Here is a 288,358-nt window from a genome sequence, read left to right as displayed (position 1 = left end):
TTTCAGCTGCGCCCTGCATGTGGGTTTGTTGTGTAAATCCAGTTGTTCTGTAACCTCTCCAGCTGACTCACCGCTGTCTTCCTCATCAAATCCCATAAACAAGGGAAGCCAGGGATTAGTCCCAGCTAAATACACTAAGCTCATTTGATAATCACGGCTTCTCCCCAATCTCTGCTAATTAACAATGGATGTGACGAAATTAATCTACACGAATGGCTGCGAGTATCCATCAGTGTTATCAGCATCACATGAATGGATTTTATTCCTGCGTTTCACGCCCGTTGTGGCATGAAGCTGTTTGGATCTAATTCCAGCACACCGATATGCAGGTGGCTGAATACCACCACAGGGTTCCCCCCGAGACCATCCAAGAATCATACGAGTGGCCGTACGAGTGAGATGGGATTCCAGAGTGAGAGTGTGTTAATCATAAATAAAACACAATGTGATCGTTTCCTGATCTTTTTTGACATATGATTAACTGAAAACAGCACAAAGACAATATATTAAATGTTTCATGTCATTGATTTTTGTAAATATCTGCTTTTTCTGAACTTGATGCAGCAACATGTTTCCAACAAGTTGGTACAGGAGCAACAAAAGACTGGGAAAGCTGTGGAACACTCCAAAAACACCTGTTTGGATCATTCCACAGGTAACCAGGTTGATTGGTAACAGGTGATAGTATCATGATTGGGTATGAAAGGCTCAGTCGTTCACAAGCGAGGATGGAGCGAGGTTCACCACTTTCTGATCACATGATTGGATAAAGGAGCTTAATACATGGACTCAGGAACTCCTGCAAATGATTGCATGCTGTTTTTATTTAGGCTTTACACAGCGTCCCATCTTATTTTGAAATCAGGGTTTTACTTAAGTTACATAGCCCAAGTAGTTTTGCTCCCTGAACCTAACCGAGTGGTTATGGTGTCTGTACCTGAGCAAACTGGGCCTGCTTCACGTTAACCACACATGACAACGTGACATCTACCGCTGGTACTCTTCAATGGGAGTCATTGGTGATTGACCTATTCACTCGTACAGGATGTGTTGGATAATTCATTCTTATTAATTTCAGTGTAGTTTCCCAAAGAGCAGGTAGCATGACGTTTCAGTTCAGAACAAGTACATCTGCAGAAACATCAAAGAAAGGAAACAACACTAAAACGAGTCCTTCACTCTAATACAAAACTTTGTGCTTTGGCAATTCATTTGGTCATGACCATGACATATAAAATCACTTCCAGATCAGCCTTTGAGAGGTCATGGACTAATTTGTATACATACTTTGAAGGATTCACAGGTCCTCTCCCAGACACACCATGAGTTCATCAGCATCGGACCTCGAGTTCATAAAACTATCCCAGTTCGTGCAGGCAAACACTCTACTCATCTCTTTTAGATGGGGATGAGGAGGAGTGATCAGCTGATCTTACTGATGAACCTTTAATGGATCCAATAATTGGCATTATTGAGGCCACTGAAGTTGAATAAGAGATACCTGAGATATTGTTTGTGCCCAATGAAAGAAAATAGTCAAAGATGTATTGAATTCATCCTTAGGCTCATGCCATTGTATTAACATGATCATGATTTATTCATCCGTATAGAGAAACACATTCTTTTCTATGGTTTTGATGAAATTACAATGTGTATTGAAGATACAAAAAACACCATAAAATATAATTTACTGAGTCACAAACACACACAAATAAATCATTACAAATTTGGCAAAATAGCAGCTAATAAAATTGAGGTAAGAGGAGAGGCAGAGAAAAAATATGATCCAGATTTCTGCAGAAGCCCAAAGTGTAAGAGAATCCACTTCATTTCCATTGGAGCTGAGAGTGATAAACAATCTGAATAATGTTCCTGAAGTGGTCTAATCTCTTTAGGACAGAGAGAGCTGGAGGATGGAGGCCAAGACGGGTGAAGAGGATTGTTAATTTCATCAAAATGGTGGCTTGAGAAGTGGAGGAGTCTGGAGATTTAGCCCACAGGGAAAAAAACCTCTCCCTCCTCCTTTATCCTGTTACATATTACTCTGTCTCCCACTGCTCAGCCTAATGCTTAAACTCAATTATTCCGCCCACAGTTAGACAAACAGCCACGTCGGCTGGGGAGTGTTCACGCTGTCCCTGGGTGTATTTCTACCAGCAGTGCATTGCTATTAGGGGCCAATATTAGCCTTTTATTAAATCTGGCCCAGTCAGTGTCATCCACTATAGATATGATGCAGTTTGTTTGGTTATGGATTTAATGAAAAATTAACAAGACACTGACTGTCTCAGAACTTCTTCTAAACGGATTTGATGAGTGATTTGACATTTTAAGTTACCTGAATGGGCTTCTAAAGAAGTTGCAGTATCTTGGGGTGTCAGTAAGAATAAGTCAGATTGTGAGATGGACAGGTAGATTGGCGCAGTGTCCACAAGGGCGCCAGCGTTGTAGTGTACTGTCATGGCGTAGAGGGAGCTGAGCCTGGAGGCAAAGCTCTCCTTTTACTATTCAGTCTATGTTCTGACCCCCATCCATGGTCATGAGTTTTGGGTATGAATGAAAGAATTGAGGATATAAACCAAAATTGAATTCCTACATAGGGTGACTGGGCTCTTCCTCAGGGATAGGGCGAGTGGCTCGGAGTTGAACTGCTGCTTCTTGCCATTGAAAATAGTCAGCTGAGGTGGTTCGGCCATCTAATCAGAGTGCCTCCTGAAGCCACCCCCTGGAGCTTTTCTGGCCATGTCTAATAGAGAGGAAACCCTGGAGTAGACTCAGCACGCATTGATAGTGTACATATCCACTCACCCTGACCTTTGGCACATGTAGAGATCCCCTAAGGGGACATGGCTCGGCATCCCTATGGTCAAACAAGAAGATCGATAGTGGACGATTCTGCGAAACAGCAGATTCAATTAAATGACAGTGATTTTTTTTTATTCCCAATACAACATCTGTGCATCATAACTAAGGTATGGTTAATGTTAGTAAAAAAAAAGATCATGTTCACATCGAATAAACTGTGCCAAAGGTTGGACCACCAAAAGACTTTTTTAGGTTGGAATGGTCTTTCTACTGCATGCACTGCATGCCCATCCACCAGCACAACCTTCACCCCCTCACTCTCTGCTTCATAACAGAGGGGCACACTCCTTTCATACATTTGCACTAAACGCAGCAGATGTAAATTGTGAGGTGTCAAATCATTTAATGTTGATGCAATTCCATGGCTACTGGACTGTATCAGGAGTTTGGGGTATTAACTTAAAGAAGGGGGTCATAAATACAAGCTGCTGAAATGAGTTTTCAAGGTGCTGCAGGATGGCTGGGCTCAGCCTTAACGCATGTAGAAACCGAAAGTGTTTCAGCTGTGTGACCTACTGGTCACATTGTCGTGAAATGTGCTGTGGATATTCACGTCACCAGGGCATGAATCCGAGTGGACTGGTGACATTTCCTCATATAGTGTCACCTGGTCGTAACTGCCACTTGTGGAGAAGAAATAGCAAAACAAAAATAGCAAATTCGGACAGATTTGCACATTTGTGCTCCCTGGAGGAAGAGCCCGTTCTATTCTGGACACTGTGAGATTTCCTCAAGCACCACCCACTCACAAAATGTCTTTGCTCTTAAGATATCTCATAATTTATCAAGAAAATTGCCACAAAAACAAACCCATTTGATTTGAATGAGTCCGTCCTGGGTTCCTTTCCTCTAGTGCCACTCTGCAAACATAACACTTTGAGGCCAGATAAATTAGCTGATATTAAGTGACTTGCAATGAACTGAACTGAATCAAATTAAACTGAGCTGAGATGAACTGACAGACCAAATCAATGCTGTAAATCTTATTATCTGTAATATCATTTTGTGAAAATTGTTCTTGTTCTCAGTGAAAACATTTATTATTTCCTCATCAGATAGGAACAAATTATTTATTATTTAAGTAATTATTGCTTTAACAGTCGACAAAGCTTTGGCATCGTTTCAGGCTTCAAAACTCAATGTTGGGAAAACAATTTCGGAGATTTATTTGATATAAATATTATCTGACCTACTCCAACACAGGGCGCAGTTTGATCTGAATATATGCCTTTATTAATACAGGGAGATCATTTAATTAATCTGCACATAAACACTGAGGTTTAAAGGGGATCAGTAATGTTAATTACTGTTATGACTGTTATTGTTACTGACATTTTACCTTCACTTGACAGCTCCATACTAGAGCGCAACAGGATACATGGAAAGAGTGGGACAGAGGTCCCCCAGCCAGACATGAAACCGTGTTCCAGACCACTGGGTCACCAGAATACCGCAGATGTGACCAGCTTTTATTGAGCAGGGAGTTAGCATTCAGGCAGTAACCTCTGAGACTAGTTCCATCCTCTCGTACCAATTGTCTCATTTTACCAGTAGCCTCTCTCAAAATAGCATAATGTGTATTTGATGTGTACATATCCTTTAAATAACAAATAAAAGTGCTGGATTTATCTGCCCTCCTGTGTCCTCATTTATATAATGGAGGGATGTTCACAGAATTTCACTTTCAGTCAGGTATCTGTATCCGACCACACAGATGTTGTTACTTAAAGTAGGAACTAGTTAACCAAATCCTTGTTGCCCTGCTATTTCAAAGCAGGTGCTGCTGTGAGAGACATCAAACTGAACCCAGCAGATGACTTTTCTCTGAGTGGTGACTCCACGATGTGCCTCGATGTGCCACGACGATCGCACGGAAATGTAACCTTAGTGTGTGATGTGTTGTTTCCATCCACATCTGGCAGACAAAACAGGTGTGTTCTCCATGGGCATAAAGAATTGAATCATATATTATTTTATAAACACAAAAAGGTTAAGGAGCACAATTATGTGGCACAAGCCAATGATAGCAAGCTAGCTGAGAAGTTCAGCCGCCCACTTGCTGAATGGTGACAACAACAACAACGAGCTCTGTGTGATATTTCTCTCCAAGCATTTCATAAAGCTAAACATGCACGCCCTATGTCTTCCTATGCTGAGGAGTTAGCTTTATCAAAGTGGCTAGGGGTGAATGTCGGAGGAGCATATGGAACACAGCGAATACTTGAGCCTAATGCAGAGCAGTGCACAAATCAGAGGGGAGTTAAGAGTAGAGTTGCTGTCTGCTGATTTTTGGGGGCTTCTTTTCGATGGATCGGAGGACATCACAAAAACCACCTTACAACTCGGCACAGACTCCGCTGTGAGAGAGTAAATGTGCTTAAAGCAAGCAGGAAAACGCGTGGCAGGAAGCTGTGTGTGTGACTGGGTCCAGACCGTAAATGCAAGCAATCCAGGTCGTTAATCCAGCATCAACAAGGAGGTTAAATTACGTGATGTAATTAAATTAAATTACTCTGCCTTTGAGCAGTGCAGCACGTGCGAGGGGATGCTCACATCGCAACATCATAAAAACCAAGTACAGATCTCGTCTGTCAGCTCTAAAGCACATTCACCTGTCAAAGATGACCACAGAGACGTTTGACCCAAAGCCAGCTGTTGACCTGTGGATGCAGACGGCTCCTCTAGTTCAGTTGGGTTCTCTCTCTCTCTCTTTCTCTCTCTCTCTCTCTCTCACACACACACGCACACACTGAGTCCAGACTGTGTTGTGCTGGTGTAGTCCTGATGCTCACATCACAGGAAACAGAACACTGTGTGTGTGTGTGTGTGTATGTGTGTGTGTGTGTGTGTTAAACTACATTTTAGCCCACATTCTTTCATCAACATTATTACATGCTGATATCAGTTAATCAGTTAAATGAGGTCTGTGCCCTTCATTGGTTTGACAGTGTGTTTGAGTATGAGTGTCCTTATTAGGAAAACATATGTTGTTTGTTCAAAACTCAACCAAGATCCCTTGGAATTAAGTTTATATTCACCAATTCTGCACCTTATGTCCTATGCTAATGTTCAGAGCCAATGCAGGAAGCCCTGTTCCCATTGTTCCCATATCAAAACCTCTAAAGATCACTTATTGATACACAGCATCTTTAATCTGTCCACAAAACATAATTTAAAAATGGAAACTTGTTCGTCTTTCTTATTTCTCTCTCTGTTCTTAACCACACCATTGCATGAGCCAGCAGTTTAGCCAGATTAGCTGCCGGTCTGTTTGAATGGAAAACTGAAAGTGAGTGTGCTGTAATGTCGCTACTCCTCCCTGATTGCACTGAAAGCTAAAGGCTCGTGATAGTTCATATGGTCGCTCAAAGCTGAACCAGGAAGCTGGTCTGTGAAGTGCAATGGGAATTTGCAACAGATAAATGATCAGTTTGGCTGATAATTTCACCATTATCCTTTGTTTTCCAAATACTGTCTAACCTGAGGGATCTACTGTACTGTGACCACAGAGGATGCAGGCACTGTGTATGAGCCATCCATCTTCCAATGTTGTAGTGTGAAAGCCAATTACAGAACTATCCTATGACACTAGGCCCACAGGACAAATTATGGTAATTCTGACATTTTCATATTCTTTGGTCTCTCACCGATAATCAACTGATCTTCCTCTTCTAATAGATTGTATTTTTCAGGATTTTGCTGTTTTTTGTCAGCTAACGGTGACATGAATAATTTAGCGGTCATGAAATTTTTAGCCTCCCTCTCCTCGGCGGTAACAAGAAAAGCCACTCTGTGCACAGGATGCAAAGTCACAATTTATTCATGAGGAGATGCCACACGGCTGAGGAACACTGCGAGGTCTGGAGCTGGCCAGAGGAACACGGCCCAAACATCCCCCATTCATCAGCACCGAGCAGCGAGCAGCGGGTACAGTGTGTGTTTTCATTAGCAAGGTCAGAGCTGAGGAGCATCTTTACTCCCAGTAGCAGCTCGCTGAGTGACTGGGAGTCCAGTAGGAATTATTGAGGTCCCCCGAAGGAGTACAAGCAGCTGTTTTAAGTGAATGAATACTAGAGGCTAAAATGAGTTTACTCTTTCTAGCAACTTCCATCATGCTTGTTCTGGAGGCTGGATCCATTGTGTGGGGTGACAGACTGACAGTGGCATAGCACGATTCTTCCATTTCTGTCTTGTGCTTTATGCTTCAGAGCAGAGTCATCACAGCTTTGATTATTCTTGTCTTGCCTGGACCAGAAAATGACCACATTAGATCTAGCAGGGGTGGTAGGGACAGGATCAATAGCAGTGACTCAACAATGGTGTGGCCAGCTGCTGAAATTTCTGGCTGTTCAGAAATCACTTTGCAGCCCGTAATCTGTTTTGGAACAAACTCAACACCCACTCTAGACATTACCACTGACGCTTTAAAATGAACGCACACATTTTCAACTGCCCAGCAATACAGGACGGTACTATAAGTGTACAACTGCCATTAGTGAAGGTGGTTTTACCATTAGGCAAATGTACAGTGGGTTATTGCCTGAGCTCACTGTGGCCACAGTGGACCAAACAACAATATTACACAGGAATGTCTAATAGTATGCAGTATGACCAATATGGCAAACCTAGAACACAAAACTACAAAGGCAGCAAAGAGCATTTGTGAAATATGTGTTTCTGTAAGACAAAAAAGCAACAGCAAAGTTTGAGCCTGTTGTTGTGCTGTGGGGTGTGAGCAGTTTGCGTCTCAGGATTGTGGCTGACAGACTGCGATGCACAGCTACACCTGTGTCTACAGCCCTTTTTCACACCACACATGTTGGCTTGTCATCGTAGAACAATCGCAGACGTTACCAGTAACATTAAAAGTGTCCCAGTAAGCCATGACAGTGTGAATGTGAGCCAGCATGAGCACGAGGACCCTGAAACTGAAGCAGCTAAATGAATTTCAGCCATCATTCATTTCCTGATTTACACCTCCTGATTTTCTTCAGTGCCAGGAGGCATGATGCTTTTACAGAATTCAATAATCATTTTTTGCAATCCTCTGTTTCTGAACTGTTTCAAAAAATGACAAGCTTTGTAAGTTATAGCTATGAAGATTCAAGATTTTAGGAAATACGATGTCGCTGTTAACATCAAATGTCACCGATAGCACCAAGTTTGCATCTATATCAGTGTCATATAGCTACAGCTTGCGGTTAATATACAGGATAAATGGCTTAAAAATGGAGCAAAGTGGAATCAAGGGGACTATCTTTTCATTATTTCTAAATGACTGGCTCTTCCCCTGAACGTCACAAAACATCTCAGCTGTGTTTGCAGTTTTATTATTCCATCTGTCACGATGAGAGCCGAGCAGGTGGACCCAAATGCAGGAGATGGCAGGCAGACAGGATCAAATGCTGAAATCTTTATTGAAAATAACAAAATCTCAGACACAGGGGCGGGCAAACAAAGCACACGACTCGACAGAGACTGAGCTTGACTAATGAATGAAGGAGGTGCAGGTGACGGATGGGCAGAGAGGCTGAGGTGAGAGGAATGAGGGGAATGATAGCGAAGAACAGTGAGGGAGCTGATTGGCTGGGGGAAACAGTGGGGCAGGGCACAGCTAACGAGGCTGATGCAGGGCAGGTGTGGGGAGAAAAGCAGCTGGGGTGGAGCACAGGAGGGCATCAGTACAAACAAACAGCAAAATCCTGGAAAATACTAAAACCAGACAGGACTGGGACAGGACCATGACACCATCATTTGGAACCATGATCAGGACTAGGCGTCCCTGTTGGATCTCAGCTCTCATAGCTCACTGGCTTTGCTGTCAGATCATGATCATTTGTGCCAGATACCCCGGTCGTCTACACACTAAGATAACATCTCACATGCAACATGTAATTTGCTCTGTAACATGCAGTATGAGTTTGTGAGGCAGCATCTCATCCTGAATGCCGCCCTGTTGATGGTGGTGTAATTCCTAATGAGCACAACAAAGCACATGTTAGCTATAGTTGCTTTAAAGCAATAAAAACCTGGCTCATTTTCACATATGACTGCCAGATGACTGTCTGTCTTACACACACTTTCAGAGGACATAAATGTCAGCTGACAGGTGTAAAATTAACTTGAAACATGTCTGCATGTGCAGGGCGTGGTGCAGGAATGCACCACGGCAAAAGAAAATAAAAAAAATAAAATTTAGGTGTTTGAAATTCAGTGGAATTGATGCTTTGTTCAAACCTGCCAAAAGCTGAGGCAAATGTGAACCATTTAGAGAACGGATGACACTGATTAACCGTTGCTCGTGCTGATTTATTGTCATGTATATTTGTATGTTTTCCGTGTTTGTGACAGGTATTCTGTCTGGTATTCACCATGATGTGCATGGTGGACGGTTTTCATGTTTGAATTTTTATCTTTTTTTCCTATGACTCTGTGGTGTGAAATTAAGTAGATTGATTGAACTTTCCTCATGCATAATTTATAGAGATAATTAATGGGAGTGCATCTTCACTCAGTTGACCTTGTCTGGAATCAGATGATCAGAATAAATGCTGGAAAAATGCTGCACCACTCAAGGTGAATGGATGGAAGTGGTGACAACAAGAAGAACTGGATTAGTCAGTGGTGGGGCAAACTATCATGTCACATCTTGACGAATAGTCACTTTTATTTCCGTTATTAAATGTGGGGAGTTAGTGCTGCACTGCAAAAGCACTGAAACTTTCATTCTGCTTTATTATCTTTTGGCTGAATTTTATGTTAATTTATCTTATCTCATTTTGTCGTATTTAAATTGATTTTCTTTTCTTTTTATGTTTCTGAATGTTCTCAGGCTCTTGACTTTATGCAAAGCAGTTTGAACTGTCTGTGTATCTGAAAGGTGCCATACACTTGCCTTGCCTTTCTCTATAGATAGCCTGCATGAATCTTCACAATGAATCCAAATGTTTTCAGAAACTGTACTGATTAAAACAATAATATTAATAATTAATTTAGCAAAGAAATCACATGCGCCAAGTGAATTCTTCACATAGAAAAGACCCAACAGCATTACCTGTTTATTCAAACCTTTAAAGCTGCTGCTAATTGGTAATGCTCATATAACGGATGAAATGACTCTTGGTAACATGCAGGAGAAAATCACCGACTCTGCAGTCTCTCTCAGCTCTTTTGAGCTTTGCAGCATCTTTGAACTGCTTTTGTTTTATGGCTCACAACTTTACTGTTTGGTTCGGCCTCACTGCTCATCAGCAAGTGAACATATTGGAGAATTTGGCAGCTTAAGAGAGAGATATCAGAGCAGAGACCAAAACGGAGCTTAAAAGAGAGTGAATACTGGATTTAATATTCATCAGGTCAGACACACAGCTTCTGATGGATGTGTAAATTAGAAAATGTTCATATGAAATACTTTTTTAATGCACATTTGTATTGAAGGCAGATTGGGCGCTGGACCAGGAAATGCTCATATGGCTGTTTTGTCTTTTAGGATGTTGGATTCAGTTTGTTTAGAGTTTGTTTTTAGTGACCCCTGAAATTCCTTTAAGCAACATCCTCAGGCCAACATCTCCACTTGATACAAGAAGAGTTGCAGGGAAAGATTGCTGGGAAAATATGCTCAGGAAATTCATGCTCCCCAGTGGAGGAACCCCTCGTGAACTTTAGACTTTATTTACTTATTATTCTATTCTAAATGTTCTATTCTCAAGCACCTGTGTGACTATTTCAAGAATATGAATGATATCTGATGGCTTGCTTTATATATTTTAAATCTTCATCTTTGAGTTATGTTATGCCAAACATCCACATTTCCAGCCCGATCATCCCTTTCAGACAACTGGGACATGGCTGGAGATCCTGTAGTGTGCTCTCTCATATTAATCACGTCTTTAATGTATTTCACTGTGATAAGAGTTGAAAGCCTCAGAGGTGCTCAGCACCAGAGTAGATCCAGAGATACAGATGAGCCAGCAGCAGCCCCACAGCCGGCCCCGATAAAGCCACGGGAGATCCAGACGAGTTTCCTGTGACACCAGCTCTCATCGCAAAACCGCCAGAGGACAGCCACAGAGCATCATTCCTGATAGCAAAATCAATCCCACAGCAGCAGCAGTCTCCACATGCATGGCATGGCACCTTAAAATGTCCCTTTAGTGTCAGAAAGGAAGCATTATCTGCATTTATGTGAGAGCAGCCTGAGGTTTGTCACACACGCATATACGTGTGATACGAGTTGTTAAAAATGGCAGGCTATGAAAGGTCCAACATGTCGTCTGCAAAGACTCATCGAATTACAGAAAGAATACCCCTAATCTCACAGCGATCATCTGGAAAGTCACAATATTATGGAAGTTTCTGTTCAACTTAAGGTTAAGTTAGTTGTTACCTACAGGAGACAACAATTACCATGATCCACAAATATTTCACTATCTACAAACATGGATTTTTTGTCATGTGTCGTGTAAAGTCATATCCTCAAAAATACAGAGCAATTTCTAAATATACATAATTCACTTCTATTTTAAAATTCACAGAAAAAATGTTATGGATTTTACAAATGTACGGAGAGTAAAGATGTGTAAGCTTGTTCTATGCATTTGCGGATCCATTTGCACATGTGAAACAGGTTTTGCATATTCACCGATCACTTCCTGTCACTTTGTGGACCATGTGACATTTGTGACTTCCCCCTATTTGTGTCATTTTGTCCAATTCATACTGCAGCTGTATGTGTAGGATTCATTCTGAAAATATATGTGCATGCAAAAAAAACGACATGGTGTGCACTCAGAAATAATCAGATTGTAAAAACCATATGTACGCACACCTGCAAGCAATGTTCCCTTTATAAACCTGGAAATGTGGGCATGTGGATCAGCCTCATATATGGCCCTCTACACTACCACATTCAACCATAAACGGTCAATGCGAAGCACCTCAGGATTGTTGATGCATATCAATGAGCTTGCTGATCAATGGTTCTTTCCAGAAAATCATGGCAACAACCGAGAGGAAGATGAAGGAAAGGGATTTTCCTGACAGAGAAATCGAGATGAGCAACACGCTGTGGTTTATGCGGTGAGTGCGACCAGGAAGTGGTCAGATCAGAAGGTGGAGACAAAAAAAAGAATTGCCAGGCTATCATGCCACCACATTCATCAGGACTGTCTTGGACGAATAATGCGCATGCTTTTGATTAACGCAGACAAATTCATTTTTATTTGGTGCCTTTATAGTGATATAATGCAGTCAGTCACTGGACATTGCTGCAACTTGCTCTTTAATTTGGCCTTTTCACCCCCAATGTAAGGAAACTTGACGACTCCAAGATGACAGGCATTATTGTAATTATTCATCATTATTGGATGTCTGCAACCAGACAGATTGGCTACAAATGAGAGCCCAGATCTACGGAAAAAACAAGACAACAAGGAGAAGGACAGCAGCCTGGATTCCACCAGGAGGTGAAAGACAACATGGAGCATCTTTATTTAATCCAGCGGCCGTGATTCAGGATCAGATTCATCATTGTCATCTGCAGGTGAGCGTGCAGTGCTGTGCTCGCTCACTTACTTGCTTACTTGCATTACCTTCAGTTTGCTAACTAAGTGCTAGCTGTAGTCGTTCTGTACAAGCTAGCTTTTGTATGTGAAGGACAAACAGCAGCTATAGAGGCTGAAAACTGTGACCTTGCATGGCCAGTGTTAATGTTAGTTATACACAACCAGAATCTGCAAAGCTTCAATATGATCAGTGGTGATCGAAGCATGTAGATACCACACTGTGGAAATACTCCTCTACAAGTTAAGGTCCTGCATTTGAACCCTTAAACAAGCAAAAGTGTGAAAGTATTATGTGCAAAATGTATTCAATGTCTACAAGGTATCACAAGTAAATAAAGCATTCTTAAAACTGATGCACTTTTTGTTCTGTCTTTTGTATTGACATGTAATGCACTTGTCGTGAATACATTTCATGGCAACTTAAATACTAGCCTGCTGTACACTGAATTACTTTTTACAAATGCAAATGAATAGAAAGCCTTACTGTCATTGTACAGAATACACTGAAAGTTGTCTTCTGCTCCTGATAAGTCCAATAAAGAGACACAACAAAAACAAAAACAACCTCAGCAAATAAACATCCACAGCTGACAACGCAGGTTTGAAAATATTAACTTAGATAAACTAGAAAGACAGTCATCATACTGCACACGAGGGGTCATTGAATGCTTATTGGAGTTAAGTGTGCTGATGGCCCAGGGAAAGAAACCATCCTGAAGTGTGGTGGTCCCGTGCAGTTGGCCGTGCAGAGGCCGCAGCAGCTGGAGATGTCTTCCAGGGAGGGCAGAGGGCAGCCGATCATTCTCTGTGCTTGTTGATAATCCTCTGAAGAGCTCTCCTGTCTGCTGCTGAGCAGCTGGCGTACCGCACTGAGGTACAGTACGCAAGAACACTCGTGATGGAGGAGCGGTAGGAAGCCAGTGGCAGCAGCACATAAACACTACTGGATTCAAATTCACTTGAAGTTCATTCAGACGGTGGACTTAATAGTCACCACAAATTCAAAGTAGTATAACTAGTAAAATGTTTACTGTTTGTCAAGAGTAAGAGAAAGCTTCATAAAAGTGTACATTTTCACACACAGCCCACTTCAGTGGACACTTTTTGGTATTAAAGAGCAATACACTTTTTAATGACCACATTCTGTTAACACTCGTTCAGCGTAGCAGTTGTGTCCTCAGACAGACGGAGTACTTAGGTTTGTACTGCCATTGATCGTTGGGAAGCTAAGATTCTTGTGGTTTAATTAATGCAAACCACCACAAGATGCAATCCCAAAGCAGTCAGTGGCAGCAACAAACAACTGCTTCTAAACTGGAGAGAACTCACAATGAAGTCTTACAGTGAACCACTGATCAATAAATGGTGTGGTTACATTGGCAGAGGTACTGAAATCTAATCCAATGAAATATTTAATTATAATAATCCTTTTCTCCATTATAACTGCAGTAAGCATGTATGTATAGACAAAATGTTGGCTGCTCCACTCTTTCCTTTTGATTGACACCTCACTTCACCAATTAGGATCTTCCATGTCATGTCCACAGCCTATAACAGCCAACGAGAGTCCTCGTTCTCTTCTTTTGTGAAGGATCGAGCCAGTTGCAACAGATTGTGCAGATGACTGGCAGTTTACATAGCCAATGAAATTCCAAAAATAAGAAATCTGCTGCTTCAATGGGTAATTTACAGTAAAATCATATATATATATATATATAATGCCCTTTTTTATGAAAAGACATACAGTTTCTCCTGCAAATGTGCACGAAGTGTCTAAAGTAAAGTGTCCAAGTGCGTTTGTGTGTCACACACACAATAAATTGATGCTACCAATTGGTTTTCGAGCAGAGAGCACAGCTTATTGTTTAGCTCCTCTGTTTGACAGTTTTATTGATCACTGAGGGCACTGACTTGAAAAAAAAAGTTTTGATGTACTAAACTGCTTTTGCCATGTTCAGCTTGCTCCATTTCTCTGGAGGGTTGCTTCAGTTTTTTTTTTATGTCGAGTTACTGGCAGCTTAGCTCACTACATTTTCCAAATAGTTTGCAATCGGCCACATGAATGAACCTGAAGGCTACCAGAAGAATATTCTGTGGACGGATGACAACATTTTGGTCGAAAAAACCAAGCACTGCATTCCAGCATCAGAACTTTATCCCAGCTGTGAAGCACGGCGGTGGCAGTGTCATGGTTTGTGCTGTTTCTCTGCCTCGGTGCGAGAGAGCCTCGCTGTGAATTCTGCATTGTACCAGCAAATTCTACAAGACAACGTCAGGGTGTCCGATCAGAAACTGAAGCTCAACAAAAGGTAAGCAAGAAGCAAGAAGATGACCCTAAACACAACCAGTGAATCTCCCAAGAATGGTTTAAGCAGAAAAAGTCAAAGTCCAGACATTAATCTAATAGAAATGTTGTGGAAACCCGAAAAGGGAAGTTCATGCAACAAAGCCCAACGTCACTGAACTGAAGCAACTTTGTGAGGAGGAATTGGACAAAATTCAGTCATTCAAGTGTGGGACTGATCAGTTACAGAAATTGTTTGAAGTTGATGCTCAATTATTATTGTTGTTAATTTTGCTCAATGGAAATTATATATATGTATATATATATGTTTTTTGTGTTATTTGTTTAACTGGGCCCTCTTCATGTATTTCTAGGATTTAGATGAAGTTCTCATCACATTTGAAATCACATTTATGCAGAAATACAGAAGATTCTGAATGGATCACAAAAGTTTGAGCAGCACTGTATGTGGTGTGAAGGTAGCACAGATGTGGGCTGACCCAGACTGAACTCACCACTTTTCTGAGTGCTGTAGTTGCTGTATGAGCGCGGGATTTCCAACAGTACGACTCGCTCACAAGAACATACACATACATGTGGACACACACAAACGCACACACGCCCTTCACATGTTAGCCCTGCTGTTGGGGAGGAAAGACCACTGGCTCCCTCCGGTGGCTGTGAGCAGAGATGGAGACCCAGGAGGCAGGAGGCACATTTGGTTTTGTCCAGAAGATGAGTGCAACCTTCAGCAGCATTTTCCTGCTCTAAAGACCAACATGTTTCATTTGGTCATGAGCTGCTAGGCTCACGCTGATATTAACCACACGGCTGAGTGACATTTTCTGAGAGGGGAAAGACAGAGGACACTACTTGGGAAACATGCTTGTATGAATGTGGCACAAATTCGATGTCATGATCTCTAAAAATCCCTCTCTTTCAGTCCTGGCCGCATGAAAAAACGAGCACAACATTCTTTGAGACGGAGCAGAGGGAGTCTCCCATGTGTGCCCACGGCTGTGCAGCGCTGGTGGATGAGGGAGGGTTTCTGAGAGGATGAGGAAGGGAGGGATACATTAGAGTGTCAGTGAGTGTTTCTACAGCACATAATCAAATAACAAATCCAGATTTGTTTATATAGAAGAGCAAAGATTATAGCTGATGCATCAAAATCTGTTCCATGATGCATTAAAATAATTTGCCTCTGGTTTTTTTTACCCATCTAAACTTTGAACAAGCTTAGTTTGCCTAGAATACATGGGGGTGCCTTTTTTAAAGGGACAGTTCAGCAATGATACACATCAAGCTGAGTTTTCCCATCATTTCTTTTATTCATGTGTTAACTATCAAGAGTTTAACAGTCACACTCAGGTTATCTGCTTCATCGAGTCTGTGGGATTGTGGTTTGATCAGCTCTGATTGATCGTGCTGGCAGGATAAAGAAAAAAACCCACATCTCTTGTCAGGTTAAGAGTCATGTACATGAGTCAAGTACATGACGTCACCTTTTTCCAACTGAGACCCAGCCACTTTAACTGGATGAGAAGTGCAAATGCAAAACAACAAATACAGAAAACAACTGAATAACCCAAAATGTTTTTGAAGTCTGGCGGAAACTTCTTTCAGCGCCCAGTTAATCACAGGAAGAAGCTGTTGAAGTGCTGAATGAGTGTTCAGGGCCTTTAAATGAATGAACCAAGAACACATTACATCATGTTTGTTGCAAATGTTTGGAGGGTTTCTGCCAGCCTGTCACTCGCCTTTTTTTATGCTTGGAGCTCTTTGTAAAACTGTTACCAATCACTGCTTTTCTTTACGATTTAAGATTTACTGCAAATTCAGGCATGAGCGTTTGGGACGGATTGGGTGTCGCTTTCAGGAAAGAAAAAAAGCCATGAGATTGTAATCCTGCTCAAATTAATACATGAAACAAACAGAAATGCTGTATTTCCATCACATTCTCCACATGGTTTTCTTCTTGGGATGGATGGACATTAAGTCACGTTTCCTTTTGTACATTTCCAGGCAATTTGGTTCAAATTTTCACTACATTTGGATTAAATTTGGTGCCATTTATGCATAATTGGCACTTAAAAAATAATCATAAAGCAAACATTAGTGCCATCTACTTTTTATTCTTTGGCTGAAGCTCCCAGATCGATGAAATGCATGTACATATACGTACATGTCACTTACACGCAATAGAAAAATGTAAATATAAACGCATGAATAAATCAAGTTTACATTCTCAGAAAAAACACAAAATTCTCTACAGTGTTTTCTCTGTGGGATGAAGCAGGGCAGGCATGCATGCAGCATGAAAGGGAAGAAGAACAAAAGCAAGAACAACAGTGCATGAATAATCAGAAAGCCTGTGATGCTGTGGTTTACTTCAGCAGAAATCACTGGAGGAGCGGGGCAATGCGACAGGAAGGTGGCTGGTTCAAATCCCAGGGCTGACTGAGAGGACGTGCACGAGGAAAGTGAGTGAGCGAAGGTGCGGTCACCAGCCTCTGAACTCGGGACTAATATTTTTTTCTGGAAAATGGGACATTTTCTACCCCAGCAACCAAAGCACACTATTCTGGGCACCGTGGGAACTGCACTTGTTTTTAAGGTATAACCTCAGCTACAGTCAAAGTGCGCTGGTCATAAGCAACACTATATGCAACAAGGAGAAACATGCAGACACCTATGGGTTTCCTGGTTGGGACACCATAGGGAAACCTGTGGGAACCTATGGGAAGCCCATATTTGTGTGTCTAAGTGACTAATGGGGACATCATTTTTTGGAACCAGTCCAGCATCGAGCCAGAGCACTGCAGCCGGCTGATGTGAAACAGGCTGCAATGTAATCCCTTTGTCAGTGTGCATCAGTGTTGGGCAAGTTACTTTCTAAATGTAATGAGTTGCATCTTACTAGTTACTGACATTTGAAAGTGACAAGTTATTTTACAATATTGTTAGCAATATCTTGTATCCCTTCATTACTCCATTACTTACTACTGTAACATGTTACTTTTGCAACGTGTCACCCCTGCCACTGATGTACGTCCACTAAAAGTGTTTGTGTTTGTCCTGACAGGCTCTGATTGTTATTCTCATTGTCTGACAACATTTTGGAAAGGATCCTACAGAGACAGACTTGTTTGATAAAGAGCAAGATCCTTCTTGTTTAACAAGAAACAGACGCTATATCGCTTCCCCCAAAAGCACCAGACTCCATTTAAAGAAACAGTAATTCCATCATTGTAAAACACACTTCATCCCAACTCAACAGAAACACAATAAAGCCTGTCTTTCCACTGTTCCAGCAATCGCCACCAACTCTGGTTTGGTCCAAATAAACCCTTGATTAACCAAGTTAGATGTGAACATATTCAGAGAGGAGTGAGACATTAGAGAGGCCGTGAGGTCAGACGGCATGTAGAGCCGGAATATTTTCACATCTAACTCAGGGACTATCTTCAACAGAAATTCTAACGATAGAGATTGAAATCTGTTGGACTTGAACTAATAGTGTGGATCATGGAAACCATGATTCCACAATCTGTTAGTGTTCAGACACCCAGGCAGACCACCCCATAGAAGATGGCTGGTGCCACCACGGAGTCATAAAAGGTCCTCAGGATTGTCCCCTGTGCTCCAGAAGGCCTGAGTCTCCTCAGCTGATACAGTCTGCTCCAGTCTTCCTTACATAGTGCTTTTCTATTGTCAGTCCTGTCCAGTTTGCTATTCAGGTGAGTCCACAGGTACTTTTAGGATCCCACCATTTCAATGTCCATTCCCTGTTCACTGGTGGAAGAGGAGAGTGTTTGCACCTGCTGAAGTCCACCACCAGCTGTTTTGCAGGTTGTCCCTGCACTGCATTGTTTTGGAGGCACAAATCGCTGATAGAGGGTGAAATGGAAAGGAACCAGGACCGTTCCCTGCTTGACCCCCAACCATGCAGACAACCATGTGGACTCACAGTCCTGTATCCTCACATGCTGTGGTCAGTTGGTCAGGTAGTCCATGATCCATGCTGTGAGGTGGGGGGCCACCCCTGTGCGCTCCAGCTTGTCCCTCAGAAGAGACGGCTGTGTGGTATTGAAGGCACTGGAGAAATCAAAAAACATGGTTGTCACAGTGCTACCAGCCGTTTCCAGCTGAGAGAGATCTATGTAGGAGGCAGATGACATCGCCATCCATCCCAATTACAGGTTCATAGGTGAACTGTAGGGGGTCCACTGATAGTCTCACCATGGGGCACAGTCCTCATGAGTTGTGTTAGTGCCACTGGCCTGTAGCTGTTGAGTGCAGAGTCTTTGGCACTGGTACATGTAATGTTGAACATTAGAAATGTGCTGGAAGCTTGACAGGCATAGCAACAGCAGTGGGACGGGGCTTAGTGAACGGCCAACTGAGGCCTGTGAGACTGACAAATTCAAATATGCATTTCCTCCTCCAGAAGCTTCAACCTGTGTGTGTGTGTGTGTGTGGGTGTGTGTGTGTGTGTGTGCGTGTGTGCGTGTGTGTGTTTGCGTGTGTGTGCGTGTGTGTGTGTGTGTTCCGACATGTCCCTCATGGAACAACTACGCACAACGACCACAAAGACGCACAAACAACCACAAAAGGATGCAGCAAAATATGAAAGAGACACAAGAAAACCACAAAGAGATGCAACACAATGACAAATACACACAAAACAACAAACAAAAGCATCAAACAGCCACAAAGAGACACAGAACAACGAGAGAGGAACATGAAACAATGACAAAGAGGTGCAAAACTGTGACAGAGAATCACAAAACTGTTGGGCCCAAAATGCCTACAAATTAAAAGACATCGTCAGTGTTTGTCGTCTCCTTCCATCTGGAGGTCTTGCTTCGATGTAACAGAGCTGGGGCACTCTGACATGTCTGCCAGGGGCCCGATGCTTCATATTCATTCCATGTGGTCACCCCGCAGTGTGATTCTCCAGCAATCAGCACCTATGATGGTCAGGACTGCTTCTTCCCCGTGCTGTTTGTTCTAATCGCTGCAGCTTTATTTCAGACTATCACCAATTTGTGTGTGTGTGTGTGTCTGTGTGTGTGTGAGCGTGTCCAAACGCTCACGTTAATGTGAGCAAAGATGAAGGGTATGGCGAATCAGAGAATGCATCTGCCCGGCGTCTGAATAACAAATAACACCATTAGTGAGACAGGGGTGTTCTCTGCCAGGTCCTCCAAGATGAATGGTTGTGTCACTGCCTCACACACACACACACACACACACACACACTGTCAAATGTAAGTAAGGCTTTGGTATTGTGTCCTATTTGTGGATGATGGGTAAAATCAGAGCTTCAAATTCCTCGCTTGGTTGTGATAGGCCAGTGGGAGGGCTAGTATGGAGAGTGCTCTTTGTGAATTAAATAAATGGGTTGTTATTATAATTATTATGAAACATTCCCTTGCTAGCATTGTCATTGTGAGCATGTTGCAACACTAGCGTTAGCAATAACCTCAAAGGACCAATCCAAGGAGGCCAGAAACATGCACACACTGGCCTTATGGCCGTGGAGATGTTCTTTGGTTCATAATTCTTTACAGAAGCTTTTCTATCTTGGAGAAACCCAGACTATTGGTTATTTTTCGCACATATTATGCCATCCAAATGAATTTGAAAGAGCTGACTGCTGGTATAAAAATTTGTCAAGAGCCCGATCTAGTCTTCTAATGTCAAAAGAAGACATAATAAAACATGAAGTGATGGAGAACAGTAAGTGCTACTGTAATAACGTTTTTAAATAATAAAGGCAGAGCGGTTTCTCTAATACTTGCAGATATTATGTGAATGTTTAAAGCTGCAGGGAGATCGGCAGGATGTTATGAACCCTGTCTGTTACGACAACAATATGAATTTGCTCCAAAGCAGAGTGTAACTTCTTTGACTTATTAGACTTTTTTTTTTTTTTTGCTTCACTACTTTGTGACTTACCACATTTGTAAATTATTGTTTTTTTCCCCTAAAGCAAGATCTTACAGGACGGAGGCAGCATGTTTTTTGGCCCTGTGAATCGTCTGGATTTCCATCTCATTTGAGATTAGCTGAGAAGAGCTGTTTTGGATTAGCTGAGCTCCTCTCTCTCCCTCTGACACTCTCAGATAAGGGAGCCTGCAGTCGCTGAAACACACTAGTCGAGGAAAATGCCCTTTTTCTACATGGTTAAGACTGCTCTGCCTCTCTCTTGTTGCCCAATGCTAACTCTTTGTGGAAAGGATTATTGCGACAGACTGTGGAGAGCCGTTATCATGCTGTCAAGTGAATGGTGACTGTTTTGAGTATTACACAAGGGTTAGACAAATATACAAGGCCGATATGGGTCTGTTATTTATAATCTGCCATTTTCCATGTATTATTGGCCACCTGATATAAGATAATGGAAGGTACAGTGACGGCTAATCAATGTGCTGTGATCATTAGCATTTTGCATCAGTTGTCACAACCAATCATTCCAGTGTGGGGTCAGAGGAATCTATTCAGCAGTCTGTGAGCCCTTCAGTGATTTTAGAATCATCAGCTTAAATGTTTCTGCTGTCATGAGATTTCAAGTAAAATACTGAGGTGATGTTATAACTGTTGGTACAGTGAGACATACTGTAATTCCAGAACGTGATTCGCTGAGGTTCGAGAGAGGCGTTTCCAGCCTGCCCTCATGGTTAGAAGTGGGATAGACTCTAACGGTCGACAAGTGGGGACCCAACACAGGACACAGACTCAGGCCTTGACCACAGATATATGGATATTTTGCAAAATGAAAATTTTCCTTTGTGTTTGGGTCTCTCATTCCAAACAGAGTGTTTGGTAAATGATGATGTCATTACCTCAGTTTGTGTAAAGACCGTGTGTCTGAAACAACAATGAAGGACTGCTGCTTGGTTTACATTTGGTTTGCACTCTCCTTGAGCCAGAAAGGAAATAAATGCATAATTACCAACTACTTGTGTTACTACTGCCAAAGTAATATGAGCTAACTCCACACACTCAGAATATCCTGCTCTGGTATTTGTTGTGTGAGGCCAAATGGCGCCTATGGAGCTTCTCAACTACAAAAAGTTTCTTGATTCGTCATCAACTATCGGAAAACCGGCAATATTCAGAATCTACACAGATGATTTATCACCTGGAAAATAAGCAGAAGTGAATTTAGTGATGAAATAGCATAAGAAAACTGTAAAAGACGTCTGTTTGTGATGACTGGGGGAGCTGATCACAGCTGAAGAAGCTGCCGGTCAGCTTCAACAGCTCTAAAATAGACTTTTGATGAATGTGTGTCAGCACACATGTGCTAATACTTGTAAAGACACACAGTTATCAGTGCCAGAGCAGCATTTTGACACCTGGCTCCAAATTGGCACACAGGAAGTGGAAGCTTTCACAGATCACATCAATGCAGTGGACAGCAACATAGAGTTCACTTGGGAGGATGGAAAAGGAAACAGTCTCGCACACTGAGCCAAAAAAACACCCTGAGGCAGAGGCTCTTCCACCCAAAGGACAAAACACCTAGGCACAAACAGAGCAATGTGGTGTATGCAGTGCAACACAGCAAGGAATGCATGAATAATAATAACAGGAATGACTTGAATAATGGGGAAGAAAAACAACTGCTTCACAAACGCACGGCACAGCACAGGAGAGCCAACACCTCAGGTCAAGACTCAGCCGTTCACCTACATCTGCAGGACAAGGGACAGTCATTTGAGGACAATAATGTCCATATTTTGGCCAAGGAAGACAGATGGCTTGAAAGAGGAGTGAAAAAAGCCATCCATGTCAAATTGGATGATGTAAACGACCCACCCATTCACATCGGGACTCACCCACTGACGCACATTTACCCATTAACACCATGAGTCATGTGACCCTAACGACTCACATGATGGCTGGGCGGGTCTAGATAAGAGGAGGATAAATACCTGAGACTTCCCACCAGTCACTTAGAAGTGGAGAAATGTGTTGTCCAGTCCATTTGCCTTTGGAAGCACTTTGCAGAGCAGCAGTGTTTCCTCCCTGTAGTCTGTTACCTGCTTAACAAACACCTGCACATGAAGAACAACCTGCATTCTGTGTTTATACTGTGTCCTGCTCAGAGGCACAGGAACCATGTCTGCTGGCAGAATGCATTAACTCTACATTATTTATTCATTGTTTGAAGCTGTATTTATTGATATTCTGTTTGTGAATTCATTATTTAATAACCCAGAATATGATTATGATTATGGTGTCTTTTGAAGTCTGGAAATCATCCATTAAGTTAAATGTTTCAGGGAAAATTGAAATTATGTACCCATGTCAAACCCGCTCAGGAATGATCAGCCTCACATGTGACTGAATGGAAATGAGAATAAAAATTAGATAAGCTGTTAAGTGTTGAGTGTATCTTTAATATAAGTTGAAGGGGATAACAGATCATGAAAAGAAATCTCTTTCTCATAAATGTTGTTTGTGGTTTTTTTGTTATTTGTTATTGTAACTAGGTGGTGAATCAGAAAACAAATGAAATCTATAACTCGGGAGTGATAATCTTTAGTTTAATATGCAATCTGTCTTCAGTCTGGTAGGAAACTCCAGTGATGTTGAGATGTATCAGGTCAGTCCACTCAGCTGCATAGTCCAATCAGTAACTGACATCCAACTAGGGAGCATGTCAACCGGTAAGAACTTGTGTATCCTTGCTGATGGCTCTGCTCCTCGATCTTTGCTGCTCATGGCAGAAATAAGAGCTTTGAGATGGCCTTCAAATGGCTGATCAGAACAACCTCCACTTCAAGCAAGGAGGGAGGAAATATCAAATAAGAGACTTGAGACGTTCCCATCCACAGAGAAGACAGGAGAGCGCAAAGGAAAAAAACACAAGACAAAAGGAATAACTGGAGACATGAGCCAGACGAAGCACCTGTCAGTTCAACAGCACCACAGACTACACCCTTCAAACCGACCACCTCTCTAAAACATTTTCAACAAAGCAGAATATTCTATCATTCATGAAGGGTGGACTTTTGCAGAGCTGTATTTGTGTCAGCAAGGCGTACCTAATAAACTGGCAACTGACCATATAGCTTTATAGCAACTGCTCAAAGCTGCCAAACTTTATGTATTTATTGTCTCTATCATGTCTGTCATTACTAATAATATATTATATTACTTACAAACTGTTTGATGAGCATTTTATTCCAAGAGAAAAGGTCATTTTAAAACCTTCCAATGAAATGAGTTGCTGATATGTCAGCTGATGTGTTGATAGGGTTAGGTGAATGAAACCATTTCATTAAGGATTTTGATTATTGTGGTCATGGTTAAATAAAAAAAAAAAAACCAGGATGTCAGCGCTGAACACTTTCACTCACCCCCCCTTATCTGTGCTGTGCTCAATGAACATCACATTGATTTCTACATTGGTACTCAGCATGCCACTGAACATAAATCACGAATGTGGAATCGCCCGCTGTAAAACATAATTCTTAGAGGACTGGCATGAAAGGATGCTTTTCCCACTAGATTTCCAATTTCCTTCTTAAATCAAACTGCACGAAGCTCAGTACCCGGTGACAGGGCATCTTCCTCAACAGCTTGTAAATGTCAGGAGCAAAACAGCTGTCAATCATCTCTACCGACACTTTAACAGCAATCAGCTTTCGCCAGAGGCAGTTATTAATGCATGAGGACAAAGACACCTGAGAGGACTGCAAACAAGCAAGAACACAGCGGCGCTCTGCTGTGTTGTGATTGGTGAAACTGCTCCTCTTTTAAAACTTTTAAAGGCACGTACTGTAAGTCGCTTTGGATAAAAGTGTCAGCCAATGAAAAAAGAAACAGGAATGTAAGAAAGTGCACAATACTGTCATGGTAGTGATTGGACATGAGAAGTGGAAAATTAATGCTATTCCAATGTGTGTGTGTGTGTGTGTGTGTGTGTGTGTGTGTGTGTGTGTGTGTGTTTGTGTGTGTGTGTGGGTGTGTGCATACTTCCTGCACACCTGCACAGTACCAGTGCCCCACTTGGGCCACCCCTGTCGAAGAAGTCTTGGCACGCCACTGATGGCTGGAACAGGAAATGCTGGTAAAGGAAGCATACGGGCAGCAGAGGATCTGTTCTGAATACAGTGACATGTTCTTCCTCTCCTCCATTGGGTGCTCGGGTTTCCTCCCACACCTCAAAGACTGTCTCTCTAGGTGAAATGGAAACTCTGTGTTAACTGTAGTTGTGAACGTGTCCAATTATGTCCGTTAGACCTGTGATTGGCCGAACATGCCCAGCCAGTGCCAGGATAGCTTCAGCCCTTGTGACCATGAAAAGGATAAATGTAGAAAAGGAAACTGGGGATAGAGCTCCTTTTTAACCTATTCTTAACTGGAATTCATTAGTTTTCTCAAATGATCACTAGTCCTCCGGAGGTCCTCATTCACACAACAGCAAAAAATACAACTCAAAATTGCACTCTGTCAATAAGACCAAAAAATGGAGTAAAAGCAGAACATAAAGATCAGAAATAATATGAGATCATTCTACACATAACACAACCTGCAACAGCAGCCCATCATAGACTCAAAACCAGAACTGTCTACAACATACAGGTAACAAAGGTACCAACACAGCTATTACACCAATAACATGTACGATAGATTACTCAATCTATGTTTGAAGCTGCTTCTTGAAGGAAACTCGATTTTACACCAGTTTGAGGTTGATAAGGAGCAAGTTCCAGGCTGCAGAACCTCTATACAGAAAATACAACCTGTAGAAGGACTATTTAAGAGATTTTTCTGCTGCCCTTGACCACATGGCTGATCAGTACTCCAGGTGTGACAGAACAAGTGACCTAACAACATCAATAATAGCAGAAGAGGGAACATAACAGGGACATTTCCGTGAAATAGCAATGCCCTTTCCCATGTTGGAGACAGTGTAGTCGGAATAGTCAGACCAAGACAATGAGTTGTCTAATTTAACACCCAATAATATGGTTTTAGTGAGAGAAGAAGAGAAGCTTCTATTGAAACCTGCTGTGTTGTGCCTTAGAGGTAACTCTTCATCCAGAGGAGAGCGAAAGGTGAAAAACAAAAACATTTCAGAAACTAAAATCCTGTGGTCAATAACATCAAAAGCTGCAGTAAAATCCAAGAGCACAGCCCCAACTAGTTTCCTCTCATCCATATGTGTTAACCATTGATCAGTCATGTGTACTAATGCAGTGCTCGTAGAGGGCCCTGGTCTATAAGCATTTTGTTTTTAAAGGTCGAATTTTATAACTTTTTCAAAGCACCAGAACGGTTCCACTGAGTAAACATCTATTAGAAACATGACATGACAGACTGATTTCAAAAGCAGCCCAGATGCAATTAAAAAAAAATTTATCCAGGTTGATAAAAAAGTTGTTGAAATCTTTAACATCTTTTAACACTGCCATTGTGAGCATTTTAGCATGCTGATGATAGCATTTAGCTCAAGATACCACAGTGCAGCCTCTTAGACTGAAATGACACTTAAATGAGTCCTCCCTATCACAGTAAGGCAGCAGAGAGAAAGCACATGCTAAAAGTGATTTACTGAAACTTGCAAACCTTTCAGGGTCCTTGAAGCTTTCAGCCATGTTGGTTGCCACCTGGTCTACATATATATCTGCATGGGTGCTGTATTTCATCAGCAGCATATCTGTGGAATTTAGAGAGAGTGTTTGTGTCTGAATCCTCTTTCATTTTTTCTGACCTTGACAAATTGAAAACATATACCAATGTATACCTTTTTTTAAAAAAAAGAATGTGATTGTGTCCATTGAATTATATTGACTGTATGTGTAAGTGTCACTGAATAACTGAGCCAGTAGCAAAGCAGCTGTGTAGTAAATGTTATTTAAGGATATATAAAACTGAAAGAAAAAGCACCTTAAGAGATACAAAAGTTGTGCACAAAACATCAAGTTAAACCAGAACATGGAGGTCAGACAATTAATTGGCAGTTTAATGAATTAATTAGCATTAATTAGTCTATAAAACATTTGAATGTGCTTGAATGAGATTTAGCGGCCTGAGAATCAAGAACTGTCAAAAGGTTTTTTTTTTTGTTCTTTCTCCTCCTTCTGTCTGTATAAAGATCGGCCAAATGCAACACAGCACAGAAACGTACTGTATGTGCGTTAGATATATAACGGTGATCGTTCACTGAACGGCTGCCCATAGATGGAAAATCAGTGATGACAGAAAGAATTCCTCATCATCACCTCTACCCAGCAGCAACAGGCCCGCAGTGTTAAAATGCAGATCACCTGTACCGGTTCATGTTGTGTGTGCTCTTCCTCAAGTCTTACTGGTATTTTTCTTTTTCTTTTTTGCACTTATCATTATTGCCCTTGTCATGAGGCTAAATTGCGAACACCACCTTGCAATTGGTACATAATTGCATCCCTGCTCTGCCACTTTTCATCCTCAGCTCCGCTTGATCCTTTACCTGTGTCATTAGATGTGGAGAGCTCAAGGCACAATGGCCTGGCTTTGGAAAAGCACGGAGGAGTGTGTAATTACACTCGGCTTTGATTACCTCTCGTTTGGAGCAGCCTGTTCAATAGCCATTACATGGAGACACTCCTCTGGACGCTGTTTAATGGCCCACTGGCCCAGTTTTCATTTGCACCCCAACCTGCTGCTGCTGTTAAGCTCTCTGACCAGTGCTGATCGATCGACAGGGTAGTACACACTGCCAGACCACACACACAAACACACACGCCTTCAACATACAGCTTTTTTAAATAGGACTCCAGACTGCTGCGCTGCTATTGAACAGCCAGGAAGAGGAAAAACCCAGAGAGAGATTCAAGTGAGTTCAGCCGCCGTGGGTTAAATGACAGCAGAGGAAACACTGAGGTTTTTCCATCAGAGGTGACAAGAGCTGACACTTTGTCAAAATGTTTCCAAGCAACACAGCAAACAACAGATGATTTAATTTAGAATTCACTGAATCATAAATTCAGTGGGTCAGAAGTTGACTGAGCCTTTAAAGAGCTTGGAAATATTTAGCATATGATGTCATGACTTTAGAAGCTTCTGATAGGCTAATTGGAAGTGTACATGTGGATGTATTTCAGGCCTGCCTTCAAACTCAGTGCCTCTTTGCTTGACATCATGATAAAATCAAAAGAACAAACACATGCACCAGAGGGTTGATTATTAGGCTACAACGATCCTGTTCATGTTCATCCTGCCATCCCTTTTTCTTCAGTCTGTATCGTTCTTTTTTAGGGTTGCTTCTTTTAAATACCTGTATTTTCATCACATGTAGGTATTAAACTCTTTGTTGTGAAAATGAGAAAGATCATAATGACTTCCTTCTGCTGTGATGAGCTGTAGAGGCAGACGCTGACTGTCCTCCTTTGACAGCTTTTTCAGTTTCAGCTTTTTTACAGAGAAACATCTGCTGCTGCTTCCTGTCTGAAGACAACACAGAGACACAGTGAAATGCACAGAATCCTTTCCCGTCAATACCACTCTCATTTATTGTTTTTTAATAAAACAGTAACATGAAGACATGATACAGGATGATACAGTTCCATGTATTGTTTATATTCTGGTGCATTATTTAGCTTAATCTTGATTTGTTTTTGTTTTATGGTAAAATTGAATCAGGGGGATTTTAAATTTCACTGTTCAAATTGTCATCAGTTTCCTTTTCCAATAACAACTTCATTTAATCATGGCCTGATTATCCAAAGCCATTTTCCCTTTTAATTTTAATTTTTAATTCCATAACAACATAACAACTCAAATTGTACTTAACATTTTCAAAATTAACACATTGAAAAGTCCAACAAAATCACTCCCACAAATATTCTTATTGTAGTTGTTGTTGTTGTGGTTATCAAAGCTTCATAGTTGAGAATCATATGGTTTTAAAGTCTTTCCCTGGTATCTGTGATAGTTCGTACAGCGGGTGTTTGCATTGTGCGTGTAGAGAAGAGTTTGCACTGTGTGTCTGCAGTAACACCAGAGCGAAGTCTGCAGCTCGGCTGCTGCAGCACCTCCGAGCTGACAGCTGTGGACGAGGGTCTGCTGGAGGCTTTCACTGGTGCCAACCACTTCCACAAAATTATACTGAATGACTGAATGCCAGTCAGATCAGAATTCAGAGTGTATGCAGACTGTCTGTGCCATAACTACAGAACCGACTGCTGCATACAGATGATGAAATGTGCTGTATAAAGACAGATTTACTAATTGTTCGTCCTAAAACCGCTGCCCAGATAACAACCACTGGAATTACAACGTGAACATTTGCATCAGCATCAGTTCAAATGAGTTCATTTGCAAAAATAAATACTTCCATTTGTATTGATTTTTTCAAGTCATATTTATTGGTTGTGCATTTCTGGGGATATCAATGAAACCAGTGGTAATTATGTTTATTTCATTAAGGTTAGGTGAAGATTTTGATCATGGCTTCTCACTGGAATCACCTATTGTTGAATCAGCACATCTCCAAATGTCTTGTAAATGTAGTGATCAAAATACAGCATTTATTTAATACATTTATCTGAATCAGTGTGCGTTTCATGCGACATCAGACTCATTCAGTTGTTCAAATGCCACGGGTTCACTGATGAGATCATTTGGTCATTTTGAGTCAGACCAGTAAAGTTTCATCGTGCATGTTGATTTCTAAATTTGAGAGTTCCTTTCCAAAAACAGATCTGTAAAATCCTTCCACATCACATCTCTCACTACTGGGGAGACTCTCAAAGGAGTGCTACAGCCTGCAAGGTGATGGTCACAAGACACACAGATGCAATGCAGGCACTGATGTGTTTCTGGTTGCCTTCCGGCCAGGTGGACAACACATATTACAAAGCTGGACTGTGAAAAGGTATCAGTGAAGCGAACACATATCTGGCTTTGAAAGTTAGAAAACTCTCTTGCATAGGAAGAAATTACTATAAGGTTTGTTAATCAGCCTGCTGCTTCTTCTCTGTGAATCAAACTTGCAGTATGGAACCTTTGTCTCCCCCTGCTGGCCGTGACAGTAATTACAGAAACACTGTCAACATGCTCAGGCTCCACCATACTTCTGTTTGCTGTAGCCAGCTCTGTTGGTTGCCCCCCCCAAAACCAATCAATGCTGGCTGACGTAAAACGCATCACTACGGTAACACCAGCATGGGAATGTTACCACGGACAACAGATATCAAAACTGCAGCATACTGCAAAACACAGAGAGATTTACCTGGTGCTGATGGTTAATCAGCATTGTGTCAACTCGTTTGGCAACAGCTTCAATATAACGAACATATGCAAAAGTCCCACACTGCAGCTTTAAGTGGAATGATTAGCAAGCCTCTTCTAAAAGCAATGATTATGAGAGAAACAAACTGAGGCTGAGTAAACACTGGTAGCTAACCAAACTGCAGTCAGAATAGCATGTTACAGTATACCCTTCAGGACAGTGCAAATATACTATGACTTCTTTTTCATCACATTTTCAAAAATGATCCCGTCGACTTATTCAGCCTAAATTTGAAACCTAAGAATTTCTGTATGAGTTATAGTTTCTATGTGTGAGCTGCCCAACAAAAGACTGGACAAAGAAATGTCATAATAGCATTAGCAACATAATAGCAGAGAACACCTAACACCACTTAAATGTTAATTTAGTAAAAATCTTTTTTTTTTTCCCTTTTTCAGTCATGGCACACAGTACCATTTGAAATGTTTTCATGAAATACACAGCCAGTGGTGAGCCAAGCACTGTTAATAACACGTAATATTAGCTCCCACAGCCACTTGTGGTCAGGTGGCCATTATAGCAGTGCTATTTTGGCTGCCTCCCTCAGCCATGTGACCCTCATCTTGCAAGTCATAATGATCTCTCGAGGCTGCCCTCATTACGACGGGAGGAGGAGGCGGCCATATCAGAGCCAGTGCAAACAGTAGTATAATCAGCTCTGTCACTGAGGCATAAATCTCATTGATCACAAGTTTGATCTTCATTTTGTAGTTCTGTCAATCATTTGCATCAATTATGCTAACGCCGTACTCACCAAAATAATCGTTGAGTTTGTGAAATCTGACAGGTCGAGAAATGGAGTCAGGTCATTAGACAGGTTGTAAGCAGAGTAACAGTTCATCCACATGATCTAAACCACTGCAGTTGGAAATGAAACTGAAAGTGTACCCATTATGTAAGTCATAATCCCTCATTGCACAGGAAAACTGTTTGCATCCACAGCAATAGCAAGTAAGAGTTAAAAATCAAGCTGTAACCTGTTACATGTTGCATTCGCAGGAGTTTTTTCCTTCGAAAGAGGGTTTCTCGCCCCCCTTGGACTTCTTTTGAACGAGGTTGCCTCAGTGCCATAGTTGACTTCCTGAGGTGGCCCAAACTGTGAACCGGAAGTTGCAATACACTGGAATAAACTGGATTTATCTCTGAAGTCAGGAGCCTCCAAGACAGATTGAAATATATTTTCTGAAGTCTTTATTTGCTCTCAGTGTTTGTCTTCCTCTCGCCGTCTCACTCATGCAAACTAAACCCACCTCTGTCAGACGTCAGATGTGCTGCCTCCTCACTCACTGTGTCGGCTGTGATAAAGACCTGTCACCACAGCAACACGGAGCTAATTCACATGAGGAGAAATGTTTACCAGTGACCCCAGTTCAGTGTGTGTGTGTGTGTGTGTGTGTGTGTGTGTGCATTTTCTTTTCGGAGGCGGGGGGAGAGAGGGTTAACAGAGACAGTTAATTACAGAATGCAAATGATGTTGTCAGAACAGCCATTCAAAAAAGTGTCTTATTCTGCCTTCCTGCTTGCCCATTCAGGCAGATTTAATAAGCATCCCTCTCACACATTCCTGCAAGAGACCCATCTGCATGAAACGCAAAGTAATCTCCCAGTGATGAGTCCTGCTGTTCTAGTCATGACAACATAATTCATGCTAAGTAGAGTCATAGCAGATGAGAGATGGAGACGCAGCCTCTAACGCCGCCACAGGGACCAATGTGTGGAGGAAAGGGTCACTGCATTGATCCTGTACCTTTTGATCTCTTAAAGCACCAATTGTTCGTAGTGCAAAGTCATCGGACAGCAGACATTGTGCTAAAGCTGATCACTGCTGTGCTGGCTTGGCAGCACTGATCCAGTTGTTCGTAGGAGAAATTCTGAGCAGATGTCACACAAGAACAGACATCTGTGCATTACAGCGAGTGAACCACATCCCCGTTTTCAAAAAAGGAAGCCTGAAACCGAAATGTTCAGAAACTGGAAAATGAGAAGAAATAATGTCAGAGACATATTTGAGGCTTTTTGGGTTTTCTTAATGTGTATATGGAGACCTGTCTGTGTGGCATACATGCTCAGTCTATCTGACTTTTGCTGAAGGTGGCTGTGGTTGGATGAAAGGAAAGCCAGGTCATCAGATAGAAGGGAAGAGGATCCGCTGGATTCCCTAAGAACAGCCAGATGTTGTTTGATGTATGATCCAGTCAGTCTTGGGTTTTTCATCCAGAGCATCATCAATCTCTGCAGAAGAGTTTGCTGGGGATCGACCAGAGTGTTACACCTTGCCAGCTTTTGGAGTCCATGAGGTTCGGTTGGCACTTCGACAGTGAGTGCCAAAGACAGCTTTAGCCTCAGATGGCGAGATGATGTCAATGTCTGGAATCTCGTTTGTGGGTGGAGGGTTTGTAGGGTCATGAGTTGAGCCCATCATACCTTTTGTTCCTCTTTTTTGATTTATTTTTCCAGATTTGTCTTCGTTGGGTCTTGTATAGTGATTGTTCTGGCCATAGAGCTGACTTGTGATTGTGTTTTGTGCTTATTTCTCCTCTTATAGCCTGTTCTGCCTTGCTAACTAGTTCTTGTATTATAATCATTATTATTGAAGCACGAAATGTAAAACACGCTGACTCTGGATGTACAATATTGACACACGTCAACAGTGGGTGTTGACATGTGTCGATATTCAATCTTGCAATCAGCTTAAACCTGTGACATCATCAGACTAACTGGTGCTAATGAGCAGTGAGAATGCACACCTGATATTTCTGTATTAGCTGTTGTTTCCTGTCACCTCTACCTGCTCATAATGAAGGTCTGAAACAGCAACGATGCATTGGTCCCTTTTTAGAGTAACTCTTCTGTTAAGTGAAACAAGAGATAAAACAGCTCCATTCAGGGCAGAGGTACAGACTCCCCAGGGCAATGGATGCGAACATTTTGTTGCAAAGGTAACAAAATCAGCCTTCCAGAACCTGCAAAGCTCACTAGTTTCCACATTGTATCCCTTCTGTTTCCACATGTGTTGATTTTGTTGCCATCACACAGAGCCAGCCTAGCTGTTTCTCTCTTTGTAACCTTCATGCTATGCTTTATGCTAAGCTAAGTGGCTGCTGGCCACAGCTTTACATTTTCCGCACAGACACGAGAGTAATATTGATCTCAAGAAATGGAATAAGAGTATTTCCTAAAATGTCAAACTATTGCTTTAATCCCCAGTCTAGTGTCACAGATGCACGAGAGGCAGCTACATTAAGTGTCCCCGGCAGTAAGTGGCCTCAATGATCCTCATTCTGAATTAGCATTTCATTTCATTTCATAATTCATGAATCCTTTATCACCTACATGTGTGGGTAAAGTGGGTGTGCTCTAATGAAAGACTTAAGGGGGCTGAATCCTGGCAGTTACAATAGGGCACTAACCACGAAATGATGATAATGCTGTTGGACTGGGATTCAAATACTAGTTTTACACAATGAGCTGATGTCTGCACATCTGCTTTCATTCAAAGACACGTCATTTTTCAGATGAAGTCAGCGCGGATCTCTCTTTTTTCCCGCTTGTAAATTCGGTCTGAAGTGAATCAATGAAATGACACAAGCCTGGCGGCTCCGGAACATTCATCTTGCAGTGAGGCGGCTGGCCCTCAAGCTTCAGCGTGCATAAGCTCCACTCCTCACCTCTTAAATCTCCACAGAGCTCTGGAGAGTTTACAAGAAAATAGAGATAACGCTTTAAGAGCGGGGTTGCAGGCTTCCAAACCCCCCACCATCAACCACCCTCCCTGCACGTTATCTTAATTGTACAAGACAGGCAGCCTCAAACTACAGAAGAATCAAAAGAGATCAACACGTTCAATTTAAACTGCGAGACCATGCCGGCAAATAGGAATCTCTAATTACTTATGCTAATACGGCGATGACAGAGAGGCAGGGAAGCAGAGGAGGAAAGGAACGAGGAGGGTGGTGGGAACTCTACATTTGGTGTATCACTCAGGGTGTGCTCTAATTAAAAACAGAATTAATCTTTTGGACGTACAGGCTGAAGAAGAGGCAGACCTCTCTCACACAGCGTGTCCCCAGCGTGGAGCAGAAGCCACTGAGAGGTAATTACTGTTATCTGCCGGCTGTTTTATTAACATGTGTCCTCAAAGAATGGAGAAGCTTAACTTGGCCCCTGCTCAGACTGATGCCATGCTCGATAGACCAGCACAGAAAATGATTACAAAATGGAAAAAGGGCCCCATTCCTTTTCTCTTGATCCTAAAAAGAAAATAGACAGCGTTTCTTTTTCTTTTTTTTCTTCTCTGCACAACTCCCACTCTTTAAATTCCCTCTGGGAAGTGATGTTTCCTCAGATATATGGATAGAGTGAGCAGGGAGAAGAGAGGGAGCTGGAGTGCCAGGAACGGGGAGGAGATAGGAGGGAGAAGATAGGAAGCAGACGGGTGGAGAGAAAGAGGCACGGAGCAGAGAGGAGAGATAGATCAACAAAAAGACCTCGCTGCTTTAGCGGTGAGCAGAATGAGAAGAGAAGCCCAGAGAAAGCACACATGCCAGCAGCCGGTAATTACACGCCAATCATCTGCCCACAGGCCAGTGCAGGGATTAACTAAGCAGAGAAATTGTGGGAGAAATTCAATTAAAAAACGAATTAATAAGCAGGCAGTTTTTCCTCTGGCCACAGGGAACGGCCGAGGGGCGGGATTAGGCCTGCACGGGCTGGTCAGTCATTGGCAGGGAGAAGGCGGCGGGGACGCGATTGGCGGTGCTTAAACTGAGGAAACATGGGAGGAAATAGGTTGATGAAATTTTAAAATAGCACAGTGCATGCATATTTTTATGGAATTAAACTCAGGCGAGTTGTTTTTGTGCAGAGTGCAGGGCAGATAGGGTTCAAAGGAACAGAAACTGTGACACCAAATGGACAACGATCTCTCCAGCCTCCTCACCCGCATACATTAAACCCCAAAACAGATTCAACTGCGTGGCATATGTCAAAAGAAAAACAGTACACCACATACGTAAAGCATGATATTACGCCAGCATTGCATTTTAAACAACAACATGAAATGAAGCTCTGGGTGGTTGATTCATGTATCGGTAAAAGCAGCAGCTGGACAGTGTAGGGGTAAGATCACCATGGGGTGCTAGGTGACAAGGGTTTGTATGAGACGTGGAAAATCTCCTCCATAGCATGAAGTAGTGATTAAAATAGTAAAGTTAAAGAGGTGTTGGTTTTGCCTGGAGTCCAGGAAGCAGCTCCAGTGATATGTGCACGCCCACCAGCAGTGCCTTGGCCCCAGCTCCTCCAGCCGTCCTCTCCCGTGGTGCTTTCAATTTGCCTACCGTGGCTCCTCACGTCGCATCTCGGCTCCTCTCAGAGCCGTGTATTTTCCCAGGATCAGCCGAGAGGCACTCGAAACGGAAAATAAGAAAAGGCAAAGAACAGAAAAGCTTTTTGGCTTTGGAGGAGGAGTAGACAAAATATTCATGATTCATTCATGATACAGATTCTACAAATGTAATATTCCCATTTGATGAATAAATAATTCTAGAGTCGCCATTTGTTTTACAAATCATTCAGTATTGTCAGTATTACAGGGAAGTTATTTCCACAACAGCGCGGCCACTTGCTTCACACTTCCATCAGATGAAATGATTAATCATCTTCCAGTCAGAGGGGAAAAAAAAGTCTGTTGTACCTGTGGTTCTCAGACTGGAGCCTCCTCTCGCCATTTAAGAGATTGAAACATCTTCCCTGATGACAGACTCCAGTCAATTCCAGATCATGGGGCGATGGATGGAGGAGCCAGGACAGGAGGAGGCATAATTAGCAGAATGGAAAGCACCCAGCAGTCCCGCCCTGTGTTTTTTTAATTAGATTTGATTATAGATTCGCCATAACAGACGAGCACACAAAAAGGACAGCATGACAATACAAAGACGAGACAGACCAGTGGAAGGAGAAAGTAGGAGGCTCACCCCAAATAGTGTCAACACTTCAACTCCTCCTGGCCCCCCACACTCAACCCCCAGTGTACAGTATGTGTGTAGCTACAATATCACAGTGTCAGACTCCACCACGACAAGTAAAAGTTCTGTGGTTTTACTTAAGTAAAGGTATAGAAGCATTGTCAGCTAAATCTACTGAAAGTAAGCTGAAGCTGAAGTACCCACTGTGCAGCAGAAGTGTTAAATAACACTATCTTATACCAGTGGATATTATTGATGATGCATCGACATGTAAGCTGCATTTTAATCTTGTAGCTGTTATGTATTTATGTATAGCAATGCAGCAGGTTTTATATTATCATAAATGTATTTGTAATGTATCTAATAATTGTATCTGCCAAATAAATGAAGTGACAAATGATCATTCCTTACCTCTGAACTGTACTGGAGTATACCCTGAGTATAAAGTCCCATTAAATGCAAATACTCCAAAAAAGTAGAAATGCCTCAAAATTTGAATTAAATACAGAAATCCAATGGGTGCATACTATGTCGTCTTCACTGAAGCTGTACACTAGATGAAGCTGTGGCAAAACGTTACACTCATGAACTCACTACTAACTCACTTTTAGTCTTCAGGGGTTTGTATGGCTTGAAGGTAATGGTTTTTAAAAAATGAAATCATGTTGAACTGCTCTGTCATGTAAAGCAATGCAATGATTTCAGAAGACTGGTTATATTCTTCAAGGCAGTCTCGGCCTGTGGGTACTGGCTGTCCTCCAGATTCATTGTGGTGAGCATCATCTTAGCGACAGGTCAACAGACTGGCCCTAGAAAAGCATTATTAACCAGGTAATTGGCGGGTAATTAGGCCATTGTTTGTTGGCACCTCACTAGTGTGCATTATTGCCTGCCCACTAACATGATTTATGAGTCAGTAATTCATATTCTGCCACTCTAATTACATCCTCTCAGCCCCCATTACTGCACTTCTGTTAATGGCGATGCCTCAGTGATGCATATTGGGAAATTCTCACGGAGCAAATGTCTGAAAACAAAGGCAAAATCTGTAAAAGCAGATGTTTCTGTCCTTGATGTATGTGTGTGCAGTTCATGAACACCATCACAACATCTCAACTCAGGTGAACAGAAATTGAAGTCAAAGTCAAACACATGGACGCCTGAATACTCAGAGGGCCATAGTAACATTTGATGCATGTCATGTCACTACATCTCATTATATCAAACAGTGCTAATTCATTTTCATTAGTCTTTGCTGGTTGTTCCTTAAAGTATCAGAACAAATCTCAACATGGAGCCAAAGGCCAGTAGTTAGAGACCTGCTGTTAATATTCTCTTCAGTTGCTAATGTATGTATGCACTCCCTCAGCGACATGGAATTAGTTGAACCTCAAAATATATAATTTTTATAAGCAGCCCACAGCTTATCTCGGAGGAAACTGTAATGAGCTCAGCCCTCCCATTTATAAAGAGTGGAAAATTGCAAGTTTTAAGCATTTACATTTGCAGTTTAGAGGGCTCAATTAAAGCTATATTTTTGTTTTCTCATCTCCCTTTGCTGGGCATACAAGAGATTGGTGCATTTCCCACAGCTATTCTTCAGTTTATAATAGAATATTGTAGCGATGATGTGGTGACAACATCTTTTTGTACTGCCGGACCACCCAGAAGTCCTCTCCTGGAGTGACCACCACAGACTTCCAGCGTCTCGTGAGCTGTGTTCTGCATCAAGACAATGACATCAGTTAATCAGTGGCTAAGAAAGGCCAATAGTGTTATAAATCTCCACAGCTCAGCATGCTTGACAAGACCCTGTGTGGATCGCTATAACCAGCATGGTCATACACAGCTGCTCTCTGTGTTTACTTTGGTTTGGGCTCAGACACAAGAGTTTGAAATGATTAATAAAAATTAATGTTTCTTTGAAAACCTAATTTCCCTGAATCTCCTGAATCGGAGGTAGTGAGTGGAAAGCTAGCCCAACCCCCAGACTCACTGTAGCCACATTTATGGAATAAATACCAGGTTGAACTAATGTTCCCTTAAGAAACCGCAGACATAAGTCAAATATAACCTAATGTTCATTTTTAAATTCTTGTAAACATGTATATTATATTGCACAAACAGTGCACAAAAACTCATTAAACCTGCATTCACTGATTATTTTGTACACTAAGGCACCGCACAACAAGTTATAAACACAATGTGGTGAACAAATTAGCAAACAGTTGTGTCTATGGCCACCTATAAAGTCCAACATATTCTCCTTTTAACAATTCAATAATTGAATCAAACATTGTAACCCTGCAGCACCACACACTGTATGACTATATCTCCCAGCTGTGAACGCAGACTGAGCCAGGCTGACCCACACTGGAATAGGTTTAGTTTGGTTCATTCAGTCACTCACTGTTTTAGGACTATAAATAGATGATCTGTTGGGTATATTTGTCCTTTACCCATTTTTCACCATCATGACAATTGACTGTATATTGACTATTTTCGCATGTATTTCTCTGTGCAGCTTCTTTGCTGGTAGTGCTGCACTTGAGCATACAGCAACAGCTGCACAATAAATATGTCCTTTTAACAAGATCAACAGATATTTAAGCAAAACCCAGAAAAGAGAAGAAAAAATAAGGGCCAGTTCGGAATAACTATCATTATCCTTCGACATGTGGAATATACAGTGAGGCTTTTAAAACAAGTCATTATGATTTATTTCATGATTTTCATATAAGTGACATAATTACGAAATGGAAGGGTAATATTATATCCTCTCAGGAGAGGAGGCAGCGTTAACAGTTGGCACAGAGCTGCTGAAAAGTATTATTTGACACTAACCACATAGGTTTAATATAACTCACCGTGGGTGTATGATTGCACTGATATGCACTATATTCCTCTTCCCAAGCTTAGAGGAGACAGGCCTCAGTGTGGTACTTCTGTAATAAGTACATTGGAACATCTTAATATAACCCAAGATTGGATTGCTATATTCTGCTTCAGCCCTGGGCGAGACAAGTTTATGTTTGTCAGGAAAGTGTCAGGTGCTCAGTGAGACCTGGTGTCCACCCACCAGTGACGACTCTACCCGCTCTGACTGGGAGGGCAACTTGAGTTTGAAGCTCACACTAAGATCGCACTTAAGTTGCATACAAATTGGCTTCAAACTTGATGTCTGCTTAAAGAAATAAGGTTTGCCAAGCCTAGCCTCTGTGTTACCTAGGCACAGGGTTCAGACTCTGGGCAACACTGCATTATCTGGAGGTATTAGCCTATAGGGCTGTGAGACTGGAAGCAGCACTACTGTATCTTTTTACTTTTCCTAGGTTAAATTTAGGCTTTCTTTTACTGTCATTTTCCTTATCTAATTCCTATATTTGGACGTTCTCCTCAGTATATGCTTTCCATATGGATTATTTTACACATCTGCTAAAAAGAATGGAACCAAAGCAATTTCACAGTCTTGTGCTATAGAATATCACAACAATAACCAGGAAATGGGCCAGGCCAGACTATTCACAGCGTGAGGTGTCAAGAACATGGAGATCTGCAACAAGATTGGCATGAGAATAACTTTTTAATTCCAAGTATTCATCATTCTTTTTCCACTTATAATTCATCCTTGTGAAATTGACAGTTTTATGTTGTACTTCCATATATGGCAGGAAATTCTATTTGTGCCATTTGAACATTGCCATTTGTATTTTTATTGAAATCAGATTTTACTTAAAAAGAAATTAAATTAAATCTGAAAAAATGTCCACTAAAACACACTGCAAAACTCTATTTCTAAGGAAATGTGATAATCATACATCTGTATTAAAATATTTTGGGTTATGTTTGGCTAAATGCAAGGGACAAGTCTATTCATGTTCTGGTGTCGAGTTTCTTAATCTTAACATATTAATTCGTAGTTAATACTGTTAGTGAGTCAATGTTGTTTTAAAAGATAACCACAATTAAATTTTAAAACTCAAGAAATGATGCAAAGCATATTGTATAACATAGGACACATGCCCGATCCAAAAAGGCTGAAAATAAATGAAGCTACCAGATGCTAGCGCATAAGACAGGCATTTTCCAAACACCTCTGCCAGCTTTGACAGCGAGGGTCGATGCGGCCCAATACAGGTGAGCCAAGAATGAGACAGCTAACTGTAGCGCAGGCCAAGCGGACCACTCAAATCTGTCCGAGGGCTCCTCTGCAGTGACGCCTCCTCTTTGCTCCCCAAGGACTCGACTGTCTGGGCAAATGAACACTGCTGTGAGCGCTGTCCTCCCGCCAAACTACTCTCAGAGAAGCTTGAGTAGCAGAGACAAAGGAGCTCCTCTGAGGATGAAGCAAACTCTTCATTAGCTTGTATTTGCATGGATAACTCTCTTCATGTGTCGTCTTTCGGTGTCCTCTCGCAGTCCCTGATGAGGCCAGTTAACTGCGAGGTAAGTCATTTTTCACCATTACTCTGAATCACACAGGAAGCAATGGAACAGATAAATGCGAGAGAGGAAAGCATTGTTTAAGGGCTTGGTGGAAACAAATTACAGCACAGAGATGTTGTTTATTCCCTAAATTAATGTCAATTAAACCTCTGGCAGAGGTGCTGTTTACATTATAAAGGTCTTTACCTCCAAAAACCTTTATCTACTTAAAAGAAGCTGTAAGTTTAACTTCAGTGCGACTGCCTGCTCTTTGTTTTTAGTACAGCAGGATAATAGGATTTATAGTGTTGAATGGTAACCATACCAACAAAGTACATGGTCTTCTGAACCATAGAGATTTACTAGCTCCCATTCAAGAACTGTCTTGTGTGTCATGTCCTGGACATCCATCTCAAATGTGTCAATTAGACATTTTTTAAATTTCTCCCAGGAATAATGATGAAAATACGTACTCACCTGGTGAGCAATCGTCTTAGCAACCTTTAAGATAATGAGTCAACAGCCACAAAGCAATTCCTTTAAGCAAGGCTGTGCTTTGAGCTTAATGCTGGTTTTTAAACAGGTGTGCTGTTTACCATGTTCAACATCTTAGTTTAGGGTGTTAGCATGCTAACATTTGCTGCTTAGCATGAAGCACAAATACAGTAATGTCATTTGTGAAGGTTGTTCCACAAGGATCAGTTCTAGGACCCCGCTGTTTATAGTTTAAATAAACTATAAACAGCTGTGAACGCAGACTGAGCCAGGCTGACCCACACTGGAATAGGTTTAGTTTGGTTCATTCAGTCACTCACTGTTTTAGGACTATAAATAGATGATCTGTTGGGTATATTTGTCCTTTACCCATTTTTCACCATCATGACAATTGACTGTATATTGACTATTTTCGCATGTATTTCTCTGTGCAGCTTCTTTGCTGGTAGTGCTGCACTTGAGCATACAGCAACAGCTGCACAATAAATATGTCCTTTTAACAAGATCAACAGATATTTAAGCAAAACCCAGAAAAGAGAAGAAAAAATAAGGGCCAGTTCGGAATAACTATCATTATCCTTCGACATGTGGAATATACAGTGAGGCTTTTAAAACAAGTCATTATGATTTATTTCATGATTTTCATATAAGTGACATAATTACGAAATGGAAGGGTAATATTATATCCTCTCAGGAGAGGAGGCAGCGTTAACAGTTGGCACAGAGCTGCTGAAAAGTATTATTTGACACTAACCACATAGGTTTAATATAACTCACCGTGGGTGTATGATTGCACTGATATGCACTATATTCCTCTTCCCAAGCTTAGAGGAGACAGGCCTCAGTGTGGTACTTCTGTAATAAGTACATTGGAACATCTTAATATAACCCAAGATTGGATTGCTATATTCTGCTTCAGCCCTGGGCGAGACAAGTTTATGTTTGTCAGGAAAGTGTCAGGTGCTCAGTGAGACCTGGTGTCCACCCACCAGTGACGACTCTACCCGCTCTGACTGGGAGGGCAACTTGAGTTTGAAGCTCACACTAAGATCGCACTTAAGTTGCATACAAATTGGCTTCAAACTTGATGTCTGCTTAAAGAAATAAGGTTTGCCAAGCCTAGCCTCTGTGTTACCTAGGCACAGGGTTCAGACTCTGGGCAACACTGCATTATCTGGAGGTATTAGCCTATAGGGCTGTGAGACTGGAAGCAGCACTACTGTATCTTTTTACTTTTCCTAGGTTAAATTTAGGCTTTCTTTTACTGTCATTTTCCTTATCTAATTCCTATATTTGGACGTTCTCCTCAGTATATGCTTTCCATATGGATTATTTTACACATCTGCTAAAAAGAATGGAACCAAAGCAATTTCACAGTCTTGTGCTATAGAATATCACAACAATAACCAGGAAATGGGCCAGGCCAGACTATTCACAGCGTGAGGTGTCAAGAACATGGAGATCTGCAACAAGATTGGCATGAGAATAACTTTTTAATTCCAAGTATTCATCATTCTTTTTCCACTTATAATTCATCCTTGTGAAATTGACAGTTTTATGTTGTACTTCCATATATGGCAGGAAATTCTATTTGTGCCATTTGAACATTGCCATTTGTATTTTTATTGAAATCAGATTTTACTTAAAAAGAAATTAAATTAAATCTGAAAAAATGTCCACTAAAACACACTGCAAAACTCTATTTCTAAGGAAATGTGATAATCATACATCTGTATTAAAATATTTTGGGTTATGTTTGGCTAAATGCAAGGGACAAGTCTATTCATGTTCTGGTGTCGAGTTTCTTAATCTTAACATATTAATTCGTAGTTAATACTGTTAGTGAGTCAATGTTGTTTTAAAAGATAACCACAATTAAATTTTAAAACTCAAGAAATGATGCAAAGCATATTGTATAACATAGGACACATGCCCGATCCAAAAAGGCTGAAAATAAATGAAGCTACCAGATGCTAGCGCATAAGACAGGCATTTTCCAAACACCTCTGCCAGCTTTGACAGCGAGGGTCGATGCGGCCCAATACAGGTGAGCCAAGAATGAGACAGCTAACTGTAGCGCAGGCCAAGCGGACCACTCAAATCTGTCCGAGGGCTCCTCTGCAGTGACGCCTCCTCTTTGCTCCCCAAGGACTCGACTGTCTGGGCAAATGAACACTGCTGTGAGCGCTGTCCTCCCGCCAAACTACTCTCAGAGAAGCTTGAGTAGCAGAGACAAAGGAGCTCCTCTGAGGATGAAGCAAACTCTTCATTAGCTTGTATTTGCATGGATAACTCTCTTCATGTGTCGTCTTTCGGTGTCCTCTCGCAGTCCCTGATGAGGCCAGTTAACTGCGAGGTAAGTCATTTTTCACCATTACTCTGAATCACACAGGAAGCAATGGAACAGATAAATGCGAGAGAGGAAAGCATTGTTTAAGGGCTTGGTGGAAACAAATTACAGCACAGAGATGTTGTTTATTCCCTAAATTAATGTCAATTAAACCTCTGGCAGAGGTGCTGTTTACATTATAAAGGTCTTTACCTCCAAAAACCTTTATCTACTTAAAAGAAGCTGTAAGTTTAACTTCAGTGCGACTGCCTGCTCTTTGTTTTTAGTACAGCAGGATAATAGGATTTATAGTGTTGAATGGTAACCATACCAACAAAGTACATGGTCTTCTGAACCATAGAGATTTACTAGCTCCCATTCAAGAACTGTCTTGTGTGTCATGTCCTGGACATCCATCTCAAATGTGTCAATTAGACATTTTTTAAATTTCTCCCAGGAATAATGATGAAAATACGTACTCACCTGGTGAGCAATCGTCTTAGCAACCTTTAAGATAATGAGTCAACAGCCACAAAGCAATTCCTTTAAGCAAGGCTGTGCTTTGAGCTTAATGCTGGTTTTTAAACAGGTGTGCTGTTTACCATGTTCAACATCTTAGTTTAGGGTGTTAGCATGCTAACATTTGCTGCTTAGCATGAAGCACAAATACAGTAATGTCATTTGTGAAGGTTGTTCCACAAGGATCAGTTCTAGGACCCCGCTGTTTATAGTTTAAATAAACAAAATTTGTAATAAATTCATATTCTGTGAGTACCTTCTGTATGCAGATGATGCAGTCTTGTATTGCTGCGCCTTGTCAAATCCACATACTGATTTTATTATCTGCAGTAAGCACTCTCAGATCTGAAATTGCTTTGAAACCCAACCAAAACTAAAAGTATGATTTTTTTCCATTGGGTGAACAAAGGTTCCAAACCTTTTTATCAATACTCTTGATGGTGCTTCTCTTCAAACCATTTATAATTACAAATACCTGCAAAATTGGCTGGACAGAAGTCTAAAAAAATTAAAAGTTTTTTCATGGCATCAAGAAAACACTTACTGACCTCTTTCCGACCCAGACTGGCTATGGTGGTAGTATCAATAGATTTGCCTCACCGTCCACATCGTCCAAACTCAACTCCCTGTACCTTTTAGCCACAAGTCATGTCACTAATTCTAGATTTAGGATCCATCACTGTACCTTAAACAGCATGGTGAGATGGTCATCCCTCAAGCTACAAAGGCTGCAGTACTGGTATGTTTATCTCAGGCAAATCTCCTACCCACTTAAGACAGGTTTTTATTTTTCCAAAGCAGTCACAATCTTATGTCACACACAGGGCTTCAGTTTAAGGTGTATTCTGTCAGAGTATGGCAGTCTGGCAAAGCATGTCTTCTCTATTATGGTCCTTGGTCCTGGAGCAATCTGCAGGCCAATATCAAACTTGAGACCTTTGTCTCTTTAAATGATTTTAAACTCAGAATACTGAAGTTGTCACTACCAGCTGCAATTTTTCAACTAACAAACACTTATTGCACTATATTATGCAATGATTCTTTATTGTTGTGATCTGATGTTGTTGTCCTGTTTATGTGCATGACGCAGTTATTTGACCCTGCCTTGGCATGGTCTCACTTGTACAAGAGGTTTTAGCTTTCATTAGAAACCAATGTGTTGGACAAATTGAAATTTTGACATGATGATGGTACAAAATGAAAAGTCCAAATATCACCAAAGTTTCTATTCATCATGAGGGAAACATGAATGTCTGTACCAAATTTAATTGCAATCCATTCAATAGTTGTTGCACCATTTCGCTCAAAACCACAAAGGTCAAACTCATGATGCTGCTAGAGAAGTCAGGGGATCACCACAGTCGATAGTATTCATCTTCTACTGAGAATATCTGTACTGTATTTTGTTGCAATTTGCTGTTCCTGGATCTCTACCAGGAAGTCTATCAAAGCTATAATGAACAGCTTATGGATGAGAGAGGTTTAGCTATGCTAGCGGCATGGCTCTAGGGATGGCAATGCCAGTCTGTTGTTGCAACACATTCTCGTCACATAAGGACGCTTTGTCAAGACCCTGTGGCGCCTTTTTTGTTTTACAGGGCTCTGCAGTCAACCTAGCAATAATAATTATACAGCACATGGTTAATGTTGTGAAACAGTCGCGCCAAAACTACTTTATTGGGTTAAGGCACCAAAACCACTTTTAAAAACATCATGGTCTGGCTTAAAACATGTACATTAGTAACAATGATGATCATCTGACTTTTCATCTAGCGTCATTATCAGGTCAAACGTTTAATTTGGGCAAAACTTGCAAAACAATTCCAATCAGCCTCAGCTGTAGTTCATGTTTAGGATTAATTAGCAACAGGCTATGGCATGTTAGCATTTGGCTCAAAGCACAGCTGTGCTATTAATGCTTAATGGACTTGGCAGTCTGGGCAGTCCCTCGTGTTTTTGTAGGTTGGGTTGACCTAACGACTTAAAACTACAATGTTTCTCAAAACAGCATATTTGATAAGTTATGTTTGCACGTTTCAGTAGGAAATGGTGCTGTATAATTTGGCTATTAGTTCTAAATTTAGTAAAGTGAAAATTGAGAGTTTAACAGTAAAATGAATGTTGCTTTCACCCTCTGTCAGACAGTTCTGGAGGATAGACGAATCAACGCCTCGAAAAGCTGAAGTAAAGAAGCAGCAAGTGGAGAAAACTTGGAGTCAGAGTCTGTACTTGCTCTCTTTTTCTCTAACCTTCAACGCATACATTAGCGTGCAAACTCAAACGCACACACCCACACACACACATGCAGACACAAACACAGGTATATATACGCACACACAATGAACACGCATGCACACACACACACACAGACACACACGCAGAGAGCCTTACCCAACTCCACTCTGCTCATGTGTGAAATGAGCAAGGGTCTTATCTCTTGGAAACACACCACTGAGCCAGAGGAGAAGTAGAGAGAGGGAGACACACAGCAGGAGAGGAGGGAGGAGAAAAAGGAGAGGGGGAGAAAGATTGAGAGAGAGGGAGGTGTCACGTGGGGTGCATGCTGATGACTGTGGACTGGGGAATCTGCTGCAGACTCTGGAGGTCTCGGGATGAGCCATTATCAAGCTTTTGTTTCTCTATTACACCCCTTTACTGACCTCAGCGAGTTAGCGCCACACATCCACACACACGCACGTACTCTCTCCTCATTTTCACATAAAAGTATGATTTGCCCAGACGAGGAGTTGCAAGACAGATGAAAACACATGTAAAGAGGGATAAAGCCTGATGTGTTTCATGCTAACATCCAGCTACTGTATGAACAAAGATGAGCCTGAGGGAGACGATGCTACAGCATTGTTGTTACAGAGCAGCGCCTCAACTCAATTATATTTTCAGCGTATAACCCAGTATCACTAATCACAAATTTGCCTCAAGGGACTTTACAATCTGTACAACATATGACAGCCTCGAACCCTCAATTCGGATAAGGAAAAAGTCCCTCCAGAAAAAGGGAAAAAGCATATTATCATTATGACGCTGTAGATGAACTCTACATGCTCGCAAATTGTAAATCTCCAAACTTTAGAAAGGAATATTGTACCTCCCAAACTCTCACCATAATCATAACATGTATCAAATGAGAATGTGAAAAGGGTTGCTCATGGTGATGAAGATACAGAATTATCACCTGAATCAGCAGCTTTGCTTGGCTTCAAAGAGCTGTGACTTTCAGTTCACTGTTTAGCCGTCTTGCCCACAACTTAACCGTTTAATTTCACTCTTAGTGCTCTCGTAGCATCATATTCATCTGCAGCAGGCAGCTGCTTTCAGAGAACGACTTGAGAACGAGACCTGCTTAGCACCGAGCAGCAGGCGGACACAGTCAGCGACTAGAGGAATTGTGGAGACCAAAACAGAGCTCAATGGAGAGCGAATATTCATGAGGTGGACACCAACACGACTGCAGTTCATTTCTCAATTCCTACCGACAGTCAGTGCTGATTTCTTTTAACCATGACAACAGTTGTTCCCGACAAATGCCGTCATTCTGCCAATGGGGCGCCATGATGTTTTTGATTCCAAATATTGGATAAATCATTCCTGTCCTCCAAAATTAAGTTAATCAAATTCCTTTGCCACAACTCTAAGAACCTTTTGAACAGGACAGCCGTGGTTATCCTTCCTTCTTTCCATCCCTCAAACTGAAACATTTAGTCAAGAAATGCAAATTTTAAAGGAAGCGGTCCCTGAAAGACTTTGGATTGAGCCCAGTGGAGAGCCGTAGGTCAGACAGACGGCTTAGTCGGGGTTTGGTGTGGGATGGCTAATAATTTCCTGTGTAAAGAATATCTCTGAGACTCAAATCAGGGAACACTCTTAAGCCCTTGATGTATAGTTGGCAGTTTCCACGGCGTGCTGAGGAGCGGCTGGCTTTCGGAAACTGTGTTGGATTGTGTGCTGGATCATAATCTTGTGCCTGACAGACTCATGTATCAAATGAATCCTGTGTACCTGCACCTGAATGAGCGCTCTGGATCGAGAATAATCCCCAGTTTTCCTTCCATCGCACTTCATTTTACCACACAAACTCTAAGATGTTTGTTTTGCGACTGAAAATGGTGCCTCCGTGTGATTTGCCCACTGTGCTGGGCACCTGTTAACTTGTTGTTGTCGAAAAGAAAATCACAATTGAAATTGGTTAAACAGAATTTCGAGAAACAGCTGACTCCCTACTGGGGAACATAATAAGGAGAATTAATTAAAGCAAGACATGGGAGTGAGGGAATAAGATGCAGCGCTGAAGAATCCAGCAGGGAACTGGAATGAAAGTGAGCATGGCGTGACCTCAGGTTTGAGCCAATGAAATGCGCAAAATAACAAAACAGAACAAAGTTTTTTGTATGATACCTGAGCTGGATTCATAGTCAAGACATTAGAAAGTAATCAGTAAGGAAGCACTCCCTTACAAATGTCCTTCAAAGATAATGGAAAGCTAAATACCTCAATTCAACATGTTTAGAGGTATTATTATACTGATTCTTAGGTACTGCATGCTGGCTTTGTTCCATGTGCTGTGTTCAACAGAGGCAGCCTGAGAATACACTCTACAGGTGAATTGGTGGATTTCTAAAGAAAGGTGAGCATCATTCTAACCTGTGAAACGATATGAAATGATGGTTGAAGCACTGGTCTAAGCCAGGAGCATGTTAGAGGAACTAATAATAGATGCTTCAATTGATCTGCACTCGGTCCCTGTCCTCCCACTGAATCATCGCCTGCCTCTGCATGATCATTGCTGAAAACTGGCTGCCTTCTGCAGGCCTCTACCACCACCTTGTGGTGAATTTGAGGTATTGCAAGTTCAAAATCAGCAAAAGCTCTATAAGAGCTTGCATATTGAAAAATAATTAAGAAACATAATGAAGGCAGATCTTCCCACACAGGTCACAAGACCACTGCAGGCCTTGATGAGTATGAAAATAATGTGAATCATATGCTTTAGTCCAACTAAACAGCTATGGCAGGTTTTGGAGCAGCATGTCAGACAACATCATCAAAACATTAAATGAGGGAGTATGTTTTAGAGGAATGCTGCTTATCCCTCCAGTACAATTGTACACACATGAAGAAGCTATGAGAGGAAACATAAAGCTGTTCTGGGGGCTCACATGAGACGGCACTAAGGATGAGCTTTGCTCAAAGATAGCTATTTGGCAAACTCAGAAAAGTCATCTAACACTTGAAATTCAGCTCTGGCTCAGTTTGTATAAAGTGAACCAAAATTCTAAAGTAACTTAAGTAAAGCAATTGATTTTATTTTTAATAAATAAAACATTTAAACTAATTCCCAAGTGTTCAGACAAATGGAAATCTGAAAATCCATGACAACGTTATGATATATCTGAAAGCACCAGAACAGCTACTGACTGGACTCGTCGACATCATGTGGTTGTTTTCTCAGCTCACAGTTCAGTGAAATTTTGAACCTGAAAATGAAAAGGTTTCATTATCAGTTATACTGTTTTTGCCAGTATCAAAAATCCTTTCCATTATTTTATATTTTCTTAAACAATAACTAGATCATAATCATTGTGTTGGCTCCATGAGTTCTGACCTTGTCCTGCCCGGTCAGCTGCAGGCTGATCTGTGCACTGAGCAGCAGCACAAACAATCCCTGTTTTTTCAGGGCACCTGGAGGGATAACTGTGGAGAACTCCTTATGATGGAACATTATGGAGGCCACACCAGTTGTATCATAGATACCCACAGGCATGCTTCGCTGACTTGATATAAAAACAGTTTTTTTGGTTTTTTTTTTCATCCAGGTATGTTGTTAGGAGTGAAGTGATATCATTAGGTTAGCCTCCTGGCTGGACCAAAGACACTTTTCCTCAAACACACAGGCAGTAAGCTTGAACTGATATGAGTTTGTGGAGCCCAGCAGTGATACAGATTCCTAGACAACACTTTCATATAAAAGCAGGGCCGGATATTGAGCCTCCATACCTGTTGAGTACTGACTGAAAGGTGGCCACAGCAACAAATACTGAAAACTGTCAAGTGCCAAAAGCTGGCACTGAAAGCTTGCTCAAATGCTCGTGTTTACCTGTTCTTGATAGGATAGTTGTTGATTTAAATCATACTTGTTCATTGGATTTCAGTCATCGCCTTATTTATGGCCAGTTCATATTCAGACAAAATTAAACACTGATAAAAAAACAAGATGGGACACTGTAAAATATAAAGAAAACCGAATGTGATCATTTGCTGATCCTCATATACTCAATTGAAAACAGCACAAAGACAACATATTTAATGTTTTACCTCATCAGAAACCTCAAAATCCTCCAAAAACACCAGTTTGGAGCATTCCACAGGTAAGAAGGTTGATATTATCATGATGAGGTATGAAAGGCTCACTAGTTCACAAGCGAGGTTCACCACTTTGTGAACACATGATTGTATAAAGGATGTTACTGCATGGGCTCAGGAACACTTTTAAGACCGTTGTTAATAAACACAGTCTATTTGCAAATGATTGCATTTTGTTTTACACAGCATCCCAACTTTTTTCTGGACTGGAAAAAAACATGTTTTGTAGAGCTTCAAGTCCTGCTGTTGCAAATCAGCAGATGAAACAACAATACAGTGTTGGCGGAGAAACTAGGGGAACCCAGAAAATGAAAAAAAAATAAAAAAACGCGTCATTACCGCTCCATACACCATTGCAATGTCAAAAAAAAATAACAAAAAAACAAAGGGACAAGTTATCGAAAAAACATGGTGCACACCACACCCCCAGTCGGATATTAATTTAGCATTTTATTTTATGTCAGGTTTATCTAAGCTGACTTGAAAACTTGGTTAAAACCCCAAATACGAGCTTTTTGTTTGTTGGTTTTTGGGAATGACTCTCACAACATGTTAGGACTGGACTGTGTGATCGAACCTCTGAGAAATAAACCCTTACACACCTGCAGTCCAGTGTTTTCACTGAAGCTGCCTGATGAGACCTCTTGTACAGACCGTGCTTGATTGACAGCTCCCTCTCTTTCCTGTTATTGCACCTGTTTCTGGAGTTTGCTCACATCAGGACTGGCTTTTTTGGATGCAGGGTTTACCGATCACACAGTTAAGTGTCTGTGCTGTAGGTTGCAGTGAATGAGTGAACACTGGGATGACTTTGGACAGAGCTTAGAGGTCTAATTAGCCTTGCACGAGGACCTCTGCATGGTTTCACTATTTTAGTTTGGCCACAGCAATTTGTCTCAGATTTTCCAGGAGAGAGTCACATTCCTCTTCAAACACAGGAGGCTTTCTGTCATCAAACACACACACACACACACACACACACACACACACACACACACACACACACATATATATAACATGAAATCTTTTCTTTCACTAAAATTATGTTTTCTAGATAATCCCTAGCCTTGAATTAGAGTGTCTTCAAAATGACAGACGTTTGTGCCTCTGTGGAAAGGTGATATCATCCAGACAGACAGTTCTGCGTTGCACTCAGTCATTCGGATAGCCCTCATTATCTGCCTCTGATCAGCCTTTCTGATGAGCAGCACAGAGAGAAAAAAGGCCAGAGCAGACGACAATAAAGGGCAATTAGGACCATTAAAACATGCCTGAGCTTTTGGAAAATCTCAAGCTGTCACATCAGGTTTGCAGAAGGTGAACAGTAAAGCTGACTGAGGCTGTCCGCGTGTTAGCACACATTTGAAAATCAAATTGAGGCATGTGACGATGCAGTGGAAATTCACAGATGTGGCTTTTTAAAGGCAGATCAGGTCGATCACGATATTTTCAAATGGAGGCTGCTGATTAGCAGAGATTTGTGGCTTCATATAGGCAGTCGGTGAAAAAATGACTCATCCTTCTGTAGGGCAAACACTTTATTTTCAAAAAATGTTTTGATCTATAGGGAAGAAAAATGAAAGATTTACTCTTAATCTGCCAACATAAAAGAAACTTATTTTGCACCCTCCACGAGCGTATGGCCACCATCAAGGAGAACATAGCTGCAGGCTGTGCTAGCCTTACCAATACTGACATGGCAAACATTTTCACTTCATTCCATCCACCACATGGTTTTGGGTTTGAGTTATTTCCTGTTTTATTTTGAAAGGGTTTGGATTAGTTTCACCTGTCCCTTGTTGGTCTTTCCTCTGTTGTGTTAGTCAGTGATTTTTGCCTTGGTCTGTTGTCAGGTCGTCTGTGTTCATGGTTCAAGTTTCTTGTCGGCCTTCCTGCCTGGTTTGCTTGTGTCATCCCAGTGTCAGATACTAGTATAGTAATCTGAACTTCTCCTGTCTTTTTTGGATTACTCCTGCTCCCGCAGTTTTTGTTCCTGCCTGTTCTGTGTTCGTGGAATCGGCTTTTGTGTTATTAAAAACTCCTTCTTTGTTTCATCAAGCTGCCTGAGCGTCCTGCTTTTGGGTTCTGTTGAGCTACCAAAACTTAACACACTTCTGTGTGTAGTGATTAACCTTGTGGCCTCCAGGGGTTGTTGTTGTTTTGTTCCTCATCAAAATGTTTTTAACGTCATGGGATGGTGCATGAACAGCATGCCATGCTTAAGGACATTTTGCGTGTCATGCTGACACATTTTAAGCTTTTCGTGTGTCATTTATTGCCGTCCGCATTTTCTGAATTTTAGGAGAGGATGAAGTCAGGTGACTTATGGTTGTTTCATCGTTACGGTAACAATAATAATCACATGGTTTAACCAGCAAAACGTCTTTTTTGGTCTCATGAAAAGATGTTTTGGTTTAAAATAAGTATGTTAACTTATATTATCACTTATATATTAAATCCCTTGCATAAGTTAACTTGAGGGCATACGTTTAAATAAGTAAACACTGCTGGGGCACAAAAGCAGCTATTAGCAGCTAAAGTGCCAGATATGGTTTTCAGGAGATGGTGGAGACCAAATCAGAGGTAAAACTAGGTTGAGTATTGGACCTACATTCATTAGGTGGACACAAACAAAACTCTGAATGATGGTTTCTCTGTCTGTTGGAAGTGTAAATAGAATGTAATGTGAAAGTGTGTCACGGTTTTGTTTATTTTAGTTTACTCCCACAGTCCAAAAACATGCTGAGGTTAATTGATAACTCTAAATTGTCCATAGGTGTGAATGAGCGGTGTGCGTGGTTGTTTGTCTGTATATGTAGCCCTGTGGTAGGCTGGCGACCTGCCCAGGGTGTCCCCTGCCTTCGCTCGAGAGACGGCTGGGATAGGCTCCAGCCCCCCCGTGACCCTGCAAAGGATTCAGCGGTGTATAGATAATGGATAGATAATGGATGGATGGAAATACGAAAATCATCCCTGTCAACACTGGGATTTAAAAATCTGGTAAATTTCCTGGCACCCCGCCCCGCGCTGTCCCACCACCCTCCCCACTGTTCACATAGACCTTATAAGGGTACACACAATGCGAAAATCACCACGTGGCAGCCACTGGCTTTAAAAAAAATGCTGAAATGCTGTGAACATATTTCTGGACTACTTGTAATCCATGTATCATATTTTACCAAAAGCATGAATTTCACTGACGTACATATAAGCCTCCTTGCATTTGGTGAGATACTTGCTCAAACTTTTAGACTTTTTGCCTGGTACGTTCATCCTTCTTCTTCTTCTTCTTCTTCTTCTTCTTCTTTTATTCATGGGTGCAGTTTGGGTGAATGACTTCTCGTCACTCCATGTTACAGCTAATGTTATACATACTGTCAGCTGCTGTACCAGAGGGGAATAGGTGGTTATGTCAACATCAGAGCCAACCCTATACAGGAGATTTACAGGAAAATATTTTAAAATAGGAGGACAGCAGGAGAGAGGGGTAGAAATGGGACGGTTGACAGGTCTGATGAAAACACTAAAAAAGGATCATTTTCTTCGAGTACATCAGTGAGTTATTGTTCACCTTGCCGAGAGGTGAAGGAAGAGCAGTATTCTTTCACACCCACTTTCATCTGAACTGTATTGCAACCAGCCAAGATGATTGTTTCAGTTCGTATTGAAGGTAGCAGAGTTTCAGGAACAGGACCACACCTCAACCATGCCTCCTAAAACTTTCCTATAAATACCTAATAATTCTAACCCTCTCCTCCTCTTTTGCTCCCATGTTCTGCCTCCCTCTGTCCTCTCCTCTCCTTTCTTCCTCTTATCCCCGCTGTAGAGTCCTGAGGGGGTCCGTCATGCTCGGGGGCTACAGCAGATTCCCTACTGAAGCTTCCCCACAAGAGAAGACAAGACAGCAAGCAGATGAACTACAAGGGAGTGCCAAGCCTCGCACATAATCGTTTCCTTGAATAAGTTGTTAAAATAAATTGCTCAATGCTTCTTGTTGATGGTGTGGTCCTTGCTCATAAAACGAGTGAAATGATGGATAGGATGAACGATGGGGAGCTTTCCTCTGCTACATATGCCATCCTGTTTGGTGCTCACTTGAGAAAGACTTGCTTTTCTTATTGTTCTTAAAGTCCAACACTTTTGTGCAGCCACTACCTACAAGCTGGATGTTCTTTGAACCAGATGAAGATCAGACGTCCATTTCCTGCTGCCTGTAACACTCGAATTTCCCCAGCTGGGGATTAATACAGTCTTATTTTATCATATCTTATCTTATCACTGCAGGACAAACACCAGGACAAGAGCAGATCTGGCCAACCTGTCATCTGTTTCAACCCAGCCTTCAAGAATGACAGTGACTAGGTCCTCCTTTTCATACCAGTGATTTGGGTCAGTGTAGTATTAGTGGGAGGGTGCAGAGCCTGCACCACTTATTCTAATATGTAGAAAATCTAGAAAATGTGTTTCAGGCACTGTAGGTAGAACTGCGATGTCTCTAGTTTGTGCACTGCATAAAAGGCCGAAGATGCCTTATTACAACCCAAAAACAAAAGCAGAAGTCTGATTTTCACAACTGCAAATATTGCAATCTTGCACATAAACTGTGGATATTACTTACTGAAGCATTCAATGACTCTGAAGAGGTAAAGACATCCCAAACATGACAATTCTCCATTTTATCATACACATTCAATCCCTGGACAGTCCGCAAAGTGTCAAAGTGTCCTTCACGAGATACTGAACCCTAGATTGCTCCAAATGCTGTGTCATCAGTGTGTGTGTGAATGGGTGAATGTGGCGTGTGTTGCTTTGCCAGTTTATGGTCACTGGACAATATTAGCACATTTAAATACTCGTTTTTACTCACTACAACCTCTCAGACTCTCAGAACTCTATAGATATGATTAGAACTGGTCTTCATGGAAAACCAGAATACACTGTCAGATATAAGCAGGTTTGTTGCATTATGTTTTGGTGTGATTGACTGTTTTTGTGATAGGATACTTTTATGATGATATGAGCAAGTCTCCTTCTCTTTCACTTCCGTCCCTTCCTTTCCATGTGTCCAGATTTGGAGTAAGGTGGTGATGCGGATGGATCATCCCCACCAAGGTCAGTGACAGAGCATGTTCAGGCTCGACTGAACTGGAATCATGTTCAAGAAGAACACATGCCTTCATCGTTTCCATTAACTTGTAGAGAACATAGAATAACAGGAGCTTGTGCAATACCTGCCAAACAGCCAATCAACAAACAGACAGATGGGGTCATCAAATGCATTCTTGACTTCTTTGTAGTTCCCGCTGAGTAGAAAGCCAGAGCTTGTGTGACATTATGCTGACACCTACTTCTACTGATCACCCAGGGTGTCTAAAGCTTCGCAGTTCACTCTTCATCAAAATTACATGGAACGATGTGGTTGCCGTGGCAGATAAAAACTGGTAAGCAGTAATAGCAGCTCATCATTCTGCAGCGGTGTGGCAGGGAAAAATACCAAACTCAAGACTCTCTTACTCTCTGAATATATGGATATGTTTTCTCTAAAACACAAGTTGTTCTCAGTGATAGCAACTAAATAGGTGTAACCTCTCCCAAATTCAGTCAGTCACATGTGGGTTGGTGGGCCACAAGATTCACTTTAAAAATCAACAATAGCTTTTATTTTTGGTATAGAAAGGCATTCTCATACTGTACCATCTGACAAAGTCATCAAGAAAAGGGTCACGGAAAAAGTTAATGATATTCAAAACAGTGAAACTGTCAAATTACTTACAGTAAAACTGAAAATAACACATTTTGTGTATTGTAAGAAAATTTTAATTTACACCTTTTGCAAATATCCACTACATCCGTGCAATTATCCTGTGCGGTATTTATTTATTTATTTTTTTACTGTGCTTATATTGTAATTTCTTCTGTGTTATATATACAGTGCAATAGTATAAAACACTGTATTTTTATTATCCAATGATTTTTATTTTTATTCTTTTCTACAGCTCCTTCTTTCATCTTTATTATTGCTATTACTGCTGTCTGTATTTTCCCGGCATAGGATCAATAAAGTTATCTTATTTTATATCTTATCTTTTCTCATCTTCGCTTTATTCGTTCTTTTCCTTCGGACAAATCACAGCTCCAACCCACATTACTGAAAACAAGAATAGGTTCTGAATTCTCAGCTGTCTTTTAAAATGTTCTCAATAAAGAAAGTGTGTCTATTTTACGTATTGAAATAATAATCCCATTGTTATTCAGTATTTTGACAGTTTAACACACAAATTCGAGAGAATGAGTGCGCCTCTCATCATGTAGAAGTGCTTAAGCATCTTGTTACGGTGCTTTGAGTTTTTGCTGAACAGATGCCGAATAAGTCAGATCAGAGGTCAAAGAAAAAACGTCTCTTTTAATCTGCGTTTCAATAGCGTGTTCAATATAAAGTAAGAGGGCGGTCATTTGTGTCTTGTGTTAAAAACATAACTCCTCCCGCCCGGGCTGTCAAGATTTTACCAAACGCGCTAACCCTAGACACCCAGGAAGTGACAGCAGTAGATACACATCCGTGAGTGCGTTCAAGGCAAAACAGAAGCAGTAGGCTGAAGCGAGAGTAACGGAGTCTAATAGAGGCAAGCGTCTGCTCTCGACGAGGAGATATTCTCTATTTTAAGACTTGCCGGCTGTTCTATGGTTTTAACCATGTCTTTTACAACCGAGAGACAAACACTGACCACTTCGGTGTTTTTTTGTGCCGTTGTGCTGTGTGTTAGCTTTGTTAGCCAGGGGCAATGCCAAACACCAGCACCACCAACTCGTAAGTTGAATGTTCCTTTGAAAAGCAGTAAAGTTAACGTTAAAGTGGTCATTTCTATTGCCAAAGGTACAGTTTCGCATTATAATTATAATATCATTAAACTTCTGTGATATAGTATTTATAAATACGCCACGGTTGAATTTGCCTGCAGCCGCAGCTGGCTGCTGGTCTCCTGGTGTTGACCTACTAGCACTGCTGTCACGGCTTTTTATTCCTCTCGGCTAACATTAGTAACTTTTCTCTTTCTCTCTCTTTTAAGCCTGCCATGCGTACAAAAGCTGTGACACCTGTGTTCCACATGCAAAGGTAAGGCTGCTGGGGCTAATTTGGGTGCAGTTTCCGAACGATAACACCGGACCTTTGCCCGAAATAAACAAACTGTTGTCATAAATCGCCATGTTTTGCTCCCTTGTTTGTCTGCACACTCAGCGGCCTACTTAACCTCCCACACTGTTAACGATCTCATCGACCTTAATCGCCAGGTTCAGTAAAGCAGTGACCCCAAGGTGCAATTAACCAACTTCAACTGAATGTCAGCTTGTAAATACAGGTTGTAAGTGCTATCAAATCCTCCATCAAAACGCGCCTCTCAAAGTGTGAGGCCTTATTAAGTAGATTTTTCTGTGGAACTGAAATACTGCTTGTTTGAGTTGTTATACATCTAACTAGTTTACTTTTAAATTATTTTAGTGATTAACAGAAACGTTATATTTTTACCAAGTGAGCATGTGCAAACTATGGAATCATAAATACGACATATTTTGCATGGAGTTTGGTGTAACGGTTTTTAAATATTAATGTGAATAAGATATATTAGGGCCGCAACTAAAAAGTGTTTTGTTTTGTTTTTTTGTCGATTACTTGATTAATTGTTTGGTCTAGAAAATGGTGAAAGCCCAAGATGACGTCCTCAAATGTCTTGTTTTGTCCACAAGCCAGAGATATTCAGTACACTGCCATAGAGGAGTGACAAAATAAGAAGATATTCACGTTTAGGAAGCTGCAATAAGAGAATTTTGACCTTTTTTCTTAGGAAGTTCTCAAACTGATAAAACGATTGTCAAAAAAGCTGTACCTCAGTAGTTGACAGTTGATAAGTTAGTTGCTGCAGCTGTCAGATAAATTCAGGACATGACCTTCCTGACAAAAACTGTTGATCTTTCAGTTAAAGTTCCTAAAATAAGGTTTTGATTGGAGAAGTGCTGTAAAATGTCAGAAAAGTCAAGATGCCTCTTTAAATTGTTTGCTTTTTCTGACCAACAGTCTAAAATCCAGAGATGTTCAGTTTACTCTCACATAAAACAAGGACAGCAGCAAATCCTTATAAAAGAGAAGCCGGCACCAGAAAATGTTGGCTGTTAGTTTTTTTCCCCGCTGGTTCTTCCAAGTCCATAGCTGGACAGTGTCACTAATTAGATGTGGAGGTGTTTTTGTTTCTTAGATTACTTAAGAATGAATTGATGAGCAAATTAGTTACAGATTAATTTATTCTTGATTCATTAAATTGACCAATTTAGATTTGTATATCAGACAGGCATTTTTTACTCTTTGTGGAGCCATGGCATGTGGAGGATTGATGTCTGTGTTTTTCTTCTGCACAGTGTCTGTGGTGCTTGACCACCAACAACTGCTCAGAATACCCAGTGAGCTGGTTGCTGCCTCCGGCATCATTGTGCCCGTTGTCCCAGGCCCGTTGGGGAGTATGTTGGAGTGAGTTGATCTGTTTTATTATGATACATGTACTTTGCTAGTTGCTGTTGTACTTGTTTCATTTGTCACATTACAAGACTGAAATCAATCATCCCACTGGTGTTGTAAAAAGGTATTTCTTGTAGAAAAGTAAACATGAAAAAGATTGTATTGGATTCCATTGGAGAAGGAAACTGTCAAGTAGTCAAGTAGTGACTTGTTTCAGTAATCATGATATTGACTTTGAGGCAAATAGTCAGTGCATGTGGAGGGAAACTGTTGTAAGGAAGTTAATGTAATGGTTCAGTGCTCTGAAGATGTAACACGTCATTACCTTTTTAACATGCAGCAAAGACCATCGACAATACATCAACTGTATAAAACATGTGTAGCTATAAGAAATATGTCCATAAAAAGAAAAACTATGCAACCACAAAAAACAAACAAAAAAAGTAACTTAGGCAAACTGGACTTCTAGCTGAGGGGAGCAGTTAGAAAAGAGACCTGGCTGTGTGAGACGAGTCAGCCAAAACTTCCTGTTCCTCTCACTTCATGTTGCATCAGTGTCACAGAGAGGACTCGGCTGAGACTTATGATCCTACATCTCATTCCTGCACCTCTCTACCTGCTTCCTCATTCTCACAGGCGGTAAAATCAGTGTTTGGCAGGGAGTTCCCCTAATTGTTGAGTATCGTCTCAGGAATTTTTATAGCTCCAAATTCTTCAGATGACGTCATTTTCATGTACAGAAAAAATAAATGAAGCTCAAAAGTGTGTTGCACATTTTATCAAAGGCCTGAAGCTCAGCTACACATAGATGAAGACAGAAGAGTAGCCCTCCTTAAACATTTAAAACATGAACTGTATGGTGTGTACATATATGGGAAATAACTATAGATATGCAAGAAAATGAAACTCATTCTCTGCCTGACCTTACTGCACATGCTTGCAAAGCATTTGGCTGATCAGAGAAAAACATAGCTGTGATGAGACATGATCATCATCATGTTCATTTGGAAGTGTGCAGTAAATTATCAGTCTGAACATCATGGTCTGTGTGAATAATTTTGGTTGAATTCTAAAATGCATCATTGACATATTTGTGTTATTTAATTGATCATTCACACATCATTGTTTATGGTTTTAACTACCTGGTGCAAGCAGAAGTTTATCAGCAATGTTACTGATTGTGAAAGTCGTTCGCTTAATTTCTGCGACGTTCCAAGCTACATTATTAACTTGCACGAAGGCTCGTCAGGATCAAAGAACTAGCATATTCGTCAGAGTTCTCCCAGAAAGCAGCCAATTATAGAGATGGGCAGATTAAACAAACAGATATTTAATTCACACTCACGCTGTAATACTTTACACAAAAATCCACATTTCACACAACTAAAATTAGAAAAGAATAGAAAAAAATTACAATTGCATTACATTATGCAGACATTTGTTCATTGTCTACAGTACATGTAGACTTTGTAGGTCTTATACAGTATTCCTTGTGCATTGATCAAACACTTGTCTGTACAGAGAAGCCGGCTTCATGTTGGACCCACTATCACACTGAAATAGCTGCATTAGGGGTGGGTGATATGGGTAATTGTCTATCATGGTATATGTAGTTTTATATCAAAGAAATATTTTGAAATAACTGTACTTTACTGTACTTCGTCACATTTGATTATTTTTTTCTTTTATTTGCAACTTCCATGTAAACAACAACAACTGCTTCACATGAGACAACACTTGAGGTTAAAAACAAAAGACTCAAAACAATAAAACTTACTTCCAAATGGAAACTTTAAGCTTCAGGTCGAGAACAACAACAGAGATGCAATGGAGGTGCACCAATTGTCGCTCTCAGGTCTCGTGAGAACGTGGTAAACAGTCCTGCTGCCCAAGTCACATGACCTCACAAGGCAGCTGGATAGCTCCAGATTGCTGCAGCCCAGATATGTAGCAGAGACTCTGAAGTCATTTGCTGATATTAACTCCAGACACTGTCAGCAGAATCAGGCCCAGACATCATCCAGAGTTGTCATTTCAACAATGTTGTCTGTTTCAGATGCGGTTTCGCTTTATGGAAATACTCAGTTAGGTTTAGGCAACGTGTGCCAGCTGGGTAGAGCATGCAGGAGGAGGAGGAGGAGGAGGCCTCATCTGTAATGATGACTATCTTTGTGTTTATCAATACTTCATGTAGATGGATGTGTCTGCAGTTTCAACAAGAGTGGAAAGCAATATACAGGCAAGCAGAAAAGAGTGAAGCAGCATACTCAGTGCAGTGTCATCGACATACCCACTTGCTTGCTGTGTAGCAGCGCAGCAGTGCATACACTGCGGTGGAAGCGGTATTGCCAAATCTCTACTGGTGGACACATTTCTACGGTCGCACGATAGATATTGTCATACCGCCCAGCCCTAATCTGCATTATGAAAAGAGCTATCTCTGTCTGAAATCACATCATTTTGTCTTTCAGTAGCCATTCTGCCTTCTTTCCACTGTCATCTGCTCTTTCTTTTTCTCTCTGTTCTTTGAATTTCACTTCTTTTTACACTAATCCCAATTTATGTGGAATGTCCCCAGTAAGGCTCACAGATTGAACTGGGGCTTTTCAGAAAATGGTTAAACAGAAGGAATGGGTTAAAAAAATGTAACCAGGTCTTGAACAAAAATGCCATTGTTATTGGCTGTGTGTTATGTTATTTTACTGATTTGTTCAGACTCACAATGTGAAAGTTATTGGTGGAGGAGGAACATGAGACTCTAGCATTTAGCAGCACAAGACTAGATAACCTGCTGCCTATTTTAAATGTCTGCTAACTGTCAAACTGAAAAGAATGACAGACCCATGTGTGAAGACACTGGTTTAGTTGTGTTGTTAACCTCACTGTAGCAGTAAGTAGTAGGGTGAAGGGTTACTCAATATTTTATTTTAATGTAGTGAATGTGCTCCAACTTTGTTATGGAAAGTTGCAGAAAAGTCACTAAGGCCACAGTAAAAAAACCTATTTGTAGGTTGACAGACTGACCACAAAATCCTCACTAGCGATCTAGCTAGTACACTTTTCAGAAACAAATGAAATGTAGTACATACATGTAAGAATGGGCCAAGTTCAGACCTTTTCATTTTTTAAAAAGCTGTTTAAAATGTTCAGCTTTCTGTAAAATATCAACAAAATAATCAGCTTCAGGTTGCCTAGAATAAAAATATTTCTGCTCGTACATGCATTGATAAATTTGAATGCCTTACAGAATTAGGGAAGTGATTTGCATCCTTAGTCTCACTATGGTAACCTTATCACTGCTATTTCAGGTGTTTTATCACTGACCTGGCAAAGAGATTTTATTGCTTTAATTCGTCACCAATCAAAACTGATAAACAATTACATGCTGTTCGAGTTGTCTCTGGCCTTGGTACAAAGTCTTGGTGTCATAGTTATGTTTTCAGTGGAAATGCAAGTGCAGTACTTAGTTTCATCATTAGTGTGATGACTTGTAGTGTTGCCAAGCAGTCAGCAGGTGGCACCATTGCCATGCAAGTTGAGTTTCTGTTATTTAAGGGAAAGGGGGACCGAAAGTGTCAGATTGAATTTACTATATGATCTTAAAATAAATATTTTTTTCGTTTAAAAAAGATGTAGAAAATAATGAATATTATATGTTGTTTTGCTTTTTGTGTGATTCAGTGAACTTTGAAGCCCTGATCATTACCATGGCCGTCCTGGGTGGGACCATCCTCATCAGCTTCATTGTGTGCTGCTGTTGCTGCTGTTGCTGCAAAAAGCGTCAATCAGGGTAAGGTTGTATGACAAGTCAGTGGCATTCTAGTGCAAATGTAACACGTGTTTTTGAGTTGACAAAGTATCAAAAAAGCCGTTTGAGTTACCAGTTAGCACTGTGCATACCTTAAGGCTATGCAAATTAGACTGAGGCCAAAAATCATGAGGTAATAATGCCTTACTACATAAAAAAAAAAATGCCTGTACAGTTGAGTTAACAAGTCTTTGACACAGTGTCAAAAAACGACTGAACATGATGTGAAAGGTGCTGTTGTATTTGATTGCATTAATGATAAATCTCTAACTTGGTGTGAAGGCGACCTTAAGCAAAGCATTTATGATTAGATTGGATTGTTACCAAAGAACAGAATGTCCAGCCTGGCATTCTGGGTTAATTATAGGCCAGTTCTGAACTGGAAGCAATATCAACACCATGTTGCAACCTAAACAAACAAAGTAACTCTCAGCTTGTAAAAAAAAAATGAGAGAAAATGACTGAAATCCATTGTTTTAGCCATGTGTGAATGGAAGTTCTACCTGTGTGACGTTACTGCTTAAGGAGTTCTTAACTACTCTGTGGTGAACAACTGTTCACTGCAGCGAGCCTCTTGAGTTGAGCACCCATTAATCAGGGCCACGTTCACTCTTGTAGCTTCATCATTTTAGCTTCCTGTGTGTGGTGCTCTCATTGTGCTGGAGTGAAATGAAAATGTCATGTCAGTCAGTCAACTGCAGACTGGCCTGTCACACACTGACAGTCCTGTGGGTATAGCACTCTCATTCATGTCTATCATCTGACGGAAAAAAAGGGATGAGGAGCATGCCTGAAACACAAACACACTAAGTGTCTATTTTACATTTACCCACAGGCAATTTTGGTTTCTCACTTCCTGATTGCTCCGCTTCCATTAAATGAGATAATTCTATGATCAAAGGTGACACACATTGTTTCTATAGCAAAAGCTTACCTTAACTTTTGAACATCAATTTGCTTTTATTTCTCAAGCTGCAGAGACAATCCATGAATCAAATGTAAATCATGCTCTGGAGAATTTGAATCACTCTAACTTGTAAGTTGTGCTTTGTGAAAAGAATATCCCTCAAGCAATTGAGGCAATTTGTAGGTGTATGCAATTTGTCACATCCAGATGAGTGTGTTTTGGTTGCTCCCTGGTTCTGATACTATGCTCATGCCTCCTTATGTCTTAAGGCCTGACAGAGATGAGGAGAGATTTGCCAGGAAGAGAGAGGAGATCAGACAACGTGCTGAGGAACGGTAAGACTTCACCCCAGGCTCAAGTAAAAATGGCTTCCAGCTGTTGGTAACAAATTGTAGCTGTGTTTATTTGAATAGCAGCTTCGAATGGCAGCATGTTCCTCTGCATTTAATAACTCTGAGTTACCAATATTGTTACAAGGTTTCATTGTCATGATTAGGACCACGTTGGTCGCCTCTGGTTCAATTGAAAACCACAAGATGTCAGCGTTCTAGTGCTGGGAGAGATGATTAAAATTCTTTTCACAATATCAGCAGGATATTTTTTTGATATTTACATGAATTATAAAACAGTAAATGTGAGCTAAATCACATAGAAAGTAATATTATGTTTGCTCAAAACATACCCTCTTACTGTCCATCCCTGAAATGCACTGAAATGGGAAAACAGGCCTGTGTGCTGTCTGCCCCTGCGGCAGGGAACCACTCGCAGAGAGATCTACAGCTTGATAGGCTGATCCTAATTAGGGCATTTAAAAATGTAGTGAAGGGTTTGGTGGCAAATTCAGTCAGGATTTTTAACTGCTTCCTTAGCTAGACCCTCTTCCTCCTGTCTGTCTTCTTAGGCATATGATTCTGTGAATTCATACTGTATGTTTGTGTGTTTTGAATTGTTTGCATGCATGCTGCTTGAAACGCTGTAATGCTGCTAGATTCACCAGGTCTCCCTTGAAAAAGAGGGTTTTTTATTTTTAATCTCAACGTGACTCACCTGGTTAAATAGAAGAAAATAAAAAATCCACCACACACACTTCTTCACTTCAGCAACTCATTTAGTGTGAAAATTGTTTCCACCTTATTTTCACCTATTGAATTATAGCTCTGGAACATGGACGTCAAAGTCTTCAAATGCTTCTAAGAAGCTCTTTTTTTGGCTTGTGGCTTTGACTAAATTTCATTAAAATCTTGGTCGTTCAGAAGTGCAGACAGCAACTATCTGACAGACAGAAAGAAAACAGGGCCAAATACATAACCTCCTTGGTTGAGTTAATAGCAATACTAATATTAATGGGTAATTTTCACATTAAAAGTAGCTCTGTCATCACATCGAGTTGAATGGCACAAACTAAAAAAAGATAATGAATGAATATGAAAATCAATTACAGAGCTGATCCTATTCTTTGGAGTTGGATGTTTTGGCCTCTTGATATCCCAGCAGGACCTACATGGGATTTTCCTACAATGGAATAGTTCATAGTCCCCAACAAAAGGGCTTGTTGTGTGTTTGGATTCAAGCAACTGGTGTGTGTGCAGCCCCAACAAGTCCATGTCCCAAAGGAGGAGCTCAGTGTTCCTCTGCTTACATCCCAAAACACCAATTGGATTGTCGAGGCTGAGCAGCTGCTCCTTGGTAATGTGATCATAAATAGAATGAGCTACATCCTGTGGAGTACCATCCACTGTCAAAGAAACAGTGTGTTACTGTGTGTATGCAATCACACAGCAGTGTGTTGTAGCAGTCAGTAGACCTGGAAGCCTTCCTCTTCCTGCACTCCATAAATGTTTCAGCCTCATCTTTCTATTTAGCGCCTGTGTTCCCAGTGCCTTCATCCTCCAAGGATGGCTGGGTGATGTGTTGGTAAGCGAGGCAGTCGTGCAGAAAGATAGTCAGTAAGTGTGGTTTATCATCATCACAGTGCTTGGAACACAGAGCTCACTGTCTCTCTGTCTCTCTGTGTGTGTGTGTGTGTGCGTGTGCGCGTGTGCGCGTGCGTGCGTGCGTGTGTGCGTGCGTGCGTGCGTGTGTTGAACTATCCAACCTCTATGAGCTTTTCTCTCACGTGCCAAAGACTCTAGTCAGGGTTTCCTGCAGTGAGCATGATCAAATCTCCGAAGTCAGAGTTAGTGCAGTGACCTACATAGATGCAGTTCATGTTGTGAGCAGGACTTTCAGAATAGATCGGACCCATCATGGCAAAGGGGAGTGCCTCTAGATACTGCTGCCTTGCCTCTAGACAGCCAGCTCACAGCACTGAACCTTCATCGTCATCTGACTCTGGGGGAATCATTACCAGCCCATGAGGGATTGACCCATACAGCTTCTTGATTGCTAATTGATATTACTGCTTGAAATAAACACAGAAGTTGTTTTTTAATTTGGTATTTTTGTTTAAGTTTGCTTTAGTCAAGGTATGACAGTGAAACTGTATTTACTCCACTCAAACTCCCATCGAAGCCCAATTTGGATTTATCATCATAAATGAACGGTACAGTAATAAGTTGGAAGTATACTATAGAATATTCAGACATGTAATATAGTTACAAGTACTATTTAATGTTCCTTTAATAGGAATTTAGTTTCCTGTGCTCTGCTAGAGGATAACTTGTGGCACTGCCTAAACTAAAAAAATCGATTGAAGTTGAATTTTAATCTTGATAACCTCATCAGAACGATCAATGTTTGCTCATAGTTCCAAACATTCAAATTGAATTCCACTGCCAAAACAGCAAAACCCCTCCAGTGCCTCAAGCAGCCACTGGGATAGATGTTTAATGGCAATATCACTTCAAATCACAGCATGTTTCTCATATCTCATAATGATTAACACCAATCTTTTCGTTTCCATTTTGGCTGGCCTCTAAACCCAGAGCCTCTATCCCAACTGAACATTCAGTCACGCTTCTATGCACAATCATGGATTATACGAGGTCAGCATTATCTCACAGTGAAGACTCTCTCGCCCAATCCTCAGGAATTTTAAGAAGCTCCTCTTTAGTCATGTTATTTTATGTATGACTGACTGGTACCTTGTCGGGCTACTGCAGTGTGTCGCCACCATCTCTTCCTCTCTCACTTCCTCACCACTGATTATCAGGGGAGACAGAATGAGCTAGACAAAAGTGTCTGAATATATTGATAAAATCTGAAAGTCAAGGAGCAGAGCCTTTAATTTCTTCTGGAAGTGAAACTCTGATGTCTTCATACGAGCTCAGCATTTCCGTACATGGGTGCTGGAAAACATTCCATCCCTTGCATCTTCTCTCTGCTTCCCTTTTTCTTCTTCCTCACTTCACTTGTTGAATGCCGCCATATTTATGTTGGGGGAGTGTGAACATGTCAGTCAATTAGTTTCATACAAGCCGGCAGCAGGGCGGGGGGGACAGATGGTAGGCAGAGCTCAGCCACCCTTGTTGCTCACAGATCACTACCTGGCAATGAAACACGGACTGATTTACACCAGCTCTTTGTGCGGAGATGAAGTGGAGTGACGCCCCTGGAGGTCCGGAGCACAAAACCTCCTCCCATGCTTTTGTTACCCCTCAGAGAGGCTGAGCGAGGGACTGACGGCAGGCCCGCGGCTCTGTTTGTGTTTGACTGCAAGCTAAACTGTAGCATCAAAGTCTGCAATGAGTCACTTAACGCTCCACAACAAGCTAGCGTTTAAATGCCATCAGGAATGCCGACATGCCTTTTCATACATGGTTGGCTGTTATGGATGAAGAGATATTGAGAAACGGTATTTTCTCACAGTTTATTTTTGGGTTTTTCATCCTCCATGTTGTGCCTCACATTGACGTTTGGTACAAATTATGCAGTAAATAAATGGACTGTGTAGATACAGTATATCAATATGATATTGATAGCATAATATGAGACAATATATCATGTGGGAGTTTCTGGAATAAATGTTGTCTTTTCCTGGTCACTGTTGCAGTACATTAGAGAGTGGTCTGAAGGTTGTTCTTTCTCTGTTAATTCAATGATTAATCTATAGGTTTAATCATCATACCAACAGTTGGAATGATCATTTTTCTGCATTTTGTTTTGTATATCTTTTGAAAAGCAAAATTAAGTATTTCCTAAATACCATCGCTTCATCAATATCAAGATATGAGGGGAAAATAAGTCTGTGTTATCCAGGCTTAGGACAATGTGTGTGGAAAACTGGCCTCTTAAAATAGGTACAAAGTCCAATATGGTGGTCCTGAGAGCAGATTTCTAGTGGAAGCATAGCTTAAGATAGGTATGAAATGTCATGTTATTGCAGCCTGCTGCGTGCGTGTGCATGTGTGTGACAGGTTATTAAGATCATCATTTTCACTTGCAATCATAGCACCCCTTCCTGTTCTTCCAGTGGCTGTCATCCTACATTTACATTTGAGTTTCATTAGAATCTGATCTGTCATGGAGACCAAACCAGAGATTTATGATACGGTGACAATGGCACATGTTAAACGTTGCTGTAAACCTTTGGCTGTCCCTGGTATGCATCTGGGGATATGTGAGCAAAAGGTGTTATTGATGTTAGCCTTTTTTAAGGTGTTTAAATGTGGTGTAATGGGTGTAAATAAAGTGGGGAAAGTGTACACAACAAACAAGATCAGCTGGTATAAATCCACCAGTGGTTCCCACCAGTCTTTGAGTTTGAATGTGTTTTCACATCTAACATTTTTTGGCTCAGTTGGAACAGATTGGTGCTTTTGCCTGTTTGGTTTGGTTCATTATTACTGTTGGGTCTCTGTCTGCCTCCAGGCAGACTCTGGTGTGGTGTGAAACAAAAGCAGACCAACCACAGAATGCTATAATGGTAGATACATGATGTATTAGCATTAGTTCAAAAGCTCAACCAAAAGTCCACAAGCTGATTGTGGACTGTCAAAGTGATCTGAAGAAAGTGTCCTTATAAGTGACGTGATTATGAAAGAGCATTTGGTAATCATGTGTATGCTCATCGGCAAATTGACTAATTTTCCTGATGCAGCAACAAGTGAAAAATATTTTTTTTCTGATGATGACATCACCAAAACACACCTCTTCGTTCACTTGTAAAAAGTTGGTCAGAATGCAATACGGACCAGAACTAAACCACTACAGTTCAATATTTTAGTCCTTGGGCCTGACCAAATTAATGAACTCCAGGTGTGAAATAACTGATTCTTCTTTTCTCTTTTTTACAGGAGGGGGGAAAGAAAGGCAAGGCACGATGAAATCCGCAGGAAGTATGGTATGTATGAGTCTACACTGTATTACCTCCTAAATGATGTACCCATCTGACTCTGAGATGTATACATCTGCTGTACATGAGTTTATCAGTAAGTCTTAACACAGTGCTGGATGTAGACTACCCCCAATTTCTGTTCTGTCATGTCAGCTTTGTCTCCGATGCATGTTAAACCAGTTTCAGATTTTCCAGGACAATGTCATTGACTTGTCATTCCCATACCCTGTGCCAGCAATGCATTATTCAACAGTATATGCTTTGTCCTCAAGGTAATTCAGGCCACGTATAGGTTACGCTAACTCCTGTCTGCTTGAATCAATTGAAGCATAATGTATCATACGCTGGTGTCAAATGTAAGTCCCCTCATGGCTGTGAGCAGGATTGAACAGGTCACTGAGGCAACAGACAAAGGTTTGTCTTTGAACAAAGAACCAACTTGGTATTATACCCTGTACCATACACTGTATTTGTCTTTGTGGATTGATCATTAGTCACCTAATGCATGGAAAACTGTGCAAGATTAGTTAGTCCTCATCTCCATCAGTGTGGCATTCACTATGAATGTAATAATGTTTTTTGCCGCTGATACCAATTGTCTATAAGCCATATCAGCCTTATAGTGTATTTGGATCCTAGGCCATAAATGCTGTGTGACTGTACAGTGTGAAGCAAAGAACCACAAAAAGTCCATCATGTTCAGAGGCGCAGTGCAGGACCGCACCTATGACTGCGTGCAAGCGCATGATTAAGTTGCAGCTCATTTCAAAGGATGTGTAGCCTCCTCTGGTGGCAAGTTCACATACCCAAGTCAACTATAACTGACCACATGATCAAATGTTAGACTGACTTTACGAATAGTTTTATCATGTTGAGGAGATTATGTGGCAGTCAGCTAAAAATCAGGCTTAGCAGTGTTAATCGATACTATGGATGGAATAAGCAATACATAAAAGCAAATTTTAAATGATGTAATTTACTTCATTGTGTCAAGCAACTGAGGCCGCATTCGAAGCCTAATCTCCTTGATCATATATCTTTTTTGGAATATCAGTCGATACTGATCAGCGGCCAATTGGTTTGGGCATCCCCAGTATTCACTATTTTAAAGGATCATTTGGATTAATTACAACTTTTGAGTTTTGACTGTTATGATAACATTGCAATCGTCAAGTTAATTCTGAAGGTCTTGGAACACGGACCCAACAAAGTCTGACAAGGCAAGAAACACAGGCAGTTAGATGTCAAACAGGTTGGAAACAAGCCAGCAGTTCAGCCAGATTATCTAGACCGCTCTGTTTGGAGGTAAAACTGAGAGTGAGCTCACCCATAATGTCACTAATAATCACTCACAGGAAAACTGTAGGCATGCACAACTGCCTTTTGTTTTCTCTTCCAAACAAGTCTGGCTTACCTGAACACCCTTTCTCCACCCGGTGTGGAGCTCATTTAGTGAGAGAAGATGGGATGTGTGCTATCAAGTAAAACCCCTGACTGCAGCATCAACACCGCCAGCATTAACTCATGGTGCTTTAGCACTCATAGTGGGGATCATAGACTCTGGAAGGAAATCCCTGTCCTTAAAAAAGAATCCAACAGCAAATAAAGGCGTCATTTAAAGTATATATGTAGATTTCTAAACCTGATAACTGTCAACATGTTTGTGTTTCTTGGCCCATTGGACGTCTTTGACATCGTCATGTTCTCAGATCCCAGCAATTACCTTGGTGTCTAAAATGTTACTGTTACTGATGGGAATTGTGGCCCAAAATTAAACCCAAGTTGGAATTTCTCAGCATTATCTAAACAGTACGAGCTGTATGTGCTGCCACAGAATGAGGTAGCATTCAACATTTGCATCTTAACATTACACAGCAGTGTCAATAATAACAAATAAAGAGATGGCTGTGGTTGTTTTTTTTTTTAACATGCCCTCTGTCAGAGGTTTGTTAAAGGGGGAATTGCCCATTTTCTGTTATTTACGTGGGGACATTTTCAATTGTGTGCAAGGAATTGCTTCCCATTACTTCCCATCCTCATCTCCTGATACCTGTGTGTGTGTGTGTGTGTGTGTGTGTGTGTGTGTGTGTGTGTGTGTGTGTGTGTGTGTGTGTGTGTGTGTGTGTGTGTGTGTGTGTGTGTGTGTGTGTGTGTGTGTGTGTGTGTGTGTGTGTGTGTTAGTTAGAGTTACCTTGCAGCATTAGTGAAGCAAGATGATTATTTGGTTTTTCTGTATGGACAACATGACAGAGTGATGGATGGTGATCCATTCCTCAGGCCTCCCGCTCTCATCAGTTTACTTCCACATGGATTGCAGACGAGGCTGCTCTCCTTTTACGCTCGTTCCGTAAAACACAATCCAGGGAGCTGCATTACATCCTCTGTGGGACTAAAAACTAAGTCGTGTTGTTTCCTCGAAGCTGTGGCTCTCAGTTGAGAATGAGAATCATTGGAGATGGCTGAGGATTACCTGAGGGAGATGATATGAATTATAATGACAGTCATACAGTTCAGCAACACTAACCTGGATCCCTCAAACTAAAAGGTGAATTATACTTTATGAGAACTAATTTTTGTCCATATTTCACACAGAACTAAATGTCCAGTGTGACCTGTCTTGCCCACCAGGTTAAAGGAATAGTTCACCATTTTGCGAGTGACATGAGAAGTTTGACATCAATCTAATGTCTTTCTGTTAAAGACCTCTGTAGGCCCCTCCTCATCTCTGCTGGAGGCTAGCGGTTCTAGGCTACGTTAGCATCTTCTAGCATAACACTTCTCAATTTCTGAACTGTTGCTGGTCTGTCTGATGGTCTGTCTTAAACGTATAGTCTGACAATGTTGCTGGTGTGCAACCCTAAATAGCTGGACTACTCTTTTAATTATGGAACTAGAAGAATGTCAGGATATGATTAGTCTGATTTAGCATGAAGATAGTGCTAAGTGATAGTCCAAAGTGAAAAATGACACTGACCCACATTGCTAATGCTCACAAATTAACACGTTATATCTAGTTTATTTAATGTGTGCACAAAAAATAATGTAAAAATGAGAGCGAGTCACTTGTTGGAGCTATTTTTTGCCATTTCCCTTGATTCCAGTTTTTATGCTATGCTAGCACAGACATGAGATATCAGTCTTCTTATCTCACTCTTGAGGAGAAGGCATCAGTAATTAGTCTAACTAACTGAAGGTCAGAATGACTGGCAATAACAATAACATTTAATCAATCCATTAATGTTACATCTCTTATAAGGCCAGCATGAAAGTGAGGCAGATAAGGCTCAGGCAGTTGGTCCATATTATTTTCCTCACTCAACTTATTCTTCCAACTGCATTTACACTAGTTGGAGAATATGTTTTCTGGAGAAAATGTCGTATGCATCTGTCATGTAGGAGCTGATAGCAAATTGTCTGGTGTAACGCTAATGTGTGAACTCTGCAGCAGCAACACACAACACTCTCTCCAGCAGTAAACGTCGCCACGACAACAGTGTCAACAATAAGGAAATAAGTCGTAATGAAATTTATGCATAATTATCACTTGAGTGACAGCTAGCAGCTAGGTTTCAGCAACCGGGTTTCGTTTGGCCAGCTCAGCTCTACCCACTCCCCACCTCTTGGCCCATTTTTGGCAGCTGGAGCCACTGTCACTGAGTTTGACAATTACTCTTTCGGAGCCTATGGATGACGTCACAGAGACTACATCCATGTTTTACACAGTTTAAGGTTGGCAAGCGGCTCAACCATCACTCTGATATTCTGTGGTCGGCTAGTTGACGATCACTAATGGGCTGGATCTGGATTGAATTGCCACTCGGTCTAGATGGGGACTTTGAGAAGCCCTGATCTAACCTCTCCATTCTCGGGAGTGGGGAAAAAAAAGTGTTGCACACTCTGGCTCCATAACCATTTCTCTTTCATTAGGATGACATTTCAGCCCTCACACCTTCTTCAAGAACCACGATCATACAATCAAACAATCTAACCTTGTCTCGTCTTAAAGTTTGCATCAGCTAGCTGAACTTGTTGGACCATGTCTGTGTCTAATAACCAGTTCATAGTTTAGAAATCCTCTTCTTCCCTCTGCTGCCTTTCATAGTCCTTCAGCCCAGCTGTTGCTTTGTCAGCAGTATTTATGGTTTGCCTGGGTTACAGTTAACTCTTTAATCATCATACTGACAAATAATACAAAGCCATAGCCAGTATCCACACACGATGACCTGACACTCTGAACTGTATTTCTCTTTCAGACAGCTTTGACTTTGTTAACATACCGTAACTCAAGAAAAAAAAAAACACTCCATAAATCACTTGTTTTTACTTCAGCCCTCAGTGATGCAAACAAAGAAGTACACATGCATGTTTTTTATATTTGAGCAACATTAATAATAAATGTCTTTCTACTGGAGAATTATGGCAAGTCTGACAAAATGCCCCGAGTGATGTCATCGGGGTTACCTCGGCTTGGGTCAAAGCGTGCATGAGACTTGTGTTGTGGCATTTGAAAGGTGTGGGCGAGGTTCTAATGAAAGACACAATAGTGTTTATGAAGCTTGATCCAATGAACAATCAGGATATCGTCACCTCTACTAATGTCTTTTAAAATTGTTTGCCTTTTGTTTTTGAATTCTCGTGTCTCACAAGTTCCTTAATATCATTCAACTGTAATCCTGCAAGCAGTATTGTCTGATGTGTGAAAAGTCATCAAAAAAGATGAAGGAAAGGGTGGCAGACTCAGGAGAGGGTTAAAGTGGGTAAATCAGCCATGCACTGAACAACCAAATTCAACAATGTCAGAATATCTAGGCTGGATTTTCCATTTAATTGTATGTCCTAGGACTCATGTCTACATGAGAGAACCCGTACCTTAGACATCCACAGGAAAAAGTAGGAAATCTAAGCAGAAGAACACAGCACGTCATGTTCCCTGACCCGCCACCAGCGTCTGTGTTTTCATTTGTGTCCACTTTCTCTGCCTTTCTCTTCCCTCTGCAGGTCTGATGGGTGACGCGGACCACCCATACAGCAAGTTTGAGAATGAGTAAAGCAGCTGCACTGGAGGAGTTCCACAGGCAGCATCCGGAGCTGCTCTTCAGTTTTAGCTTGGAGTGATGCCCGCTTCTCACACAAACCACAATTCTGCACAATAATCCTATTCAGACAAAAATCACCATGTCACACCTTTTTAACCAGTACCATTTAAAAACTAAAAAAAAAATCACAACTTCTCTTTGCCTTCAACATTCTCATTTTTGACAGGGTTGTGTGTTGGTTGAATGTTCGAGCTTGTTTTAAAACTTCTGCAAAATTAGTTTGTCTCCTGAAATTTCATGATGAGTTGTCTCTTTTAAATATTGTAGTTTCATATCAGTCTTTGCACTTTGTACATACAGTATTGATTTATGAAATGCTAAATAATGATTGTAGGCTACTGCCGATGTGTTCTGACACATGAATAAAGGTCTTCTCTTTTAACAATGAGGTTTGGTTCATTTGATCTTAAGGGTTAGGCTTAAGACAGGATGAATCACTGAATGCAGACTGCTGTTGTGTCCTCCAGCAGTGGCAGTGTACAGGGCCAGACACATAAATACACAGCACAAGACAGTAAGAACAGTTCATCACAATCTCCCCTCACTCCCCCGGACGTACTGATGGCATCACCTGTCTTGGCGATGATGGTGTCTGTCTTATAGACTGTACAGCATCTGAGCTGAGCTTTTATTCAGAAGTGCAGGTGGATGTAGATACCTGAGGCAAGAAGAGTTTCAACAGTTCACAGCTTTTCACAGCTGTCTGCAGCCTTTTTAAATGTTACCTAAACACTTCACTGGAGGAGCAATATGGACATGAAACTGATGACAGCCACTTTGTGTGTTAACTTATGAAAATGAGGTAAAATCGTCAGATAAGGGCAAATTAATTTGGTGCTTCTGAGTAATGGCTTGGTTGATGTGGGAGTAGTTTGCAGCCCTGTAAGTAAATACTTATGTGTTGGATGTGTTGTTACTGCAAATCTAGGGTTGTTTTAATTCCTATGATACACTGTGGTGAAATGTAATGAAGTGTATTTATTATCATGATTTAAATTTTTATCTTTTAAATGTATATACATGAAAAAAAATCCCAATCACCAAATCCTCCTCCACCCACATGATCAGAATTGAGACAGATACACAGCTAATGCAATGGGTTTCAGTGGCTGAGATACACCAGCATGTCATGTGCTATATAAACCTCATCCCACAGCTACATCAACCGCATTGTGACGAGAGGATGGAGGCTCTGCTCCAATCATGCGTACCTGCTGCAGTGCCCTCCAGCGGCACGGTAAAACAACCTCTGCTCTATCGAGTGTGGTTCCAGTCGATAACGTGATCACTGCGAAAGTGGCACACCCTCAATCTGGGGGTTTCAGTGTGTATGCTATGGCAGCATCAGGTTAACCCTGTGTTCTGTTTTATTTCCATAAAAATAGCTATACCACTGTGTCAAAATACAATGTTTGATTTATCTACGCAGTTCAACAGAATTATCAGAAAAAATGACAAAATATCAGAAGTATACGTATTATGTTAAAGAGGGCCGGGGGTCTCCAAGACCTCAGACACAGCAAAGGGTTCAAGAGGAGCTCCTTAAAAGCACCATCATCGTTATGAGCTTAAATAACTGCTGAGATGAACACAATGTGTCTGGTCACAGAATTCAGTGGAATGTGTGACTTCTCCTGCCTTTGTGTCTCACTATCGAAGGTGCTCTTCTCATTGATTTCTCTCACGTCTCCAAGTGGCCTCCAGGGGGAGGTTACAGCACCGGAGGAGCTTTCTCCGCTTACATCCCCCGACAGGCCTCCTGAGTTGTGAAATCTTTCAAATGCAGTTACCTCACTGCCATCTGGTGCCACCAGTGTGCAAAGTTACCTTGAACGCCGTCCCAACTCTAATGCTGGTGTAATTTTTAAAAAGCCCAGAAGGCCCTCAGGTCTGCATTCTGCCTTTTCAACACATTATCTACTTTTTCACAGGCTGTGGAGGTGTGCTGTTCAATTTATACGGTGTGCATGCATCATTAACAAGCGGACCGTGATGGAGCAATTCATATAAATTAAGCTGCACATTTCTCAGTTATCACCGTGCTCCAGTCGGCCGCAGAGTTCTGCCCTCTGCAGTCCAGAGATGTCTCCAGAAGGTCTCTGAACAGTTTAACTGAGGACCAGCTCCAGCACGGAGCCATGCTATGGTGTACATACCCTGCTACACCATTGTTCTTTTGATGCCTCTGAATTACTCATGCAGCTGCCGTGGTGACTGCAGTGCAGACATGATCAAACTGGAGATGCCAGCCAGCACATAAGGACACATGACAGAGGCAGAAAAGGCTCATGAGCTCACTGCAGCAGGATTTAGATTATTGATGCCAGGGTTTGAATACCTCTGATGGCTTTAATCCCAGAGCTCGCTTTAATCCCAACTATATGCTATTGTAAAGTATCTGACAAAATATGATAGTTACTGCGGCAGAAATGGGCCACTGGATGTTCTCATCAAATAACTGTCTGCAGTGAGTTATTCTCAGGAGAAGACTCCAGAGAAGACGAATAAGCATGTTTTCATGAGAATGCTGTGCAACCAAGATCAAATTAAAAATGGCGCTGAGGTGTGATAGTATATGATCATGTGGTCTCAAGTTATTTGCATGGTTAGAATACTTATACATTCCAAATGCATGAGGCAGATGAAGAGTCAACCTGTCAGTCAACCTGTCAGTGAGCATCAGCAAACATATTTCAGCACATATTTAGTGATTTCTCTTCATTCTATTAAATCAATCAGACAGGGATGGGACACGCTCATCTGGTTAATCTGGTGCTTTTATGAAGTCTGAAAGATCAACCATGATTCCCGAGGTGGACTGAGGGATGCCGCTGATGAAGCTGGTGTCTGGAGATCACCTCGTCCTGCACACGGTGACAGGGTCTCGCAGAGGGCAGCAGTCTCTAGCAGGGGCGCTGACAACAATCTGCTTCCCCGTGAAAATATTCCTCCTCCTGCAACACATTACAGGGCGGCGCTGGCGCCTTGACGGACAGTCTGCGGGACGAATGGCGTCGCGGTGCTCCCTGGGAGCCCTCCAATCCTCGCATCCAGGGCGGGGTCTGGGGTCGAAACCAGAGAGAGAATCCTAAAAATGACATCTAGATTGCGGTGGAGCAGAGAGCAACTGGGACGCTGGGAGAAGAAAGAAAGAAGTCAGAGCTAGAGCTCAATTTTTAGGCTCCTGATCAAGCGAACGCGGCGGAAAGGCGCAGCAGATTACGCACGGTCTCCAGCTTGGATGCCTCTGCTTCAGCGCGGACTTTTATTGTGTCTGTGGAAATGTAGTTGCATTCTTGAGGGAATCTCAAGAAGGCGTTTGCTGCTCCAGCACTAGTTGATGAGAGAAGTGAGAGCCGTTGAGGCTCTGTTTCCTGTTTGCCAGCGCGCTGCAGCTGGGCTGAAGAAGCCCCGCAGGGCTGAGTGAACGCCGGTCCTCCGTCCCCCGCTCCAAACCACAGCCAGTCCGCCGCAGACACACAATGTGCGACCTGATGCCAGCCTCCCAGCCCGCGGAGAAAATCGGCAAAATGAAAAAGTTGAGGAGAACTTTGTCCGAGAGTTTCAGAAGCATCGGTGAGTAACGGGACGCGTTTTCCATTCTCCTGCCTATTTTCCAGCTCTTTGTGCGCAATCAGAGTTGAGAAATGTCTCCAGCAGCAGCGGTACAGACTGCTGCTTCCCACTGAGGTGATGTCTGCTCACAGTTGGGCTCAGCAGCCGTAGAAAATCCACATTAACTTGTGCCTGTGCGCCTTTCCTTCAGTGGCTTTTTTAACTTTACAAAGAGTCTTGAGGACAGTGTGTTTGAACGCACACACAGGAATGTCTCCTGGAAATCTGCTGCAGGCTGCTTTCATAATTCTGACCCTCAGGTCAGACACTTTTCCATAAATGTCATCATTATAGCTTTACGCAGCCTTCTCGCTTCCTGCCTCATGTTCAGGGTGTTCTTCACCTCAGCATCAGTTCAGATTCATTTGGGGGGAAATAAACAGCATTTTTTCTGCCACTAGCTGAGAGGAAAAAGCAGTGAGCTATGTTGACTCAGTTGTTTGGTGAAACTAAAACCAAATTACTGAAGTTATTTCACAAACCTCAGTTGACTCAGTTTTTGTCGTGTGATCATGATATCAGCCCTGCAGGGCGAAGGCTAATGATTTCTGCATTAGATCCATTGATCTGCTGCTCGTGTGCATGAACTGGTGAATCCTTTGCTCTCTAAAATGACTCAAGGTGACGTCTGTCAAGTGCTCCTTTAGTCAGACCAGCGGTCCAAGATGCTCACTTTACTATCACATTAAACAAGGAACAAGGAATGTTGGAAAGTGACTTCTAGGAGCAATCAATCATCAAGATAGATGATGATTGATTTTCTCTATCAGCTCAGCCATTAATTGACTGATCGTTTCAGCTCCAGTTTGTCTGCACCCGTCTCTAAATGACCACAAACACACGTGCGAGGTTTCTCCACTGTGATTTGTCGTAGCTCCTCAGCCAACGTGCCGGACACGCTGACACTGAAATATTTGATATCAGCTGTAATCCTCACTGTAACTCATCATCATCAAGCAGCACTGTGCTCCAGTCTCACAGACAGTTGTTCTTCATCTTAGTGTAAGGACACTTTAAAAAAAAATACATGCCATCATCCATCAGTACATGTATAAGAAAAGGAGACCAGTGGAACCAGTATCATTATGAATGATTTCATAATAAAGAGGCGTGATGTATAGATTTAGTTGCCATTTGACAGAAATACCACCTCAGAGTGGAGCCTGGCCATTACTGGGTCTTTGAGGCCGACACTCGAAGTGATATTTGAGAGTTTTAAAAGCTTCTAACAACATATCACCTGATATTAAGTTCTTAATATAAAGTCAAACATAAATATTTTTACAGAGGATCTCTTGAATCTTTGGTTTTATTTAATTATGTAGGCAGTATTTGTTCTACATGGCACATCTTGTTACTTACTATGGGACACACACACCAGTTCTGATAGATCTGTAGATATCTATCTATCTGATATAACTGAAACATATTTTTAATAGTAAATAATACAAAAATAATATTTTAAATTAATAATTAATTCTTCACTTGGTAGAATCGAAATGAATGGTGAAAAAAAGCCCATTCACATTCCCCAGAGGCCTCGGAGACGTCTTCCAGGAGCGTGGTTTGTCTGACAGCTGTTCAGTGATGTGGACAGCGTAACCCGGCAACTGAACACTGTCAGAATTGTTGATTGATCTGCAGGATATTTCTGTGTTTTATCGAGAAATTGTCGGCTGATTAAAACATCAGAAAATAAAGTTCAGCTTGTCTTGATATTGTTTGTCTGACCAACAGCCTAAAACTGAAAAAAACTATATAAACGAAATATACATTTACATTTGACAAGCTGGACTAATTAGCAAAACTATGTAAGCAATTAATTCCTTATCATATCATATTACAGATGGCACCTAATTATCTGTCAGCTGACGGGTTGATTAATCAAATAATCTTGTCAGTGATGTATAAAATTGGCAAATGGCCAATTCCACATTCAGCAATACGTGGGCTGTGGTTATTTGCTGGATGTGTGTGTTAGAGTTGCATCATCACTGCCGTCATCATGTCTTTTCATTCCTGCTTTTGCTCTTGTCCAGTGATGAACTGCTAAAGCAGACTCGCACGTGACTCTCAACTAAAATCACCACGAATGCGCAATCACATCACCGGTTGTCAAGGTGCAACCATCATATCTCATTTCATCTCTCTGTCTCTTTCCCTTTTTTTTCCTCTCTCACACTCACACACACTTCCTACTGCTGTCACACACACACACACACACACACACTCACACACACACACAGCAGTGCCTTGGTGCGGTCACAGGGTTCAGTGGCCTTTTGAAGCCGTGCGTGTAGCGAATGAGTAGCTGGATGAGAAAAGATGAGAAATGAACAGAAGTGAGTTTGGGTCGATGTTGGGGGAGAAGAGAGATTGGCATTGACTTTTCTGCCGTGCTGACGCTCATCTCCTATTGGCCATCTTTCCTCCCATCTAAATCAACACATCTGAGCATCGATTGGGCTCTCGCTCCGCTCTACGGATGCTTTAACAAAGCACATTCAGGAGCCAGCCTTGCTGTTTATGTCCTTGCAACAGTGTTGATCCAACCGGTCCCAGTGGGCAGGGCTGCATCACATGTCAAATTATGGCTCGGTGCAACACGATGCCTTGTGGAGGTTTTCATTTTGATAGCTTCAAAGCCGGTTAATGGGCCGATGCAGGGTTTCTCAGCCTTTTCTGAAACGTGAGCCCAGGTTTGGCAAGTCATTAGAAATATGTGTGTGAGGATGGCAGGTTGTGTGTCAAGATCATCAAGAAAGCATCAGATGTGTGATCAGGAAGTTAGGCAGCATCTCAATATCCCCGTAATGCATTTTTATTAAAGGTAAATCAAATATCAGCCAAATGTCCCGTGACCCCATTGGTCAGGGACATGACCCCAAGATCAAACAGCTGTGGAGGAAATGCTAGGTTCGACCTTGATCGGGTGATTTTTTTCCCACATTTATGCCATTTTATAGTCTGTTTTCTGCTCCAACTGCACGAAAACAAACTTCTTCATGATCATCCCCTCAAAAGACAAGTACGTTGTTCTCCTGCAGTCATGACTGAAAGGCCGCTCTGATCCGTGGACCTGCACGATAAATCAGGGCAGTCAGGTAAATTAACAGAGCATTGACAGGAGTGCCATTGAGCAAGGCAGTTAACCTGCAGAGCATGGCTGCCGCTTTAAGGTATTAGTGTGACTGAGAGTGTGTCCACATGAAGCCGGCGCCTTCATCGCCCGACCTCCTCGCTGCCGTTTGCACACTGCACCTCCACATGCGATGCTTTCTTTGTCTTATTTCTAAACATAGATTCCGATTGTTGATGACATGTTCTTGTTCTTCTCAGGTGTGAACGCCTGTAGTCATGTTTTTCTCCAACATGGAGGTTTTCACAGCTGGTTTCGGAGTGGATAAGTCTGCACGCTCCAGCCCCCCATTCTAGTTTGTAGACAAAAACTAAGCCTGTGGAAACTGATGACAATAGTAAGCCTGTTCTGGGTGTGTGGGAGAGCGAAGACAACTTTGTGTCTTCTCTAAACTTCTCTGTGACCAATATTTTCAAATATCAGGATCGCTAATCACTTGATAGAGGTGTTGTCAGTATTTATGTTATTCCTGTTCATTTTTTCAGACAGCATTGTGATTGGATAAAACGGTGATTCCATCAACTGGAGAGCAGAAGTAGCTGTTTATTGTGTAAACAGGTGACAATTATGAGCTACCATCAGATCACTATTTTATGCTCATGCAGTTGTCTGACAACAGAAAACATGTCAATTAGACCCAGTAGCTGAAATAGGATGAAGATGAGATTTTTGAGTTTTGCTATCGTTGAGGCGTGTGAGCGTGTGTGACGTCTTTACACAAGGACCGTGGACGTATGATGTTTTCACATGTAAAAGGCGTTTGTAGAGTTATTGTGGATGTGCTTTGACTATGTGAGTGTGAAGTACGGCGTTCCTGGAGAAGACTTGGCTGGATAAATAAATGCCACTGATATTCTGAATTAAGACTGAGCTTTGTGTACATTCTGCAGATAAAACAGGAGGTGACCTTACTGCAGGTTGAATTATCAGCACAGTGAAAACACCTCTTGATGAGAGGCGGCTCTGCCTTCGTAATATTTTCCTCACGGCTTTGATCAAAAGGCAAATTCCTTCAAGTGAGAGATGCAGTGTGAAAAACTGTAGAAGCAGTAATGAGGTGTTGAAGAAGTGCCATTGTGTGTGTGTGTGTGTGTGTGTGTGTGTGCATGCGCGTGTGTGTAATCACCTGTTTTATGTCTCCGTCTCATTGTTTCTTTGTGAAAGTGATTCTGTTCTTTCTGTATGTGCTCAGGAGGTAAATATAGTATAAAGATAATTTGCAGTGGATGCTCTGACAGCACGTGTTGACAGATGCACGCTCTCCACTGAATGCCGCTGAACACTTTCCTTCAGCACAAACAAGGCATCTTTGATATTTTTCGTAAACCTTTTCAAAACGTCTTTTTATTCAAATCGCGTGCAAAAAGTCGCAGGTAATGTTTTAGTCAAAGCACGTGGTTTTCTGCGCTGGTTGCTATCTCAAACCGGTTCCATAAAGGGCTGTGTGGCTGCAGGTTTTCATTCCAACCAAGGAGGAGCACACCAGGCTGGAATCAATTAATCAGCTGATTTCAGTCTTCAGCTGATAACTAAGTGAACCCTTGATGCTGATTGGTTGGCCTGATGTGCTCCTCCTGGGTTGGAATGAAAACCTGCAGCCACGCGGCCCTTTATGGAACCGGTTTGAGATGCCTGGTGTGAAGTGTCCTCATCTGTATACGAAGGTGCGTCTTCACTTGTAATTGTGAAATGCTGTCACATGAACAGCTGATCATTCTTGCATGAAAATATTCTCATCGTCCGTCTTCCAATGGAGCGCGAGCTTCACGCCTCGTCGCCAAATCGATGCCAAGAAATAGCTACAGCATGTGGCCGATATAAGACCACAGCGTGTGGTTTTTAAATTTCAGTTTGTATCTAGAATAATGGCACACGCCGGGTTAAGTAGCAACTTTGGAGGTGTGTTGTCTTACCTTTGGACAGAGCCAGGCTAAGCTAAGCTAACTGCCTTCTGCCTCTAGTTACATTCTTAATGGATGATGAGATTGGTATCGATCATCTCACCTTCAGCGAGAAAGCCAATAAACCCATTCCCAGAATACAGAACTACTCCTTTAATTATAATTTCTATAAATAACAGTGTGTGGGAGGTGACGGCTTTTCTCCAGCTGGGGGGTCAGCTGTCGCAGCTGTAGTTAAACTCTGTGAAGCGGCGAGACAACACCGAGAACGTCTGGTTTACAGCCTCTGTGGCCGCCACCATACATGCCCTGTCAAAGACGACCAGTAAGGAAGTCATAAGCATAAGTGTGTGATGTTTGAGACTGCGTGTTGTGGTTTGAAAACACCATCGGAGTAGCATTTCTAGCTTCCCCTTTCGTAACATTTGGCCGAAGCGGCTACAGTGCAGAGCTGTCAGCCGGCAGCTTGACGCTCAGCATCGTCAGACGGGATCAGTTCGGTTGCAGTGGTCGTGGCTGATATCCACGAACAGAACGTAGGACTGTTTGCTCAATTGCTGAATTGTTTTTGCAGAAAAAACACACCAACAACAAGATGTAGAAACAAGATCTGTCTGCAGCCGTGCTTTAAATCTGTGTAGAAAGCATGAAATCAGTCAGAAATATTAAAACGAGTGATTTTTCTCAAGTTGTTCCGTCATATCTAGTTAAAATGTGAATGTGGAAAAAGCCAACTACTTATTACTGCATTTTGAATAAATTTCCCCAAAACATTGTAAATATTTCTATGAATTAATATTTCATTTTTTCTTTATTACAAAGACGAAACATATAAATCTAGAATGGCTTTCTGGTCCAGTGAGCACTAAATCTCACATGCCAGCCAGTGCAGAGGCCTCATTGTCTACCTGCAGTCTAATCCATTGTATCGAGCGTGGATTTGCGGCTGTGATGATGCTGTCTGGAGTGTCGGGGGGAGTCTTTGGGGGGGGTGTGTGTGCTGACCCTCTGAGGAGGAGGAAGCAGCAGTTTAACGGCTCAGTGCTCGGGCTGACGATGCTTCCGAACACACTCTGACATAAAAAAAAAAAAGCCATTCCAGCATGAAGCGGCCCCCGGAGCATCTGTACTGCCTTTCTCATTAGACAACATAATCATGATGAGGAGTTAATAAGTGAAAAATCATCCTTTGCCTGTTAATAAAGCTCTCCACAAGCCTCATGAGCTGTGATAGTAATTCAGAAATCAAAGCTGCATTCCCCCTCCTCTTCATAAATATGAAGAGTATTGATGTCAAACACAACAGGAATTGTGTGAATGTAGACATAATTAATATAGCTCTTTATGTACTTGTACTTGAAAGATTCTTGTATCACAGCACTTTTTTTTCTTCTGCTTGCATTAAAACATCACATGCAACATATTGCATGTTGTTCCCTGACGACCCATACAGCAGGATGGGTAGATGAAGTAGCACGAGTGCTAGCAAGCATCAGCATAGTTAGCAACATGACCAAAAGGTGGCCCATGGATGCCTTCACCTGTGTCCATCTGTCACATGACCCCTCTCCTCGCACATTGGTGAGGTCTCATGAGAGTGTGACCTGAGCTCCGCCTACCTAATTTGCATGTGATCTGATATTGCGGATCTGAGCACAGTGAACGGACAAAATGAGAATCCTTAATACCAGCTGTAACTGCAAAGGTTCCCAAGTCACTGTGCCACACGGCCATCATTTATAGAGCTAATTTCTAGAGTCAACATTTTGATTCTTGTCAAATTTCTGCATCACGTACTCACCAAAACAAACCACTTCCTTATTACAACATAAACATACACTTGGAGCTATAGCTTTCTTTACTTTAAGTACAAAGTATTGGTATTGTTATTCATCACAATTAATATTCAGTTTGAGCGTGCAGACTCACAGCAACATGTTGCTTTTCAGCTGAATGGCCTTATTAATGAGCGAGGCTCCTCACTGCCGCTGTGCAGTGTGTCAAGGCTGTGATGTCGTGACTTTCAGACATGATGTTATACTGTAAATACCAGCTGAAGTTGGAGTATCAGATAACTGCAACATCACTGTAAAACATCAGTTTAAGCAATGCTAGCAGCCAGTCTTTGATCACGTTTTTGGTTGTAATATTTTAATCATGTGCATCTTATTTGCTGACACTGTTTTATCTAAAATCTGATATAATGAGCTCTTAACAAAGATTTACTCCTTTTTTTCACCTGTACCTGTAAAGAAGTTATCACCTGGACCACTGAACTCCTCCTCAGCTCAGTCTAAACCTAAACCCTCGCTGCTTTAATGAGCTTGGAATGATGCATTTCAGCACAGTGACAGCAAGGCTCTGTGTTGCATCTGTACCGTTAAGCTTTTTATTTTGTTCAGTCTTCAGAAGATGTCAATACAGACAGTGTCTGATTCTCTCTTCCTTTCTTCTTTTCGCAGCTTTCAAGAAAGAGGACAGCGGCTTTGATGAGGTAGGATGGAAAAAATTTTTTGGGAGCTTGTGACATTACTGGCCCAGTTTCAGGGCTGCACCAGTGTTACACGCTGTATTTTTCACGAAAATTATTCATCAAGGTCTTGTTGGCCAGATGTTGTCAGGACTGCATTGCAGTTGATTTTCTTCTCTTTTTTTTTTCGGATGTGAATCGGGCTGTAACTCAGTGCATATGGTGTGTAATATATTCATGTGTAGAGCATGGTGGTTCTCCCTCTCATCTCAGAGACGTCCCTCAGGGTCAGTCGCCATCACAGAGTTTCTCTGGCCTGCCAAATGAGACCCCACCAAATGCACCAATCACACGCTCTCTGCATGAGTATACCCAGGGCACATCCATCCCGCAACCACCTCGAAACATTGTGCTCACTGTCCTGAAGTGAAAGCTGACTGTGCCCCCATTATTCATACTAAAATGTCTGTGTCATTCGTATTGCGTTGTTAAAAAGCGTGGTCAGATAACAGCTCATTTGAGGGCGCTCAGTGCACACGTAGTGAGCTAATGGCCGAGGACAGGAAATAACGTCCACAGATTCACAGTCATGGCCTCCTCTCTTTCTCTTTGAGCAGCTACAGCGATCTGCTGCATGTTTCTCCTGCAGCACGCAGTGCAGTAGAGTGCAGACACGTGCCTAAAATTCCTAAAAAACACCCTCGCTTCCCTGCCCCAGTCCCAAGAAAGACATCGGATGAAAGGGGTGAAATGTGGCGCGGAGAGGTGACAGGTGGACAGCATATTAACAGCAGTTTACTGTGTTTCAAGTGGGGATCTCCAGGCAGTGCATCTGTGATTCATTCTGGATATTGTAATGCTTAGTTGGAAGCGTTTGTGCTCATTTGCTTTATGGCTGCAGCGATGATTTGTGTTTGCAAACTGACGTAAATTTGGCTTAAATTGTTGTCTAACATGTGTTTTATAGCAATGACGGAGGAGGCACCTGTGACTTAATGCAGCATCCATGTTTGACTCCACAGCATCACGTCTGACAGCTTGCTTTACATGGATGCAGTGGCTCAAGTGTGAGCAAACAGCTACATTAGCATCCATTTGGAGCTGGGTGCAGTATGTGTCCACCTCATGAATCTCAGTCTAACGTTCAGTCTCTGTTTAGCTCTGTTTTAGTTTGCACCAACTCCTGACAAACATATCTGGCTGTGTAGCTGCTAAACGCTCCACTGTGCTCGTTCCCCAGCTCGTCGCTCACTGTGTCTGTCAGCTGTTTGGTGCTGGGCAGGTCGTGTTCAGTGGGTTTAACAGAGCTTTTCCACTGAAAACAGCTGCCTGAAGATGCTGGAAGTGAGGCTAATGAGAACAGTGATTCAAAGCAGTACAGCTAAGGGCCCTGATACCAGAACGAGCTGAAAGATGCTGAACGTTCAGTAGACCTGAGGAAAACTGCAGAGCTGGTGATAATTCTCTGTGGGTTTGTCACTGTGAGTGATACCTTTCACAGTACTCCCAGCCATTTGAACCACTGTTAATAGAAAACTGTTGATGAGTGCAGCTTTAAGGTGTGCAAAGCAGGTGTACAATAGAATATGCAGCTGTAATGTAGTCGGGAAGGTAAATTGTAAATATGCTCCTCAATTTACCAGAACACCATTATTATTTTAGTGCAGTGCTACAGTGTGGGAGATCAAGCAATTATTAATGATGCTTTTAGGAGTGGCCAATAAAACCTGCAAAATCAATGGAGAAACTGCAGAAAATAGCCAGACATCAGAATCTGAAGTCATCATAGAGCAGTCATGCTCTTTGATTTGCAACATTAACAAATAAAACAACCAGGAATGAAAAGGATAGTTTCCTCAGTAAATGTGACACGACAGAACAGCTGATATATTTGGTTTTTTCAGACTACATGTTGTTGTACTGACCAACCCCAGATGTTTCGAGCTCCACTGTTGTACAGAAGGGGCCACCTTTTTTGTGGCAAGCTATTACAACTCATCATATCCCAAAACAGTCTTCAGTTCCTCCTGCAGGTCACTTGGATTGTCTCACATAGTGTTGTTTGGCAGCCGTAACATGTTGATTCCTCTCACGCTCTCTCTCTGGTTGACGACACAGTCAATAGGTGCGAGAATGCAGTAACAGCGAGTGTTCGGCGGCGCTCAGCCTGCACCTGCTGCAGGAGGCTACCTAAAGCTGCGTCCTTGCTGTAAAGCAAACCACATGGTCTATAAGCTCCTGGAAGCTTGCCAGTATATTGTCTGCGAGAGGCAGTGGCATTGCTTAATGAATAAGTGATAAGACACCAGGATGCTTCGTGTTGATGTGGCGTGCATGTTGCTGATGTGGTTGGTTGGCAGATTCCTTGAATTATTCTGTGGAATTGACCTGCTGAGATCCAGAGGTGTGTTCAAAAGAGACCCGAGGGCAAAAACATCAGTATGAGACTGACTTTCACACTGAATCACTATTTTTATTCACATCATTTTCTCTCTTTTTTTTTTTTTAAACCTGTCCTTACCAATTGGCAACCAGTGATGTGTTTCCTAACAAGTGAACTTCAAATATGTACGTTGATTTGAGCTGTTATCTCTGTAAGTTGATTTACTGTACAACAACGTAATGTAATCTCATCCAGGCATGCTCTCATCTCACTGTTTTTCTGCCTCTGGCAAAGGACGACGATGCCCACTCTCAGTTCCGCCTACCAGGCTGTGATTGGCTCGGTCAGAGGAAGCAGGCGTCAGTGAGCGCGGCAGCAGACCTCTTTGAACTGCTGAACAAGTCAAAGATGTGGGCAGCGATTCAAGCTGCAATCAATTCAGGCTAATTTCTAATGATGACAGGAAACACAGAGTACACCAGTCACAATGAGCTACAGGCAGGCAGGCTAATCAGTAAAGGCAGGGATTTGATCCTAAAATAAATTTTAACCTCTTTGCTGTTTGAGAATCAGATATATTGTCATGTTGATTTCACATAGCAACAATGATGTGTACTGAGCGGAACATTTTACAGTTAAAAAAAAAAAAAACTTGTTAGTGGTCTCTGCTGACTTCCACTCAGTTACCAGTTTATTAGGTCCTTGGCACAATACGTGTCTTTCACAAACGGATCTTAAATGTCAGTGAAACGAGGTGCAGATATGAATGCACCCTCTGAAAAGTTGTGGTTTGGAGGAATGTTTAGTGCCAGTTAATACATACGATAGATTATGGAAAAATAAACCCAGAAGTGGACATGTTCATAAGAAGCCCAGTGGCTGTCATTTCCTGAGCGGTGAAGGAAACCACTTTGTAACTTCCCAAGCTTTGGGAATTACTGTCTCTAAGCTCCAGATGCTTTTATCTGAGAAAAGAAAAAAAAAGCAGTGTATAGTACCGCCATCCTTACATACAGCGAGGACTGTCAGCATTATGCATTTAAACCTCCAAGAAACCTGCCACGTGCAGTCTTTGTCTCTTTGTGTCGTCCGTCTCATCTCAGCCGGCCTCATAAGCAGCGTGACTTTTTTTTTTCTGTTTATCATCCGATTCATGTGTCCCACATTCACCATGACTAGAAGAGTGTAGAACTGGAGGAGAAACTGTTTGCTCTCATACTGCAGCCTCAGCTGCAGTGTGGTGGTGTGGTGTCCATGAAAGAATGCTGCACTGTAAGATTTTCCCATTGAGAGAAGGTTGGAGAGGTCCTTATTTTTGTTGGCGAAGCGGCGTGAGAGCTCGGGTATCACACACGTCACATGTGTTTGGTAACAGGGCCGTTTGTCATGTTTCCTGGGACTATTTGGACGGGAAGATAAAGCCCGTGTTCATGTTCAGGAAGGGACTTTTGTGGGGAAACGACGTGAAGCAGACCATTTCTAGAAGTCTGTGCCATGGGAATCAGCTCGGACCATTTGCTATAAATGGGCCTCGCCGCTAAAGAAGAATGTAAAGAATCCAAGAAGGAAAAAGACTCCTTCCGGTCGACCAGCACGGTGTTTGCAAGAAACTGAAAGATGGCCCACAGCTACAGCATCTGAGTGTGACTGTATACAGATTTATACCTCCTGTGTGTGTCTGAGAGGGGCACACAGGGTTTGTTTGGCACTCACGTCTGTTGAACTGATTATCATTTGTCACAGTGAATAGGAAACTATGTGTCTGTTTAAAGCATAGAGATGGCTGGTCAGAGCGAGAGGGCTGGGTCTACGTCCAGACAGCGGGAGAGGCAGAGTTGTTGTCCTGACACAGACAAAGTATGCTGGGAAGTTGATGTGGTGACATCGCATTTGAGGAGACTTGATGTCGCAGAGAGCCTGCAAGTCCTGAAGCCAGTTGAGAAAATACGTCATTTGTCTTCCACTATCAATAAAATAATGACGCCACGACTCAGGAACAGAAGAGGAGATTGTGACCATATTTCACCTTGGTCAGTTGCTGAATTGGCGACGCTAATCTTGAAGCTGTGGCGATTGTGCTGCCGTTTGAGGACCAGAATCAGAATCAGAATCGGCTTCAGTGGCCAAGTATGTGTGACTCCGGTTTAAACGTTGCACTTAATGTGCTTGCATAGAAAAAAACGAGGAGAAAAAAAGACAGAAAAACAAAAGGCTGAACAATAAGTTAAGGAGGGCAAAATATAAAATGAACAATAAAGATATATACAATGAGGTGTGTGTGAGAAACATCCATGTTTTACAAATTGTAGCTCCTTTGCAGCAGCATCCATATTTGAAGCTTTGTAGTCCAGCACAAGCTGAAATTGAGCCTCAGCTGATTTTTGTTGTTGTGATGAATCACTCCTCTGTACTCCTGCGTGTTTCTCACTGGAAATTATTCACGGCAATCAGACATGTCACTATGGCGATAACTTCCATTTCACCAAAAAATACACTGTTAGCTTTTCTTATATTCCCTCAACGTCTTCACTACATATATGAGTCTGGACAGACATGAATGTGAACCGCAGTGTGACTGGTTGGTGGAGACGTACAGTGGTGAGACGGTAATTCTACTCTGATCTGCCGGCGGTCAAAGGTTGTGGTTCTCAAATTGGCCCCCCTGGAGGGATGTTGAGCCATCACACGGGTGGCACACATGACCAGAGGAAAAAATGTGGAGAGCGTGTAAATAGACAGAATGGCATGACCAAGCTGGGCAGATTTCTTAGAGGGAAGCGAGGACCATGTTCATAATATACAGAATACAAACTGCATTTCACACACTTCCATCCAACCTAACGTCCTCAAGTGGTTCTGTAGCACTATGACAAGGTCACAGATAAATAGTCACTAGTCACTGGGCCAGGAGAGGTCACTTGTCATAAAAATGTGAACAGAAGAAGTTGTCAGCGTTCAAGGAGTTTAATTGCGGGACAAAGTGCTGTTCTGCCTCAAAACCTCTGACCAAGGAAGGACATCTGTGCTCGCATGTGAGTCATTACAGATGGCTGAAAGGCTCGAACACCCCGAGCTTTTGCCCTCCTATCTATGCGTATGCCTCTGACTTTAACAGAAACAGAACCTGAAGCCTGACTCAGTCTCAATCTGTGGTAAAAGTGCTGCACTCCACAGAAAGAGCACGATGGCCTTTGATTATTGAGGATGGTCTGTCTGCATATCTGCTGTGTGTGTGTGTGTGTGTGTGTGTGTGGTTATTGTCAGGGAATGTCTTTAACATTTGACTTATTTAGCTCGAAGTTTCTGATTCGCTGCCGTGAGGTCATGATTTTGTCATTAGCCGTCTTTGAATCTTTGTCTCTCTTTCTGCCTTTGTCACACTCAGACTTCATCATCTCCTCTCAGTCCAGTTGGAGCTGAATAATTTCATGCGTTGGGTGTCGGGATCAAAAACGAATGCAACAAATGTGCTCCTTAATTGCTGGAAGCTGTCGGAGAATCAATTAAAAGCAAAACGCTGTCATTAGTTGCAGCGAGCAAATCGCTGTGAATTCTGCACAATTTTCTTGTAAAAGGAAGAAAAAATCGGCGCTTCCGCGTTCACATTCTTGCTGCTCTCATCTGTTTTTGTGACAGTGTGAGCCTGGAATCCTAATGTTCCCTCTGCATTCACAGTAGGATTAAAGTGGACCCAAACTAATTCAACCTTGTTCATTTTTCATGTTTTACCTCCTCGAATGAACATTTCCAATACAGCCGAATCTAATTTAACTGCCTTTTTCTAAAACTGCATCACATGAATAGTCAAAAAACTCCAATGAATTCAGGTTTGCTTCATTTTAAACGTAATGTCACCGTAACCACAAAGTGCCAGTGTGTGTATGTCGCTGTGCTGTCGTCCGCACTGGTTCAGTTTGTTACTATATTACTCTCAAGTGTGGCTGTTTTTCAACCAAAGGGCTGACTGGTCAGAGAAAAATCTTCCATAGAGTTTGAAAAGATTTGTTGGTTTCAGAAAAGTTTTTTTTAATATATATAACTATTATATATGTATTTTTTATATATTACAGTATATCCCCATTTTGTAGTTTATTTTAATGATATGCTCAAAGCACCTCATCAAAGACACACGTAGAGTCTCCTGGATGGACTAATTTAAAGGCCTATGACTTATTCCAAGTGTGTTTTCTTTGTTTTTTCCTGACATTGGTTTAGTTGAGTAGAGATTTCCAAATTTGGCGACACAAAAAACAGGGATGGTCCAACAATGGGGGGCTGAAGCGCGAGCAGAAAGATGGTCACTGAGGTTGTAGACACACTGTCACTTCAGCCAGATGAGCTGCTTAGCTACTTCATGTGGAGTTGAAAGCAGAAGCGAGCAGCTGTAATGTTGAGTGAAGTCCCTCAGTGTCTGGAAAACCACCACGGTGAGAACGACGGGGGAAAGTGGAAGAGGCGGGTCAGTCTATGAATTGTGATGGCTCATTTTGGGAAAGAGTTTGAAGTTTGACAAAGTTTACCGGCAGTTTCAGAAGTCAGTGTGGTGTGTTTCTACGTACTTTGATACTTCAGTTAACTTACTACAGTGAAGAGGACGGTCAAACTGCCACACCACAGCAGTTGAATTCATTGAATGAATTCATCCACACTGACCTGAATTTCAAAGTGAAGTGGTTTAAACTGCTGAATGTTTCGTCAGGTTTTTATTTTTCAGTTTGATTTTTAGCCAGCCGTCAGGGGAGCATGCAGCAGAATTTTACTCTCAGTCAAAGGATGTTTCATACCAATTCATCTCGGGAGTAATAGTTCACACAGATAATAGACTCATATTAACGCCTAACATTCAGCACACGCTCTGAAGTAACCAGCTTACCTTCTGCTGTAATCTGATTACATAGAATTGTTTATGTGGGAGCTCCAGTTTCTGTCATTTGGACAGCCAATTATAGAAATGTGACCTTCTCAGTTAGACTTTGTCCAGAAAATGTCAACTTCTCAGGCTCGTGTAAGCATAACGGCTTTTGCATGATTACATGTGCCCGACTGGACAATTTCCTAGTCCACTGGTAGTCTTTAGTTTAAGCCAATAAATAAAAAAGCATGTTTATGATATCAACTAAATGATTTAAATCTATATTTTTGAGGGCATTGTGTTCCAGGGCTGAGATTGATTTCTGATGTCACATTGTTAACACTGTGCTACATTACAGAAAAATACAACGCTCAAATAATGCCTTAAGTGCAAGTTTACAAGTTTGCATTACATCATATTTTACATCAACACAGTATAAAACACAAGTCGCGTTTAAAACATGGAATAATAACTTCATAGCTAGGTAAAAACAAACACTTGCAGACTTGTCAGATGCTCTGACTTCCCAGCCCGCTCCAGGCAGAGGCAGCTAGCTGCACCGCTAACTGAGCTAACTCGCTAACAGCTGCTACAGTTAGCAGCAGACTCCTGTGTTACAACAAAAACGGTCGGAGTTGTAACTGCTCGGGGACCATCAACATATAATTTGAGGAGTTGTTTTTCTGCAGCTGACTGACGAATGAAAACTTGGTTGACTAAATCTCTTCTCATCGACTAATGGTTTGGACGAGTGCTAGGGGGCGGGCCTAGTGTCCTGTAACACTAAGAAACCTAAAATAAGTAAGTCACGGTCATAAAATAAGGTTGACAGATCTGATCACTGACCTGCTGCAGTAATCGGTTAGATTTATTATTTTGTGGTTGTTTGGGTAACCTGTTTTTTTAGCGTAATGCGGTTTCCTCCCACTTTGCAGCCCTGTTGTCTTGTGCCAGTGGGCGGTGATATACGCTTTAACTGATGATGGAATTAACCACGACCTCCCACCCGCATCCCGAGCTGATCTGGAGACAGAAGCCGAAGCAGAATCAGAGCGGACAAAATGGCCGACATGGTTTTTGATGTGTTTTCCCTCGTGAGAGCGCCTCACGGGGTGAATGACAGTTTTGATCACATTTAGCAAACATCTCTCTCAGCCCATTAAGCCCTGATGAATTTAGAAATGCCATCAGCATCTGCTCCGTCTGTTTTCATAAGCTATACTGTCTGTTTCCAGCCAGGGGAATGCAGATTTTCCTTCCTTGTACACTGTATGTCTTTTTGGAGCAACATCACTCCTTCTAAGAACAAGGTTATAAACGTGACTGACTATTGGCTTAAGCATGTCCAATAGAAAATTAGCATGCATAGAGGGCAAAACAGAAAAAGCAAAGTCCCTTTCAATTGATTTTGTTTGTGGTTGAAGTTCAATTACCAGCGCTTATTTTGACAGCTTTGAAAATTCCAATCAATGTGCCGCGTTGATAACGCTCCCCGAAAGGACACAGAAAGGCTGTTGATTAAAGCGCTCTCTGGTTAGCGTTGTGAAGATCCCTTGACTTTTATGTCCTACATGTTTGTTGATGTAAACCTTGACATGAATTCAATAAAATGTTGAGCCAGAGAGCACGAGAGGTGACTGGGGAGGAGATGAAGAAGCATTAGGGCTGATCAACCTGTAAGTCACGGAGATAAAAGACCCTCTGAAATGGGTTGAGTGCAAGCACATTGTGGCCCGGCTCGGCTCGGATCACTCCACCTTGCTGGGGAATGCCTTTCCGCGTCACCCTCTCCTCTCTGGACATACAGTCCGCCCACATTACCAGACCCTTGGCTTGTGTCGTTGAGACGCGTCCTCATGAAAAGACTCGGGGTCAAAGGTGACATGGAATCATGATGAGCGATCAGACACAGCAAGAGCATGATTGTTAGAAATGAAAGGCGAGGGTTTAGGAATGACCTTCAGGCAAGAGTAGGTCATTTTAAGGTTAAGCCTTTGTGACAGTTTGTCAATAATGACTGTTTCTGAGTTCTCAGCTTTAAGGCCTGGAACCAACGAGACATTTCCAAGATTAACACAGAAATATTTGTTCGATATGTTAAAATGCAACAGTAGAGAATACAAAGGATAACAAGATAAAGAGTTTACAGCCATGTTCGTGCAACATTTGAGCTAAATGCTAACACAGTGATAATGTTATGAGGCTGTTGTTCAGCAGGTGAAATGTTTACTACATTCGCTATCTCAGTTTAGTGGGTTAGCATGTTAACATTTGCTATTTAGCCCTTAGCCCAAAGTACAGGTAAGGCTGATGGCATCGTCATTACTTTTGCAGGTATTTTGTTAGAAACCAGAATATTAAACTAATTTCACAGTCAGTCAAAAATGTCAATCAAGACGTCATCAAAGTAGGAATGATTAGCTTTTGAGGCTAAATTGGACACAACAGAACAGACAACAGAGACTGAAATATCTCAGCAACTATTGAATGGATCGCCATGAAATCTGGTACGTACATTTATGCTCCTTTCAGGATGAATCTGATCCACTTTGGCGATCGCCTGACTTTTCATCCAGCACTGTCATCAGTTCAATTTTCACTCTGTCCAATACTTCAGTTTATGACCAGAGATCTGCAAAACTAATGACATTCACATCAGCCTCAACTTTACTTTGTGTTTACTGTTAATTTACAAATGTTAGCATGCTGTAATGCTAAGCTAATACCACTTTTACACCAAAATTAGAACATATTTGCTAGAAAAAAGGGAATAATAGAAAGCATGCAGCAAAGCAGGATAGAAGAGGGCTCAGCTCAGGCTACCTTTCAAACAAAAGTCCCTCGATGTGATTGCATTTTGACGGAATTCACGTGACTCCGGTGTTCATCCTCAGTCGCCACCAGCACCAGAAACATCACACTTTATATCTTCTGAAGGACAGGCAGCCTCTGCACAGTCTATAATTGCAGACACAATGAATATCAGATAGCTATTGTCAGACACTCATTGTCACTGTCATATCTCAGACACAACACTTCCAGCCGGTGGCACGACGTCAGCCTGCTAACTAGCAGAGGATCAGAACGAGCTACGGCCCATATGTTACAGCAAGAGAAGTGAGCGTCTGCAGCAGAAAACACTTGATGTCTTATTCATCTGAGATTTTTCATTCACTCCTTTTATGCTCCTGGGAAGTGTGATTGTGTGAGGTCACGCTCCGACTAGCATATTGAGTATTGCTCTCAGAATCGTCTGGCAGTAATCACGGCCCAGGAATTCACACGTTTTCTCATGCTGTGCTTCTAATATAAGCCCCTTTACACGCTATCAGTCGCTTCCATTTTCAAAAATGTCAGTTATGGTAGAAAAGAGATGCCTAAGTACTGAGTCAGAATGAGATTAGTCTTTACTTGGTCAAAGGAACAGTGGTGAGAGAAGGAAATATCTGCCCTGTGTCTGATGTCGAATCTTATTACAGTTATAATAAGAAAATAGACGGATTTAGATTATTTTCACATAAAACACACTCAGTATTGACTTTATTGTTAGTATACTGCTGCCTAAGCTGCGTGCTTGATCCTTGGCCAGCCGATATAGCACTCAGCTGATACCTGGCTCTCTTCCATCAGGCCTATGGAGAGACAATCAGTGTCTGATTGATCGTAGCAGCATTACTGTATAGGAGAATTTATCATCCTGCAATCCTGAGGGGGCTCTGTGTGGTCAGCAGCAACCTTTGACTCCTGCACTTGCTTCGAGGCAGCGATCACCTGAACACAGCACAGTGTTGAGTGTCTGGTGGAGTTCAGGTAGTGTGTAGGATATGTGATCACTCATGTGATATGTTACTCATGATCCCATTTGCACCTTTGAAATGAATTCCGGGTGTTGCAGTGCATGTCAATGGGGAGTCAGCAGCGAGCGTGCATATACAATAAACTAAGCTGCTCGGTTCTGAAGAGAACATACTGTCATGTTGCAGTGAGCTGCGCAGGGGCTGTCCTGGGTGCTCGCATCTGAAGCAGCCAGGCAGGCAGCATCACTGTGTGGGTTGTACGTTCTGTATGTGTTCATATTACCAGGTGTTAGGATCAAGCTTAAACTGACATGTGCTTTTGACGTTTTTATATGAAACCTGCCAGCCCCACTATTGTTACAAATGGCATCAAATGGGCCTGCACGATACGTGGAAAATCTGCAGTGTGCCATAACTATGGACGTGCGCCATTAATTCATTTCAATTCATTTCAACAAAAGCGATATTGCGTCTGTTTCTGGTGAAACAAAATGGATCTTACTGTTTAACTCTCTGTCGGGATCTTTTCCATGAAGTTCTCACTTAGAATAACATCAGCGGCAAAAACACTTAGTGGCACACAAACGTCCGGCGGGGTTACGTTGCAGCCTGTTTCACAGCCGCCAGCTTCATTGGAAAGAAATATTGCGATTAAAATGTGAGTTGTGATGATATTGAAGTTTTGCATATTGCAACATACAGAGACATGGTTGAGTTCATTGATAACAATTTGATAAGATTTTTTAAAAAATTCTTTAGATTTTTAAAAATCTGCCTTTGTAGAAATTAATGTGATGTTGCTCTGGTTTTAGCTTCTCATTATTAAAAGTGCTTTAATGAAATAACAACACAGTGGTGACAGAACAAAGCAATGTAGGTTTCAGATGAATGAATTTAAACACTCACACTCAAGTTCTTGCCAGATGAGTTCACGCAATGCTGATTATACCTTTCACTTCCAGGTAAATCTCTCTTTAGAGTTTTTAAATCTGGCGTCTGTGGTGAAAGAAGTGATGCATTTTTCATCAGCCAGCAATGATTGGTCTGCGAGAGCTGAAGGGGGTGCAACCATAGCGATGGAGTAGGCTACAGCAACAGCAGAGTATGGAGGAGAGTATGGTGTCAGAAGGACATTGACAGTGTAATTACTATCACTGCCAGATAGAGGGAACAAAACTTCTGCACTGCAGCTTTAAAGGAGCAGCTTGGCCGATTTTAGTGGCATTTAGTGTTGAGGTTGCAGATTGCAACCAACTTAACAACCCTCACTTCACCCTCCACTATGGTGGCCACTGAAAACATGAAAGCCCCTCTCCAGAGCCAGCGTTTCGTTTGTCCATACTGGGCTGCTGCAGAAACATGGAGGGCACCTGCTCCCTCTGTAGAATAAAGGGCTCATTCTAAGGTGACAAAAACACAATGATTCCTAACCCCAGCCCTATTGTCAGGTTATTACACACTAATGAAAACACAATTAAAATTATTCAATTAAATTTCTGGCGGTGTCTACAGGAGTAGACACAACACCCTGCATCTTCAGTTAATGTGGCAGAGGCTTGGCCTTGAGTAGTGACAGATTAATTGGATTGTCAGGCCATGGAGTGCATGAGTGGAAACACATGGCTGCTCTTGGGATTATGCCTGTTAACCCTTTTTTTATTTTTTAAAAGTATTTTGGAGGAAATTCATGGTTTTATTTGATAGACAACAGCAGAGAGATGATGGAAACCGAGGGAGATAGATGGGGAACGGCATGCAACAAAGCTCCCTGACAGGATGTTAATCAGGGGCACCCCATACCCTGCTCAACATATGTTGCACCCTAATCTGATGCCACTGCTCTCTTTTGCCCAAACTGAACATTTTCAAACCTCTCTCTGTGGAACTGCTTTTATGTAAGGTGATGTGAGGCCAGAGATTACTGCAGTGCTAGAAACTGAGTCAGCAGCCTGTCGAGACTGAATGAATGCACAAAAGAAACTGCAACCCCTCTTACACCTTGCATTAAATGTGTTTGGGTGGTCAGATTGCAATCAGATAGTGCTTGACCGCATGATGGTACGGGTTTAAATGCACCCAAGACGCATTGAGGACGGATTGTGACCTATTCAGCCAGACAACCTCTGAAGGTGGTCAGGGACACATTACAACTGCATTTTCAGTCATCATGCAACAACTACATTGGCAGAGATAACATCACTAACTGGATAAAACTGGTGGCTGTCTTGTGCAAATATAATCTACATTTTGACAGCGCATGCATAGTTTGACACAGTCTTTATCTGAAGAAGAAGAACAACAGGACGGAGCTGGACAGAGTGATCTCAGTGTGGACACTGGAGACACATATTAATACCAGGTGTGAATGTGATCAGATTCAGTCATGTCTAGATACAGTCTGGATGAAAGGTGTAAAGGGTGTGTCTTGTCTTGTTAATGAGCTCAGTATTGATCCGGTGCATTGACCGGAGAAAAATGTCAACAATGCTATTTTCTGTGAGTTCCTGTGTACACGTTATTAATTAGAGAGCAGTGATTCAGTAATGTGAAAGCACAATTTAGTAATTGTAATTTAGCAATAGTAATTTGACACATATTGTTTAATTATTCCTCCATGTTCTTAAAAGCACAATGCAGACGTACACTCACATTCTCAGTTATCAGACACTGTGGTGGCTCCCTCAAAAAAATGAACTTGCATTTACACCATTATGGAGCAGTAAAACTCTCTGCTGACGTTAAAATATTGCAGCTTTAGCAGTGCTGTAAAGCAGGAGCCCCCCCAACACATTAAAATATCAATGAACAGAGAAACTATGGTCCATCACAGGCTTGAAATTAGGATTTAATACACTGAAAAACAGCGAAAAGACTAAATGAAATTGGAAAAGCAAATCAAATGTTTTACATTGCCTGTGGCCAGGTAGGAATATTTTATGTATCAGAGGTGGACCACACTGAATGAAATCAGAGTTTTAGTGAAATACCAATGTCACCTTCCTATGTATTAGTCTGAAGGCAGTCACCAGATTCCACTGCAGGGCAGGATCCATGTTTCAGCTCTGTGTTTGATAATCACTTCAAGATGTCCTGTGCTCCTTCCTGTTTGACCTCTGAGCTCGTCTTTTCTCTTGCTCTCCCCTTTTTCCTGAGCTGGAGGAAGATATTGATAGATACCCTTGAATGCTCCTGGGTCGTGTGTGTGTGTGTGTGTGTGTGTGTGAGTGAGTGTGTGTGTGTGTGTGTGTGTGTGCACCACACCATGCTGCTGCTTCAGCTCTCCATATCCCTCTCTGTGGCTGAGCACACCATGGAGGAGAGGAACCAAGATTACTCATTTCATTCGTGTGTGTGTGTGTGTGTGTGTGTGTGTGTGTGTGTGTGTGTGTGTGTGTGTGTGTGCGCGCGCTCTTACATTTGTTTTCAGTCCATTAATAAGAACCTGTACATTAGCATTAGAAACTGTCGTTGGCTCTAACATTAGTGCTGGGATTAGGTTTATGTAAATACTCAATTCAGAAAGCCCCCAGCCATAAACTAATGACTGTGAGACACTGACTCAGTGTAAAAGGTTCTGACTGCACAGAGGTCCATTGAAAAATCCCCTCAGTAGCTGCGTTTCCATTGCCCCTAGAAATGCGCAAATCCTAAATATCGCAATAAAAAACGGTAACGGAAACACCTAAATTTCGAAAATCCTCTCAAATATCGCAAAAACGTTTTTACGCTCTCGTGAGGTGGTTTTTCAGACGTGTCGATATTTAGGTGTATCGCAAAAGTGTAATGGAAACACGGTTTTCGCATTTACACTTCTCCGAGGTCAGTGGACTCCCTGTTTCGGGCCGGCCGCATGCAGTCAGATATATTTAATTATTGTTTTCTGGATCTCAATAAGTAGCAGACAAAAACACTACAGCTGTTTCAGCTGTTCCCACATCTCGCGGGGCGTCCGAGAATTTACGAGAATTTCGGCTACGGTGCAAGTAGCATTTGAACTTTGCCGAAATTTCAGAAATATTGCTTTTATTTTGCGAACAACTGGAATGGAAACGCAGCTTCTGTCTCTTCTTTCGGTTGCATCTCCAGTACTTAATATGTGCCTATAATTCCTCGATGATGCTTAAAGTTAAACCTTCTTGACATGTTGCTCATCACTGCACACTGACTTTTACAGTCATCAACATTATGGCAGAGAAATCAAAGGTCTGTGGCGATGTGTCATTAATACGGTAAACTGTTTCCTAAACCAACATGCATTGTGGCGTAAAGTTGATATGGCTAACGTTTGAACGAACTGTTGCCTGTTTAGACATCCAGTAGACGCAGAGCAACACTAGCTTTCATTTGGAGTTTTGCCTTTGACAAATTTTCAGTCCAATATTCCCTCTTCAGTAGTTCTGTTTTAGTTTCCACAAACTCCTGAGACAAGTATCTGGCTCTTTCTAGTTTCTAAATGCTCTTCTAGACACTAAAGATACTGGGTTTAAAGTGACCCAGTGTGGGATCAGTACAGCACTGAAACAATACTGGGTTAATTTTACCCAGCACCAGTAGCCAGACAGCTACCCAACAGAGGCTTGTGTTTATCCAGTAAGCCAACAGTGAAATAAAAAGAACACCAGCACTGGATCAAAATACTCTGTTGGTGCTCGGCTTAGTTAACCCCATATTGTGTGGGTGCTATATTGACCCCACACTGGGTCAGTTTTAACCCAGTGTTTTCAGCGTGTATGTTCACTAGCTTGTCTCTCCCCCTGTTTGCTGATTGGTGGTGGGGCAGGTAGCGTACAGTGGGTTTATGACAACTAAACAGCTGCCTGGAAACGAGTTTGATGAGAGCGCTGAGGACCAAAACAGTAAAAACAGGGCCTGTAAAACCAAAACAACAAGCTGAAAGATGCTAAAGAAGCTCCATCGTGCTAATGGGATCCACAGAGTCAGGGGAGGATTCCCTGTTGGTTTGTTGCTGCTATCAATACATTACACAGTCATTTGAAATTAGATTAAAATAACTGATTAATGCAGCTTTAACAAAGAGCTTAATTGATTTAGCATTGCACACACAGTTTGACTCATGATGGATAGGTTTTTCCTACCAAAATCGAATCAGGAGAACCAGAGATATGGTCTTCTTTATATCGATGCCAAAACATGTCGTCTACGTTACCCACAATGCAACTCGATCACTGATGGCTGGGTCGGGGATCTGGACGTGTTATGCTAGTTGTGGCTAATTTATGCACGAGCTGCTAGCCTCAAGCAAGATGAGGAGGGAGCAGCAGAGCTCTGGTAAACACACTTTCTAATGCCACCCTCCCAGATTTCTTTCATTTCTAAACTTGTAGACTTCAAGTTGAGACCCAACCGACGCTGACTCAAAAAAAAGATCACCTCAGGACATTTATCAGACTTCACAGCTCCCCTGGAGAAACAGCAGGCTTTATACAGACTTCCACTTTCAGTATTATAACAAGTTCTCAAATAGAAGTAAAGGTAGTCATCAAAATAAGTAAATGACAGCTGCCATCGAATGAAAAGAATATTTAAGTTATGAGTTAATCATATTTTGTGTTTCATTTATTTCTGGCTGCTGTAACGGATAGTCCCATTACCTTTAAAACACTCAGTAGTTCCTCTCCTCTCTGTCTACACTCCATCAGTGTCCATGCCTTGTTTAATACTTAATGCCACCACACATTAATGCAGGAATATTTGCAGTTTGAAATAAAACAGGAGTAGATGAACGTTTTGAGGGAAGAAGCCAGGGATGTTCTGTCTCCTTTCAATCTTCCACTCGTAACTATTATTTGACTGTTTTGAAGAAAGTGGACATAGCTGCTTCATAGGAGGGAACCAAAGCTGATGTGGGATCAGCAGACAATCAGTCTCTCTGTATTTTGAGAGGAATGTGAACAGAAACGACACTGAATGCAAAATGGATAAAAAATAGAAAAATTAGTGTAAGTAAAACGACTCCTTTCAATTCTAATTTACCCACGAAAAGCTCCCGAAAACCATGATGTGCGCATTTGAAAATTAGGTACCTCGCAGTTGTAGTATCGAAATGGCAGCCATCTGTGGCAAATCCTGCTATTGGTACTTCCAACAGGGAAACTTTTGACTTGACAAGTTGACCAAGAGTGCCCAAATGTGCACCATTGAGGCTTAAAGAAGAGCAGGTTTTGGGAAATGTCTACATGATCGACATGTCTCCTATTACAGTAAATGATGATAGTTGCTGCTTGTTCGTCCCAACTCAGCCCTGGCTTTCTGTCTTCCCTTTGACCTAATTTGAAGTTTCTGGCTCTCGTAATAAAAATAGCGAAAAACATCCATGTTTTCAGCAGCCTACGGCTAAATTCAGGGAAATAGTGGTGAGGGTTCAGATTAGGGACTTGAAATGAATAAATGAATATACTCAATGGAGGTTAAAAATATGCATGTGATGATCTGCTGTCCCATTCCATGAGCCCATTTTTAGCATATAGCCTTTTAGCTTCAGTGAACTCATTAACTTTGAGTGCTGCGCATGTGTTTGCCTCCGTATGAGTCCCACTGTGGTGGCTAATCCTGACTGACTGACTGTCACAGTTCAAGTTGTTACCACTGGCCATGTTTACTTGGCTCTGTCAATCTGATTTGTGACAGCTGCTGGCTAATCTGCACGTGTTAGCCCGCGAGGGCTCGGGTCAGAAATTCTCCCAATCTGAGGATGATGGCTGAGCTGAAATAATGCTAACCCTCCGTTTGCTCGCTCAGCTCTCGCTTCCCTCTGGAGGAGTCCGTATTGAAGAGTAATTTAATTTTACTCAGTATAACTTTCCCTTCTCCTATCTGAGGATTAGCACTATCAGTGTAATTTAGCAAGGATGTTTCTGCCATCACTCACACCAGCCTCAGGGTCCCTAAGAGGTAATTCTGGGAGATGTAGTGTTGAGTATATTTATAGATGAGTTCTCTCAGTCATCATGGTCAGCAGGAGGCCCTGAGTGTTAGCATAGGGGCAGGGATAGCATCCCATTATAAATTTGGAGTCTTTAATTAACCCTCTCCTAATCGGCCCTGGAGAAAACCTAATGGATTAAATATTGCTGAGGTATTAAAATGCAAATGGAGATGAGGAGCTGGCCTGGTGGGCCTCTGTCGTGAAGCATGCCGCGATGATGGTGTTGAATGCGATGTCACATCCATCATGCTGAAGGCTGTAGAGCTCCCCCATATGCTCCGAGGCTCTGTGTTGTTGGTGGGTGCAGGCAGGAAATGGGCCCTGACTGTGCACCAGAAGACGTGATAGAGGACGGTGATTCCAGGAAATGAGACATAAGAAGGGTAATGGAACGGGATATAACTGTGAATCAGCCTGACGGTTATGTTGTGGGTTTACTGGGTTAGGCAGGCACTCATGCAGACTGCTCATTACCTTTGCAGATTTTAGGTGAAGTAAGAGTGAAAGTCTACGCCCTTGCTGGCCTTTGGATGATGCAGTGTCCATTAAACCCAACAGAAGGAATGCGGGACAGTTCTTCTAGTTGCTCGGCCTTTGGGGATAAAAATGTGAATGTTGCTCACTCACGGTGCTACAGAAAAGGGAGTCAGTCCTCACCGGAGACACCAGAGGCAACATCAGTCTTTTGTTCAAAGGTCGAAAACGACCTCTGTTTATATTCTCCTGACAAAGACCTCTTGTAGCCGCATGTCTGTCAGGAGCAAAGGCAGCCATATAGCATGACACTGCATAACCTCTTCAGAAGGAGGTCAGGATGGATAGTTGTCTTAACACAGCCGACACAGGAGACCTCTGGTTTGCATCATGTTCTCCCGCCATTCATTTTTCAGTCATTTATTTGTTTTATCCATGGCCGTGATTGTTCTTTAACCTTAACAACATAGTTTTTCAGGCGTGTTAGACAGTAGAGACGTTTCAGGACAGGAGGAGTGGGGGATGATATGCAAGAGCGTGGCTTGACACAAACTGGGGATTTTTTTTAAGAGGGTCACCGAAACATTGGGATGCATCCACAATAAAGTTAGTGGAGATAAAGTTTTGTTTCTTTTGTTTTTTGTATAGGTACCTTGCTATGTATTGCTACAGAGTTTGACAAGTCCATTACCAGTCACCCAGAATAAAGAACTACTTGATGAGAATACTACTCCTGACAATTTAAACTTGGCTCCAAATGTCCTGGTGGATAGAAGTGTAATGATGAGAAGGTCTAGCAGGTCAAAATAGTACATTTATTCAGTAATAAAACCTGACATTTAGGTCTTTTGTAATTTTCATTTTTGTAATTTGTACACACCCCCAATGCACTAACAAATGCATGAGATCAGCATCAGTTAGACAGTGTCTAAGGTGTTGGAGGAATTAACAGACCAAACTGATGAACTGACAGAATTGACCTTCCTTTAACCTTCATAGCAGTCCAGAAATCAGTCTTTCCTTGTGTTTTTCCATCATTGCTTGTCTCTCGCAATGAGCCAAAAGAATTGACGTCAGCTCCAAATGTCAAGGTAAATATTGCCTTTAATGAATGGCCTGTGTGTGGGAGGACAGAGGAGAAATAAAATCATGCTTTCTGACCTTTGGAGTGAAATAAATACCAGCTCCTCTCTTTTGACAAAATATTGCACTTTCCTTGTTTAAATCTGGATGCTGTTTTCACCACAGAGATGGGGTCACGGTTTGGTCACGGTGTGCATGCCGGGTGTTTACTATGGGTCTGTGTACCTGCATTTGGCCATGTGTAAATTTGTTTTTGCTCCAGAATTTCACCCCATCCTTAGACCAAGGAGGCCCTTGGAGGGAGGGAGCATGACATTTTTAGAAGGCCAGAAATGGAAGCGGGACATGGGAACATTGCATTTTGGTTGGTGGGTTGCAGTCTGTGGGTTAAGGTTAGACTGATGCATCACATCATTTGCTGATGAATTGGGCCAATTGTTGCCTTTTGGTACAAACTGAATGCTATTCACTTAAGGTTGTGAAGGCATATGCACTAGCTTTAAGCACTAGCTTTGGCAAGCTGTTTGTAATGAGACCTCTGGTGGTACCAAGTATGCTGCAGGACTTTTGCTTTATTAATATTAAAATCTCTGTGTCTCTAGCCAGGAACACCATTGTGTTGATAACATTTTTTGAATATTTCTGACATTGAAATGATCTAAGTATTTATTATACAAATATTGGAGACTACCTGCTGTCTGCATAATTAAAATGATTGGACATTAGAAGTTCGGCTAAACCTTAGAAGCTTTACTGTATTTGTGACAAAATAATCTGGACTCACTTGCAAATCTAAGTGTCTCAGGTGTCATAATTTTAAGTGTTAAACAAATGACCTATCATGTCAAAATAGCTTTGGAGCTCGACCTTGACCCCACTTTTTTAGCCTTGCCACATCTCAACAACAGGATTGCTGGGAAATATTCATTGTCGCCAGACAACCAATCCTTGCTGATCACCTGACTTTTCCTCTGGTGTTCACTCCTCTTGTTAAATATCTCTACATCTGTTAAATGGATTGGCACTAAATTTGGTGCAGATATCCAGGGCGTCTCCTGATGACTGTGGCGACTTTTCCTCTCAGTTAGTGGTTTTAAGTGAAACGTCTGAACAGCTATTAGTTGAATTGCCATCAGATTTGGTACACGCATCCATGCCCTCCGCAGAATGAATTGTAATCGCTTTGGCTGTCCCTTAACTTTTCATCAGCTTTAGCTGTACTTCACTGGAAAGTCTTGGTGGCTGTGCTATAAATTAGTACAATGACATTCTGGCAGAAAAGACTAAGTTGTGTGGCTAAGAAAGTAATGAAAGTTAAAGCGCATATCAACAGTTTGAATAGAAAACTTCTAAATTCAATATTTCAGACTCATTCAAACACTAATATCGTATTGTGATAGTCAAAGAAATGAGACCACAGACAGATGAATATGGGAGTGAAAGCAAGGAGACTCCTGTAGGTGGCAAGCAACCGTACAGAGCTGGAGGCATTCAGCTCTCATGTTGATACTGGTGGTTAAATGGTGTGCAGCAGCTGGTGCCTATATTAAAGCATCTAATCACCCTTGAATGATGGCGGTGGCACGCTCTGTCTCCTCGTTCAAAACTCATTTAAATCAAAGCAACAAGCATAAACATGGATGATATGTGCTGGTGGTTCCGGACCTTTGCACTGCAGAAATGTGCCAAACACCCAACAGAAAAATGTCAAGTCTGAATATTTAATCAGCGCAGCAACACATGCTGACATTACTGCAAAATGCTGAATAAATGGGCTGCTAATCAAGCAGCTTGTTAATTCAAACATTGTGTATGTGTACTAGTTTGCATGTAGGCATACCACCGTGAATTATAATGGCATCATATTGAACTAAATAAATCATTGGGGCACAGAGTTTGAAACACAAGTGTTGCAACAAATCTGAACAAGTTGACAAAGTCACGCAAGCAAAGCGCTCTGCTTCTGAAGCGCACGCCACGTGGAGGATGGAACAAAAGGCATCATGGTGCCGCGCCTGGTGGAATCTCTGAGTAGCTGTTCTAAGCCACATGCTGGATGTAGCTTCCTATTGGAAATATATCAATGTTCTCAGATTCTTGTGTTTCCCAGTAACCCTACTATTGTGTTTGGGTCAAATTTGACCCATTTCAAAATATTGCCCTAACCCTTAGCCTGGGAACATAGGACCTTGGGAACATGTAACTCTGTTAGAGTACATTTGTAGAACTGGGAAACATAGAACCCTTTGTCATGTTCCCATTTTGTACCATATAAATCTGGGGAACTGAGAACCCTGGAAAAGCAGGAATGACTGCCTTCCTATTAAATGGACAGAGGTTTCCATCCGTTCACAAATAGTGCCTTTTTGGAATCTCAAGGGACAGCAGTTTTTTTAATGGTAGGATAGGAACAAAATAGATAAATGGGAAACAACCACTTTTACTACAAACACAACAGATATAGAGGCTCATAAACATACCCAATAGGGTTTCATGCATAATAATAATAGGACAAAAACATCCCATTAAATGGTATACTGGTGTCTAACTGACACATATCACCAGCGAACCTACTGTCTACACTTAACTCACTCTGCCTGTTAAATACTTCTCATACGCCCAATGAAATCAACGTCTGCACATCATGCAGCAGCACAATGAGCCCACAGAACAGTGAGGCGGCCATATGACAATCTTTTTTTTTTTTTTTTTTTTTTTCTTCCCAGAAAGCCAGCAAAAGCAGCTTTGTTGACAGGCTCCCTTGCTGAATCTGGGTTGGCAACAAAGGATGCCTTTCATCCTCGGTGGCTGCGTTGCTATCTGCAGGAGGCTGCAACCTTCCCTTATCTAGCTCCAGATAAAGCACTTTGTCATTCAACAGTTTACCACTACCAAAGCTGGAGGATTCAAGGCTTCTTCCCTCTCAAGTGGAGGGCTGTTTGAGATGCAGCGCTTCACATTTATAGCAACACAGAACTGAGCACGGTCCCAGTCAATGTAATTTTAACCTGAGCCATTTTTAGATTCTCTCCTGTCATTGTAACAAGGAAAATGGATGCTGTGTTGTATTTGTCCCAAATGGTAATCTTAAATGTTTTCCCACATCTTTCTCTGCACAGTTTTGGTCTCCTAGACCTTTTTGGGCCAGTGAGCTCTTAGACCTTTGGTCTTCTTGCTAGGGTCCCATGGATTCCCAGGGGTCTTTCGGATAATTGAAAAAAAATAAAGTGTTCTCCCATGGAACCTCTGAAAGTAGATTTTTTATGAAAAAGGTATATTAGATTTAGCCAGTGGATTATTATTGCAGTAGTTTTAATTACAGTCAGTCTAGTTGTCCTCAGTGAAATTTCAGTATCATTTCCATGATGCATTTTTGATTTTTGTGTCTCATAAGTATTTCGAGATGACAGCTGTCCCACCTTGATGTGTAACAGCTACAATGGTCATTGGTATTACTTTGGGTTGGGCGATTGGCATATCGGCTCTCGTTGATTGGCTGAGCACACATCAATAAGTGCTCAACCTTCTGCCAACCTGTCATGCATAAATATAGTACGGTACGGTACTACGATGTAGGTTGCATTACTGACACAGACATTATGTTACTGAAAAGCTAGATGCTGCTCATCAACACAGGTCAAGTAGCTAAATTCATTCACATTATTGCTTTCTTTTTATTTAATGCTAAAAATGCACTTGATCTTAGTTTTTTTGCTTTCTTGGCTTTATTTTCTTTATTGTTTCCCTCTTTTTTCATGCTAAAATATTCAACAGTGAATATGTTCTGTCACTTTTCATTAACAAAGTTAACATTACTGTGCTCTAATACTGGCTTCTGTGGGCGTTCAAGAGATGGAAACTTGAGAAAAGCTTGTTTAAGGATGCCAGAGTTACTAAGGAAACCTGAGGGTATTCACTGGAGATGCTGCAGTCATATTCAGTCATCCTCCATGGTGACACCAGGGCTGTTCATATTACTACTGAAGCTCTCTCCCACTCCCACGTTGTCAGCTCCATGTCCAGTAAAATCAAGACTGATCACTTTCGCTATCTGTGTTTGCAGAGGTGTATTTTTTTATGTTGTCTAAAAAGTGGGCCCTTGTGAGACCCAAACTTATGGAACACCTCGCCACACGCCGTGGCCTTCATGGTAGTGAATTGCTCTCACATTGAGCAGAGTTATTGTTTGAAGGCGTGACAGAAAAAGGCTGACAGAGGGCCCTTACACCCATGAGCTGACCTCACCACCATGCTGTATGACTGAATTTCCTGTTCTGATAAAAGGATTCAAGAAGAACTCTTAACTCTTCAAAGATGAGTGATGGGCAGTGATTCATTGACACACATTGTCTCACTTGCAATATTTAGTTTTTTGGAAATTAGTCAGTACTAAAGATTTGAAAGTCACTATGAAAAGTCTTTCTGAGCTGTTGCTGGGTGGGTCAGGACTGACATCATCTCAGATGTATTTGCCCATGATCCCTCCCAAAAGCTGATGGTCAGAGAACAAAAATGTTCTGAGAAATACCAGAGGGTCATAGTTACATTATCACCAAGAATCACATTATGCTGAATATATGATTCTGTGTGTCCTACATTCTATACTGTGTCATATACTATTACTACTAATACTACCACTACTACTGCGACTGTAAGGACTAGTGCTTATAATGTTTCTAAGTGTGCGATAGGCACTATTGCTGCTAGTTTACAGTAAATACAATCAGTACTAGTACTACCATACCAATACTGTTGCCACTACCACTTACTGCTATAACTGTAACACTTGTGTCTAAATTAGTACAAAAGAAAGTCATCATATCTCTCAGATTTGCAAGCACCCCCCCTGGCTACCTTTTCATTATAGAATAGGTGAGGTCTTGGCCCCAGATTATACATATGTCTATCAACCAAGCAGCCACAGAACACCTGCCTCCTTCAAATTCCTAGAGTTCTTTCAAAATCCGGCAGTAGACCACTCACTGTTTAGTTTGTTTCCATTTACACCTGTCTGGATCATTCCAGATGAAACCACCATAATGCCACTGCTCTTAGATGCAGCATGTTTTGCTGCATGGATTGCAGATGTGCATCCCAACTCCGGCCATAGTTGGAGTTGGGATGATTGGGCGGGGGATTAAATGCATAGACCCCTGTAAATACTGTTACTTTAATTAATCTACAATGTGGGGTCAGCTGTTACCTTAGCCACTCCTAAGCTAATTCACCAACTAGTTGCTGTCAATACAAGCCATCCAGCTGCAGTATCTGCGGAGGTTTGTCAGGCTTTGCATGCTTTTCAGAGTCTGACTTGTCAATAGACATGTAGGTTTGTTAATCACTCCCTGAATCTACCTTGTTTTGTTGCCCTGCAGCCACTGTTGGTAACCAGGCTGCAGTAATCTGCCAATTCAGTGAAGCAAAAAAAAAAAAAAGCAGAAAAATGTGTTAAGAGTCCTTGAGCGTGAGGTTCGAACCCTGCAGACTTTCACATCACTTCACCCAGCCAATAGTGCGTTAACTGGGTGTGATTGTCCGATGCTGTGCTTCGTAAAAAGTCCTAAAAGTTGTCGATTCAGCAGTTGTTAGGGGGGATTTCAGATAACTCTTCGATAACCTGACAAGCCCTTCATTTTAAGGACATTTTACGGTGCAGTGTAGAGTGATGACAACTTTGAACTATGCTGCAGTATTCCACATGCCAAGAAGGTAACATGATCATTCATGAAGTCAGCGTCTGCCTGTCAGCACCTTTGTAGCCTTCTGCCTTGTCTGTGTAGTGTTGGTCGAGTATTAGAGTTTATCCAATTGGGGTGGGCTTGGGGATAGATAAGGAGCAGAAATACAAAGAGCCCTAACAAAAATCTCTGCACTCGTACTTGTAGACTCTTAAAGTCTTTGGCTGGATGGCTCCCTCACAGAAAAGGATCGTTATGCATCAATTTATCCAAGGTCTTTGAAGGCTCATTTCACCAACCTGTAGGAGACTCATTGCCATCTGCTGGCCAAGATGAGCCTTAATCCTGTCTACATTTTCTGTCAATGTGTCACCATTTATAGCACTGACAACCAGCCAGTAAACGCACACCAGCTTTACATTTGTCTCATCCAGAGCAGCTCTTTATGTCAGCACAGAGTTCCCATGCCTGACAGTGATGCCTTCAGACAACAATCTGCTTGACTGATTTCCACAATGAAGGCTGTGGGAGACATTTTTGTTAGCATCAGTGCCCCCGCAGCCAAGTCTTCTCCTTTACTTAAGTCTTAAAAGCTGCAAGGGTATGTGAAGTGAGGAGTCAAGCCAAGGTCAATCCAGCTTTAGAAGTCACACTTTTACTGCTCCATCCACTTTTGAGACTTTGGCACTTTGTGCAGGTTCGCTACAGTCAAATGTAAGCGCTAATCTGAGGGCCTGGAGCAGTCTGCTTAGTGATGAATAGGGATTATAGTGTTTCTTTAAATTCTGCAGCGGCTCTGTCCGTTTCATGTGCGCGTGTTGTATCATCCCGCTGATTTGCATTCTGATGCTCGTCAGCAGCACAAAGCTGCAGTTTATCCCTCATGGCGGGCAAACAGCAGACTGATGAGCTGTTTGACCACCACTATGAAGAAGTGATTGTCTGAAGGCTCATCCCCTCAGGCCGACCTATTGTTTTATGAATTAGTCCTAAATTAATTGCAACGCTGAGCTCGGGAGACAAAATGTTTTCCAATAAGCAGTTTTATTTGTGACTCGCTCTGTGTGTGTATGTGTCGTGATTTGGTCTGCTCTGCTATTGATCTGCAGGGCCCAGAGGTGGCGGCCAATGTGGAGCGCACTGCAGAATAACAATGACAGAGTGATGGAGGGGCAACATGGAGGCTCTCTTTCTTCTGGAGAAAAGCCAGAGGCATCAGCAGGATCCTAAATCCTAACACAGACAGTGGGAGGGAAGGGCAGCGCACAGATGTGCTATCTGAGTTGAAGGGGAAATTAGGCCAGGAATGGGTGTGAATATCACTGAACATTTGTCCACATGCACAAGCACACATGCGCACATAAACACACACAGACACAGAAACCTATATAAACAGCTGGAGCGCTCAGAGCGGCAGCTGGGCGCTTCATCCTCTCTAGGTCATTCAGTTCTCCGTCATGGCCAGCGTTAAGTGGATATGGTGCTTCTGCGGCATTATTCGCTTCTGTCCTTGTCAATCGATTGGCACTTTTCTCCGAGAGGTACGTGCCAGTTTGTTGTGTATGGGTTTTTTTTTAATGGGCAAGGAGGAGTGAAGGTCAGCGTCAGGCCGAAACTCCCTCCCACATATTCTCTGTAGCTGTACAGAGCTGCAGTTACACACTCTTAAAGGAATCTGACAAAACGCGTCTCACAGTGTAATGTGTCTGTGTCCATGCAGGGTGTACAGCCAATTACGTACACATGCAGGCAGCGTGAGGTAGGATTCAGCTCGGAGTGTGAACGCATTTTAATAGCCACCTGAGGCGGACCCCGCTGCCCTGATCTCACTCTGGACTTTTCCAGTTCAGGTTTAACTCCTGTAACGATATCCGGCTTCTCTGGTAGTTTCTGTCTGACCTTGTTGGCCAAACACAAGGTTGATGGTAACTCAGTGAAGAGCTTCCTAATGAAAGTGTGAACATATAGCTGCTGTTCATGTGTTTTCCACATAAATACACAGATTTTTTTCCCATTGCTGGTCCACATCCATGCAGCCCACCACGCATATAGTCAGTTAGGTAATGTGATCCAGACTAGTCGAGCTGTTGTTGTCTTATAGTAGGACTGTATGTTTGCATCCATCAGGTTATCAGAAACCTTTTCTACTTGCTTTGCTGTCACGCAGAGCTCAAACTAGAAATGTGTGACACAGGCTTTACCTGGTGCAGCAAAATAAACAGCAGGGAGAAAGAAATGTGCATCCAGCAGGATCTACACACCCAAGCAGTCCTAAGTCTAATTACCCACAATCAAGAAAAAAAAACACTGGTGTGGATAAACCATAAGAGAGTAGATTTAGTCATAAGTTTTAGTTGTAAGAGTTTGGTTGGAAAGGACGTTTCTCAACCTCTAGGGGCAGTGTTAGCAGAACAGCAATCCTTGTATATGTTTACAGCCCAACCAAACTAACTGCGGGTTAGTTCTGTTGTTTTTATAAAGAAGAAAGTCATTTCCATCAAACTGAGCAGCTAATCTCAAACTTCTACGAGTGACAGAAAGTTAAAATCAGTAAGACTGGAGTACGGAGTCTGCATAGTGTTAGAAACAGGGTCTGATGAATGCAATCGTCAGGATTAAAGCTGAACTGAGTGTGCAGGATAAACTGCAGGTGATTTGGGCTGTTGGGATTGGGGAGAACAATCCCATGAGTGTGTGCTCAGGACCAGATTAAAATCACTGACCAGCACATGTAACATTCAAACTCAGCCCACCTTCCCGAGAGAAGAAAGCCCTGTCTGAATGTGGCAAATGCTGAGTGAAAGCCTCCAAAACTGTATGCATTTTAATTTGGCTGCATCACCACATTAAATGGAAAAGTTTGTATAGTGTGTCCCATTATTAAGCATCACGTGTCTTCAGAAGCTTTTGAATCTCCACTAGAAAAAACTGGTTTAAAGCTCTGGCTGCGTAGCGCATGTTTGGACCCACAGGTGGGCTGGACAGCACAATGATGTTGGGATATTCAGGTCAGAGAGAAATTCATCAGTTATTTGAGGTCATGGATGTGGATCAGGAGTTAGCCTCTATGATCACGTGACTGAGCTGAATCAATCCTATTATGAGGCCGATGTCAGTCTGTTTCCTGCAGCACAAAAGCCCTGTGATGACTGAAGAGCCAGCCGTGACTTCGGCTGTCTGTTGCTCATTTTACTTTGAAATGATGCACAGTGAACTTTAACACAGAGTCAAAGCATTCAACGAGTCCTCATCCGGCGCTCCTGATTCACAGTTTTTGATGTTGTAGTCTGCAAAACGTCATGTCTTACATCTTTCTTAGTTGCATTTTAGTGCTACAGTTCAGTGACCACACAACCTGCACACTTACTACTAACTTTAAACTAAACATGGTGTCATATGCAATAAACATTCAATGTAGTTGATGCACAGTATGTTGGTGCCTGAAGCTATTTGTCAGACTTTTTGGAAAATGGAACGGCAAAGGTAAAAAGTATCCAATACCAGGTACTAGTTTTGTATCTAGTTTACATCGAGTGTCAAAACATGTAAATATTAGAGAAATATTACATTTAAAGAAGTCACCTTCATTCAGGCAATAATATAAAATAAAAAAACACTTTTTAAAAATGATGTGAAAATGAGTATACACTACCAAGCAAACAAAAGGAGTATGTTTCTAGCTTGTATTCATTTATACAAGCATTGTGTTCTCTCAAGCATTTTGTTGAATTTGGTCACCATGTAACACTAAAAAGCAGTTACTAGTTAAGTGAGTATATGTGGCTTTATATAAAGAAGCTTTAAATAAAGAATAAAATAAATGCCATCAAAAGATCGTAAACAGTATGTAAAGGCTAAAATATGCAAAAATGGCATGGTAGTCTGGTTCTTTAAGCTGCAGGGTGTTCAGTCACTCACAGTGATCCGTCTCCTTGTGTTTAACCATTGACGGTAACTTCAACGGTATCAGATTCCAAAAGCATTGAAGTCCTTCAGAGCAGTCAGGTCGTAGCAGACACGAGGACATGAGCAAACGTCCAGCTCAGAAGAAAGCTCGTCGCTGTTCAGCCACATCTGTGTCTGCTCCACATCTAAGCTGTGGGTTGCCAGCATCAAGGACCAAATTCCTCTGCAATTAGCCTTTGATGGATAAATCAATGAGTCTCCTGCCTTTCTGGCCACGTTTTAATGAGACAACATCTCAGTGGTCGGATTATGTGTGGCCTGTGGCCTGACTGTTTGCACATATTCTCTTCAGTAGCCATTACACTGTATCTGACTTTGAGCCGGCTCAAACACTTTTGGTGCCCACTGATATTACTAAAAATACGAATGAACTATAGCAGTCAGAAGCGTATGTTGTGTAGAAGAACATGCTTTGATTACATAGATTTATTACCTGATCACTGGGTCACTGTTATGATAATCAAGTATAATTAAAGTGAAACTCAGAGCTTCACTTTCTCCTTGTCAACACCTCCATGTTTGTTAATTGGGTTTTCTCACAGTATGCAGTCGCTTGTCATCGCAATGCAGGTCAGGAGCCAACTCTGTTATCTCAGACTTCACAGCTCTTCAAAAAGCACATTAAAGCGCCGTCCAGACCTCAACTGATAATTTGCATTCCCAAACAATGATAAGTTTTAACAGTGTACACTACACATAACGTGATGGATGACATACCTCGAGCAAGTTTCAAGCCTCTGCAAGTTTAGCATAACATAACCTCAAAGGCAGGACAAACAAATATTTAGCAACAGCTAATAACACTTATATATGTTATATATTTCCCCTGTCTCTCATCTTAATGCTAAGCTAAGCTAACCAGTTCTTGGCTCCAGCTTCATATCTACCATACAGACCATAATATGATAAGTAATATCAATCTTCTCATCTAGCTCTCAGCAAGGAAGAACGGATTTGAATGAATGTATCTTGCAAAATTTCAAACTATTCCATTTAGCAAAGAACATGCCACTTTTGTTGTTGTGATCTTGTGCTTGGCCAAAAGTACACAGACACCCACACATTACACAATGAACTTTTCTGTCATGCCTCAACCATGGGCGTCAGTGTGCTGCTCCAACAGCCTCTGCTCTTCTGGGTTCAGGCAGATTTTGGCCTTGATGAGGTCTGGCTCACCGTCTGCATTCTGAGTCATCTCAAAGGTGTTGGGTGAGGTTCAGGTCAGGGCCCTGTGTCCAAAAAAGAATTTCTTTATGGACTTGACTTTGTGCTTTGGGGCATCATCATGCTGAAACAGGACAGGGACAAACCTTTACTCTTACTACTGTTGCCATGGAGTGCCTTTCACATTTGGAGATGGGAGCCCTTGTTACACATACTGAAAACTCCTGACAGTTGGTTGGGCAGTATACATACAGTATGTGAACTAATATATTAATTTTGCTGGCAGATCTGTTATGAAAGTGTATTTGAGACCCTGGTTTGTCTCTGCATGTACTGGAGCTTCTTCTTTCTGCCTCCATTTCTCATTCTGTGCTCATCACACACCCAGGCAGGCTCTGTCCTGTCTCACCCCTTAACTCTGATGCACCCCCAGTCACCCCTGTGGCTTGTGTGTATGTGTGTGCGTGATTTATTTTTTTATCTGCTTCCGGAACAGAGTTGATAGGGCGTTATGCGTGCGACACTGAATAATGAATGACCCCCCACCCCCAACTACTCTGCACTTGCTTGCACACAACCCTGTGTGTGTGTGTGTGTGTGTGTGTGTGTGCATATATATGTGTGTGTATATGTTTACAGGGTTAAATCCTGTTAAAATGCAAATAATCTCCTGTGCAGTTTTCATGGTTTGAACTGATTGCTGGCTTGGAAATCGACTCCGGTTTAGATCCAATCGGAGCCATCATATTGTGAATTTCACACCTTCCTGCCTCGCTACAACGTAATAGACATGGTGCGGTTCCTGTAGCAACAAGCCTGTCAGTCAAGGTCATCCATGACAGAGAGAAAGAGGGAGCAAGGGAGAACAGGGCGGCGAGTGAGACTGAGTGAGAGTGTGAACAAAGGAAAAGTCTCCTCTATCTGATGATTCGTATTTTGTAGCGTGACGGAGTGTGACATGATTTGGGAGGCAGCTTCTCCTCTGTGGGGACTGAAAATACTGATGATTTGGGGAAGAAGGTTCTGGAGGTGGACTCAAAATACACACTGTGACACACACACTTCTCCCACACTACTCTTACATCCAGTTATATTTGAAATGATCATTATTAACGTCCTAATTTTTCAGTCTCTGTTAAGCACTCCTTGCTGTGGGGCATTTCAACGATTACCTCCCTGTATTTATTCCTTCCTTATTTGTTCACCTCGTGGTTGTTCAGAGAAAAGCCATTGCCAGAAAAAGAAAAAAAAAAAACTGACGCAAGATAAACCACTTGTCTCTGCAGTGCTGCTGGACTGCGAAGGTCCCTGTTAAACATGCTGGTGGCTGATAATTCAGTCCATCTGTAATGGATCCAGACTTTCATGGTGATACAAGCAAACGACTGGTGTTTAGTTTTCTTCTGATAGGAGGCGAGTGGTAGCGAAGAAGGACGGTCAGCTGGCCATAAGTGAGATCACTGTAGTGGTATAGTGGTAAGACAAGAAAAACAGCATCAATAGGACAGCACAGTGTGATATTAATTGCATCCTTCATAGCCTACAGTGTAAGTACTGTAAATCAGAGTGTGCAGGTATGATGAATTTCTCTTGGAGTTTTTAAAGAGATGCTGCAAAGTAGTTATTCCTTTCTGCTGCTGGCAAAAACACATTTTTACTGATAAGGAGCATGCAGTTATTCCAAAGTTCGGTCATGTTTTTAATGGCTCTGTATCACTGGTTTGTTTTGTTAATAATATCTCAGCATGTTAGAGCAATATCCAATGCTTTGGGCTGGCCCTACACCCAGGTGTTGCATTTCGTCTGAGGCGCCGCAGCCCGGTGAGGCGGATCAAAATGAACCCAGCCCAACGCAGCTCATCTTCACTTAGCTCAGCTCAGATTCACACTCATTCACGTCGGGGCTGCATCACTGTAGCCTCAGCCGCTAGCTGCTGCTGCAGACACTGTTTGCTTCCTTAAACTCCTCTGGGCTGTACCATCTCAGCCGAGCGGGGGTCCTCTAGGGTTTCAGGATGTCCTCGCGAGCAGACTTTTTTTCCTCCCATCTGCTGCATCGCACCCATTCCCAACCGCCCCCCGCGCCCTCATGAGCCGCAAGCTCACAGTCTCTCAGGGCTGTTGGCCAGAAACAACGCAGCCTCCTAATACCCTCCGCCGCCTCAGATTTCACTCCCCCCTCTGCTTATAGTACAATCTCATCATTTCCAGCTTGCGAAGGGAGCGGAAGAGAGGGAAGAGAGAGAGAGAGTGAGAGAGAGAGGGAGGGAGGGAGATGTTTTGAGCTGGTTTGCAGGGAGAGAGATTGGCCTGAATGCATTCTGTCTGCTCTTTAGAGGCATCCAGGTGAGCTGTTTCCTCCTGGAAGGTAAGAAGAAGACTGAGATTGGTGCTTATTTTGTCCTGCATCCATTGTCATTACCCACCCACCCCCTTCCTCCCTTGTTTCGGATGCATCGCTTCTGTTCATGTGTGTGTGTGTGGTTGAGCATGAATAGTATTCCCCAGACAGCACACACACACACGTAATACTGTACGAGGCATGTGCAGATGTGTAGGCATGTCGGCATATGTGCATTTATGGGCAGATATGGATGCTAGATGTGTGCATGCATGGTGTGTGTACGAGTGTGTGTGGTGTGGGGTTTCTTTGGGGGGGGCGGGTGTTAATGATGAGCTCTCATGCTAGCATGACAGGTTGAAAGTGGATGACCCACCTGAGTTTCAGTGCATCTCAATGGTAAGGATGTGACGAGGGACTCTGGGGAGAGGAAGGAAGTCGCGGGAAAAGGTAGAAGGCAGTGTGTGTGTGTGTGTGTGTGTGTGTGTGTGTGTGTGAGTGTGTGTGTGTGTTTCTGTTTAGCTTTATCTGCAGTTTTTGCAACAAAGTCTCAATGATGCCAGATGCCTGAAACAGCGTCAGCAGTGTCAGACCCCCCCCCCCCCCCCCCTCCAGCGACACCACCACTACCACTTATCCCCTGCGTGCTAATAGGTAGCATTTCCGTTGTGGTGATGAAATGGGTGCTGATGTTTACTGGTCTAATGGACGGGATGCTCTGCTGCAGCATTTTTCTGCTCACTCTACAATATGTCGTTCCACTTCAGGCACATTTGCGATACGCTCGGCTTTTCTGAGCCCAGAGGGATGGAATGTGGGCACTGTGGGGAGGACGAGGAAGAGAGACAGGCACAGGCCATTCACCATCTGTGGCAGTGTCTCGTGGACGCGTAGCGAGGCTTTCTGTAGGGCCATATGCAGCTCCTTCGGAAGACAGCAGGCCTGGCCGTTAGGACAGAGAGAGAGAGAATAAAGAAGGAGGGCTGAAACTGGAGGAGTGGAGTATCAGAGTGTCATGTGTTTGAGAGAGGATAAGTGTTGTCAGGATGCAGGGCCAAATCTAGAGTAGTGTCCTCTTAACTGAGAAGCATCAAAGGCTCTTTGTTGGCAGAGCTTCAAATCCAAAGCTTTTATTCAGTATATGCAAGAAATAAGTGTAAGCAAAGCCTGTCTTCCTCTGTGTTTAGACCACTTCATTTCTATTATTTAGTCTTGGAGGTAGATTGTTTTGAGGTTGCTATCAATCTGTAGCCTCGCACTGCCTGCCCACAATTTTCGCTTCTTTCATTGCGGCTTGGCAAAGCTCAGTAAGCATTTGTGTGGGACAGATGTCGTTGTCAAGTAGGCTTCACAATAAAGAAGTGACAGGTCTGATCTTCTAGGGTTTTGGTATGCTTTGAACAAACTAGGTCGTGCAGAGTGTTGTCTGACCATGTCAAAAGGCAGAAGTGTTTATATCTGTTGCAAATGGCAAAACCCCGCGGTCATCGTCTCCTCCCGCCTGCTTCCCGCTGCCTCCCTGATCTCTCCAGGATTTCTCCACCAACTCTGTCTCTTTTGTGGATCTTTGTAGGCTTGATGCGATGAAGCACACCCGAGGCGATGGGGGTACATTATTCTGGACAGTGTCCGCTGGAAAGCAGTCATGGTGTTGCTGTGTTGAAAGGGTTGTTGCTTGAAAGAGAAGATCAAACCCTGCCTACTACTACTTTCACCAGCCCAGCTGCTGTTTAAAGCCGGGCTGTGATCGTTGGACAGTCTGTTTTGGAAAATGATGTTCTGCCATTAGAACGGGGGTTTCAAATGCTCTTTGACAACCTAATAAGCGTTTTCTTTGAAACATACCGGTGCCTTCGCTGACTGACTGAACACAGTACCCCTTCATCGACCTGGACAAACACTGGTTTTCTGGAAAACTTTTTACATTTTTGGTAAAGTATTCACAAGAACATTCTAAATACATCCATCGAAACGTTTCTCGTCCAGGACACCGTGTTTTAATAGTTGTTCATGTGGTCAGGAGAAGTTTGGAAAGGAATGAAATCATGTCTTAATATTTACACCAATGATTTCTGACGTTTTTGACTTGTCACCGTGAAGACAAGACCCTAGACCCTAAAGTGAGCTTGTCTGCAACACAGAAACTTTTTCAGGAGCCAAGCAACCATTTCAGGAACTCTGGACCCTTACCTGCATTTAGACTGGAAGAACCAGGGACTAAATTATGATGCTTGGCATAGTTTCAATTGTCATAAAAATCCCGGCTCTGGAGGAAGTCCTTTCTGATCCTATCTTTGCAGTATTGAACAGCAGCATGTCAAATACAAACCCTGTGGCTGCTACAACTTATGTGGAGTTTTATTCACAGAGTATGCAGCGCTGTGGAACAATGTTAGGACATAGGACACAAAAGACAACCCTTGTCACAGGTTGCATGTGACTCTAAGCGCTGAGGTGCTGAGACCCACTGATCTACACAAACCCACAGCTGACTGGTTGGTCCAGTCTCAGACTCAAGCTCAATCTATTCCAGTGGGTGTTTCCCAGACTTAAAAACACTGTAAAAACTGAGCTCTGTAATGTAGTCTGGCTTCATGAGGCTGTATACAAGCAGGAGACAGTTGAAAGCAAAGGTTGTCTTCCTCAGTATTCATATCACCTATTTGTTTTTATCTTGTCCTCAATGTAGTGCACCCTCCAAGGCATGCTTTGCTCGTCCCGTGTTGCTATTGGAATACTTGCATTGTCATCAAATAAATCCGGAGCTTCACTGCTGGCTCCTGGAAGGAGAGGCCAGGAAGGAGGGCATCACTCTGGTGGCAGACCTGCAGGCCAGTGACAGCAGACACAATGCTTTTATTCAGATGCATTTCCCCAGAGCAGAGTGGATGGCACACAGTGTGATTCATATCAAGTGCCCACAAAATGAAGGTGTTTGCTCAAGTGGCCCTTGTCCTAATGAGTCAGCAGCGGATGCCCAATTAGACCTGAAATCCACAGTTAATGCTATATTGTTTCTGAATTACTTCTCCATTTTTACATATTTAGATCAGTTTAGAACTTTTCAGAATATGAGATATGTGGGAAATTACCAAGCACGAGGGTCTTACACAAAAGTGCGCCTCCACTCAGAGTCTGCTGAATCTTCCTGAAGGTCTTCTGCAGTGGAATAGGAGGTTTGATTTGCCTGTCCAGTAATCCAATGAGCAGTTCACTCTGTGTTTTTTTGCTCTTCCAGACCTCAGCTTGACCTCCGCTGTTCCTGTTAACTGCCATTCCTTAATTACATTACGAACTGAGGAAACAACTACCTGAAAATGCTTTGCTGTCTTCTAATAGCCTTCTCCTGCTTCGTGGGCATCAATTATTCTAGTTTCCTGAGTGCATGGCAGCTGCTTCGAAGAGCCCATGGCCACTGATGTTTGGACAAGGTTTGAGGAGTCACGGTTGTTGTACTTGGAAACTTTGCAATTGGAATCATATTAATGGTGATTGTGAACAAGGCATTGCCCTAACAAGCTCATTAAGGCCTGAGACTTTGGTAAATGTTATCTGAGAGCTCAAATCTTTTGCATGGTGCATGGTATATTGTGTGTGTGTGTGTGTGTGTGTGTGTGTGTGTACACGATGTCTGTGTCCTACCAGTAGAAAAGTTTTAAAGTCCAACTTTGAAAGAAACACAGCATCAGATGAGACTGATAATGAATATTCAGAGCAGCACTTGTCTTTGGGAAGGGATGGGAAAATTCCCACCAGCACTTTTGCATTTTAACAAAGTGAATAGTTTCTCTGTTTAGTGAAGTATTTTCATTATAATTCTGCGCTTCTGGCTCAGGTTTCGGAGCCTTATACGACAGTGTTTTTGAAGATGAACGACATTCGAGGCTGCCAGAGCTGGAAAGGAGAGTAGCTGGTGGGGTGGAGGCTGAAGTAAGGAGCTGGCCCCGTCACAGCCATTCTCCTGAGTGACTGTGCCTTCTCCTCAAACCATAACAGCTGGGAAGCCGGCCAGTTTAGTCATTTATATGTCGACGCTTTCCATTCTCCAGAGTCCCAATCAAAGGCAGTGGCCGGCTGTACTAATCAGGAGGTAGAAGGCTGAGTCACTAACTGGCCAGAACATTTCCTCCCCCAAGAAGTCTGCTGGACCTGAGAAACCTCCTTCATTCTGCTAAAAGAGGCTGGTTGGCACTGGGCTCTGAGCTTGAATGGTGAAGCTTCTTCGGACTTAGAGATACAGATCCACTTGGGAACACTTTGTAAGGCGCCATTAGCAGCTGAACGAGGCAGGAAATGCTGTTGATTAAATTGTCAGGAGAGTGGTTACACGCCATTCTTATTTGTGAAAGAAAACATTGAAATATAGCACATTAGAAGTTTACTTACATAATGTAGTGAGGAAGACCATCACTGCTGTCTTCTTTTTTTTCTACTGCTTACAGGACAAACCTTAATGTCTCGATCCAAGCAGAAACTGTTGTTGCTGAACGCTGAAGCTTATGCAAGAGCCTCGAGCTGCAGTTCCTCCAGTGGCCATTGAACGCTGAACACCGAATCAATGAATAACTGTAACTCAAGACCTCATTTCTATTAGAAAATGACAGCTATTTTTGCCTCCTCTAATGAGCTGGTCTTGTGGCCGTTTTGGAAATTATTGTTCCACAAACTAGAGGCTTAAAGAGGACTATATTTTGATTTAGAGGTGCGTTTGTTTGATTGATCGGTCTTAGTGCCAAATTTGGATTTTCTGGCTATATTGACAAAATGGCAAGTGTTAACGTCAAGTCTCTCTAACTAATAACATATTAATGATGCAGCATTCTTCAGAAATTGAGTGAAATTATTTAGCATTTCACAGATTCAAGAAAGTACCTGCTCTGAGGGGTGCAGTTCATTCTTGGGAGGTGCTGTCTCTGGTCAGTGTTCCTTACTTTCTATGCTGTGATGCTGAATGTCACATAGATCTATCATGTCAGGGCTGCGGTCTGGTTTCTGCAGTGGTGATGTGGGTATTTGATTCTGTAATGAGCCACTATCTGGGGCATCAGTTGGCTGTTGGGATGTTTCATTGCACCACGTATGTTAATTAAGACTCTCGTCCCAATATCTTAAGGCTGGTGTTCAAAATGAGCCACAGCAGCAAAGTAACAAAAATGCACTTACATATTTTATTTTGCTGGCGTGCTTAATGAGAGTGAGTTGCAGGGAAAAGTCACATTGGCTTTGACAGGAGGCCAGCAGAACTCAAGGATATGGGAAAGTAGGTTGGTCTGTGCCAAAAAATGAAATTACAATACTTCATCACAGAATAACTCCTAAAATATGAAAACTCGCAAATTAATCATTGTCATTCTCATCACAATCAGTCATGATCATTGGCTTCCCTCACCCCAAAGGTCAAGGTACAGGAACGAACGTGTTGCCGCATCACGTCTAAAGGCGAAAGGCGGAAAGCCCGCCATCATCGTTTGGGCGTTTAACAACGCACGCTTTCGGAGAGTCTTCCACCAGAGATGTTCATGGTGTTCTACACGAAAAGTGACGACACAGGAGATGTGTGAAGAATAGTGCTAAAGAGGGAGGTGAGGAGAGAAGAGAAAACTCTCACTTTTCTTTTCCACCTCTTTCCCAATTTCAAATGTAGGAAATGTATGAGAGGAGCTGTTCAATGATCCAACAGGAACTGAATTTGAAGCAAACTTGCTCCTTAAGGATCAAGTGACCGTTACACTGTCCAAGGCTAGGACAGAAGTCAGACTACACAGTGCCTACTGTGCTTAGAGACCCACAGGGAATTACCACCTGATTCTGCCGCTATAGAGCACTTTTGTTTTTAATTTATTTTCACTGTGACACACACACACACATATATATATTTATCTACTATGCAATAGAGCAAATACTGTACTTAATTTATCCATAACCACGTGCAATTTCTGTTTCAATCCCTGTCCAGTTTTTTAATATCTCAACTACTTTTCATTGGTAACATATTTTCTATAGTCTTTTTGTATAAAATGTACATATATATAGTCAGATTCTTATTTATTATTTTCTATTGCTTTTGCTATTTGCTATTTTTCTTCATGCTGCCTGTAACACCAAATTTCCCAGCTCGGGATTAATAAAGTTGATCTTATCTTATCTTAACATCTTTTAGCCAGCTGTTTTACAGCCTGCAAATCCACTGTTCTGGTTCACAGTCACTGCTGTCCAGCAGTGGCTGGCAGCTGTTTTCATTGACAAAGAGCTGATCGATTGGACCTGCTTCGCACCAAATGGCAGACAGATAAAGTTAGAGATGCTGAACATGAAGTCAGTGGCTACCTGTGTCTGTCATGTGAGCCTCACCTCACACATGTAAGTGGTCAGAGATGGACCAGATGTGACACTTACTGAAATGTCAGCATGCTGACCTGTCAGCTTACCTCTCAATTACATCTTCTTCTGTTAAACTGTGTCGATTCATCGTTCCTTTCTGTTCATCCATCTCGACCAGCATCACTCAAAAACATGCTGCGTTTGAGGAGGCACCAGCTCTATTAATATGCTTATTCATTAAGTTTATTTATATAACACCTTTCAGGTACAGACAACACACAATCATTCACAAAAGAAGAAAAACAAAAAAGCACATGAGAGACAGAGCAACAGACATTAAAAGATGACAACCAGCTAAAATCAAGAGGCTGAAACAAACTGGATCTTAAGCTTCTATTTAAAGGTCCAAAGTGTAGGAGCTGCAACTACAACAGCACCATCTGAGAACAGCTAACTGTGATCAGAGGACCTCCAATTCCTTCTGGTATTATATGGCTGCAATAGCTCTTTAAAGTAGGTAGGTGCCTGACCATGCAAGGCTCTACATGTAATTACAGTAATCTTCAGCTGGAGTGTGGAGATGTCAGGATTGGTGTTACATGTGACATGTTGGAGGTCAGAAGCTTGGCAGCAGCGTTTTGGACCTTCGGATGTCTTACTAAGACGGGTGAAACAGGAGCTGCAGTAATCAAGACGTGAGGAAGTAAACACGTGTATAAGCATCTCCATCTCACAATGGGCCTGAGTTTAGCAGTGTTTCTCCTCCGCTGGAAAGAATTTACAAGACCGAAAGCCTGCTCCATTGAAAAGTCCAGATAATGGAGTGTTGGTTTAACACCATGTGGGCCCGAAAGAAGAACTTCTCTTCAGTCTCTATTTAGCTGTAGACAATTAAATACCATCCGATCTTTCCGATTTTCAGCCAGGCAGGCCAGTGTATTGTCATCTATGTTCCCAACATAGAAGGAGAGAAATGTGTTGCACTCAGCAGCACAAGACACAGACAGGAACATCCTTAACCATGTTATTCAAACCAGTTAGAAGTTCTTTTAGATACCGATAGTGAACTTATTTTGTTTAAAGGAGTCAATTAGTGTGCGTGCGCACACACATGCACACACACTAATTGACTCCTTTAAACGCATGCACACAGGCTCTTACGTAAACACACACACACACACGCTTGCCATTCCGAAACAAAGGCGCTGAAACAAAGGCTTGTGCTCTCCAGACAGTGTGGATGGGAGGAGGATGAGGTGTTTTTTCCAGTCTGTCCTCCGGTGTATCGTCTCACTGTCGTCTTGAGCCCAGAACGATGAGTCCAGGCAAGCCGATAGCTCTGCTTTGTCTCGCTGAAATGGAAATGCGTTCACGCAGCGGGTAAGCCCTGAATGTGGCCGAGTTAACTCGGCTGATAGCCGTGAGTAAGCAGAGCACATAAGTAGGCTTTATGGCTGATTGGTCTTTTATGGCTTCTGTGGTTCTTGTCATACGTCAAGCTAATGTCATCAGTAACTACTCCTCTGGAGATAGTTGCATTAGCCGGGGCCTGCCCACTGCGCTGCTGCCTACCTTTTCCATTACTGTATGACAACGCGAAGATAAGATAAATCGTAAATGATCCCTGTGGGGCAATGGGGTCACTGCAGCGGTACAGAATAAATTATAGATAGGAACACAATGCAGTTTATCACCGTTTGTTTATGTGTGTGCATGTTTGTGTTGCTATATCAGAGCGGTGGTGGTGGGGTACTACTGATTAAAGAGGCTGTCCTTCAACCAGAATCAATAAGGTGTAATTGCATCCGCGGCAGGGTTTTCCCATCTTGGCAACAGAGGAAAGCCAGATGTAGCAGGGAATCCACATGTTGCCATAAACCAGTGAGCACAGTCGGCCTTCCTGTCCATGCACTTATCTTTAAATGCTTGCACTCTTATTTCTTATATTTATCTTAAAATAATCACTCAAAGCGCCAGCTTTTTTTTTTCCATTTGGAAACGATTGATGAGAACAGTGACAGTGATTCAAAACTGTAAGTTTGCAGCAACAAAACAATGAGCTGATAGACACTAAATCACTTCATACAGCAGCTGACTTCCACCGCTCCTACTGGGAAGCAGTTTTGCTGGATAATGTAGGAAATGTCATATAAACCATATGAAAATTGTGTTTTTCTGTACATAATATACAGTAACCCAATAACAGAAAGAGCACAGCATCTATCAGTTTCCATGGTGACAAATGTTTCCTGCTTATAGTGAAGAATTAATGCTGCGTGCCCTCCATAGCTGTGAGCTGACTTCACACGGTTTGGTTGTAGGAAGGGCCGTCTTATGCTTCCAGGCATCACACAGATCATTCTTACGGCTGCCTTCTTCATCTCTGCGTGTTCGTGTTTGTGTATATGTCTAAATTCACCGGATCAGCTGGAGCAGTGAGAGTTTTGGCAGAGGATCATCAGAGGATAATCTGCTCTCTGCCTAAGGATGTAATATAGTAATTGCAGGCAGTGATGCCTTCACAGTAATTAATAGACAATGTTTGCCTATAAATACTTGTTACTCACTATTCTGTGTGTAACAGTGAATGGGTATGATGGCAAGATGATGTAGTAGACTTGTGGGGGCATGGAGGCCCTGTCTGTTATAGATGATGATGCCTCTGTTAGTGAAAGGTGCTGGATTAACAGGCTCTCTGCAGTGGAATGCTGATTTGTGGTTGCTGTAGGGGAATCCTAATACTACAGCACACTGTATTTTAGACTGTAGTGTGCCTTCACCTTGTGGCAACCGTTTGTGCTTGGTCCTATTACGTTTCAACAAATGCCCCTGTGTACATAGTCAGCCTCATAAAGAAATGGCTTTCCCAGTTGGATGTGGAAGAACATGACTAGCCTACAGAGCCACCACCTTCAGGATCAACAGGAACACGGACTGTGAGCCGGATCGTATCACCCAGCATCAGTGCTAGACCTCACTAATGGGAGCAAATCATTGTAGGTAGGTTCAGCATGTGGAGAAAAGCCTGAAACCAGGAGAGTGGAGGCTGTGCATTAACGGCCACGGTGTTGAAATGACATTACACCCAACCACATATGTAATGTTCAGATGTCTGCATACTTGGCTTGGGTGTCCACGTAGTTTTATAAAAGATGGGTTGTCATAAGTTCTGGCCAATTAAGCTGCAAATGAAAGTAAATGGAAGTTTGGATAATACCAAGTAACAGATTTGATATATTTTCCATTACTTTCTCAAAGTGGTTTGTTCCAGGTCTTCCTAATAAAGCCTGATACTAGGTGGCCCATTGCATAAAATAAGTAAGGATTTTTGGCATATGTGAATAGCTGAATACCTCACCTTGATTCTTGATACCTGCAGCGTGATGTCCTCAGTGCTGACTTGTGTCTGCAGAGCACAGCAGTGTGTAATGTCTGCATGAGCTTTGGATCCACACTGCTCGCTTCCATTCTGGAGGTGATGTGTTCCTGTCCTGTTCCTGTGAGTCTGATGCAACCACTGACAGCCAATTAATGTTTTAGACTTCTAATTTTAAACCTGTTACTTCCCTGTGTAAAGTTTTGTGTGGGTGCAGTATTGAATATACTGGTGATCCGTCAAGCCATCCATCCATCCATTGAGCTATCCCTACATCGATCAGTCCATCCATTGCAAGTTGCTTGTTGTGGTCAGGGTCATGGAAATGAGAAAACAACAGAGCAGCCAATAGTGCTGTCAAAACTCTAGATTTTCAATACAAAGCGATTCTGAATATTTGAAATGGTTTCAGTGCTCATGTTCCGCAGTATCGATACGCCGGTACCAGCTGCGCTTTGTCACTCTCATCTCTCCAACAGCGAGTTGACACACACATCGCTGCAGCGCCCACATAGTCCCACCTCCTTTCACTCACTCACAGCGCCGTCGTCTCGTCTCTCGTCTCATTTGCTCTGCTTGAATATAGCTTACGTGGTACGTTGCAGGTTTTGTTATGCCGTTAGCTCATTAAAGAGAGCCCCTGGGACCGGTTGCGGTTGGAAATACTTTGCATTTAAGGCAAGTGAGCAAGGAACGCACCAGAAGGACGAACGCGGCAGACTTTCAAGAGGTTGGTGTCTACATCACTGAAGCACTGAACAAGATGGCCCAGTAACTGTTGAGAAGTCTGTTGTCCTGTTGTTTGCCCAACCGCCATTTGTAATTGTCAAAGCTAAGCACTCAGATCCGACACTTATGTCAAAATAATAGTACCATGGTGTGAAAAGTAAAAGTGTGTCAGTATTAATAGCAAAATGTACCAAAAGTATCAAAAGTCAAAGCACTCATTCTGCAGTAAAATGGTCCCTGTCAGTGTTTTACTATTATATATGATGTCTTTGGATTAATGTTGCTGCTGCATATTATTTCATTTTATTATTTTACTTTTTTTTTGGCAATTTCCTGATGCCTGTAGTGTCAGAAAGAAGCAGAAGAGACTATCTCTGCGAGATTGGGAATGCATTCACTGGCCACATGGCTTAATGAGTCTGGGTATTTCACCAGCTTGGACACAGATCCAGAATGGAACCGGTAACTGGAATCCGTCCCTGCAGCAAACACAACCTTTTCCTCCTCTTGGATCTTCCAGCTCCTCCTAGGGGCTCTCCAGCTGCTCCCTGGCCAGCGATCATATGCCTCACACACCACAAAGGATTGCTTCCCCTACATAGGATTATTTGGATGTCATGCTACTGACAGGTTTTTGATATTTCACTCAAAACCACAAGTCAAGTCAAGAGACCACCATAGGCCATTTGAATTCATCTTCTCTGAACTGGAGCTTCTGTACGTCACTTTGTGCCAAGCCACGTAGTCGATGTTGAGATATGCAGTAATTTAAGCTCACACAGAGCGGCTCATTGTGGCAGTGAATATGTTGGGTAGATGCCCTCTGTGAGCGTGCAAACTGGCAGCTGTAACCGAGCACACGTGTGTTTTATGACACCAGAGAAGAGAAACAGTGCATCTAACGGGGGGTATCATATTCCAAACACAATGCTCAGCACAGGGGCATGTCATGAAGAAAGACCAAAGCAAGCAAATGGACAAATCTCCATTAATGCCCGAAGCAGCAGGAAGGCTGTGTCTACTTTAGTGAGGCAGAGGTGTAGTTTAGGAGTTTACGTGTGAACACAATGATAAAGGATATGTTTCCACTTTCTAGGAAACCGAACACACACTGACACACACTGACAGGCAGGATGTCCGTGTACTCCATCTGGCCATGTTAGATCATTTACAGCAGACGTGGGACCATCATGTGATGGCCAGTGGCGGAGGAAGTGTTCAGATCCTTTACATGTGTAAAATTAGCAAAACTACAGTATGAAAATTCTGTATTAGAAGTAAAAGCTCTGCATTCAAAATCTGCACTTGGAAGAATCATCAGTAAAACATACTCAGATGATCAAACGTGAGAAAGTGCTCATCATGCAAAATGACCCTTGTCAGTGTTATTGGATTATTAGAGCATGCATTAATGTGCATTCAGCATTTCATGGTTGTAGCTGGTGGAGGTGGAGCTAAAGTATGACGTGTCACTCTGTATCTGGAAGTAAACCTCCATCTGTTCGTGGTCCTGAGGAGCTCTGGTGACCTTTTCATGGTCTGTGCCTGTGACTCTGATGGTTCTCTGGAGTGCCTGGAACATAAGCCTTGTTGAACACATTCTTCCCAGACTCTCTCATCAAGTATTGATGCCTTGTAGTGTGATAGGCCCTAAATGACCGTATTTGTTTTTGTTTGTGTGTTTATGTGCTGTTCAGGATGATAACTGCTGTCAGTGAGAACACAGCGGGTCTGCGTGGAACAGCTCGGCTGCCTCATCACCTAACTCCTCATTTCTTTTTGCTTCTCCTGCGTCGCTCTCTTGTTTTATCCGGCCCGTTGTATGTGCTTATGTCCTCAGACATATTCTTTTGTTACTCCCTCTGCTCTGAATCCTTCCATTTGATTTATTGATTGAAATATTTTGATGTATAGATGAATAAAAGTTGAAAACATGAACACCAGTTTAGTCACCTGTGTCGCCACTATTACCATAAGTAGGCAGCTATCCAGCTGTTATGACTGTCAGAACTAATGAGTATAATGCTGCTTTTGAATGATTGGATCTGAATATTATTGAACCACAGTATACCACTAATGTAAAAAAGCAACAGAAGATTTTTCAAATTTAGATTTAATTGTATTAAATGGTTTTCATTGTTTTTATTATAACTCTTATGATTCTCTGATTTAATGTTATAGCAGTTTGTGTCACATGCATAAATTGGGCTATATATCTACAGTTTATAGCTTTAATGCTGTTCAGAACAGAAATGCAGGCTTCTTGTTTTATTTGTATAATCACAGTTTTGCTCAGAAATATCATAGTGAAACATTTATCTCAAACTGTTCAGCCCTATGCTGCATCTGGTCTGTAGTGATTTGTTGTTCTTTTCAGCCCATGAGGGACAGGCATATTTGTATGCCTGGCACAGTAAGAAAAAACATTATCATCATCATCATCACTCAGGTTGTCATCAACCTCGCTATCAATCATTTCTGATTGAAGTTTCCACACAGAGAAGAGAGTGGTGTAGTGGGAAATGCTCTGGTGTGTCCAGTGAAACCTGGCCCGTGCGAAGGACCAAGCCAAAGCGCTGAGCTGCAAGACGACTCCTCCTCGTGTATTAGAGTAATTAGAAGTTCTTCCTGCAGGGGAGCCCAGGCCTAAATATTTAATCCGAAGGGAGCCGTGGCAAAACATGTCATGCCGCCTGCGTCTTTTGTGTCCAACATACACAGAGCGTGGTGGAGGAGCGGCTGGTGAGGTGCTTTGTCTTGGAAAATGGATTGGGAGTGTGGAGGGCTGTGTTTATGCCTGATGGGCTTGTAGGAGACAATCTGTGGCGTGTCTGCACAATCGTATGGCTGTGGAGATGTGTGTCAGAGATAAGGTGGGATTGTGTGAATGCAGTATGGGAACAGCAGCAGCAGCCGGCGGTGTGTGTGTGTGTGTGTGTGTGTGTGTGTGTGTGTGTGTGTGTGTGTGTGGAGCAGAGCCGACAGAGGCTGGAGCTGTTTTGATCAGAGAAAAGAGAGATGGAGATAAAAAGGCTCTCATCCGAGCAGAGAGGTAGCAGCAAGGCTCTACAGGGAGGAAAGAGACCCGGGCTGACAGAGAGATGAAAAACAGGCAGGATCTGGAAGGCGGGGGCACAGTCAGTTTTTGGCTGAACACTGGTAATCGCAGATGGATTTTTTTTTTCCTTTAATGCTCACTTTTATCCTCTTCCTCTATCTTCTCCTCTCTTCCTCTTCCTTTTTGACAGATATGTGTCACAAAGATGTCCACACGCAGCTGCCAGGGAACAGACTCGGTCATCAAGCCCCTGGACACCATCCCTGAGGACAAGAAGGTGAGAGTGCAGCGCACGCAGAGCGGCTTCGACCCGTTCGAGAAGCCCGCCAGCCAGGTGAAGAGGGTCCACTCTGAGAACAATGCCTGCATCAACGCCAAGAGCTCGTCCGCCGGCAAGGAGTCCCCCAAACTGCGTCGGCACTCCAGCCCCAGTTCTGTAAGTACACCGTTCACATAGAGGATTTATCAATACGCCAACACATCTGTCATCCCCAACTTTATACCCATTACACACATTGCATTTTTAGAAGTATACACTTGGCGACAGCCATCCAAAATCCTCCGCTTGATTGTGAAGTCCGGGGTCACAGTAGCAAGAAATTATCCTGGTTGCAGAGTATCACAAAGAGAATAATCAGACGTGTTGTAGCCAAAACGAGTCTGTCTTGCCTCTGATTGGCTGGTGCTTGCATCACCAGGTGCTGGCTGCGCAGCTTTGATTGTAGCTTAGATCTATTAAAAGCTCATATTCCACATAGACCAGTCATCAATTAGACAAAGCTGTCTGATCCTTTACTGTCTTAAGAAGGCCTACATCGTCTGGGCGAAGTCTGTGTAACTTTTGAAAGACCAACTCTTCAAATGAAAAGTTGACGTCATGAGTAAAATCATGCATCCTTGCTTAATTATAAAAAAAAAAGGAAAAGCCCAGGGGTGTTGCCGCTTGGTCTGGTATGATTATGGTGGGTTATGTCGAGGTAGTAGACGTGTGTGTGTGTGTGTGTGTGTGTGTGTGTGTGTGTGTGTGTGTGTGTGTGTGTGTGTGTGTGTGTGTGTGTGTGTGTGTGTGTGTGTGTGTGTGTGTGTGTGTGTGTGTGTGTGTGTGTAGTGGACGTTGCTGAGTCAGTAAACATACAGAACATCACCTGTTTTCTGCCATTCGTCACTTTTTCACTCTGTCAGACAGGCTGCCCAGTGATGATGACTTTAAAGGGGTAGATCAGTATTTTGACAATTTTGCTTATAATTTGCTTTCTTTTCGTGTGTGACATGAGCAGATTGATAATTGATATCATGTCTGCTCAGAGCTGGAAGCTCAGAAGCGTGGCTCGTCACTTTATGCTGCAGCACACAGACAGGATGCAGGGGGAAAGGGCTGGCCTGACTCTGACTAAAGCAGTTCAATAAACAGTCTGATTTGTGTATTCTTCTTAACAAACAACGAACTGCAGTGCTTGGTTGTCAGACGCGCACTGAGCAGAGGTCTTTGTGTAGGTCTCCATACAGACGCAACAATACCAGACGCGGCACCAAGCTGCACAGAGTCACAGTGCCTGGCTGCTGTTCGCCGAGAAATGGTCACAGCGTGTAACGCGGCGAAGGGCAACGGAAAAATAATAAAGCAGGGGAAAGACAACAGGAGAAGCCGCCAGCAGCAATGGTACTGATGATACAGTATCATCGTCACCATGGGCGGCAGTCACCTCTGTTTGAGTTGATAAACAGTGGGTGAGAAAGCAGTCAACAGTTGTGCCAGCGTTGCCATGGAAACACAGCTTGTAGTTCTGGGATAGGATGGGGTAGAGGTGGCAATTTTTTTTATTCTTATGCGCATATTTGTGGAACTTTTTAATCTCACATTAGACCGTCTGTAATTCATTGTCAGTTGCAGCATCTTTATGTAAATGTCGATCAGGTTTCATCGACACATACAGTCATTCAGCTCTGCATTTAACCCATCCCCAACTCCAGCTCTAAGCATGAACATGACAGCTGAGAGGCAATAAAGACAACACGAAATATAGCTGTTTTCAGTTCTGAATGATGTGTAGAGACCATCATCTCCTTATAATGATGCAGTCAGTCCGGCCTTCGCCTTCTAAGTGCTTCAGGAAAAGGCAGGCTGCAGGCTGGAATAAAAATATAAAAACAAAAAGCGTACGTCTTGAAAACGCAGCTGAATTCTGCTCCAAGCAACCTAGGCAGGATCAAATGTGTGCCTGGAAGTGAATGTAAGTGAGTCCTCAGCCACCTCTTTTATAATTTCTGTACACTAAACCTGAGTGGGAAAGCAGAAATTGGAAAACAAAGTGGAAAAATCCCGAAAAAGTTTTTGCGCCGGGCCGAGGTGGAAAAGTGAGATCTGTGTGGAGCACTGAGTCTGTAGTCTTTCTCACATAATACTTAAAACAAACATAAATACCATATTTCCATCTGCATTGCTTTCTACTGTTTGAGGTCTGATGACTCTTCTTCTGCAGTGGTTTAATGGCGTCGACCGGAGAGTTTATCTTGACTAACCAACTCTTAAGTATTCACATAGCAGTAGTGGATGGAAATGCACATTCATTTTTGCATTTTATTTGTCAGATTCTCTGAATTCAGTTAAAGTTTTGCATTTCCTTTGAACAGGAACCTGGCGTAGGTCTTGTGCCATTCTTTATTGCACTGGGAAGTGAAATCGGGCGTGACTGCACTTTAGCTTACTGCTGTGACCTCACGACAACAGAAGGCAACCTAGACAAGCTTATGAACACCTTTATCAACTCCTTATATCCAGATTAGCTGCACAGTAAGATGAGAGTGTTTAGAGAGACGTTAATGAGCAGTTAGTGGGGAAATGAGTGGAGCAAAGAGTTTTGAAAATCCACCCTGACCACAGCAGTTAGGCCTCTGGTTGGAACAACAGTAGTACTAGCAGCCAGTAAGAACAAGGGAGTCACCAGAAGCTTTTAAATGTATTTCAACATCAAACCCCAACAATGTCAGCTGTAGCATGCTCCTGCTTGCCTCTGACAGGGCTGCAGCTTTTCAAACGCCGTTAAAGCGCCAGTTGCAGCTGAATTTCTCAGGTGTTTTGTTGTGGCAGCCGAGCTCTTTTTCTCCATCTGAACCAAATTTTCCGGCCTTTGTTCCTTCGCACGCCTAATTGAAGGCTGTTTACAAACAACGTGATTTTCTTAATCATGCAAATGAGATTTTCAGGTTTTTATACGTTTGTGGTTCCTTTTTTAATTTCGCACCAAATGTGAAAAGCCTAATGAGTGAGCACGCAAATACGACTTAATAAGTGTGATATGAGGCCTGACTGATTGCCAGCATCGCTGCAAGACACTAATGGATTGTTTCACCATGATTATGAAAATGTGTAATGGTCCTTTTGTTTAGACAGCCCGACCAGCCCGACTCTCTTAGCATTCACACACAAACGTTTGGGCTGAAAGGTGGGACAGTGGGCTTCTCTTTGGTCAGACACGGCCTGTACTTGGAGATAAAGGCTTTTCATCTGTATGCACACTTTATGTGAAAGCTGCACTCATGTCAGTTAGAAGCTTCAAACAGGGAGCTGCCGTTCCACCCGGCTTCTCTCATCCATCCATTAGGCTTGGTTTCCAGTTAGCAGGCTTCTCATTTCTAGTCAGAGCTGATCTTGATCTCTTTAAAATGACAAATGTCACCTGCAGCAGAAACTCTCAGCTGCAGCCAATGAATGTGTATAAAGTGCTCTCTAAAAGCTGTTGTCTGTACTCGGCCAAAGATTGTTTGTGGAGGAATACGTCCCTTTCTGCAGGTCAGACCAACCATGCCAACTCCTCTGGAGACAGATGACCTAGCTGGTCATGTCATGTCAGTGTCTGGGGAATCTGTCAGCTAAACCTTGATGCAGGGCACGTGTTGTAAACAGGAGGTCTGCCTCCAGTATTTGAAGGGAGGAGCTCATTAACAATAATCTCTCAAAGAAAGTGTGTCAGCTAGCTTTCATCAACACTTCATACCCATGTTGTTCACCACATTTTCAGGTTGTAGCTGCAGATTGTTGATTAACACATTTGATCCTGGATTCCAATAGCATGATCAACCCTATACCCATATGAATACTCAAATATCTACTGAGTCTGAACCATTTTCTATTGGAATAAAAACGTTCTCCCTCTCAGTGACTGTGGCCAGTTAATGGTAGATGATCATTGCTGTCAATCATTAGACCTAGACCTGTATATTACCTATATACGTAACAGTTATGTGTTTCTATTGGTCAGATGAGCTTGTGTATATTGGGAGGAGTAGCCAGTTGTTGTAGACTGAAAATATTCCTGGTCCTTCCATCTAGCAAACAGCATTAGTTCAGGTACAACACTGAAATGCTTGTATCTGTTTGGCATCAGCAGCTTAACTCGCGTTTCACCATCAGCAGCTTGGCTACCAGCTGAATACTGATGTCTCAGTGTATAGAATGTGCGTCATAGTCTGTCATAGCAAAACGTCAGGCATGAGGTTTTGTCGTTTTAGTGATTCTTGCTTCATTTTTGATTAGAAACAGTTGGTGGTACGCATTAATCATTTCTGTGTTTTCTTCTTTTTTGAGCTGAGTTTTGTGAGTCTGATTTATGTATGCTGTTATTGTGCAGTTCCATATGGATGAGCCACTGGGATGGTATCGTATGAAAATAAAGAATATGTTTTTTAAATGAATATAAAGATGGGCAGGTGTGAAATGGTCAACGCAGACAGAAAAAAGGCTTTGTTTGCGGATGAAAAATGCATGAGAAGGGAATCTCTTTGTAGTCCAATCTCACCGTCGCGGAGCGAGAGGCAACATGAGTCCCTCCGAGAGGTTCCTCAGGCCACCAGGACGAGAATATCTTACTGTCCAACTGAGCTGTTTCACAGATAGAGTTACACTTCCTGCTTTATCCCAGGAGGAGGTCTAATTTGTTTAGAGTAGCCCTCAGAAATGCTGAGCTTATTAGAGCTGCAGAGGATGGTGAGATAAGAGAAGGGACAGTGCAGATGTAGCAGAAACTGCACTCGGCCACGTTCTGTGGAGGTGTGTGTGTCGTGTTTTTAAGAAATGAGAGACAGCCGGAGACTTCCCTGACAAATTCACAGTGCTAGATGTTAGCATTGTGCGTTGGTGTATTGCTATGTCATTGTCAAATGAACGCGAGAGCTGTGTGCCAGCGTCTTCATACTGAACTGAAGCAAGTGTTGAGGTTGGAAAACTGACAAAAGCAAATATATCCATTGTTTCCTTTAAGTTCACGTCCCATAAACATAAAGAAGTTACACAGACTCATTGACTGGACAGTTTTGGTGATGTCATCCAGCATTATCAGCGCTACGTGAGCCCACGTGGCGAAACCCAAATCTTGGGTCATAATGGGCTTAACAAACTGCCAGAGTGGTGGTGAGCATGCAAGCTCAACCTGCACCAACCCGCCCACCTGGGCTCATTCTAATTCATCCAAATCAGTCACTTCCCGCCATAAGCTGAAGTTTTAAAGTCGAGCTAGTTCCTCCTTTTCATGCCATCTGGGTACGAGCCCGTTCAGTTGTGGGCCTCACTTCCTCCGAGCTGTAGCTGTTGCCTCTTCCTCTGTGAGCTGTTGACAGTGAGGCATCTAGAAGTTGTGAGCTGACGATTAAATGAAAGCAGTCTTCAGAGTTTGTGAAATCCTCTCTCCTCCTCCTCACTGACATTACACCTTCCCGATGATGCACTGGGGAGCCTCCAGATTTTAATATCTCTCATAGACTTGTAATGTTTCCTCTGAATCCTCCGAGAGTTTTCTTTTCTGGGTTGCTGAATTCGTCCTTTTATATCACCTTTTCATATCTCTTCCTTTTTCCTTAGCCTACAAGCCCCAAGTTTGGAAAGGCAGATTCCTATGAAAAGCTGGAGAAACTGGGAGAAGGTTCATATGCGACAGTTTACAAAGGAAAGAGCAAGTAAGTAGTGCACGCATGCCGAATCAGGCCAAACCCAGTCACTCTTCTTCATAGCTCATAAGAGCCACCCGTGCAGGCAGTGAATATTACATTTAATTATACAAGAGCAGCGCTGTAGCTGAATGAATGAATTAAATGGAACAGCAATAACAGTCACAGAGTCTAGTTTTATGTAAATAATATTTTCTCCTCACTGTAGAGCTGCAAATCCCACACATGCAATGTAATTTCTTTTCTTTTAATCACTATAAGATGGATGTTTTTATTCATTGATTCAATAGTTATGTTTTTGTGGCGCGCTGCTCTCCTTCTAGGGTCTGCTAATTAAATTCCAGAAAATGAAAAGTTCACACACTGTAAATGTATGAAAGTCCACACACTCTAATCTTCTGCGTAATGATGTTGGTGCGCGTTGTTCCTCACTGCAACGGCTTTGATTGGTGAGCTTCATTCAGTTGTAATCCTGTGGCCTTGTACCCGGGTCTCACTCCACTGCTGCTAAATTACATTTCATTGACTTAACAATCCTTGCTGTTCTCCGGCTTCGCCGATTTTAATAGAATCTTTTGTCATGTCGCTAAAAATCACAGGATTACCATACTTTGTCTGTCCTGCGTGTTGTTGCCAGGGTGAATGGGAAGCTGGTGGCTCTGAAGGTGATTCGTCTGCAAGAGGAGGAAGGAACGCCCTTCACAGCCATAAGAGAAGGTAAGAGCCTCAGACTGCAGAGACTGTTGCTCTGTGGAAATATTACCGCATTTAGCCAGATAAGCTCAGAATTGCAAGTAATGTTCTTGCTCTACCTACTTTATTGCCAAAGTTGCTGATTTGTATGTGAGCTTGAGGCAGACATGCATCCCAGAATGCATTCTGCATCAACCAGCGACGGCAGAGGACAGTCAAACCCTGAACTGTTAGCATTTTCATATTAACATTCCTAATGTGTGACCAGTAATATTACCTCAGAGCCCTCTCATACTTTATTTGAAAAATAGCATCTTTTGCCATCAAACATGAGATCTGGAGTCCCAGAGGCTCCACTGAAGAGACTGCACGTCTCTTTTGTTCCTCTGTCTGTCAGTGCACAGCGTTTGGGCTCTAGGTAGGCCTCAGTGTTCCCGTGTAGGTTAAGCTCTGATGTAAAAATTAACGATTACAGTGATTACACTGCAGCTTCTTATTCTTAATGTCTGATGTAATGCATGTTTGGTGAAATGTTGGTTGTGTTATGTGTGTGAAACAGTGTATGCTTGGGGATCCAGGACAAATTTCAGAAAAATATTCTGACAATAAAATGAAACCAAATCAAAGTTCACCTTTGACATTTCTTCGCATTTACATTTGAAATATGTAGTTAATGTTTTGATGCTTAATAATGTGCTTTCATTTCTGTCATTTTATTCCACAATGGCGCTGCTTCTGTGTGTCTTTACCTCTTTATATCAACCCAGAGCGTCAAATAGCGCCGCTTTGTCCCTCCTCTCAGCGTCTCATACAGACGCACATGGTACAAAGTGGGCGACGTTGACAGCTTGGTTAGGTTCAGGAGAAGATTGCTGACTTTAAGTGCCTGTTCAGTATTCAAACGATTATTCCCTAATGAATGTAAATAATGAATATCCAAACAAACAGAAAAAATCCTTCTTAACAAGCATTTTCTGTCCATTCCTGAAACTTAAAGGTCTTTTTTTCTTGAAACAAGTGAAAAAAATCTGTCAGCGCAGTGACGTTACTACTGCCTTTTCCTAATATACAGCCACCTGTTTTGAGAATTTTGTAGAAATTATTGTCAGTACCTTCAAAGACAACAGAATCCATAGAAATGATCCTGGAAAAATCTTGAAAATTGAGTTGGATAGGGAACAGATTTTTTTTTTTGCTTATTAATTATAATGAGGCTTTAAAGACTTAATAGTAGAAACTTCTCTAAGAGGCTAGATAAATTGCATGTGCCCAAAGCGGCCCAAACATGTCCTTTTCTACGCGCAGTGTAACAGCAGCACAGAGCTGCTCCTGGCTGGTTTGTCCCCTCAGCTGTGTTTGTGAAACACTTGAAGCTCTTCACTTCACTGAAACACTCACCTCCACACACACAACTTTTTTACATCTTTTGAACTTAGATGAGAAAATGATTCTGTCTGTTTGATCTGTGTATGATCCAGGCCTGATGAAGTGAGAGCCCCCCCCCACACACACACACACATGCACAGAGTCCAAACTCTCCCTGTGAACGTATCAGAGAGGCACTTTGAAATTGAACTAATTCAGCAATTACTGAGCACGAAGCTCCCAGCGTTGATATGTGAGCGGCATTAGAGACTGCTGCTGAATAAAGTAATATATCCAGAGGAGGGGAGAGTTGAGCGTGTGTGTGTGTGTGTCCACACTTAATAAAACGACACACACTCATGCTCATTACTAGAGATGAGGTGGGTGTATGCATGCGTGCGAGAGCGGGGGGTGGATCTTCAAACGGTGACAGGATCTTTGAGGTATCTATAGTGCTAACCTCCAGCTTACTGACAGGAGTCCTGCTTTATCTGATTTTTTTTAACCACCTTGAGGTGCTCAAACAGGATGAATGTATTCATGAGGCTCCATCACTCGCCAGCTCTCTCAGGATTTGTCCGTCAAAGCTCCCCTGTGCCCTTGGAAAAGAACTGTGTGTTTGCTAAATTAATCGCATTGGCAACTGTCTGAAAACCCCATTTAGGTCTCATAATAAAAGCGGTGCTTATTATGCCACTCTCACATTCTGTCCTAATGAAACTAGTCCCTGTGCTGCCTGACTGTGGCCTGACGAGTTATTCTGTCAGCTGTTCGTTTGCCTGCAAATTTGTCTCTGTGGTTACCGGAGAAAGCTTTGCAGGTTGTTGCTGAAGCATAATCACACCTCTGCAATCTTTTTTTTTCCAGATTATATTTGTTTTCCTGTCTAGGTCAAGTATAGTGCCTTCAGAGTCCTCAATATTACCACTGTGGGCAAAACATGGTGGGATATTTGTAACGAGTCAGTAGGGTAATGCTGAAACAGGAATGTTCATGTACATGTATGTAGAAGACAGCAGCTGGTCATGCTCACTTTCTGTGTCAAACCAGCAATTTTCAGGTTTGAATATTCAGTCGTGAGTTCAGTGTTTTCACGTTTGACGGCGTAGCTGACTGCTGTCCTGTTTCAATGGGACACGACGGATCCTCGGTTTGTTCGGCTGCGTTCTAAACTGACACATAAGTTGTGTAACTTGTGTGAAATCTCAAGTCCAACTCATCACAAGCAGAGTGAAAGTGTTGCAGGTCTGATATCTGAAAGCGCCAACAGACATTTGTCATCCTCCATTCAAAGGCTTCTGAAGGAGATCTTCTGGCGATGAGTCATGCTAACTTTGCAGCAGAGATTCAGGAAACTCTGACAAAACAGACAAAGCAGAATGGGCCCTGCTTCAGGTCTGCAGCTCCGCTGAAGGACAAGTTGAGGTGTAGGTTTTATAGCGACTCACCGCAGCTCTCACTTTCTCTGGGTTCGGTGTTCTAAAGTGAACCCAGATCGCCTTTGTAAGAACTCAGTAATCCTAGTAAACCTAGTAATCAACTTGCAGGTCATCATAAGCAAATTTTAAGTCAAGAGTTCTCCCCTCTGAAAGCTGACTCTCACAGTAAAATTGTACTTTGGGTTTTTACATGGGTGAGGCCAAGCCCTTCCAATGCATACACCCAAGCCCGTCGACAGGGGGGGGGCAACGGGTATGTTGTCCCGGGCCTCAGGACCATAGGGGCCCCTGAATGACCCTTGATTTATTTTTAACTTTACATTCACAAATTTCTTTTTAATTAAATCATTGCCTGATGAATTATACATTATTTTCTACTCAACATATACTTAAAAACTCATAACTAAATATTAAATATTTCAAATATATATATTTTCCTTTTTTTGCACAACACCCCTACCCCCCGTCTTAGCAGAGAATGGTTTGACCCCGCTCTGACGCACTTAAGGCTATGCTACATACGTGCCCTGAAGCGGGAAATTTACGCAAGTCTGTCATTGTTATAAACTCTAAACATGGCGAAACAGCCGCTAACACTGAAAGTTCACGCGATCACCATGACCAAAGCCTGATTCGCCCTATGATGGTCTCTTGTCCCCGGGCCCCAGCAAGTCTGTTGACAGCCCTGCATACACCCGACAATAAGATACTGCCTGAGGCTGATTATTATTAATAATATTTGGGGGTTTCAATCAGGCTAAAACTTGGTGCAACTTTTTGCCTTCAAGCCCAAACTCAGTTAAGTGCACCAGGTTTTTAGTGGTGGATAATTTTCCCACGCAAAGCTCTGAATTTCAAATTCTATAAACCTTTCCTGACTGCACCATGCGTTGCTTTTTATATCTCTTTCTATTATTTGCACAATCCTCCCACATTGCACATGAAGCAAATTACACGTGAAAGTCTTAACGAGTGCTGATCATACCCTCCTCGCTAACGCTGCAAGAAGCTCCGTCAGTGCAGTAATGGGCAGTCTGATCTCAGCAGCACGTCATCTCGCCGCTCTGCTTATTAACAGTGTCTGTTTCATCATAAATGTGTTGACAAATGAGTGTGAGAACTTGGAACAGTAAATCCAGCCTGTATTTTCTTTTTCCCTTTTAATCTGTTCTTAATCCCCTGTATGTATGTAGTGAGGCTCATAGAGAGCCTGTGATGCATTCTAATGATGCAGCTAATGAAGGCGTAGATCATAGCAAGTCCTCTGGTGTCTCAGTATGTGCTCCCCATTAACTCTCTGTCTCTGTCTGCTCTCTCTCTGCAGCATCTCTTCTGAAAGGCTTGAAGCATGCCAACATCGTGCTCCTCCATGACATCATCCACACCAAGGAAACCCTGACTCTGGTCTTCGAATATGTGGTGAGGCTACACACTTCCACGCTGAGATCACACGCTCGGACCCTTCATGGGCGGACTGCAGACTGGTCTTAAATTAGTTTGAGGATCTGTTTTTAGCGTTTGTCCAAAAGAAAAAGAAACCACAGTTTTAAAGGGCGCAGGGGTCACACTCGTCTTTGCGTCCTCTGTTTGATTGATTTGACCTCGGCGTCTGCTCGCTGACTGGGTTTCAGTTTTTAATACTCTGCCCTCAGAAACATGAGCTGTGGATATTTTGATTGGCGTACTCTTGTTCATAGAACACTTGGAGGATGTTAAAGCAGCCTGGGTTTTTTTCCACTCTTTGCTCGGTGCCATAGGATGGCAGCCAGAAGCACCAGAGGCTGGTGTGTCTGTGCCCAGAACAGGAAGTCAGGCGGCCATTTTATTGGAAGGTCACTGTTTTAGTAAGTTTCCACAACTGTCCTGTCGAGTACTGTGGACAGAAACGACAGCAAAGGATTTCCATTAAAGTATTTATGGCCTATAGGAAAACTTTCAACTAGGAAATGCAGTTGATTGCAGTTTACAGATGCAGCTAAAATATACGAGGGTTTGAGATGTCCTCCGCTGGTCTGCAAGTCAGTTAAGCTGGAGCTAATCCAGGTCTGCTAGAAACTTCAAGATATATTTGTAATTTGATCTCTGTAGGATAGTTTAAGCACAATTCAGTTGTGATCCTCATGCTCTGTGAACCAAGTGGCAACTACAACCCCGATCCATAACGTTAGCACGCTGTGTTTTTAACCAACTGTGATTGCTAACGCTGGTTTCACCAAGTGTTCCTGAACACATGTAGTAATCCCCTTTATCCAATCATGTGTTCACAAAGTGGTGAATCTCGCTCCAGCCTGGCTTGTGAACGACTGAGCCCTTCCAGGATGCTCCTTTCATACCCTTAGTACTGTACTCTACTCTTACAGTACTCTTAGTACTGTTTTCAGTTGATTTCCAAAAGGATTTTTAGGAATTGGGGTCGTCGAGCCCATCTGATGTGTCCTGATTTGATCTGTGGATCTGATCCAGGATTCAGATTTGGTGTAATGCTGATAGAAGTTTTTTTTTTTTCATCTCTCAAATACTGATTATGGTCTTGGCCCTAACAATTCAGTGTCACTTGATTCTTGTGTCAACCAACCCAGTTAACCTCCTGTTGACCTAAAGCAGTAGCAAGCCACCACGCTACTTGTGTTGCTAGCTAAGTAAACTAAAAAGCAACAGTCTAAGAGCTTGACATATTCAGTCATCTCCACCAGTATTTTTGCTCCCACCTCCCGTAACTGCCACGACCACAGGACGCCATGAGCGAAGCTTCAATGTGGATCCCAACCCCTGCATCCATTTTTATCTCTGATAGTCTGTGAGAATGACACCAGAAACTAGTCCACAGTGTGGACAGAGCAAGCAAAAAGCAGAGTGGCTCAACATTTTTCAAATGTTGCAGCCCTTTAAGGTGCTGTTGTTGTGGAAACTGCAAACAAACCTCTATGTTCGATGTGAGTCTTCCCAAATCCTGTCCAGGCATTACTGTTGAGTTATTGCTCAGCCTTGGATGCAGAAAAACTTAATCAGGGGATCTTTACTAGTTAAAAGTTTTCACTTCAGCTTTCTGCACAACACTGAAACTGCAGTACTGAGAACAGTCCAAATCCTCGGTTAACCCCTTGCACATGTACCAACAGACGGCCATTTTTGATGGTCACATTGATATTCAGGTCAATATTCCGGTTCATCTTAAAATGCTGAGTGAGGCCAAAACTCTCGACCAGAACAAGCTTAGTCAGCGCTCTATCACTTCTGCATTTAATGAGGCTGAAGGCAGTGCAATGCCCCCTGTTGGTAGATACACCATGTCAAAGGCTCTGCTTTTGAAGGAGGTGTGGTGAGATATGAGTGGAGCTCAGTGGGTCGTGTTTGAATGAAGAATAAGAGCAGGGATCGGTTTGGCTTTGGAGTTTCAACACAGAAGTCAGTGAAGACTCCTCATAAAATCCTCTCTGATTATTCATATCTTAGCATTGGTGCATTTTTTTCCAATGGTGATGGAACACACACCTTTTAAATATGAGGTATCGCTTTGCTTTGTATTTGATTGAATGTTAAGTTCCCAGCTGTGCAGCTATGTTGGACTACTGTTTGGCTTCATGTCGATCCATCATCTTTCGTTCCAGCTGTAATCAGCCTGTGCTGTTTTACATACAGAGAGCTTTTCAGCCAGAAAAATCAGTTCATTGTTCTCCTCTCAAAGCCTAATGATGATTGACAGGGAGTGGGTGACATACATAGGGAGAGGGGGCACAGAACTGAAGGGGAAAAAACAAAGAAATGTATAACTGAGAGATGGAGGAGAACGTGTGAGATGGACAGGCGGGTCCGCGTTGGAGCATCTGTCTGAATTATTCAGCAGAGGAGGCTCTGCTGGTGTGGGCAGCAGCGGGAGATTGCTGAGATTGTAAATATCAGTGTGATTTCAGAGCCGCTGCCTCATCCATCCTCAATCTGCTACCAAAACACAGAGGTGAAGGGCGGCCCAGTGTAGCGCCGCATGCCTCATGAGTCAGTAGATGGTGGCTTTCTGATAGAGAAGACGTCAGCTCAGCTTTCAAACAAACCCCCTCACGTCTCACACTGCGAGAACATGAACCAGATGCCTGGATAGCAGGAAGGAAATGCACCTGGCCAAAAGTATGTGGACACTCCTGTTCACAAAGAACACTTTATTTTTGTTGTATTTGGAAATATCCCATTGCCTCTAACATTTACAGATTATTCTGCCTCTCAGGCTTATCCATAACATGATACTTTATTAACATTGTGCCCTTTTGCTTTTATATTACAGCACACAGACCTGTGTCAGTACATGGACAAACACCCTGGGGGTCTCCATCCAGACAATGTGAAGGTACAGTATGCATAATAATGCTGGACACAGGGCATTTATTAATGAGCAGCACAGTCTTAAATGCTAAAGAGGTGTGGATGGAAAAGAGGAGAGATTTTGTAACCAAGAACAGATCAGGCGGACGACCGAACAAAAAGGAGACAGCGGGGTCACCTGGAGAGACGAGACGTGCTGTAACATTTTAGTAATCCTGCTGATGGTCTGCTCTAGTGGTCATCACCTTCGGGGTTGGGGTCATGAGATAAAACTTCAGGGTTGTATGGTGATTAAATTATAAAAAGAAAAAAAGACACTGCTGCTCAGCTATAAACCAAAAGGTTTGGGACCCACTGGTCTACTCAATGTGGGCATTTTCACTGTTTGGTGTGTCTGCATTTTAACTACATTTAAGCTCCCTTCTCATTGGCTGTCAGCAACACAGGTGGTTTGGTTTTTATCAGCCCATGAGGAAACAGACCTCTTGCAGTAAAACACAGCAGCAACCAAAACAAAGAGCTTGCAGAACAAATGATGTGAGCATTTGGAACTTCAGGTGCAGTTAAACCGGATGCTGTCAGGCAAAATTTACTGGCATGGTGTGGTGAAAAGCAAGCAGGACAGAAACTAATGATGACAATATTGTAAGATTAAACTGTGGGAGGTAGCTAGCTTTCTGACAACAGCTTGCCACAAGTTATGAATTTTGCACATTTTTCTGTTTTTATTTTGGGGCATTTTATGTTGTTATTAGATGGCGTTAGTGAAAAGGTGACAGGAAGCTAGGCAGAGAGATGCAACAAAGGTCCCCAGTCTGACTAAAAAACGGCCGTGTGAGTTCATAATCAGGGTCTTACACTCTGAGACGCTCATATACACTTCTATCAAACACACAGCAGCATCCTCCTGCTGTGCAGCCCATAATATTTCAACATACTGTACATAAAGTCAGTCAGTCAGCCTCTTCCAAACTGGCTGGATGTTGGAGAGCCTCACAGTTTCAAGTGTCAAAGTTCAATCAAACTGAACCTGAAGAGAGTCAGTACATGACGGCCCTGAAAACAGAGGGGAGGGAAACCTGGCCGCAGGGTTGGGGTTAGGACCTTAAGGTCTTATTTTCCCAGTTGTGTGTGCTGACTCCAAGACCAGCAGTATGTGCCAAGCTGCAAAAGAGGGACTTCTTAAAACTAAAAAATAATGAGCTGCGTCAGCTGTGAATGATATATGAGCAAACGCCTGCCTTAAAAAACCTTCAGAGCACAGACAGGACTAAAACTGGAAAGTTTAGTGTGTATAAGTCCTACTGAAGTGGAGATTTCTGGTTCAGTAAGAGAGAAAAAACTTGAGTAACAGCTTTTAAAAGTATGTACTGTAAAACTCCATACATTTTTAGACAAAAGCTAAGACACTACAGGTGAATAAGGAAAAAAATGTAACAGTTAGTGTAATAGATATTACTATGAAACTTCCCCAGTTGCTTACTTACATCAAGAAAATTAGCTTTTGTAGTACAAGTTTCCTGATTGTAAGTTGCACATTATTAAACTGTATGTTTAAATATTGATTTGAATTTGCATAAAGTTACTGGTGGTGTCCTGCCAGAGAGGGGCTCTGGTTTGAGCATAGACCACAGCAACTGTTTGGTTACTTACAATATTAATCAAAAGACTTTTTCCAGTCAGTGTAGCCACCATGAACACATTATAAAGTACATTATGCAACAGATCTTCTGCCAGGAGTCAAGGTTTGGCTACGTAAAGATTAAACTCTTTATTTAAACCTGACCTAAACCTCAGTTCAAAAGCGTTAGCTTCCTAACATCAACCTCAAGCACAGCTGAAACCGTACAGAATCATTTTGATTATTTTTCCACTGCTGTCATCCTGATGCTGGTCTAATGACTGTCCCTGACGTCATGTGACACAGAAGCCTTTGTGAGGCTGGTCGACGGCGTGACAGTCCGTCCCTCTGTAACGTGACATGAGCGAGCCGTCACTCAGCCGTGTTCCCCCTGCTTGTTAGAGGTGCTGCTAACCTAAATGAACAGGTAGAAAGAAATGATGGAGTGAATGAGGCCATGTGGCGCTGGTGTTGGTGGGGGTGTCGGGATGTTCCATCATGCAGGAGGGTGACAGTTCAGGCTACACGTGTTATGTAACGCAGCTCGTACCTTTTGCCACTGAAGATTTACATAAGTAATATGTGTTTTTCCTGCTGACAGCAGCCTCATTGAGATTCACATGAATAATTTAGGATTATTCTGAGGGAGCAGAGCGAGGTGTCGCTCGGCTCCCGCTGACTTTGTTACTTACAGAATTGGTGCGATGCCTGAGTTGTGACTTCTAATCTGTTGATAGGGCTTGCGGCTTTGTTCCTGCGCAGCCATGTAACAGAGGCTGCGCTGGAACCAGCCAGCATGAATACCGTGCTTCTAATAAATCCATCACAATGAGAACAGCATTATAGCCTAACCTTAAATACTGGAGCTTTTATTTATCTCTGTCATTTCTCAAAGTGTGCATTGCATTGTATTTGAAATGCAGTTCACTGGTACAGATACCAGTTAATGCTGAGATCATTTAATATTCATTCAATACATGCATGAATTTAGAGGTCCTCGCTGATCTTAAAGCCTTGCTCGTTCCAGAGTGAAAGTCTACCACTGCCTTTAAATCTTTAAATTAAACACAATGTATCTTGTTTGCTTTATCCATACATGAACACAAACAGCTGCAGTGACTGTGTAGCTCACCTGTGTCAGTCTTGTTGTCACAGTGAGGTCTGACAGGTTTGGAGACAGAGCAGAAGGGTGGGGTGGAAGGGTAAATCGTCGTTTTTCGAGATGTAATTCTAACACGAAACTTCCTCCAAAACCACACATTACAACTCGGGCTAATGTAAACCATACAGCCCTATCAGTGAGCGAGAGTCTGAGGTTTTTGAACTTTGAGCCAGGCGAGCTGTCGCCTCCTGCTTCCAGTCTTCATGCTGAGAGTCCATATCTGTGCTCAACACACAGACACGAGATTGATATCGATCGTCTCGTCTCACTCAGAAAGAAAGTGACTGCATCATGTTAAATGTGCATCGGCGTTGAGGATATCGTATCATCAAATGCCACGCCAAGTCAGCAGCGATTCACTTGTGATAAGCACCACATAGCTGTTTAATGTCCGTTATTAGCGTGTTTTATGACTGACTGTGAAGAAGTGCAGACACTCAACCATCCTCCTATTTACTAATCGGCAACATTAAAGCTATTAGTGCCTCCGCTGGTGCTAGATCAGATTAACATTCAGAGGCACACACTCGGAGGCTCACTGCTCCATAATTATTGGTCAAGAAGCAGAGAGCTGTGTGTGTGGCTCTCTCTGGAAAGTGCGTTGAAGTTTCTGCTTGAACACGACGATCTGTGGTAAAATCTAGCGGAAGCCGTCTCGCGGGGCACCATTAACTTTTCTCGGCCCATGCACGGTGCTCGAGTGCAGTTTGTTAGCGGCTCTGCTGTAATTGAACAGAGTGAGCATGACCTCATCTAGACCGCCGCTGAAGTGCTCTTCTTATTAGATTATATGCAGTCAGCTGAAGGGCCGCGTCTCAATGACATTTTCATGGATCGGTTTGAAACTGACACCCACAGACCGTGTCTACAAGCCCAGCAACAAGCTAGCATTTGCCCTTACAATTACATTACAGGGGAAGCTACTGAAGGCACATTAGTCACCAGCGTCATGTCAATACCGAGGACAGGTCGTCACAGCAAGCAGCATCTGATGCTCGGTGGATTAAAAAAGACCAAAGACAATAGTCAGGGTCAACATCGGACAAATAATAACAGAATTTTTATCATTTATTTTTCATGTTGTGATGAAATTTTATTTTTAAGCATTTATTTTGCTGGTCTTTCATTTCATGTGAATAATTGAATTAAAAAAAATAGTTAATTGAATTAAAAAAAGAGTTTCCTTCAGCTTCCTGGAAAGAGCTATGTAGCTAAGAATAATAGAGACATAGTTCTGACAGTAATTTGATTGCTGTGTAGAGTTTATGAGCAGTTGCTGATTACCCTGAAAGGGGTGAACAGTTTAAACACAATTAAATATTTCATTTATTATTGGAGCATATATATATATAAAACAATACCTGTGGATGCAGCAGCTGCCCCAAGCAGTATAAGAGGTATCCCAGATATATATCCCAGATATATATATATATACACACACACACACACACACAAACACACACACACACACACACTATCTACTGTACATGTTCAATTTTATGTTCCCAGTAGAATTTTTAGTTTGATCTGTGGTGCACTGATTAGAATCTCTTCTCTCTTGGCTCTGGCCTCTGTCCTCCCCAGTATTAGTGCAGAGGAGCAAAAATCTGCTCCTGCACTTTGTCAACACTTTCGGTAAATGTACTGAATTGCTGCATTTTGTTACAGTGACATTTATCTGGCATTGCCTTGCTGTTGCTTTAGCAAATTGTAGCTTCAGTCACATTTCCGGTACTGCCAGTGGCTGTGCAGGAGCTGGTTTTCGTGACTCATTACTCAGCCCCTTTCTGTCCAGTTTTATAGGTGTGGAAAGATCACTCGATGAAAATGTTTTCCAAACAAATGACTGTTTTCCTGAAGTTCCAGGCCGCTTCATATGGTTTGAAAACATTATCATTAAAGCTTTTGAACGCATCCTAATTTGAGAGCAGGAGGATGACATGATGACATGATTTCAGTCATATTAAACATAAAGCTTCGACAGGGTGTTTGCATGGATTGTGTTCGTCTGTCTTGGAAAGTAGCTGATCTGCACTTCAACACACACACTCGTTGCCACACTCTGGAACACTTCACTGAGCGAGCATTCATATAAGCGGTGTTCAGTATCAGGGGTCCCTCTCCCAAAATCACACTTCAAAAGCAATTCAATCATCGCTGTTTGACATGGCAGGGAGTCCTTTACAGTCCAGAAAGCTGCTGTGTGTCCTTCAGGTGTTGATGCTGTGTCCTGTCAGCCCTTCCTAACTTTAAAATAATCAGTCAGTATCATTGATTAGTCTCTGTGGTAATATGTTAATAGTAGTAGTCCACTGTCTCCTGACAATATAATGTTGGCTGTGCAGCACCCTGCAGAGAGTAACACCATACTGTTGAGGGGTTGTGAGATGATTGTGGAATAAGAAAAGTAAAAATGCACTTACATTTCTGTTTGTTCTCTCCTGACGGCTCTGTTTTCTTATTCTAGTGAAATCTGGATCATTTTAACTTTTTGTGCAGCAACAATTATTCAATGTAAACTAATTTAAAAGTTTAGAGAGTCATTCTCTGTCAGAATTGATCATATTGTGCATGTTGTCTTCTCTCGGCTGCTCTCTGCTGGGGGTCACTGATCATCTGCTCACTGGCAGGACGGGCCCCACCCAAGCCAGCACGGAGATCCACATGTTTGATTAGGCATAGGCTCTTTATGCTGGATGCCCTTCGTGACTTCATCCGCATATATCCGTGCTTGGAACTGAAAAAATCGAAATGCATTGGACAGTGCAGGTAGTGCAGGTTCAGTGTCTTGATCGAGGACACTTTAACGTGTGGACAGGAGGAGGGTGGGGATCAATCTGCCAACCCTCAGATCAGCGGACAACCCGCTCCACCTCCTGAGCTGCCCCAAATACTATGCAACATGCGCTGCACTGCTTTAACACATGCAATATTGGAGAAATGGACATTACATGGACCTATTTACTGTATTCTGCCATTTGTCCATCTGCCTGAGGTGAAACATCGCAGCTTGTAAACCAGACTGTAATAGAGTGTCTGAGGCTACACTGCTGTTTACAGGTTGTTGGCTGCAGTGCAACATCCTGGTAGTTAACTCAGAAATTCCTGACTTCATGAGTTGAGTTGTGCACGCAGCTCTGTTCTTTGCTTTCACTCATAAAAGGGAATCAGCACTTTTAAGACAATCGTAAAAACACTGACATTTTTGCCTCTGCAGAAGCCTCTTCTGAAGTCTGAGGAACCGTGTTCACTGAAACTGCTGAGCCGCAGCTGCTTCAGCCTGCACTTTCATTGTCTTAGCAGTGCTCCCTAGAATCAGTGTTAAGGCTTGAAGAGGAGTATGATTTAGGGTGTGCTTCCTTGATTGACAGGTCTCTCACCCTATCACAGTCAGCTGCGGTGGTCGCGCTTTGCTTGCTTGACCAAATATAGACTTTGTGGCTTAGCAAGTACCAATATACCAGCAAGCAGGAAACAAATTCTGACTTCAAAACATGTGTATAGAAATGTCTGAGCGGCATCAAAGGCGCTGCACGCATGTCGTTTTATGGTGGCTGCAGTGGTGTTTCAGTAGTCCTATATTTACACACAGAGGCCCTGCAGTACAACACAGCTGCTCATTAAAACACAAGCCAAAGACAATTCTGGAACTTCACCGTCCTCTGTGGCCGTTGCCACAGTGCAGGTTGATGCTGTCTCCTGATTCAGCCCATTAAGGACGACACTGTACAGATGCTTAGTGGAAAAGATTGGGGCTCTTTCCACGCCTGCTGGCAGATGGTGCACCCTTTTCACTCCATTTAACACTGCTTCATTTTAGCTCTCCCTCACCGAATTCACCACTTTTATTCGTTTCAGCAAAAAAAAAAAAAAAAAAAAAACGGCTTTGGAGATTGGTCAATGAATCCAAAAGTTTGTGTTTCAGTCCTCATCAATGTTGAAATCATACCGCTATGATGATCTGAGCTATTATTGATGCAGTTTGAGCTCACAGAAAGAAGAGCATTTACATTTCACCGGGCCGAAATGGATGATTGTTCCACCTGAACGCCTGAAAAGACTTGCATTTACCTGACCAGGACCTGGCCGGCTGTGCAGCTGTTTCTGTGAAGCAAAGGTGGGACTGACGACCTTCTCCTGACCTTAACCAAGTACTTTTTCCAAGCGGTCTCTCACTTTGTGCCAGCTTGAAACATCTGCAGCAGGGGTCAGCAGTGACCTTTTCATACTTACAGGTGCTCTGGAGATGCAGGGGTGTGTGTGGTCACTTGTTGTTTGTCAGGGTATTGTGTTTTTGAGTGTTTTATTTCTCGTTAGAATAAAACAGATTTATAAAACAGGTTGCTTTAGGATGCATCTGATGACAGCTGCCACCTTTCCCTATCAGTCATTTGGCTTTAATTTGGAGTTAAAGCAGCATATGTTGGTACTCATTTGGCTTATAATGATGTGTATGTGGTGGTTGTTGCACTTTGAGACTATCCACACATGATAAACAGTGACCTGCTTCATTTATGGTTCAAGTACTGTTGTTGTATAAAGATCTCATCAAGCCATCACTGACTGCCATCTGTTTGTTTATGAGACAAACATCATTGATTATTACTATTAGTACGTGGTACTTGGTCATATTGGGATGTTTACATTGTTATTTCCAGAAGAAAAATTTTGGATCTCGGGTCAACCGTGGAGAATATTTTGGTTCCACACTACAATAATGGCTTAGCTTAGCTTGGGGTTAAGAGCTCCTGCCACTGATGTCAGTTCAGATTCCACCACTGATGGCATCATCCATCCAGAGTGGTGGAGGCCGAGGGATTCAAAGAGCTGGTTCAGCAACTCATGCCAGAGTACGTGAGCTAAAAGTGAGCGAGCCGGAGCAGACAAGCCAGCTCTCATCTACGACAGCTACGTCAAGGCTACGTCACAGCTACGTGTCACTTCATCGGTGCTTACTGAGACAAGTAACATGAAAACCTGGAAGCCAGATATATTAGTTGGATAACATATCTACAGGAATAGATCATCGGGACAATGGTGCTCCGTCCTGTGCACGAGAAGTATCACAGTCTGATATGGAGTGTGTCATGGCTGTGTTTCCCAGTGGACCAATGTAGCATTTGCATTCCTGATGAGACTTTAAGTAAGTACGCTCTCGCTGTCAACCCTTTTGTGCTGCCGCTAGCGGGACTAAGACTTTTAGTTTTGTTTTGTCCCAAATCAGTCAGTCAGTCTTCACACTTGAGTATCTTGCAGCTCGTTAGCTTATAGTGTGTTCCATATTATCATCGCATTAAAGCACTGTGTCTTTCCTCTGCTCCTGCGTGCCGTGCTGGTTTTTGTCCTCGTGAAACTACATGAACCCCGGTGTGCCGCTGTCACTTTGATGCATTGTCTCATGCTTTGCTGCACATTGAATATCGGACGAAAGAGCCGAATTTCACTCCATCGTTGGGTTAGATAACACGGAGGCCATCCAGTCTGCACTTTCTTTCATAATGTTTATCTTGATGGAGAGTTGTGCTCGCTCTGGGTATGATGCCACTGAGTCCTTCATCATGAGAAAAATGGCCGTGTGTTTATTGGTGTGCTGATGATGGATTGTTGTTCAGGCAGTAGGGTCACTCCTCAGGCGATAGATTATGTTAATGACTGATTAAACTAAGATCACACGGTTTGTTTCTCCTGCAGTTATGAACTAATAATGCATCATGATTAAACAGAGACTCTCTCACACACGCACACACACACCACGGATTCTGCAGGGGTTATCTCTTCAATGAAAGAACTATACATTCTGGTTTAGGATGTGAATTATTGTATGTGTTATACTCCGTCTCAGTGATGTCAGTGTCATTTAGACTTTAGCTGAACACAGTTTTGTCTGTCGATCATGTTATGTGAAGGAGGGCCATTGGAGTATTTCCAACAATTACATGGGCATTAAACTATCCTGGTAGAGTACAAATAATGAGACATTGCATTGTGAAAATGAAAAACTATAAAAAGACTGAACTTTAGGAGGGATGCCAAGTCCCAGAGCGCATTGCAGTAGGAGACATCATTCACTGAGCTTTAAACTCAGTTTCTATGCAGCTATAATGACAGGGGGAAGTTAGACATTAATGGAGCGCTGCACTGACTGCACATGTGAAGATCAGTTGATTCTTCGTGAGGATTACTCACCAGCCCGTGAAAGCGGTTGATTTGTCAAGGCTGTCACCAGAGTTTTCTCATCTTTGCAGATTTCTAACAGAAAACCTGCGATACAAACTGTACTGATACAAAAGTGTGGACCGAAAGAGGTTTCACAATGTTTTCCAGTGTCTTCATCACTTATATAATGTATAGCCAGTGGCCCTGACATACATGACCCTGTAGTATTAAAGGAACATCAAGTAGGGGTGTGTGTGTGTGTGTGTGTGTGTGTGTTATTATATTATAATATATTATTATTTATTTATTTATGGAATCAAACTGCTACTATTACTGCAGTGGCATTTTAACTGTGAACAAACCCAGTAGTGCTGTAAATTTCTGTTTCATCCAGGAGACGCTGAAGAACCTGCTACATGTTGATGTGTGGTCGCCAACATGCCATCAAATACAGCTGTTTATCAGCTATATATAAGATATATATTATCATTGCAGGCTTAATGGGCTGTGCCTCAGCAGTACCTTTTTAGAGAACACTTTACTTAAGTCTCCCTGTCAGTATTTATAGGCAGTGTACAAACACGTGATGAATATTTTATAACCCACTATAAATGAGCTGTATGTAGATATAAGTACATTGTTTTATTTTTATTAATGCACAGTAGTTATTAACAATTCTGAATATATCAATATCATATCAGGAGAGACTTCATGTGAGCACAGCAGTGTTCATTGTCTGTTAACACAGCCGCTGTGTGAGTGAACACAGGAGGAGCTGTGGACATCTTCTGGACCCTAACCCGATCTGGATTATAGTGTGTGAGAAGCCAGTCGTTATTTATTTGTATACTGCTTATAAATGCTAACTAAAGGCACAAAGTGCAAGCTTTTTAAATGTCAGAAAGAAAAAAAGTCTGTTTCATTTGAATTCGTCTCAGTGAAAGTCTTCTCTAGAGTCTAAGTTATATGATGTTTCCTCACTGCAGAGAATGACACTTGCACAGCTTCATGTGCATCCCGTTTGTGGATTTGATCAGAGCTTGATGAATCAAGGATTATGTGTTTGCTTCTGTTATCATGAGCAAACAGTCTCAGCTCAGGGTCCGTATACTCACAGTTCTGGAGCTTTTCTCCTATAATGGACCTTGAGGTGAGATTGTTTTGTCAACTGCTGTTTCAAAGGTCAAGAACTTTCTGAAAAGCTATTCAAATGGATGAATTACCACACAGAACTCACACATCCAGTGTGCATGAAAATGGTGTGTTGAGCGTGTGTCATAACCCATTTCAGAATCAGACTGCTGCTGCATTACAGCCACATTCTCACAGGCAAGCGTTGTGTGTTGGAGGAGGCGACTGCTGGAAGTGATAAGTGACCACTCTGTATATTTTATTTCCACTTTTGCACTGCCAGCTCTCCTGCAGGTGTCATTTTTCTGTTGCATTGTAATTTTCTCCCCCCTTTGTTCTGTCTTTGTTTCCCCGCTCGCTCTAGTAGTTAACTGGTGCGGTCACACCTTTAACTGCGGGGTTCCTTTCAACACGTCTACACAGATGGACGTCTCATATTCACTTATTATAGTTGGGTGAGCTCGTCTGGCGAGCAGATGTCTGTGTCAACAAGCCGAATGTTCACCACTCACTATACTGAGCCTATTTGGCTTGTCGGGAGGATGGTGATGTAAACCTTTTCATTTGAAGTGTGCAGGAGTCTAAATCTGGCCAGTAATTGACTGGACCTACGTACATAATTTAAGTTGAAAATTGGCCATCTTGAGAATGGCACACATTATTATTATTATTATTATTATAACACAGCAGTCTGTCTGAGTACCCTGCACAAACTGCTCACACTCAAATATCGAAATGCAAACGGAAAGGTTTGATGCTGGAATTGAAGAGCTGACTAAAGAGAAGAAAAGCGTCATTTTTCTTTCGTTTTATTACCGTGCAGTTGCGCTCCTAACAAGGCGAGAGCTTTTCAGAACTGTGTTTTGATATACATGAGTAAACACACATTTCCCATGCTAATTTTCAGCACGGCAGTTCATCTCTCGCACGCTGAGTGCAGGAATAGTAAACTGTTGACCCGGTGACTCCAGATGCCAGACAGGGCCCGTCCCTGATTGGACTCCACGGCGCTTCAATCAGCTTAATTGGCCGAGACTATGGCGTTCGTGAGAGGAGAGAAATGAGAGGGGAATGCTGGAATTGGAATAAAATGGAGCGCTGGATTGTGCACGCCTCATTATTCCTTGACTGACACGTCTGCAGGGGGGTGCAGAACTGCTACATCTCAGAAGGAAAACAAAATAAGTTTACTGTAGCTCTGACTTTAGGTACATATTAGGATTTGTTTATATTAATTTTTGCAGACAGACAGACAGCACACTACGCTGTATGCATGTATTAAACAGTACATTTGTTTTGGGACTGCAGCTTGGCTTTATGAGCTCTGTGGGCAGGTGTGGGAACTGTGTTTAATTTCAGCAGTAAGATAATTGGCTGTAAAAATGTACATTCAAATGCAATTACAGTAAATCTTTATTCATATGAGGCGTTGGCAAAGGTGCATTCATGCATTTTCATGAGCGTTTTTTTATGAATGAATTAGCTGTTGTTATATTCGTGAGTGAAACCCTCCAGTCTGTAGACCTGCTTCCTTTATAATACTTTAATTCTAAAGAACTACAGTCACTGTAGTTGTGTACTCTGTCCAGTGTCCAGTGTACTCTGAGAATGAACATTTTTACACAATTAGGATTACACTTCATGAGTGGATATCATGCCTTTGATTTTATTGGAGATGTATTTTAATTGCTTTCTCGTTGTTAAAGCTGCATAATATATTTCTGGCCACTTGGGGGCAGTGCGAGAAGCTGTAAACACAGCGACATTTTATCACCTTAAAAAAGCTGTTGCTAACTGTTGTTACTTGTCTATTGGTACATACAGCAGACAGGAGCAATATTAGCATTCATTTTAAGTTGTGTTCCTATGTTTTGGTAAGTTTCACTCTCCTTAAATGCTCCACTGTGTTGACCAGCTGCTCTCTGACTACGTCTGTCTGCTGTTTGCTGCTGAGCAGGTAGTGCTTTATTAGTAATTTGTCACTGGAAACCGCTTCCTGCTGTGCAGAGTTGTTGACTGGAAAACCAAAACTGAGCTAAAAGACTTAAAGAGACTTAAACGCTCTGTAAGGCTCTAAAGCTCATGGGGGCTGCAGGCTTGGTGATACCTCTTTGTGTCTTCATTACTACGAGTGACTGCTTTTACATTACACATTCATTTAATCCAGTGTTATATATTTATATACGTATATCAGAATATGGATGGAGAACATCAGGAAAATGCTAAAATTTTTCAGAAATGCAGACATAGAGACTGCATTGAGTTATAGTAGCTGCTTGACTTGGGCTATCTAAAATTTCCATGAAAAATCCAATGAAAATCCATCATCAACTTGCATAAAAGGGTCGGTTCACTAGAAGTCCAGAAATCAATCCATCTTATCGTATCAGTGTTGCTGGGAAGCCAACGACTCCCCTATGCTTCACAGCACAGGCTGGACCTGGAAACACACGTTGTTTGGTGAGAGATGAAAATGTGTGTTTCTTCAGCTCCTCTGGGTCAAAGTTAGCTGATCTGAACTTTTCTTGCCGCGCTGCCTTCCTGCCCCCTGCTGTCAGCCGTCCCGTCATGCTCCGCGCAATCGATTCTCCGCTCCTCACAGAAAATGAAAAGGAGGCGGCAGCCCCGCCTCGCTGCGTATGTTTGGTGTGATTTCAGCTTAGTCTGTCACCCCTCAAACATTTCTGCTGTCACCTTCCTCTTTTCTTTTTCACCTTCGAAAATCGCAATATGCAATACACTGCTGTACACCGAGCAAAACTATATCATAAGCCATCGATTAATGTAGGCCTGCAGAAGAGGACTGAACAGTTTAATTTACTGCTTATTTTCACTCGGACCCGTTAATGCAGCGCTTCCCAATAGTTCAGCTGTGAAATCAGATGGGCGTCTTAATGTCTCATCTGTTTGTTCAATAGCCTTCGCGGAGGAAATGATGGCTGCCGTCTTGACCGATGGCTCCGTATTGATTTTGCAGTCTGTGCCTTTGTGAGAGTGACAGCGTTTCATTGAACTATTTGTAAATAACTTGTGGGGTTCACGCCTGATCTCATCCGGTCCAGAATGAAGACACAGCCCTACCTCAGAGATGGATAGGCTTTTCCACACACCTCCGCAGTCAACAGCTGCTCAGCTTAATGTGCCACAGAGACATGTAGACAAATGGGAGAGCAGTTATTAAAAGAGTATTGATATCCATGTAATTTACCCCGCATGTGATATAAAAAATGTTCCCTCTCTATTCGATCTGTCTTCGCCACGGTGTTTGTACGTATAGATATCATAGGCGAGCTGATAAAAATAGTTCTCTCCGTTTGTTCACCTGTGTTTTCTAGCTGTTCCTGTTCCAGTTGCTGAGAGGCCTGTCCTACATCCACCAGAGGTACATCCTTCACCGCGACCTGAAACCACAAAACCTGCTCATCAGCGACACTGGAGAGCTCAAGCTCGCTGACTTCGGTGAGTAGGCTGGACACTGACACTCTTCCTCTGTGAATCTGTTGAGAGTGTGTGTGAAATCTGGAAGTAATGCCGCATGTACAGTCTGACTGACGAGGCAGAGGGATTATTAGTGACTGACTATGTTTACATGCACATTAATATTCCACTATTCTAATACTCTCCTCATCTACTCCCAATATGACAATATTCCGTCATGGAAACAGCATATCGCATTTGAATCTTGTCAACTAGGCCTTATTCTCAATTCCACATTTTCCAATTAAGACCTGAGGTATGTCTCTACTGTTCAGGTTTTAGGGCCATTCTTTTTGGAACATTTGTCTCAGATCGGGTTTTTACCACAGTTTGTGACACATGGCCTCTTACCTGTTTACAGTCAACTCTGTGCGTTGCCTAGCCAACAGTTTGCAAGGCTGAGGTAGAGATGCATGCACAGGAGAAAAGGCCACGTTTATTATTCGAAGGAAAAAACACACTAACTTCTAGACATCGTGAAAGATTTAGAGTTGAGCAGGTTTTTGGATCTGCACAAATATCACAACGCCGACCTTTTCGAGAAGGTGGCCGAGTGGATGAAAGAGGGAGGCTGTGTTCATCACGGCTGCGTGTAAACAGGAATATTAGTGAAACATTGGTTTTCATTAGCCACGTATTCAGAGTAATGTGTTTTTCTGAATAAGGGCAAAAACAGGGATTTTTTGTGCATGTAAATGTACTGATTGCTTGACCAGACTCTGCACAAATCTACTTTTATTACTGTCATTATTTCTATGTTAGAAGCAAGTTTTATTTTTATAATTATTAGGATTAAAATGTGCAATGACAATGACCCGACAATGGATTATGATTGGGGATGAGATGATATGATTCAGACATTTTTTATACTGTTTATACTACGATGACTAACCCACAGTGAAATGAAAATCCTGTCTCCTTGGGTTAATTGTTTGTTTATGTCCTGTCAAAAATCATTTTATGAGTATCCTTAGATTGAAATCCCTCTTTTCCTGAACTTAAAATATTCTTGATGACTCATCTTGAGCTCCAGCGTGGTCACATACATTTCTGCCATCAACTGTGATTTGGGGCGACTAGCTAACCTCGCCCATCATATAAAACCACACCGGGTAGCCAGCAGAGGAAGACTGTGGTTGAGGTCTAATTTGTTCATTTCCCCCCTTATCCTCCACCTCCTGATGGATAGTTGTCTGCAGTTCATATTCTGCTTTATTCACCGAGCCACGGGCACTTGGAGTGATCCAGTCACATCAGAAGGATGTGGTTTAAATCACTAAACCCCCCTATCATGGGCTGTTTCCCTAGTAGATGTGTCACAGGACTAAGGATAACTGACTTTCCTTTCATTGTGACTTCAATTACTCTGTATCAATGAGCAGCTTTTCATTCAGTTTCAAACTGCTTGATTTATGCCTGTAGGGGGAATCGTATGCAGCCACACAGTTCACCATGTACAGGTTGTATTGGTGTTCAGGCTCAGCTGGGATTAATATTAGGTCGGCATTAGTTTGATTTGATGTTCCGTGTATCTTCCTGTTTCTCCGTGGGTCTGCTCTGTTGACTTTCTTCGTCAGTAGTTATGGGTTATGAAGTCACCCGTTTTGGAGTTTTTCTCCCGTGGTTCGGCTCTCTCAGCAGCAGGTGAGCTGTGTGTGGAGGAGGCTTGTTGTTAATGACGTAGCCTATCGAACGATCGACTTTACCAAATGACCAGCTCTTACAAAACAACAGGTAGGCCTGCATTAAACAGGAAAGGTCACATAGCAATAAGTGCATGTATGAGACTCTCTCTCTGTGTTTCTCTGCAGGGTGTGGGCTGTTGTCATTAGATGGGTGGGGTAGAGTCAGGGGAGATTTTCCTCTAGCTAATCGATCACGCATGGTGCCGTTCTCTTGGACGTATAAAAGTACAAGTAAAAAACACTAAAATGGGCCACCAGTCATATTTTGGCAGCTGCTCATATATCTGGGCAGCCCACCCAAGTAAAGTCTATGTGTTGGAAACGCTGCAGTCTCATCCCTGGGTAATGGGACTCTTGGAGAGAGACCTGCCATTTTGGGGGATTGACTTTTTTGGCCCCAGCACTGGGGTGCCGTTGGATGGTCTGTTGGTCCATCCATCTGTCCAACACTTTGGCCAAGATCACAATAACTTAACGACTAGTTGACCCCTTGACCTTTTATTTCCCCAGCCTTTCATTGAGTGCCTGAAAATCCACTGACATGCAAAACATACAGACATCAGCATCAAAATCAAAGAGCAGATCACAAGGAAAGTTACAATTGTGGTCAAAGCCTAGTAAGTGTGTGTGTGTGTGTGTGTGTGTGTGTGTGTGTGTGTGTGTGTGTGTGTGTGTGTGTGTGTGTGTGTGTGTGTGTGTGTGTGTGTGTGTGTGTGTGTGTGTGTGTTAAGGACCCCTCCTGAAGTGGCACCATATGGCTTGGATCCATGCTCAGTAAACACTGCCTACATGGCCTGTCTGGCATCCCAGGAGGCAGACAATCCAGCCTTCTGTACAGTCCATCCATCCATTAATCCACCTATCCATCCGTCCATCCACCCATCCATTTATTTATCCACCCATCCACCCATGCATCCATCCATCCATCCACCCTCCCATCCATTCATTTATCCACCCATCCATCCATCCATCCATCAATCCATCTTCCATCCATCCATCCACCCTCCCATCCATTCATTTATCCATCCACCATCCATCCATCCATCCACCCTCCCATCCATTCATTTATCCACCCACCCATCCATCCACCCATCTATCCTCTGTCTGTAGTCCAACAATCCTCTTTCTTTTACCCGCCCATTAACTAAATCCCCCAAACCTTCCTTGCCCTCCACCATCCATCTCCTCCACTCCTCCATCCCTCTGCCCAGACAGATGGGGGGAGGAGGAAGGTGGCAGCTTCATCAATAATGCAAACCTTGTATTACTGCTGAAACATTACTGCAAGGGAAATGAGAAAATAATGGACAAAATACCAAATGAGCAAGAATGAAAATCCCTGGTCTATTAGTCTGTCGCTGGAGCTGTGCTCATCAGCAAACATGCACAAAACACAGAATCAGCCTTTGCCTGAGGGATGCCAGATGAGGAAGGTGAAGGCTGTTCAAGTGTGTGTGTGTGTGTCTGTCTGTCTGTGTGATTGTGTGGCCGCCAGGGCTCCCTGTGGTCCCGGGCCTTGGCAGCAAGAATACTAACGGCCGACAGCTGAGGCCTGTGGCGCTGGTTGGGGTAAACGAGAGAGACGGAGGCAGAGAGTCAACAAAGGAGGGGCTGAGAGGTACAATGAGAGGTGGCGGAATACTCAGTGGGCACGAGGCTGTGTGGTAACAGGATAAGAGGGTACAGAGAGGAACAGATATGGGACAGTCGTAATGAAAAAATGTATTGAGATGGGTTATCCCTGATTTTCTTTTCCCCCTTAGTGCATATCAGTGTTTCCCAGACAATGATTCCAAAGGGAAACTCCAGGAGTGTCTTGGTAGCCAAGTGGCTAAAGCGCATGTTGCACTGTCGCAACTAGGGGTGTCAATCACATGTTTCATCATGATGCAATTTTGAATTGATTCTTTGGACAACTGTAATGCCAGCTGATACTGTATGTTTTGCTATCTTGGCCAGAGCTCCCTTGAAAAAGAGTTTTTGCCGTCTCAGTGGGACTTACATGGTTAAATAAAGGTTTAATAAAAAGAAAATGGCTTATATCGCAAAGTCGCCATGATATGATTTCAATTAGATTCAATTCACGAGCCTGTGATCGATATGAGATGATATCACACGGCCATTTAACACAATCAGATGCGTGGTGATCGGGACAGCCGAGAGTAACCGCTGTCTCTGCAGTCGACGGGGAGAGGAGGGAGGAGAGTGAAGAGACAGTGAGGCCTCAGCAGCCCCCACTCTCTCTCTGCCTCCCTCATACAGGGCAAACAGTAAAGTCAGGATGTTTTTTCTCTGCTGCTGCCAGGACCAGCTGTGAGCCACAGATCTACCACAAGTTGTAAATGAACCTCTGTAATTCTGAACTTGAACAAAGAAACTCAGAGTTCTAATACGTTGATATAAGTGAGTATAAAACACTATTTATTGTCACAAATACTCACTTTTAGTCACAGGTAGTCTCTAAGTGAGCAGCAGCACACTATCCTCTGAGCTCTTTTCAGACTTCCTGCAGCAACAACGTTGTTTCCACGAAGAAATTCAGCTCAGTCAAACTGTTGGCAGCATCGTTGTGTCCTCGTATAAAACTGAATCAAACAGGGTGATAGATAACAAACGCTGGCGTCCTGTATATTTATTTTTTGAATGTTAAGGCAGGTGGTGTGCTCAGACAGAAATGTGTGACACAGACGTGCCATGGGAACGTCAAATGTTTATCCTAAAGATGATGACGTGGATTAGCGTTTTCCCTTTGCGTCGACAATATTGGATCGTTGATCGTTGAATGGATCCGTCCATAAATCCCAGCTGGCAACCTTTGTGCTGCATGTCATACCCCTCCCTCTCCCTATTTCCTGTCTGCCTCTCACTATCCAATAAAGACCAAAAATGCCCAAAAAAAGGGAAACTCCAAACTCAATTGTGTGTGAAAGAAAGTATTGTGTTGTTAAAAATTGTTAGTGTTGCTGCATTAGCATCATTTATGTGTTGAGGTTTTGTTGAATGTGCGGCCGCACCTGTGGTGGGTGTGGTCAGCTATGGCCTGTTGTCTTTGGACCAGGCCCAGCGTTGTCAGTGGCACCACTTGCTGGCAGCAGGATTATCTGCCAGGTTGCTGTTGCTCTTTAATGACTTGGTGACCCTCCTGATCTTTCATCCAGCACTGATCAGGTCAAATCTTTACCTGATTCTTTCTTCAGTCCATGATAGGAAATACTTACAGCTGAATTTCTAAGAAATGATCAGTCTCCAGAGGATGGATCCTGATGTTTTTGGCAACCACGACATCTTTCCCGTTGGGCCACCACCATCAGCCCAAAATCTCCACCTCCACCGAAGACATTTTCAAATCAATTAGCAGATTGTCAGTAATAGGCAGGCTCAAATTTGCAAATAACATTCACGATCCAAAGCGGAAAAACACTTTCTAATGACCTTATGGACTTGCTGCTGGTAAGCTTCTATCATTTTAAAATCCTTGTTGTGATTCCTCCTCAGCCACAGTGGCCAGAGCTCCACATCCCTGCTGCTGGTTGTGGAGTTGATCCAGATGCTCCCCTCTGCTCCTCCGTGGGTTAACTCACTTTTTAATGAGCTGCACAAACAACCCCCACACAAATGAGGCTTCGACGATCCTGCGTTTCCTATCAAGGACACAACTAATTGAGGCCTTCTAAGCAGCATGTGGGCGCTGATTTGTATTATTTGCGTAGTCGAGCTTGTGGTCTGCAATCATTGTTGCCTCTCACACACACATACGACACCTACAGATAGTTAATCTTATATAAACGTGCCAAAGGGTGGACCAGGCATTTCTTCCTAACATTATCACTTACACTATGTTGGCTAATTCAAATACCTACGATTAAAAACACAGACTGAGACGATTACTAAGATAGAAAAGCTAAAATAGAATATCATTTAATAAAAAATGGATCGGCATCAGAGCTTGACTGATGTAAAGAACCACACCAGTGGTTTTGTGTGTTTTAGCCTTTTTACCACTTCCTGTTTACATTACAACTAACCAAGATAACTATGTACCGTAACAAACCTCCAGGTATCCGCTGGTTTTCATTCGTGTTGTGTCAGTATGAAAATTTGTCACCAGACTCCTGCTTGAGAACATGCTTGAGTTGTGTAATCCATCCCACTGAGCATCATTTCTTTTCAGAATATTCAAATGTTTGGAAGGAGCTACATTCAACATGTTGAATGGCTTTTGGTGAAAACACTGAATTCAAACATACTGTAACTGTGTTTATTCACAAGAAAGCTCTTCAGGTCCCAATACACAATAGAGCCACCATGCACCCTTGCACCGAGGATAACTTTCGTTTTTTACAACCTGGACCTTATTTGTAGCATTAAATACGACCATTTACTCACCCAAACAACTTTGGTGGCATTTGGAGTCGTTTTGAAGAAATTAGCTCCAGAGGAGCGGCGCGTATATCCGTATAATGCGAGTACTTGGGGCATCCATGCGCAGCCTCTATATAACGCATAATCTGCAGTGAAACTCGTTCATATTCCAATATTTTGTTATGATATGCTGGTGCTATTCCCCTCTGAGCCGGCGGTCGGCTAGTTTAGCTGTAGTTTGGCACAGCTATGGTTCGTTACTGCGTATTCGTAGCCGATCGCCGCAGAGTCAGCCGTGTTGTGGATGGCTGCTCGCAGCGCGTGGCGTTCGGTAATGACATCATCCACGTCAGAGGTAGTTGCCTAGAGACGTCAGCCATCGATAACATGCTACCACGGACTCAGAGGGGAATAGCACCAGCAAATCATAACAAAATATTGGAATATGAACGAGTTTAGCCGCAGATTATGCGTTATATAGAGGCTGCGCACGGGTGCCCCGAGTACTCGCATTTTATGGATATACACGCCGCTCCTCTGGGGCTAATTTCTTCAAAACGACTCCAAATGCCACCAAAGTTGTCTGGGTGAGTAAATGAGCGGATTTAATGCTACAAATAAGGTCCAGGTTGTAAAAAACAAAAGTTATCCTTTAAGCTTTACCACAGACCCTGTTCGTATCATTTTAACCAAAACCTCATTTAAATTGTGATCCTTGTCAGCTCAGCACACAGTTAGTTCACATGTTTTTTTTAGTACTGAAGTTTGCAGCGCTCCATTCACGACAAAGTACTGATGGGATGGGAGGGGATGGATTGTTGATAATTACCACAGACAATTTACTGGGGTAATCAAAAACTACATTAATCACAGTCATTTTACCGCCATTAAAAACTTAACTCACAAGTGAGCAATCACTTGTGAGTTGTTTTATTTTGTAATTCATGAGGGAAATGATTTTAGATCTAATCATTCCAACAACTTTAACATAAAGCTGTAAAGTTGTATCAGTGATGTGCCGTCTTGCTTTTCATGTACAGCATCTTCCTGGAGCCACAACCACATGTAAGCTCTGGCAACAAACGCACCACAAACATGACTGTAGCCTTGAGACAATTTACTGATGACAAGCCCCTAATTATAGAAGTAGATGAAACAGCAGATGAGCATTGCTCATAGCCCACATACTTCAGAGCCTCCCGAGAGAGTGAATGTGTCCACAGTTTGGATGAACCTGCTGAAAGGCTGCTTGTGTTTGCACTCAAACCCTGAAGCATGTCCATATGTTGTCGGTATCCATCGCCAGCCTGGAGCACGGACTGCAGTCAGTGGCCAGAAACCTTATCTGAGGTTCATTCACTTACAAAATGACCACCATGACAGAGATGTGTGTGTGTTTGGGACTCTATCCATGTGGAAACCTGTTCCATTTGAGTGAGTACATGAGTACACTCCTCGAAGAGTCGGGGAGTCCCAGGTCCTGTCTGGTGACCTGCTCAGCCAGTTGCACTCACAGAGCAGTTGGTTGGTCGATCCACCACTTTGGTCCGGACTGAAATATCTCAGCAACTGCAAGATTGTTTCCCATGAAGTTTTGTGCAGACATTAATGCCGCCACAAGATTCACATTACTACATTACTAAAGAGCAGCTAGCCTGGGTCTGGCAACCATCCACTGTAGCAGCTTTGGGACATCTCTGGACAGTCTGTGAGCAACAATGTGTTGTGAGAAACGCTCCGCCTTGATGAGGAGAGGATGCACAAGATGGAGAAGATGCTGATTAGCTGCAGCACAAAGATTACTTATTTATCTGTGTCTCTGGTGTTGTTCCTGCATACCCTCTGATGCGTAATGCTAGAGTTTGGTACAAGCATGCTGCATATATATTGGCTCACTCGCTGATGAATGTTACTCCTTAGGTATTGAAATTTGGTACCAAATGACCAGGTATGTTTTGCAACTCAGTACTATTGAAGCAATCTGGTTGGTACCGAGCCCGAGCCATGGAATTCTGTCCAGACATTCATGTCCCCTTCAGGGTCAATTGGAATTACTTTAATAATCCCCTGATTTGAGAGATGCAAAACCATCTCGCCAGGCTTCAGGTTTTTTGCTTGTAACCACAGTTGTTTGGACCAATCATATCAAAGGAACTACTGGCAGCTACAGGCGTGGTTTGGGTGCGACAATAGCGAGAGAAGCGACCGTTCGTTGGCGGGTCCTGAAGAGGTTATAGATGCTGCTATAGTGTCGGAACTGGGGACTATTTCTTCATTTAAAGAAGAGCAAACAACAAACAGTTCATTATCAAAGTTGTTGCGATGCATTTTCTGTTGCTCAGCTGCAACAATTATGTAATGCAATAACTGTCTTGCTTTTAAAAGTTTCTGTCTGGTTGCTGGTGTGCTTTTAAAGGAGGAAGAGGGAGTCATTAGCTCAGGGTTACCACAGACCAACCAGCCGATCATTAGTCCAACCACAATTTTGTAATTGCAGAGGTTTGCCTGAGATGGCTGCAAACCATGGAGGTTTTTGTTTGTATGGAAACACTTTAAACCTATATACCAACATATCATGTCTCTGTAGTGAATAAGATGTGTAGGCACCTGCAGTAGAATCAGAACTGGAGCATTTATTGCAGGAGCTAAGTATTGGATTGCACTAAATTGAACAATAGTTTATTTCTGCTGTCACTGAACGCAGCCGTACAGCTAACGTGTACTGATGTGTGTGTTGGTGTTGCTGTGCTGTGAAGTAACAGCTGCTGGGATAATGATGTGTGAGGAGTGAAGCAATGTGACAATGGAGCTGGAGGAATGTCGCAGGCACCCGGAGCAGACTGTTCGCCTCTCCCCAGTGTGCTGTTCCACGCAGCGCCTCGCCACAGCGCCTCGCCGCAGCACGGGGACAGGTGGGCTGGTGCATATGTGTGTGGGTGTGAGTGTGTGTGTGTGTGTGTGTGTAACTGCGGTGTGGATTTTTAGAGGTTGCAGATGGTATTTTGAAGTCCGTCAGATGAATCAAGGCTATGGATGTGTGTGTGTGTGTGTTTTTCAGTCCAAACCTGAGACCAGACTGAGATAACCTGCAGGGTTTAACACACCATCAGCGGGAATGTGTATGTTTGTTGGTGTGTGTGTGTGTGTGTGTGTGCGTGTGTGTGCAGCTAATGACCTGACTGGTTTCATGTCGACTACTGTAATGCAGAACTCATTAAGGGTCCACTTTGTATTGGATAATGAGCTGGCATGTGCACTGCACACACACACACACACACACAGATGGACATGAAAGAATATTGGATCTAAAAGAGGCACACACATTTCCTATAAAAAACTTTTTCTCCATTCTGATAAAATAAGCCAGACTTAACTAATTCAGCATCAGCATTTTTAAATGGAACAAATGTAAAGTAAATATACGTATTGAAATCCTCAGCAGCAAAGGTTCTATCAGAGAAATAAAATGGTGATGACAGATCTTTATGGAAATCGCCTTCCATGTAACCTCATCTGACTCTCTGTCTGACTGTGTCACTTCAGTTTGACCTTCTTAGAAAATATGGTTGTTCTTTTCCACTGAACAGCCAAGCAGGCCAGTATTTACCCTCTTTTGCCTCTCATCCATATTAGATGTGCGTATTTCAGCTGAGTGAATGCAAAGGAGGCTTCGCCGTGCAGCCGAGTCTGTCTCCACTTTATCTCAGTGTTTCTGTGACGTACCAATGCACCATTATGTTTGCAGTCTGTTTATTGTGGGAAGGCTGAAGCCACCACCAGCTGTAAATCCAGTGCCCAGTGAGTGTGTGCACAAGCACTTACATATACCACCTTAATATGATTTTTTTTTTAAAAAACATTAAGCAATATTAATGTTGTTAAGGTCACAGAGGCTCACAGAGGAGCCACTGATCACTCCTCTCAAATTTTAACATCATGATCAATTGATATTGAGTTGGAGTCGTTAGCCTAGTTGAGCATAAAGACTGTCAGCAGGGGGAAACGACCTCTGTCCGAGTTAAAAATAATGCCCACCGATACCTTTAAAGCCCACTAAGGGTCTTGTCAGACCTGTGGTTTGTTTGTTTTCATCCAGTTCAGGCACTAATTTGATACAGTTGCTGCATTTGTCCCTTGGTTTGTTAGTGTTCACACAGCGATGTCCTGGTGCTCGTTATCAGAGGACGTGCTGCCATCACACACTCATACGACAATTGTTCTTTAGATGGCACATCAGGTAAACTTGATTAGATTTGATGTTGCTTTTTCCTGCTAAACATAAAAAGTAAAATGAAAATAAGTGAAAATGTCTTTGCCAATGTGCAAGTGCGTCCCATCAGGTTGTTTTGGATGGCAGAGCTGATTGTGCTCTGACTGCAAACACACCACTCCAGAGTTCAAGTGGAGGCCAACCAAGACCACCCTCTCTAGGCCCCTCATCCAAATGAGGTGTGAACACACTCCCAGTAAAGCTTAGTGTTTGTTTATTTCTTTCCCCAATCAGAAATTTAAAAGTGACAGTATGTGGCTTTGGAGGAGTAATGTGGTGGAACTGGTTCTGTACCATCATGTCTGTACAGAGCCCAAAACCACATGTGCCAACCCTCGCTACAGGCATTTTTACAAACACAAACACATGAATGCAGTTGCTATGGCGTCATAGCTTAAATAGCTATAGCTAAACATGGCCATTTTTGTTAGAGGTAAATTTGAATAGAGCAGGCATGGCAGCCCTACCTGGCTAACATGGCATATATAATCCCAGTGAGAAGTAGCGCAGCTCACAGCAGCTAACCCAATTAGTGCAAAATAATGACGGTGAAGCGTAATTCATAAAATACTGAACTACTGCTTTGCGTGAGTCCTGTAAATTGTAAGTCAGCAGAGAGAGCTGAACTGAACGGTAAAAAGTGCAGCTCCCTCCATCCTGGACTGGTGACTGTCACCTGCTTTCCTGCGCTGTCTGTAAACCTGTGACTACAACTAATAATAGATTTTGTAGTTTGTGTTGCGGCACTATGGTACCCAGCACGAGTCGAAAGCTGTTTGGAAGTTTTAGCCATCTGTGGAATTATTTCCTTGAGTATTTTAAAGAACTGCTTGCAGGATATAGTACATCTCTCAATTGAGGAGGGGGGCCTTTAAAATCCAGATGAACTTCAAAAGAACAGCGGGCTGTTCCCCCAGGGACAGACTATTTTAGTCCTTCTCTTTTTCTGTGTGCTTCCTTCCTCCTCTTCCCCTGTATTTTTCGTGACCTGTGTTTTGTGCGTGAGATAGTGGTTTAGAATTCAGCGGTGACCTTCATCCCAGAAGCTGCCTGCCTGGACAAGATAGGAGGTCACCTGGTAAACCTAAACTGATGAAGGTGCCTGAAGGTCTGCGAGTGTGTGATGGTGTGTGTGCATATGAAGCCATAGGTCAGGTCTTTGAAGCTGTACCCTCCTCTGTAGTCAAACACGTGGGGGCTTTAAAGGAGAAGGTCATGGCTGGGTGTCTTCCACTCCACCATCATGTTGGGGCTAACTTAAAGAACAATGTACAAGGTGATCTCGGTGTCCAAACATATAGAAGCCACCAAATAAACCAGAGGCAAAACTGCATCTACCGGTTTCCGTGCTGGTCCACATGTCTTGGAGGATTTCATTGTCCCAGACAAACTGGACCCTATTTCCCCATGTCTTTGTTTCCAACTCACTAATGAGTTGAGTTTAATCACAGAAGCTCTCGATGGCAAAATGTTCTCTGGCTCGAGGTACTGAACTAGCTCTGATTGGCTGCATATGGGTTTCAATCATTTGGCACACCAACTGTGTGATGGCCTCGGACCAGTTAACCGTTGATATCCGTACTTCTTACTACCGAAGTGGGATTTGAACCCATCTCTTTTTGCCTAGTAACCCAAACACTGTTTATTTACACACACACACACACACACACACACACACACACACACACACGCACACACCACGGTGAGCAGTCGGTGGGAACCAGAACGATAACAAACAGAGCGCAGTTGTAACACATGAACACGGTGAGCTGAAACACCATGGTCACCTCCAAGCTGTCTGTGGGTGGACAACTTGACTTAGACATTTTGTTTGTAAAGCAGGAGATGGAGGAGGAACAGCTGATTAAGGTCTTACACAACACAAACACTGTAGCTTTTTATTAATTCTGCTTTTTCCTTCATGCTTTAGGTATAATATAAGAATTACAATCGCTTTGTTACTTTCCTATATTATGAATGCACTAACCCTCAATTATATGTGTATATATATGTGTGTGTGTGTGTGTGTGTGTGATGACAGGTTGGCGACATCTTCTTTCACAGGTTTATTGATCGATTGATTTTTCTTGGAGAAGCTCAGTTCATAGTGTGTAGTGTTACTGTTTTGCCCTGATAAGTGTCTGGCTGCAGAGCTTTCTGCTTGGCTCCACCATTTAAACTGTTCTGTAATGCAAATATCTAAAGGTGTGTCTCCTGTTACTTCATTCCAAGCCCATTCGACTGAATAAGTGACTGACAGACTCTCAGGTCAGAGTTCACCTTCGTCCACGTTTGACTGTGGACCAGTGTCTGTAGGTCAGAGGGAGGGTCGTAAAGCCGGGTCAGATGAAGCGTGTCAGCCTACTCAGATCTACGACCAGTGCATGTTCACCTGTGTCACTGTGTCAGTCTGAACAGGTAATATTTCCTGGGCACTGGTGATAGGGATGCTGGGAGATGTAGGAAGCTAAGTGGTGTGCAGACAAACAGTTTGACAGACATGCTTTGTTCCATTTTACTCTGTACATCTCCTCTCCATGTCACAAACAGGCAAGCCTCCTATGGCTGCGTTTTCTTTTGTGACACACACACACACACAGGACGCCTGCAGTGGAAATGATAGCCTCTCAGTGTGAGTGGGCTCATGGCGTCTATTCCACGTTAGATCAGCGTGTGGAAATTACAGTGCTCGGCTGTGATGAATGCCGGTTGAGGCTCCTTTCTCCTGTGGGTGTTCCAACACAAGGAAATGTTAAATACCCCCTCCCTCCTCTCATTTATTCTCCCCTCTGCCCTTCTTCCTCCCACACACAGGGGACTAGCATCAGGGCAGGAAGTCCTTTTTTACCAGGCTAAATGCTTTAATTAAGCCCTCCGACCACTTGGGAAGAGACAAAGCGGTAATGCCATCAGCCTCATTAAAGCTCTCTGCATCTGCACTCTGCTCCACCATTAGCTGCCACGGGAGTTCTGTCACCAGATACTTAACTAACCTGGGTTTGTGTCGGCACATAGATAAATGTTAGAACGGGATTTGAAAACCCTGGAGAAGGTTTTCTTTGTGGTAAGGAAAGGAAGAAAGTTGCCAGTAACTCAGTGTAGCATCGCTGCTGATCAACTCCGATGTATAAATAATGTCCGGTTCACTCGATGGAAACATGGGTTTTGGTCCTTCACTGATACCTCAAAGGTCTTCCATTATGATTTCCATTTGAAAAGGCAATTTCAGGCTTGTTGCGGTTGAATGTACAGAAGTCAGTACAAAGACAGGTCTGCCAAGTGGAGTTTGCACACGGTGCTGTGAGCAATATTGCAAACTCCCAAGAATATAATGAGGCAATGTTTCAATCATCAAGAAGTTCTTCATCATGAAACTTTTTGGATACAATAGCAACGTGGTTCAAACAAGGACTTGAACATCAATCCCTTCTCATAGAAATAAATGTCCTTTTCATGAGCAATTTAAGTTAACTGAAACTCTCGAGCGCTTAAACTTCTCACCTTGGTGTAGAAGTGTACTCCAGGGTTATTCATCACTGTTGGGTGAGTCCACACCTGTCAGTGGGGCTGTTCAGATGCTGCACACTGCACTGAATGCAATGTACACTTCTGCTAATTCAGCATCCTTTTAATTGTACCAATTTAAAGAAAACATATGACACAAGTAGCCCACAGCTAACTCACTGACCCCATGGCAACGTTACACTTCCTGTCTACAGCCTCCAGATTATGGTCGTCATGATTCCATCTGATGGGAGCCCCAGTTGTCAGACTTTGAAAACCTCTGCCCACCATCCATGTATTTTGTTATCAGTTGGACAGACTGGTCTGGAATTAGATGAGCACATTCATGGGGGGGTTAGCCCTTTTGATAAAACCACCAAAAACATTAGTATTTCATTTATCCCATCCAGCGTTTCATGTCGGGCCTCTGAGGTGCCAATGGGCCTCACTACCTGTAGCCTTTTGTCTTATTATGTTCCTCTGCTGTGTTGTTGCGGACACATATTTTTAATTTGCCATTTTTTTATTCAAAGTCCTCATCAGAATTCTGAGCTGTGCCTTGATTTGCATTTTCATGTTGTACCCTAATTCTTACAGTGTGCTGCACTTCCTTAATTTCCTTGGACATTAAAATCTCATGTTATCCTGAATGCATCTTAAACATTGCTGTGTGTGTATGACACACACGTCAGAGCGCTCACTGCAGTAAATCTGCTCCTGCTTTGTTTTCAGAAGCCTGGTGAAGGTCATTCAATGATAATGCTTTCTGAGACAGTGTTGTTGTGTTGCTCCCCTCAGGCCTGGCCAGGGCCAAGTCGGTCCCCAGCCATACCTACTCCAACGAGGTGGTGACACTGTGGTACCGCCCTCCAGATGTCCTGCTGGGATCCACGGACTACTCCACCTGCCTGGACATGTGGTGGGTACTCCTAACCCCTGACCCCGAGATTCTCCCAAATCCCATCCACTCTTTCTGTCATTTATCCTTATTTATTCAGGTAGTCCCATTAAAGATCTAGATCTCTTTTTCTTTCTACAGGTAACTCAGAAAATAAATCATGAAGTAAACAAAAACATTAAAAGCCACTTATCTGTAGCTCGTCCCGACCTGAGGGTGTGTTCCTTGAATCTGCTGTAGACTGTCCCTTGGATGATTATCTATTGCATATCTTAGTTTCTTCTTTGGTCACACTTCACCTCCTGTATCCCTCCTCCCACTGACTGTGGATCTGAGGAGGCCGAATCATTCACACTTCTTACACGCAGAGATGGAGCTCACAGATAAGAAAGAAGCAACCACCAAAAGGCAATGTGTGATTAACATTAGGCTGATTTCTGACTAGCCTTTGAATAGCACAACAATAGGCTGATTAGCAGGGGTGCACATAACTGGTATGCAGGTACGCATGCGTGACAAAACTCAGAAATGCGTAACATCACAGCACCAAAATGCATCTTTGCATACCAGGCAGCAACTGCATTGGGTCTGTGTTATAGAATGGGCAATGACCAAAACTGTTACAATCCAGCAGACAGCAGTAATGTAACACGTCCAGATGCCAACCACCATAAAACTCAGCAGAAGAAGAAGACGGCAGCAACTGTCATTGGTCATCAACACACATCTATCATCTACTCGTGCTTCTTTGCAACACATTTGACCCACTGAAGTAACCTACTGAGAGAAAACACGGCTGCTCCGTCACTGACTAGACCTGATATGTGGTTTGCATCCACATCTAGCAGACAAAACAGGTGCGTTTAATGCATACATAATGAACTTCAGTCATACATTATTTGATTAACACAAAAAGATTAAGGAACATATGGATGTCAAGCTGAAAAGTCCAGTTTCCCACTTGCTAAATGGCAAAGCAAGTTGAATGAAGAACGGCAAGAGGCTTCGTGTAATATTTCTCTCCAAGTATTTCATAAGACTAAACACCCATGTGTGTCTCATGCCTTCCTATGCTCAGGATTTTGACACACTGGATCTGTTGACACATATCAAGTTGATGGATCCTAGTCGCCAATCACCACTCAGCTTCATGCTTACTGGTCCGTCCAGCATGATGCGCCTGGCTCACCTCAATCTGAACACACCAGACCGCTGTAGGCTCCGCCTGGAGGGTGACATAGTACGATTGGGTGGTGCTTGGTTTTGGCTCACCCATTTTCAACATGGCGACTGGGTCACAAACTTTCTCATATTACGGCAAAACAGTACACTAAAAGCACTAAAAACATGCTAGGTGTGTGATAGACAATGCGGTTACAGAATCTTGACCCATATTTCATCAACACTGCCTACTTTGAAAGTTGGATCTAATGCTCATGAGCCTGGTGCGTCGCACCGGATGGACTCCTTTGCATAAAGCTGAGGTGGAGTTGTCAGATAGTGCACCTGGTCCATCAACTGACTGTTCTGTGTCAACAACGGGCGGACGGATCTCCTGCTCTAGGACACTTTTTAAACTAAAATCCAACTATAAAGGTACTGCATATTAATGTACTTATTGTAAGAATAGGCTATTTCTTCACATAGAAGATCTCTGTCCCTGAACTAAATGATCCAACATGAGCTAGCTAGTACACAACTACTGCAGCTAACAACGAGTTAGCAAGCAGCAAGTACGCAAGCACAGCACAGCACAGCACAGCACAGTCACCTGCAGATGATGACCTGAATCACAGCCGCTGGGTTAAGTAAAGATGCTCTACGTTGTCTTTCAGCTCCTGGTTGAAGCCAGCCTGCTGTCCCTCTCCAGTTGTACGGGTGTAGATGCTAGGTAGACTCGTTTTAGCCTTCTTCCTCTACAGACTATCGTTCTGTCAGCTCGTGTGAGGGACTGTCGCCACCTGCTGGTGTAGATACTAACTGCACATTGCGTTTGTAGACATTTTCTTTTCATCTTCTGCAGTATGAAGCCCCATAAAAACGTCTTAGACTTCTGATCAGACAAAATCACAAAAATAGCGAGTAGCGAGACTGTTAATGTGCTGAGAGACTAATGATAAAACCACGCGGTCCACTTTGTACCTGTCCAAGCATCAAAATGATACATAGTTCTGCAGAAACACTTGGCTTGGTATAAAAAGCACAGATATTGGCATGCAGAGTGGTTTTACACTGAACAGCAGAACATACAGCAGAAACATTTCATTTTGGCCGACTCACAGAATGACGTTAATTAGCTACAGCTGAGCAGAGCTGTCATATCAGCCAGCTAAAACTTTCAGTTCCTACAAACTATTGAGACATTTATGATGTAATTTAAATTGCAGCCCTTGCTGTTTGAAAATTCTACTCATTCAAATTGTGATTTTGACATTGAATGATTAATCAGGCCTAGTTTTAAGAATAAATGTGATGTTCTGTGTTCTGCACAGCGTAGTGTGAGCTGGCTGATGTTCGCAGCTCCTGCTTTAATGTTGCAGCACTGCAAGAGCGACGGGTTGGATGGAGCTGCTCTGCAGCACGTTCCTGAGAGTGGGACCACCTTTAGACCACACTTTGGGGTTGATGTTGTCAGCCCTTCACCAGATGTATCTGATGGCTGTGACTTGAGACACATTGTACAAGCTGTTTGCTCTTCATCAGTTGGCCCAACTTGCAGCATGCACACCAAATTAGAAAAGATGCAGCAAAAGTAAAAATACAAACCGGAATGAATCAGAATGACTTCACAACAAATCAGAAGAACACAGGTCCTGGTCCAGGTTCTGGTCTTTCTTCACAAGATAAGATTAGAAATCAAGTTGAACAGAACTGCTGCAAATGCTTGAACAGGATCTGGAAAATATGTAGTGTATGCACCTGAGGTGGTGCAATCTGTTTTCCCTTCTAGACCAGCTATTGTCCACCTAGTGTCCCGTACCTCTGAGACTTCCATCCGACAATACTGGTGCTAGATGCTCAGTGGTCTCGGTGACCTCTTCTGTCTGGACAGGCAGTCAGCAGGGACATCCCATGAGCCCCAGCTGCATTCTCCAGAATCCAATTAAAGAGCAGTCGAGGGCTTTGGGGGGCCTCTGAGGTAGTGTGTCTGCTTCAAGGGTACTTGCAGGTGGGCAAATCCACAGGGTGCTGCTCCGACCATCCGCAACACACACACACACACACACACACACACAGCACCCCTGGTCACTTAGGAAGCAGTCTCCCATGAAAAAGCATCTCTTGCAGGACCAAAAGGTTGCACTGATCTGTCTTCCTGCCATGAGAAGCATCCATCACAGCAGCCTACAGGTTACAGGCTGCCATCCGTGAGGAGGGAGGACGTGATGGAAGACGGGCAAGCCACTGCTCTATTTTTACCTTCCTTAGCACATCGCCCAGATGCAGCTCTCACACGTCTGTCAGTCAGAGTCAACGCTGAAATCACTCAAGTGTGACCACGCACGGATTAATGCACGGCTTCAGTTATGGTAGACTGCACCGCAGAACGTCTCCAATTTAGATAGTAAGGCTGCTCTAATTCTATTGTTGTCTTATTGTCAACAAATCCCGTGAAAGGATCAAAGCAACAGTATGTTAGACTTTCCGACTACTCAGCTCTGAGCCCACTGCTGACAAATAATCCAACTGTCAGAAATTCTTATTCTGTGATGTGACACTGTGGCCCGCTGTAACACTCTGCAGAAGAGAGGAGGGATGCTGAGAGGACACTGTGAGCAAGCGTGCAAGGGTTCGACGGTGCACCAGTTGGAGAGATATTATTTATTGTGTGCTTATGGAGATAAAAGAAAATAGCAAGATTTTTATTTTTATTGAGCACAGATCTGATTTTTGTTTGTTCTAAATATTTTTTGTCTTTGTTGCAAAAAATATTTTTCTTTGCTCAAAATGTCCCCCCGTACTCGTCAGAAATGAGACAAATATGATTGCAGTTAGTGAGGTCAGTACGTTGTTGGTTTTGGTCTTGTCGGTAGATTTGTCGAACGAATACAGAACATGCAGAAAAGAGAGAATAAATCATGTTCTCAAACTGATTCAAGCGGAGCTCCCGTTTGTTGGGTCAGTCTGAGTGACAGGTACAGCTCTCTCTTCCTGGTGCGCAGCATGCTGCTGGAACCTTGTTATTTATGGACTCCCGCAGATGTGTTTTGTGGTGAGAATCCTACAAATATGCTTGTTGGCTTTCCTCTCAGCCAGGTCTGCTGCCACCGCAAGGGATCATTAACTGTCTGTAAGCAAACAGGCCTGTATTTACTCAGGCTAATTTACTGTGTGTTAAAGTTAAGGAGCACAGCTGGCCCCAGTGACTTCACTGATTTCCTGTCCCACTGTCACCAACACCGTGCAATTACAATAACAGCAGTGTTAAAGCACTACGCCTGACACGTTCTGTGCAATCGCATCGAGCTGTCAGAATAGAATTAGAAACAGCGAGTACGTAGCACTGATCACAGGTCTTAGTCGGATGTGTTTGGATTTCATGAATTCAAGTCTTATTTGTAGCCACACCACACATGATGTGACAGTGTTTCACCACTCACTCTCTGGAATTTGATGCATTAGGTGATTTTGTGTTGTAGAAATAGAACATAGAGTGTGTCTATTTTGTTTTCACAGCTTTGACTGACTAGCAAGACAAACACAAAGACAGCAGAAGACAAGATCCCACCACAGTCCCTCTGTAGCTGGCAAGCTAAAGGCTGCACTTTGTGCCTGCTGTGTGTGTGTATGCATAAATATATGTGCATGTGAAGATACATACTGATCATACAAGTGTATGAATTTGCACATGTTTTCTGGCTGTCTTTTGCTCTGAATACATAATAACCAGCGATGACAGTAACCACTGTCATGGAGACGGCACATGAGGGCTCTGTGACTGGACAGCAAGCACGCTGATTGAGTGCTCTGATACTGTACCTCGACACAGCCGCTGGCTTCACATGTAGAGGCTTTCAGACTAACTGGATGTGAATCAGAGTGGAAAATATTTCCAAATCATGATAACCTGGAAGAACATCGTCTGATGTGATCTCATGAAATGTGTGACAGACTGGAAATGTGTTTAGTCCATCGTGGTTCCTAAAAACAGAGTTATTTTGAGATAGCAGCTCATTAAAGCTGCTATAATGAGTATTGTTATATAAACATGCACACGAATAATCTCCCTACTCTGCAGTTTCAAGTTCTACACAGTATCTTTACATCTTTCAGCTTGTTGTTTTGAACTTCAGGTGACCTGCCTTTCCTGTTTAACATACATATTCGTACATATAGATCATATGGCTGGCACGCTGATAAAGGTCTAACCCTATGGAAACAGAAGTGTTTTGGAGCCTGACCTTTGTCCATGCTCAGCTAACAGAGGTGTTCTGTTGGGTGCTGAGGTTACAGCTGTGTCATGGAGACAGATGGGTCCCCACGTCCCCGCAATGCAGGAGGCCTCACGAAAGTTCAAGTAGATGGAATATAGAAATTTTCAGGGATGAATTTCTAGCAGTCTCTCTCTCTCTCTGTCTCTCTGTCTCTCTCTCTGTCTCTCTGTCTCTCTGTCTCTCTGTCTCTGTCTCTCTCTCTGTCTCTCTCTCTCTCTGCCTGTCTCTCTGTCTCTCTCTCTCTTTCTCTTTCTCTCTCTGTCTCTCTCTCTCTCTCTCTCTGCCTGTCTCTCTCTCTCTCTCTCTCTCTCTCTCTCTCTCTCTCTCTCTCTCCTTACATTACTGGTGTTTCGGCTCAGAGGGAGTGTGCACTGAGCCAGAAAGTGAAAGTGTCAGACAACAATAGCTCTTTGACAAATGAGCACTGGCAACAGTTTACACACACACACACACACACACACACACATGCACAACCTTGTGTTTCTATCTATGTGAGGACACTCATTGACGTAATGCACTCATTGGCGTGCACAAACACACACACACACACACACACACACACACACACACACGTCTTCCCTCGTTCTCCCCCTCTAATGGACTTGTTGTTTCTCAGTGTAACAGCTCCTCACAGGTTGCACTGATCTACAGATTTACTGATTTCAACCTTCATTTACAGTCTAACAGCCTTTAGGAAGAAAACAAATCAATACCTTTTCAGAATGACTTTTACTTTGAGGCTTGTTAAGGTGCTGTACAAACTGGATTTAGATGTATACAAAAACCAAACCAGTCACTTCAGTCGGGTTTTTCTGTAATGGTGGTTCTGTTCTTTTTGGCAGCAAATCTGTAAATGATATCAGGGCAAATGAAAACAATCCACTGTACTTGTAATAATTAAAGTTCCTCTTCTGGCATTGATGAAACCCCTAAAAACTCAGTCAGTATTTGACATCAGTCATCAGGTAACTTTGGCTGACATTATCCAGCACGCTGCAGATTTGTTTGGACACAGTGGACGAATAAAACACAAGGAAAATAAATTCACCAACACGTTGGCTCGTCCTCGCTGTGTCTCCGGGATGAATGGATGGAACCCATCTGTTTGGATGAAAGCAGCTCTCTGGAAAATGGCTTCGGCAAAACCAGGTTTCCTCTGTCTCAGATTTTCAGATCCGTCGATACCGCGTGGAGGCTCGCCATCTTTGCTGCTGAAACTAGAACACATCTCTGCCATCCTTTTGAAAATAGTGACGCTTAGCTTACACTTTAGCTACACCCAGCTTCTCCTCTCACAGCCCTCATTTCACTGTAGCCCCATCCCTCAAGATGTCTGAACCTGTGTTTATACTGTCATTGGTACACTGCGTTTCCAAGGCAGACATGCTCAGCCATGGTGGTGACTTCTCATTCCACTCATGATGTGTGTTGTAGTATATAAAAACACCATATGGACATTTTCATCAGAGGGGGTCTTTAAGTTGAATCAGTACCCGAGCCGGTCTTGAATGGAAGACCTTATCGTGTGTTGTCCTCTCTTCCAGGGGAGTGGGCTGCATTTTCATCGAGATGATCCAAGGAGTGGCTGCCTTTCCTGGGATGAAGGACATCCAGGATCAGCTGGAGAGGATATTCCTGGTGAGTCACTGGGGCTGCAGTCTCTGTGTGCACTGTGTGTGAATGGATGGCAGCTGTTGTAGAAAACCTCCTACCCTGCAGCCTTCGTCAGTGCTGCTGGATCTGCTTTTCTTCCAGTCCAATAGCAGCAGAACAGGTGAGCTGAGGATTGATACAGGTGTAAATACAACACCTGAGGATCAGTGCTGATACCTTCCCGTTAGGAAGACCAATACTTTCTCCAAAGCCTTTTTTGGTTGTTCAACATCACAACACAAACTTGGAACCACCATGAAATGGATGCACTCCATTCTTTGTTTGCTGGGTAGTAAGCACATGATCTAACTTCAACTTACTTTTTAATCAGTATTAAAAAAGTGTTGGTAGCTCCGAGCAGGAATGGCACACTCAAACAAGAAGAAATGAAACAATCATGTACGTTATGTCAGGACTGAACCTAAACCAGGAGGTTTCCAGGCTGACACTGGTTTGCCAATTTGGGCCAATGCTTCAAATATTTTGAACATTCGCTCGACACCTAGCAACGCTCCTGTTTTTGTTATCCATTTAGATCTCTGTCTGCCCAGTTAAGCTGCCTTCAGCTTAAATCGTGTGTAGTGCAGACACTTCCAGAGGCGAAGCCATGTAAAACAGCCCCATGTCACTGTGCATAGCTGACATATATAAACAGCTAGGCTAACTTTAGATTTAGCCATGTTCATGAAGTGTATGCCTATTCAGAAACCTGGTTGCCTCATCTGACTGCTGACATTTTTACATGCATCTCCCCATCGAAAAACAACGTCACAGCCAATGCAGAGCGGTTTTGCCACCGATCACGTGAGAGCAGCTTTACACAACAGACGAGAGCTCATGCTTTACCTCACAGGCTTACAGTTCCACAGCTTTACTGGCATCTAATCTTTAATGTTCATTGCCATATAGTCAGAGGAATAAAAAGCGTAACCATAGTTCAGTAATGAAACCCTGACAGCGCTGATCACACTGGACAGCAGCAGCGGAAGCAGTGCCAGCTTCTGATCTGGTTTAGAAGTAGTCCAGCATCCATCACCAGAGCCAATCAAACAAAGAATAACCCTTCTCCCTGTTTCCATTACAGTTTTGTTTGCAGTTACTGTTGGAGATTTTGAGACGAGGGCATGTTATCGTGTGCTGCTCGGGCGATGATTCTCGGTTTCTGTTGAATGTGGCATTAACGCCATTCTTCCTTGTAACAAATGTGCAGGCTGGTAGTCTAATAATGAGTGTTTTCTGCAAACGCACAGGCCTGATAATGCAAGGCAAGTCTCCTTTGGCTGCCACAGCATATACCGGCACTGCTGCTGACCAGGTGTGTCCAGCTGTGGCCGGAGTCTGTTTCAACCTGGACGGCCTCCAGCAGGATACCGCACCCTGTCACAAAGCGCCCGCAGCATCATCTCAACATGCCTCCATGAATGCTGCAGTTGCATTAACAGAGTGCTTTCGAATGAGATTAAGCACAGGGTTTGCAGCGTATTGCAAAGCTGAAAAATCAGTAGGATCTCTTGCTAGTCAACATAGAGCAGTCCCACCTGAACATGGCTGGAACATGACTCACTTGTACAGGTGAACAAACATGCAGCAGCCATTGAGTGGCTACATATTTGTATGTATCTCTGCATTGGATTCTAGGTGGTAGAAATATTCTAAGGCTGAGCTCTCACGAATCCTTTAATCACCTGATCTGCTATCCCCCCATATAATTTCATCCCCAATCTCTTAATTGAAGTAGAGTGTAGCAAGGCTGACATAATGGATTTATATTCATAGGCTGGAAGGGCCTGAATAATTAATGTAGAAAATTACAGAGATGAGAGTATGAAAGGGTTCGACCAGGGAAGAAGTCAAATATGGAGACAAAGCATGTTCGCTGCTGTTTGGCCTCTGGGCTGAAGGCTGAAGATACGCATCTGAGAATGGATGGATTTTGGATGAAGGGATGAGGAGAGGTGGAGGAAGCCCTGCGGGCAGGGGGTCTCTGTCGAAGCGTGGAAACACAGCAGAAGAGAGGCGGGTGAAGAAAATGCTTCTTATTGATTGTCTGTATGCCAGAAGGGAAAAGTGGGGCTTCCTGAACACATCTGTAAGAGGCTCCGGGCCTCCAGGGCAGGTGATCCCAGCTCCCCTCTCAGTCACAAAGACACATCATGATAGGCTGAGGGAGGCCCAACAGTGGGATGACCGCTAGCCAGACTGACAATGAGGCTCAGCTGCATGCTGCTTGGCTTTCCAGTTTTTTTTACTTTCTTTCATCACGGGGGTCCGTGATGGCGCCATTTGAGAATTCAATGTAATAAATTGCACATAATGTCTACATACACTGCTAAACAAATACCTGAATACCTGAAGGAGAGTAGCAGCTGACAATGATTTGTTGTAACTGTGCGTCCAAACAGAGGCATTGTGGAATGACCTGGGCCCACTTGGCTGAAAGTAACACAGATTGCACCAATTTTCACTGAAAATGCTATGAACACCCAACTTCATTAATTCTACACATGGAGACAACAAAACAACCTTTAGGGCCCTATTTTAAAGGCCCAGACACTGTGACCAGCACAAAGTGGTGCATGAAATGCTGCTAAAAAAAAAAAGATACATTAGAACACCCTTCATTCATTTTTAGATGAATGTCCTACCAACATTCCTGCTTTAACCACATGAGACATTTTCTAATACTTATTTAAATGTATTTAATATGTTAATTAACAATATTTACATTTTAACTTTTCATCACGATCCTGATCATGGCTTTTCTGTGCAATGACGAATAACTGCCATCATTTGAGGTTACATTCACCTTTACCTTCAAATAAAGTGGTTTAGATAATCTGGCTAAAAGTTTGAACTGACCTGCCTTTGGACCTATTTTGAGCGACGTCACAGCATTCTTGGACGTCAACAATTACTTCAGCGTCATCATAACCAAAGGAATGGATGTGGTCAGTGGTAAAAGTTTGTTACCTGTAGTTTTCATCTAGAGTCAGTGCTGCAGACTCATTCGGCATTATAAAAACCTTTTCAAGTATGCAGGACAGATGCAAATGTCAGAAGTTCCTGTGAACCTAACTTAACATTAACTTCCCGTTCTTTGATATGCCAGCTATTTTTCCCCGGTATTTTTATTCAAATGCACCTTTGTTTATAACACAACACTAGAAATATATTCCATTGCCGAGAAAATTCTGACGGGCCAAACCGATCCTTCTCATCCAAATCACATCCTCTGTTTTGTGTTAGTGTGTATTCAGCTGTCAGCCAGAGGTAGAAGAGACAGATGAATATGGAAATTAGGAGGTTTGGGGCTTGGCGAGGTAATGTGCGATCACAGAACCAGCCCACCTGTCAGAGCGAGCCCGATGTTGACATTTCCATCCATCCCGCCCGCTCCGCCCTGCGTGTCTGCCGCTGGCCTGTCAGACGGGTCAGAGTTTGGATGCACAGCCTCAGAGACTCATGTGAAGGGCACCATCAATGAATTATGCGGAGACAGAAGCATCTTAAAGGCCATGTTGTTTGAAGAGAGGAAGAGAAAGGTCAGCTTCCATCACTGTTTGAGAGGCACCCTGCCAAGAGTTGAGTCGGCACGTTGAGCTCGGACGTCCGCAGAGCTGGAATGTCACGAGGCGGCCTGGAGTTTTTCTCCTGTTAGCCAAACCGTCGGTGTAATGGGGCATTTGCATTCTTGAGGAAAAACGAGCATGAGTTGCTGTTCAGTGCAGGATTCATGGGGGGAGTGTGAGAGTATACTCTCCCACATATATGTGGGAACTCAGTGGCAAAGAGCAGGAGCATTGCAAGTTTTGCTATTTATGCTACGTCACCTGGCTTTCTCCTTTGCTCCCATCATGACTACTATGGCCACCAGAGATCACCACCTGACATTAAACGGAAATGTGGGTCATGACAGCCTCTGTGCAGAGTCAGCCTATACAGCCATTTTTCCGGTGAGCACGGGCTCAACCAGGTGCCTCCATTACCCACAATGCAACTCAACGCCCAACAGTTCAGTCGAGTAGCGGCCATTTATTTCATTTTCAGACTTGTAGCCTTCAGCCCAAGTCAAGTGGCATCACTTGAGGACATATATGAGCCTCACACACCTCCATCTGGAGACACTAAAGGCTTTCTGTGACGTTTTAGACATATGTAGCAGTCCTCCCCAACACCTACAAACAGACCGTAATGTGTCCGTCCTCTTTAATCGCGGGACAGCAGCCATCAGCCAGTGGCTGTACTCACAAACTTCAGTGCAGCTCAATTTTTAGCAGAGCTCTGCACATACAGTCCACAACAGTGCGGGACAGCTACCAAGAAAACCCACACCACATAGAGAATAATGGAGGAAGCACAGTGATGTTTTCATTTCAAACCTTTAATCAAAGTCAAAGAACCAGAGTGGTTGCCTTCAATTACAACAATGTTGAGTCATAGACAAGATAAAAATAAAAAAAAACAGAATTAAGATGTCCTTGATTAATCCAGAAGTTACCCTGCACGCCAGGGCTAAAGGATAATTCCAGTTAACTACAGTTTGAGTCTGATTTTCATGCTTTCGACCATCATTGCTATCAGTTCAGACAGAACTGAAGTCTCATCAAGTGAACTGCTGAATACACTAACTGACATCTGAGTGCTGTGACGCTGCACAGATTTGAAACATCAAGATCAGCTTACTGGTTCAACTTTGTCCTGCTATACTTACTGTAGTTGTGCTCACACACAGTTTCCTGTTTCCAACATTGCAGGGTGCTGTTTTTTAGTTTTATCTCCAAATGAAGTGCATGTCAGGGATGTGGGGATTTAGGGGAACTAAGGTTGAACCCAGATGCAGACACTAGGAGGAGCTGGTTCAAATAATCAAATTTATTAAACTAAAGGAAACCAAAATCCAAAACACAGGGAACTATGATAAACACTCACAAGGACAGATGGGCTTAAGACAGGGAACAAAGACATCACAGAGAAACACTGAACAAACAACACGGCACGGCTAATGGACAAAGACAACTCTAGAAAACACAAGAAATGTGGCTAAAGGGTTCGGGGAAAAAACTAAACGAATATTCAACAACACATGAAACACACTAGGTACTATGGAGAACTCTAACAAGAGACATGGCATGGGAAGGAAAGGAAACACAAGAAAACGGCGGACAAGCACTTCCACGATACTTGGCATGGTTGATGAAAAAGACAATACTTGAACACACTTGGCATGGCAAGGAAACAGACAAAGACAAGACTAGAAAACACTTACATGAGCATGGCCTGGACATGAGCAAAGACAACACAAAGGAATACACTTACTAATGGGCATATGGCAAGGTGGACAAGGTTTTTCAGACACCGAGGGTAACGCAGACAACGACCTGACAAAGACTTTGGGGAAGACACGGACTTAAATACACAAGTGAGGACGACTAATGACACACAGGTGAAACACATCAGACAATCACAAGGGAGGGAAAACACAGGAAGTAAAGCAAACAAAGAAACATAACTTGAACCTTCAAAATAAAACAGGATGTGACAACACAAAGGAAGAATCTTCAACATAAATCAGACGTGACAAGCATGGATCATGACAGTGCAAGCTTATCTGGCTCAATAGTTGGTTTGTGTGCAGTCTGTCTGATCATCTGAACGGTGGTGTTCTGGCCCTGTCTGACTTCATCGCACGGATGCCACTGTGTTCTCCAGTTCAGCATTGTCATTAGCAATAGACAGATGACAAAAATTACACTGAAGGTGCAGTAAACCAGAGTTATCCTTTAAGTAGAGCAGACATTGAATCATTCTTGGTACTCTGATTACTTTGACATGTTTATTGATCAACAGTTAAAGAGTAATAGAACAGTACAGCAGGGATGTGGGTGGAAGAGCTTATTTTGTTAACTGACTACTTTGCCTTCATGGACAACAGATTGAAGTCTTCCAATAATAATCACTTGATGGTAATCATTTACATGGCTGAATACTGCCAATACTGTGTCATTTGGTGATTTCAGTCCTGTCCAGGGCACACGTGTGATTTTTCCCCTTCTCTGAGGTTAATTAGAGCTGAAAATACTGTACTTTGTATCTGTCAGTGCAGAAATTAGCTCTGTGATAATTAATGGCCTGTCCTGTTAGGCACATTTTGCTGGAAGATGATTTTCTGAGTATCTGAGCTCTAACGGTCCCTTCCCCTGTTTTTGATCAGTTTTGTTGGGTGCACAGGGAGAATTTGCTGTAATTTGTTTTCTGATGGATTTCCACCAATGTGCAGTCCACGGAGAGAAAAGAGAAACCTGCAACATGTTTCTTCTGCTCATCGCTAATGAGCCCATTAACAATTAAACACTGAATCCGGCTCCTGTGGCAAATGGATGAATAAATAAACCCTTAAATAGCTTTTCTGTTCTTTAACCAGACTTTTTCATGGGCCGGCTTCCCTCTGATGCCGCACACCTTCACAGCGTTATTATCCTTGACAGCATTAGGGCTGTGTCACTTCCTGAGCTTATCACCATTCCTTCAGAGCTGCATGTGCACGTCGGGGTGAGCGAGGTGTAAATACATGCTTTCACAGGTGTCTGCTCCAGATGCACGCGGGCGTCTTTAGTAACGAAATAGCGGTGGCGTACAGTCTGCATGCTCTGGCCTGTGTTTGTCTTTAGATAGGTGTCAACATGGCTTTGTGTCTTGCTTTACTGCTCTCTGTCACACACACACACAGGCACACACACACACTCTGAGAATGTCTGTGTGAATTAAGTTGTGGTGGATGAAGGCCGGCTCAGGCGAGCTGGTTAACTAGCTGTCACCACACAAGAGATAGCGTCCGCTGGAGGGGCTGTATGAATATGGACAGGTCTATCTGCAGGAAATGGCCTGTCAGACACAGGTGAGTGTGTTGCTGCACGAGTGTGTGTTTGTATTTCTACTTAAAACACAACGAGCTGCCTCCTTATCTTAGTGTGACTCAAACAGCTGTTTGTGCTGAAGTATGAGCACTGTCTCAGCTGATATGTAAGCTTATGTTTCCATGCATAAGACTTGTTATTACAGCTACACTTTGACTTAGTTTACATGAGCATAATAATGTGATAATGGTCATTAATCAGAGTTGGGCATCGCTGTAATTAAGGTGTTTACGGGTTGCTTATAGGACTGTTTCGTTAATATACCTGTGGCCATGCAGCAGAGCAGACTGATTAATGGCTAAAGATGCTGCCTCCACATTACAGTTTCCTTCCAATGTCGTGCACATTCTTTAAACGTTCTGCCATGATGCTATCATACAGCGTAACCTTGTGTTTATCTTTGTGTGTGCATTACCCTCAGTAGAACACATACAAAAATGTATGACCAAAGGATATCTGGGCTCTGTCAGTGGCCAGTAGCAACATGGAGCCTGTGGGGTTTGGAGGTGTCTCCAGCACAGATCATTTTAAGAGTCAGAGTGACCGTCAAACACAGGTACTCTGTCCTGGCTTCAGTACTGTGACTTAAAGGGGAGGACTGCACACATCATACTGTGATGATGCTCCCTCCATCATTGTGCATGACCGCGCTCACATACTGTCTGTCTGTCTGTGCTTGGAGTAGGTTTAAATGAGCTGAAGGTCAGTTTTTAAGCACAGTGGTGGCCCCACGGACGCCAGTGTTGGTCAGTCCACCACTTCGGTCCAGACTGAAACACCCCAACAGAGATTGGACGAATTGATCTTTCATGTAGTGCCATCACCAGGTCAAAATTGCAATTTGTCTTGTATTTTTCCAATACTTTATTTACCTCAACTGTGATTTGTTTAGTGCAAATTAGCAAACATAAGCATGCTAAACTAAGATTGTGACTATGATTAACAACACTAAATCCCACCTCTGTGGCTCACAGCCTGTTGGTTCCTCAGGAAAACCTTGAAAGATCTTAGCTGTTTCAAACAGGTCACAAGTATTTTAGTTTATGCTTTTTTAAATAGGCTAAATGATGCCTAAACAAACTAGCTGCTGTGGTTCTTAACAAAAGTTACTCCCATAGCAGTAAAGGATGCATTTGGTGGGCACTATGTTGTGGATTTGCTGTCCAGCAGCAGGATGGTGTATGTGGGACTGACTGAAAATAAACTAGTGCAACAGTGTGACATGTTTGTGGACAACAGTGGAACTGTATGGCACAGAGGGATAATATATAACAAGCGTTGGATATAGACACACAGTACGCGTGTGTTGCATTGTTGGTTTTGGTCTTTTTGTTAATTAAATGGTTCCTAACAAGCAATACATTTCTGCATTGACCTTTTTATGCGTCTTCTGCTGAGACGAATGTGATGCTGTACGGAGCCTTTGTAAAGGAACCTCGTGCTACTCAAAACCAGTTTGACAGGGTCCATTACAGCAGCAGAAGGGTGCTGCACGGCGCTGGCACGCATGGTGCAAAGTCCCATTTTCTCTCTGCAGAGACGCTATTTATTTAGAGTGTATTCCTGCTATGAAGACTAAGCCAGTGCACATGCCAGCTGATCTTCCCTCAGGAGAGAGCGAGAGGCTGCTGGGGTGATAAATAATGCCATTTCACCAACAGCCGCTGTGTCAGTGACATGAGCATCCATCTGCTGAAACCCGGACAGGATAGACAAGGCTTACCGAACACATTCCACCAGGTCGCAGTGGGAGACAGCTGATCCACTTGGCTCTGGTTCTGATCTGTTTGACCCCTGCCTGGAGGTGACCCCAATCTGCTTGGCTGTGACGGGGTTGGAGAGCAGCTAGGGGTGGGACAGGGATTTTCAGAGCAGAGGAGGAGATGAAGGCTGGGGTCAGCATTAGGACAGAGAGTAGAGGTAGGAATGTGGATCAGGCAGGGCAGGGGTGGGATGCAGCTGGGACTGGGGTCAGTACTGGTACTTAGGTTTGGATTAAGGGATTGATCGCTGAGGAAACAAATACAACTGACAGACCTGCACCTCCCCAAAGGTGAAAAAAAAATGCTTTAATAAACTTCTTTAATACTAAATAATAATAAATAATACTCTTTAACTATAATATTAAAGACATTGCTTATTTTGATAAAAGCTTATTCTTGCAGAAATTAAATAGCAGGAAAACACAAGACATTGACTAATGGCTGCATTCCATTTAGGTTTTCTAGTTTCCAACTTGTGTGCGTGCTGGCTTACCGTCATAACTCACTGGGGCCCTGAAATTTGAACAGATCTGTCATTAGTGTTCTGAATCACAATGCTTTTCCTGCTGTCATTAGTCAAAATGACTCCTGTCTATGAAGTCTAACTGCATGTGCAGCAGCTCTTTCACTTCCCGATCACAGGTGGAGCTTCAAAAGAGCAAGTGGCTGAATTCATATGAGGTTTGCCAGTTTCAGGTGCTGGTGGCTCACTGTCATAACCATAACCATCGTTAATGTTGTTATTATCAAAAACGGCTGTCATGAGAAAGTTATTTTACTTTAGGAGGGATTTCTCTGACTGTGCATGGGAATATATCACCTACTAGTCTATGGTTAGTCCTTCTCAGCCTGTGAAAACAGTTATATAACATCCTCTGTGGCTCTGGAGGAAAGAACAGGCATTTGCTTGGCGGGGGGTCTCAAAAGATGCTTTCAGCTTGCATTGTGGGAAGTGCGGGATACGGCTTTTTTGATGCTTAAACCATACAAGGCACTGATGCCGTATTCAGGCCATGATGGCCCAAATGACTATTGTCGAATATCAAATTTTAAAAAAAGTATATTTAGTTTTTTCTTTTGTCACGTATTTGTTGCAGGTTGAAAATAAAAATAAATACAAGCAAGCAATGTGCAGCTCCTTTTTCACACCTCAACTGTTTGTAGTGTTAATACAAGATTTTATTTGGATGTAACCTCCAGTGGCTATTGCTTGGCGGCCATTTGCCTCCTGTTTATTGAAATTCATGGAGTTCTGTTTGCTAGGTTTGTCAAAGCTGCACAACTCTACAACCAGAAGGCTGACATGCAAAAACTGTTCACGTCTACTTTACAATTCAAGGGCTTGTGATTGTGGTGTGGATTTTATGCAAATGCGCGAATGCAGCATAAACATGTGCGTATCTCCGCCTCTGCTGCATTGATTTTGAACAGTTTTTAAATCTGATATGTTTATGGACATGCAATACTAAAAGTGGCTCTTTCAACATGAAATTCCCAGTTGTTGTTTTTTTATCTTTTACGGTCATTTAAATCACTTGCTTTTTGAGTGTTTTTTTGGCTAACCAAACCGAAGCAGAGGTCCTGATCATGGTGGGCTGCAGAATTGTTTCCAGCCTTTGATTTAGCAGAGCTGAAACACACAGACTGTCACTTAAGGATTGTTCTGAAGCTCCACATGTCTGTCAGCTGTGCTGTTCACTGCGATGAGTCTGTCTGACCTGCTCTCTGTACCCACATCTCTTTAATCTCTTCATTCTCTCCCCGGCAACATAAATATAATGAGGGTGAAGGTCAGACGCACTGTTTGTGTCTGGCTGGCTGGGTGGGCTGTAACCGAGCTGGCGGGGGGTCAGAGTATCTGTGTCCAGCAGAATATGCACACAGAGCTCAGGGTCATGACCCGTGACCCCGCTGGCATTCCTCTGCAGCAGAACCCTCTCTCTCCGATCGCTCGTCCTCTCTGCACGCCCTCCATCCGCTCGCTCACACGCATTGTGGGATGAGCACTGACCCGGCCGTGCCCTCCCTGATGGATTACCACGTCCTCCCTTTCAACATGCTGTTTCATATTCCGTCGCCGCGTCTGTGTCCGCTATGGAATTCACCGTCCTTGCAAAGGGATTTTTCCATGCAGGATATGGAGAGAGGAGGAGAAGAAACAGCAGCGTCAGTCATGTGTTCAAAAGCCAAACGTGGCCCATCTTTACATGTACCTAACGAAGACAGCAGTGTGAAGCCTGACTCACGAAGCAAAGGCCAACAGTAGCATGGCGTTTGTATACAGCCACAAATGCTTGTAAAGAGGAATTAGACAAAATATGTGACTTTAAAGGACAGGCTTGCAGTTTTCCCAGTCAGGTGTCCATATGAGCCTTGAAACAAACACACTTGATTTGTCCAACTGAGACTTCCTCATATTAGCTTCAGAGAAACTTTTGAAGATGTTTTTCACAAAACAAGGACTGTGGATTTTGTCCTCCATTACTGCACATGAGGGAGGGATCTCTAACTGACCACACCTGGTCCAATATTATTCCAACTGATATGATTAAGCGATCATATCTGTCCTCAGTTACCTTACTGTTACCCTGCTTTGGCTGAAATGTGTGTCTGGGGATGTTCATACATGAAAATGTGAAAGCTGATCTGAGTCAAACAATACATTTCATCTATAGCTCATGTACCAGCCGTCAGACGCACCTCATCAGCCACTGGCATCTTGTATACAGGGTACAGTATATTGTTGGCGACCTGCTACATACTTTTATATGTGTTTCAATAAGGTTAATCGAAAAAAAAATATATGGAGGAAGGTCAGTGTGACAGCTTGAGTGTTTGAGTCCTCTTAAGGAGACTGAGTGAAACCCCTTTTTGAAGCCATGTAATTATAGCCACTAGATCTGATGTGGGATAATATGTCATTAGTCACAAACGCAGCCCAACTCCTGCTTAGTCAAATAGCCAGCTTGATATTAGCAGGCATAAAAGCTGTGACATTATAACTAACCACTGACAAAACCCTTCTGTATTTTGCTATTGTGTTCCAGCTTCTTTAAGTTCATCCATCACTGAGTTTCATGTCAATGTTTTCAAAATGATAGTAATTAGCTTGAGGCTTGTTGCTGGTCAAAACAAGAGACGACACAGCGCAGTCAGAAGGTAGTGTGACAGCGACGGCGTTGATGTGTTGGCGCCAACATATTACATTCAAAATTAAAGGTGATGCTCAGTGCGGACTGCCCACTTTAATCTGCGTTTCAAATACATGTGAGGACGTTGCACATATCACGTTGCTAATAACACTGGCCCATTATACATTAATACTCAAGACACCAACCATTAGATATCCTGCTATCACTGAAAATATAAGAAGCTCCAGTCGCACTGCAATGCTGAACAGCATTAAACAGTGACTCACATTTTCCACTATAGTGACAGTAACTCAACAACATTTTGACAGGAAACGAAAGGAAAGGAAAGCAGAGCAGTGGTGGGGTTGAGGTCAGGTGTCTGACTCAGCACTTCATACTCATCATCAGATTATTTGAAATCAGGTGCAGAGCGAAACAACCGAAAACACAGCGTCGTCTAATGTAATGCACCAAGCGAACTGGTTCGATGGCTGCTGTCAGGGTGTGCAGTGATGTTTCAGCTCTTTTCCTACACCCCCAGCTGCACTGCTGCAGCCCCCCCACCCCCTGATGTCCTCATAAAGACTTTGACATTCATACCCAGGCCCAAACCCACCTTCCACCCAGCACTCCCTCCCTTCACTTCAAAGGCCACTGAACCTTCCCATCAATAATGCAGGCCAGCTTCAGCTCTGAGGAGCAGACTGAGATCCACCCACATGTCCCCTCATTCCCCCGGCGTCACCTCCGGAACACTCCAGTAACCTTTCCACACGGGTTGTGTCCAAGCCTCATGCTTTTCTTCTATTTGTTTTTTAGCGTTTGAGCAAAAATGATGCACAGGTTCAATATTAAACTGCCCAAAGCAACAAACTAAATAAACAACACATATAAATATGCTGTGTTTGCATTTACTCTGCAGAATCTATTTTTTTAATTAAACGAAAACACAGTTAATTAAAGCATTGTATTATATCCCAGTCTTATCTATTGCTTTTACTGCCATGTTATTGTCCTGAAAAGCATGAATAGACAAGAGCATTGATAAGAGAAACCAGTGGCAGTAACTTAGTGAAGGATGACTGAATCCCCTCGTCAGTCACTGGACCCTCTTCACTGTGGTTGACTCAGCGTTTTGTCTGGAACTCGTGTAAGAATGTACACAGATCAAGCTGATAACACTGGGACTTTATTTTAAAAAAAAAGTCCAGAAACTGAGCTGGCAAATTGAACCCCCTTTGTTCTGACCGCTCTTATTGATGTCTCACTGAGGTCGGGCTTGCGGTGCCTTACTGCCCTCTGGTGGTGGTATTTGTTATTACTTCAACTATGACTAACATTTGAATCAGAAACAGACCAACATAAGCTAATCAAGCCTCTGACCTTTTGGAAATTGCTCTGGTTTCCATTAACTTTTGCTTGGTCATGCCCCTTTAACCACATTATTTAGTATTTTCTGACTTGGGATTTATTTGTGTATGTGGCCTAGATACTCTGTGATGGAAACATGCCCTGTGAATACCTCAACCTTTGCTTTCATTCTTCTTTTTCTTTGTCTCTCAGTCATGCCAGTCAGAGCCATCTGAAACAGATTAATCCCACATCCAGAGCACACATCCACCCAGTGTTTGTGTGCATTGTGCTCCAAATTGCTGTAGAAATCCAGCAGTTTCCTGAGCAGCTACTCTAGTGTAGGAGTGTGCTGCAGACCAGAGACAACTGGGAAGTCTGGAAACTATTATGCTTTTTAGCTGTGATGGATCATGTGGAAGGCATGTCCGCTGCTCTGTGTTTTGTCATCATAAACCGAGGCTGTGTGCGTGAGAACTCAGCCTGCCTTTCCATGAATGATGTACTAATCGTGACTATTACACAAGCAATGGAGTGCCTTTGTGCTGGAGGTTTAAGTTTGTCATACAGCCTATCATGGTGCCAAGTCTCTCTATCTCTCTATTACAAGTGCTCATTAGTTTTCAGTAGGCCTATACGCTGGTCACTGGATTTTAAATTAAAATAGATAATTATAATTGGCTTAATTGGCTGCGAGCTTGTGAATAATTGATGCAGTGATGTTTCCAATTATTTTGTGCCAAGTGTTCATTACTGTCATTTGTTTATGATCCTTTCTCATGCTGAATAGCCTAATACGTTTCTCCACTAAAGCAGAAAGGCACATAGAAAATGGTAAATTGGGGTTTTATTCACTTGAAAACTCCTGGACTGTATCGCAGAAGTTTATTGTTGTTGTTTTCTTGTTTTTTTCAGGTCCTCGGCACCCCATCAGAGGATAGCTGGCCCGGCGTTAACTCTTTGCCTCACTTCAAACCAGGTGAGCCCTTTCTTTGTGTTACAGACAGTGACTGTATTCATTCTGTAGGTCCATGCTACCATCTTTAACCCTCACTAAATTGAATCATACTAACCTAACTAGACCAAAATAAAGAACATACACAAAATCCTGTATGATAACATATTAGCATGAAGCCAATTTTTACTCAGCACATTATACAGTATGGTAAAATGTGGGCAGGGGCCTGACATTACTGTCTCTCACACTGTATGATGAAATGTTAGCAAGAAGCCAGCAACATGGTGTGTGCTGAAGTGTAAGCATGGAGATAGTGTTTGTTGAATACAATGTAGGCTGTGCTAAAGCATTAGCATGGGTGATGGATAATGTATGAAGATAGCATGGGCTTTATCAACACTATCATACACACACGGAACCTGTAAGGATGCTATTGATGTTTGAAAAGTTGGTCAGTATAGTAGATTTCTCCATTTGAATAGTGGCTGCTCTAGAAAGAAGCACCTGCTGTTAGATCCTCAGGTGTCAATACCAACACGTGTCATACAGGGTCAGCATTGAACATGTGAGTTACAGGCTCCACGACATGCTAGCACAGTCTGCACAGTGCTGAATGACACCAGGCTTTGTGCTAACACTTTAGCATGTAGTTTTTGAGGGATCTGTGTCACTCAACATGCATGCCAGCACTGAGCACCAGAGCCACTGGTCACATTTGTTTATATGCTCAGTACTCCAAACCTGACCATCAAAATGAACCAGTGGGACAGTCTACCAAGAGCTCACTGCACTCCATTAATGCAGCAGCAGCAGCAGCAGCGGCAGCAGCAGGAGTGGGGGTGGCAGCTCTGCCAGGGCAGCCATGCCCGCTGGGAGCTCATTAGGGCTTTTTAGAGGGAACATGAATAGAGGGATTGCAGATTAGTGTTATCTTACAGAGGGAAGACAAGCCGGAGTGGAGGAGAGGGGACAGGCGAAGATGGACATAAAGAGGGTTAGAGTGATGGTGCAGGGCAGTGAGGCATCACAGAGCCATGTGACCCAGCCTCCTATCTCCAGTGGCCAATTAGGGACCAACTGGGGTGACTCTCATGGTCATATGCGCACACAACACATACAAATGTAATCTCTCATCCTGTGGCCATGGCGACAGTTGGCTCTCGTTTGCCTCTCACACACTGTGTTGAACAGCTGTGCAGCTGTCTGAGCCTCAGACACACACACACACACACACACACACGGGCAACTGTGCCTGGTTTGAGCCTCCGAGCGTTGCATCTGTTCATGTGATGTCTGCAGATCTGATGCTGTTATGGCTGGACTTTCAACAAACACAGTGAGAGTGAGACGCTACCAGAGATCTGGTAAAACTTAACCACATGATGGTGCACTTAAAGCATCCCAAAGCCTCAGAGTGACAGTAGAGGCACAATCGGAGAGCACAGTAATTATGACAGTCAGACAGTGATTCACACAGGAGAAAGAAAAGAAAGGCTGTTCAGATGTTCCAGTGTCAGTGATACAAAATAGATTAATGTAACTGTCAAAACTGAATATTAATCTGAGGAATTCACTGGACTGATATTATTCTCTGTACAAACTATTTGCCCTTGATGAGTTCTTTGCAGTATTCCAATACAATAAAGTCAATGGGCTCCAGAGCCTGCAGTCAGCAGCAGATGGCAGTATTGCATCAGTGTGGGAAAACCTCCCTGTGATTGAGGAGAAGTTTCCACAGCACTGGGGTCCTCTGAGCTGACTGCTATCTGCACACTTTCCCAAAACACAGCGGCTGATTCTATTTTTTGGTTGTGATTCATCACATTTTCACTATTACTTCATAATATTTTCCGTTGTTTTTTTAATTTTTTTTCAGCCCAGCGTTTGCAGTATATCTTTAACGTTTGGATTTGAGACATGACTGTGCGGCTTGACCTCAGAGGAGAGGCGCCACTTATTTTTCACATTTCTGTGGTTGTGAAAAGGTTCCACAGATACTTCCTCATTTCCAGTCATATCTCGCTTTAGCTCTTTCCCTCTACTCCTCTGTCTTACCTCAGGTCAGAAAACAATGTTACTTACATGTCATACACAACAGTAAGCCAAATGATGTTTATCTATAAGAATTAAAAGGAGAAAATGGGAAAACTGTTTCCCAAAAGCTGTTATTCATCCAGTCTTTATCGAAACAGGCAGTCTCGCTGAGCTCAAGATCTATTTTTCAAGCGAGATCTGTGTATAGAAAATATAAGGACAGACAAGCGCACAGAAAATCAGAACCACAGTTTGCATAGCTCATAGTGGCAGATTAAAGAAAACAGTTAACAAGTGCCCTCTACAAGTCAGTGTAAAGCCACCATGTCTTCAAATGAAACGTGAGATTTGAAAGTTTTTGTCACCCATTCTAGTTGTAACTAGAAAATCAGTTGTTCCAGTTTGAACATGAGGTGATGACTTTCATAGATAAATAATGTACAATTCAACTCCCCTCAAGTGGTTGAATAGGACAATCCCACCTTTTCAGAGAATGAGTTGTGAGTTTATCTCCTGTAATGTGTTGCAGTGTGCTGTAAACAGTCCAGAGGCATGCATAGATACAATATCATCATGTTCAAGTGCAGGCATAATTGTAGATTACACAGTGTTCTGCAGACTAGCAGGAGAGAAGCATGATTTGTCTCATGGCTGAGATCTCATTTTGATCTTCACCTTGTTTGTCAGGTGTCGTGAGTGAAAGTCCAAAGTGCTTAGAGCTGTTTTCATCTGAGAACCCCAGGGGATGGGGGTCTGTGACCTTGAAAGTCGCATACATTAAGTTTTGTTAGCATCTAAAACTGTGTTTATCGTGTTCATTCAAGCTGGTCATTTCTCTCTCTCTCACCTCCACTCTGCCTATTTCTGGGTACTCTGGCCGGCAGCCTTCACCTCTGGTGCTCAGGAAGCCGGGGCCGGTTCAGGCCAGCCCTGGCACTGAGCTGGGTGACCGGACCCGCTGTCGGCTAGCTGGCAGGCCGAAGGCCGAAATTGAAAGGCAGTTGGACGGTCGGCGAGCAGGATTAGGCTGGCAGCGTGGGAGGCGGGCTAGCTCGCCGGGTGGCTGGCTAGCTTGTGCGGTGGCCGGTCGGTCGGCGGCTCAGCCTGACTGTGTGTCCACATGGCAGTCTTGGCTGAGATTAAGAGAGCAGCGCAGAGCGTCGCACACTCGCAGCGTAATGAACATAGCTGTGGAAATATGGCGAGACTGTCTCACCAAACTCCTCTCAAAATTGGGACAATTTAGTGCGGTCTGGCTTTGGAGCAGAAGTACATAGCTCGTACAATATTACTCAACAGCATTTGTGGAATGATAGCCACTCCTTAATTTGGCAAGATAACATACGAAGCAACACACATTGCAATGCAATTTCAGCTATTTGAATTGCTTTTCCTGATAGTCCTCTTTAAAAGTCAGTGCGGGTGACGCAGCCAGCAGGCATTTTAATATGGCAAAGCGGGAAAATCAGGTGTAATCAATTACGTAAATTACAGTTACATTCCTTTAAGGTGAGCCAGCACACTTGCTCGGCTTTCTCAGGCACTGAAACTGAACAGCACATTGTTAATGCAATGAGTTACACCTGTTATAGATAACAGCTCTCATGTTTTTATGTTGTCAGGATAAAAACAACAGCCTTGTCAAAGAATCATACGTAGTTTCAGTGGCGTGCACAGACTTTTTGAAGGGCAGGGGCGAAAAGGAAAAAAAGGGCACATATAGAGTGTCCTCGCCACTGAAGAGGGCACTTTAGAGCGCGTTTTGGCGTCCAAGAGGGCACTTTAGCACGTGTTTTGGCTCCCAGGGGCCACTTTAGCGCGCGTTTTGGCTCCCAGGGGGCACTTTAGTGCGATTTTTGGCGTCCAAGAGGTCACTTTAGCACGCGTTTGGGTGTCCAAGAGGGCACTTTAATATGCATTTTGGCTCCCAGGGGGCACTTTAGCGCGCGTTTTGGCATCCAAGAGGGCACTTTAGTGTGCGTTTTGGCATCCAAGAGGGCACTTTAGCACGCGTTTTGGCTCCCAGGGGGCACTTTAGCGTGATTTTTGGCCGCCAAGAGGTCACTTTAGCACGCGTTTGGGTGTCCAAGAGGGCACTTTAACATGCATTTTGGCTCCCAGGGGGCACTTAAGTGCGCGTTTTGGCATCCAAAAGGGCACTTCAGCGCGTGTTTTGGCTTCCAAGAGGGCACTTGAGTGCGCGTTTTGGCATCCAAAAGGGGACTTTACCGCGTGTTTTGGCTTCCAAGAGGGCACTTTAGCACGTGTTTTGGCTCCCAGGGGGCACTTTAGCGCGATTTTTGGCATCCAAGAGGTCACTTTAGCACACGTTTGGGTGTCCAAGAGGGCACTTTAACACACATTTTGGCTCCCAGGGGGCACTTTAGCGCGCGTTTTGGCTTCCAAGAGGGCACTTTAGCACGCGGTTTTCAACAATTAGTGGCACTAAGACTGATTCTGTTGTTTTGGTCAAGGTGAGGTTGGAGTTTGGAACAGGATTTACTTATTTAACGTGAAACGCCTCTGTGGCTGATGTCACCCAGGTCGCAGTCATCAAACAAGGTCGACTGGACTTGGTTTGTAGATGCTTGAAAATGTTTCACCTCTCATCCAAGAGATTGTTATGAATAATAAAAACTTCCTGCAAGTTCATGTTATGGGTGGTGCTATTTATAGCACACTCCATTTCTGAATATAAGCCTGCTGTGAATTCTCAAATGAACTATTTGAACCATAGAGAGACCTAATAACTGGCCGTCACTGGGCTAAAACATATTGAGGAGGGGTGAATTACCTGCACTGTAATGACTGCTGTTGTAAATTCAGCATAAAGGATGTTTCCACGGCATTAATTCCATCAGTGTCAGGACATGCTCATCACAGTGAACTCATACTGGTTTTCTTCTGCCAGTTTCTAAGTGTGTTTAAGTTCCTGTCTCTTCCTGCAAACACTTATTTCAGAGGCATGCCCTTTGAGCCACACTGAGCTTTCAATGCGAGCCAATGATGAGTTTCATTGATGATGAACTAGCAGCGACTGGGAAAAAATGGCCAAATGGAAGCAACAGAATCTGCTCAGTGAATAAAAACAGTGTTTCTCCTCAATAAAGAAACTCAGAGTAGCAGAATGGGGATCATGACATGACTCTGTTGTTGTACTGATGGAACACATGCTGTGGTCATGTATGTTATACTGAATTCATCAAGAAAACAAGGAAATATGGAGAAAGTTTGGAGTTTGCATGTACAGCAAACAGCCTCTGCAGCAAATCAGAGCAGGAGCAGATCAGGAAGCAAAGAGGCTTCTCACTAAAACGTCTCTTATATTGGGTTTTACTTTATGTCACTATTTGAGAATTTAGGATATAAGACATGAATGTTTGCAATTAAGCAATGCAGCATTTAACTGGCAGATTGTCAGCATGGGTTTTGTCTGTATTCAGGAGTTAACCAGATGCCAAGTGATACTTCAATGACTGATTTGTTGGTTTGTTGTCTTCCCATCACAGACCGCTTTACAGTGTACAGCGCTAAGAAGCTCAGACAAGCGTGGAATAAGTAAGTGAACTGTTCAAATACGAGTTTTGCATGTGTGTGTGTGTGTGTGTGTGTGTGTGTGTGTGCCTGTATATGTATAATGTTATGTCATAGTGTGTTGCAGCTGACGGGAGCATTATTCTTCTGGTTCCTGTCTTTAAAGACAAACTCCCGTGGGTAGTGAACACACTGTCATCGAGCTCACGCACTCTTTCCACACTTTCTGCGGCCCACATGCTCCCCCTCGAGCCGACACCCTTCCTGCAGCACACGCGTGTGGGATCCTGCTCTGGGACATGTGAGGCATATGGCAGAGAAAGGGCACCCCCCCCCCCCCCAGATGTGTGCCACCGTTTGCCTCAGGCACACATCTGGAGGAGAGACCACAGGGGGCAAAGGGGAGTTTGTCTCTTTTCCACAGGGAATTTTAAAGCAGCACCAGGCAAGTGATTTATGTAAAACTGCAGCTGTCTGATCAGCTGGAATCACAAAGTATAGCTGCTTCAGCCAACATCCATCCCTGCCAACCAAAGCCCTCATCACAACGGGCTCCTAATACCTGGATTCCTCCTGTGATTTAGAATAATTACATAGGTCATCTGTGTCCTTAATCCTGAGAGAATATGGGAAGAATCTGCCTGTTATCCATAATGTAAGAATTACGCCGCAAATTACTGACCTCAACGTGCCAAACATTCCATCTCTGCATGAATCAGCATCTCGGTCATCTGGGGTTGTGTTCGTCAGTCCCACGTCAAGGCTCGTGGAGGTTTCAGTGGAAACGATGGGCGTTTTGATAACATTTTGGGCTGAGCACCTCAACAGCAATCCTTTTGGTTTGACGACTGATTGATTGATGACATTTGAATGAAAGCTGCTTTATTTATCCCGACTAAATTAGCCTCACCTAGCAATAAAGAAACTGCTGTAAATTATGTTAAATATAGTTTCACTAAGTAAATTCTCGTAATACAATGGCTCATCCCCTTTCACACTAAAGTGCGTGAACACTTCCTTCAATTAACATGTCTATATAAATACATCGACCCAACCAGCCTTACAACTAATTGACCAGGTTCATTTTTAGACGCTGTGTTCCACCTGGCGATCCTGCAGTGACATGTGTGTCCACATTGCTGATTGCTTCATGTCTTCTAGAGGTTTTAAGTGCAAGCAGTTGACCCCTGACCTCAACCTGTTTGCTAAAATTTGAGTGGCACTCATATGAAAGCTTTGCAGCCTCAATTTTAAAACTTAAACTGAGTTATTACATGCATTTCCAACATTTAAAGATGTCTATTGAAAAGCTTTGATGCCAAATGGAGAGCAGAGTAATGTGGGTTGGGGTGGATTTTCCCGCCGCTCCCTCTCTGTCCGTCTGCCCCCCCCCCTCCCAGTCTCGTGGCCTCGCTCCAGTCCAGGAGGAAATAAAAATGTGAAGAAAGAAAGTGAGGTGGAATGTTAATGACCATCACTTCCTCTCTGCTGTCTTTTATCCCAGGCCAGGGAACGATGAATTTGATATGAACCTATACGCTCACTTTGTCTCTGCCCTGGGAGTTGGCTCGCCCTCTCCTGCTCTCTTGTTTCTGTTTTCAGCCTGTCTGTTTTCTCTCTGCTGTTTTTCTTCAAATGTGAATGATGGACATACAGTTAATCATTCAGGGTGCAGTTTTTGATGTATACAGTTTAGATATTATCGACGTTATAGAAACATATATGATAAGTTTACTGCTCTATCCAGCCAGGATGTTATATTTCCAGTCATGTAGCCCTATTCCTAAACTGACTTAGGATCAGTTTTGATCTTATGCATGACTTAAGCAGGGAAACATATGTGTTCAAGCCTGTGGTGAACTTTGCATGAGCTGTCTGAACATGCTTGCCAGGCCCTCCCCCTGGTGCCTTAATGCTGCGGTTATGTATGGCCGTTCTTTTTATCCCTTGCAGTGTAAGGTCAGAGCACGTCTGTTTAACATCAGCTCCACCTCGTTCACTGAAGTGGGGACACACTCCCACCGTTGAGTCCACTGAACTGTGCACGTTACCTTGCTTCAGTCTCCTCTACCGTCACACTTCCAAAAAGTTTGCTTTTCTTTGTCCTCCTCCTGACTAAACTCGTTTGTGCTGTCTTATATAAGAGGAAGACGTACGGCAGGTGCTGTCACTTTCAGTTGATTTGAGATTTATACATCACAGATGTGTAAGTTACAAATGGGATTCTCAGAACCTGCTTAAGCAAGGTTTTTATGTTCAGCGTCATCATGAATCTGAAGAGAAAGTACAAGTAGAAATCTAAGAACACTTTCAGAAAAGAGGCCCCTGGTCTCTTTTCTGAATATATAAACGTACCCACTGATTTCAATGAATTTGGTCCATGGACCAAAGAACGAGGGATTTTTACTTTTATTTCTAAAGAGTTCTTCAGAGATATGAGATGAGATGAGACTTTTTTTGTGAACTATCAGCTGGTTGAGCAGGTTTGGTGAGACGTTTGTCCTCTCTTGGCTCCTTGAATCTGTGTCATTCCCCTCTAATATAATGAAAATTAAACAGTTTGATTATGTACATACTGCATGATGAATGATCACTATTTGGCTTTTAACTTAGATGAATTATCATGATGCTTTTTGATCTGATTTGACATAATATAGGCGCAAATACATTTTTATTACTCTTATTGCAACTAATAAGGGTAAATATAGTAATAGTAAATGCCAAGGTTAAGCACTGCAAAGATTAGTTGATTGACAGAGATCAAGAGACGATTAATGAGCAACAACGTTAGCGGTTGATTTAGTTTATCGAAAAAAGGTCTACATACAAAACTTCCTCTGTTTCCAGCTTGACTGGAATCTTCCAAAATGTGAAGATTTGCTGCTTCTCTCTCTTTTATATGACCATAAATTAAATGTCTTTCATTTTTGTGGTGTTGGTCGGACAGAACGGTTTGATGAAGTCATCCGGGACTGAGAGGCATTTTCCACTTTTTTAAAAAACACTTTTTAGACTAAAAAATTGATTTAAACGATGATCAACAAATCAGTTGATAACGATAATGACGGCTCATCACCCGACTTGTCACATCAGATTGTCCTCACAGTCTTTTCCACGAGAGCCCCAAAACAACATCTGTTAATGCTCAAGCAACAACGACCTCAAGCGGCCGTAGTTATTGTGATGAGCACAAAGGAGGAAGTCAGGTGACGTTATTATAGAGCAGCAAAGTCTGTGTAGGTGGGAGGTCTGGGAGGCTGGATGGCCCAACGAAGCAATCGTTCCCTAAAACTAACCACGTTTTTATTATTATAACCACAATGACAAAGGCCGGCTAACCTCAGCCATGTAATAGTTTTAACCCAAACCATGATCTTAGCTTAACCTCGCCGAATGGTTTTTGTGCCAAAACCGAAGCTTAGCCAGAGCAGCGTCGCAACATAAAACAGACCAAGTTTCACTCTTTACTTCTGGAGGGCATGGAGAAATGACTTATTTTGTCATTTAATCTGGAGGACTTGTTGACTTAACTCTTGTTTATTGAAGGAAGTTTCAGTGAGAACCGAGCTCTCTGCAGGACCCTCTCTGTACAGCTACACCTGGAAGCTGCTCAGACAGTCTCAGCTGACCCCCCGGGAGTCTGGGGATTGGATCTGTGACCTTCCAGTAGCAAGCCCGCTGTTCAAAGCTAATAAAAATACATTTCTTCTTTGTTTTGACGTAGATAATTTACTCTCAAATGTTGGGATCAGCTTTTCGTAATCCGTAGCTGTTGACCACCACGCTGAACCTGACAGCTGCGATCGGTGCATGCTAAGGCCTGTTCGCCACGTACAGTTCCAGGTTGCCCTCACAACACCCTCATCGTCAAATGAGTCAGACATGATGAAAGCTCCTCACAGGATGTCTTCAGACAAAAAACACAAAGGCTTTCTTCCAGAGCGCCTCCTGGTTGCTGCTTTGCTCGAACAAAGGGACTGCTCTGCCACTTTCCGCTGTGATTGGGGGACGATGCAGGCAGGTGGTTTCCTCTGCCTCGCCTCTAGCGGGTCTTCGTGTCGTTTTCTGATAGAGCGCCATGAAAAAGCCCGCGCCACGCACCGCTGCAGAAGGAATGCTTCTCTGTGCCGGCAATGTGTCATCACCTGCAGCGGTTTGATAGTTTTGGGAGATGCTATCGATCTTACTGCAGATGTGCGATTATTCACTCAGCCTAGCTGACAGCAATAGCAGGAAGGAATGTACACCGACTGCACATCAACACTTTTCCGAGGCCAACGTGCTCATATCCAGGTGATTTCACACCTACGCATATCTACCTGTTTGTCTGTCCACCTGCAGAGAGACTTCAAAGCAAAGCCTGCGTCGAGCGAAATGAACTCGCAGACACACCCAGTGTTACCCAGAACATATGAATTCTGAGAGTTTCATTTATTTTTTAGAGATTTATTAGAAGTTTTATTTCACCACAATAATGGTAAAGACAGTAAAGGCACTCCAGCGGTTTAGTGTTTCATTTTCATAAAGTCGTGGGATTCCTAAAAAGAATGTTCAAAATTAAAGTCGCAGATGCTGAGAAATCCTGACGTTTTACAGGGAAATGAACGCACATTGGCGCCACACTTGCAAGCCCTCAGCTCGGTTAGTGGGTATTGTAATGTGACTTGCTGTGAGTCCTGTAAAGAATGCCTGTAATCATCTTTCGATGCTATTTGCAAACAGTCAAATGCACACATGAAAAAAATCAGTCAGGATTCTCTGAAGTGTGCTCCTTCATTTGGCAGAGGCATTTCCTCTTCAAAGGTCGCACGACATAGATATGTTGTGTTTTAGTGTGCGTCTCCATGCATCTCCCATAGGCTTCAACAGAACTGGCACCAATGCCTGGCACCAAGCGCAGCATCAGGACTTTGGTGTTATGACTTTACCTGTAACGACAAATGGCGGAATGTTGAGTGTGTAATTACTGAAATGCTGCAGGCTGTGTGATGATGAAAGAAGCGTGTGATTGGTCTCCCTCCTTTGTTGAATAGAGTCAAACTAGCTGAAGAGACTTTGCTCACCTTCGTGAAACCTCTCGTTGTTGCTCGCAGCTGAACTTTTGACTGATTGAGTTGCTTCTGTCTGTTGAGCGCAAAAGGCCCTGAACTGCTGCTTGCGGCCATATTTTATTGTTTATGTTTTTTGGCAGCCTTAGACAAACACCATTTTTCCCATGAGCCCTATGCTAGTGTATTATCGACATAAGGGGCCATGAGGGGGTCAGACTGTGCTCTCCATAGCAGGAAATCTTCCTCTTGCATGCTGAATTTAAGGTTAGGTGAACTGCAAAGAGTGCTGAATGTCTAGGCATTGAAACTCAATAACAACCTCTCACATCCATTTTCTGCCACCCGTGGCAGAAGCTCAGAAATATTGAATAGCTGCACAAAATACTGTCTGTCAGCTGCGTGAAACTAAAGCTCAGCATTGACCTTAAAAACCCATATCATTAAACGAGTAATCGAGGAGGCCTTTTTCCACCAGCGTAGTTTCACACAAAGAGTAGTTTGTCTTTAAACTTTGCAGTGGAGTTACACAGAGTGCTCCAGCTGTATGAGAAAGAAGCAAGACGAGGCCCTGATGGACTTCATTAACTTTATCTCTGCCTCTTTGCTGAGTGGCGTTGATGAGTTGAACAGAGATTTATCCCCCTCTGTCTCTCCGCTGATAAGTCGAGTTGAGATCCCCATTGAGAGCCATGGGAGTGGCTGTCAGAGTGCTTGACTGGGGAGCCAACCATGAGAAGCCTGCAGAACATGAGAGGCACTCTGAGCACTGCGAGCGGCAGGCCGGCGAGCTGCGCTGAATAACATCATGTTTATTTAATGCGGTGGATGCCTAATTACTGACTGAATTTGTTGCTGTTCGTTTATTTTCAATCTCTTCTCCCCCTCGGCGCTGCTAGGTGGGACCGGTTCAGGAGTTCAGTGGCTCCCAGTACGAGCGCACGCTCGCGCACGCGCACGTGCACACGCACACACACACACACGCACACCCTGTGCTTTAACGAACTCCGTTTCTCACGGTGACCCAGTCGCCATGTGTGAGGCAAGCTCAAAAGAGAAAAGGTGTGAGCATGTGTGTGTGCTCTCCTTTGCATGTGTGTGTGTGTGTGGAGAAGTGTTTTCCTCTTGAGTCAGCAAACCTTCAGCATAATTAAAAGGCTTGTTTTTTTGTTGTCAGCAGCCCTGTGAATTGGAGAGAATCTGAGTTGCTTTCTCAGAGGGATGAGTGCATGGTATGATAGGTGACTCATATTTAATTTGGTTGAAACAGAAGCGGGTGCTTCCTTGGGTCTTAATAGGTTGACTGCCTGTATTCTCATTCTCATGTATGTTTCTGCTGTCTCCCTCTTTGATAACGTGTGTTTGTGTTTGTCAGGTTGGGCTATGTGGACCATGCTGAGGAGTTGGCCTCCAGGTTCCTCCAGTGCTTCCCAAAGAACCGGCTGTCAGCCCAGGCAGCGCTGAACCACGAATACTTCAGCAACCTTCCTCCACGGCTCTGTGAGCTGCAGGACAGTACGTAACACAGCACACCACCTGTCTGTGATGGCAGCTCGTACATCAGAGCGGTGCTCGTAGGCCATCATATCTACATTGTTGGTATTTTGTGTTTATACTATAGCATACGCCATCCCATGGGGGCGACACAGAGTGAGACCCGTGACACAAAGATACTGTGAGAGGTGAAAAGGACAGGTGCATGCTAAGCACATTGGTCTTTGTCGTTTCCCTCACTGATTTGGCTCATCTACAGGGTCTATCTGCATATTCTTTCCCAGATCATTGTCTCCAATCCCATCTCTTGTTTATGAAGTCTACTTAGAAATCATAGAAAACAAGGTACTCCTTATGACTTCAGAACTTGTCTGATACCCATCACATTTTGATGTTTTCTTCTAATACTAATTCAGCATAGTTTTAATGGTGCCAACTTGCCCAATTGTAAACAAATGTTGGATAAAATGGGCCTCAAGAAGCAATCACAGAATATGTCATACCATAGTGCAGGCATCTCAAACTGGTTCCATAAAGGGCCGTGTGGCTGCACACCAGGCCAACCAATCAGCATCAAGGGATCACTTAGTTTTCAGCTGAAGTAAGATCAGCTGATTAATTGATTCCAGCCTGGTGTGCTCCTCCTCGTTTGGAACAAAAACCTGCAATTACACGGCCCTTTATACACATACACAGGCACAATGTAGTGTATGTTAGCATCCAGTAGAGCACTGTAGTATAATGTATGTTGAGGTAATGATAATGTTCCTATGTTATGTGGCTTTTTTGTTGTTGTGCAATAAAATCAGGTGATGTTGAAATGAAAAATTGCCGGTAAGCAGATAAAATAGCCATTGTTTTCAAGAACTCGTGACATTAGTTACATCCAGTAACAGTAAACATATTTATAAATGGGCAGATCTATTTTTGCTTCCTTAAAACTAGAGTTACCTTGACAGTCAGAAAGTTGGCCTCTGTCTGCCTCTCCCTCTCTCTCTGCTTTGTGTTTTTCTTCATCTCTTTTTCTGAGCTCCCTCAGCTCCTCTGGATCATACAGTATCCTCCTCGTCTTTGCCTCTGTCTCTCTGCAAAGAAGGCGGCGAGCAGTGACCCGGGGTTGTTTTTGTTCATGCAGAGAAAGCCTGTCTTATTATGTGGATGCCGTTGGGACGGCGAGCCCGGCCGGACCTCTGCTGGCCGCAGCAACGTGCTCTGTTTGATTTTTCCATCCTCCTGACTTGTTGTTTCGCCCAGAGCAGCAGCACGCCGTGGTGCTCTTTAAATAAAAGCCCCAGCTTTCGAAAACACCGCACCTCAGAAACACACAGCATCTTAACTTTCAACACATCTTCAATTTAGAAGCAGATTTTTATTAATACTGTTGATTTCCCATGTGTATTTTGGGTATAAGAGTCAGAGGCTTTAGCAAAGCTTCGCAGCTATATTTCAATTAATCCTACAGAATTGGGTTATTGCATGGAAGTGTGTCAGAGATGACTGCATATCCATAATATTTGACAGGCTACATATACATACATCACCAATCCCTTAAGCTGTTATTCATTAGTGATGTGAAAAGCCTGCTCAGCAGACCTGAGTGTGCTGCCGCTGACATGGTGGTAATATTAATGGTAGAATTCCATTTTTAATTCCCCCCGATTAGGATTTTTCAGCGTTATTAATCCTGTTATCAGCGCCCAGCAGGTTGTCACGTCTGAAAAGAATCAGAAAGTGGCGGTCACTAAGACAGGGAGAGAGGAGAGATGGCTCATTTTGATTTTTGTCATGCTCGCTCTCTCTTTCTCTCTGTTTTCCCTTTATCTCTCTCTCTCGCTGATTCTCTCTTTTCTGCACGTACATGTGACACACAGGCGAAGCAGCAGAGCCACTGAGGGAAGAATGGGAATGAATTAAAACAGCTTCATAAAATGAGGACAGGAGTGGATAAACACAAAGTATCGTCTGCGTGTGTGTGTGTGTGTGTGTGTGTGTGTGTGTGTGTGTGTGTGTGTGTGTGTGTGTGTGTGTGTGTGTGTGTGTGTGGAAGACAAGTGTGGATTTGCCGCTTGCACTTTTGTGGGGGAAGGATGTGTCAAATTTATGCAAATGAGAAAGGAATGGGAGATAAAGAAGTGGCTAATTACTCCAGTTGTGAGTATTTGGCTACAGCTGCAGCATGGCAATCGTGTTCTTCAGCCAGGAAAGACTGTGGGAGCAACCCGGCGAGAGCATGCTGTACTGCTCTGCAGCTACAACATGAAGTACTACAGCACTCCAAAACAAACCAAGTAAAGGATAAAATGGCCCAGAAAAAAGAGCCGCAGACGACTGAGAAGTTGATGGAGCTTTCAAGTAAATGGCCCATGTTATTCCTGTGAGGATGAACAGCATGTTTTCTATGGCCAGCTGTGCACTCTATTGTCATGTGTGTTATGGATTTATCCAGACAATACGCAGACAGATTACCCGGGACAATGACAGAATTATTGAGACAATAGGGCTCTCGGGGCTGCTGTTACTGTGCGGATTGGATTGTGACATTTTTAATTTGATTTCAGTGAGGGTGTGTGGGTGTCTGGCAGTGTAAGAAGTGAGAGCGAAGGCCTTGGGAAAACCCCTGTCTCTCTGGACTCTGGTAGATTTACATGAATCTGGAAGTGAAACAAAAGAAATGTTTAGACAGAGCCGTTGTCCTCCGGTTCCCCTGCTCTCGTGGCAAAACCCACTGCCTTTAGTCACAGAACACGTATCCGTATGTGAAGGCAGAATCTGTAGGCGAGGGTTTCAGAAGCGTTCTGGTTTCCGTTTGTAGTCCGGCTAGTATTGACCAGTCGTGTTTGATCGGTCCGTGGTTGCATGCAGGTAAACAGGTAAACAATGATTTAGCTTTTTATTAGCATTTCTAAAATGTATCTGCATTCATATGCTGATATCTGTTAATGGAGATTGGCCAAAATGTCACAGGAAAAACATCCAGATTTGTTAATCACACTGTAAAAAATGGAGAAGAGTCTACCTGCAAACCCTAACCAAGTAGTTTTGGTGCCTGAACCTAACCATTTTCAGCTTTATCATGTAGTAATGTAGTAGGCATGTCCTGTAGCGACTGCGGGTCCTCAGATAGACCTACTTGAAATAATCACAGGCAGACGGAAGAGGAAGTGTTGGCCCAGATATCCGTTATCCGAATATCTGCGGGTTATATCAGAAGCTCTGAAACACTGGCCGTGGCCCCCAGGGGCTAAATCATCATCAGAAGGTAGCTGATGGGTTCCAAGATTGGAGAAGAGGAGTATGTGAATCCATGTGCCCTAATAAGAATGAAGTCTTCCTAATATCCTCATAGTCTGTGAAGTCAGAGAAGCCAGAGGTTCTGGAAGTACGTCCCTTACATGGAGTTACTATTTCCTATCTTTCCTTTACTCATATTCATCCACATCAAACCTTTCTCGGATATGAGTTTATTACTGCAGTTATTCCAACGTTGTTCCTGAGACACCATGTTTTCTCCATCACTTTGGCGTGCCAGGTCACTGTGAATACTACAATACCCTCAGCCATAGATGTGTTCAAACTGTGAGGCAGGCCTTCCCAGGGGCGCGTGGATAGTTGAAAAGGGGGTGCAGAGGTCAAGGTGTGAGGCAGAGACAGTGTGTGAGGTGAAAGGGACAGGTGCATGCTGGTAGTCTGACCTGCTCACCGACAGTCAGCATGTGCAGCAGCAGAGGCTGCGACACTCATCATCACTCAGTCAAATCTGAACACACACACATGAGAGGCGTGTTTTTAGATTCAGTGGGTGTGTAATTATCTAATGTTCATTGTGAATAAATGGCCAAAAACCACTTCAGGTCTTGGATGGTGGGCTCATGGCATCAGACTCTGAAAACCCGGCTGTAGCAAAAAAGCCTGTCAGCTCTGCAAATCAGAGCAGAAGCAGATCATCGTACACTTTCTGCCTATTTGAAGAGCTGTCTGTCACTTAAAACACAGCATCTGTGCAGAGTATGAACAGGACTAAGGGGCACCTGACACGGTGGTAAATCTACTTAAATTGCTAACTGGTCACATGCAAATATTTGACCATAAATTGCTATCATGTAATCAATCAAGCAATTCATCAAAATTGGGTCATTATTAGTTTCATCAAAGTTAATACTGATTCATATGGTGGATCAATGAGGGTATAGACTTTCCAGAATATTTCCTTAAGGGTGACAAAATCTCATTTTCTCCCATTCTGGAGGAAGCTTTTTATATTTCCAGGATTATAGCAGTAGGTTCCTGGTTCCTGAGCCACATTCTCTTATCCCCTTGCTTTGGAGACAAGTTCCTGGAACTGATATAGGACGTTGCATAAGATGATACCAAGTGCAAGTGTTCCAGTAATTTCCAGGTTCTTTCAGGTGTAGGCAGCAGTGCTGTCAACCGTGATTGGTCGAGCAGATGTGATGTCACATCGCGACAAAAATGTCACATGTAGCAATTTAAAATCCACTTCTCCTCACGGCAAAAACATTTAAAACCTAAAAGGCCTCTCGCTGCAATAAATATTCAAATATTCACTTTTTAATAACCATCTCTATCTTTAACAACTCACTTGGAAATGTTCTGCTTCCTGTCAGCCTGCATGCCTCTAATCCGCTCGCGTCTTCTCCCCCTGCAGTGTCTTCTATCTTCACTGTACCAAATGTCAAGCTGCAGACAGAGAGCGGGGACAGCATACAGGTGTGTGCACGAAGGAACAGTCATGGAAAGGCATCCTCTGGCAGCAAACACTGACCTGAGGCAGCATCCTGCACACGACTGCCTGACAGGTACGTGCTCATTACCATGCAAGAAGCAGACACGAGCAGCACGCACACTCCGGCGCTCAATGTGGAAGCATGCAGAAGCACTCACGAGGCGAAACTTTAATGATCCGAACTGTTTCAGTGGAACATGATTACTGCAGGTCACACCAAACATGTTTTTTTTTTTCCCTTTTCTTTAAAAATTCAACGTCTTGTCTGGAATGAGAGGTGTTCAGTCTGAAGTGTGGCAGTGAACGTGTCGCTGCTGTATCTCCTCTTTTGTTTAGTCCTGTTTTAGTCTGTTTTAACATCAGCCAGCTTCCTCTTGGAGAGGTGGAAGCTCAATGCTTCTTGTGTCATAGTGGTCTACGTTTTGACCTGGAAAAAGAAGAAGAAGAAGGAGAATGTGTATCTGTTGCTGAAGATTTCGGGTTGTGTGGATTAGCCTGCATTTGGCTGCTGTAAACATTCAGAGATTCTTATAAAATGTGTGAACAAAATGGGGAAAAAGACATGAAAATTCAGTGCTGATGATGTTGAAGTAGTTACACTTCAGCATCCAACTAATAACAAACTTTTTGTTTTTCAAAAGGGAGCAGATGACAAGTTGATTTCCAGGAGTTTTTTTTTACATCACAACTCATAAACACTGTTAAAGGCAGATATGCTGCAACAGAGACGATAAAATCTGGAAGTTTTTGTCAGAAAAAAAGACAAAATAATTTAAAACAAAACAGTAAAAAGAGATTTACTGAGACAAATGATGAGATAGTAAGTAGAATACATACTGTGGCAGAACTACAAAATGAAATTTGTCTGCTGTCAGTTTTCCTTTTCTTGCCTCTAACATGTAATCCATGTAATGAGCTGTTAAACGTGTGCTTGTTTTGTTTTGCTTTTTCTCCATCATTCAATCAGTCAGAGTCAAAGTGGAGTATGAAGCAGGGATAAAACACAAGAAAATAGAAGATAAATGTCAAAGTGTTTGAGAACAGATTTTAGTTGCATGTACTAACAGGCTGAGGTTGTCCACGTTTGATCATTAGCTGTTCAGTTCATCAAGCAGTCACACTGACAGCTCTGCGCCCAGCACTTATCTGCATCCCGCCAGCCACCACAGTCCTTCTTTTCACACTGACGCCATGAGATCTGTGCTGTCTGCACTGAAGCAGAGAATGCAGTAATAGATGGAGGAATGGCTTTGAGTGGCCGGGGAGGGTGTCCCATTCTTTAGAGACGGGGGTCTCATTCACCACTCAGATAAAGCGGCACTATTTGCATGTAATAAGAGGTGCAGAGGCCAGGCGTGGGGATAGTGGTTGAACTAATGATGGACCAGGCATTGTGAGGGCCAGCGCAGGGCCACAGCACAACGCCGTGGACCAGATTATATCTGTAATTACTGACAGGTGCAGAGGCACACATGACACATCTTTAAGTTCCAAGAGAATCTATAAAATCATGTTTCCTACACATGGAGTAGATGGAGGCCGAACACTGTGTATTTATTATTTCTGTGAATATGTTGAAGTGTGTGTATCCTGATCTGAAAGCTCATGGTGTTTCTGTGTGTGTGTGTGTGTGCGTGTGTGTGTGTGTGTGTGGAGGGTGGAAGTCACCCCACTGAGAGAGCTGTGTCCTCTCAGCTGCTGCATTTACATTGAAATCAGCCTCTTTGTCCAGGCTCGTCCTAAAGCCTGACAGGCTGGGAGAGCTTCGCTGATAGCGGCCTAATCCCTGTGCACACATTCACGTTAATACACTGATAAATTACACCAACACATGCACGCAGCCATTCATATGCTGCCACAAACATGCAGTGGCTCATGCACATATTTGATCTGGGTTTCCCACCGAGAAAATCTAAATGGCCAAAAAAGCAGAAACAACTCAGATTGTTGCATTTGCTTTATATGCGAGTACGTAAACAAAATAGCAATGGAAACACATAAATTATTGCACAGAGGCCTGATGTATGATATCACATAATTATGCAACAGCTGAAAAGCTGCCTTTGGCTTTCTGAAATGCTGTTCGTAAGAACAACCCCCAACGTGTAGGACCTGAACCAGAGACTGTGCTCCACATGCTGCACCCCACGTCTTGTTAGGTAACTAGTGAAATGATATTCCATCAATTCAGTATTCCACGTGCATGAATATGAGGGGCAAGGGAAAGACAGAAGAAGCAGGGGCTGAGATCTCCTGATTTTTATCTGTCTGTCTGTCCCTTCATCCATCTGTCTGTTGTTATTTCCCGCATCAGCACATCTGAGTGCAAATCCCTCACACAGCAGACCATGACCACCTACTTGAACTGCAGTCTGCCTTTAAATCATCCATTGTTTGGCACTTTTAGTATTAAGGAAAACAGCATTACCCGGAAATGCTGTGGTTCCGTGCAGCTTGATCTACCGTATGCACTGTTTTAGAAAAGTGGTCAAATACCAAACAGCACCCAGCTAATCAGAAACAAGTGTTTTCCCTAGCTTTCCTTTAACACCCCTTATATGATAGTGCATGGGCACAAAGAGATTCCATACATCATTTCATGTGATATTTTACTGAATGTGCCTGTTCTTGAAAGCACTGGCTTTCTGGTTTAGTAAAATGGGAGGTAAAGAGGTGAGGAGAGGGGAAACAGGGGAAGGGCAGAGGAAGGGAGGGAATAAAGGGGAGATGGAAGCAGAGGCTTGCGGGAGCGGGGCAGGGTTTCTTTTTGTTGAGGCAGCGTTGTATTATTTATAGGAGGTGGTGGAGGCAGGCCGCTTCAGACGGAGCAGAGCAAAGAAGGCGAGCAGCCCCTTTCTCTTTTGTGGGTCTATTCCCAGTGGGCAGGCTTTGTGCCGGCTGGATGGCTGCCTTTGAGGAAACCCGGGCAGCTATTGAGCTGAGAGTGAAGGCCGGGCCTGACTCGCCCGCACCGAGACACAGCAACACTACGCCACTACAATGTCTGTCACTGCTGTGGCCAGAGAGGAAAAGAAAAGGACGGGGAGAGAGTGACAGAGGACGGGGGAAATAGTGGGAGTGTTTGATTTTGGCAGAGTGGGAATAAAAAAAGTGTTTTGTGGTGAGAAAAGAGAAAGCCAGAAAGAGATAGAAGGAGAGGGTTTAAAAAAAATGGAGGCAGGGGTGGAGAAAAGAAGAAAGGGGGAAAGGGAAAAAAGGCAGGTCTCCTTTACAGTACTGCACTGCATTGATTTATGTTTATTCATGATTCTGCATTATTCACAAGATTAGCTGATGCAACTCGGTGCCGAGGGTAGGCAATGGCTCCCCCCATCAATCCGCTCAGTGACCACACAGTTCAACTCCGAGTCCCAACAACAAGTGGGAGACAGCTGCCCTGTCTCTGAGCTTCAGCACACTTCACTGCTACTCGAGGCTGGAGTGCATGAAGAATTGGACGCAGTGCGCTCACAGTCAGAATACATAACAAAGCATAAAACATTGATTCAATCAGGGAGCAAAAAGCAACATGAAAGAGGTAAAATCAACAGCTCAGTGCCTCAGTCCAAACAAGAATCTGGTTGCATTTTGAAAGCAAATCTTTAGAGGCTTTAAGCATTGTTACAGATCCATACTGAGGTATCAGATTTGGACATTTGTGTAATGCAGAGTGCCCCGGTGTCATTCTCTCTGGGCCATAATAAGTGATTTAGATCACTTATTGAACCCACCGAATGTTTCCTCTGCAGGTCACCTCAGCGTTATGGAGCACTTCAGCTTCTTTCAGCTCATTTTACAGCTACTTCACATTTTTGGTTGACTCTCAGAATTACCGTCAACCTGTTTTCACTGCAAAAGCTCTGAAAAACAGCAGACAGACACAGTTGGAGGCTCGCTGGTGAACACAGCGGAGCATTTAGCAGCTAAAAAATCAGATATTTTTGTCAGGATATGGTTGAGACCAAAGTGTGGCAGAAACACAACTTTTCCTTTTCCACTATCTATTTTACAAGGTCATAATATTTCAAATGTGTTTGATATGAGCTTATTATGGAGTTTTCTCCCCAAGTGGCCAGGAGAAAAAAGTAATGCTGATTTCAGTTTTTATAGATTGAAAAGCTAAATTCCATAACTTTTATGCTGTGATGAGTGTTTGCTTATTGTTTTGTGTGGAGTTTATTGATTTTTATCATCCCATCAAGGACCATAATGTGTATAGGTGTTTAAGTTGAGCATCTTTACAGCAGTCACAGTGTTTTAAGGATGCTCACATCAGAAGGTCAGAAGTTTAATCACTTCTTTCAAACTAGTTCTGTCCAGTCGAGTGTAACGAACAGCACAAAACCTCTGTCATTGGCAGGGGTGTTCAACATTTTGGCTTTTAGATTCTCAGACCTGATGCAACATCCTCCGCAGTGTACCGCTGCCTGAGGCTGGAGGAATAAAAATGAAGCTGGAACTAAATGTTCCCAAAGGCAAACTGTCAGGTTTGTGACCCGAGTGTAGCAATTAGCTTTCATTACAGCTAAAGCAGCAAAACGTTTTTCTTCAAACTTGTGCGGCTTGTCTCAAACGCAAAATGGGACATTTGGAAGAGTCAAAGTGTTGTCATTGTGATTTGATGCCTAAAAAAAGATTCACGTTGACCTGATAGGGCCAACCTGTCTCTAAGAAATCATGTTTATATACCACTAAATAGTTTTCCCACTGAAACAGTTCAGTCTGATGACAAAGCCAGTGATCGACTCTCTGATTCACTTGTTTTTATTATATAACGCACTAAAGTGGTACATTGCTGTGTATAAAAAGTGTTATACAAGTAAAGTCTGATTGATTGACTAGAAGACAGAGTGTCAGTGTGTGTACGTGCGTGTGTGTGCGTGTGTGTGTGTGATAATGACAGGAGAGAAGGATAAGCCAAACTGTGATCTTCTCCTAACCAGTCTCCGACCTTCACCTGCGATGTTTCTCAGCACACTTTATTTTGAAAGTCCAACCAGACGTTGCTCATTTCTAGTTGCTAACTTGACTGCAGAATGAGAAGCTGTTCTTTTTACGTCGAGGCAGCTGAAAGCCTGACACCGATGAGATGAACCGGCTTGTCTGTCACATGCTTTGGTGTGACACCGTGTTGGATGACAATCATAATCTCTGCCTGGATTGTGTTTAAAGTCAATGTATTTTTGAATGAAGGAAGCGCTACATGTATCTAGTGCTGCACGTCCCAGAGTAACTGGGAGGTGGTTTGGTGAACGGTGGGGACTTTTAAGGCTTTGAGCCCAGAGACCAAGGTTTGCGTCCTGAGTCCTGTCTGCCTGATCGGATATTTTGGCAGGAAACAAATGAAAAACATTGTCAACTTGTTTGCATTTTGCAAGATAGGCAAATGAACATTTCCCTTATTATGCTAATAGGAAATGTAATGTGGTCAACATTAAAGATGGATAGGGACGCTATAATCAAACAGCACCCAAACATGAATCTGTTGGAGCTCTGACATCTGCTGGTGAAAAGCAGGCGCCCTTGTCTTGTGTGTTAATGTTGGATGGACGCTGGTGTTGTGTAAGAGACGGAATACAAACACTGGTCTCCGGCGTTGTAGCCAGACGTTGAGCAGTTACGGCATAAAACGCTACTTCATTGTGAGTTTTGGAAGAAGCGACAGTCATTATTTACACGGCCTCAAGAAATCACTTCAGAGAGGAGGACGGAGAAATGAGCGCCGCTGTTGTTTCTCTGCTCTCTTTAATTCGTGTCAGGCTGCTGATGCGTCTCGCCGCTTATTAGCCTGCGTGGCTCGCAAACAGCAATCAGCATCGTTTCTTTTTCCAAATCGAAGCAAAATGTCTTTTTCTGTACCGAGCTGTGACAGCTGATGTCATGTGGCTGTTCTCCGTGCTGCTGCCGGTCTCGTGGCCGGGCTTCACACAAAGCAGCAGCCTTTCTGCAGTGTGTCTGTGCAGTCAGCCATCACAGGTCGGCAACAGGACACTCCGGCCCTGAAGCATCGCTGTGTTACTTTGAAGATAACAGCTGCAGGCGAAGCTAGACTGTAGTGTCCACAATGTAGAGGTGCCAACTATTTATCCAGCCACATACACACACTCATGCTCGCCTAAGGTATCATCCGAGTGACCGTGCTACATTTCTGGGGGATGAAATGCAGGGAACCTTCACAGCTGTGCAGGCATTTCTCTTGAAAGTAAAAGCACTATTTGTCCCCCGGTGTGTTTCTACCCTGGTGTCTTTCTACTAAAGCCATCAGTGTCCAAAACTTACGAAGTCAGCGGGACAGAAAAGAATATTTTTGGCTCTGTAACAGGAAGAAATAGATTTGTGCCGTCCACAAAACGACCTGTCAGAAAGTTTTTCTAGGTAGAGGACAAAGTGATTTAAAGTATATCCCCGCTGTGAGCCGGAGGGGGGAAAATAGGAGGTGGGGGAAGGAAGGATAACCGGAGGCATAGCCTTGAGAAATGGAGAGCCTTCAGTCAAATCAGCCAGTTTTACTCTCCCACTGCCTCTTATAGGTTTACAGCTTCAGTGCCTGCCAGTAGTGTGGGCTTTCATTTCATCTTATCCTCATGGAAAAGCATGGTGAAGGCAGCGGATGTTAACTGCAGCGCTACAGAATATGTGTCTGCAGTCACTTTCCAGCCCTGTTTACTTCATTTACCGTTTACAGCCAGCTTTTTACGGACGCAATGTTCGCACTGCAGGCTCTCATTACGAGCTGCGAACACGGGGGGAGTAGAAGCATCAGTTAAGTGTCATTTTTATATGAAGAGATATTTATGTTGTATGTGCATCTTTCAATATTAACTTCTCAAAGGCTCCGTGGAGTTCTGATTAAAATGCGCTGCAAGGCGCTGCTCTTTTCATCTTTACTTCTTATCATTCACTCTTCACTCCTTTCCTAAATCATCGTGCACTATCTCTGTCATTTGCCAGCACCAGCGATGCTCCCACAGTCCTAAGCAGGATCGCATTTCGCTGACATGTGGTCTATTAAAAAGAAGTCACATGCAAGGTTTTCTTGGAGCTCCACTGACTCGGACTGAAGATCAGGTGAGCCAGTGCGGCTTCTTTAGGAATGATGTTCTTATTGGACGATTCCACAACCCACAATTCACGTAGGTCAGTGATGAAGCACTGTGCCGAGGGTGTGGAGGTCAGGATGGTGGATGGGCGCGCTACGTGTCAGACTGTCAAGAAGGAGACCCCTGCCTCCAGGTGTCCTATCACAGACCTGCATTTAACCTAACTTCATTCCCTAGCCATGACGTGCCATAGCTGCTATGCACAGGTGTTGTGTGAATATATCTTGTTTGTTCTTGTTCTGTGGTAATGTTGAGAGAGGAAAGGATGGAGTGATGGAGGAGGAGGAGGATGTGGTCAGCTCATGCCTCCTTCTTGGTACCAACTTCTCCAACTTGTTATGAAGCCCCAGGATGAGAGGAGATGAGATGTTGAGGAGAAGCATTGGCACTTCTCCTGAGTGTGGATAAAAGTGAAGCTAGACACAACAAGGTAAAGGATAGAAGAGGAGGATGGGGGACGGAGGTAGGAGCCCTGGCGGAGGTGCAGGAATTGATTTCATGTATAATTTGTTGATCGGTGGAGGCAGCAGATGCCAACAGGCTGACATGTAGGAGGAGAAGTGACTCCCACTATCATGAGCTCCCCTCGAGTCACAATGACACTCTCCTTTTTTCTCTCAGCCCTGATCCCTCCATCCTCCCCCCTTCCTAACAGCTTCGTCACGGTACCATTAAGACGATGATTGATATATTTCTGTATGTTTCTGCTTGTGTAATCTTCAATCATAAAGTCAGTGAGACGCAGCGAAAGAAAAACCCTCAGTTCCTCTTCCTCTTTGTTGAAATGAAAAATGTATACTCGGCTTGCACACACATTTACCCTTCTGAGGAGAACTAAAAACCTGACAACCTGTTAGCAGAGGAGAAAGTGATGTGACGGCAGTGAGGTGGAAGCCTCCAAACAGCTGCAAAGACATCTCAACAACGGAGGATGTTTTCCAGCGATGCAGACGAAGCGCCGTACCTTTCCCCGCTCCATCTCTCCATCTCCCAGTTTTTTCCCCTCTCCTCCTCTTTCCTCCACCATATGGCTCTCCCTAATGAGCATTGCACATGCACCTCCTTCCTTTTTTGCTCCTCCAAAAAGAAAAGAAAAACCAATTCTTTCTTATGTGGTGCAGCCAACGGTTCCTCTACAGTAGCAGATCTGGAGCTTCTCGTCTCAGCTGAGTGAATTAGTGTCAAATAAAGTATGCTAATGAGTTTAACTTTGTCGGTCTGCGATTTGAAGCATTGTGGGATAATGAGGGGAGCTCGGATGGTATACAGAGAGGAGTGGTCAAAATTTCTACATACAGTAGTAGTAGTCGTAGCAGATTTCAGCATGACTGCAGAAAGCCTCGTAGAGACATGACCCACTTTGTATTTGTATTTTTCTGGCTGCTTCGTCTTAGACAGATGATCTCCATTAAAAGACTTGAGTCCTGTTGACAATATAGCAGGACTGTCTCAACTATTATTTCACTGCTAAACTGATAAACCTCTTCAGCTGATCTTTGTAACTCAAGAGCAACTCAGTAATGCATTTAATTAGAAATGCTCTGCTTACCAATCAGTTGGAGTTCTGCACCCTGGGATACGCCCACACTTTTAACACCTGGCATGACCACAGGCTAAGGGCTGCATGCAACCTGAGATCTGAGAGCTATGTTTTTGTTCTTCCTTCTTCAAAGATGAAGTGATCTACACAGCACGAACTGTATGTGAGATTTGAACGCTGTAATGCAATTGGTGGTAATTGGATAAATGGTGCTGAGACAAATGGAAATAATATCCACCACTCCACTGTTTTCAACCGGTGTCTCTGAGCAGCGGATCCCCATGAAGCATGTGACCTTATTCAAACCAATAGAGCAACATGTCAGGTGACAGGTCATGGCTCAGTGGCTCAGTGGTTCAGGTTAGAGGTGTTAAGACTTTAAACTGTGGCAAAGTGTGGCTCAGTTCTGATTTTTCTGCGTTTTTGCAGCCAATTTGAAACACATGTCAAGCTGCAGCTGTAGTTAAAGCACTGAAAAGGTGATTTCATCTAAATATGAGGGGAAATAAGATTACGTTTGTATGGCGCCATGTGAACTATATTATTGCACAGTTGAACTTTGGCACCACAAGGATTGTTGATTGTTGCAGTTGTTGGACTGGCGCCACTCGGTCAGTTATATGTTATCTATTCTTTTTATTGAGAGCAAGGTGGACTCCTTCCTGTGCTCCCCCCCTTAAAGCCCACATAAGCTGAACACATAAGAACAAATTGCCAAAACTAGAAATGGAATAAAACATTAGATTAGAAACAGAATTTTCTGAAGAGGTAAATGATTAATGGAACATGGAGAAGGAGAGACATGCAGTGTACTTGTTGAAACAGTGGACATTTTTTCTATTCAAGCATAACAGCAGTGTAGCTGCATCACTGAGGTTAATTAGCAGGCATCATCAAACGGGATTTCTTTTTTTAAGCCCCTGATCCCAAATGAGTTATTTCATGCTGAGTGTCTGCCAATTCTGGCAGAGTCCAATCTCTAATCTCTATATGTTCAACTATACTGTGTCTATAGAGAGATTTTTTTCAACTACAGAAATGACTCTTGGACTCTTAAATCCTTTTATGGCAGTTGGAAAATGCAAAATTCAAATTCAGCATTTTCATTTTCTAATTCTTATTTTTGTTGGATGCAATGGAAATTTAAATATTGGTCATTCCACACATTGATCAGTTCCTTGCAGCTGAGACACACACAGACCCACAAGCACATCCACACACACACACACCGGTATGAAGATGAGAGGACTAATGAATATGCAGAGCGTCTAGATGCTTATTATCCAGGAGACATCCAGTTTTTACCCTGAGAGAAAATGGCCCTGCCTCTTCCTGCCGTGTACGGCCACCTCACACAGTCTGCAAGAATGTGATTTTCCCGGCAGACCTCGCTGATCTGCACTGCACATAGCAGGACATATTTCCCCATAAAATCAGATTGAGAAGCCGATCTGACGGGTGTAGCATGTGGACAGTAGAGCTTTTGTCCACTGAACATAGAGCTGCTGAGGTGGAGTGAACAGAGCTTTTGTGTGAGGTTGAAAGTGTGTGTGTGCAGGCATGTGCTTGTGTCTGCCTGTGTCTGTGTGTTAACGTGTGTGTGGGCCTGTTTCCCATGTAGAAGAAGAGGATTACACATATGAATCATCTTGCCGGTATAGAGCATACTGTATATGCTGCTTTCATTAACGGCGTTCAAAGTGTGAAGACCCTCTAGTGGTCCCGAGTGATTCAAATGTTTATAGCAAACAACATACTGATGCTTTTTCTATTTTCAGGGCTGTATTTCCAGTGGGGCAGAGCTGTGAAGTTTGCTCTGAGGGTGGTGTCAGAAAGGTCATAAGGTCATAGAGTCAAAAGGGTTTATCCCCTCGATGTGCTCTGCAATTTGGGACTATTTGAAATTATTGTCTTAAAGCAAAAACAATTTTGATCTAATGAAGGCAGTAAAAGATGGTCAGGGGCTCACCAGATTGATAAAGAACCATCTTCTTAGGACCATGAACATTCAGATCAAATTTAATGGCAATCTGGTTATTGCATGTGGAGATATCTTGTTTTGGATCAAAGCTTTGGGCAGGTTAACCAATCAGCTGAGCAACATCCCAATAGAGTAGCATCTTTCAGAGAGTGATCCCAGTAACAGCAGTACGCTACGAGCTGCTGCTCTCCACCTGCTCCAACCACATCATGAGGTTTAGTAGAGTGGCCTGTACTGTAGCTTAGTGGAGGGAGCTGCCAGCTAAACGTCATAAACTTTGTGTGTTAGCTGAGACCAGGTAATCAATGTTGAGGTGAGCGTTTTCGGTCAGTGATCCGTTCATTCTGCTCGTGGCTATTTCAAGGAACTCAGCTGAACAAGAACAATTAGCTCCTGCATTGTTTTCCACAGTTTTTTTTTTTTTGTGTGTGTGTGTTGCCATGGTCACATGGGAAGCTATGGTGGCAGGTTGTTGAGAGCATGTTTTTGAGGGTGGTGGTAATGTTTTCTCTTGGCTACTGCCACTGCTGCTTGAATTCAGGGTACGGCTGCCATTGTGTTTCTACTGGAAGCGGCAGAGGTGACCGCATGCTGTCTAAAAGCACCTTTCAGCCGGATTCAGACAAGCGATAGTGCCGACTTCTAAAAGGAAGCTTCCTCAGGCCATTGTCTTGTCCCATTGGCGTTCATGTGCTGGGCTCCAACAAAACATATAAACCACGTTGCAGTGTTTTAGTGTGTGATGAGCTTTCAAACTTATGGATCAATCACTCAAAGCAACTTTTCTGGTTCGTATTCCATCACCTCATGGTAACTGAAGCAACATGCCCCCACCAACACAGTCCCTTGACAATTCATTCTTGACCTCACAAACAGCAAAACAAAGACGTCTTTAACACAAGATCCTTATTTGTTATAGTCCTCATCAGTAGTTGAGGAAGTTTTCTCAGTTGTCATGGAACTTTAAAGCCTTGAATTGGTTCTTAAGGATTACTATATTTCTAACTCAGTATAACTATGCATGTCTTATTATCCTGACATGTGAATAGAGACTTTCAAATGATGTTCTTTTTCCACCATGGTATGAATAAAACTAAAAAAAAAAAAGAATAATTATGAGAAATAAAACGAAACCGTTGCAGCTTTAATCCAAAAGAGCAGAGTCATTCTTCAGCCTTCATCATCTCACACTGGTTGTTGGCTGCAACATGAGGGTCTTGTGACTGCACTGTACCAGATCTGTTTTCCCGGCGTTCATCAGCGAGCCGAAGCAGGAAGTCAGCAGGAGACCGACTCGATCCGAATTGGACATGACTCACAAATTATACACTCGCCGGGGAGTCTGCATGTTAACAGCACACTGCAGCCCTGTATATGAGCGGCCTGGAAACACTGGGCCCAGTATACGTGAGCCCACACTGCAGGGGAAGAGAGGGGCAATAAATGAATGTCAGTGCATGAAAGGGGGGAGTGTTAAAGGAAAAGCAGGGGAAAGCTTCCCCACCATTGGCCTGTTTGGATAAACTGCAAGGAAATATTATGATTATTGATACCCTTTTGAAGTTGTGTTCAGTTGACCTGCCCCTGCAGTGAGATAAGTGTATTTATTCTGCCGGCAGGATAGGTCAGCCGTCACTTCCTCGCTGTTGATGAACACTTAAACGCCTCTTTCCATTGAGGCCCTGTGCCTGGCTGACCCCTGCCTCTCCGTAGTTTTTAAAATATTGCTTGGGGTATGCACAAATTTCTGAAATTGCAGCATGCGTGTTGAGGTTTTGTTACTAATCAAGCATCAGTATTTCTGACGGCATTTGTCGAATTTGTTTCCACTGATCCACATACGGCCTGAGGTGGTTTCATCAGTTGCTAGTGTGCAGAGGGAGGTGGCGTGCAACAGAGGCTACAGTCCTGCTACCTGACAGGTGCTGACAAAGCATCAGGTTGTCAAGTTGCGTAAAGCTTTGGGCTCAAGTTCGGTTATTTCCATATGTCGTGTAGCCGACGCATTGCTTTTGCCTGGCAAGCTAGCTGTCAGCAATGGAGCAAAAAAAGTGTAGCTTCAGCTCACTGATTGGCTTCAGGTCTGGGGTTCAGCAGGGTCTCAGTGCTACACCCGCGCAGGACCCCGTCTGCACTCGAACCAGCGATGTTGCCGTTGCGCTCCCAACAATCCTGCTCTTCTTCTCCTGTTTAGTTTGTGCTTTCTGCTGGAGTGAAGAACTTTAGAGGGACTGGCAGAAGTACTTGAATGTGTCTCTGTACAGCAGAAGAAGAAAGAGAGGCAGGTGCAGAGAGGTGTGGAGGTCGGCCTGATGAACGAGTGTGTTGCTTTTCTGACTCGTGCTGGAGACCACAGTTCACAGGCCACAGTTAATGTTTGTTTTTTCAAAACTGGAACCAAAATCTGTGGCTTACCTGCCATAACCCTGATCTATCCCTGACCTTCACCGTACCTTAGTTCATATGCACAGATTCTGTAGGAAGACATTTTAAACATGTCACTGAACATAATCTTATTTTATCTAATCTAATAATTGCCGGTTTTGCAGAATTCTTCACTCTGTTGGTCCATTGGGTTGTTTTCTGACGTTATAGAATAGATAGACAACAATAGATGAATGAAAAAATGACCTAAGTAACTCTTTGAATTCTCGATCATGAAAGTGTTCACATTTAAAAACATGACACAGTCTAAAGTGTTTGAACACAGAAATCTTCCTCCATTCAGCGCCGGCCTTCAGCTGCCCTCGTACAGTAGTGTGTCCTTACCCTCCTGCCCACAATCCCCACAATCCCCACAATCCCCACACCCCGCCACCCGCGGCATGGTGCCTAACTATCTTATCCAGCAGCCCGACGGTGCAGAGCTTTATCGGGGCCGTGCAGGGCTGTGCTACTGGCTGGTACAACACACGGCCATGGCTGCTTGGCTCTGCTGCAGCAACACATTCCTCTCCAAAGAAACACCCCGCTTCTGCACCCCCCTCCCCCTCCACCCCCTCCTCAATCTCTCTGCTCTCTCTGCTCCCCTCAAAATGCTGCATCATAATTGCCTCTTGTTTGCTCCAGAGAATTGTCTATAAACTGCACTCTACCTGTCCGACCATTGTCGTTTGTCAAGACCTCACGTCCTAAACTCTTCTTCAACACATGTATGTGGAGAGGTGCGTTAAAGTCACCATTTATTTAAGACTGAGCAGCTCTATTTCTCTATTGTGTATGTCTATTTGTTTCCCACACAATACATTCACTGCATATGATGTGCTCTGAATGCCTCCCTGTGGCTCTTAAAGTGGTGTTGTTTTCCCAGACCGGTAAAGCCAAAACTGTCTGCATGTGTAGACAACACACTTTTTTTGAGGGTAATTTGGTAAACTTGATTCAATGTGATGCAGGAACACATCAGTTCTTCCACACACAATGCTTGTTTATACTCATGTTGTATATCGCAGTTTTCACTCCTGCAGGCCTCCCGGTTAACTGCAGCCTGTCAGGGTTCAGTAGAGCCTCTGAGGCCAGAGGTTCCCTGGCAAAGCCTCCTCTGCTGATCCTCTCTGGGCTAAATACAACCCAGCACCTCCCTGCAGCCCTCTCCATGTCTTCCCATGCCCCAGCCAGTCTGCCCTCTAATGGGTTCACTCTCCCATACAATCCTTTCACTCCTCAGTGCTCTGAATATCCCTTTTGCTGCCTTTCTCTCTGACCGACAGCCCCCTCCTCCTCCCTCCCGGCCCCCTCACCCTTCCTCCACCCCTTTCTCTATCCTTTTAGGAGTGTGTCCGTGAGTTTAGAAGAAGGGGACTGATGTGTTTCTCAGCGGCTGGTCTTGTCTGATGCAGTGAGGCCATCTCTCTCCCACGGGGAACATGTTATGTTGGACTTTGTCTCCGTGAGCTTCACACTGAGCCCCTTGCCCTTGAAATAGAGGCTGAATCAGGTTCTACCTGCTCTCCAGTTGCGAGCGTGAGCGCTTTTTGAACAACAACGTGTCAACTTTGTACAACATACTTCCCGCTATGTTGCTTCTGACATGTTCTAAACAAAGTAACAAAACAAGACATTTTCTGCGAGCTGCACGATCAGAAAATCCAAACCATTTCTGCTCATTTATGCACTGGCACTTATTTTTCCCTGTTGGCAAAACTATAAAACATTTTGTATATTTATTATGTTGTGCAGCAGAAAGAGCAGAGCCTTTTTTCTCTGCCATTCCTCTGCCTAATGTATGCATGTGACTGGGTGAGATGGTTGAACACAGCGTGGTGAGCAACAGAAAGGAGACGGTGGATTGCAAGGAAGCTGTTGCATTATTCATCATGTTGGATAAGGTTTAATTAAAAGTGCTGCTCGGCATTGTGAGAGGAATGAATGTGTGTTTTGCCTCGCCTGTCGCTGCCTCATTCATGTTCGCCATGCTCGACTTATCAAAGCAGCCCTTTGGCCCCTCCCCTTTGCCGGTGTAAGTTAGCATAATGCCGCAGCCGAAAACCTTGTGATTAGTGGAAGAGAACGAGCGGCGCAGAGCTTCAATGCAGCAGCTACTGGCCCTCACTAGGCTCTGCAAAGCATTCCAGCGGCACAGAACAGGGAGCTATAGCAGGAAGTGTTTATGTGTTGATGCAGTGTTTCTGTCTGACATTGTGAATCTAGAAATGAGCTTCTGGTGTTTGCATCAACATGTTTGCTTCCATCTCAAAAGTCTGTCGAATGGCAGATTTCATCAGCTAGTTTATGCAAGTATTGTCGAGAGAGCACAACAGTAATACAGGAAAAAAGTGCCTAGAACTCTTCATTGCTGCCATATTGCATTAATGTTACTTTCAGGAATATTTTTCAACATTTTCATCTGTTGCATGCCTCAGTGGAGGCTTTTTGCGTCACAGTGGTTAGCAGAAATGGAAAACCAAACTGAACTCATGGGTTGTCTTCCAAAAGGATAAGGTTGGTGGCGTTCTAGTTTCTCATTGTCAACAAATGCCCTGAAAAGACTATAGCAAACAACCTGTCCCTCTCTCAATACTTTCTGACTTTTCCTCCCCTGTCTGTAACACTCCCCAGACTCAGTGGATCTTTGTGGAGAAAGGAATGTAAAAAGATAAAGTAATTCATTAAAACAGCTGCTTATGTAGTTTTCATGGTAACTCAAACAGGAAGAAATGGTGCATTTGTAGGTGACCTTATTTAGAAGCAGAATAAACCATAGTGTGTGTGTTCATGGTAATGATGGAACATGTCACACAGTGCAGCAGTGTGCCTCATTGATGTCTTTTTGTTTTTGGACAACAATGGAGCTTTATGGCACTGAGGAAGAAGATATATCAGCCTTTGGATACAGACACAAATCTTGTTAGTAAGATCCAGACATTATTGGTTTGGGTCTTTTAACGAGATATGTTCAAAATAAAAGAATATGTAGAATATCACCAGCCTCATCCCTACAAAAATATTGCACTGACGGTTAAAATAATGCGAAAAAATGCAAGATAACTTTACACAGCAATACAACGAATGCAGTTCACTCTATTTGTCTGGACAGAACTTGATGAAATATCATTACTTAATCATTTTATTTTCAGCAGCCTTTAACAAACACCATTTAGTACTCACCAGCATAAAAATGTTGCAAGCAAAATTTCGCCAGACTGACAGTAAAGAGCTGTGAGAATAGACAGCGTATATGTTTTCTAGACAGCGGAGATTACAGCAGTCATAGCTTTTTGAATGCTAACAAATAAATTCTTGTTTAAAGATCCCCTCCAGGCATGTTTCAAGATGTATATAGAATTGTGCTTTGACAAAAAATATGTTTCTGATATTTTTTTTTTCAAAAAAAACAAACAAAAAAAGTAATCTATTCCTTCTCCATCATTAAGAAATGCTGAATCTGTGATTATTCAAATATGTGTCATTTCAAAAGTTGAACTCAACTTTTTGAGTGGACGAGACATTAACCATCAAAATTAGAAAGGGTTCAAATAATAAAATCAGTTATTGTGATCGGTGCTCATATATCTTAAAATGTAGATAGTAAATTTTCCAGAGAGACAGTGAAAGAAACCCTCAATCAGAGACAGCACTGAGTTACACAAGCTAGCGGAACAGCAGCTAGCTCTCTGGGAGTGGTGTCGAGACTTCACGACTCAATACTGACGCTCAGTTAACTGTTTAAGAAAATAAAGGACAAGGGCGGAAGCATGTCCTACATCACCATTTTATCTTATTTCCATTAGTTTTTGTCTAATTTTCTCTTCAACAGGCTAGCAATATGTAAGTAACAACAAGGGGAAAAAAATTCTCCCATGGCAGGGATAGATTTTTTACATGACAGACATTTTCCCTCATCTTTTTCATGTGCAGATTGAAAATGTGCGCAGTAACAGGTGTACAGAAATGTTCTCAATAAAGACTTTCTCATTTAAAGTCGGGAAAGTTAACTTAATCCTCTGATATTGTGTTTAGGATGCACAGCATGAGGTGTGTTTTAGAGCTGAGCTGGAGAGGAGTCTAAACAAAAGACAGCCAACCCAGTCAAAGATAGAACTGCGTGGCCTGGAGGAAAACCAGCAAACACACTCATCTTCAGCACACACACACACACACACACACACACAGGCATGAACAAAGAGAAACAGGAGGTATGGATTGACTCATCGTGGTGGGAGTACGGTGCAGTGATTTCACGCCTGGTTGTTGGCTAACAAGGCTCTACGCTTTCTGCACTGCAGGGCCTGTTATTAAGTGTGTGTGTGTGTGTGTGTGTGTGTGTGTGTGTTTGCACGCGCACACACACACGCACACGCCTGTGTGCTTGCACAGCTATCTTTGTGAGAACCAATTTGAGTTTTAGGAGTCACCTTGGGAGTGAGGACATTTTTGGAAAGTGAGGACATTTTGGTCGGTCCCTACCTTCAGACAGACCTTCAAAGGGCTGTGTGAGGGTTTAGACTTGGTTTTAAGGGTAAGGTTAGCGTCAGGTTTAGGTTTAACAGTTTGGCATTTCGTTGTGATGGTTAAGGATGAGGCTAGGGGCTGAGGAAAGCATCATGTCAGCGAATGTCCTCACAAGAACAGAAGCACAAATGTGTGTGTATGTCTGTGTATGTCTGTCTGTCAGCAGCTGTGTGTGTGTGTGTGTGTGTTACCTGGGAGACGGACTTAAAGCCCCAGCACTCTGGGTCATAGAGGAGTGGTAGTTGGGGGAGGCGGGTGGGGTGGAGCCCACTTTGTCCCAGTGGGGCACAGGGAGGTCCAGCCTCCTCCTCCTCCCCCCTCCTCCCCCCTCCTCCCCCCTCCTCCCCCCTCCAGCCCTGCTCCCAGTCCCAGCACAGCCCAGACTCCTGTGAAGCCCAGCACCGGGGGTGTTTGGCAGCTTATTAACCCTTTGTAGTGTTTACCCAGTTGCAGCTATACGTCTGTTCTCAGCAGGACGTCACATCTCTCTCCTGTTCAGGAAAAACCAGCAGCTGATTATCCCCACAACACCACGCTTTTTCCCCCTTTTTTTTTTTTGCCATCTCGGGTAATCTGATTAGGTTGTTATGTTATTACTCTGTTTATTTGCTTAGCTGACTTCCTGATCCGAAGAGAGAATGGTTAGCATTTTTCACATGCTATGCCTCCGAGCGGCTCAGCTTCTTTTAATGAAAGATTAGAGCTTAGCAGTTATTCTGCACTGCCTCGCTCTCCATCGCTACCTCTGCTCACTGAAAGTCACCGCTTCACTCTCTACCCTGCTGCCATGTTAAGCACCAACAGCCAATGTAAAGATGGTTGGGATGGCTGACGTGAATAACAAAAGGCTGTGAGATATTCCTGTTTCTAGTTTCTAACCCACAAACTGTCTCATCGTGATGGTAGTTATTTTACTGTATTATTTATAATCTTGGTATACGACCCAGTCAGTGTGGCCTACTTCTGTTATGATAGATGTAGTATGAAGCAGTTTGATTTGTTGTAGAAATCAGCGTGAGGATCCAGTCTGTATCAACAGCTGCATGACATCACACATTATCTGTGTTAGACACAGATGCGACAGTGAAAGGAGGGGATCCGGGTGGATGATGGGGCAACAAAGTGCAGAGTTACATTTTGTTAGCTTTAGGTGACTTAGATAACATTAGGCAAAGATCTAATCTGGGTCAAGACTTATATAATAATGTAGAAAGCTAACCTGCCTTTGGAGGTAGCACCAGTTAGCCAGACGTGCTAACATTTGCAGCTTACATTAGAGCAGATGAAGACAAAGTTTCATCCATTTGTCACACATTGTCGTCACGTTTGCTGTCGCGTTTCAGGTTTTTGAGAAACTACAAAACAGACGCCCCCCTCCAGACATGCACACCACATCAACGTGGAGAGAAATGCAAAGCTTGACAGGCCTGCTATTGCCTGGTTACACTTACTGAGCTATGATTGGACAGTTGCTGTTTGGAGGAGGGGTTAAGTGAAGGGTCAATTCAGTCTCATTATCAGGATCGGAAAGGTTGTGGTTTTGGTTAGTATGAATAAAGTGAACATGACCTGTGTCTAGGTTTGAATCAGTGTTGACTTTCTCAGTAATTAACCAAGACCACAGAGTCCCAAACCTTAGCCAAGTGCTTTACAAGCCCAAACGTAAAGTGGCTATACCCAATATTTTACACTCACAATGTATTAAATGACAGTGGGAAAATGTTGCAGTGTGAAAGGGGTCTCTCGTAGTGACCAACCTACACAGGATTATCAGCTGGATCTGCAGTCTCCCTTGCCTTTATGGAGCTTTAAAGTCAGTTTCAGCTCATTGTTTAGTGGTCCAGCATGTAACTGTACTGTTCTGGTTCACTCCCAGTGCTCTCATAGAGCCATTTTCAAACTTCAAAAACCCACCGTACAGCTGTAGTATACCTGCTCAGCACACAGCACTGAACAGCACCAGACAGCAGACGGACAGAAAAAACATGCTGCTAGTGGGCATTGCTCACACAGCAGTCATAGCAGTACATTGGCTATAATAATTTTGCAGATTTGTTCAGTATTTAAGCACAATGGCGGTTGACAATTTGCAGATACCTACCTTTCCAGGCCTTTCAACTGCATCTCATTGAGTTTTCTCAGTAGCCGTGGATGGTTCAGCTCGGACACCAGTGTGATAACAGGTGGTCATACTGTATGTGGAGGGAGATGAAGACCCCAGACGACTGAGCAAACTCAGATGCAGTTGAAAGCTCAGGAAAAAGTGATTAAGTGGACCTCAGGTTCATATCATTTTGTCCCATTAATGTTTCTGATGTCAACAATGAACTCTCACAGTCAGACATTTGCTCTTACAGATCAGTGAACGTTGTTAGGAGTCATTGGTTGTGTCACTGTATGTAAGCCATGTGCATCGTAACATTCCAAAGCTGATGAGCCATGCCACTGTTAACCCCTACATCACATCACGCAGCATCATACAGCCTTAACCTCAGGATGCAACCATTATGCACAAATAACCAGCACTGAAAAAATAATAATAAACAGACACCTTTCTTGTTTTATGAACTAAAATTTCAATGTTTCTCTGTCCTCTGTATCTATGCACACTCAGTAAACCCACCAATAACAGTATGCATCTGCAGTTATACTGTTTATTGAATATCAGCAGATGCTCAGCAGCACCTTCAGTATTGGCCTCAAACCCTTATCATTGAAGGCCCAGCGTACAGTACAGTACGTCTGCCTGTTCACTGCAATGCAGCCTGGTAATTAGTCTTTTTAAGTGTAAATGGGATCTCTGGTGGTTTGTCATGGACTGTGAGGTTCAATCTCTTGCTCATCTACTGCGTGTGCGTGTGTGTCTGCAGGGTTTTTTGTGTGTGTGTGCATGTTTCAGTGCAGCAGGCTTGAAACAAAGTGGCTGCTCTAACAGAAGGCACAATTACTGAATGATTTCTTCTTTTTTTGGAAGCCAAAAATATCTTCTAATTGTTTGTGTAAGCAGCCTCAGACTGTCTTGTGGGGGTCTCAGCAGGGGTGTATAGATGGAGGCAGGAGGCAGGAGCAGGAGGGGGAACGGGGAGGCACTAGTAGATCCATATTGTCATCCTCAGAAAATCCTCCTATTACATGATGTTTAGGTTGGGCACTGTTGATATAGTCCAAGTCTTCAGAGTATATGGCTTCAACTTCACAGGGAGAAAGTGAAAATATTACATTTAGAAAAGCTCATCTTAACAGCCTCAGTGCCAGACCCCATGCTTGGAAAATGAATTATACATATGCTTGATTAACCATCTGAGTCCCTGTGCACAATCCCTGAGCAAACACAAGCCTTTTGGAATAAATTAAAGCCCAAAATTTCAGTTTCAGCATCAGCAGGAGCTTCTAAATAATTATGTAAATATGAAACAAATTTCCCAAGCAGATTTCCTCCTCTGCAATCCTCCTCCATCATTCTTATGCATGCCTCGTAAATTAACTAAACTATGCAGATCGTTATACTTACACAAAATAGGCTAATTAATACACTTGACAATAGTGTTCTCCAGAGGGGGCGATGCTGAACTAAATCTTCATCACACAGAATTCTAAACTGGAGGCCAAACAGCAGCAGGCTGAACTGCTCTCTTGCAGAAGCTGCGTAAGGACAAAAGATGAAGGATTTATAAAAGAATCACATGCCTTAATTTTTTCCTATTTAGTCCTAACATGGTGTTTCTTGTACAGTTAGAGGAAGTAAAATAGAAGGAGCAGGGATTTGGATCAAGTCCAGCTTTGCAGTCTCTCATTTGGTTGTTTTTGTGTTTGTCTGCATTTCTATCTGCAAAAGAGAGGAACACAGAGCTCATTATCCAAACCAGTGGTCCTTCAAATTACAGTCCCTACCCTTCCAAATCCTTCCAAAAACCCCACAACACCATCCCCAAGGCCAGGGCCGAGTGCTGAACAGTGCCAGTGGTGCTCTTTGGTCTTCACAACTCTGTTTCTGTGTCAGCACTGCATTTGAATATGGATTACGGAACGTACAGCTGGTGGGGAGGAGGGGGTTAGACTGCCTAATTACATAGTGTGTTATAATGACCATCCCTATCCCATCTCAGTCTCTCCTCTCCTTGAGAAAATCTAATGAGGACAGAGCATGAATCTAATGTAAATCCACCAACTCTGTTGCTGCCCTTGTTTTCTTTAGAGAAAACATATAAGGATATTAATGATTGCATGATTAGATTCAGTGGGGTGTGCTGCAGTCTTTTTGCCCTTTTGCTGGCACTCTCGGTATGAGAGAAAGTAGACTATAATTATTTTTCCTGTGGGAGAAAGGTGTTGAATGGTCAGACCACACATTTATTGTTATTGTTTAGTCTGCTCCAGACCACAGCGTCTCAGAACTGTGCAGTTGGAGGAGACCACCTCTGTTTGAAATACACCAGTGTATAGCCACAGAACCATGCAGTTTGTATAGCCTCTGCCATCAGAGTGAGTATGTAATATACAAATAGGTGACAAATGGAAGGAAAAACCATTATTAAGTGTCTCAGTAAGCCGTTGCTCCACCATGAGTCTCAAGAACGGGTTCAACGCTCCTTTCATAGATGATGATGTCATTCCAAAACCCAAACCCTAAACACTTTTACAAATGTCACGTTTACTCAGAGTACATCTTAACTGACCTACTTTTTACTTTAGTACATTTTTACACAAATGTGTTTACTTTGATTTGAGTAAAAGTTCTTTAAAGTAAGTCACACTGGGCAGTCTTTCCATCCAGTCTTTGCTCCCCTGTTTTTCTTACCATTTTACATGAAGGATCCACTAGTTCCCATATTGACACTGAGCCCTGGCATAAATTGTGCAGCCCTACATGTGGCACTTGAGGAAACATAACTGAGTATTGTAAATTAAAAGGGTTCATCCTCTGAGGTGCATGAATGTGTTGCATACATATCATGGCAGTCTGCTTAGCCTATGGTGTCACTTGTGCACAAGTGCAGCTTTTTGCATATCCACAAACCTACATACTACAACAGACACAGGCAAATAAACAGACACATGAATTTATGCAGATGTAGGCTGTTACTCACATTCTCCCCCACAGCCTAAATACCTAAATTTTCTCTATGTGCCATGCCCTCTCTGTCTCTATTTGCCTATAATCCCATTAGGAGGAGAGAGGAGAACGTACAGAAATAGAATGGTATGTTCAAGCTGATTTCCTCACTAAATGCAGCCGTTTAGGCCTCAATAAAGCAGCTTTCACAGGCACCAACAGCAGCCCCTTCACTGTGATGGAGGAAGACTAACATGCTTAGATGGCCCATTTAGTATTGCGTACATGCTCACAGGCCCATGAATGGTAATAATGGAAATATACAGTGGCTGCCTTATCCTTGCATATTGTTTACTGGGTTCAAGCTTGATGAATTTGAAGCACAATATGTGCTGCAGTGGCATGTGTCGTTGTTTCAGTCAAGCATTTGGTATAAGATGCAACATCGTACTTGTGTTCCCAAGTATAAAAATACCCTCTGAAAACATAGAATAATCGCTTTTACGTGCGTCATGTATATTTGCTCTATATACTCAAAGCAGGAACAATGGTTTGTCGATACCATCTCCAGACAAACAATCCAGAATGTCAGGGTGGCTTTCCAAACAAATGTTCTCTGGAATCGGATACAGCGTTCATGTTCCAGTGTGGGCAACACCCAGTCTTTTCAACACAGACTGTAATTCACAGGAAAGTGACACCGCAGCTGCCAGAACGCCACCACAACTATCCTATCTCACAGTTGAGCTCTCAAGACCAACCGCCTATTACATAGTTCTGAAATTGAGAAGAAAGTGATGTATGAAATGTATGGAGAGTGTGTGTGTGTGTGGAGCTCAAGCAGGCTTGCGAGAAGCCTAAACAGAGGGGTAGCAGCAGACTTCCAGTGACACCACAGAGCTCTAAAATAAACCTACTGGCCTCTTGGCTCTTCACTTGGCCATACAACCCCAACTGCTGGCTGCAGTGGGAGTCTGCTCTCCACTCTATCATTTCAGAGCTTTATGGAGCCCAGGATGCAACCGCCCAGCATTTACATGCACCTCTTGTGAAATATTGTGTTTGTGAACTGTAGAATCAAGACTGTCCTCATCAGAAAAATGACAGCATTGGTTGTTAGCTCAAACACTTGAAGTGAAATGTTGACTTTGTCGTGACAACCAAAATCACAAGCAAGATGTTGTTTAAACACCACAAAGCCTCTCAGGGCGGAGGTCAGAGTAGATGCTTGGGTGTAGACCGTGTTTGACTTTGACATCAGAGGCTGAGGTGTGCATCCTGTCTCCTACCAGCAGACGACATTGGTTTCTTTTAACCACGACCACAGTATTTCCCCAGCCCTCAACCAAGCGGTGTCAGTTGCCCCTTGAGAGCATACATATGGCCTTACAGAGTGAACAGATTCTGATATTTGGTGTGTACAAGTAGAAATGTTGGCCTAAAAGCGATGACAAGCAGGGGGTCATTTTCTAACAAGCTAATATAATCTCTGTGCCATTAATTGTCTGCAAATCTGTAAAAAGTCTCTTAAATTCAAATTCATCAGGCCTCATGAAATATTAACTTGTCTTAATTTGAATTTGTAAAGTCTTCAGTTCAATATAAATATTTGATGATGTTATTTGTTTTTTTTCTTGTCAGACTTAATGAATATCTTCAGCAGCAGATTCACAAGTTTTGATGGTCTCTAAAACAATAAGCCAACCCAATATGTGCCTCCACGCTCGAGCCAGTGTACCAACATTCATGCTCACCTTCCACCTGTTGAGTGAAGGCCTGATCGATATGAGCCCAAGTCCCTTCATTCTTACATACAGTCATACTGTCCTACAGAAGGGAAATGAGTTTCAGAGCTTGACTCTACAAAAGCCCTATAATTCAATATGTCTGGAGTTAAAAAGCCAATGAAATGAACTTGTAACCTCAGTCAAACACACCCTCGTGCATAATGAAGCTAAAAATATGACAACCAATGAAGCTGATTTAGTTTTCTCTTGTGGAGAGAAGGAACCTTGCCAGCCTCAGACACATAAAGGGTTTTTTTTAAAACAACATAGACAGAGAATTTCAGGGATCTCTGCTCTTGAATCAAAGTCTATATTACTACTCCTTACTACATTCTCGCCAAACTTCATGAACCTGCCCTGTGTGTGAGGTTCCGCCTTCCTGTGACGCCTGCGATGCCGTTTTAAGACCAGTTGTCACTGAGCATGTGAGAGTTTAATCTCTAGATGCAGGGGATGGTTGGTGACACTGAAAAAGATGAAGCAGGATGGAAAGCAGGCTTTTAAAGTAACACAAATCTCTTTTTTTCTACTATCATTTTCATGACAGATTTATCTTGAGAGAGATTAGGCTAGCTGCGGTGTGTTGATGTCTTCATCGTGAGCCTCGGTTGGGTGAGGGTTTAAGCCTAGCTATATAAATAGCCTGTCAAAGAGATCAAACTGTGCAGTGTTTCTACAATGTTCAGGCTTTAATGTTTAACTGGTCATAGAGAGGCACTGAATTCTTCCCTAGAATATTTTATGGAGAGTAGGCAGAAGATTCAAGCGTATTTTAAAATCCTTAAGTTGTAAGTAGTTATACTCACAAGGTTTTTTGCATTTTGATGGGAACCTAAGGATAAAAAATGTTGGCTGGTCAGCCTGTCCAACCATCTAACGTTTGGATCTAGAGCAAATTATCTCAATATTGCTTGGATAAATCTGTCACGTCATCAGAAAGAAGATGCTTTTACCCACTTTGTTCCTTTATTGTAGTACTTAAAGTCACAGTTTCACTTTCTTGCAGCTTGAAAAATTCTTTTTGACATTGTGAAACCTCCAGATACCATGCTCATAGACTGGTGATTGATTGATATAGGTCAAAGGGAGGAGGGAAGAGAGGTGCAGGATGAGCCGTTATGGATGTAGAGGTGGGAATAGATAAATGTATGCCAGCAAATGCATTGATCAGCCCTTTCACAGGAGGCGTGCAGAGGTACAGCTGCCTACTTAGCGTTTTCTGGTAAAACTTCCAATTAGGTAGATGTTTGTAGTCACTGACATGCAGCAGCGCTTTGTTTCGGTGTCATCATCACTTGCCTTCACTGAGGCCTTTGGGCTAGTATGTTTCCCAGACACGTTCTGTCCTTTTAGCTGTTTTTTCCTGTCCAACACTTGCCATTAAATGTGGCATGCATTTTCATGATCCCCAGAGGATAGTAATTTTTTCGATGACCCCCTGGCTTGTCATCTTACACCACCACCAAATCAAAACTTTTAAAAGCTAACAGTCATGACCATTTTTGACGTAGCATCTCATCTATCTCATGTCAAAATTAGCTGTGCATATTCATCATCGGCGAAGAATGAATCCTATAGTTTTTGCTCATCATGTGACCTTTCCCCTCCTTTGGGCCAACCTTTCCACTTGTGCAGAAAAAATGGTTGAACCCTTCTCAGTTTGGACATGGATTAACTTTTATTTTTCTAACCTAATCTCAGTTTTTAGAAATGAGGAAATGAATTGTTCCCATTCATGTGTCCCAAGGATGAACCCATAAGATTGTGGACAGTCGATTGGCTTTCATATGTGATGTGGTATCTCAAGTGTGGTCAGACATTTCTGAAATTAGCTGTGGATATTCGCCATCCCCTGAGGATGAATCCTATTGTTTTTGCTGGCCATGTATCCTCTGTTTAACACCACCATCAGGACAACATTTCTTAGGGCTGTTTCCAATTTAGTAGGTGTAAGTCTCAAAGGATGAACCTTTTTCAGTTTGAAGACAGAAGAGTTTTCTTCTGGTGCCACCTCGAACCATAATCTGAGTTATGAAAACAACATGTCTCATAAGGCAATAGGCAAATTGCCAGGTACGTGACTGAGCCCCTTTCTGCTCCCAAGAGGATAAACCTAATTACTTTTTAAAAGAATTATAAACCTATATCATTTTGATCAACCCTTCCAACACTTAAATCTTGTGGGGTGTGATTGCAGCCTCCGGGGGATGCTAGCAGGGCTTTAGACTTTGTCTTGCTACTGTTTTTCTTGGCACATTTGCCTGATGTGTCGAGAGAGACGCACAGATTTTACTTGCAAACACCCCAAAACAGCTACTGAAGCTGTCTTGGGAATGATCATGAATTTAATAGAGCCTTTCACCATGAGCTTGGCAAACGCTCAGCTGGCTCAACAAAGCTAGCTGCCCTCAAATGAAACACCCTAACTTGTAATCAAGCCAAGTTTCCGAACCACTTTTTTCTCCACCATTTGGCTTCTAAAGGCATGCAATCAGTCACAGCTTATAACAGAGAGAATAAAACACATATTCATGTAATTACTTCAGCTTACTTAAACTGAAATTACTATATATCAGAGACTTGTTTTGGAAAACTAAGTTTCATCAGTGTAAGACTTTTGTAGTTAGGACTCTGTTTCAAGCCTGAAAGATAGTGAAGAACGTTGAGATCAATGTTAATATAGCATACTTCCATAAAATCCCATGAGCTGCAATTAGCCAAAGAATCATGTGAATAATGTATAGAGTATTTTCATTTTCATTTTCTGTACACCACCGATCATACTCATTATCTAATATCTGTTTGCAGTGGTCGTGTCTTGATGTCTCATGTGACCTACATGAGCAATCTACTGATACAAATTACTCATAAGTACGAGCTTGCTTGCTTCTCATAATCTCATGACTCTGTGCATTCGTTCAGCTTCATTCTAAATAAAAATCATGTTCTAAATATTCTATGCCATTGAGGTCTAAGATAGAAGTATGAATTGAGGTGTGCAGATTTATTTTAATAGAAAAATTGGATGCAAAGGCCTAGACACATTTTTGAGCCACACTGGCAGGATGGCTCTAAGACTGGCAATGTGGACGTTTTCTACTGGATGGATTGGCACAAATGAGGAATCCCAGTGACCTTAGTGTCATGAGTAGGTTGACGTCTTCAAAACTCATGGATGGACTGATCATCCTGTGTCACTGTGTCATGGTCCTCTGACTTCACATCGAGCGCCATCGTCAGATCTAAAGTTCAGTTCATGCTAACACGCCGACGGCAGAGACTGTGTAAGGCATTGTACCTGTGTCTATATCGCCGCGCAGAGCTGCCAGCATGTTTTTAAACTCGTGATCTTCTTGAGAACTAGAAAACACTTCGTGATACATTTTCAGAGGATAAAATCACGTTTGTACAATATGTATGGTGAGGTTTTAACAAGCATGTGCTTATCCAAGCGTTTTGGTGTGGACTGACTCATGGCTCCAGCGTGTAGATTAATGACAGCGTCAGAGCTTGCTAATGGAGGGTGATGGTGGTCTCCGTGGTGGAGCCCAGCAGGATGCCAGCTGATTTAGAGCGGCCAATCACATTAACAGTGAAACCTCTGCTGTAGGTGCCAGCCCCGCATCGCTCATAACTTTAGAAACCTCCCTGCCTTACCCACGTTTCACTTGACGAATACATTTACCCAGCCATTTCTTCTTTGCTTTCCTTTCCCAGTTACATTCTAATGCTCTCCTCCTCCCATCTGTGTCCTCCACCCTCTCTCAGTGTTTCCATCACCTTACATAAACCCCAGTGAGGGGGAAGTCAGCCAGGCCCCAGACAAGAAAAACATACCCCCAAACAAGGATTTATGGAATGGGAACCTGGCGAACCCCAGCGAGTGGGTGTGTTTGCGAGTTCGTGGGTGAAGGCGTTTCCACCCTGGGCATTCTCTGACCCTCAGTGTACACTCATTACTCCTCGCCGCAGCGCCACACAGCAGAACACAGGCTGCGCTGAGGAATGGTGAGGAATTAGCTTTAGCTGCACTTTAAGTGAGACTGTAACTTGCCATGCAGTTAAAAACGGGTCATAGTGTCACTCCACATCAGTGTTCTGGGTTTCAAGGGAATGTTTTAAAGTCCCATTAAGGTCTAACTGCCATTTGAGAAGCTCCTCCGCCCTGGCAGGGTAGAGGAGCTCTGTGGAAAGCACTGAATATTTTGACTTTTATGAGGAATCTTTGCAGAAAAAACACATTGTATTCAGATGCTCCATATTGGCTTAACTTTGTCAACAGAAAGCCTGGTCCACAGTGTTCAGTAATGTATTCGAGGACCACCTGCTGCACCAGATGAGGGGTGTAGATTTTTTTTAATTTAAAATAACCAGTGGCTGGGCATTGCTTTGGAAATGTTCTTAATACCCATGGCTCATACTACAAAAATAAGATCCCACTTGCAATAAACTACGATTATCCTTTAACTACAGCTACACTGCTCCATTTCCTGAAAGAACCTTGTTTGAAGCATTCCTGGAGTCGAATGGTGATTATGGTGATGAAACTAAAGGGGTCTCTGATGCAGAGATTGGCAGACACCGCTGCAGATGAGCTGGCTTTCAACCCAATGACCTCAATGCATGCAGGAATGTGTGCATAATAATTTGCACCTGCACCAGCAGAGCCAGGTCTCTGCGGGATAAGAATGTGTAAGTATGTGAGCAGTGCGTTTGTGCATTAGTTTTACAGTTAGAAATGCTCCTGAGTTGTGACGGCGGGAGTGCACGGCGTCGTTGTGTGTGCAGAATTCGTTGGGCAGTGTGATTCATGCTATTAACTGCTGATTCTGGAGAAACTGAACAGAACGAGTGCGCTGCCAGGACACGGGGTAATAGGAAACACATGAATGTGCAGCATAGTGTAGGCTGTCTGTGGTGGTACAGAATTGTGTGTGTGTGTGCGTGCGTGTGTGTGTGCGTGTGTGTGTGTGTGTGCGTGTGTGTGTGTGTGTGTGTGTGTCAGATTGTGTCTGTGCATGCTTTAAAGACTCATATTCACTGACTCTGGCCCAGACAACTGAGGCAAGAAAAACAAAGAAGAAAGTGTTTGTATTAGAGCCGAGAGCTGGCAAGTCTGCAAGCTGTGGAGCTGAGTGTACATTTTCCCTTTTCCTACCAACTGGATCTGGACCACTATTATTTCTCAGACAGAAATACACAGCAGTCCCACAGTTTGCTAAACCCTTAAGTCGTAGAGGGAGGACTTTGATATACATTCCTATCCACTTTAATAGGTGTGGTTTTGGCATGAAAATTGTCAAATGTTGTCATTCTTGGTTATTCTGCAGATATTGGCGCCCTTAATCCATAAACAATATTGCAATCAACCTTGAGGTGGATAGTCAAAATCAGTCTTATAGCTCATGTTATCCTGCCATGTTCAGAAGTGAAGCAGCTTCTGCGGTGCCGTCAGAGGTGGTGTGTTAGCGCTGTAAGCCGTGAGCATGAAGCTAAAACAACTTTCCCAGCTAAAGCAGCAAAGTGTAGGTCAATGGGCAGAGCCTCTGTGGAATCTCCTGCTCATGTAGCGGGAGGCCCCTGAGGTCCGCCGGCTGCTGCCCAGCACACCAGTTCATCCCAAATCCCCCTGTTCGGTCTTTGTTGTCTCACATTGAAAGCAGGGTAAATCAATGGCATCAGTCTCCTTTTTGGTCAGTCGTTTGTCTGGTTTTTCACATCGTATCTCGGATAGCCATCCACATCACAAAAGTATTGATCCACCAGATTTCTTTGTAAAAGCCCTGTAATTGGCCCGCCAGACCAGAGGATTGTTGGCATAAATGACCTTTTAACCTCTTGGAGGCAGCAAAACAAGATGTAACCACAAGATCCGCCATATTCACGCCTTATGAAGTTGTTGTGGGGGACTTGTTAATAACACCCAACATGAGCAGCGACATGCAGCAACATCCTGTTATATCCACCTGATTACTGTAAGTCCAATACTTACTCTCCTTTTATCTCTGATTTGGTCTCCACCAACTCCTGAGAAAATATCTAATAGCTAAATGCTCCACTGTGTTCACCAGCCACTTGTTAGCTGTGTCTGTCTGCTGTGGGGTGCTGAGCAGGTGGTGCACAGTGAGTTTATCAGGGCTTTTTCACTGAAAACTGCTGCATGCAGAGTTTGCAGGCTTAAAAAAAAAACAGGGAAAATGGTAACAGAGTCAGGTCATAATAATTTGTGGGTTCTTGAGCAACTTGATTCACATTACACAGTCACTTGATCCTTTGTCAATACAGAAATACAGAAAATTACTATACAGTTAGTGCAGCTTTATGTATAAAGTATGCTTGCTATCGTCATGTTACAAGTTAAAAATGTTATTTTTAAGTTGAGGCAAAATATGTTTGGGGTTAAGTATTTAGGAGTTTGGAGTAGTTGACGTGTTTGAATACAAATATAGCCTTGTCTGTAGATCTGTCATCACTGCAGAGAGCGACAACCTGAGGAAAGCTACAGATTTTATTAACACATTCAGTTCCATTGTACTATAGATTAACTGTTTTTGCCCTAATTTCTTGACTGTGTTCTCACTGAGATTATACTTATTCACCAAAGCAGATATGCCTTATGTTTGTTTGCTAATACACACATTGTTTTGGCTCATGAACCCATTTTATGCAGATTATCATGCACCATGATTCAAATTTCAAGGGTCACAAGTCTCACAGTAAAGACCAACCAGCACGCCTTCACATTTAAATGCATTTATTTTGAACCACGTGCTGTAAGTAAGTGACGCAGTATTAGCACAAGCTCTCCACATGGTTGGCTCACCACAGAAAATGAACACAGAATGCACAGATTAGCTCAGGGTGATGCCACAGTGAAAGGTCAAAACATGTAGCACGCCAGACATGTGACGCTACTGCGGTCGTATTTAGTCTTTTCATCTTTTAATTCTCTTTATTGCATTTCGTTTCCCACCTTCCTCTCCTCTCACCCTTGTGGCCACTCTGTCTTTGTGGCTGCTGTGTTTCATTACAGATGGGCTGTATGAATTTCCCCAGCTCTGGTATAATGACCAGGCTAAGTACTGCAGCAGGCTACAGGTGTTAAGAACCAGGCCTGTCTGAATCCCAAGATGTTACTTTTAAAAGTTAATCCACACTGGTTTACCTGAGAAACCAGATCAAACAGGGGCATTTCCTTGTTAAACACAGTTAAGTAGCCTCTGAATTAAAGGTTTCTACTATACAAACACTGTGAGTTTCGTCCTGACTAATGGGCACCGTCGAAACATCCACCGAGCTGCAGGAACTCACTGTGCGTGTTTGTGTGTCACTGCATGTGGAAACGGTCGTCTGAGATGCTCTAATGGACTGCTTCTGTTAATTATCAGCACTCTGCAGAGAGAGTGGGGGGTTTGTTTGTTGTGACAGTGGCAGCCCAACACAGACTTGGCAACACAACACCACATTCCCCCCAAAATCACTGGAAACTTGCAAAGTACAAGTCAAGTTCCAGTGGGAAGAAAAAATAGGAAAATATGGAAAAATATCTTTATGGAAATTAAAATGATTCCAAATCCTCTCTCTCTCTCTCTCTCTCTCTCTCTCTCTCACACACACACACACACACACACACACACGTGTACATACACGTATACATACATACAAACAGAGCCATAATAAAGCAGCTTATTAAACCATCAGCGCCTTCCCAGCTCGGGGTGTTTAGAGGGTGACATTTAAGGGCAGTCGGACTCAGTTCATTAAACAGGATCAGACATAACGGGACCTCCCTGCAGGGGGAGGGGTCAGATGTCGTGATCCCTGAGCTCTGGGGGCATGGGTGGATGGGCGGAGGGGGTGCACGTCTGTCAGTCTGATTCAACCAAGGTGGTTTGAGAAATAGTGCGGAGCCATGCAACAAATGAAACTCTCACATAATGTTTGCATGTTTCAGAAATTGTGTTGCAGCAGAAAGCCAACAGCATCCAGGTTATGGTATAAATGTGATGTGTGTGTGCAGCCTCCCTGCTGAACACCTGAGGCTTATTAACGGATCAACAAGTGCTGTCCCCTGATGATGACGATGGCTAGTTGTGTGTTTGGGAGAGGAGTGACTGTTGGATGATTTCTAATAGAACTTGGTAGGAGGATGAGGGGAAAGGAGGTGGAGGAGGGGGATAAAGAGTGTAGAGGAAGGTAAGGATTGCTGAGTTCATGGGTTTGAGGCTGGACCAGCTCATGTAGAAGATTTCCACTCTGGCCTGTTATTTAAGGTTAAAAAAACATTTGCCTTTGGCATCATCAGCTTACGAACATGCCCACAATGACAACGCTAACATGTTTGAAAGACCAGTAAAGAATTCTGCAGTAAAGAAATCAGCCTTAAGATTTAGCCTCTCCTCACTTTATATAATGTAATACTGTTTTTATCAAGACAGAATTTTGGGCATCTCTTGAGCAAAAGTTTGGCTTTTTGGGGCTACTATGACACAACTGTGTGTGTGTGTGTGTATGTGTCTGAGTGTGTCTTAAATAACTGTTATCAGTGGTTTTATGCAAAAATATTGTTTTCTCTTCCAGGTTTCATAAATCTGTGTAACCCGTCGTTTCTGTTCTCGTGTTTCTCTCGTTTCCCCCTCTCCCATTAGCTCCTCTTTCAGTTGTTGTGTATGTGTCTGTTCCAACATGGAGCATTTTAAGGATTTCGTTTTTTGGGGGGAGGGTGAGACTGTCTCTATTAAAGGACAGCCAGCAGCTGGCCACGCCTGCTAAATCCTCCCCACAAAACCCACCCACCAGCTCCATCTGCTTCCCAAGTGGAACCCCCTGACACACACACACACACGCGCACACACACACACACAAAAAACCCAAAAACATCTACTTGGTGCTCTTTGATCCCAAGAGAGCGGAAGCCTACATCTGTTCTTAGCACATTAAATCCCTTTAAAACAATGAATGCCTTGTTGGCTTATGGAGAGGATGACAGTGAAGTGAGGAGTGATGACCCTCATTCATTCACACATGGCTACTGTAACCCCTCACACACAGAGGCACAGTCCTTCAGTGACCTTGACCTTAAGAGATGAGCTCTGGCTTTTAACTGTTTTCACACAACAAGCTGTCAGCCTTCAGCTAGTCCTGTTCTTCTGCATCTAGAAAGAAAGAGCGCAGGAACGGCTATGGATAAACCATAAAATGCGGATGCAGATCTCCTGTATGTCGCCTTTTATTTTTGTACCTGGATGTGCAGCTTTCATGAGGAGAAATGTAAGATCTGTTCTGATTTGGACCTGATTTTAAAGGCCTCGCACACCTATGCTAAACCCACACAGGAGATTTGAAATATTTTGATGAAGCAGACTGCTTCCCCAGAGTGGCCGTGGTGACCTCACGTCATTCTACCTGCCTTCAAGCCTTAGTTCCAGTACATGTTGCATATTCCTAAATACATTAGTGTTTTATAAATTGCAACAAGCTGGCTGAAAAGGGCACTGCAGCTCATTATTATGCCCCAGGCCCTGCTGCAGGTTAACCCAGCCCTGTCTCCTGAGTCATTTGATGCTGAATTTATATTGGACTCGTGCACTTTCAGTGCAGAAACACATGTACATGCATGTACGTGGACGCATAATGTACGTATGTTTGCATCCAGAAAGCTTCAGGGGCAGCAGATAAATGAGGTGCTCATCCGACATTTGAGATTCCTGGCATACATGAGGCGGGAAAGGGACCTAAGAGAGGCAATGAATTATTTATTAGTCCGCAGCACACTCCTCTTCTTCATCCTTTACTCCTCCTCCTCTTTCTCTTCTCACTCCTCCTCCTGTTCCTCTGCTCCATCCTCCGCTTCACCCACTCCTCCTCTTTCTCTTGTACTCTCTCCACCTCCCTATCCTCCACTCCCTCTTGTTCAGCATCCTCTAGTCCTTCCCTTTCATCTTTTACTCCCTCTTTCTCCTCCTCTTCATCTTCTACTCCCTGTTGGTCATCTTCCACTTCCTCTTCCTCTTCGCCCCCTTCAATCCTCCTTTCTGTCTTTGTCTTCATCTCCTCAGTTTTATTCCCTTTCCCTTGGCTGACCCTTAAAATATTTTCCAAAACTTTGCTGTAATGGCAGTTTCTTTTGTCCCATCCAGATATGATACAGTGGAACTGCTGTGCTAGTTAGTTTCACATTGAAATGAAATCATGGCTGATAGCTGTATGTTCCCACATTGGAGACAGCCATGCTAACCTCCCTCCAGTCTTCAGTCTAAGCTAGGCTAATCATGTCCTGACCCAAAGCTTCCACTCATATAACATCTGGAAAGAAAGCAAAATAAGGAAATTCTCAAAATGTTGAACTATTCCTTAAACTGGGTTTAGTTACAAACCAAGATATTAATGAAAGAACCGAGACAAAAAAGTCAACCGAAACATTTGTCTGGAGATGAGAACATTCTTGAGTCATAGATGTTGGCACATGCATGCATACGTGTGCAAAATGAATGTAAGTTCTAAGCTGTAGAGCTGCACTGTGAAGTCCAGTTAGCAGGTCCGGTCAAACCTCAGCATCCGTCACTGCCTCCAGAGAGTCCACCTCACTGGGCACTAGCAGCAGCAGTATAAGCCTCTTTGTTCATGATGTTTCAGAACATCATAAAATGATTGTGTGACTCGTAGATGAAATTGAAAGTCTCTTCACTAAACAAAGAGTAAATAGGACAGCTGATAAATTGTTCAATTGAACAAGCACTCATCGTATTACCTCCACTCAGTGACAGCACATTTAATGAACTTTGACACATAATGCTCTCTGCTGTGTCAGCCAACTGTTGATTTCAAGCTGAAAAGAGATGTAATTGCTTCAGTGCTTTATAATGTCAGCTGTCACTGACAGGTTTGCCTTTTGTCTCTTCATCTGTGTTTCAGGTGGTTGCTGTTGAAGAAGATGAAGACAGAGGTGCTGAGATGGAGGATCCGGACGAATGAAAGAGCCCCAGTTCTCTTTATTTATTACCTTCACAATATGTGTGAGCGTGAGCGTGAGCGTGAGCGTGTGTGTGTGTGTGTGTGTGTGTGTGTGTGTGGCGTGTGCATGGGAAAGAGAGCGAGCATTGAGAATAGATATGAATGCATGTGTGCATTATGAACGGTACCTAAGATTTCAGGCTATCATTTGCAAATTTTGTTTACTTTTTATAAGGTTCCAATAACTCATATATCATTGTCACAGTATAAACAAAAGGACTTTACTATCGGTACACATTGTGTTTTGTGTTTGTAACTAGCCTCCTATTTAAGAATGTATATTTGTATGTACAATATACTCATCTAGAAACTAGAACTATATAATGGACAATTTTAATATTGCTTCATCTTCTCACCACTATACTGCTCTTGCCAAGACACACAACTCTACAAACACATAAAGGAGACATGCAAACATGCAAAAGTACATCTATAAAACAAAAACAATGCAGTCAGTTCAAAGAAAAAAAATGAATCGTATCGAGTTTTTTTTCCATTTCTCTCTGACCAGGTTCAGCTTTATTTTGAACCGCAGACAACAATAAGAATAATAATGGAGGGCTTTCAGCTGGCGTATCACATCCTCTGGCGGCCATACTGGAGGTCCTCGGTTCTTTGGTAGCAGAGAACAGCTGAGTCAGCAACGTACAATTCTGCTGACTCAGCAGCTATTACATGGTTACATTGCATTGTCTTTAAAAGTTGAACTTCTTATCTCTTAATGGCTGGTATACGTGACTGATTTGGTGTTAAAATAATGATAGCCTGTTAGCTGACTAACTGTGGTATTTGTCAGGTGACTGTCACCATTATGGTATCAACAAATCTGATTTAAACACGAAAGCGCAAATCTAGTAGGTTGTAGTAAAATAGAGGTTAGAAACTGTATAGTAACATACTGATCTTTGTCATATATTTCTCTCCTCATTCTGGCTGGGTTAGGATCTCATATTTGGACATTTTCAAGGAAAATAGATTTTTCAAACCCCTATTTTCACAGTTTTGACCATCATTCCCATCAGTTATCAAAGTATTTCACTCACAAATAGCATTGCTGAGATTTAGGGACTGCACTGCAAAAGTCTGTGCAGCAAGTAGACATGTCAAAGTTGAACCAGGAAGTAGCTTACGTCAACATATTAAGCTCAGTACAGAGTGCCAGTTACGGCTGACACATGCTTTTCTGCATCCCGGTGAATGTACACAGGGATCTTTTGGAAACATTTACTTGGCTGTTTCTTTCTACTTGCACACGTAAATTGTATTATCAACTAGTACAGCTAGGCCACACAATGTGTTGAGATTGGTGAGCGAGCTCAGCGGCTTCTCTTTGGACTTCTGCAACCTATAGTTACCGTCTGTATAACACCCTGCTTGGCACAGGGTTGCAGAAACATTTACATGTATCTTTACAGAAACAAATTCTAGCTTTAGCCATTTTCAACTAGTGGTCAACTTAGGTACTGCAATGTGGTCCAAAGGGCATTTTCCCCATTGAACACAATAATAAAAGAGACATCTTTAAAACTATTTATGTTTATGGCAAACAAGGTAAATTATTCTTCATTTGTCTTTGTATTTTGAGTGAAGTCATTTTTGTCAAACTATTAGCTGTTGATCAAGGATGGGCTCAAGGATAGAGACACTAATGCACATGATGAAGCAACTCGTTAAAAAAACCTAAAGAGATTAAACATTTAGGCACATGCACTGGACGCCATGTTGGAGTCTGGTATCAAGTTTTTATAATACAAGTATTATCTAATAATGCTCACATTTGCCCTCATTTTCACTGTTTAAATGTGGGTTAAAATATTTGCAATGCATGTCATGGAATATTATAACGGGCTTTTTGATATTTGCACCATGAAAAAAAAAAAGTTTGTGAGTAAAATTTTATCATGATCTGCAGGAACGATGGGCAAAACTGCACCTTGGTTGTAGAAAAATACTAGAAAAAGTCTTCTCATTTATTTTCCAAATGGACCTCCATGATGGACCCAGCCCTGCTTGATATGAGTTTTGTGTTGCAACTGAAAGGCCCCTCTAACAGAAATGATCTCTGCTGGAGATGTTGACCGTGCACACATAAGACAACAGGGACAGCACCGACCAGTGTGCTTAAGAATATAGACGCAATACTGTAATTGACAACAGCTGTATGTGTGCGTGTATGATGGAGGTGTGTGTGTGTGAGCGCATAAAACATGGGCAATAGCTAAGCATTGGTGCTTCCATCCATGCATATGAGCTAATGTACAAAAGTTAAAACGCCGAGGCAATAGGCTGTGTGGCCTATTGTTTGATCTGGCCCACGACAATCTGCCCTTTCACTTTATCTGATACCACAACAAGATCTGCAATATTCCGTCAGAAACAGATGATCTATGTCAATAACTAACTTTTTGTTCAGTTCATGAGTCAAATGTTAAGATTGATCTGGAGCTCTTCTTATCTGACAAATTAAGCAGGTGTAGGGATGACTGCTTGCAGTGTGTGGTAGCGTGTTTGCAGTATGTGTACTTCAGGTGGTGATTACTTTGATCAGTCCCTTGACCACCAACCTGTGCTCTCCCCCATATGTGTGCCCCTCAACATCTTACATTTTCTAAATGTTTTGAACTTTTTATGACACCATGACGAAGTCAGCTGTATAACATGGTATCATCTGCAAAGATGTTTATACAGTTTTTTGGTCTTTCTTTTGATGTTTTGTGTGAAAATATCTGAATATTACAGCTTAGATGTGTGGTGATAATTGTGAAGTACTATCAATACAATGGCTTCCTCTTCGATCTCGATCAGTTTGAAATCGACTGAAACAATAATATTGGCCCTGCACTGTTGATTAGCTGAAGAGATGAGGCTGCACATGTGACGCCATGGAGAATTGGAAACTGTGGATCCTTAATGCCACTTCACTGCCTCCTAAACACACTCAAACACACACACACACACACACACACACACACACTTACTTACATTTATAATATAGATGTCTTGCCTGCTAGGATAAACTTCCTGTACCCATCTTGTCCTATCAGCTACAGTACAGTACAAACCTGCTTCCCCTCCATGCCCCCCTTCAGCTGGTATTTGCTTTGTAGTCTGTCACATTCAAGGATAGGTTTCGATTTTTCATGTCTATCTTAAGACAACACTCACATAATGTAATTATTCCTCTTCTCCATTTTGGCCATGTAGTGATACTGTCAGAGAGTGACCGCAGTGTAAGAAAAGGTTCCGAGCCAAAATGCATTCCAAAGTTCAGCTGTAGCTAAAAGAGGCTTCAGCAGTACGAGTTAGACAAATCACGCTTTTAGCTTCATTGGGGCAGTCATGTGTAAGCTATTTTTCTGAAGAGCTGGTGGGCCAAAGCAGAGCTTAAATGACCGGCAATATTGGACCTGGCTGGCATGGTGTGCCAATGTTGTTCTGCTGCTGGACATGAAAACATGAAGGCTCATTGTTGATGAAGGCTCATTGTTAACATTTTCTTTGTGTCTTTCCTCCAGTGGCTTGGCTTTAAATACGCTTGTTACCAAGTGGTAGTTTGGGAACAGCTGGGCAGAACACAGTAAAGTAAGGCTGAGTTAGCTTAGTTAGCTGAGTCAGCTGAGTCAGGGGGGAAAAAACGATTGTCTAGGGAAACAGACAGAATTTCATTGAAAAAAAAAGACCAATTTGCTAACCCTTGATTTGGGTAACTTGAAGTGTGTTTCCATCCACCTGTTTCTGTGCGCATTTAAAATTTGAGCATAAAAAAATGAATGGAAACATTGGAAATTTGGCTGAGGTGGATGAGTTGCTTTATTGACAAAAGCAAAAAGTGACAAAGTGCAAGAAATTAAAATAAAGAAATCTGGATGTGCATGAAGCTCAAATTATACATGAAGTAAACAGAAATGCCATGTTTCTATCACATGGTTTTTGTTTGTTTGAGTTTAACATTAATGGAGAGTTAGCATCACCAAGTGTTTCTCTTTTTTTTTTTTTTTTTTTTTTTTTTTGTTGAGCCTGTTACAGTCCTGGAGCCAGAAGAAAGTAACTGGCCAGGCATTTGTTTTTTTATGGGCGGACCCTGACAGTCTTCAATAGGCTTCAATATCACGAAGGTTTATACATTAGGAAACTTCAGTGAAACTCTGTGCTTATTTTACTGTATATTTTAATGGTGAGACATAAAATACAGTTTAGCCGATATAATATAATTTGGTCAGGTCTGGCCATTTCTGGATACATCTACATCTGGATGAGAACTTGGATTCAGGCTGCTGGCTATGAGTTTCAACTGAATTTCGCAATACATTTTGCACAGAACGAGGACTGTGGATTTTGTCCACAGGGACAAAGGGGTCGCTTCACAACCATTGTAGAGAGCGATGATTATAGCAATTATAGCAATTAGGTTTTTCAACACATATGTGATGTGCAGTACATGTACATACTGCGTAAAGATAAACTTCAAATATCTGAACCTATCCTTAAAGGCAGGAAAAGCAGCAGAGGAAAAGCAGTGAAAGAAGGAATGTTACTGTGTTCCAGTCCAGCTTCCTTGACCATAGACAGTAGTGGCTCTGAGGCAAAATAAATAATTAGGAGCTAGACTCTAGCCAATAGCGTTTTGAAAATGCACTTTAAAGAAAAAATCAGTTTGCCCTACATTCTAGCCTGAATGGTCACTTTTATGCACTTGCTTTGCCCTTAATGATAGATAGAGAAATAACTATATATATATATATATATATATATATATATATATATATATATATATATATAACCTTGCTTTGCCTGATGGAAAGCAAACCAGCCCTTCTTACAAATGTAAATATCATCCCTCGTTTTGAATCTGTACCACAGATTGGGGAGAGCTCGTAGAAATGCTGTACTTGAAGTTATCTCGCGGCTTTTCAGTGTCATCCCCAGGCTGTGATTGTGCGCTGGAAAAAAGGGGAGGAGAGGGGGTGGGTAATGCCAGTAAAGCGGCGTGACAGAAGAGGGTTAATACCATCGAGCTGTGCTAAGATTGCCCAGCCTCATGTGGCTTTAAGGGATTGCAGGCAGTATTAGCAGCTGAATAATTATTTTTGGGATGTTTCTCCTTGTGCACACTTTTGGTGTGGCACACATTGCTTTCGTTTCCCCCTCAACACTCTTACTTCTGTGGAGCTTTGGCAGCCTGCAGTCTTGTACAAAAACTTATATTTTTGAGTCCTGTGTGGGCAGAGTTCCTGAAGGTGCTCTGTTCAAACTTGAATGTTCTTCATATAGTTCAAATAAAGTCCAGAGAAGGGAAGACTAGGTGGAATTGCACATTTAGCACTGTGACAGGAAAAGGAGAAATAATATCAATAGAAATGTCAGAGGTGGAAATTGATGTACACCTTGTATAAAGTGAAGGAGTGATGCTTCCACTATGTTTGTAAACAGGGTTCCAGATGTCCCCGTAATGCTATCAAAGAGAAATCATATATGATATACATATATGATGAATATAAATAGAAGGCATCTATTTTTGGCATTCTTTATCATGTGGACAGACGTGGGGTTGGTAGGAAAAAGCATATAGGTTGGATCCATCGTACATCCTCGCTGTGCTGAACAATGAATCTGTGTTTGCAACTTTTCTCAACAAAGCTTCTCTCGCATTTTCTTTTTCGTTTTGTATGCTGCACTGAAAATACATCTTTTTCACAAAGTGGTTTGGAAAACAGAAGTGTCGTCAGCCACTTCATCAAGTGAAACAATATAGTATACAGTAGAATAGCTGTTGCATTATTTGTTACGACCTGTATGTAATGTTATTATGGAAGATGTAATGTCCTTCTGTAAATGTTGTTTAATGTTGTTTTACCTGAAATAAAATTTATTAATGCTTCAGATGTGCTTGTGGAGCTCTGACTTCGACTCTGATCCTTATCGTGTGCCTCTGCCTGCTTTACAACATGTTTCCTGTTCCCCAGTTCCCGGTCCAGTTTCTGATACATCAGTTTCATGGAGACAAAGGAAGGCCAAGAGTCCCGCCTTGATCACCAGCGCAGTAACAGGGTGTGTTCTTCAACGTCCCTGTGCTTTTGGAACATATTTTGTTCCTGCAGGATCATACACATGGAACTATTTAAAAGGACAATGCTGGTGTTTTTGCATGTTTCTGTCTTTTTGTTGCAAACATAACATATTTCAAAAGCAGACTGCAGTGTTTTAGATTAATTTTCGAACCTCCCAGGCAACTGTTGGTTCAGTGGAAACCGTTTGTTGTTGTTGTTGTTGTTGTTAAACTTTTGCTTCTTTTATGGCGTAATGCAGTGCAGGCTTTTCAAAGCAGCCCATCAATCAATCGCTTACAACTGCAACACCATGTAACAGCAATATAACTGACAACAATAAAGTACAGATGATTCACTGCGATGAATTATAACTCAATTAAGTTTCTAATCTTCACAAGTTAATTTTGTTAGCGCAGTGACGTGGACTTAAAAGTGGAATGGAGAAAACATCAGACTTCATTCAGATTGAACTGAACGATCGATGATCACTCATGTCATGCAGTTCACTCCATAGACTCTGTCTAGGTAAGGACAGTGTCAGGCACAGCGAGTGTTTTAAGAGATGCACTGCAAATGTCGTCGTACAATGTGCATTGGCAAAAAGGGCGTTCTATTCTAAAATACTTGGTCAAGGAGATTGAACCCCGGCAAGATGGCATGCAGTGTTACGTCAAAGCACAATAATTCAAGCCTCACATGACCATCTCTATAATCATACAACCATCATGAGTTGTCTGATTATTGAATGCTTGCCAGCTGCACACATGGAAATCCACCATCCGTCACTGGCTCAGTATATAGTTCAGACATGGCTGGAGCAAAGGCAGCACAGGTGTTTACACAGCAGAGATTACCATTAAAAGGTCGGAAAGATTCAACAGCAGTTACAATGACTTGGTCTGACATCAGGGACGACAAAATACTTTTGTGTAGGCTGATGAACTGATTGTTGTCGCCTTGCTTGGAGGTAATGCCAGACCACTTTGCTTCTGTCATGTACAGTACACATGATTTACTGTATAAACATGCAAAAACAGTGATATAGTCCTTTCAGGAATACCGAACACAAATGCATCACACTGTTTGTTTTGCATCATATTATGCCCATAAATTTAACAGATCGTTAGCAGGTCACACATCAACACGCCCTCTGTGGTATATAGTGATGTACAGTGCTGTACTGTAGTTCTTGTCCCTCTCTCCTCTGTACAGCCCGGGGAAGAGAGCGTAGCATACCGATGTCAGTGTGCATTTTACACTCCTTGCTTCTTTCCTCCTGCTAACAGACAGTCTACAGCGCCAGTTGGAAAGCCTTGCTCTCATCTTGTCTACATTAGGGATCTTATGTATTTTTCCATCTTCGGCTGATGTCCCCCTCCTTAGTAATAAACAGATTTTTCGTGCGAGGGCTGATTACAGGAAGTTATGTCTCGACTGGTACTTGGAAATGACACAAAACATGCTATGGAACTGCATTCTGTCTGCGCGCAGAGCAGCGGTGTATCATGTATGCTTGATTCCAGTGGAGTCGATTCGAATTCATGTCAAGAATTAACCCTGTGAGGGGATGAACCATTTCCGCTTCAAACGGCTTGATTAAAACATAATTAGACGTACATTCCCTGATCTTGATGCAGAGTAGTACTCACATTCAGTCAGCTGAGAGGAAATCAAACTATTTCATGTCAATGTCAAGAAATCTTAAAAAGACTCCTGATTTTTGAAAAGAAGCAGATGAAAATGAATGCATTAACTGTTACTTTGGGCACTTGAGGGCAACGGAAACAAGCTGTAAACACAACACCAACATACGGTATTATCACATTGTAAGATGATGTGTGTTAGCAAGCACTTCACTTGATAGCACGCAAGCATTATCATTAATGAATGATAATTAGAGTAAATAGAGTTGTGTTTCTGGCCATTTGATGAATAAACTGTCTAATTTTCATCTATTTTACATCTGTTTCTGTCTTTTCTGTCCCGATATCGATACCTGGGCTTTGAGAATTGGTCCATATCGAGTACTGATCTGATACCAGAGTTTAATCAATAAGCTGTATGCCACCTGTGTGGAGGAGGCTGGGATCATTCTTCATTTTATGTTAAACATTGTTTTCCAAACTTTGTAAAACAAAATGTGACAATGGTGTCCGATTCCACATCGGCCCATTGTCAGCGACACCTGATCCCGCTACATGAGCCACCATTATCTGATGTGAGTATCGGTGCATCTCTGAAAAATGTCTGGCTGTTTAGCTGCCAAGTGTTCGACCGTGTTATGGAAACCAGGCTGAAGACAATCAGCTGAACCAAACAATAGAAGTGTGGGCCATAGTCTCATTAGCAGTCATCTGATCCATTAATGTTAAAACAGATTAAAGCAGCTTTAAATAAAAGAGATAGTTAGATAACTACCCATAATTATATGAAAGTTTAATGCACATCTAAGGCAGGCAGCGTTGGCAGTATAATCATCTGTCTTCAGTCCCAAATGTAGCCAAAGCCTCACTTGCCACAGCCTTCTCTGGAAGCCAAAACAGCAAACAATCTGAAGAACACAATGTTAGATATCATGATATCATGGGGCAACAGTCCTTTTCTTATGATAACAGCTTATCTTAGGGTGGAAGACTCATTTTATTGAGATATCAATATCTAGTCAAAGATTGCTACTCACTTATTAAAAAAAGGGACTTTTGTGATCTGAGATTATGAAAAAACTTGGTAAACTCTCAAAATAACAGTTAAAATCCACTTGTTAGTTGTTCTTCTGTAGTCGGGCTGTGAAAGAAAAAAGGTTAGTCTACCACTGGACAGATGCTTATACTGACACTGGAGTCTGCATTGGACTTTAACCAGGAACACAGCTGATTTTCAATTATTATCTCTATTCTATTTCAAACAGCATTTAGTTCTATTTCAACCATTCAGTACTGTTACAACTACAAATGCTCTCAGCGTCTGTACCCTCCAGGTTATTTTTAACTTGTTGGGCTTCTCCCTCCTCTATCCTTCCATCAAAGTCTGGTCCTGAAAATTCAGGTGCTCCCTCACCCTCCATCTGTCAGAGAGACAGAGAGAGAGACAGAGAGAGAGAGAGAGAGAGAGAGCGAGAGAGAGATAGAGAGAGAGAGAGCGAGAGCTGTAAAGCCAGTCAAAGTGAGACAGAGGTAAACAGGAAGTATGTCAGTGCACATGTAGTTTAGTTTTAGTTTAGTGTAGGTCCACTTTATACTGATAACTCTGATAGTTGGCAAGTTATTTAAATAAATTACATAAATATTTACTTTCTTATCTATATTATAATTTTATCATTTTTTGTTTTAAGACATTTTATTTTTTATATGATGCTTAATTTTCTTATTCTCTTTTCTCATTATCATCACATTTTTTAATAAACTGTACAAATAGAAGTTACTGATTATCCACTTTATCTTTCTTTATTATTTTATTTGTCTCTATTTCACCAGTCTGTAATTAAAAATCTCCTTTTTCAAAGGTCTCCTTGCCAAGACAGAAACAATTGTTAAAAAACTGAGTACAGTGGTATGTCACATGCTACTGAAGAGCATTTATGAGATCTAATTAAGATACATACAGCCGAGAAGTGTTGAGTCTTCAAACCTGTTTTCAACTGTTCAGAGTAACGTCGCGTTAGGGACTTGTATTTAGAAAGGTTTGACCGGAAGTGCTAGTGAGTCGTGGCTAACTTGACCTTCCTGGGACCGTGTGAGGGAGCGCAGAACAGGTTTGAACGGCAGACTGACACCGTGTGAGCAAGCTGACGGCAGGAGCTGTCCCTATCCTGGAGGAGTACGCGTTATTTCTGTGGATTTCAGGCGGAGGAGCCCGCTTTGTGTCTCAGATCTGGGGAGTTTTTTTCCGCGTCCTCACATCACCTGGGCGCGCTGAGGCCAGCGGGGGAAGGAGCGGAGAAATTCCGCTGGAAGAAGCTGCTTTTATCTCGCAAAGAAACGCCAACAAAGAGCATTCAAGGAAGTAGCCTGCTGTCTGGCGAGGCAACGCAAGTTAGTCAGCAACAAATATAAAGTGCGGCAGCGGATAAACCCTTCGCCATGGTTTACAACAGACTCATCCGCGCCGTTTCCACTTTATTGTTTTTTACTCTGTGCCTGAACGGGGGATTTTTTCGAGTAAATGGGCAATACGGCGGCGGCGGCGACCGAGGAATGTCTATACCGGAGCACGGATTTTGCCAGCCGATTTCCATTCCGCTGTGCACGGACATCGCGTACAACGAGACCATCATGCCGAACCTCCTCGGTCACACCAACCAGGAGGACGCGGGGCTGGAGGTCCATCAGTTCTACCCGCTGGTCAAAGTGCAGTGCTCTCCGGACCTGAAGTTCTTCCTCTGCTCCATGTATGCGCCCGTGTGCACGGTGCTCGAGCAGGCGCTGCCGCCGTGCCGCTCTCTGTGCGAGCGCGCGCGGCAGGGCTGCGAGGCGCTCATGAACAAGTTCGGCTTCCAGTGGCCCGACAGCCTCGCGTGCGAGTCCTTCCCGGTCCACGGCGCGGGGGAGCTGTGCGTCGGCCAGAACATGTCGGACCGCGGGGAGCAAACTGACCCGTACCCCACCGAGCGCGCACCCCCCGACCCCACGAACGGCAAGTTCAGGTGCCCGACCTCGCTCAGGGTGCCCCCCTACCTGAACTACCGCTTCCTCGGGCAGGAGAACTGCGGCGCTCCGTGCGAGCCGAAGCGGTCTCACGGGATGATGTACTTCAGCGAGGAGGAGCTGAAATTCGCCAGGATATGGATCGGCATCTGGTCAGTGTTGTGCTGTGCTTCCACGTTGTTCACCGTGCTGACCTACCTGGTGGACATGAAGCGCTTCAGCTACCCGGAGCGGCCCATCGTCTTCCTGTCCGGCTGCTACACCATGGTGTCCATCGCCTACATTGCTGGATTTTTACTGGAGGATAAGGTGGTGTGCAATGACAGGTTTGACAATGACATCCGGACTGTGGTGCAGGGCACCAAGAAGGAGGGCTGCACCATCCTCTTCATGATGCTCTACTTCTTCAGCATGGCCAGCTCGATCTGGTGGGTCATTCTGGCTCTCACCTGGTTCCTGGCGGCAGGGATGAAATGGGGCCACGAGGCCATCGAGGCCAACTCTCAGTACTTCCACCTGGCGGCCTGGGCCGTGCCCGCCATCAAGACCATCACCATCTTAGCCGTGGGGCAGGTGGACGGAGACGTGTTGAGCGGGGTTTGCTTCGTGGGCATCAACAGCGTGGATGCCCTGCGGGGCTTCGTCCTCGCGCCGCTGTTTGTTTACCTGTTCATCGGAACCTCCTTCCTCTTGGCGGGCTTCGTGTCCCTGTTCCGCATCCGGACCATCATGAAGCACGACGGCACCAAGACGGAGAAGCTGGAGAAGCTGATGGTGCGGATAGGGATCTTCAGCGTGCTGTACACGGTGCCGGCTACCATCGTCATCGCCTGCTACTTCTACGAGCAGGCCTTCAGAGAGCAGTGGGAGAGGACGTGGATCAGCCAGACGTGTAAGACGTACGCCGTGCCGTGCCCGGCCCAGAACCACCCCAACATGAGCCCCGACTTCACCGTCTTCATGATAAAGTACCTCATGACGCTCATTGTGGGCATCACCTCCGGCTTCTGGATCTGGTCTGGAAAGACCCTCAACTCCTGGAGGAGGTTTTACACGAGACTGGCCAACAGTAAACAGGGTGAGACCACGGTGTGATGTGGTTTAACCCCGTCCCTCACACAGACTGCTTAGTGACAAACTGAATGATAATCCTCTTTATTATTTTCTTTTGATTTTTCTCGGACTTACAGGAGACACTTGGTATGTTTTTTAATGTACATAATACATTTGTGAGATTTTTGTAAGTATATATTTGTATTTAAAGATTTTAAAAATTCTTTCTTTTTTTAAAAAAAACACACTTTTTTTCATACTTTGGACATAATGGAGTTGTACTTAATCAACACAAGGAGCCAGCTGTCCATCAAGGATCCCGAGGTCTCATGACCTGACTTACTGTGGACACCACTGGGAGTATTTCGCGTTGAGCGTTAGCGTCTTTGATCAGTGAACTGCTGGTGAGCGCTGGGTCTATTCTAAGCAGAGTCCCGTGAAACCCAAGTGCTTCCTCGTGGCTCCCTCTCATCCTGATTAACCAGCTGCAGTTCGTGTCCGTTATGCAGCTGAGCGGCAGTTGCCCGGGTCTGAAGGGAAATGTCAGCAGTCTGGGACAAGAATCGGTGCACAGGTTGTGAATGTGAGTCATTGTGACAGATGGTCGTGGCCTGTAGCTCAGGCCCTGACAGTTGTAACATTCCTTTCCAAATAAAGCACACATAATCATGTCAGGTTAAAGGACCACACCAGTCTTTTTGCATGTTTTAGTTTGGAAAATTTGACAGTTTTACCCACTCTCAGGCAATACAGATCTTCAGCTGTTATCATCCTGGAAACCCTTTTCCTTTTTGTTGAACTCCAGTTTGTGAATCAGCTTGCAGACCCTTCAGAATTGACTCCAGCTGCTGCACTGTGACCATCCTGACGGTGCTTCATTTTGTTAGTTATGATATTGTGCAGTTCCCTGCGATATGATGCGTTCATGTCACAACGTTTACCAAAATGAAAGCAGATTCACTTATTTATTAACTGGCAAGTTCCAAAACTCTGCGACTTGATTTTCACCTGCAGTAAAAGGAACTGAAACCAGGAAGGTTAACACTGATGAGCTGTAATGTAAGTCATGTGTACTACGAGGGTCTTCAACATGCAAAAATACTAGTGTGTTCATTTTCAGCTGTGATTCAGACACCGTGGATATGAGCTGTGTTTGTGTTTAGTAAACAAAATCAAATATGGCTGCAATGGCAATTTGAGTTTTTCACCTACACACACATTAAGCAGAAGACCTCTGTGTGTGTGCTAAAACACATTTTTAATTTAAAACATTTTTTTTTAATACAGTGGTGTTTAAAATCATTGGACACCCTCTGAGCCTTCAGTTTCTCTCTTTTTTTTTTTTGTGCTACCTGATAATCCCACATTTTTTCCCCCCTGAGAATAAAACCTGGTTTATTTTCATGCATTAGATTCAGTTAAATGAAATACTGTGTGTGTAAAAGTATATGCATCTATTGTGTCATCAGAGGAGAGCAGAGACAATTAATCGAATAATTGGTTTAATGTTTTAAAGAAAAATAACCAGCAACTTTATCAATAATTAACCATTTCAGTAATTAATCGAGAAAACATGGCAAAACTTGCAGGTGCTGGAGCCTCGACCTGAACCTCTCGAGTGTGAGGCTCTGTTATGTTCTGATGGTGAACTGAACATCTATTGTTAATGTTGGTCAGATGAAACAAATCATTTCAGTACGTGAGCTTGGACTGAACGTTTTTACTGGGCATGTTTGTCTATTTTCTAACATTTTAAAGAAAAAGTTGAACAAATAATCTGCAGAATTATTACTAATGGGAGCTAACAGTTAATTTGTTAATTGTCTGAATGAGAAGTACATGCTCAAACCTGCACATTTGATGCTGCTCAGATCTCTGCAGGTTTTGAACGTGCTTCACAAACGTTATCATTTTGGCTTTTGTTGCCAGCAAAAGCGAAGGAGTAATCTAAGTAGAATTGTAAAGTATTTTAGGGTGTTGCATGGGTTCACTTTCTGAAAACATGGGCTTATTGAGGAATGTTAGGCTATCGATAGCTCCTGGGTCAGAGCAGTGCAGGTTTCAGAAGATAAATAAATGATCAAACCCTCCTTCCTTTATCTGTGAGAAGTACTATAAGTTGAGATCATGTTCCCAGTGAACAGTAAATGTACCTGCATGTGTTTTTCTATTTTATTCTGTTATCTATATATAAAACCCTGATGGCACAAGGGATGTACGTTTGCAGACATTTGTTGTAAAATTGTTCTTAGAATCAGCCGATTTTTCCACTAGAACAAAACACTGTTCAGAAGCTGCAGCAGAGTCTAAACCTCAGCCTAAAACTGAAAACATGGTCACATCCAGAGCCGATGGTGGGAGAGGCTGTTTGTCATGCACGTGTCAGAAATGTAACAAAACATGTTTGTGATTCATTTTCTCTGGCGCGTTTTTCTTAATATGGAGGTTGAATGTGTCAGTTATTGCTGAGAGGAGCCTTGGGTTGATGTGCGGAGTAATTTGATGCTGGTGAACATAGCTGTGTGTCTGCACAGTGGGACTGAAGAGCAGCCAGCTTGCGTGTCTTCCACTGCAGGAGAAAGGAAGCCTTGTGTTGAAATGCAGAGCGGCTGCTGTCAGTGCAGCTCGGCTCACACACACATCATGACTTGTGTTCTTTTGAAATGCTCCTCCACACGGTGCTTCCGGTTCATAATAATCCTTTTATTGTGTTGACGGCTCTACAATAGTCACAGCTTTGAAGTAATTTCCTTTGCATTTGCTATGAAGAGAACCTTTATATTTATAGAAAAGAATCTTATATATACACTACATTGATTGCTTTATGAGAATAAAAACAGTCTCACCGTTGCAACTGTCAAGCCTTTGTAAAATGTCTTTTTTCCTGGGAAAGGAACGCAAATTTGTTTATTTGCTATGAAAGGATTAGTTCAGATTTATTCAGTCCATCTTAGTATGCATTGAAATTTTGTGAGGAGGAGACTGCTTCAAGGCCAGTCAGGAAAAATGACCACAGCCAACTGTTTCATTCTACATACAGGCATGTGAGCGTTGTTCTAAGACAAACCTGTAAAACTGTAAACTGATCCTTTACGCTTAAAAATGTAATGAAAACATCAATATGGAGCCAAGGTGATGACATCACGTCTCAGCATTTCATCTGTCTTTCTGAAAAAATGAAAGGTGTTCTTAAGGTTTACATTCCATATTCTAAGACATCAGCATCTGCTCCAATAGTCGCTATATAAAATTAAAATCTTCGTGATTTTACCGTCCAATTATTGCTTTGTGAACACAGATGAAACTAAAGCTCCCACGTAAAAAACTGCAAACAGTGCATCGTGGGTACTTTAGTCATCATGCCTTGGTTTCATTCATATCCGTAAAACTCACAAACGCTCTCTTCGTTCTTCTTCGAAATGGTGTTCATTACAGGCTAAAAAATAAGTAAAAAACATAAATGTGAAATAAACAATGACATCAGATTGTTTTTCATAAAACTGACATCCTTATCTAAACATATGAAGCAAGACATACAATAAAGTATTGAGAAAGGTTTCTGTTCCTAGAGTTTTAGTTCGTCGCATAGCTACACATGTCAGTGGGATTTTAAATGAGGTGTTCTTATTTCTGGAACAGAATCTGGAAGTTCTGGTTTCACTTTGGCTCGCTGTATTAGCAGCAGTGCAATTGGAAGAAGTATTCAAGTCATTTACATAAAATGGAAATAATAGTCTACTGAAAATAAAACTCCTGCAGTCCAAGTTTTACTTAAGTAAAAATAGAAACATTAGCAGCTAGATGTAGTCAGAGTATCACAAGTTAAAGTACTCACTCACTATGTGTACTCATAGTGTACTCACTATGCAGAATGGGCCCTTATACAGTCATTGTGTAATGTAAAACACTGGATTGTTATTACTGGTGCTTTACGAACAATGATTACAAAAAAAAGTATAATATTTCCTTCTGAAATATAATGAATTTAAGTTTAAAGTAGCATTAAATGGAAACATTGAAGTAAAAGCACCTCAAATATGTACTTGAGTACAAGGCCTGAGTACAGTGTTTTCTTTCCACCGTTGTCTAGCAGCTTCTCCATGCTCCCACTGTTTGTGCTAAGCTAAGCTAAACACGTCCCACAGCTGCAGTATCTTAGTACTGAACACACAGAGATGGAGCAGATACTGATCTCCTCTGACTCGGGGTATAAGAAAGCAAACACGCTCAGAGGAACATGAAACAGCGTCGAAACAACGAATTCTAGCTTTTCTTGTTTTACCTTTTTTCGTGGGTCGAACCGTTTTCTAGCTCATCGCCTGCGTCTCTGGAACGCAGCCCGATCCCTATGGGCCCTCGCATGCACTCGCGCTAATAACTACGGCCCTTGAAAAAACATTTGACCCTGGTGCAGCAGCCATGCTCGTGGGTCAGCTGCCGCAGTCATTGTTCCAGGCCGCTCCTCGCACCATGCTGCTTCTGCTTTTATCAGTTACACAGCTTTTAAATCCAGCGCCGCACGGCCCTTTCACTTCCGACATGGACTGTCGTATGCATATGACAACTGTGAAGACCGGCTTTCTTTGTTAGGAACTGGAACATATTTTTGACACAGTAATAGTGAATAGTCAGTGTGTTTCTCATGGCAAGTCAGTCACTGATTTAGTGTATATTACAGGCTTACCACGAGTTTGATTGTGTGGCATCTGCAGAGGGCTTCTTGTGAATTCCATCTCCCACATGGACTGAAGCGTCAGTAGTGGGGGAGAGAGCGTGAGGCGGGGGATAGAAAGCGTGGAAAACACTGGAGGGAGTCCGGAGACGTAATGCTGACTTTTCTGCAGTCTTGTGTTCATTATAAAGGAAGCTGTGGCAGGGCCGGGGGCTCACAGCCCTGCTCTGCTCAGTAGCTTTTAATGCACACATGTGGTTCCGCTGTATGATCTGAATATGAACATAGACTATATTACTTTACATATGTTATGCTTTCAGGGCAGCTGAAGATAAAATCGAGCAGCAGCAGCAGCAGCAGCAGCAGTGTTTTGGCTCCTGTTGCAGAAAGACAAACATTCCTCCAACCGCGGTTCATACTGTAGAGCCGTTTCTTTGCATTTTGCACTGTAAAAAGCATCATCTTAACACACTGTTTGGTCTCAGGTTCAGTCTTCAGGACCAATTTGTGTTAAAGCAAGACAGATTTCTGCCAGTGGGCAGAGGTTATGCTGCTTGTTCCAAGTGTGCTTTCTTGGGTTATAATATTCTATATTTTTAGATTAGCAGAGAATGATAAGATAAGAATGGAAAAAGAAAAACATGAATTGCCCAAAAATTAATCAGCATCAGCCTAGGCAGTATGGAAGGTCACTGTGCCTGTGTCTAGAACACTGATGTTTCTTCTAATTTGTATTTAAAACAGGTGAAATGATCTCGCCCCATTTTTTTTTTGCCCTTCATCTTTCTGATGCTTTATAGTGAATTTCAGCTCACTGATTAGCTGTTCGGCCCAAAACATTACTGCTCTGGTTAACTCTCGTCGCTCTCAGAGCATCATTTTAGGCCACAGACAGCTGTTTTCAGAGAAACATCTCTAAAAACTCAGCGCGCACTACCTGCTGTGCACCAAACACCACACGCTATCAAGTTGTGTTATGGGAATTGTACTGTGGATTCAAAGCTGCAATATCTGTGCCTCTTTTGGTTTTGAATGTGTTTCTTGTGAGTCACCCAACTTTAATGACATGTTATACTAAATCACAGGAGCACCTCTTTAATCTAAAAGAACAACATGTATGCATCGCAGTTTAGATAGCTTGTCAGCATAACTCCTGTGCCTACAGATTGGTGCCACCTTAAGAAAAATGCATATTTTTCCACAATTACTCCTTTTTTTTAGCCCCTTTGCCCCCCATTACATTATTATGATATGACCTACACCATAATCAGCTTCATATCAGATCATTTTGTGTAGTCTGACCTGAATCAGCGGTCCCACAAGATATTTGCAGCATTCTTCAGCACAACCAAACAGACAGCCAGTTAAGATCCACATAAAAAGCCATTATGTCATTACGTATCCAGATAATGACTGGGTGCATAGCGAAGAGCTTCTATGGGGAACACATGTAGTACAGAGGAACATAGTTAGACAGTGAGTGCGGTGGAAAAGCTACGTTCATTAAGGAAATCACATTTTCTCCCACATCAACACACTTAACCCCAACAGAAACGTCTTTGTAGTGGACTGTAGTTCCGGTTTTACTACACTGCTGGAAATCAACAGGTTAAAGTCGTGGGTGCAGGCCTGGTCGGGGTCTTAGTTTCAGGCCAGTGCAGGACTCATGTAGTAGAATGTCATGGAGTGACTCTGTTGCTCCTCGAGGTCGCAGAAGGCCACAAACCCACTTGTGTTCGCTGTCCTTTGTGCCTCATGCTTGTAGGTAGCAGCTCTCATCGCTGTGCGTCTTAGACCTGCCTGTTGTCTTCAGCCTGCCCTGATGAGCATCACCCCAGGGTGCACTTTATGAAGAATGTTAAACTAATTGCCTGTGTCACCGTCCATCCCAAATAGCCACTTAAGATACTGCAGTACCAGTTTTGCAACTCGTTCCTCCTCTAGGCTAAACTGGAAAGAACCGCCACTCCAAGCAAGATGTGCACTACTGCTGCCACATCACCTCAGCCACGAGACGTGTATAAAGCTACATGAAGAAAAAAAGGACAAAGTCCCTGCTCGAGCCTGCCTCTGTGTTTTGCCGTGTCGAGCCAGGAATGACAGAGGTCTCAAAACTCATCCACACAAGAAGCTATCATGGTGTTCAAACACAAACAGCCTCGCTTATCTCTGCTCCGTGGCAGTTTGAGCTTCGCCCTAAATACTTCCTATGACAAAGCAAGGACCATGCGAGGGTTTTTGCAGCCCGTTTATTCCGAATGACAAACAGTTACACGTGACTGCTGACTGCTTTCCAAAGCATGTTGTTCCTTCCAGGCAGCTCGTGGTTTCACCTCATTTAAATGTGATATGGAAATCAGCCTGCAAAGTGAGGTAATCCATCCCAGTCAACATAATGTCTGCTTTTACCGTCACGAGTATGTTATTGCAGCATGATGGTGGAAACTGAAAAGTGTTCTTTACCTGCCAGTGTAGAGGAGGCCCCGAAACAACATTTAGATCGCAGCGTAGAGGGATCAAATTTGCATATAACCTGATATGTAACTGAGCAGCCAGACAAATAAATGAAGTGTAAGTTTGGAGATTTTTTATCCTTTTAAATTTTCCAGGGTTTAACTTCTAGGATGTCGGGGTCCTGCTGGGGGCAGCTATACTCACATCAGTCGTTCTAAAATGTGGCTACAGCCATTCTGAAATGTAGTGAGGAAGTGTTATAAAATGGGAATATGCTAAGCTACTATACACCTAAGCAACTGTCAAGTCACCTGGATGTTAATTTAGCGTATGAACATGGCTGTATGGAAGCTGGTAAAATTTAAAAAATGTACAGTGAGAAAAATGTAAAATACGCATAATTTGTAGTACATAGGATACAGCTCACTAAAGCATTGGTATGAAGCATAGCCGGTGTAATCTCTGACAGCATGTGTTTTCACTGTACACAAAAGCGATTTGTCCATGAGACAGAATGTTTGAATACAATGTGGACACTCTTGGCAGTGGGTGGAATATGCTATAAATAAGAACTGCAGGCCTCAGGAAAATGGACCTCCAGTTTCTTTTTTTTTCCCCCCCAAAGATTTCTATCTGAGTCCTCATTGTTGAATTTCAAACTGCCTCCAGGTCAGCAGCGCGTTTCTGCAGCTCCTGCCGCAGCAGCAGCAGCATCTCGCTAAATGAGCTGGCACCATGCTGCCTGACACTGTGAACTCCACCTGCCTGCCTCCACCTGTGGATGACTGATGTGTTGTTTTATACACTTCTTAAGCTGTCTCTCACTCATACACCCACGGATGTCACCGCCTGTGCTGCACAAGTCAGATCACTGCCTTTCACTTGTTCCCTTTTTATCTCCTCTCCTTCCTTCAGCTGTTGCTTCCATGCACTGGCAGACAACGGTTACATGCATGTGTTCACGTATCATTTGCATTACAATTTAGATAAGGTCTGCCGAATCCCCAAAACCTATTTGGCCTTGTTTCTGTGCTAATGCCAGTGTGGAGATTACAACACAGTGGGAGCAGAGAGAGGCCCTGCGTTTCTCCCCGAGGAGCTGTTGTCAGTTCTCTAGCGAAAATCATAATGAAGGTTTGTGATAGTGTGTGACGGTGTTATCAAAGATCGCACTGTTAAGCTTTTCTCTTGAGAGGCAGAGAGTGAGCGGCTCCAAACACGGTGTCAATCACAGGGACACTGTATCTTTAGAGATAGAGGGGGGTTGTATGATTATCTTTCACAGCCCCCGACGTATCTCCGCTCACCACATCTGCCCAGTGCGCTCAAATGCTTTCTTCTTCAAACCAATGAGTGGAATCCACAGTTCATGAAAATTCAATTACTGCGCTGCTGTCATGTGTGAAGCCAGCGCACACCTTCAGAACCACTTCAGACACTTCTCACAGTCGCTGCGCACGGTTTATTTAAAGCAGCATTTGTTATTTCTGGCGGAGAAATATGACCCCGCTCTTGATACTAATTCAACCGCCGGTGTGTTTTCAGACGCTCAGACTGACAGGACATGGCTAGCCTAGCTTCACCTGTCTAGCTTGGCTCTGTCTAAAAGTGAAAAAATGCACCAACGAATTCCTCCACACTGTGCCTTGAATCGTTGGATCAGTAGACAAACAGGATTGTGGTCTTTTCAGTTCTCAGTCTGTCAGTGTGCTAGTGTTTGGACTCCTGCTGAAGCCAGTCAGAAGAAGAGCAAAATCTTTTCCACCGAGAAAAGCCTTCAGTGCTGTTCTTTGCTCATCTTTCAATAGATAGCTACTCTCTTCTTCTGTTATAATTGACATTATAGCAGCATCAACATCGCCTCCCTCCCTGCCACTGCATGGCGCTGTGCCAGGTTACCTCTGCTGGCTGAGATGTGGAGCCTCTGCTAGCTGGTATGTATAAGTTTGTATAACGAATAATAATAAAGATAATCACCTTTGTCATCCACTGATTATTGGTTTTGTGCCTTTTTTTTATAGGCAGCACTCCCTGGATTCATCCTGCTGTTTCGGCTCTCTCTCTCTCCTCTTCCGGTTTTGGCTCTTCTGGTTCTGGAGTCCTTTTTCGGGCACTCTGCCGGCTCGCGGCTGTTTGGGCAGTTTGGTGTTTTGGTGTTTGGCCCGCTGCTGAAGCCTACGTGAAGGCTTGGCTCTAAATCAGCCTGCATGAACTATTTGTCATGTCTCGTCAGATCTGTTAAGTGTTTTTGTTCACCAGCGTCATGTCTTGTCTTACACTTCCTGTTTTATTGTGAAACCTAACTCTCCTCTCATTTCAGGCCCTTGCTTCCCGGTGTGTTTCCCGCCTGTCTGATTGTCTACCCCGCCCTAATTGTCTCCACCTGTTCATTGTTACCTTGTGTATATATAGTCCGTGTCTCCCTTTGTCCTGTGCCAGATTGTCTCGTGCCATGCCCTTGTGCCAAGCTGTGATTTATCCAGCATTCCTTGATCCTTGATCCTTGTCTCCTTGTTGTGCATAGTGTGTTTTTGAAAGTAAGTTCTAGTTGATTTATAGTATTTTTCTAGCTTTGTTCTTGATTTTTGTTTGATACTTTTTTCTAGCCGATTGAGCCCTTTTTGAGTTAAGATTATTCTTCCAAATTATTCCTTAGCGTCTTTTGTTGAACTTTTCTGCCATACTTTGTATGAGCTGTTATTATCCTGAGCGCCTTTTGTTAAATAAATTCCTAATTTATTTTGAAACCTTGCTGTGGTGTCTGAGTTCTGCATTTGAGTCCAGAAACCTCACGCCTCCGGGCTTGTCACTATTTTAAAATATACTAATTTGGTGTCTAAATGTAAACGTTTTTCTGTTGTTGTATTAATCTGCTTTAACACTGCTCTCATTCTGGGTTAATTAAGTTTATTTTGTTTTTCTATATTGTGTAAATTGAGTTAGTTTTGATTTAGTGGTGATTAGGTGATTGTTGGACCTGTGAGCCTCGCTAGTTCGCTGGTTGTGTTCGCGTGTCGATGGAACAAATGAAAGACAGTGTGTTAATTAAATTTTAATTTCAGTCCCTCCATACTATCAGTGTCTATGTGCGCAGTAAAAAAGAGCTCTGTGAACCTGAGACCTTTTGCAAGCACAGAGCATCATCTTAAAGAACCCTACTGGTGGTTTGCATGTTTTAGTCCATTAATTACAGCTTGTGTACACTTCACATTATTGCTGAACATTTTCTAAAGTATGCCATCAGTCATCAACGTGCAGAGCAGTAGCGCCTCCACAGTTCAAGAGCCCCAGCTTTAGACATACACACGCACCACCAGTTTTTCTTTGTTAAACTTTATTGACAACTTTACTGTATATGACGCAACTAGCTTTAGACAGTTTATAGGTGCTCCCAAAACATGAGCCACACCTAAAGAATAATAATCCTTATTGTTATTTCTGCGTCTTTGGTACATGACATTAGGCTGAATGTTGCCCAAAGACACACTGCACACATGAAAAACAAAGGCGTTACATGTATTAAACATGTAAAACAAGTATGCAATAAAAATGTGTTTGTAGACTAGCCACTGAAATCTAAATACGTTTTTTGTCAGACATTCAACAAATTATCAGTTTGAAATCCAGACTTTTGCAGTCTTTCAATGCATCTGTTAGATTACATGCATGTTCCACTGGTTTCCTCCTGTCATCAGCCAATGAGCTTCCTTGATGATACACCACTTCAGTCTACAGTCCCGCCCCCAGATACTTTATGAGAAAGACTTAGAGGATCTGCTTCATCAACAACAGCGTGCCGTTGAGTTTGATTTGTATTTGGTTCATAAATCTCTTGATTTCCAGCTAACTCAAGTTTTCCATAAACATCCATATTTCTGTCGTTCCTTACTGATAAAGTGGGCGAGGGTCAGGGAGTTAGGGTTAGCAGTGGGAGCAGTGTGAGACAAGAAAGGGCCTCAGATTTTTTTTCCTTGATTAAATTCCTACTCTGTTCACTAATTCTACAAATAAAACATGTAGAAAAACACACATTACGCTTAAAAGCGCACAAAGATGCCGATCAGCCACACATATATTCAGAGGTAAAGTCAAAGCCGGGTTTCGCTGTGCCTCCAGTTGTTCGATGCTGAGTGTCACAGCACCTTAACTGCTCCCCAGAGGGAAGAAGGGAAGAAAGTTGAAGAGAGGAAACCTATCAAATTCAATTTCTGTGTGCCTGTTCCCTCCGTCTCTGAGGCTGAGGTGAATGAAACTATGCGAGCATGAAATTCCCTAATGGAAGCCGTCTGTTTTCAACCTTGACTGTCTCTTAAAGAGCCACAGATAAGAGCCACGAGGAGAAGAAAGGCCTGAGTCGTAAAGCTTCAAGAGCTACAAGGGGAAAGGAAAACTGTCACTGTGATGAACCAAAGAGCCACATGGCTTTACTGGGTCAAATCAACTGGTGTTCATATCTTCGCGGTTTCAGAGAGACTTTACGGCTTCACAGTTAGCAGGGATGTCGTGAGAGGTAGAGCCCTGTAAACACAGCTCTTTTATTTTTGGAACAGAGTTCAGTTTAATAGACCAGTGTGTGGGATTTAGATGCATCTAAGGAGTGAGGCTGCAGAGTGCAACCGACTCAACGCCACCTAAGTTCCCCAGCAAAAAATCTACAGTGGACATTTCAGCCTATTCAATGTACAAAACCATGCCGTGAACACGGGTGTGCATCTGTGACTGTACGTAGCCACGAGCTTTATTAAAGCAGAGCCGCTTTTCATATTCCCACTTTCTTTAGTATAACAGCCGCTAGCTCCGGAGTCTACCCTCTTAGAGGTGACTTGTGATTGGTCACTTTGAATATCACTCAGAATGTAGCTTCCCTCTAATAATAAGTTCTTATTTGGGGTATTTTATGCCTTGAAGAGGGAGATGACAGGGTGATGAGAGGAGAGAGAGGGGTATGGCGTACAATAAGGCCATTGAAGCTCATGATAACCCTGAGCCCACCAGGCTGCCCCTGAATGTAGCTTCTACTTCTACTTGTATCAGCAAGGTCATATACAGGATTATAGAGGGACCACCAAGCAAAGAGCAGAACTGAGGTCCTAGATTAATTAATTAATTTTTTTTTGTGAATTTTCACAATTCACAACCTTTTACCAAAAAAATCTAAACATTTCCCAATCAGAAACAACCTTCCCAGCATCGAGCAATGTGGAATAATCCAGCTATAAGTTTTGCACCTCTGGTGAAAGAGGTATTGTTTTTAAAGGTAAGGATTTAATGAGTCTTTTTTCCTCTTTGCATGAAGAGTTTTGCATATTGAGATTGCTCCTCAGTACTGAGCCTGTGTTTGTGCCAGAAAACAACACGTGATCCATAAGAGCTACTTGTAAGTTACAGTGTTATCCAGCTCACCCTTAATTCAGTCTGCAAGCTGTTGCTGTGTCTGTTGATTCATGCGGCCTTACTTTGTTATACAGCTGTTGCTTTGCTGCACATGACGAAGTGCTGCTTTCTTTAACCCTTCTCACACTCACTCACACTCTTCTATGTGTTGTGGAATATCTGCACTGTGTTGATGTACTACCATGATGTTTATGGGTCAGTCACTTTAATGTACATAAGCTGTTTTGCATCTGTTGTAACTAGTTTTATTGTGTCGACTGGTTCTGATTGGGCTGTATGGGTAAAAATGAGCATTGCCTCACTCTTGTTGTATTGGGAAACGCAGTGAGCTAAGCTGCCAGTAACTGTACATTAAATGAAGCTTCACTACACTGAAGTTACCCCCAGAGAAATGTAACAAGCTAAGCTGCAGGGGGCCAAAGTAGTTTACTACATCAAAGCTTTTTTTTTTTTTTTTTTTTACATGGTACCAACTTTATTCCAAGTCAGTGCTATCAGCGATCAATAAAACTGTCAGTCAAACAGACAGGCAGGCAAAAAACATTCAGCTCAATTACTAATTAAACAATAAGCTGCGCTCTCTGCAACAAAAACAAACTAGCTAACAAAAAACATGTGGTCCACATAGTAAAAAAAAAGCAGGGGTCTATGCTGTGTATGCTCATCTATGTTTGTGTGTGTGCACGTTTGTGTGTCTGTGCGTGTGTGTGTGCACCCGTGCCTGCTCAGTTTAGACTCGGGCACATTTGTAAGACAGACTGCATCCTCGCCCTCTGCCATATTCCCATCGAGTACACTCAAGCTCTGGTGTCTGTACTCCCCTGCAGCAGACCGTGAGGCCAAGCATTGGTACGTGATGTCGCCGTCGCATGGAAGCGCTCCTGTCGCACACGTGCACGCCAGTGAACTGCGCCGTCACTTGCTGATTCTTAGCAGTTTGATTTCAGACTGGAAACAGTGACACTACGGCCCCACACTGCTTACATTATGTCACCGCCACTCCCGCAAAAGTTGGCACCCTCTGCCAAGCTGCATTTTTTGTGAATGTCACACATCCTGCTCATCATACCTGAAACCTGAACTGAAAGAAAGCGTTATTGATTTGAACTGATGAGTCCGTTGACTGTTGGGAGGGTCAATTAGAACATACCATTGATGTGGATGTTGTTCAAACATCATGTGCATGTCATACTTGCGTTTGGTTTAATGCCTCAGTATGTCTTCACGCTGCAGGATGTAACTTACAGCGTGTTGTTGTAGGATCACCCCTCTTTTCTATCTACCATTCCATCATGACTGATCCACAGAGCTAAGTCAGATACAGTAGGTGCAAATTAGGTGCCAGCAGTCTTCCCTTTACACCACACAACATCCCTGTTATTGCATAAATGTTGTTGAGGATTTCCCTCATCAGCGCTTTATAACAAGTGCTGGGACTGTAGGGAACCGTCTGCGAGGTGATTGAACCCAGAGTTTCACTCTCTCCAGTGAGCTCCGTGTGGTGGAGCGGAGATGGAGGCAGAGCCATCCTAATGGGAAACACAGAGCTGGGTATAAATATCCACACTGCAGCGCTCTCTGTTGTGTGTGTGTGTGTGTGTGTGTGTGTGTGTGTGTGAGAGAGAGCGAGTGTTGCCAAAGGGGAGGAGCAGGGGGGTTTATGCCAGCACACTCAAGGCTATGGCAAGGGTAATGAGAACCATGTTGGTGGGGGTTAGACCTAGCTAAATGACTCATTCCATAACAATGCTCCACAACCAAGATGGAGTGTGGGATCATACATGTGATCTCACAGCAGTTGCTTCACATCTGTATCAAGCTTTGGGTTTAACCTTCTACAATGTGAGCAACTGTTCATAATCATGACCAAAAAAACCCAAATATGTAGCTGTAGACAGCATGAATGTATTCATATAGTGTACTATTTATTGTTGTGAAATCTTGCTTTCAGTGTCACATGTTATTTCATGAAGAGCTGTGCTTTGATTTTGAAAAGCTGCTCTTTTTTTCATACCAACATCCTGCCTCATATTTGTACCTTGTACCAACACATCTCACCTCCTGGAGCTGCACAATACAACCAGTACGGCACTGGTGGGTTAGTCCGTGCATTGTACTTATGTGTAGAATGGCGAGTATTTTCCCCACCCCCCAGTTGTCTCAGCTGTCCACTGACTAGAACCAACAACCTCCAGGTCACAGCTTTGTTTCGCTGTGTCTTCACAATGCCTTGATGATGAAGGTGTCCTTTCTGGTCTTTGTCTTTTGACTGTGTTGTTTTTTTATGGTGCTTGCTATTTTTCATGGTGCAGAACTTTGTCATCTGTTGCTTTCTAAATAAATTTGGATTGGATTGGGTTTCTGTAAAGGAGGTCACTGCATCTCCAGTTTGTATTTGGTTAGCACTGCCAGGCCATGTGCCAGAAGGGTGTTCAGTAACTACAAATACATAATTATCTTAGTTAATACTACGAGAGAAAATAAGATCACTACACACACTCAGAAAGTTCTTCTCCTGTGTTTGACGTATCGATGGTGCAGACTTTATCACCACTGACTGGCCTGGCATGCTTGTTTGAGTGGTTGGAATGGTTTTTGGATTCCTGTGGATATGGAAAAAAATGCAAAACGAACATGGACAGAATTCTTTTATAAAACAGTGGTTTAAAGTAGACATTTTAGAAAACATCTGTACATGTGTGTATCTGTGATACCTGGTGGATGTTCGTACATGACACAGCAGAGTCTTCCAGACACACAAGGGTGATGGAAAACCAGCACCACTGTCCAGCATCCCCTTATTCTCTGAAAAAAGAGAGATTATAAATGTGGATTTCAGAAGTTTACCAAAGACGAACATTTACCTGAGAGATGTGTCACACCTATCTGATGTTTGGAAGGAAGCAGATCCACAGATGTGTTGCGTTACTTCCCTGCAAATGTAACGTGAGTTGGAGCTCGTCCTCCTGGTATTTCTGTTGCTTTGGCAGTGTAACATTATCCTTGTTATCCTTGCTGCCTTGCTTCAGTCAAACCGGAAGAGTTTTCATAAGACCTGTTGATGTTGATTGATTGTTTGTGTTATTGCCCGTTCTGATTTGGTCATTTTGTTGATATTTCCCCTTTGGCAAAAGCTTAATAGGTTCAATAAAATATGTCAAAAATACACTGAAATGGAGGATTAACAGTGACACAAAAATCTAAATAGAATGAGAAAACATCAGTGGTGGACCTGGCTGTTTGTTGTTGCTACGGTCTGCTGTGCCGGCTGCAGCGGTCTGAGTTACTGGGGGGGTAAGCCGGGTCTGTCAGCTTGACTGGTTGGCTGGCTCACTACCCCCGCAGGCCCTTATGAAACTTCTGAACTCAGAAAACACAGGAGCACTTTTTTGATTTGTCATCAATTTTTAGAGAACTGCCAGTATTCTAAATCTGCACAGTTGATTTCTCGCCACAAAAAGTTGTCTGAAGCGAATCTAGTGATGAAAAACTGAAAAAACTTGTGGGACACAGTAGATGAGGTAGACGGGTCAGATGCATGCTGCACTACTACTACATGCTACATTTGGCCAAATCAGTATGTACTGTTAGTATGGAAGGCTGTTCAAATTATTGCACACATGCACACTAAAATTCACCTATTTTTCCAAATATATGTTTGTATGACAATATGACAATATTCTGAATTTTGCACAGGTTACAACATGTTCCAGTTGGATTTTCCAAATTAGACCTTTTTCCAAAAAGGAATGTTCCTGACAGCTAATTTGCCTGATGAACTCCTCACCAGCCCAGTAAAAACAAGTCTAAAAGGCCCGTCGAAGACATACATGCATGGTTTTGGTCTCTTTTGAAAGGTAACACTCTGAGCTTTAATCCCAGCAGTCAGGATCACTGTAAGTGTTACTGGCATTGAGGAATAGAAGTTTGAACACACTGAAATAGAGGGGGGTTTTTTTCGAGATAGATGTTTCCAGATGACTATATCTGGAACTTATTAGCCGGAGAACAAAATGGGACCACAGCATGAAGCCTTACGCTCGTCCAAGTTCAATAAAACCTGATAATACCACAGAAACTGAATATTTTCATGTTTTCTATAATGGTGTGTGTAGGTGTTCTCCTAAAAAAAGCAATTTACTCTATCTACTTAGATATCTATATTTATATTCATGAAACCTAGATTTTGGCCATGTATATTCACATTTTAGGTATTAATTACTCTGTTTTGGCTATAATCTTTTATATTGAGACCATTTACTATATTTATCACTTTTAAATTGGGCGTCATATCGCTATTATCACTGAAATCTTGCCAGAGCTGTAAATGACCCACTGAAGTGGCATATTGGCGTGTTCACAATTTCATTTGCTATTCGAAATGTCAGTCATCTTCAAAACCGGCTGTGATTGGCTTAATCTTTACTTATAAAAAAGGAAGGCTGGCCGTTGTTCAACTAGACTATTATTGGCTTCACTGGTTGCTAGGCATCACGTGACACACCGTGATTGGTCAAGTGAGGTGTCATGTCTTTATGAAAAGACTTGGATATCAACAGGTGTTTTGATATGCACAAATATCAACACTGACAATCGTCAAAAATGGTCAACACTTGGTTAGCGTTTGGAAAAGATCATATTTTGGCTTAAAATACCCAGTTTAGTTGAAACACAGCTGGAAAATGCTGCATCGTTTCGTTAAAAATACCCATTTGTGTAGGCACACATGGCTAGAGTAGTGGTCTGTGCTTGGCAGTCATCTTGCCTATCTGTCATGCCCCCACCACCCTCTCCACCTGCTGCTGAGAAATGTGTGAATGGGCAGAGAATTGATTGTTGTTCTTTGTAGGACACCCCTTCATGTTTCCGAGGTGATACCTGTTGCGTGTTGATGACATCATAGACTTTCATAATGATGTAACACCTGGGAGTGGGAGGATGGCTTCTATTAACTGTAGTGCATTTTATGGAAATCAGAAAAGTTGAGTGTGTTCTGATTTAATTATCAGACAGTTACAGTATATTTCTCTGTATACAGTATAATTCTAAAAATAAACAAAAAAATAAAAAAATATTTATCTAAAGCAGCATTATAACTTTTTACACCTACAAAATGTGTGTGTACTCTCTCTACATGACATTATTGAAAGGTCCTCATAACGTAATAAAGTGAGCTGATTCTCTTCACAAAATGTTTTAAAATAGACTTTGTGTCAGGTTACATTTGAAAACAAATCTGCTTTTACAAATTAATATTTATTGTATGTATCTGTGCTGAATAAGTCTAAATCTATTCATTAGTCAATAATTATTACAATTCTCCATTAATGGTTTAATCATTCTAAATAATTATTTGAATATTTTTTCACTATTTTTGGACATTTTAGGCTGTAAATAATTGGTTATTTGAAAAATAATTACCAGATTTATTGATAATAAACATCATCATTAGTTGCAGCCCTACCACATATACTGTGTCTTCCAATCACATTTCAACAATGTTTTTTGTAGAGATCTCTAGTTTGCTTTTGATGTGCTGCATTTAGATTCTGAGCATGAAACACCGAGTTGAAAGTTCCAGAAAAAAAGCCTGTAAATGGACTTTGAGTCGATCTTTTTTAGGTTTATTTTATAACACCATTCAGAGATAGTTTGCATGCAGTCTGTTCTCTAATAAACCTCAATGATGTTGATGGACGTCGATCGTTGATTTGAGATGCAGACATCTCAGCATTTCTCCACACTGAGATCGACCCCACCTTGTGCACCAGCCTGAGATGAGCCTGCCTCCTTCAAAAAGCTTTATCTCTCAGATATCGTTTTTGGCTGAGCAGGAGGAACTTGGACGGAGGGAGATGGATTGTGTGGGTATTAGCGCTGTGTGAGGCCTGAGCAGGAAACTCTGCCAGAGTGTGGCTGGCAGCTTCATCACAGGCTTGGGAAGTGAACAATCTGCAGTGTGACTGTTGTGATTTATACAGAACAGCTGTCAAGGGGGGTCGAATCATAGCACAAGCAGCAGTCAGTGACTTTGAGCAAACAGAAAAAGACCTATTTATTTTGTTGTGTCTTCTCCATTGGAGATGGATGTGCTTTCTGATGAGCCCCAAATACTGCAGCCCTTCTCTGAGAGAAGGGGGAGAAATAAAGGGAGAGCCGGAAAGAGAGACTTCAGAGGGGAAGAAAAGAGAGGGAGAGAGCAAGACGTGGAATCCCAGGCCGGCACCAGCCTTTATTAGCGGCGTCCCAGTAATATAACCACCTCTCAGAGGACAGCCATAGAATTTCCTGTTCCTTCCAAATCTCGGCCAGAAATGAGGCCATCATTACCTCTGGTGAGGAGAAACCCTGCCGCAGCCTGTGGAGAGGAGAGAGAAAAACACAGACTGAGCCAGGCCGGCTTCACACCAGACCTGCAGCCCTGCAGCACCAGCAGGGAGCTCTGCATTCCTCTTAGCCCTCTGCCTCTATAGTTTTTTTCCATGTGACGTCTTCCTCTTTCAGTCCAAATATTTAATGCCTCAATTTCCCTTTGTCTGTATACCATGTTCATTTGCACTCAATCTGTTATTTTGCGGGTGCACACAGGCATTTCCTAAATAAACTGTTTATTTAAGAGCTTTCTCAATTCAGTCCTTTGAGACACTTTAAGGCACTTAAGAGAAATGGAGTAAATTAGCCAAAACCATAGTAGGAATGGCGTCACTGGCCAGCTCAAGTTTGGGTCCGAGAGCAGAACCCACATTAGAGGATGCAGAGGCAACAGGAACTGTTGGTAAACTGGATTTGAAATGTGAGAAATACTTTTAAACTGACATTCCATCATTTTATTTTGAAATCAGGGCCAGATTATTCTGCTAGGGGGCACAGGAAAGTTGTGGTCCCCCATTGAGCCCCCACATGCATCTTTCTACAGCCCATCCTGCTCAGAGCCTCACAGCTCGGAGCCTTTTTGATAACACTTTCTGTAACACGTCATGAGAGCATTCATAGTGACTTTTAATGCATTTATAATGCTTGATGAGTACCCTCACAAACACACATATTGCTCTCTGATGCCCTGTATATCAACAGTCATGAAACATAACTTTTTATTTTTAATGTTGAGGAAAAGATGTCATTAGATTCCAGACTGTATCAAACAGCCTCTAACACCCTCTAACATGGAAGTGCACATGCTCTTTCCCACACGACGCCAGAGCACCACAGCAACAAACAGGCAAACTGTGGACGTAAATGTCACAAAATTAGACATGTCGCGCTTCTCGAGAGTCAGTCAAGCAGTGAGGATAATATTCTGAATACCTAACACGTACTGAGATTTGAGATTTTCCGTTAGGGCTAAAACACTTTGCAGTAATAACAATAGAGGGCTAACTGAGAGCCCCTTCCAGAATCCTGTAAACCCTGTATTTGACATGTTTCCCATGCAGTCCTTACATTAAGGGCTTACCTCCTGTGAGTCTCATGAGTCTTTTACAAACATGGGTAAAATGCCTCTTTCCAAAATGTACATATTTATAAGTCATATAAGTCCTACAGAGGGGGTTGGGAAAAGATCGTGGTTTTGGTTTAATACTGTGTCGACAAAGTCAACATGCCCTCTTTTTCAAGCCAGTGTTTAGCCAGGCCCGTGACCTTCACTTGACCCTGGCCAGGTGCTTTTTACAGATAAATCTATATTAGTTTTATGAAATGTAATGGACTGGTTACGGCCTCTGCTAACCAATTTCCTGCTTAATAAAAAATATTGTGTTGATCAAAAACCACAATCAACAAAAAGCTATAAAAACAGTGAATTGTTTGACTCATATTGTCTTTTGAAGCACATAGCGACTTTAAAGAAACTACATTTGGAAAACGCAGGGGGGAAATCAAGAGTGAAGTAAGTCATTAATATACTACAGCTCTACACCCTTGTTTTTTGTGATCCCTTCCACTGGTATATGATCAGCCTGTGTTGGGTGAGGGGGCGTCCCATCCAGTCTTTGTTGTTGTTAGACTTACCATGAATGGATGAGTGTTGTGTTTGTTTGGAGCGCGGGCCCCGAGGCTCTGGACACTCACAATGACAGGAAGCTCATTCATCCATCTCCTGCTGAAACCTGAGACCTGGGCCACTGGCACAATACCACAGCCGAAATCTCTGCACTCACTCAACCAGCCAATTACCCGTATATCTAGATTAGACCATTTATAAAGAGAGGGAAGTCTGAATCAAACGGTGCCAGCACTATTTCCTCCCATTATGCAGTTGTAAAATGAGCCTGCTCATTTGATATTTTTCTGCCCTGAGGGTCAGGTCTTTCCAGCCAGTTAAAACTCCATAACTCTAAACTGTGGCTGTGGCAATCTTCCTGATTCATGAGTAGATGACCTGCACACCATGCACAATAATACCTCAAAAATGCCCATTGGTTACTTTAGAAACACCCACTGGGTTAGTAGCTATAACATTTTCCAGTGTTTTGGCCAGGTCTGAAGCTTTTAAGGTGATTTCTTCCAGGCTGCCCACAGCAAGCCACGTTTGCTGAATGTTCATGATAAACGCTTTTTAGGCTTTTGCATTTCTTGCCTGATTATTCTGGTAACCCTTTGGCCTTTTCTCGTGCACCACCATGACCTCTTTAACAGACCTCTGCCAGCTGGAATTCCATGAAAGTTTCAGTTTGTTGCCATATGAAGAAAACAATGCATCTCCAGGTTTGGTGGTTTTTGTTCATTTCCACCAGCTATCAACACGTGATCTGTACCTGGATAAAGACATCCAATCCAGGGGGCTTTGCATTCACATCTGTGTACAAAAGTGTTTTCATTATCTTCATTGTGATTGGATCTCGCAAACATGATGCATCCCAGGTCTAAGAAAACAATGCTGTGGACTGACATCATGCATTTTTTCATCATGCAGCCACTGCTACTTGCAAGCCTTTGCCACATCTGTTTAAGATAAGAGTATGAGGTGATTTTAGTTGACCTTTCAAGTTACTTAGCAGATTCTTCTTTGAAGAAAGCTGTCATGTTGCACGGATTACATTTGCACCTGGCTGAGATCTGATCACAACGATCGGCAGAACAGCCCCAGATGTGGTCGGTGGTCCTGTGTTCATTTTTTCTATCCGGATAAGTTATCCAAAAATGGACTGCATGTTAGTGTCGGGTGTAAAGCGTGTTCAAGAATGCCTTTATAGGAGATACATGGTTTCCACGTGACAAGCTGACATTCAAATTCACCTGAGGATGAATCTTCATTTTTCCTGTAGAGCTAACATTTAACCTACAATAAGTCTTCTGCTCAAAAATCTTAATGGGATCCAATTTTCCCCAACTGGGGATTAATAAAGTGGATCTTATCGTATCTTATCTTATCTTATCTTATCTTATCTTATCTTATCCTGGTTTTGACTTTTCCTTTAGTGCCAGGACAAACATCACACATGTATTTACTTATTGATTTGTTTGCATTTTTGCTTAGCATGTATACGGCTCCATCCTCCACTTTTAATGAGCGCTGCAGTGTCCAGTGAGCTTCTAATCCTGCTTCACATAAATATTTTTCTTTCATTCTGCAATAGAGTTCATCTACATAGCTGACAGCAGAGTGATTGTCAGGAACTACATCAATGAATGTGGAAAAGAGTGGACCAATTACGTGTTAGAAAATTCCGGCCGTGGAAATTTGATTGGATTTTGATGTAGCCAAACACAGAAAGTACATTATGTACATTATAGCCATTTTTACAGTGTCTTTGTTCTGTTTAAAGCATTAAAAGGTTACTGGACTGCGGAGACTCCCTGCTCTGCCCTTATAGCAAACACATGCTGAAGCTGGGATTTTAATGATTTAGGCTGCATTTGAACCTGCCACGACCACTGCTGTAAAGCAGTTTCTCATAGTCCATTTTAATTAACCAAGGAGCTGGGCCGCTGCTTCATGCAGCGTCGTGGCAAAGCTGCTTGAACTGTAAACCACGCTGGCAGGATTGGGTTTCCCAGCTTCCTGGATTCAATTATGTTCTCCAGAAACTCTCACAGCCACACAATTCTGAACCGGGTTGGTGTGTGAAAACAGTAAATTTACTTCAGTTGAAATACTGTGTGTTGGTCAGGATTAGGAAATCACTGGTAATAGTTTTTTGTGTGGTGTGTATGTGCAACCGTGACACTTATATTTCTAACTTACTGATTTCCAGTATATGTAATACTACAACATTCAGGTTGTATTTGAAATAAAGTAAACCAGTTTAGAGCATTAAAGCAGCATTCATTGTTTTTTGGCCACTTGGGGGCAGCGGAACAAGCTGTAAACACAACACGACTGTACTATCACTCAGGTAGAAAGGTAAAAGTTGCCTCTTTATACATCATTCAGACACAGAGCAACATTATCCTTTGTTTTGGGTCACATTATACATCCACATTAAGAAGGAAAAAAACTAAGGCAAAAATGATCACATTGCAGAAATCTTATAGGGAAATTATTTTCATTTTACTATTATCAAAGTGCTTAAATGCTGTCAAATCACACTGCAGTTCTGTTTGCTTTTTCATATACGTTTTAAACAAAGAAAAAAGAGAATGGATTATGAAAATAACACAGTTCAGCCCAAACCTTCTCATTTCATTCCATCAACACCACCCGCACCAACCCTCCCCTCCAACACCTCTGAGTAAAAACAATACAAAGTACTGGCAGCAAATAATCATTCATAGCACATTCACAGCTAATACTGACAGTTCTTACTCAAAAGTAATGAATTAACAGAGAAACACAATCGAAAGAAAGAAAAATTCCAAAACACACGTAATCATATGGTGAAATACAGCAACATAAAGGCACTGAATAATGCAGCGCTGTGTCCGCACACATCTTGTTTTTTCTCTGCACTACTGTACAACATCCTTCTACCTCATACATGATATAACCTGTGCAATATTACATTCCTTTTTCCATAAATACTACCCTATGCATACATATTTTTATTTGGTTCCACAGTGACACATATATATATTTATCTACTGTGCAGTAGAGCAAATACTGTAAATAATGTGCAATTTTTGCCTTAATCCTTGTGCAATTTTTCAATATTTCTCAATACTTTCCATTGCAATATATTGTTTATAGTCTTTTGTATAAAATTATAAATATATATATATCATCAACTTCTTATCTTGTATTTTTCCTTTGCTATTGCTATTTCTACTGATGTTGCCTGTAACACCAAACAAGTTATAATAAGTTGATCTTATCTTATCTTATATACATACACACATGCAGCTCTACATACGTTTTGTGACTGCATTTTCCAGCAGTTAACATAAATAACTCCAGAATTACTATGTTACAGATATTACAAATTAGATTCATTTTATGTTCAACAATTATCAGGAAATGTTGTAAATTCTGAAAGGAGTCTTTGATGTGTGTGTGTGTGTGTGTGTGTGTGTGTGTGTGTGTGTGTGTGTGTGATTTCTGTCTGCCTTTCTGGTATGAACACAGACCTTGATGGGCCCAGATGTCCTCATGGGGACCAAGGCCAGTCCCAATGAGGCAAAACGTCATATCTGAGGTGCTGGTTGAAGTCAGGGTTCGGCATGAACTGGTTATGGTTCAGGTTTGGGTCTGAGTTAGGCTGTCGACAGTGAATGAAAGTCAATGCACCGTCCTAACAAGGATAGCTGCGTGAAGTTGTGTGTGTGTGAGCGTGTGCACGCTGTTTCCATGTGAGCTTTTTAATTAAGACGAACAGTTCAAGTTTCCATAAAGGAACTCCATGTGTTGTGATACCTGAGGCAGGGTGGGTTTGGTGGTTTGGGGGGGAGCTTTAAACAAAGTCATCCATTCTGGCTGTTTCCTCTTCGGCTCAGGGAGGTGCAGGGCGGAGGCCGTGGGTGGGGTGAGAGGGCAGCTGCAGGGGGACGTGGGATGTGTGTTGTGGCTGGTAGCCCCGGGCGCTGCAGGTCCCCGGACAGACAGAAAACCTCTGCTGTCTCCTGTTACCAGTCTGTGGATAGAGATGAGTGAGTCGGGGTCAGAGGTCAACAAAGCTTCCTTCTCTCTGTGTAGTGAAGAGGGAGGAGACAATGAGGTCTGATGGATCCATTTCAGCCTGCGTTATTGTCCCTCTGAAAGCTTTATGACCTTTTATTCCCACCGGACTTTAAACACAACACAGACTCACGGCAGGATCACTGCTTTTAATGAGATATAGCAGAAAAGATGGAGCGTCATCACTGATCACAACTTGACTTGTAACAGTATGCTTCATACAGGGAGTGTGAATGTTTTCAGTAGGTTTAGACTGAATTTAAACATCCTAACAGAAGGTGGTATTTATGATTTAGAACTGAAAACTAACTAAGGAAAGTTCAAGGGGTCACCGAAACATGAATATAGTGATTAGTTAGCTGTCCACAGTAAATTTGAGGAAATTTCTTTACAACTACTTTTGGTTCGTTTTATTTTTTTGGCATTCAAGTTATATAGACATAGACATTCAATATCAGTGCTCACTGGAACCCATTCTCAGAGGCCCGACTGTGCTATCTCCTAATAGTCCATGCACCTCATTCAGATGACCTGAAAATGCCTGAATATTACTAATACATTAAGCCCAAGTGCCGACCTGAACTGGGTGTATTTGCTTAATCCTGTTAATCTAGTTGATAGCGCTGCAGGGAGGGGCCCCGAGGTGCCGTGGGAGACCCTGATTGGGTGTGATGTCATCTGTTTCTGCTGCTTAACTGGGCTTTGCCTTTAAGTGCTTTCCAGTATGTTTGGAGATCAAAAGCCACACTCGCCAGAGCAGCTTTAATCACCTCCTCTGCTAGGGGCAGGTGTGTGTTTGTGCGTGCGTGCGTGTGTGTGTGTGTGTGTGGTATTGGTTGTGTGGAACGGATATGCAAAGGGTTGCTGGCATTTCCAAAGATAGCCAGGCTGACATTTCTATTGACTTTGATGTTGATAATCCCTCACAAGTTCCCCAAAGCTAACTGATATTTTATGTGTGCATGTGTGTGAGTGTGTGTGTGCGCTGCCACAAAGCATGTGTATTTACCAGCAGGTTGTTGGGTCAGAATCAACGTTATCAATGTTTACCTATGAAAATGTTGCAGATTGGAAGGTAAACAGGTTAGCGTTTTTTTTTTTTCCACGAGATTAAAAATCCAGAGTAACATCAAGGATTTCTTATTTACCTTCTTTGATCCTCATCATTCCACGTAGACAAATTACAGTTAAAGGGAATGACATCACAGTTTAAAGGGCACTTTAATCCTGCGTTCATTTATGGTCGGGTGTGCAAGGTCAACAGTGGAAAGCACCTCATTAGGATCTGTGTGTTTAAGACGGAGGTATTTGTTTACTTTTGTTCGTAGATGTTTGTTTGACGATACATTTTTACAGATTTCAGCCTTAATCTTTGTCTGGGGCAAATATCTTGACAAGTAGCATATTTAAAACTGCATGCTTGACATCAAATCTGATCATTTACATAGGTAGCATAAAATATGCATGCATTATATACATACATATTTTGTTTTCAAACTTTAGTAGTTAGTATCTCAGATATGTGATTAGTGCAAAAATAAAGTTCTTTAAAAAGGATTTCATCATTTTGGAAACATCCCTATGCTGGTGTGCAAAGTGCAGAGCTTGAGTCAGGATGTGATTAGCCTAGCTTAGCATAAAAACTGGAGGCAGGGGGAAACAGTCTGGCTTGGTCTAAACTAAACAAACTGATCTACCAACACCTCTAAAGCTTGCAGATTAACACTGTGTGTCTCATTTGTGGTACACAAACAAATGGAGCAGGGACTATTTGTGGGTTGCCAGGTTTGGCACCGTGTGCCTGTACAGAGACAAAACCAAAACCTGTGCTCGCTGCTGTATCTTGAGGAGAGGGAAGTGCTGAGCAGATGGGTAAACCCTTGTTTACAGTTTCCGCACTTAACTCTCCCTAAAACCACAAATTGTTGTTTTAATCTTTCTGTTTGTGTATGGATTAAACAAACAAGTTACAGCACGTCAATCTGTGAGCTGTGGAGGCATTGGTAGGTGTGAATTTTAGAAAGAGCCAGGTCCATGTTTAAGGCACAGACATGAGGACGATATCACCTCGCCCTAGGAAAGAAAGAATATAAGTGTATTTGCAAAAATGTTGCACTATTCCTTTAAATACGTAGCAATATGTGTGCTCAATAATACAAGAATATAACTGAAATCAACAATTCTGAACAGTACAAGAAAACACTGAGAAATCACCACAAGATTAGCCAGAGCATGTTAACTTGGAGCAATAACAGGAATCTGGCTTTAAAGATGCCTCAAGCAAAAAATTGTCTTCACATTGGCGTGACGGCAAACAGACGCACCTGACAAGTATCATCCAGCTCATGTTTACCTCGTGAGCTGATGACATCCTCTCTCCCAGAGCTGTGTTTGTCTCTGTCAGAGGTTAATGGAACTGTGTCATTAGCCCTGCAGGAGAGCGCAGCGCGAATGGCTTCAGAGGTCAGTCTCTGTCACTGTCTGAGCACCAGACGGTATATCTGATCATCTGACAGCGACAGTGATGACAGCCTATTAGGAAAACACACAGTCCTCTCCTCCAGCTTCCATTATCTCTGGATCAGCCAAGATGCAGCTGTGCAAGACGTAGCAGGATGACTGCATGCTGCATTGTTAACTCCTTATGAACCATGAACATGCAGAGTGTAGTGCTGGATCGGGACTGTAGCTAAGACACTTTGTCCTCTTTGGCTGAAGTACAGCTGTGGACAAAAATAGTCTCTCTATTTTTTGGAACCATACTCATATATACAATCTGCTCTGGTATACATGTGCAAACAACTATTCAAGAACACAGAGAAGCCGCTGACTTTTCCATTCTGTGTTTCAAATCATTTTCAGTCTTCATTTCAGTCCATTTCATCACTCCACACTCTGAGTGAACCACAGATTGACTGTCTGGATACAATCAGGATTATCAGAACTATTACAATAGTATATTTTGTTAATTATTATTGTCACTTTCTCTATCATTTTGATCTCAGATTGATTATGAGAAAGCCTGCTTTTTCAACAGCGATGCTGTCACTGTCTTAATTTCTTACACTGACTGAATTTAGAAACTCAATTTTTTTTATCTTCATCTTCAATTCTTTCTCTTTTTTGTGTGTTTTTATGAAGGTGAGTTCCTCCGCAGTTATGGTTGGTTTGCTTGTTTCCCTGGAATAAACCATTTGTTTTCAATTAGCTCTCTATAGTCAGTTAAAGTGAGACTATACACTTTGCTGAATAGTGGCCACAGCTAGTCTGTTTCCAGACCTTCTAGTCACTGCCCACATGTCAGATTTGTTGTGTGATTCAAAAAGATGTGAAGATGTTCATTAACATTGTTACCGCTGGTTGGAGAAACAGCTGAGCAGGTTGAGAATGGAAGTCGTCCTCCTGCATAGCTGGGGAAGGTGCTAAGGTTCATGAATATGAACACAATGAATGAATAAAACACCAAAATGTTAGTTCAGTTTGATTATTGAGCCACTGAGCCAATACATGGCATATTGAATTTGACTTAATTTCCTAAGATTTTCTTGGGTTCGTTGCTTTAATAGTTTGACCAATACAACCAATAGGCAAGCTGATAGTTCTACATTAGAACCCCCCCTGCTAAATTAGAACACTCCTTTACAGAACATTCCATTGCATAAAGTCGTGTTCTGGAACATCTGAACCAAAGGTCATTCCACATTTGAACATTCCATGCTGAGGTACAACATTCCATTCCAGAACATTCCATTTGAGAGCATTCCATTGCATTAGGTTCTATTGCAGAACATCAGAGAAAAGGGTCATTCTATGTTAGAACATTCCGAACTGAATTCAACAGTGACACAAGTTGGTTAGTCAAATGCAACAATTCAGTCATTATAGATGTGAGTACCAAAAACAGATCAACAATCATGAATAAAAAACTTAAATTTGCATGTAAAGACAAGGTGAAATTATGGATGGGGATACCACCTTTTTATTCCTCCCAGGTCAGATAGTAAGATGCAACCTGCGCTGTTTCCATCCATGTTTACTAACCAATTGTCCTCTTCTTCTTCTTCTTCTTCTTCTTCTTCTTCTTCTTCCTCTCTGCCTTTGCTGATGTATTGCTGCTTTTTTTGGTGCGTTACCACCACCTGTAGATCGGAAACAAATGTGGATGACATTGGCCGCGTGTCTGTGCGTGTGCGTGTCCATCAAAACAAAACAGGGACCCACACTGGAAAAGAAATGCAAATAAAGGCTAAAAACTCCAGAGCACCTTCAAATATTTCACACTGTTTGGTTTCATCTCCAGGAAATAAGATTCTGACATAAAAAAAAGCCCACTTTGTTTAATAGGTGATGTGCACATTTAGCTAACAGTATGTATTAAAAGTCATCCTTCATGTCATTGTCTTCAAACACTGTCTCTGCACAGCTCCCTCCAAAGCTCTCCTGGCTTCAGCTGCTGAGGCAGATACAGAGGCTGTGCTTATTTTTGTGTTATGTCTTCTGCTCTGCATGTACCTTGATGCTGACTTCAGTACAGTAAATGCAACTAGGCAATGTTTTCCCGGAGAGGTACTGACAGTACATGTGTGCATGCTGGGTTTGCATTTACATTATCATTAGTGGCTGGCTGTGCAGACAGAAAATAAGCAGTATTACAAAGAGGAAGGAGAGTACAGTTAAACAGAGTGTGACCACCTTTTACTGTACCCTTATATTAGCAAGCGAGGCCTGACAGCAGCCGCTGCTAGTCTGTGCTTGTCTGTTGATGTCTGTCTTTCGTTCTCCGGGGGGAATGAGCAGGTGTTGGAGTCGGTCGGTGACACCGGCAGGCTCTTATCAGAGCAGAGTGAAGGCCCTGCGTCTGAGCAGAAATGAGTGGTTTCCTAGACAGGTCATCTCCTGCTGGAGGAAGCCCTGTCATCTGATATGCTCCGTTCCAGCCTCTCCTTCACCTCTCCTTTACTCCACCTTCCCTCCCACTGCCCTGTGCACTTCTCTGCTCATAATATCATCAGACACTTCCTCTCCACCCACCACCCTTCTACCTTTCTCTGCTTAGTTCAAAGGCGCTCCGCCTGTCATGGTATAGAACACTACACCCAAGTGGTTCAGTAGACACTAGAGCTCATGACAACATACTTTACTGTGACATGTATTAACCTGTATGTAGAAAGCACATGATCAAACCTACCGTCACTTTTACTTAGAACTTTGCTGAAAACAGTCTCATCACTTTATTCTTTCTTTAATCTCTGCATCCTCTTTTTTGTTAGATTTTTATCAGCCAGAAGAAAATGTTGGCATTGTATATGTGTAAACTACATTAAATATGTACATTTCATATGATTTATATCAGCATTTCAACAATAGAAATACAGATAACCCATGTAAATTTCCATTCCCTCTTCCCACTCTAAACGAGAAAGCCTTAAATACGTATTCCATGAGACCAAATACACATTTGGCTGTCTAGCAAGGCAGAGACTCCGAAGTAAATGTCCCACTTGTCTCTTTTTTCATAGCAACGTCAGAAATCTCTGTTTTC

At 42.7% G+C, this 288,358-nt stretch overlaps 3 protein-coding genes across 4 annotated transcripts; all 3 read left to right on the top strand.

The window, feature by feature from the left end:
* Window positions 1-56,688: 56,688 nt before the first annotated feature.
* On the top strand, window positions 56,689-74,087 carry LOC121610724 (pituitary tumor-transforming gene 1 protein-interacting protein). The gene is made up of 7 exons (XM_041942965.1): window positions 56,689-56,927; window positions 57,187-57,233; window positions 58,529-58,637; window positions 62,307-62,415; window positions 63,610-63,675; window positions 68,575-68,621; window positions 73,614-74,087. Exons 1-7 carry the CDS (start codon window positions 56,801-56,803, stop codon window positions 73,661-73,663), a joined length of 555 nt encoding a protein of 184 aa, XP_041798899.1. The 5' UTR covers window positions 56,689-56,800; the 3' UTR covers window positions 73,664-74,087.
* Window positions 74,088-76,912: 2,825 nt separating this feature from the next.
* Window positions 76,913-250,580, top strand: cdk14 (cyclin-dependent kinase 14). 2 transcript variants are annotated; one of them, XM_041941703.1, is made up of 15 exons: window positions 76,913-77,287; window positions 84,829-84,860; window positions 131,195-131,440; window positions 136,859-136,953; window positions 137,582-137,661; window positions 141,766-141,860; window positions 144,718-144,780; window positions 158,161-158,284; window positions 172,922-173,042; window positions 180,001-180,094; window positions 194,183-194,246; window positions 199,769-199,817; window positions 206,217-206,356; window positions 211,002-211,152; window positions 246,406-250,580. In XM_041941703.1, the coding sequence occupies exons 1-14, from the start codon at window positions 77,194-77,196 to the stop codon at window positions 211,115-211,117; spliced, it is 1,413 nt and encodes a 470-aa protein (XP_041797637.1). In that variant the 5' UTR covers window positions 76,913-77,193; the 3' UTR covers window positions 211,118-211,152; window positions 246,406-250,580. The 2 variants fall into 2 exon arrangements, with proteins under 2 accessions (XP_041797637.1, XP_041797638.1); XM_041941704.1 differs by lacking the exons at window positions 76,913-77,287; window positions 84,829-84,860 and adding an exon at window positions 117,465-117,547.
* Window positions 250,581-256,316: 5,736 nt separating this feature from the next.
* Window positions 256,317-261,770, top strand: fzd1 (frizzled class receptor 1). The gene has a single exon (XM_041941800.1). It carries the CDS (start codon window positions 256,631-256,633, stop codon window positions 258,287-258,289), a length of 1,659 nt encoding a protein of 552 aa, XP_041797734.1. The 5' UTR covers window positions 256,317-256,630; the 3' UTR covers window positions 258,290-261,770.
* Window positions 261,771-288,358: the final 26,588 nt, after the last annotated feature.

The sequence above is a fragment of the Chelmon rostratus genome, chromosome 8, assembly GCF_017976325.1.
Source record: "Chelmon rostratus isolate fCheRos1 chromosome 8, fCheRos1.pri, whole genome shotgun sequence".
NCBI classification, from domain to species: Eukaryota; Metazoa; Chordata; class Actinopteri; order Chaetodontiformes; family Chaetodontidae; genus Chelmon; species Chelmon rostratus.
This window is presented reverse-complemented; position numbering and strand designations above follow the sequence as displayed.

Excerpts from the sequence above, each read along its gene's own strand:
- LOC121610724 (XM_041942965.1), top strand. The coding sequence starts at position 56,801 with ATGGTTTTAACCATGTCTTTTACAACCGAGAGACAAACACTGACCACT. Across the intron at positions 62,416-63,609 it reads TGCAAAAAGCGTCAATCAGG|GCCTGACAGAGATGAGGAGA; the intron begins GTAAGGTTGTAT and ends TTATGTCTTAAG. Across the intron at positions 68,622-73,613 it reads TGAAATCCGCAGGAAGTATG|GTCTGATGGGTGACGCGGAC; the intron begins GTATGTATGAGT and ends TTCCCTCTGCAG.
- cdk14 (XM_041941703.1), top strand. The coding sequence starts at position 77,194 with ATGTGCGACCTGATGCCAGCCTCCCAGCCCGCGGAGAAAATCGGCAAA. Across the intron at positions 84,861-131,194 it reads AGGACAGCGGCTTTGATGAG|ATATGTGTCACAAAGATGTC; the intron begins GTAGGATGGAAA and ends CCTTTTTGACAG. Across the intron at positions 131,441-136,858 it reads GGCACTCCAGCCCCAGTTCT|CCTACAAGCCCCAAGTTTGG; the intron begins GTAAGTACACCG and ends CTTTTTCCTTAG.
- fzd1 (XM_041941800.1), top strand. The coding sequence starts at position 256,631 with ATGGTTTACAACAGACTCATCCGCGCCGTTTCCACTTTATTGTTTTTT.